Source organism: Lepidochelys olivacea (assembly GCF_965140295.1).
Source record: "Lepidochelys olivacea isolate rLepOli2 genome assembly, chromosome: 7".
Classification (NCBI taxonomy): Eukaryota; Metazoa; Chordata; order Testudines; family Cheloniidae; genus Lepidochelys; species Lepidochelys olivacea.
Window position 1 is genome coordinate 61046794 of NC_140417.1, and position 288358 is coordinate 61335151.

The window sequence follows — 288358 nt, forward strand, 5'->3', positions numbered from 1 at the left end:
AGTGATAAATGTCATCTTTGTAGAGGGATCAAATCCTGCTCGAAAAAGGACTGCCAGACTCAAGTACCTGTTTATGGAGTCTGCACTTCATCTGCTTTCGGAAACTTCTTGCTCTGAATGGGTAATGAGTGCATCTGAATTAGTTTGGAGTGCACCCTCTTTTCTGAAAAAAGAAAAGGAGTACTTGTGGCACGTTGGAGACTAAATTTGTTAGTCTCTAAGGTGTCACAAGTACTCCTTTTCTTTTTGCGAATACAGACTAGCACGGCTGCTACTCTGAAACCTCTTTTCTGACTGACTCCACAGGCAGGTCCGCACCGCCAGTGCCTAAGGGGAGACTTATACAGTCTCTTCTTAAAGACTCGGTATCAGGGCTTTGGAAGTCTACTGTGAAGGCACTGAGCTGAGGCAAGAACTCATAGGTGCAGCCAAAGAAGATGCAGCCCCCAGATGCTGTCCGTAAGCCAAGATGGATTGCTGACTCCAGAGTCGAGAAAGGGTCCATTGAGACCAATCCCTGAAGGAGCAGTGCACCTTTTGGTACCGCAAGCTCAGGAGCCCTTTCCAATGCTATCTACACCCAAGACAATCAAGGCAGCCAGGGAGTTGCTTAACCTGTTGGTGCTGGCTTCTCCCACCATTCTGGAGTCTTGCCCAGTACCGGGATTGGAACTGCTCACTCCAGTGATCACATCTCCAGCCCTGGAGCATGGTTAAGTACCAGTATTCTTCTTCAAGTGATGATATTCCACTGAGGGTTATACGTATGCGCCGTGTGTCTGGAGCTGGAGATTTAGTAGTGTCTGTTGGTCCGTGGATGAGCCGTTGTTCCCCTCATGGTTTCATCCAAGGTGATGAAGGTGGGGCGGACTGACGGCACCCTCAGTTCCTTCTCACTGCTGCATGTTCCACGTCTGAGTCTCTGCTGTTCTCTCATCTCTTGAGACACACTTTCTAAAACAGAAAAGGAACTGTTCAGTACTTCTATATAGATAGTATTTTTGTTATTTTTAGAGTAGTTTAGTGTTAGTAGTAGTTTTTAGGACTTTTACAGACTTTGGGACGCTGTTTTACCAGTCTCCTGCTTCCCCCACCCTGCCAGCACCCAGGCCTGGGTACTGGATTATGCTGAAAACTCTGGGGTTCAAAAAAAAGCTGGACCTGTTTGGCAGGAAGCTTTTTTCCACAAGAGGTTTACAGCTGAGGATCATAAACCAGCAGCCTCTGTTGGGTTGCTCCAGTTTCAGCCTGTGGGATATTATCCTGAAGTTCAAAGACAATGTTCCTGATGAGGCAAAACAGGAGTTCTCTGCTATGGTGGGGGAGGGCAAATTAATTGCCAGAACAACACTGCAGTCGAGCTGGAGGCAGCGGACTCTGCAGCTCAAGCTGTGGCTTCTGCCATCACTATGGAGTGTTCATCTTGGCTGCCGTCATCAAGCCTACCCTCCCCCTCCCAGAGATGCAACAAACAATTCAAGACCTCTTTTGAAGGCCCCTCGCTATTTTCCAATAAAACTGATGAGCTTCAAGGGTGAGTCCCTTGAGCCTCTGTGGATTTATACACCAGCAACAAAAAGAAAATGGTTCCACCTAGAGTGGTTCCAACAGTTTCAGACCTTCTTGCAGTGTTCCCAGGACCTGCCCAAATAGAGGGGCAGGAATCACAATAGGCATCGTCCTCCACACGTCTTTGCAGCTGTCAGTTCTTATAGGCAAACTGGGTCTTCTAAACATCCATTTTGACCTGTTGGTTGAGAACAGTCTGCCACCTCCCAGAATACTATCTTTCTCTACTCCTAATTTTGCTAACCACCTATACCACTTCCTAAATGCTTGGACCTGCATCACCAAGGATCAGTGGGTTTTAACCATGGTGGAACTGGAATACACCCTTCAGTGTATTTCTATTCCCCCCTTTCCTGTCCCTCTTCAGGGGTCACTTTTCACTTTTAGATCTAAGACAGTTAAACAAATACCTGAAGAAAGCAAAATTCTAGATGGCTACTTTAGCACATCTATTATGCCTTTGTTAGATCCTGGGGACTGGTATGCTGCTCTTGACTTAAAAGAAACTAAGGCTGTCAATTAATTGCAGTTAACTCATGTGATTAACTCAAAAAATTAATTGTGATTAAAAAAATTAATCATGATTAATTGCACTGTTAAACAATAGAATACCAATTGAAATTTATTAAATATTTTTGGATGTTTTTCTACATTTTCAAATATCTATTTCAATTACAATATAGAATACAAAGTGTACAGTGCTCACTTTGTATTATTTTTTATTATCATTTTCACAGTGCAAATATTTGTAAAGAAAAGAAATAGTATTTTTCAATTCACCTCATACAAGTACTGTAGTGCAATTTCTTTATCATGAAAGTGCAACTTACAAATGTAGTTTTTTGGTTACATAACTGCACTCAAAAACAAAACAATTTAAAACTTTAAAGTGTACAAGTCCACTCAGTCCTACTTCTTGTTCAGCCAATCACTAAGAGAAACAGGTTTGTTTACATTTATGGGAGATAATGCTGGCCACTTCTTAATTACAAGACACCTGAAAGTGAGAACAGGTGTTCGCATGGCACTGTTGTAGCTGGTGTTGCAAGATATTTATGTGCCAGACGCGCTAAAGATTGGTATGCCTCTTCATGCTTCAGCCATCGTTCCAGAGGACATGCTTCCATGCTGATGACGCTTGTTAAAAATAATGCGTTAATTAAATTTGTGACTGAACTCCTTGGGGGAGAATTGTATGTCTCCTGCTCTGTTTTACCCACATTCTGCCCTATATTTCATGTTATAGCAGTCTCTGATGATGACCCAGCATGTTGTTCGTTTTAAGAATACTTTCACTGCAAATTTGACAAAATGCAAAGAAGACACCAATGTGAAATTTCTAAAGATAGCTACAGCACTCGACCCAAGATTTAAGAATCAGAAGTGCCTTCCAAAATCTGAGAGGAATAAGGTGTGGAGCATGCTTTCAGAAGTCTTAAAAGAGCAACACTCTGATGTGGAAACTACACAACCCAAACCACCAAAAAGGAAAATCAACCTTCTGCTGGTGGCATCTAACTCATGATGATGAAAATGAACATGCATTGGTCCGCAACGCTTTGGATCGTTATCGAGCAGAACCCATCATCAACACTGATACATGTCCTCTGGAATGGTGGTTTAAGCATGAAGGGACATGTGAATCTTTTGCGCATCTGGAACATAAATATCTTGTGACACCGGCTACAACAGTGCCATGGGAACGCTTGTTCTCACTTTTAGGTGACATTGTAAACAAGAAGCAGGCAGCATTATCTTCTGGAAATGTAAACAAGGTTGAGCAGTTGGCTGAACAAGAAGTAGGACTGAGTAGACTTGTAGGCTGTAAAGTTTTACATTGTTTTATTTTTGAATGCAGGTTTTTTGTACATAATTCTACATTTTAGTTCAACATTCATGGTAGAGATTGCACTACAGTACTTGTATTAGGTGAATTGAAAAATACTGTTTCTTTTGTTTTTTACAGTGCAAATATTTGCAATCACAAATAAAGTGAGCACTGTACACTTTGTATTCTGTGTTGTAATTGAAATCGATATATTTGAAAATGTAGAAGACATTGAAAAATATTTAAATAAATGATATTCTGTTATTGTTTAACAGCACGATTAATGGCAATTAAATTTTTTTAAGTGCTTGACAGCCCCAAAAGAAACTTATTTTTATGTGGCAATTTACCAGAGCCACTGAAAATTTCTCAGGTCAGCAGATCCCTCTACCAATTCACAGTACTGCCTTTTGGATTACCAGCAGCCCTTCACATCTTCATTAAATGCTTGGCTGTGGTAGTGGCATTCTGGCAAAGGTCAGGAGTTCATGTGTTTCCTTAGCTGGTTGCCTGGGCGGTGAGAGGCCAGTCTAGGTCTCAGGAGCTCTCCAGCGTTGCCACTATTTGTACCACTTTCAACATGCAGGAATTCCTAATCACTACAGAGAAATCCATTTAGTCTCCTGTTCAAAGAATAGAATTAATTGGGCCAGTCCTGGACTCTAAAAGGGCCAGGGCTTTCCTGCTAGCGCTGAAGTTCCAAACAATACAGTTCGTTGCTCTAGATTGGGGTCGGCAACCTTTCAGAAGTGGTGTGCCGAGTCTTCATTTATTCACTCTAATACAAGGTTTCGCGTGAGTACATTTTAACGTTTTTAGAAGGTCTCTTTCTATAAGTCTATAATATATAACTAAATTATTGTTGTATGTAAAGTAAATAAGGTTTTTAAAATGTTTAAGAAGCTTCATTTAAAATTAAATTAAAATGCAGAAACCCCCCAACTGGTGGCCAGGACCCGGGTAATGTGAGTGTCACTGAAAATCAGCTCGCGTGCTGCCTTTGGCACACATGCCATAGGTTGCCTACCCCTCCTCTAGATCTAAAGGCACACCCTGCCACAGTGGTTCAGAACTGCCTCAAACTTCTAGGGCACATGGCAGTGTGCTCTTCTATGGTGCAGTATGCCAAACTGCATCTCAGATATCTACAGGGTTGGATAGCCTCAGTGTGCTCACCAACTCATCACTACCACTTGCTTTTCCTGCCACCCGCTTCTCACCCTTTTGGCCTGTGAGTTACAGCAGCTCAGACAGACTCTGACTCTGTGGGCCAAACACAGAGGTGCAAGTACGTGCTTGTAAGTGGGTTAGTCTTTCTGCAAGATGATGATGTTTAAGTTTGTGAAAAAACTGGTAGGGAGGGGCAGGTTACACCCTCACTGTTACACCTGTGACTAGTTCCCCCCAGGATGCCACCTGGGACTGGGGTACAACTGAGTCCACTTGACCCACCAGCCTGGGCTCCCTTTACACTGTACTGCTGTGACAGGCCTTCAAGCCCTCTCCAGCCCACATACAGGGGGGACACACCCAGCTGTAGCTACATACAGATGCTGAGATGAGCTCTGCATGGGAAGGCTTCAGCTAAAGAACTGCCCAGATACTCAAGTGTCCACACCCCTCTGGAGGGCAAACCGAAAATTATACCATCCTGCACTGCACAGAGAACTGTACAGCGTAAGCTTATGAAATTTGCCTCCTCCATCAATGTGGAGAGGAAATATCCAACAGCTTTTTACCCTAAGTTATAACTTCCACACTGGTTTGTGATAAAGCAAAAACACATTAACTACAAAAGATAGATTTTGAGTGATTATAAGGGATAGCAAACAGATCAAAGCAGGTTACCTAGCAAATAAACTAAAATGCAATCTAAGCTTAATATACTAAAGAGATTGGATATGAGTAGCAAATTCTCACCCTAACTGATGATTTAAGCTGGCTGCAGGCTCTTAAAGGGCAAGCTGCACTTGCTTGCAGCTTAAAACCCCAACGTTTCCTTTCACAGCCTAGAAATCCCTCTAGCCTAGGTCCAGCGCTCCCCCAGTTCAGTCCTTGTTCCTCAGGTGTTTCCAGGAGTCTCTTTGGGCGGGGAGTCAGTGAAGAACCATAATGATGTCACTCCCTATCTTAAATAGCTTTTGCACATGGTAGGAACCCTTTCTCTCCAAGCTTGGTTCCCATGCCTTTCAGTGGAAAAACACTGGTATTCGAAGATGGAGTCCAGCACCAGGTCATCTGGTAACATGCCCTTGTAGTGTCATAGCAGCCATAACTCGGAGGCTGTTTGTAAGGTCCTCAGGAAGGCTCCCCAGTGGGAGATAAACTTCTTCTAAGGCCTATTGTTTTCTCTAATGGCCCTTCCTATCCAGCCATCTAGACTGATTACATTCTGCCTAGTGGATGTTCCCCAGATGTAAACACATTTGTAAAAGATGCATAGACAATATTCCTAACTTAAGATAACAAAATGATACATGCATACAAATAGGATAATCATATTAAGTAAATCCTAACCTTTTCAATGATATCTCACATGACCTATCTTGCATTAAATACATCATAGTTATGCCATAATCTTACATCATAATAATGTCTCTATGAAGAATATGGGGCGTAGTGTCACAACACCCTCACTCTATGTTTTGCCCCAAGTGCTGATGAAGGAATACACAGCTGTACATGCACACATTTGCCCTGGGTGTTGAGTTTGTTCAGCATGCCTTTGCTGGTTTTGTATTGGGGTCTGATAATAGAACCACACAAATGTTGGGCTGCAAGGGACCTCGAGAGGTCAGCTAGTCCAGCCCCTTGAACTGAGGCAGGACAAGGTATTCCTTGATCACCCCAATATGTGTTTGTCTAACCTGTTCTAAAAGGTCTCCAGTGACTGGGATTCTACAACCTCCCTTGCTTGCTGATGCAGCCTTGTGCTGCTCTTGTCCCAGGCGGTTGCCATATCTGGATTTTGGCACCGGAAAGATGAGCACATTGAGCAGTTTCCTCTTTGGGGAGGCACTTTCTCACTTTTCCAGGGATATTGCTAACAGCACAGCTCAGCTCTTTGGACATGCTGTCATTCATTTATCATTTCCTTAATCTCTCTCCACAAGCACTCTGTCTTCCTATAGTTCCACATTACACACACTATCACGTCCTCTTTTTGATGGGTCAAAGTCAGACCAGATGAAAACAGGTGCCACTACCATGGAGTTAGCAGAATCTGAGCTGCTGCCAGCAGCTTTGCCTTTGGTCCCAGGAGATCAGCATCTGTAATGTATTTCCACTGGAGTTCTCTACATTCTAATAAAGGTAATTTCCTAAGTTAAGTGCAACCTGGGACTTTTCGTCATCCTCATGTTTCTGCTCCAGCCCCCTGCTCTCAGCCTCTGCTAGCCTTCATAAATGCTCCCCTTCCAGACTGAAATCCTCTGTTCAAAGGCAAGTTTCCTGGGTAATCGGGAACAACCCGCTTAACCATTTCTGAGCACCAGAACTCACCTCCCTCTCTATGCCAGAAATCCTGCAAGCTTTTGAGGAGAGCTCCGGCACCAAGCTCCTTGGAGGCAGCACTGAGGTTCATCTGGAGGAGTCACTGTCCCCAAGAATCAGGGCCTGCTTGGTCCTGGGAAGCGACCAAGACTGGTTCCAGTTATGAGGCTTCAAAAACTGCTGTTTGTCCTAGTTTAACACTGATAGGGTGGTTTCTTTAATGAGGTGCTAATGTTCAAGAGAAAGGCAGGTGCAGGGTTTGGCTCAGCATGCAGTGGGTCACACAGCACAGGTGGCTTGGGGCTCCTGTCTCAGCACACAGCGCACATGGCTTGGGGCACATGTCCCGGCACACAGCTCAAGCAGGTTCGGGCACCTGGCTCATGTTGCTCAGCATGGGGCTCGGCACATAGCTCAGGGCATGTGGCTCAACACATAACTCGCCTGGCTCAGGACACACAGCTCAGTGCATGGGTCATGTGTCCCAGGGCACACGGCTCAGCACATGGCTCACCAGACTTCGCATGTGGCTCAGTACATGGCTGTCATGGCTCAGGGCACGTGCGTCAGAGCCCAGCTCACGCGACTCAGCCCATAGCTCACTTAGCTACGTGATCAACACATGTCTGTTATTAGTGTGGCATCTTGTGGACTTTACATGTGTCTAACAGGAAGGACAGGAGCAAGGAGGCTAGAGAGCCATGGACAGTGTTAGGGACTCTGCCTCAGACACAGAATCTGTTCTCTGCTATTACACAGTGATCAACGCAAGAGTTAAATGAAAGGATTTCATGCAATCTGGAGATGCCTTGCTGCCACTCCAACACAACTCCTCGCATTAGGTGTATTACATTAGCACCTATGGGCCTGCTGAGATCAGAGCCTAGGAGTGCCAGGGGCTGCACAAACACAGTGAGACAGTCCCTGACCGAAGAGCTCATGGGCTGAACAGAGCAGGCAGATGTGGTGGAGGCCCAGAGAGACTGAATGACTTGCCCAGGGGAGGGAGTTGAGTGGGAGGCAGCACCTGCTGGAGCTAAAGAGGATGCTGCCTGGCCCTGCCACCCCCTCCCATCTGATCTGCTGCAGCTGCCTGGGGTCCATCCTCCAGCTCACTGCCGTGACTGTTCTCTGGGCAGCATGAATACCTCAGCATGGGGTGGGGGCCAGGCACCATCCTCCTCTTAGGCTCCAGCGGGTGCTGCCTCCTGCTCAGCTCCCTCCCCTCGTGGAGCAGATGGTCACACACCTGTTGGCTGACTGGAACAGGGCCATGGTGACTCCATTGTGCAAGGCCCTTGGCACAGAGCTGTTGTGTTTCATTTGACCCCACTGCTGCTTATTGTCCCCAGGGAACCCACTCCCCACCAGCAGCACAAAGGGGCCTAGCTGAACAAGGCTCTGCAGCTTCTCCCTCAGGCACGGGTGGAAGTCCACGCCTCAGGACATTACAGTTTGCTGCTTGAAGCACTGCAATGTGCACTATAGGGAGCAGTGCTGGCTGGAGCTGAGCTGGAGGGGTCAGGGCAGGCGGGTTCTCTGGTTGCCTCACTTCCTGGAAGGCGCTGGTGATAAAATCATTCTCACATCCTCTGCAGAGCCAGGAAATGGAGGTGCTTTCTGTGTGGTTTGTTGCGATCCATCTGTCAGAAACCGACTCCCCACCCCACCTCAAGCTTTGTGCCCTGTGTCCTGCAGGCTGTGAGAGCTGCTTGCCAGAGGTGGGGGGGTTCACGTTGCCATGACTTAGGATAGAGATGCAACAGGTCTCTGCTGTACTGTGCACTCCGCAGGGCAATCCAACCCCAAGGAGTAGAGCCCTTTGTTCCTGCTCTTCAAGGGTGCGGTGACTGTCCTAGGACCAGTGGCCCTGGGTTCTTTGTTCTCAGTCCTCTAGCAGGTGGCCAGGTGCATAAACCTCTATGACTTGCTACAAGAGGGAGCCAGCTAAGGCTAGACACTACTCCCACAGCCAGGCCAGGGGAGCTAGGAGAAGAGGAAGGGAACAGGCAGGAAACCAAGGAATCAAATGAGGAGTTAACCAAACCCACAGCAACACAGACTGAAGCCTGCAGAGCAGGTCAGTCTAATCGTAATGCATGCTTTTAAGCCTTACTGCAGGCCTTGTCCGGGATAGTGTTGACACGAGGGCTGGGGTCCCTTCCAGCTGGAGCGAGTCCCTGGCTGCCGGGCGCTGCTCTCTGGGTGAGAGAACCAACCAAGATGGAGTGTCAGAGCCGTGCATCAGGGAGCCACTCCATTGCTGTGCAGCTGCTCTAACCCAGCACCCTGCAGCCAGTGCTCACCTTGGGCAGCGGGCACAGCTCACAGTCCAGCCACCTGCTGGCTCTCTAGGCCCTGCCATCGGTCATCCTACCTTCCCTTGGACTTCTGGCCCAGCCCCCACAGGCTGTGTGTGTCCCTCGAGCACAGGCAGGTTTGGTGCCATTCTCTTCTCCCCTCCATGTGCCCCTGGCCGGAGAGGGCTGCTTTCCTCCAGCCCTTGAGCTGGCAAGAGGGTTACACGTACACAAGGTGACAGCCAGCTGGCTGCTGCAGAGGGAGATGAAAGGGCCTGACATTTCAAGATGGGCCTGAACCAAATCCAACCACTGGAACCTGCCAGCTTTGGGGAATTTGGGGCCTTGAGCCAGCTTGGAGACTAGGTACCTTCCAGCCCCTCACCAGGAGCCTTGCCTTGCCACCCCTCCCCTGAGCGTGGCTGCCTCTGCACTTTGGCCTCCCTGTCTCTCACTGGGTGGATTGTGGCTGCCAAGACAACCCGCTGCTACTGGAATCGTGCACTGAGGGGCAGGGGCTGGGGACTCAGAGGGAGCCAGGTGCAGTGCAGTCAAGGGCAGGAACTTGGTTGGGGGGGGCAGGGTCAGTCCAGTGTGGGGAAGGGGCTGAGAGTTCAGGGGGAGCCAGGGCCAGTTGAGTGTGAGGCAGAGGCCAGGGGGTGGGGGGGCAGGGGGAGACAGAGAGAGACAGAGTATGACAAAGTGGGAATTTTTTGTAATATTTTTATGACGCCTATGTGTGCCTCAGTTTCCGTCTGCACTTTGCATTGCTACTAGTGGCAGGAAAAGAGTTAAGTCTGCTCTTGGGGCAGTGCAGGACATGGGGGTGGGCTGTTACATTGCTGTCTGGGCCTCAGTGAACAGGGTCCTTAAGGAACTGGCTCAAATTGACCCCATGTCAATGCAGAATCCCAAAGAGACAACAGAAATCGGAACAGTCACCTAGGAAACAACAAGCAGGAGGAAGGAGCTGTTATCCCCACTTCTCAGCAGGGAAGCAGAAGAGAGACCAGCTTGAGAACAAAGGCCTGAAACTTGACCAGCAGGGGATAAAGAGTAGGAGGCTGGAGGAAGCTGGCTGCTCTCTTGTGGGGCTAACACAAGAGTCAGAGAGACAGAGCCTGAAATGGAGTTCACTACAGCTTGGTTGATGGTTTGCTCTACTGGATCCGAATGGACCATGCTTTAACTTTCCTTTCTCTATGCTAACCTAAGGCTTCCCAATGCTGTGTCCAGCTGATTAATAGCTTTTTTCAAACAGTGGGGTTTGTTTGGTGTCACTGCAAATACGGACTGGGGTACATCAGTCCCTGCAGTGTATACAAGTCTCTACTAGGCATCTATCTCAATTGGGCTCACAGGGCAGAGCGAGTGGCATGAAGCAGGAGTGCTGGAGCCCAGAAGCACCACCCTAATCCTTGCTGACGCAGGCCAGGCACTGATTTCCCCTGCTGACAGTTCAGACACTTCCCCCAGTCAGATGGATCTGTAGGCTGTGCTTTAATCTAGTCACACATGGGGCTTCCTGTTCCTCTTCTTCAGACTGCAAGTGGTATTTCTCCTTATACGGACTTGCCAGAGTAGCCTGGCTGCATGGGCACATTCTGTGTTCTTACATGAATTCACCTGAGTTTGCCATTTTAACATTGGGCAGTCAGGAACCGCTGAGTACCTCTGCTATAAAACTACTTTGTACTGAGCTCGAGGGTCTGGTTTGACATTCATTTGCTATTCCCCCAGTTCCATTGTCACAAATCAATCTGTTGTAGAACTTTGCTTGAGATATTAAGAGACCCAACCAGGAACTCTGCTTCTGCATCTACACCCCACAGCTTTGTCCTCCAACTCTGAACACCTGTATATATTTTGCTCCTGTATTCCTCGGTTGTTCATGCTGACATTGAGGGGCTTGCAAAAATGGTTATTACTGCATATGTGAGGGTGACCCTTCCCCACAATCACCTTGCTTTGACCTGGTTATCAGTTATAGCACAAGTAATTCAGTCTTGTTAGTCCTCAGCTGATCCCAGAAGGGTCTTTAATCTAGCTGACAAAAACAGAACAAGAGCCAATGGCTGGAAGGAGAAGTCAGAAAAGTTCCAACTAGAAATAAGAGTCAAATTTTTGGAGTCTGGCATCCCAAAGCACTTCAGGGATGACGTGGGAATTTTCTGTAATATTTTTATGTCTTCAATGAATGCCTCCATTTCCCTCTGTACAATGCATTGCTACCTAGTGGGACGAGTGCAGGAGACAGGAAATATGTAAGTCACCTAACTTTGGGGGGAATGATGCGATCATTAAAGAACTGGTTGAAACAAACCCAAATCAACAGAGGATCCAGAAAGACAAAGAGATCCATCCCCCCATGACCGAACAAGCAATACCTAGCAGTAGACTGAATTGGAGAACAAAGAAGAAAAGGTGTCAGGTGGGTGGAATAAGAGCTGCCCTTTGGAGGGACTCAGGAGGTCTCACCTGGGACTGAGGACAGAGACTAGGAGAGAACCAGAGATGGAGTCCATCACAGCTCAGCTGGCTCCTGGCATTGGCTTGCAGACACGCCAACTCTCACGAATTAATGGTGAGAAACGCGATTTCTAAGTAAATTTAAGCCTGAATCATGATCTCGCAATAGAACTCTCAAATGTGTCAATTTTTTTTTTCAGCCACTGCTGAGAGTTCTATCCTGAGAAAGATCATGAGTCAGGCTTAATCCTTTTACTGAGAAATCGCTGCCAGCCCCAGCCCTGGGCGGCCGGGACACCTGCTGTTGGGGTTCCCCTGCCAGCCTGGGAAGTGGGTGAGGGGACCCCACTGCAGGCCCCCCGGGCCTGAGGAGGATGAAAAACCCCAAGAGGAGCAGAGATGAGGCTGGGAGGGTTGAACTCTAGCCTGGGGGCTGCAGTGAAGCTGAAGTGAGGAGGGTGGGGGTGGGGGTGCTGTATTGATGGTGGGTTCTGAGCAGATGGGGTGAGTGCTGGAAGGGTGCGCTGAGGGCTGTGGGGGTCAATGGGGTAGGGGGACTGAAGTGATGGGGTGGTGATGATGGAGGCTGAAGGGCTGAATTGAGGGCATTGGGTGGGGACAGAACTGATGGGGAATTGGGGGACAGGACTAATTGCTCGGCAGGAGAGGGGCAGATGTGGGGGTGAGCGCTCCTGCAGCTGGGGCCAAAATCACTTTATCCAGCACATGTGGGAGAGTGGGCACCACTAACTGTCACAAGACATCCCCTGCCCATCCCAGGGTGAGTCCAAAAATCGAGAGACTGACCTAAAAAACAAAATATAATTAAAAAAAAAATCTCATGATTTCTGGGGGTCCGACTTGTGATTGTTGATCTCTTGAAATTGGCAATACTAGGCTTAGCCAGCATGGATGATGGTTTAACCGTTGCCTCTCTGTGTGCTCACCTACAGAGGTTCAACTTCTGTAGCCAGGGGACTGATCTATGGTTCCCTTGTTTTGCAAAGGCTGCCTGTGTCTATCCATACTCCCTGAGAGTACTGGGCCAGAGGGGCCCAGCACATGGCTCCCACAGGACTCTGGCTGACCTGAATTTGCTGCAGAGATCCCTGGAAAGGGAGAGGGGTCGCTGGTGCCCTGTAGATTGATCCATGACAGCTTCACAATGGAGTTTTGGGGTATTAGTTACCCAGGATCTCAATGCTTCATTGTGTGGGATTAGAGGAGGAGCTGGCCTGTGATGGTGGAAATACAGCTGCGGGCCAACACCAATTAATCCACCAGCACCTGTGCATGAGCCCCTATGTACTAACATGGGAATGAAATAGGCAAGGGGTGGGGATGGAAAGAGCTCCAATAGGGGACTGGGGGGGCAATGTAGGGTGAGACGGGGTGGGAGGGAGATAGTTCTGGCATATCCTCTGCACCATCCTTGTTCCAGCCAAATCCCTGCCTCTGTTCCTGCCCCACGTCCTGTTCCGGCCATAAGGACACTGCTGCAGACTGGGAGGAGCGATGGCTCCATAGAATCATAGAATATCAGGGTTGGAAGGGACCTCAGGAAGTCATCTAGTCCAACCTCCTGCTCAAAGCAGGACCAATCCCCAATTAAATCATCCCAGCCAGGGCTTTGTCAAGCCTGACCTTAAAAACTTCTAAGGAAGGAGATTCTACCACCTCCCTAGGTAACACATTCCAGTGTTTCACCACCCTCCTAGTGAAAAAGTTTTTCCTAATATCCAACCTAAACCTCCCCCACTGCAACTTGAGACCATTACTCCTTGTCCTGTCCTCTTCTACCACTGAGAATAGTCTAGAACCATCCTCTCTGGAACCACCTCTCAGGTAGTTGAAAGCAGCTATCAAATCCCCCCTCATTCTTCTCTTCCGCAGACTAAACAATCCCAGTTCCCTCAGCCTCTCAAGTCATGTGTTCCAGACCCCTAATCATTTTTGTTGCCCTTCGCTGGACTCTCTCCAATTTATCCACATCCTTCTTGTAATGTGGGGCCCAAAACTGGACACAGTACTCCAGATGAGGCCTCACCAATGTCGAATAGAGGGGGACGATCACGTCCCTCGGTCTGCTCGCTATGCCCCTACTTATACATCCCAAAATGCCATTGGCCTTCTTGGCAACAAGGGCACACTGCTGACTCATATCCAGCTTCTCGTCCACTGTCACCCCTAGGTCCTTTTCCGCAGAACTGCTGCCTAGCCATTCGGTCCCTAGTCTTAGCTGTGCATTGGGTTCTTCCGTCCTAAGTGCAGGACCCTGCACTTATCCTTATTGAACCTCACCAGATTTCTTTTGGCCCAATCCTCCAATTTGTCTAGGTCCCTCTGTATCCTATCCCTGCCCTCCAGCGTATCTACCACTCCTCCCAGTTTAGTATCATCCGCAAATTTGCTGAGAGTGCAATCCACACCATCCTCCAGATCATTTATGAAGATATTGAACAAAACCGGCCCCAGGACCAACCCCTGGGGCACTCCACTTGACACCGGCTGCCAACTAGACATGGAGCCATTGATCACTACCCGTTGAGCCCAACAATCTAGCCAACTTTCTACCCACCTTATAGTGCATTCATCCAGCCCATACTTCTTTAACTTGCTGACAAGAATACTGTGGGAGACCGTGTCAAAAGCTTTGCTAAAGTCAAGAAACAATACATCCACTGCTTTCCCTTCATCCACAGAACCAGTAATCTCATCATAGAAGGCGATTAGATTAGTCAGGCATGACCTTCCCTTGGTGAATCCATGCTGACTGTTCCTGATCACTTTCCTCTCATGTAAGTGCTTCAGGATTGATTCTTTGAGGACCTGCTCCATGATTTTTCCAGGGACTGAAGTGAGGCTGACTGGCCTGTAGTTCCCAGGATCCTCCTTCTTCCCTTTTTTAAAGATTGGCACTACATTAACCTTTTTCCAGTCATCCGGGACTTCCCCCGTTCGCCACGAGTTTTCAAAGATAATGGCCAATGGCTCTGCAATCACAGCCGCCAATTCCTTTAGCTCTCTCGGATGCAACTCGTCCGGCCCCATGGACTTGTGCATGTCCAGCTTTTCTAAATAGTCCCTAACCACCTCTTTCTCCACAGAGGGCTGGCCATCTATTCCCCATGTTGTGATGCCCAGCGCAGCAGTCTGGGAGCTGACCTTGTTCGTGAAGACAGAAGCAAAAAAACCATTGAGTACATTAGCTTTTTCCACATCCTCTGTCACTAGGTTGCCTCCCTCATTCATTAAGGAGACCACACTTTCCTTGGCTTTCTTCTTGTTGCCAACATACCTGAAGAAACCCTTCTTGCTACTCTTGACATCTCTCACTAGCTGCAGCTCCAGGTGCGATTTGGCCCTCCTGATTTCATTCCTACATGCCCGAGCAATATTTTTATACTCTTCCCGGGTCATATGTCCAGCCTTCCACTTCTTGTAAGCTTCTTTTTTATGTTTAAGATCCGCTAGGATTTCACCGTTAAGCCAAGCTGGTCGCCTGCCATATTTACTATTCTTTCGACACATGGGGATGGTTTGTCCCTGTAACCTCAACAGGGATTCCTTGAAATACAGCCAGCTCTCCTGGACTCCTTTCCCCTTCATGTTAGTCCCCCAGGGGATCCTACCCATCCGTTCCCTGAGGGAGTCGAAGTCTGCTTTCCTGAAGTCCAGGGTCCGTATCCTGCTGCTTACCTTTCTTCCCTGTGTCAGGATCCTGAACTCAACCAACTCATGGTCACTGCCTCCCAGATTCCCATCCACTTTTGCTTCCCCCACTAATTCTTCCCGGTTTGTGAGCAGCAGGTCAAGAAAAGCTCCCCCCCCCCCCCCAGTTGGCTCCTCTAGCACTTGCACCAGGAAATTGTCCCCTACGCTTTCCAAAAACTTCCTGGATTGTCTATGCACCGCTGTATTGCTCTCCCAGCAGATATCAGGAAAATTAAAGTCACCCATGAGAATCAGGGCATGCGAACTAGTAGCTTCTGCGAGCTGCCGGAAGAAAGCCTCATCCACCTCATCCCCCTGGTCCGGTGGTCTATAGCAGACTCCCACCACTACATCACTCTTGTTGCTCACACTTCTAAACTTAATCCAGACACACTCAGGTTTTTCTGCAGTTTCATACCGGAGCTCTGAGCAGTCATACTGCTCCCTTACATACAGTGCTACTCCCCTACCTTTTCTGCCCTGCCTGTCCTTCCTGAACAGTTTATAACCATGGTCAGTGTGTGGGGTAGGGAGGTGCTAGGCTGGGTCAGGGATGCATCAGTGTACAGGATGGGGAGGAGCTGGGAGAGGGGGTCAGTGTATGTGGGGGGCCAGAGATGGGGGATCAGTGGGGGGGGGGGCAGGGAGGGGCCTTGGAAGAGGAGTCAGTGTGAGGTGCAGGGGTGGGTCAGTGTGCAGGATGGGGCCAGAGAAGGCAAGGTCTGTGTGCAGTGCTGGTGGGGCAATGTGTGGGTGGGAGGTGGGGGAGGGTGTATCAGTGTACAAGGTGGAGACAAGTGCCAGGGAAGGGGAGTGTCAGTGTGGGACAGGATGCAGTGTGGGGTTGGATAGTCTGGGCAGGGGGGTCAGTGTGCAGGGTGGGGATGGGTAGTCTGGGCTGGGGGGGGGTTCAGTGAGCAGGTAGGTAGTCTGGGCGTAGGTAGTCTGGGCAGCGGGGTCAGTGTGCAGGGTGAGTCGGCTCAGTGTGCGGGTGAGTAGTGTGGGCAGGGGGGTCAGTGTGCAGGGTGAGGATGGGTATTCAGGGTAGAGGGGTCAGTGAGCAGGGGGAGGGGTGTCAGTGTGCAGGCAGGGGGTGGGTAGTTGGGGTGGGTACTCCGGGCAGCGGGGCAGTGTTCAGTGTGGGCAAGGGGGGCAGTTTCGGGCAGGGGGTGGGGCCGGCCCAGGGAGGGGCCGCTGGGGGGGGGGGGTAGGCTCGGCCCCCTCAGTTTCCTGGGCGGGAGGCTGAGTCAGGCGGGGCTGAGTCAGACGGAGCCGGGGCCGCTGGCAGAGAGGAGCGCACCGCACCGCACCGCACCGCTCCGCACCTCAGCGCGGGGAAGCCGCGCCATGGCCCGGACGCTCGCCCTGCTGGCGCTGTGCATGGCGCTGGGACGCCGTGGTGAGTGCGCTCGCTGCCCCCTGCAGCCGGCGCTGGGCGCGGCGGGCTCCGTCGGGGAACTTGCGCTGTAGCCGCGGCGGCGCGTCTGGACGGGCTCGGGCTGCGCTTCCCGCCCGCCCGCTCGGAGGGGCGTCGGGGCCATGAGGTGCCGGAGGGCGGCCGGTCCGGGTCTGTTCAGTGCGGGGACTGGCCGCCGGGGCGGGGCGGGCCGGGCCGTGGTCTCAGGAAATGGGGAACTGGGGCCATGTGCTGGCTGTTCAGGGCGTCGGACTCTGCCTGGTTCATTCTCGAGCTGGGCGATTGCTGCCCCATGCGGCCAGGGAAGCGGGTAGGGGTTGTGCAGCTGTGTGCTGGGCTTGGGGGTGGAGGGGACAAGCCGGTATGGAGCAGGTTGCTGTCCAGTGTTGGTGGTTTTGGGTTATGATTTTGGCGGTTGGCAAACTTTTCCTGAGTGGCACAAGTGAGGGAAGGGAAATGGCGATTTTTCAGACGTGTGTATTTCAGCAAAACTGACAGGTATTCATAGGACAAAGAAGAGGTGCTTTTCTAGCAAGAGGGCTTTCTCCTTGCCACCTTGCAAAGGCCGGCTGCAACCAGTGATAGTATTGGAAGGTCTAACACAAATACATTTGCAAGAATTTTAGTATAAAGGTTGCTAGCAGCTGTCTGTATGATTTCACTGCTGATAATTTTTTTCAGAAACACTTAGCTAATATATTTACCCCATTGTTCCAAACTGCCCACAAAGGACCAGAAGCCACAAATGCTTCACCCAGATGCCAAAACCTCTGGCTTTGCCTCTCAACTTCAAAGGGCTTGAGTCTACGCTTAAAACACTACAGCTGCGGCACTGTAGCGCTTCAGTGTAGACACCAGCTCCACCAACGGGAGGGGTTCTCCTGTCACTTGTAGTTAGTCTACCTCCCAAAGAGGCCATAGCTAGTTCTTCTGTCAACCTAGCCCTGTCTACATGGGGATTTAGGGTGGCTTAACTGCCCTGCTCAGGGGTGTGGATTTTTCACACCCTTCTGCAATGTAGTTATGCCAACCGAATTTTCTAGTGTAACCAGGCCTCAGATGTCACTGCAAAAATCTTTCTTATATTGAAAATTTAAACTATGTAGACAGCATAAAATAAGTGAACCTATCAAAATAATGGGGCTGGAGCACTGAGTTTATTATACATTTTCTCACTTATTCCATTAAAAACCTCAGTTTTTTAGTGAAATAGCTGCATAATTTGCAGTGCACTCAGTAATGAATTGGTGGTAATGTGACGCATATGGGAAACAATTCTTCAGACTTACCTTCACGCAACAAATTATGCTTACTTAACTCAAACCATTTTTTAAGACAGCCTAGTTAAGGGGAGGACAAACTACAGTCTGCAGGCCGGATCCGGCCTGTCAGGGCTTTCAATCCGTCCCGCGGGATTGCCAGCCCCATGGCGCAGTAGGGCTAAGGCAGGCTCCTTGCCTGCCCTGGCCCGGCGTTGCTCCTGGAAGCAACTGGCACCATGTCCCTGCGACCCCTGGGGGAGGGGAGGAGGCAGAGGGCTCTGTGCACTGCCCTCACCTGCAGGCACCGCCCCCCTGCAGCTCCCATTGGCTGGGAACAGGGAACCGTGGTCAATGGGAGCTTTGGGTGTGGTACCCACAGGCGAGGGCAGGATGCGGCGGAGCTGCCTGCCCTACCCCACCCCCAGGACCCACCGCCTGACATGCTGGCCACTTCCGGGAGTGGGGCAGGGGCAGGGCCAGGGCAGGCAGGGAGCCTGCCTTAGCCCTGCTGCACGCCTCTGCCACCCTGGAGCCACTTGAGGTAAGCGGCGCCGGGCCAGAGCCCGCACCCCAAACTCCTGCACCTCACACCCCAACTCCCTCCTATACCCTTCCTGCACCCCAACCCCCTGCCCTGAGCCCTCTCCTGTACCCCGCATCCCCCCTGCACACCAACCCCTTGCCCTGAGCCCCTTGCTGCACCCCACAATCCCTGCCACACTCCACACTCCCTGCCCCAGCCCTACATTCATTGCCCTGCATACAATTTCCCCATCCAGATGTGGCCCTTGGGCCACAAAGTTTGCCCACCCCTGGCCTAGTTAATCTAGTGTGAACTCTTGTTTGCACGCTTTTGAAAATATAGAAGCCTGGCTCATATTGGTCTAACAAGGAATCAGTTTAAATTGGTCCAAGCTAGGTTTAAATTAAATCATAGAATATTAGGGTTGGAAGAGACCTCAGGAGGTCATCTAGTCCAATCCCCTGCTCAAAGCAGGACCAACACTAACTAAATCATCCCAGTCAAGGTTTTGTCAAGCAAGGCCTTGAAAACCTCTAAGGATGGAGATTCCACCACCTCTCTAGGTAACTCTTTCCAGTTCTTCACCACCCTCCTAGTGAAATAGTGTTTCGTAATATCCAACCTAAACCTCTCGCACTGCAACTTGAGACCATTGCACCTTGTTCTGTCATCTACCACCACTGAGAACAGCTGAGCTCCATCCTCTTTGGAACCCCCCTTTAGGTAGTGGAAGGCTGCTATCAAATCCCCCCTCACTCTTCTCTTCTGAAGACTAAATAACTCCAATTCCCTCAGTCTCTCCTCATAAGTCATGTGCCCCAGCCCCCTAATCATTTTCATTGCCCTCCGCTGGACTCTCTCCAATTTGTCCACGTCCCTTCTGTAGTGTGGGGACCAAAACTGGCCACAATACTCCAGGTGTGGCCTCACCAGTGTCAAATAGAGGGGAATGATCACTTCCCTCGATCTGCTGGCAATGCTCCTATTAATACAGCCCAGTATGCCGTTGGCCTTCTTGGCAACAAGGACATACTGCTGACTCATATCCAGCTTCTTGTCCACTGTAATCCCCAGGTCCTTTTCTGCAGAACTGCTGCTTAGCTTGAACCCAGCTTGTAGCGGTGCATGGGATTCTTCCTTCCTAAGTGTAAGACTCTGCACTTGTCTTTGTTGAACCTCATCAGATTTCTTTTGGCCCAATCCTCCAATTTGTCTAGGTCTCTCTGAACCCTATCCCTACCCTCCAGCATATCTACCTCTCCCCCCAGGTTAGTGTCATCTGCGAACTTGCTGCAATTGCTAAATTGCCCACACAGGGGTTTTCAACTGCCTTAACTAGTTCCATTTAGAACCACCCCATTAGGTAAACTAGTACAGCTTTGTGTGAAGAGCAGGCCTCAGAAAGCAAGCTGTTGCATTCATCATTAGCTGGAGTTTCCATATGGCTCCTCACAATGACCCAACCTCAAGGGAACAGAGGCCTGGATCCCTGAAGCAAGTGCTTGAACCTGAAAGTAAATTCCTAGGTTTCAAGGGACCACTGTGATCATCTAGTCCAGTGGTTTTCAGCCTTTTTTCATCCGCAGACCCCTAAAAATTTCAGACATAGTCTGTCCTCCCTCCACTTCCCCCCAGGGTCTGTGGACCACAGATTGAAACCCACTGATCTAGTCTGACTTCTTGTATGTATAACACAGGCCAGAGAACTGCCCCCAAATAATTCCTTTTGAACTAGAACATATCTTTAAAAAAAATCCAATCTTGATTTTAAAATGGCCAGTGATGGAGAATCCCTCACAACCTTGGTAAGTTGTTCCAGTGATCAGTTACCCTCAGTGATGAATTTATACCTCATTTCCAGTCTGAATCTGTCTAGGTTCAACTTCAGCCATTGAAAACAACCTTCTAGCCAGCTGCAGACAGATAAAGTCTTTTTGGGTTAGTGTTGTTCCCTTGACTTCTAGAAGCACCCAGGAGTCTGGGAGACAAAGGGCAGACGCCAACAAGCAATAGCTTATTTCTTCTGGTTGCTTCTTCCAACTGTCAGGTATTAGCTCAACTGTGCCTCAGCCATGTAGCTCTCATCCAGCCCCATTTCTGATAGGCCTGCATTGACTGGGCTGGGTGAAATGGGATTATCAAGGTGGCTGAGCTCAGTGTGCAGCAGGCATAGTGAGGCATTTGCTGTGTACCCAAGACCACCAGCCATGGCCCACATAGTACAAGGGCTGGACAAATCAATTCAAGCCTGGTCCATGCTGAAGGAGTTTGTGTCCATGTCAAAGTGTAGCCCTAGTTCCCGGTGGCGTAACACCAGCATTGTCGCAATGCTTTGGTTCTGGTCTGTTCTAGAGGCATGAGCATGGAGGATGAGAGGTAAGAGTTCCTGAGTGCTAATTGTAATTCTGCCTCTGATTTGCTGGGCAGCTTTGGGCAAGTACCTCAGTACCCGCTCTGTAAAAAGGGGATTGCAGTACAGACCTGCCTCCAAGCTGCAGTGTGTGCATCTTCTGTAATGCATGCGTCTCAAGCGTTCTGAACAGGCCAAGTGTGAGCAGCCACATGGTCTCAGGCATGTCTGACTTTCCACAGTTTCCTAGGGCAAGTGGGCCCTTTGCAGAGAACATCCAGCCTCACAGCTGTTTAACTTTAGGACTCTTAGTCTGCACTCCCTGCTGCTGTGGCAGTACATGCGGTAAAGGGCAGTTCTTATGATTTCGTGAGTGGATTGAGTTTATATCTGTCAGCCCAGCCAGTCTTCTGGGTCACCCAGTCATTCATCCAGATAGCCAGGCTGGGATATCTAGGTACCATCTACAGGCTGCTGTTGTGGTTTGACCAGAGAGTGCTGCCAGCAGATGGCTCTCATGTACCCATCTGATCCAGCCCAGATGAGCTGCTGCTTTAGAGAAAGTAGCTACATCATGACAGCCAGAACCGAGCCCGCATTGGCAGTGAGATTGTGACTCACAAATGGGCAGGGGTAGTGAGAAGAGTAGCTTTGGTTCCAGCTCAGGCATGAAATGCACTGTGGGGGAGGCTTGCTTAGCACCAGCAGAACGATGTGGTCTGCTCTCCCTTTGCTATTCATCATCCTGTGGGGATCCCAGTGCTCCAGCAAGGTAACTAACTAACATGGCTAGAGGACATGGGGACTGTTGGCTTCATACAGCTGTCAAACCTGCCAGCATGGGTGATGCTGCTGAAATGTGTGAACAGTGGCCATCGAGTGGCATGCCAGGGTCTAGAGTGTTGCCCCAGAACTTGACAGATTAGAATGGTTTCTAACTCTAAAGCAAAAAGAAAAGGAGTACTTGTGGCACCTTAGAGACTAACCAATTTATTTGAGCATAAGCTTTCGTAAATGCAAAACATCCTACAAAATCCACAACAAAGTATTGCCAACCTCAAGCATTAAAAAATCATGAGTCAGGCCCCAGAAATCATGAGATATTTTTAAAATAATACATTTGGGGTCCTCTGTATTTGCCTTCTGCTTTCTGAACATTTGGGTGTCGCATTTTCAAGCTTTGCTTTGCAGTCAAGAAGCTAGCAACTGGTGTCTTAACAAAATAAAATTAAACCTGAGGTGATGCTGTAATCACCTTGTGACATACCCAGAATACAGACTAATGAGTAGCTGTGTCAACCCTGCCCTCTAACCTGGGGTGCCCTTGACACTGCTTTGCTGCTGTAGCCTCCAGTCTGACCTGTTCACAAACAGCCTCCAGCTATGACTGTGTGTGTGCTGCAGCCAGCCAGCCACACCTCAGTTATACTGCAGGGTGACCCCAACATACCTTCAGTCCTAGATTTTCCCCCAGAAATGTATGTCCTGTACTGCCCAACCCTCTCCTGGACAATACAAATTCATATAAAGTCCATCATTTTATTAATAGAAATAATATGCACACATCTTGTTGTCTCAACTGGAGTTTAAGCTTCAGTTTAAACACTGGATTAGATAAAACAACAAAAAAAGTTTATTAACTACCAAGAGAGAGATTTTAAGTGGGTACAAGTAGTGAGGCATAAAAATCAGAAATGGTCACAGGAAAAGATAAAACACAACTAGCAAAGTTTTTCTCACCACATGCTCTCAATCATCTTACTGGCCAAACTTCTGAGGCCAGAACCCCTTCTTCTGGTTAATGGCTGCTACCTTTGTCCCTTCTTGTGCAGTGAATCAATGGATAGAGAAAGGAGGACGGGACCTTGGGGTATTTGTCCCTCATTTTTATAGTGTCAGCCCCCATCCTTGGGAAACATTTCCAGCTGAGATTCAGGAGACAGAGAAGCTACAGGAAAGAATGTGCTCTGCTACTCTTCCTCACCTGTTTGAGCATCCTTCATTTTCCTTCCTGCTTGATGACTCTATTTATGGCTTAAATACAAATTAAGCAGAGCACCCATTCCTCTGTTTGAGAAAGACCTGGTTGCCAACCTCGGTTTGGAACATGTGTTAAAATCACTACACAATGGAATCTTACAACTTTTCAATGTTGTCACACACATTTTATCAGGACAGTGTAGATTAGCAAATTATGAGTTTTCAGATGTTACCTTGCAAGACCTACTTTGTACAAATATTATTATAATTGTGTGTAGTCTTGGAGCCTCCACGTATTTTTTCACTCAGTTTAAGATTTTCATTCTCTTTTGTAAAGCTTGGCCTGTCCTTATTCATTTGGGGACACCATCTGGTAAGGGCTTGGTGGCCAAAGACTGCAGAATGCAGGACAGAGGAGCTGCTAGTCCATCTTTGGCATTTCACTGCTGCCTGCTAGTGCCTTGGGCTTGTGTTGGATGTTGCATGCTTTGTGCATACTGTGAGGAAGCAGCAAAACATCAGCCAACAATGAGCAGTGAGGGCAATACGGAGGGGCAGGGAGCTATGAAGCTAGCCTCGCTCCGTCCCCCTCTCTGGGATTAGGAACAAGCCTTAATGGGGTTATTGAGCACAGCTGCTCTACCACCCTGTAACATCATGCAGCACTGTACTCCTCTAGGGAACTCTGCAGAAAGCCCTGACCCTTTGAATGTCTTTACAGGAGTCTTTGCCAGCCCATCGGAGAAACTCACACATGTGGTCCAATATGAAAGGGTGACACCTCGCAGAGTGCCTGCAGCTACTGGGAAAAGAGACCTTTCTGCTCAACTCGTAAGTATCTGTCGCCTCTGAAATATCAGGAGACCTACAAGCCCAGCTCCAACAACCCCAGACTCAGAGGCGGTTAAACGCGGGCCTGGTGCCAACCCCCAGATTAGCCATGCACAGTTCCAGCTTTCCCAGACACTGAGCAGTCGGAGACTGACTTTTGTTTTAGATTAAGCAAAAATAACTGAATATGAGAGAACGTACATTGTGGAATAGGCTACCTCAGTGCTGCCTTGCAGAACTGCAGCTGCCTCTGTAAACAGACAGACACACGGAAAGCTGCAGAACAGAGAAAACAGGATCGCAACACTCACATACTGTTGCTGTCTATGGCCCCAATCAGCATTATATCTGAGCACTTCATAATCTTTAATTTAACCTCACAGCCCCTTGGAAGTGAAGTGACTTGCCTAGTGTGACACAGGAAGGGTGTGACAAAGCCAGGCATTGAACTCAGGCCTCCAGAGTCCCACATTGGCACCCTATCTGCTGGGCCATCCCTCCCTTCCGAACATATACTGAAATCAATAGAGAATGCTGCAGGAAATGCACACTGGTTCAGAGAAAGGAATTCTCTCCCTCTTGATCTGTCTGGCAGGCACCTTGAGTGCACAGTCAGCAAAGATCCAGACTCGGAGTCTTAGTTCCTTTAATGTGACACCCTTATGGGATGAATGACACCAGCTAGTGTGAGCTTTCTGCATCATCTCCATCATAAATGATAGGTTTCAGAGTAGCAGCCGTGTTAGTCTGTATCTGCAAAAAGAAAAGGAGGACTTGTAGCACCTTAGAGACTAACAAATTTATTTGAGCATAAGCTTTCGTGAGCTACAGCTCACTTCATTGGATGCATTCAGTGGAAAATGAATGCATCTGATGAAGTGAGCTGTAGCTCACGAAAGCTTATGCTCAAATAAATTTTTTAGTCTCTAAGGTGCCACAAGTCCTCCTTTTCTTTTTATCATAAATGATGGCACTCTTGAGCGACCAATCAAAGCAGCCTCTTGTTGTGTTTGAGGTCAAAATTAGAATCACTAATGGCAGAATGAAATCTGTGTCAGGAAACAAATTTGGCATCAGCTGAAGAGGCGTGGAACCACTTCCAAAGAATGTAGATTGCCGCAGTGGAAGAGGTTTGTGGATGATGCAGATGGAGAAAACCAAAGGAGGGGAGTGGGGGTGGACCAACAAAGTGCAAGTAGCAATTTGAAACAAGAAAATGGTGCACAAAGAAAAGAAATGAACCCATCAAGTGTAAATGAAAGCAAATACAAAGAAGCAAAGTGGTCTGCCAAGTGGGCAATGAAGAAGGGCAAAGAGAGTGCCCTAGACAATTTGCATGCTGAGCTTGTAAATGACCCACAGCTGGCTGGCAGAAAGTTCTGCAGCATTGAAAAATGGGCCCCAAAGAAAGGAGGATGGTAATGTGACATGGTTTGTGAATGGTGATCAGAGGAGACTGTTAGTAATACCCAAACAAGTGAAGGAAAGGTGGAAACAATACTTTGAGAGTCACTTAAATGAAGCAAACCCTTTGTGGTGTTGTCAACATGTGATCCTAATGCGGTACCTGAGCTTGACATAAGAGGAGGAAGTGGAAATTCAGTCCAGGAGACAAAGACCAATAAGGCAGAGGGACCTGATGAAGTGACAGCAGACTGGTGAAAGTCTTGGGCAAGAGCGACATGAAATGGATCAAAGTGGTTGAAGCTGTATGACAAGAAAAGACTGGTGCATGTCTGTCCTGGTACCAATATTTAGGAAGGGAAGCTTCCAGGAATTTGGAACTATCGAGGGACAAAGCTGTTGTCACATGGGATGAAGATACTGGAATGTATCTTGGATGCTAGAATTAGAAAAATGCTGGAACCCCTCATTGACCAAGCACAGTGTGGCTTTAGGAAAGGACAAGGCGCAGGGATGCCATGTTTGTAATTTGGCAAGGGATGGAGAAGCAGCTCAAGCACCAGCAGGATAGCTTCTTATGGACCTAGAAAAGGCCTATGATAAAGTGGATGGAAAACAGAGATCCGAACATATTGTGGAACAACAAGTCCCTTTGATGTAGAAGTTGGAATGCACCTGGGGTCGGCCCTCAACTCGCTGCTCTTCATCATTTTGATGGACTGCATCAGCAGGAAGATGTCAGTGGGAAAGGGGGAGAAGCTGCTATATGCAGATGACCTAGCAATAAGGGCCTCCTCAAAAGAAGACCTAGAGAAAATAATAAACCAGTGCTATGATCAACTGGCATCTGATGAAAAGGAGCTTGACTAAGACTGAGGGCATGGGTCAGTAGAGGAGCCACAGGGACACTTGACATAGAGCTTAATGGAGTGGAACTAAACCAGACCGACCAGTTCAAGTACTTTGGCAGCTGGGTTATGGAAAATGGTGAGCTTGAATGTGAGTCCCAGTCCAGACTGAGGAGTGTTGGAAAAGTGTGGAATAACATCTCAAGGGCTGTGTATAACAAACGTCTGCCACTGAGACTGAACTGTGGAGAACAGTGGTGTGCCCTGTAATGCTATATGGTGCAGAAACATGGCCAAAACAGAGAGGCCAAGTTCAATGCCTACAGGTGTTCGAGATGAGATGTCTTCGTGCCAGAAGAGGAGTTACACAAAGAGAGAGATGTCAAAAGGAAAGTTTTAGGATGTAAGTCCAAGTCCGTGATGTGGCTGACAAAATCCAGGAAATGGGACTTCGCCAGTTCAGATATGTGCAGAGGGTGAATGTAGGGGACTTGGTGAAGATAGCATGGTAGGAAAGAGACCCTGAGGAAGTGATGATGGATGGATCACATCAAAGAAGATGGTAAGCAGGTGGACCTTAATGCTACCACAGACAGACAAAGATGGTGGATGCTTACATGATGACCCGACCCCGGTTGATGGGATAAAGGGAAGAAGTGATGAAATGGAAGCAGAAAGGATGTTAGATCATTCTGCAGTGTTGCCATCTCTCACGATTTAGCACAAGTCTTATGATACTTGGTGTTTTCTTAAAGCCTCAGCACCTGGAGTTATGTGAATGTGGGAGAATTTCAGTTTTCATTTTGTAAAAAATGTCAGATACTAGTTCTTGTGGTTGTGGAGACAAGCAAGAAAACATGAACCCAAAATGCTCAGAAAAAAGAAGCCAAATACAAAAGAATCCACATTTTATTATTTTGGAAAAAATCTCTTGATTTTCAAGCCAATCTTATCTTTGTTGGGGTTTGACTCATGATTTTTGAATGTTTGGAGTCAGCAAGGCTGAATTTGTGACCATAACCTAATGGTAGTTTCCGGACTGCATTTTAGTCTTTAAAATTCAGAAAGCAGCAGAAATCATATCTTAAAAGCACAAACATTAGCACCTTAGAAGGCCTAGGTATCATGTCAATTTTGAGATATAAATTGCCTAGTAAATTCTTGGTACAGCATGTTCACTTGTGATTCAAACCCTTTCAGATAAAATAGCTTCAAAAATTCTTCCCAAAGGCATCTGTTTCTTTGCTCCAGAAACCTAAACTTGTCTGTGAAATAAACATTCTCCAGGCTATTTAGAGATCCCATCTGTGCTGTGCACATTGAACAACTTTCCTCCTTTCTTTCTGTCAGTGTTCGTACCAGAGGGAAGAGATCACATGTAATAGTACATCCATCTGTTAGATATCTGTAAGACATGCATACAACGAGAGACTGCAGTGCATGATGGGATGTAGCGGTGCAGGGGTGGGTGGTCTATCTGCACATGTTTAGGATGGCCAGGTTACGAATGGTGAAGCTGGCTCATGCTGTCCTCTCAGCCATTTCCCCAGGACTGTTTCTAATATTGCAAACCTGATACCTTAAAAAGGCAGCCTGCCATCAACATGCTCTGTTCTTTCTGCCTTAAAGGTGGAATCTCCTCCCCAAAGAACACTTGCTTTAGGGGTCACCTCTCTTCCCAGGCCATATTGCTACAGCTGTGGTCAGCAGGGGCACCTGAGCTGGATCCCCTCATTTTAAGAGATGGGGTGGCTTGCAGGGGATTCTCTATGGCTACATCTACACTGCAAAAAAAAAAAAAAAAGACCCACAGCAGCAAGTTTCCGGTAGCAGCTGAGGATCCTTTGTGTAGGGGATGATGAGCTGGGGCACTCTAGGGCAGAGGAGGTGGGGACAGGGTTAAGGTGCATGCATGCCAATGATGTTGGCTGCTCTTCTCCAGCACAAATGAGGGTGCTCCTGAGACTGCTTTAACTTGTGCCAGGGCTGGTTTGGCCCCCAGATAATGGGGGCAGAAAGATGGTGTAAACCTCCCTTTTCCCTTGCCTCCTCTCCCAGTGCACCCTGACCAGCTGTTGCACATTACGTTTTCCCAAAGCACTGAAGGCCCAGGTAGCTGTTGGGCTGTTATTCCACCTTGCTGACATTGGTGTATCTCCTGGAGTTCCTGCTGACTCACTGGGATGAGAAGTATTCCAAGAGTCCAGCCCCCAGTGCCTGATCCTGCCTGTCCCAGTTTTTTGCCTGTCCAGAACTGCTCTTTCTACACCTCAGGCCAAATCCTGCAGCCATGGCCCTGCCGTGACTCACTCAGCAGGCACTGGAGTGAGCAGGAGTTTAACCAGAGTCCAGGCTCAGTCTCCCACTGTTCTGAGTCAGACCTTCTGCATTTTAAACACTTGAAAAGCCCTCTGGAAGTAGGAGTTTGGGGGAAGCTTTATCAGGCCTTTTAAATGGCTTTGCATTTCTTGTGGTTTCTCAGAAAGTTGATCACTGATCTACCTTTCCCATCCAGCTTGCAGTCAGAGTTCTCTTCTAGCGCCTTCAGTGGCTTTTCTGCAGATCTGCATTTCTCAAGGATTGGTTTCTGTCTCCTAAGTTGCCAACAATAACAAAACATCATTTTGTTGGCGAACACTAAAAGAGACAGTAACGTTCATCTAAAAAAAATTTATCACCAAGCCCCATGGACAGTTTCTTTGTCTCCAGCTTAGGCATCATGTTTGTTTAGCTGACAGCATCTCTCAAGTCTTCAGCTCTTTGCTGACGAGCCCCTCACTTCCCAGGGCTGCAGCCAGTACCCACTTGAGGGGGAAGAGCGACCCTGGCTGCATTTTGCTCAGCAGGCAAAGGGGCTTTTTTTTTTTTTTTTTTAACCAGAAATGGATTTTTCATTCCTAGAATGAGCCCAAAGTAAAAACGCAAAGCAGTGAAATTAGAGCAGTTGACTCACAAGGAAAATCATGCTTCCTGTCCCAGCTGGTTCTGACTGTGGCACAGAAATACTTTCCGTATAACCCCAGCCCCTATCTGATTGCAGTTCCCCAATGCTTTCCTGGGGGGGAATTCCAGACTGTTATGTGGTGGTTTATACCATCACCCCCACTAGAGAGGTCAAACTCCCCAACTGAGAGCAAACCCCAGCAAATCAGAGCTGCTGAGTTTGCCTTGTGGTGCCCAAGGAGTTCACTTCTGCCAGCCGTGGCTTCCGTCCGGGAAGAGCCTTAGCCAGCGACTCTGCCGTGAGATGCTCAGTCGCCTGGTCAGCTGTCATTAACCGGAGAGGGAGGCCTCCACACTACCAAGGGTGTAATTATTCATTAGCATCACTGTTTAGCTGAGGATCTCAAAGCAATTTACTCACGATTCTTGTTACTGGTAGGTGGGGTTGTCCCCATTTTACACATGGGGAAACTGAGTCAGTGAGCTGTAGTGACTTGTCCAAGGTCATACAGCAAGTTATTGGTACAGGCAGGAAAAGAACCCAGGCATCCTGACTCCTGGTTTCAACTCCCAGTCCCTTGGTTTAACTCCTAGATACATGTCCTCTCACTTGTGGGGCTGCTGTAAACTCCACCGCCTGGTCCTGTAGGCCAGCTGGGGATTGCTGGAGCACGGCACACTCTGGCCATAACCCCTCCCCTGTGCCCTGCTGTGCTCCCTGCACCCAGGTCAGGTAAGGGTGTGGCCTAGCAGTCTGGCACACCATTGCTGAGGGTTTCTCAGTTGGCCAGATCTGGCTGCTTTCCAGCTTGTTTGCATCACAAGTGGGCTCCCCAAGAAATGTGGTCCAATATGTGCACTCATGTAGTTGACCTACCTGCCTGTTTATTGTCCCTTTTACTGCAACCACCCACGCTTATGCACACATGGGAGTTGGGAGGCTATCCAGAAACTTAATGGCAATGATCTGTTTTACTAGGTGAAAAGGTGCTGTGTCTTGTGCACTGCAGGAGCTTGTAGGAATAAAGAATGACTCTGGAAGCAGAGTTTATTTCTTCAGGCCAAGTGTCTTCAGTATGATTTCCTGACCATCTACTTTTGAGAGCACACGGAAAGAGAAGTTGATTCTCACACAATGAGGCTGTGCGCATAATCAGTCAAAGAGAAGAAAGACTTTACTAGGGGAAGCATTAGTGAGTCAGGGGGTGAGTTATCAGGGGACTGTGTGGTTCTTGATTTTGAGTAAATGATGAATTAAATGCCAAAAAAGGCATTTTGATGAGCAGTAAGATTTTAGTTCCTTGTGCAACAACTTGTGGCGTTGTGCCAGATGTGAACACTGAGTCTTAGTTTAATCTCATTGTACTCATCTGTAGTGTTCTTTAATCCAAGGCATACTGGGTTTTGCAAACTGAGATTATTTCTGTGCTGGTATAGTTGGCTGTTGGTTTCCACTTGTGCTATGTCTATAATGGGTACATTGGCAGCGAGCACGTGCATCCAGGTTTCCAGAGGTGCTGGGCCCTCACACAAACCCTGAATCAGTGGGAGCTGCAGACGCACAACGCCTTTGAAAACAGGGCAGAAATATGCCAATAGAATATTTCAACAAAATCCACATATAACTAGAAGAACATTGAATGGGCTCGGGTAGGTGAGTCTAAGGTCCCATGTGACTGTCCTGGGAGGTCTGCACAGCACACAGGATAGAAATCTTCTACTTCATACCTCTTTAGCCCAATGATGACAAGTTTCTGTTGTTGTTTTACCCCATGCAGAACACGTATCCGGACCACGTTCATTACAGCATCCGTGCAGAAGGGAGGGACTATGTTCTCCGTCTGGAAAAGAACAGGTAAGTGTGCAGTGGCTAGTGTGGCTTGCAGGGTTCCCTAGTGAAAGCCTTGGGCCGTTAGGTTAGCTTCCTCCCCAGGCCACTTTGTGTGGATTGCGCGTGGAACATTGCAGGGCATAAAGCTGGAGGAGAGCCAACAGCTTGGACCTCTAGCTGAACCTTTTTGAATTTCAGAGGGACTTGGATCCCTGGATAGAAACTGGCCGCTGCAGCGGCTTAGGTTCAGCTCAAAAACAAGAAGGGGCTTGTTTTCCGTTTCTGACACAGAACCATCAGATGTGATCCTAAACCCAGCTCTTATTCACCCTCAGACCCAAGCCCCTTGCCTGCCTACATTTTTATTCTGTCCCTCTCACAATGGTCTAACTCTTATTTAGCATCAAATACCATCTTCTCGAATTTAGGAGGAGACACTATTACTCAAACTGCTTTGAGCTCCGTATGAGGTGTGATTGGCAGTTGCCCTGCTGCCTCCGCTGGGATACTATGCTACTGTACCCATTTACCTCTTGGCCTCCACTCTTAAGGAGGAAAGGGTAAATCTCCCCCTACTGTTACTGTACGCCCTGGAGCTCATTACAAGGGACCTGCATGTACAAGTTGGCAGACTGATGGCAGGGGAACAAAATTTTGTGACCCATGGATCTATCCCCATCTGGCTGCCCCGCCAGCATTTAGGCAGGAGAAACCAGTCCCAGCCCACCTACTGGCCCTGTCCTTCTTACTCCATTTGAAAGCCTTTGTCTTTTTGGAGCCTGTTTGGAGTAAATGATGGTGATGGTCTGGGTGACCGTGAACACGCCCCAAGCACTGGCTGCAGGGCAAAGAGTCAGGCACCCGTTTACAAACCATTCAGCAGACAGAACGTCAATGGCAGCTACTGTTCCATGACCCCATCTAGGGTGACCAGACGTCCTGATATTTAACTCTTTGTCCTGCGTCCCAATCGTACATCGGTCGGGATGTCATTTGTCCCGATATTGTACCCGATATTGTAAAGTTGCCAGGTGTCCGGTTGGCGCAGGTCTGGCAGGCTCCCTACCTGGATCCACGCAGCTCCCTGGAAGTGGTGACAGTTCCCTCTGGGTCCTAGGCACAGGGATGGCCAGGGGAGCTCTGCGTGCTGCCCCCGCCATGAGCCTGCTCCGCAGCTTCCATTGCCCAGGAACCGCGGCCAGTGGGAGCTGTGGGGGTGGCTCCTGGAGGTGAGGCAGTGTGCACTGCCGCCTGGCTGTGCCTCCGCCTAGGACCCAGAGGCAATTGTCGCCACTTTCGGGGATCCGCCTGAGGTAAGCCACGCCTGGAACCTGCACCCCCCCCCACCCGCACCCAAACTCCCTTCCGGAGTCAGCACCCCGAATCTCTTCCCACAGCCCCAGCTCCCTGCCCCACCCCTGAGACACCCCCCCCCTTGTAGTGGGGGCCGGAGCTGGGGCCACGCGCCCCACAACCTGCGGCTTCCTAGGACTGTGCTCCTGCCTCCCCCATGGCTCCGGTGGGGACTGCGAGCCTGTGGCTGCCCCCCTCCCCGCACATGTGTCCCAATATTTTATTTTTGCAATCTGGTCACCCTACACGCAACAGAGGCAATAACAGCTTCTTCTATGGAGGTTGTGCAGGACCCTGCCTCCCCCTCCCTCTGTATAGGATGCATCCGAAGTGTGAAGATGAGGAACCATTGATGGGATTTTCTGGTGGGAGTTCAAGCAGTGATGCGGTGCAAGGTCCAGCTTGCTTTTCTCAATCGCATATTGGCACTGGGAGCAGTGTCAGTACTACTGACTTCAGTGGCACCCACTGCTGTGAGTCAGACAAGCAGGATTGGGCCAGAGGGGTACAGGGTAATGCTGGTTCCTCCTGCACCATGTGGTTCTCTGTCACTCGGAGCTGCAGGTGGCGCTGTGAGTCCTCACTGCTTCTGTCTGTCTCTTTTTTTCAGGGGACTGATTGGGGAGCACTACACTGAAACCTATTACTCAGAAAATGGCACCGAGGTCACTGAGAGGCCAGACACTCAGGTATGAATCCAAGGGCTGTGCTGTATGATCTGGTGCATGTTTCTTAGAGGAGACTTACTGGGGCTGGGGGATTGCGCTGAGGCTTTGGACTCTCAAAACAAATTCACTAGAACCTGTGGTGTCTCCCCCAGTCCTTTTCACAGCAAAGCAAGACATCTTGTTTGATGCTTCACATTTCCTTGGTGCTCGGTGCTATGCTGTGGGTGCCTGAGGTGCTATTGGTTAGGTATGGAGCTGAGGAGGCTCAGATCCTTGTGGTAAGCGCTTCCTTTTTACCACTGGATGACAGGCTGGGGCTCTGTGAACAGAGGTGGACTGAGCTGCTCATATGATCCATGACATGTTTGGGAAATGGGCACTCACCTTCTTCTCGTTCATACACCTGTGGGCACGTAAGATCAATCCAGTTGGCAGTCATCCTACTGCCTCCCGTGTGCCTGCCTGCCCTCCGCATTCTGTACAACGCTGTGCTCATTGGGGGGCAAGGCCACAACGAGTCCTTGCTGAAGGCTGCAGATGCTGATGTTGTCTGTAGGACAGGGGCTGAAGGCTGCTGGATGCTGATTGACCCACCTTCCTCCCCACGAGCAGGCCATTTGGCATTGGGTCTTTCATAGAGCCATAGACCTTAAGGCTGGAAGGGACCCTTACAGGTCAGACTGGATCAGATAACACTGGTCAGAGAACCTCACCCAGGGACTCCTGTATTGGGTCCAGTAGCTTCTGGCTGAGTTAGACCATAACATTACTTTGCCCTTTTCTGGCAAAGATCTCAAAGCACCAAGGAATGCCTCACGTTCCCTGAGAGAAAGCAATAATATTGTCAACCCCATGTCACAGCTAGGGAAACAAAGGCTCAGAGAGCACACAATCGCACAAGTCCCAGCTGTCTTGATAGAGCCAGAAGCAGAACCCAGTTCTTCTGACACCACACCATAACCTCTCACCACTAGGCAATGCTTCCTTTTCAGTACATGAGTTGGCTTCCCATTATAGAAGTGGTGCCACAGAGATTAGTGGCGAACTTGCTTTCAGTGGTGAGCGGTCAGAGCAGCCCTCAGGAGCGTGAGGTTTGATTGGTGTCGGCTAATTATTCTTCCCTGCCCTGCTGGTGTTCTGGGCTAATGGTTTTAGATAATGTTTCCAAAGCGCTCTGTAAACTCTAACTGTATTGGGCAAACCCTGGCACACAGCTCAGCAGGCCACCTGGGCTTTTCATGATGGGCCGCAACACCAGCCCTTCACTGGGAAGTGCCGTCAGTGATTTAGCCCCAGCAAAGGAGATTGTTGGGAGGGTCTAGTCCTTGACCTGCAGAGCTGGCTTACAGCTCCCCATGACCAGGGCAACTGGGAGGTAGTATAGCCCCGGTGGGCTCTCCAGACTTCAGCTAAATTTTGCAGTGCACAGCGGACACTCCCATTTTAGCAGCTGCTGCACAGTGCAGATAGGGGGCCGGTGTATGGAGAACAGCTAATTTGAATGAATTCCCTTCCTTCCTTCAGCAGCTCTGCAAATGCCCAGAGTTGCAAGGCCAGGGCTCCTCTCACCCCATGCCTCACTGTCCTACCCTCCATGCCTCCTGTAGCTGCAAACCTGCCCTATGGAGCAGCAGGTAGAGAGGAACCTCCGTAGTTCTGTAAGGGAAGCTCCTGCGCCCCATCCCCCACCTCTGCCTGCTGTGAGGGACAACACCTGCGCTGTTTCTTGGATGCTCCCATGCTCCCTCGCTCGCCTGGCCTGGCCTACTGTGGGGGACGATACCTGTGAGGTTGCTTGGACGCTCCTGTGTGTCCCGCACCATGCCCCAGCATGCTCTGTTCCTGGATTCCCTCCCCTGCCTCTCAGCTCTCCCCTGGCCTTCTGTGGGGATAATGCCCACATTGTACCCGGATGCTTTTTTCTTCCTGGCCCTTGCCTACACTGGGGGACAACACTCCTGCCCCTTGATAGTCTTTTCCCCTCCAGCCAGCCAGCTCTTACAGCTGGGAGTTCAGAGCGTCTGATTTCTAATCCCACCCTGTGACTTTGGTCAAGTTACTTCCTCAGTCTTCTGTGTGTGTGTGTGTGTATTAGTGCTGATTACGTGTTCTGTGCTCAGGCACCATGGCAGTCAGGAGCAGTGCTGTGTTGTGTATTGTGCTGATCCAGTCAAGCCTCCAATCTGCCCATGAATGTAAGGCTGCCCATGTCACTGTAGTATACTGCTCATGTATGGTGTGGAACTGCCTGCTGTTCAGGTGTGCAGTGTTGTTGTAGCCGTCTTGGTCCCAGGTTTTTAGACAGAGTGGGTGAGGTAATATCTTTTATTGGACCAACTTCTGTTGGTGAGAGAGACAAGCTTTCAGGCTTACCCAAGGTCACCTGAAGAAGAGCGCTGTATAGCTCAAAAGCTTGTCTCTCTCACCAACAGAAGTTGGTCCAATAAAAGATATTACCTCCCACACCTTGTGTGCTTTTCAGGTGGCAGCTGGGAGCACTTGTGTTTCTTGAAAGATCTGAAAATCACGCGTGGGTAATAAATGAGGCGGGAAAGGCTTGTTTTTGCCTGGAAGAAGCTCTATAACAGATCTCTGCTTTCCAGGATCTGTACCTTGTTAGTGACTTCTTTTCTACCCTAAGTGTTCCCAGTATGGTGCTGATTGGCTTTTGACTTCTGCTTTCTCTGCTGCAGGATCACTGCTTTTATCACGGGGATGTTCACGGACACAGTGATTCAGCGGCAAGCATCAGTACTTGCAGAGGACTCAGGTATGATCTTTGACACAGGGCACGCAGAGGGGAGGGAACATCAGAACCCAAACATGTAAAGCAAAAAGCACCAGGGGGCCTGAGTGTGCCTTGCCCCGCACTTGTGTCATTTTCAGTAGTCCAGACTGGGTATAAAATGCTGCTATTCTGATCTGGTAGCATTTTACACCCATTTGGCAGTAGTGTAAATGACTATACACTGTGCAGGTCAATAGAGAATCAGCCCCAATATGTGTCACTGTGTCAGAAGAACTTGGTTATGTCGTGCGATACAGTGATGTCACAATATATTGGTGTACTTTCAAACCAGTGTTGCCAACTCTCACAACTTTTATGGCAAACCTCTTTTCATCTGGTGTTTCTATAAAGTCCCACCCACTGGAGTCAGGTGACTTAAGGAGGCATTTCACCTTTCATTTAGGGAAAAAAGTCAATTTGCTCCTGGTTGTGGAGAATAGCTTGAATATGTGACCCCTGAAGGCTCAAAAACCAAAAGGCAAATTCAATGAACGAAATTTTTAAAATATCATGATTTTTGTGGCCTAAGTCATAGGTTTATAGATTCTAAGGCCAGAAGGGACCAATGTGATAGTCTGACCTTCTGAATCACACAGGCCATAAAACTTCCCCACAATAATTCCTAGATCAGATCTTTTAGAAAAACATCCAATCTTGATTTAAAAATTGTCAGTGATGGAGAATCCAACATGACCTTGGTAAATTGTTCCAATGATTAATTACTCTCACCATTAAAAATGTGTGATTTATTTCCAGTCTGAATTTGTCTAGCTTCAACTTCCAGCCATTGGTTCATGTTACACCTTTCTCTGCTAGATTGAAGAGCCCATAATTAAATATTTGTTCCCCATGTAGGTACTTATAGACTATAATCAAGTCACCCCTTAACCTTCTCTTTCTTAAGAGTAATAGATTGAGCTCCTTGATCTATCACTATAAGACAGGTTTTCTAATCCTTTAATCATTCTCATGGCTCTTCTCTGAACCCTCTCCAATTTATCATTATACTTCTTGAATTGTGGGTACCAGAACTGGACACAGTATTCCAGCAGTGATTGCACCAGTGTCAAATACAGAGGTAAAATAACCTCCCTACTCTTACTCAAGATTCCCCTGTTTGTGCATCCCAGGATCGCATTAGCTCTTTTGGCCACAGCATCACACTGGGAATGCATGTTCAGCTGATTATCCCCCATGACTCCCAAATCTTTGTCAGAGTCACTGCTTCCCAGGTTAGAGTCCCCCAGCCTGTAAGAAAGGCCTACGTTCTTTGTTCCCAGATGTATACATTTAGCCATATTAAAATGCATATTTTTTTTCTTGTGCCCAGTTTACTAAGTGATCTAGATCACTCTGTATCAGTAACCTGTCCTCATTATTTACCACTGCCCCTATCTTTGTGTCATCTGCAAACTTGATCAGTGATGATTTTATATTTTAATAGAACAGAGAATAGTAGGACTGGAACGGACCTCAAGAGGTCTTCTAGTCCAGTCCCCATCTCAAGTCATTAATAAAAATGTTAAATGATTTTTGAACAACTGGGGTTGGAGATACTGGAAAACAGACCACCATATGCTATTATAATAAGGATCTGTGACAGGGTCGGGCCAGATGGCTACAGGCGACTAATAGAAGGCAGATATATTAGCCCCAGGCTAAGTAGGTCCCTTTTCCCTGGGTAAGGAAACAGGCAAGGTTCCAGAACAATCAGGAACCTTCTGGAGACAATTAAGACAGACAGGCTGATTAGAACACCTGCAGCCAATCAAGAAGCTGCTAGAATCAGTAAAGGCAGGCTAATCAGGGCACCTGGGTTTTAAAAAGGAGCTCACTTCAGTTTGTGGTGTGCGTGTGAGGAGCTGGGAGCAAGAGGCACTAGGAGCTGAGAGTGAGTATGCGGACTATTGGAGGACTAAGGTGTACAAGTATTATCAGACACCAGGAGGAAGGTCCTATGGTGAGGATTCATAGATATTTAGGTCAGAAGGGACCATTATGATCATCTAGTCTGACCTCCTGCACAATGCAGGCCACAGAATTTCACCCACCACTCCTATAAAAAAAACCTCACACCTATATCTGTGCTATTGAAGTCCTCAAATCGTAGTTTAAAGACTTCAAGGAGCAGAGAATCCTCCAGCAAGTGACCCATGCTCCATGCTACAGAGGACGGCGAAAAACCTCCAGGGCCTCTTCCAATCTGCCCTGGAGGAAAATTCCTTCCCGACCACAAATATGGCCATCAGGTAAACCTTGAGCATATGGGCAAGATTCATCAGCTAGATACTACAGAAAATTCTTTCCTGGGTAACTCGGATCTCACCCCATCTAATAGCCCATCACAGGCCATTGGGCCTATTTACCATGAATATTTAATTACCAAAACCATGTTATCCCATCATACCATCTCCTCCATAAACTTATCGAGTTTAATCTTAAAGCCAGATAGATCTTTTGCCCCCACTGCTTCCCTCGGAAGGCTATTCCAAAACTTCACTCCTCTGATGGTTAAAAACCTTTGTATACTTTCTAGTCTAAATTTCCTAGTGGCCAGTTTATATCCATTTGTTCTTGTGTCCACATTGGTACTGAGCTTAAATAATTCCTCTCCCTCTCCGGTATTTATCCCTCTGATATATTTATAGAGAGCAATCATATCTCCCCTCAACCTTCTTTTAGTTAGGCTAAACAAGCCAAGCTCCCTGAGTCTCCTTTCATAAGACAAGTTTTCCATTCCTCGGATCATCCTAGTAGCCCTTCTCTGTACCTGTTCCAGTTTGAATTCATCCTTCTTAAACATGGGAGACCAGAACTGCACACAGTATTCCAGGTGAGGTCTCACCAGTGCCTTGTATAACGGTACTAAAACCTCCTTATCCCTACTGGAAATAGCTCTCCTGATGCATCCCAAGACCGCATTAGCTTTTTTCACAGCCATATCACATTGGCGGCTCATAGTTATCCTATGATCAACCAATACTCCAAGGTCCTTTTCCTCCTCCATTACTTCTAATTGATGCGTCCCTAGGTTATAACTTAAATTCTTGTTATTAATCCCTAAATGCATGACCTTACACTTCTCACTATTAAATTTCATCCTATTATTATTACTCCAGTTTACAAGGTCATCCAGATCCTCCTGTAGGGTATCCCTATCCTTCTCTAAATTGGCAATACCGCCCAGCTTTGTATCATCCACAGACTTTATTAGCACACTCCCACTTTTTGTGCCAAGGTCAGTAATAAAAAGATTAAATAAGATTGGTCCCAAAACCGATCCTTGAGGAACTCCACTGGTAACCTCCCTCCAGCCTGACAGTTCACCTTTCAGTAGGACCCGTTGTAGTCTCCCCTTTAACCAATTCCTTATCCACCTTTCAATTTTCCTATTGATCCCCATCTTATCCAATTTAACTAATAATTCCCCATGTGGCACGGTATCAAATGCCTCACTAAAATCTAGGTAAATTAGATCCACTGCGTTTCCTTTGTCTAAAAAATCTGTTACTTTCTCAAAAAAGGAGATCAGGTTGGTTTGGCACGATCTACCTTTTGTAAAACCATGTTGTATTTTGTCCCATTTACCATTGACTTCAATGTCCTTAACTACCTTCTCCTTCAAAATTTTTTCCAAGACCTTGCATACTACAGATGTCAAACTAACAGGCCTATAATTACCCAGATCACTTTTTTTCCCTTTCTTAAAAATAGGAACTATGTTATCAATTCTCCAATCATACGGTACAACCCCTGAGTTTACAGATTCATTAAAAATTCTTGCTAATGGGCTTGCAATTTCCTGTGCCAATTCCTTTAATATTCTTGGATGAAGATTATCTGGGCCCCCTGATTTAGTCACATTAAGCTGTTTGAGTTTCGCTTCTGCCTCAAATATGGTAATGTCTACCTCCATATCCTCATTCCCATTTGTCATGTTACCATTATCCCTAAGATCCTCTTTAGTCTTATTAAAGACTGAGGCAAAGTATTTGTTTAGATATTGGGCCATGCCTAGATTATCCTTGACCTTCACTCCATCCTCAGTGTTTAGCAGTCCCACTTCTTCTTTCTTTGTTTTCTTCTTATTTATATGACTATAGAACATTTTACTATTGGTTTTAATTCCCTTTGCAAGGTCCAACTCTACTTGACTTTTAGCCTGTCTCACTTTATCCCTACATGTTCTGACCTCAATAAGGTAGCTTTCCTTGCTGATCCCTCTCTTCTTCCACTCCCTATATGCTTTCTGCTTTTTCTTAGTCACCTCTCTGAGATCCTTGCTCATCCAGCTTGGTCTACAACTCCTGCCTATGAATTTTTTCCCCTTACTTGGGATGCAGGCTTCCGATAGCTTCTGCAGCTTTGATTTAAAATAATCCCAGGCCTCCTCTACCTGTGTTGGGAGGAGGCCACGGGGAAGTAGCCCAGGAAGTTGTAGCTGTCGCACAGCTGTTCCAGGAGGCACTCTAGACAGCTGCATTCCACAGGGCCCTGGGCTGGAACCCGGAGTAGAGAGTGGGCCCGGGTTCCCCCCAAACCTCCCAACTCCTGGTCAGACACAGGAGGAGTCGTCCTGGACTGTAGGTTCACGAAAACAGCCAAGCTGAGGGCTGCCATGAAGCTCCAAGGCGAGCAAATCCGCCAATAAGCGCAAGACCCATCAAGGTAGAGGAGGAACTTTGTCACAGATCCTAAAGTACTTTGCAACCTGTATCTATACAGGGATCACTTTCTCCAACCATTGAAATGCAGCCATCTCTGGCGTGAACACTGCTGCTGTTTTACAGTGCACAGCAGTTCAGGAGAGGAAGGGAATGTGATTCTTCGATCTGTTTGTAACTGTAGGGGAATGTGGGGGAACCAAGATGAAATTAGGCCTGGACATTGTGATTGTATATGAAGTGTTTAGTCAGGAATTATTTGCAGTCAGTGCTGACTTGGCTTTGAGCTGTATTTCTGACTCACTGGCTTTGCATGTCTGTTTCCCAGCAGTGTAATCTGAGCCTTTTGGAAATGTTTGTATTAGAGATGGGCCTGAACCAAACCCCAGATGTGGATACTCAGGATTTTTCGGGGTGTGTGGTTCCAGACCTGAACTTTGCAGCTCAGACCTTTTAATTTGAAGTCATTTTATCAATGTAAACGTAAACAAAGGTAGAGAACCCTGCTGGACTTGCTGTGACTGCCCTTCTGCACAATGACAGAGATTCATGTAATACTTGGCCCTGAAGACAGGATGTCTTAGGTAGTGATGAGACTGTCTGATTGAATCACATACGTCTAGGCAGCATGACATATCAGAAGCTGATATTTTGCTGCTAACTGAGCCTGCAGGTGCAGACTAGAGGAGCAGCCCCTTGATAGAGAATCATGCTTGATCTCTAGAAATCCCAGCTTATCCCCCTGCCACTCTGTTGTTAATTATTATGTTTATTAGGGTAGTGCCTAAGGACCAACCAATTTGAAAACCCCTCTGTTCTGGGTGCTGTATAAAGTGAGAAAGACTGTCCCTGCCCTGGAGAGCTCATAGCCTGAGTAGGCAAGATAGACAATGGGGTGGGGTTGGGGTTGGGGTGGGGAAAGAATTAGAGCTGGTTGAAATATGGGGGTGGGGTTGTCATGGATCCACAGGATCAGTGCTACACCCCATTTTTTAAACAGTCCCTTGGAGGAATCCTTCGGTTTGCCAGACCCCCGAGTAATCTCACTCTTCCTTCAGGTTAGGGTGCACCGCCTCACCCCCTCTGAGACTGAGCCTCTGGGCTCCAGCCCTCCTGCTTCACACCTTAAGCTCTGCTCAGCGAGTCCAGCTGAGGGTATATCTACATGCTACAGCAGCTCAGCTCTACAGGATTCTCCCATGGTAACCCACCTCCCCGAGAGGCAGTAGCTAGGTCTGTGCTACACTGTCTACAAGGGGATTTAGGTTAGCTTAACAGCGCTGCTCAGAGGTGTGGATTTTTCACATCCCTGGCAAATGTAGTTAAACCAACCTAATTTTCTACCGTAGACCAGGCCCAAGTTTTGCTTCGGGTGAAAGACTTTGACCCTCTTCAGGGATCAGTGCAGCTCAGTAGGTATTTGCAGTGGCACCAAGCAGCCTTTTGAAAACAGAGTAGGGCTTAGTATTCAGCTGGAATTCAGCATCAGCAAGTCTTTAGGTTAGCGTCGAGAAACAAAGGTTAAGACGGAGTTCAGACTGGCCAACCCCAGGGCTCCACCCAACAAGCTGCTGTAGATTCCATCTTGTCTCGCTGTCTCTCAGTTCCAGGTGACAGCCCCTCTATCTCAGCTCTCAGCACAGCCACATGACTCCTTTCCCCTTTGATCTCCAGCTCTGGGCATTTGCTCTGCTTTCTGGCAGAGAGGTGGGGGGAACCTCCTTCCTCTGGGCTGTAAGTCACTAGGTGTGAATGTCCCAACCAGTGGGGTTTCCATTGTCTCTTCTGGGTCCTCCATTCACGTGTGTGTAGACTTTGTCCAGTTTGTTTGACTCTAGTCTCCAACCAGGCTGCTAGTGAGTCAAACCCTTCCTCTCTTGTCTTTACCCTCAGAGCATAGCAATGCAAAGCACAGAGGGAAACTGAGGCACACATAAGCATAATAAAAATATTTACCAAAATTCCCACATTCCTCTCGGGAAATAAAATTAATGGTTTTGGTTTTGATTTTTCGAAACATTTTTTTGTGATTACTGTTTCCCCCATCCCCTCACTTTCAATCCTTGAAAAGGGAAACGTTTCAATTTCCAGATTTGGACAGGAATCCAAAATGGAGTGTCAGCTGTCTTAACTGGAGAGGGGACTGAAGGGGGCTCAAGGAAAGGAAGAGATGGAAGGGGTGATGTCTGTGAGGAGAAGGAGGAGAGAGAGTGGCAGATGATTCAGTAGGACAGGGCCCATTCTGTTGTCTGGAGCACTTCAGAAAGCTGGCAGGGAAAGCTTTGCAGGTGACCTGCTACCTCTGCCAGAGACACATGTGTAGGGGGACTGCTGGCCTAGTTGATGGCAGGCAGAAGCATAATTAATTATGCAAAAAAATGTTCATTTCTACTATTTAATTGGCTGATAAATAGAGAGAGTACTATTTTCCTCTCTTTTCCTAACAATGGATTCACTGAAGCTGAATCTGGTTTCTCCAGGGCTTGGTGTCCTGATTTCTTCAGGTGTTAGTAGTTGGTTTCTCAGATTTAAACTTTTCTGATAAACCCGGCTTATCTACCACTTACATAGGCTAGGTCCTTAAATTTGCCAAGAAACAAACCCTCTTAATTGTCTTTTATTTGAACATCTTTCAGATTTATTCACCCTACAATAAAAAAAAAGTAAAGTTGCCAAAAAACCAAGGAAGTTCTCACCTTTCACAAGAGTGTAAAAAATGCAACGTTTCTATGACCCCTAGTAACCTAGACATTGCTGGACTGGATGAGACCTGCTGTTCATCTAGTCCAGGCCTCTCTCTCTGACAGTGGCTAGTGTTCCAGTTCTGGGATTAACTGCACCTTGGCCCGCTCTGTGGTCTGCTCAGGTCTCAGGCTTCCTCATGTCACCTCTCTGTGGGTGGGAACCCTCATCCTTCTCCTTCCAGACTGATGATTAAGGTTTGCAGTTATGCTTATCCCAGCAGATCTGTTTTTAGTCCAGCGCCGGCTGTTCTGCTGTCTCCCAGGGTCTATGACAGGGTTACCAGTGACCAGCCAGCTTTCCCAGAGCACAGTTCATTTATTTAGGACAAAACCATTACAGAGAAAACATCTATCCTAAAACAATGCACTGTCCACACGTGTGCCAGCTTACTAGAGGGGTCTTTTGTCTTCCACAGGAAGACCCTGGCAGGTTCCATTCCTTCCAACAGGGTTTGCCTTCTTGGTTACAGTCTCATGTCAGTTTTTGCATCAAAATTAGGGTCACACAGTTCAGGCTAGCCCTTTATACCAAAAACCCATTCTTTGTCTTGTGGGCCTCTGGAACCCATTCCAAACCAGTCTATGCAGTTCTGCCCAGAAGTGGTACTTCTCTGTAGGTGTGTACTGCCCAGATGTGTGCAGTAATTGCCCCACACCCTACCCCTGGTTTTAGTTCCTGGACAATGCTCGGCGGTTCTCCCCAATGGATCCAGAATGTAATCCCTAAGTTATGACAGGTTTCAGTGTAGCAGCCGTGTTAGTCTGTATCCGCGAAAAGAATAAGAGGACTTGTGGCACCTTAGAGACTAAATTTGTTAGTCTCTAAGGTGCCACAAGTCTTCCTTTTCTTTTTGCCTATATTATGGTGTACTCTCACCACCGGAGCACCTCTTCCTGCCCTCGTTTCACAATGGTTTGTCTCTTCCATGGTCTAGCCCCCTCAGCCAGGTCAGCTCTCAGTCAAGCCGCTTGGTTCTCGTTCCATCTTCACTTTGCCCCTAGCAGAAGCAGCCAGCCTTTTTTATCTGGCCTGCTGTGCCCTGATTGGCCTCTGCCTGTTCCCAGCCCTTCCAGGTGATGGAGGACCAACTCTTGCTGGTTCTGCCTGCAGATGATCATGGGAGGCCTCTTTAGGCAATTCCGGGTGGTCTGAACTCACAGCTCTTCCCTTCCAGCAGAAGTGTTATCCAATTCCTAATAGCTAGAGATTGGTTTAAACCCGGAAGCAGGAGGTTTATTGTCTTACAAAAAAATATTTTTAACACTCACAACAACTCTGGATATTCTTGTTATTCATCTCAATGTCTCTGAATTTTGATACATTCTTGTCCTCAGCAATATCCTTTGTCAATGAGTTCCCACATCTAATTACATGTTGAGCAGAAGCGTTTCCTTTTATCTGTTTTGAACTTGCCACCTTTCGATTTAATTTAATGTCCCTTGTTGTGTTATGAGGCAGGGAGAACCGATGTTCCCAATCTACCTTCTCTAAACCATTCATTATTTTATATTATTTTGTCATAACCCTTCATAGCTGCCTACTTTCCAAGGTGGGTGAGGTAATATCTTTTCTTGGACCAACTTCTGTAATATCCTGGGAACAATGCAACTACTCTGCATACTTTCTGAGAGCATAGGAGGTGCCTATGTTTCTTACAGTGAGCATGCACAAAGCTACCTAAGTACTGACACCACCCCACAGTGAATATGCTGCTCAGAGCCCTAGCTCAAGTTAAAGCCCCAGAGGCCCCAAAGTGGGATTCTCAAACTAGACATTTACCTGTCTGTCTCACCACTGGGGCCTGACCCTGTAAGCGTGCTCAAAGCAAATGTACAGGATCAGGCCTCACACAAGACAGCTGGTTCTTCTTTGAATGAAGGTCCCATGTACATTCCACTTGAGTATGCATGTGATCCATGCTCCTGAGACTGGATGATATTTCACGGCCATGTCCGTTGTTGGTCTGTGCCTGCCATCTCCTTCTCATCCCCACACCCGAGGATGTCAGGGGCAGTGCAGGCAGACTACCTTTCCCATTCCTTTCTTTGCTTTGTAAGTTATAAATAAGGCTAAGATTTTGTCACGGTTAAATAAAAGTCACGGACAGGTCACAGGTAATAAACAAAAATTCATGGAGTCTGTGACTTTACTAAAAAATAACTGGGGTCAGGGCTAGGTAGGGGGAAGAATGGAGTCTGGGGAGGGACCCACAGGCTGAGCCCCCCACCATGGCAGAGGGCACAGCCCTGGTTCCAGTGGCCGCAGCAGGGAGCGCAGTCTCTGGGGGTGCACACACTCCGCTCTGGAGCTGGCCGCAGCCTTAGGACAGGGATGCACGGCCCTGGCTGCAGCCCCCCGCCAAGCTCCGGCGACAGCCCTGGGAAGCCATGGGGGACATGTGGCCCCCACTGCAGCTGCCGGCTGGGGCGTGCGGTCCCAGCTGCAGCTCCCAACGGAAGCCACAGGGCTGGGACACAGAGTCCAGCCTTAGCTTCAGCTGCTGGTCATCTCATCACAGCACCCAGACTTGCTTGATGCACGGTCTGATGTTTCTCCGGGGTACCAAGGGCTGAATCACCTTGTTACTCCCTGTCTTTAGCGAGAGAGAGTCTTAAATGGGAAGGTTGGGTGTCAGCTCCCTGACACCACTAGCCTGTCAGCTGCTCAAGCACTCTCCTCTGGGCTGCACCAGCCCTCCTGTTTTTGCCCTGCAGGTTCACAATAGGTGCACCCCAGTCCCCGAGTCCCCTTGAAACATTCCCCTGTGATATCCAACCCCTGATACTGGCTACTCAGAAATCCCAGATCCTTTGCCCCCAAAGGAGCAGTGTACCCCAATTTTACCTTAAACCACCACTCCTGTATCACACACAGCCCTTGTGAGCCCTTGTAGTAAAACAAATGACAGTTTGTTTAAGGGAAGGAATAGAGATTCCACTAGAAGCAAGAAAAAAGGTTGGAAACAAATTGTTACAATATAAAACAAAATCATAAACTGTGAACTAGGGCCTATATTGTATTAATAGTTACCTTCCCTAACTAGTAAAGTAAGTTCCCCCCACGCCCGCACAGTGCAGTCTGTGGCAGAGCTGGCTGGCTTCCCAGGATCCAGTCTTTCATGAAATACTCCTGCTCAACAAGATGTCTCCTCAGTGAATGGATGCAGAGTCTTTCTTCACCCTGTGATATACTGAATCAGTCCTTTGTCTTTATTGACAGGGTGATCCCCAGTCTGTTGTTATGTTCCTTCTCACATTCAAGTGGTTTTGATTGTTCGTAGTTGTCTTTGATGGTTTTCCATTGACTGTTCTGGGAAGGGTTAAGGGCAGACAGTTGAGCCTGGCATTACATCCCCAGCTGACCGAGGAGGGGTGACAACTTCCTCCTGTTTAAATGAGCTATCGCTGAGACCTATGATTCGATGGTGACTAACTTTTACTCCAAGACCATAAGGCATAATTTTTGATATAGTTGCATTATTCCTTAAATATTACCTGTATGCGCATCTTGCAATGATTATGAGTATTGAGAAGTTACAAGCTTTCCGTAGAGACCTCACATGCTACGCTTTATGAATAAATAGCATGGAAGTGATGTATTGGTGTAGTGAGTTTGTCAGGTCTGAGACAGGAGTTGCTTGTAAAGAATAATGAACCCTTTGCCAGTTGGTACCAATGGGCCTCTGTGTCACATGCTGAATCAAAGGCCTGATGGAAGTCTATAAAAAGGACTGCACGAGGCTTATTAAATTTACCCATCTTCTCAAAAAGCTGTCTCTTGGTAAAGATCTGGTTGATGGTGGAACAACCTAAGTCTAAGCCACATTGAATATCCCAGCCTTTGCCATGAAGTGCATTGCTGATCAGAGATGTCAACACAGAAGCAAAGACTTTTCCTGAGGCTGACAACAGTTTAATAACTCTGTAGTTGCTACAGGTCTGACTGTCCTGTTTTAACAGAGGCAGAATAACCTTTCAGTCATCGGGGGGTGATATTAGTGCACCAAAATGGTCTGGAAGAGACTAGGCATCCACGATACAACAATACTCCCATGTCTTCAGCAACTGAGGTTGGAGCCTACAAACATTTATGCACATGCTTATCTTTGTGGATTGCATTCTTAGGTGCCCATCTCTCCCCATGCATTGTATAGGAGACTAGGTGCCAAACTCAGGCTTTGTAGATCCCATGGTTGTTCCAGGGATTTTTCTAGGTACCTAAAAGTTAGGTGTTTCAGTGCCTAAATCCCTTTGTGGATCAGCCCCATCTGCCTAGGCTTCCACCTCCTCCAGAACCTGCCATGGTGGGCTCACCCCCTCCACTTCTCAAGATGCTCATCAGGCAATCACCTGACTTTTTCCCACCTGGGCCTCTACCTGGCCCAAACAGCTGTTCTTAAAGGGTCTCTACCTCAGAACAGGGCTGGCTAGCCTCAGGCCCTGAAGGGGCAGAGCACCCTGAGAGCTCTGACAGAGCAGAGCCATAAGTGGGGAAAATTGGGCAACTTCCCCTCTTGCGACATACCTCGCTCTACTTCCCTTCCCCGCCATATATATCTGCTCCCATTCCTACCCCCCTCAACAATTCCTCCCCGCGACTGTTTCACCAGGCTGAGGGAGTGTCTCCAGGGTCCCCTTCCCTCCACTGCTCTTTCCTCCCAGGAAAGAACCTAGAACATCCCTTCTTCCCCATGCTGCCTGCAGCAGTGAGGAAGGGACAGCTGCTTCTGATGCTGCTGTTTCTAGGAGAAAGGGGAGGGCAGAGCAGCTCAGGAGAGTCAGAGCTGTGCAGTGGAGAATGGAGGGAGGGCTTCAGCTCTGCTTTCTAATCCAACCAACAGCAATACTCCTCCATTTCTGTCCCCATTTGAGAACAAACCTCTGAAAACCAGCAACTACAGAATTAAAGTCCACTCCAACTCCACAATGCAACCTTAACTCTGCCCTTTTTGTGCCATATCCCAGCGTGATGTGAACACACATACTAGCACTCACCTGCTCCAGAACACTCTGGAGACAGAGCACATGAGCCCTGTAGGACCCAGTCTAACATCTGTTTGCTGACGCAAAATTTGGGTTTAGGTCAAGCGTAGAGAACAGGAGCTACCTACACCTGGCCTGCACCCAAACACTGAGCCTGCTCCACATAAACTACCCCAGATACGCTACATGTTACCACCCCTTTACTGATGATTCTTGCCGAGACGTTGCTTTCACTTTTTCCTCACTAAGCCCTGGAGACCATGGATGTTTATGGTAACAGATGGCTAACAACCATAGAATATCAGGGTTGGAAGGGACCTCAGGAGATCATCTAGTCCAACCCCCTGCTCAAAGCAGGACCAAGCCCCACTTTTTGCCCCAGATCCCTAAATGGCCCCCTCAAGGATTGAGCTCACAACCCTGGGTTTAGCAGGCCAATGCTCAAATCACTGTGCTATCCCTCCTCCCAAATCCCATGGCTGGAAGATCCCTGTGCACGTCTACTGACAACCCACAAAACTCAGTGCTGAAATTAGACATTCTTGATCTCTCCTGGTACACATGTACTTCTCCTGTTATCACAGTGACAACTCTGCCATCCTGCTCCAACTACTCCCTCCACCATTCACTACAGCTATACCCGACACCGTGAACACAGCTGGAGTGTTTGCAGATAAATACTGGAATTCAGATATGTGGAACCCAACTCAAACAATTACATATTCTCATAGTTGTTCATGTCCACCTATTATGGCACCACACTTACTGAGCCATTCCTAGTGGGTATTGCCAGTTACAGAGGGCAGAATTAAGGGATGTACAGGGATGATGTATATTTTAACTTAGTCTTTCCTAGTTTTTGGACATTTGTTTGAGTTACCATAATTCTTTATTTCCTGGCTTTCAGAGGTTTGAAAGTAGCTGAGGCATTACTAGGCAACCTTAACTCTATTAACGAAGTTTTGGGGCAGTTAATTTAATCCTACTTTTTGCTGTCGGCCTCTTAGCCAGTTTTTGATACATGACAATACTATTATGGATTGGATGAAACATCAGTGAAGTTGGTAGGTGGAACCACCACCCTTCATTTAAGATAGCTGTAAGAAATGATTAAGCTCCTTTTTAGCAACCCCCACCCAAAACAAAGGCATATGAGAATCTGCTCAGGAATTAGGATTATGTGAATGCGGGCTTTGCAAGTTATTGTCTGGGGCAAGGGTGTTGGTGGGGAGGGGGAAAGAAGCACACTGAAACAAACTGAGAAGAAAACTAGACATAGCTTGGACACACACACGGTGGTGGTGGCTGAAAGAGGCTTGGGGGTGTAAGCAAAAAACCATATCTCCTGTTGTTGGGTTCCTTCTGTGTTCAGGGAAACAGGACTTTGTAGTTTCCTTGTAATTAAACAAGATGGCATCAAAGACTCCAAGCTCCATTGTCCACTTCTCTTCCCAACTTGAACAACCTACAAGACCCAAATTTTTGGCTAGCTGCTCAGGCCAAAACCAGATAACAGTACTTTGCCTCTGACCACATAGCAACGTAGCTTCGTTAGTAGCCCATTGTGAGGGACTTTGTCAAAGGCCCTTTGAAAGTCCAAATAAATTATGTCAACTAGTTTTCCATTATCCACTGCTTTATTGACAGGTTTGAAGAATTCTCAGAGAGTAGTGAGAGACTATTTCCCTTTGCAGAAACCCTGGTGCTTAAATGCTCTCCTGATCTTGTAGGTGTTTTCTTATTCTATTTTTAATTATTGTTTCTGCCAGTTTGCCAGCTACAGATGCTCAGTATTTCACTAAATCAACTTTAGAGCCCTTTTAAAATGTAGATATTACAATGCTACCCTTAAGTTCCCCAGTAAAATAGCTGTAAGAAAATGAGGGAGTTTCACTTCCAGGAATTTTATTTCCCCGTCCCTCCCCGAACCACTGGGGGTCTCTGCATGGGTCCCAGTGCCTCTGAAGGGGATGGGAGTCGCCCCTGCACAGCTCTGCCTACCCCTCGCTACTGCCCTCCCAGAGATCAGGCATCTCTGGCTCCTTACACAGTATGAATGATGTTACAGTGTGGGGGGAAGACAGGTTTGCCTTTCCTCTCTTGCACCTATGTCAGTCTTTGCTCTGCTTTGGAGGCTGCATAACAGGAGGTTTTGCCTAGCCTTGGTGCTCAAGCAGGGCAGCTCCCAGTCCCATGTGACAAAGACACACCAACCCAGGCTCTTGGCATGATTCACAAAGGGCCTAGCCTTCTGCCATTTATGTTAATGGCAAAATTCTCAAATGACTTCCCTGGGAGTGAGTTTGGGCCCCAGACTGCCCATCTAATAACCTCAGAAATAAATCAGCCAATAAACCCTGCCTTCGGGGGTGTGCTTTGGTGCTTGGGATTAGGTACCTGCTAACTCCCATGGAAAACAAGCCCGACTCCAAATTGAAGTGGGCATTTCTTTCAGTTTCATCCCTGAGGGGCAGATTGTGGTACTCTTTACTCTGCTGACTGGTATCTTTCCCCATGAGTAGGGAATGGCGCAATCTATGCAGTAAGGTGCTACTCTGTGTGTGTGTGTGTGTGTGTGTATGTGTAAAGGGGCCGTAGACTTGCCCCTCCGGAGCAGCAAAAAGTTGGATTGCTGTATGTGTTGGAAACCAGCATCAGGGGTGGAGTGCTGGGCAGTCCAGCTAGAAGTACAAAAGTAGCAAACTCCTGGTTTCCCCCTAGTCTGTACATTCTCTGTGCTCTGGCCCTCTGACATTTCAAACTCTTCCCAGATGGTTTGCTCCCACAGATAATCTGCTTCTGCACATGTCCCAGCTTTCAGTTTCTGCTCCCACCAGTCTTTTCCTTGGGAGTTTGAGATTATTTCCCTTTGTGGTGGGAAAGGACAATTATACAAGAAAAGACAATGGGCCAAAGCATAAACCAGTGTAATTTAGGTCTTCCCCTAGCACCTCAGCTTGCATGCCCCACCTGGCAAGAGCCCCCTGCATGTGTCTACACAGCCACGGAAGTGAGCCTCCCAGCTCCAGTCAACATACTAGGAGTAGCGGGGGCTCACGTTAGCACTCTAAAAATAACTGTGCAGACAGCACTTTCAGGCTCTGATGCCGGGGGGGTTGGGGGGGGACAGGCTTCAGTACCTGAGCTCCAACCTAAGCCGTAACTTCAAAGCGCTGTCTACGCAGCTATTTTTAGAGCCACTAGCATGAGCCTCACTAGCCCAAGTGTGTCAACTTGGGCTGTACAGACATGTCTGTGGGCTGTACAGACATACCTTTAGTCTCCCTGCGTTGACTCACCCCCACTTCTGCCCTCCTTACATGTCAGTTCTCAGCGTGGCTATGACTTTCCCAGAAGGGAGGAGCATAGCAAGAAAAGCAACAACAATCACCCCCTCTTATGGAACGTAAACTCTCTGTACACCTTCCTGCTGCTCTTTGGTATGTAAATTACAGTAATTTAGGCTCCCTTATGCGTGGATAAGTGTGTTTAAGAGAGTTAGATTCTAGGCAGGGCTAGCTTACATATCCTTACACACTGCCTCTGAGTCTGACCCATTGACTTCAGTGGAGATATTTTTCTCCTAATATAGCTAATATCAGTACTTTAGAATTGGTGATACTGCCAGTCATGCTGTATATTGGATCTTAAATAGACTCTCCTTGAAGGATAGAGCTACAGATTTGTTTTTCTGCTGTTGCTGGGAAGGACAGGTTCCTTTAACTCGTAGGTGTCAAACCTGCTTTGTAGTCTGCTAAATGGCTCTTTGATGTGAAAAGCCCAGATTGTCTGTTAACAGCATCAATTATCTGTGTCCATCTTTCTCAGAACAACTCTGAGACCTTAATCCTTGCAGTGTAAAATCTACAGTTTATGTCTGGGCTGATAAGCCACAAAGGCTGTCTTTGGCATCTGATATTAAAAGGTGCGCAGAGCAAACACACGCCAAGTGGCTTTGAAATGTCTCTCCTGCTTTTTCAGTGTCCGCTCAGAGAGAACCAGTAAAATAAGGCCTTTGCAGAGGGAGGGGAAAGCCAATATATTCTTAGAGGAAATTGTGAATAAACTAAAACAGGGAGTGATTGTTGCTCACTGAATTAGTCATTCAGGAGTTAAATCATCGTTAGTGATAGTGGCTTCCTTCCCAGGTGTATGCCCTGCTGCCATCTGGGTGCTTGGAGACCAGAATTAAAGTGGTAAAGTTATGACTAAGCCAGCTCATCACCCCACTCATATCGTCCTTAGCAGAATGAACCCAGGAAGATCTTCCCCACACAAGAAATTAAGACTCTCTAGAAAGTAACAGAACTGTAATGACTTCGTCCCCTTAGATCAGTTTCTGTGATCAGTAATTGTTTCTAACATTGGATCAGCAGCCTTACCCAGGCTACATTTTGCTAATAGTTTGTATAGTTTCATGTTTATTTAATTTTAATCTTAGTGAAGAATATAGAACTGCTCCATCTGATCACTCTACTGGTACATACCGCCAGGTGGCCCACCTCACAGTCCTATCTGGTTGGAATCCTGGTGCATCTAGTCTGGTCTCTCGCCTCCCTTCCATACTGGATTGAATCAGTTGTGCGGGTGATCTAGTCCAGTTTTCTGCCACCATTTCAGGTCAATATGGATACTGCAGATGTTCAGGTTCATCATTCCCCTTTCTAACTGTACCATGGTGGTCGTGGAGCACAGCCCAGCAGGAATTTCTTCCTGCTGTGTGCAGTGATTTAGCTTCCGCCCGAAAACATGATTCCCCTCATCATTGTCTTAGCTTCTCTGAGAACAAATCATGTGAGTGGTCAAGGAATTACCCAGCTCTTTTACTCGATGCACCATTGGCGCCTCTGGCCCCTGAGGCCATGGGTCTCTCACACTTCGTGGTGTGCAGTAGCTGTTTCACTCATTAGCTCTATATGTGCTGCCCTTTCATCAAGGGCAAAGGAGGGGCCATTTTCACTGTGTCCTTCATTATCACATAACAGCCCTGGAGGCTTCCTGCTGTTAGCCCCTTCCTCCTACCCCCTCCCCCTCAGGTAGCACAGTTAGTCCGGTTTTATGTTAACAGTATCATGTGAAGCATCTTATGTTACATCTTTTAAGATTGCAGCTGACCTGTGAATAGCTTGTCAGCAGGCAATTCTCATAGGGTAGAGAAGATCTGTTTCCCCTAATTAGACCCAATGAAGTTCCAGTTATCCTGCTTTGTCCTTAATCAGACCTTCCCCTCAGCTGGCTTGGTGCTGAGAGGAGGCTACTGCTCTGGGGCTGACAGATAGTCATGCATGTCTTGCTCCATCTCCAGGGGATGGGTCTGTCTTTGCGATACACTGGGCCTCACACTTTCCTCCCTCCAGAGTCCTTGGGTGATGCTGTCCAGACCTGGTGATTTACTGCACTCAAATCTCTCCAGTTGCCCCATAACTCCCCTGCTAGAGACTTTGATCTCTGCCAAGAACATGCTCTGATTTCCTGTGACCAGTGCCCCAAAAGGGGCATTTCTCTTTTGATGAAGTGATGAACAATGCCCTGGCATTGCCCTTTCCCCACCTTTCTATTGCCCTCTCCTCCCATGGGGGCCCTAGATGACTCTTAGTCATGCTTCTTGCATTCATATGTAGTTGAACCCAAGATGGCCCAAGGAGATGAGCTTTGGAGATGTCAGACAAAGGTACAGGGGCTGGGTTGAGATCAACCTGGCTCAGGTTTGGGTTTGGATTGGATGGAGCTACAGTTCAATGAGCTGTTCTCATGAGATCATGGCCCAAATTGGGAAACCTCATAAGATCAGCCATTCTTGTGGGTCTGCCACGAGGTGGGCCCCATCTGAACTGGATCTAGGAAACAGGCTCTGCTATTTGAGGATTCTCTGTGGAATCATAGCCATAGACACTGCTGTGAATCAGACTGGAGCCTCCAACACCACAACATTCACTGAGGTTTGGATTCCATCCTTTGGTTTCAGTCCCTCTCCCCTGTTGTGCATAAATGGTAAAGTGTCCCCCTTGAGGCAGGGGAGAAGAAGAGAGACCCTCCTTGCTGCGCACACTGCTCTGTAGCCTGGGAAAGATGCACTGAGCTAAATGCTTATAAGTTCTACTCCCAGCTTCTTTAACTGCTCTAGTTATTTCTGTGTTCTTCACAACTCATGTGCCTACCTCAGAGGTAGCAGCTATCCTTCACCTATTTCACAGAAAATGTAACTGAGAGGCTGGGTGAATTTTCCACAAGCAGAGCTGGAAATAGACTCCTACCTAGACTTTAAGGTCAGAAGGGACCATCCTGAACATCTAGTCTGACCTTCTGCACATCGCAGGCCACAGAACCTCACCCACCCACTTCTGTAACAGACCCCTAACCCCTGGCTGAGTTACTGAATTACTCAGATCATGGTTTAGCGACCTGCAGTTACAGAGAGTTCACCATTTACACTAGACAGACACGGGGTTGTGAGGCTGCTACTGTCTCCGTGCTAATGTGCATTTTCCTTTCGTTCAAGTGGCCGCAGCTCAGGCTTTTCCCACATTCAGTCCCTGCAGGTGGCTACACTTGAGTACTATAATGTCTTTAGCTGCTTTACCACACTCTGATCCCAGAGCCAGGAAGGGCCAGACTGCCTTGGCATGTATGTGGCCTGCTGAAGTCCTAATTATACATATATGGATGAACTGGTAACCTCCAGGGACATGTGATGATTGTGCTATTCCCTGGCTGAGAGAGGGGCTCTAGCCATGTGAAAAAATGACTGCATTCTCCCTGTAGTGAGACTCTCCCACCCTACACTGTAGCCAGACAGCACCGAGCTGCTCAAGCGCAGTGGGTCAGTCTATGTCACTGGATTTGTTTGGAGGCAAGGAGAGAGCGGAAGAGACACGCTGTAGCCTGGTGGTAGCAGAGGGGAACCTTGGCACTGACGAGATGCAAGTGCCTCAAGCCCTGGCTGAGGAGCTTCTGAACCTGCCCCTCTGGTTACCTGCATGAATGCAGTGAGCACCTTCTCTGTAGCCTGTCCATTTCTAATATATTTGTTTTTGAGATGAGGTGACCAGAACTGCACACAATATTCAAAGTGTGGGTGTATCATGGATTTATATGGCAGCATTCCGATATTTTCTGTCTTATTATCTATCCTTTTCCTAATGGTTCATAACATTCTGTTCGCTTTTTTGACTGCCGCTGCATAGTGAGTGAATGTTTTCAGGGAACTATCCATGATGCATCCCTTAATACAGTACATGACCTATTGTGCCTTATTTATAATGCTTAACCTCGAAAGTTAGATGTTTTTCCCCTGATTCTTTCTTTTTACAGAAAAACAGCCTTTAACACAGTTTTGATAGAGGCTCAGGGATTCAGTATATTTATTTTTTATTTAAATGTTTTAGAGATTCTACTAAGTTTAGCCTTAACATATTTTAATTTAATTTCATTTTAAACAGGTTTAGTTTTACAAAGAAAAATATATTACAATTTAAAATAACAAAATAAAAAAATCCTGTTTAAATTAAAAAGATTCTCCACCCTGCAGTGAAATCAGACCTCCTTTCAGTTTGTCTGAAAAACAATCTTCAAGTGCCACACATGATTGCCACAAGTGCCTTGCTCTCTGGAAGGTACTTGGCAGCACAGGGCTGACAGGCTCTGGAGAGCAGCTCATTTTCCTATTTTCCCAAGGGAAAAGTAATCCCAAATCACTCATTTCACCTCCAAAGTATACCCCCAGAGTCTCTTAGGAGACAGCCCCATTGTGCAGTCACCCTCTCATTGGTGGCAGGGAGTGTGTCTGGGAGCAGCAGGAAGGCAGGATTGTGGGGTCAGGCCATATGGTTTTATCATTAGCCTCTATACTTGGTAACTCTGTAAAGGAATTGAAGGGACAAAGAACCATGGCACGGAGGTTCAAAGTAGGAACTATCCTGTCCTTCCCTACTGGCCACCTATGCTACAGTGACAGGACCTGGGTATCTATTAGGGACTGCCCTGCCCTGCCTTGCCTCTTCCCCACATTACAGGGACAGATCCTGGCTGAATTTGGCAGGGCCAGGTCTGTTTCTTTCTCCCTAAATGGCATTTGACATGGAGAAACAGTCATTGAGAGCCCAGGCTGGCCCTGAATTCAGAGCAGGGAATTCTGTTTAGATTTTCGTTTTGAAAAGATCCCAGATTGATATACGTGGCCTGTCAAGGGCCAGGCTGCCATGGCCTGTCCATGACCTTGCCAAGGGCCAGGCTGCCATGGCCTGTACGTGGTCTGCCGAAGTCCTGATTACACATATATGCATGAACTGTTAACCTCCAGGTACATGTGAGGAGTGTGCAGTTCCGTGGCTGAGAGAGGGGCTCTAGCCAGGTGAAAAAATGACTGCGTTCTCCTTGTAATGTGAGCACCCTACACTGCAGCCAGACAGCACCCAGCCTCTCAAGTGCAGTGGGTCAGCCTATGTCACTTCTTATGCTAAACAATCTGTTCAAATCTTGTATTTAGCAGTGACACTTTGAGTTAGTTTCCCAGACCTGAAGAAGAGCTCTGTTTAAGCTTGAAAGCTTGTTTCTCTCACCAACAGAAGTTAGTCTAATAAAAGATATTACCTCCCCCACCTTGTGTTTCCTCTGCGAATGTGTGTGAAACCCTTTCTCTGATCGGATACTGGACACCGATTCATGTTGCCCCCATCTCTTTGCAGTGGATTTTTCTGGGCCGATCAAACAGTCTATTTAATTGAGCCGTTGGGAGGTGATGATAAGGGGGAGCATGCGGTGTACCGAGCGGATCACCTGAGAGTGAAGCGTGGGACCTGCGGAGATGCCAATGTCACTTTGGAATACGACCATGAACCGAAAGTTGCTGCCGCAATGAAGCCCCATCACTGGGTAGGAAATCACCCTGTTCCTCTGTGTTGTAGTTTTAATTTGTAGGAATGTAGGGCCTGATCCAAAGCCCAATGAGGTCAGTGCAAGTCTTTCCATTGACTTTGCTGGGCCTTCGATCGGGTCCCTAGCACAGTGCCTGATTGCAAAGGTTCTGCACGCACTTGCTGGGGGCCTGCAAGGAGCTGGCTGGTCACACAGTACCCGCATCTCCTCCTCATTTCCAAGGGATACTGAAAGGAGGAGCACATAGACACGGGCTGAGGAGATTTCAAAAAGGCTAAGGCATTTCTCACACTTCAGATACTTCACTGCCTCCTAAGTGGAAAGTCTGGCTGTGAGCAATTGCTGTAGTTGTCCCTGGGATGTCAAGGCCCCAGCATTGGGTTCAGGAGACCCAGATTCAGTTCTCTCCTGCACCACAGACTCCCTGTGTGACTTAGGTAACTCACATAGTCTGTCTTTCCCTCCCTTCCCGTCCTCTCTGACCTGGACAAATGCAGGCCTGGCTGCAAAGGCAATCCTCATTTCATTGCCGCCTCCCCTTTCCCACCATATCAAACACAGACTGCATGTCTTTACCTTTGAGATCCTCCAAGGCTTAGCCTGACCCATTAATGACTGCTGCTTAAAGCAGCTAGTTCTGGAACCCACAAGGGGAGAGGCAATTCTTGATTTAGTCCTAAATGGAGCACAGAATTTGATCCAAGGGGTGACTATAGCTGAACTTGGTAATAGCAACCATGATGTAATTATATTTAACATCCTTGGGGGGTGGGGGAAGAAGTACCAAAGAAACTCACCACAGTTGCATTTAAACTTCAGAGAGGGGAACTACACAAAAATGAAGAAGCAAGTTAAATGGAAATTAAAAGGAACAGTCACAAGAGTGAAATGCCTGCAAGTTGAATGGAAACTTTTCAAAAACACCAAAATAAAGGCACAAATAAATGTGTACCCCAAATAAAAAGAATAGTAAGAGGACCAAAAAAATGCCAGCATGGTTAAGCAACTGTGTAAAAGAGATGGTTGGAGAGAAATAGCATCCTTTAACAACTGAAAGTCAAATCCCACTGAGGGAAATAGAAAGAAGCATAAAATATGTCAAGTCAAGTGTAAAAGTATAATTAGGCAGGCCAAAAAAGAATTTGAAGAGCACCGAGCAAAAGACAAAAACTAATAGCAAATTTTTTTAAGTACACCAGAAGCAGGAAGCCTGCCAAACAATCGGTGGGGCCTCTGGATGATCAAGGTACTAAAGGAGTGCTCAAAGAAGACAAGGTCATTGCAGAGAAGCTAAATGAATTCTTTGCATCAGTCTTCACAGTGGAGGATGTGAGGGACATTCCCTCACCTGAGCCATTCTTCTTAGGTGACAAATCTTAGAAACTGTCCCAGACTGAGATATGAATAGAGGAAGTATTGGAATAAATTGATAAATTAAACAGTAATATGTCACCAGGACCAGATGGAATCCACCCACAAGTTCTGAAGGAACTCAAATATGAAATTGCAGAACTACTAACTGTGGTGTGTAACCTATCACTTAAATCAGCTTCTGTACCAGATGACAGGATGATAACTAATGTGATGCCAATTTTTAAAAAGAGACTTCAGAAGTGATCCTGATAATTACAGGTCAGTAAGCCTAACTTCAGTACCTGGCAAACTGATTGAAACTATAGTAAAGAAGAATTATCAAACACATAGATTAACATGATTTGTTGAGGAAGAGTCAACTTGGCTTTTGTAAAGGGAAATCATGCCTCACCAATGTATTAGAATTCTCTTGAGAGGGTCAACAAACATGTGAACAAGGTGGTCCAGTGGATATAATGTAGTTGGACTTTCAGAAAGCCTTTGAGAAGGTCCCTCAACAAAGGCTCTTAAGTAAATTAAGCAATCATGGGATAAGAGGGAAGGTCCTCTCATGGACCAGTAACTGGTTAAAGGACAGATAATAAAGGGTAGGAATAAATGGCTAGTTTACAGAATGGAGAAGGGTAAATAGCAGAGTCCCCCAGGGATCCATACTGGATCAGTGTGTTCAACATATTCCTAAATGATCTAGAAAAAGGGGTAAACAGTTTGCAGGTGACACAAAACTACTCAAGATACTAAAATCCAAAGCAGATTGTGAAGAGTTCCAAGGAGATCTCCTAAAACTGGATGACTGAGCAACAAAATGGCAGATGAAATTCATTGTTGATGAACGCAAAGTAATCATATTGGAAAACATAATCCTAACTATACATACAAAATGATGGGGTTTAAATCAGCAGTTACCAGCTGAAAACATCAACTCAATGTGGAGTGACAGTCAAAAAAAGCTAACAATGTTGGGAACCATTAGGAAAGGGGTAGATAATAAAACAGTAAATATCATAATGCCACTATATTAATCCATGGTATGCCCACACCTTGAATACTGCATACAGTTCTGGTCGCTCCACCTCAAAAAAAAAAATGATTAGAAATGGAAAAGGTACAGAGAAGGACAACAAAAATGATTGGGGGTATGGGACAGTGTCCACATGAGGAGAGATTACAAAGACTGGGGTTGTTCAACTTGGAAAAGAGCTGACTAATGGGGGATATAATAGTGGTCTGTAAAATCATGAATGGTTTGGAGAAAGTAAATAAGGAAGTGTTATTTACCAGTTCAAGTAACACACGAACTGGGGTCACCCAATGAAATTTATTAATAGGCAGCAGGCTTAAAATGAACTTCACACAACACAGTCAACTTGTGGAACTCATTGCCAGGTGATGTTTTGAAGGCCAAAAGTATAACTGGGTTCAAAAAAGAATTAGGTAAATTCATAGATGATCGGCCCACGAATGGCTATTAGACAAGATGGTCAGGGATGCAACCCCATGCTCTGGGTATCCTAAGCCTCTGACTGCCAGTTGCTGGGACTGGACGACAGGGAATGGATCACTTGATGATTGCCCTGTTTTGTTTATTCTCTTGGAAGCATCTGGCACTGGTCACTGTTGGACGACAGGATACTGGGCTAGATGGACCATTGGTCTTGACTCATTGTGGCCATTCTTATATTCACTCTACAGATTTCCTTTCCTGCATTACTGAGCTGTCAGCCCTGCCTCTGTTCTGCCAGAGACGCCAACCTGCCATGTCCATTAGTCCTGTTTCCCTGGATATACCGCCATGCTCTCTGCCATGCTTCCCCCATATACAGGAGTTGCCCTTGTCAAAGTCCCCAGAGTTACTACGTTGTCCTACTTCAAATCCCTGCAGTTGCCTTCCGCTATGACATGCGCAAAACACCCGGGAGCAGTGGCTTGGCAGTGGGTGTGCTAGGTGGCTTCCCTCCTACCTTGTCCTTCCCCTTCCCTTGGTTTGTTGATTTTTCTCCCCCGGATTGTGAGGTCTTCGTGCAGGGATTGCCCTTTTATTGCCAGTGTGTGCAGCATCCATCGCTGGTGCCATGACCCAGGCTGAGGGGCCAGGTGCTATCGTGATGCAGATAGTCCATAAAAAGACATTCCACTTCAAAATGCCGTGTGTTTTCTATTGACAGCTCCCACCTGCACCACAGAGGAGGCTGGAGGTGGGATCAGTTGGGGTTTTGGGCTCCTGGGAGGCAGTTTGGGTTGATAGGGTAAGGACGTTGGGCAAGTGTTTCTGATTAAATGATCAGCAGTGACACGATTAATTATCTTTGCATTTAAATTTACATTCCAACTGCTTTCCCTGGGTTTCAGAGTTACAATCCATTGAGCTGGGCCCTCTCTGAGCTATTGTTTCAGGCCCCGTGCAAGTGTCATTCCCCATAATTTAGCTTATTGTTTTAGCATCCCCTGGGAATTGTATAGAAAGAGTTTATATGGAAGTATTTGCAGTACAAGCCCCAGAACTGTTAGCCCATGGACTTTGAGAAAATTCATTCTAATACACTAAGTTACTGTATATTGAACCACTAGTGAAAGAAACAAGAAACTTGGGACTGCTCATGAATGATATGTACCCCTTGAGCCAAACCATATTGACCATTGGGTTTGTGGCTGTTTGGGAACTTGGGACACTTCTTCTGCAGTTTAGAGTGGGAGGCAGAAGTTATAAAGCAAACCAGCACCAACAAGTTTAGCAGCTAAAGTAAGTCACCCAGAAACAGGTAGGCCATGTTCCAGAATACAACACGTATGAAGGAAGATGTCCCTGTGAGAACATGGCTCGTGCGCTGCTTGTGCTCAGAACTATCAGAGATGGAATTCAAATCCTGCATGGCATTTGCTTTTGACTTTCAGAAATCGGCTCCATTTCAGAAAGGGACCAGATATGTGGAGTTGGTCTTGGTCGTGGACAATGCGGAGGTAAGGGGAACAGGCTGAGACCAGCATTTCATTCTCCACTGCTGTCATGTACTACTTGTATACAGTAGGTTACAAGACTGCAATTAGCAGGTCTGGTTTCTGTACCAGATATGGACTTGCTATAGAGTTTCCCTCCCAGAGAGAGACACCAGAGCGATTCAGTACAAGAACCTTCAATGCACTGCCAGGAAATGGCTGTTGTGAACTTATGTAAGGTATGTTATAGATGCCACCACTTGTGGCTGAACAATACAATATAGTTTACCATTCCATTACATCTCCCCCTTTAACTTCTACATTCCTTCCATTACAATATTTACACTATCACACTGTCTTTGAAGTTCAGTACGGATCAGTGTCTTTGAATTGTACTTTTTTTCTAATTACACAACCTGAACGTGTAATAACATGGTCATTTGGCTGTCCATGAGTTGTGACGACTGTCTCTTGTCTGTTTGGAATCTGTGAGTCATCGTCGTCTTGTTCTGCATCTGCTATCTATAGAGTTTGTTCTGTTGATTGTTATTTTTGAGGAGATGTCGGAGATGGAGATGTCGATATTTTCTGAGGAACTCTCTCACTGTTGGTCTCGATCACATATGATCTGGGCAATGAGTTCTTTTCCTTTATAACAGCTGGAGCTTTTCTGCATCCAGCTTGACACAAACATGGACACCAGGGTCTAGACCTGGCAGTTCCCTAACTGAGTGACATCTGTTATAAAAATGTTTGTAAGCTTTTTTTGCCTTTTTATCTGATTTGGCTACTCTCTTCATGTCTGGATACATTCTTTTCCAAAGTTGGACCAGTAGTTCTGTGTTATCTTCCCATCAGGAGTTGTGTTGGACTATATGTTGTCAGTGTTGATCTGTAACTCAGAAGAATAAGAAATGAATATTCCTGCTGTATTATTTTCTTGGCTGTCCATACAACTTTTTCAGCCTCTCCATTCGCTTGTGGGTAAAGCAGCTGCTAGTAATGGGATCAAAATCTTATTTCATTTGGAATTACTTAAATTCTGCTGCGGTGAATTGTGGTCTGTTGTCTACCACTAGTTGTTCTGGAATACCAAAATGAGCGAAAGTGGACTTCAGTTTCTCTATAACACTGCAACATGTTATGTCTTCCAAGTGCGTTATTTCTATATATTTGGAAAAATAGTCCATGATGACAAGGTAATGCTGTCTTCTGAATTTGCATAAATCTGCAGCTAGTCTCTTCCAAGGTCTGTCTGGCAGAGGTGTTGTTATTAAAGGTACTTTGTCTTAGTTCTGAAATGTTCACTTGCAGATATTTTATTCTTTATGTCCTTGCTGATGCACAGCCACCACACTGGTTGGCCCATTCATAGCATTTAGTTAATTCTTGATGTCCTTCATGGATGAGGTTTAGGATTTCTCCTGTCATTTCGTTTGGAATTGCAATGCAATTCCCTTCAATCATTGTGACATACCAGGGCACAATCCAGACCAGTGAGCAGCTGTGTCATCCCTGCCCTGCAACGTTGGATGCCCTACAATGCCCTGCTAAAGGAGCTCCCACCTGGGTCGCCCACAAATAGCCCTCCAGCATGCAAGTCACACCCCTAGTGTCTGTGTGCAATTGTAGCCTGCCTGCCACACTCTGTCTCTCACCAGCCTTGTGTCTGTAGCCTGTCCCCTGGCTATGTGAGGTGGAGCCATCGTGACCCCTCTCAGTTCCTTCTCACCACCTGTTGGGTGGAGTGGGAGCTCTGTGTGGTTGTAGTCTAACAACTTTGCATTTATCCTTTCTTAGCCTAGTTTGTTGTACAATTAGTCAGTTAGTGTTTGTTAGTAAACTAAAAAAAAGAAGAAAGCCATAGAATGTAGGGGTAGTGCTCTCTGGTGATGCCCTCACAGGGGTTCAAGCGCTGCCCTTCATGTGGAGTGGCGATCCCTAAGAATGCCCCCCCTCCACACACACACACAGTGCTTGCTCTGCCTTGGCAAAGCCCACCTTTAAAAGTGCTGTTCGATCTGTAGATCATTTAAAAAGAAGACTCAGGTGTCATGGGGCCTTTGCCGCAACAGCACCTGCTTGAACAGGCCGTGTAGCCTGACCCAGCACTGAGGCCCTCCTCTGGCCACAGATCACCTTCCAGTTTGGAAAATGCTGCTGCTGCTGCTGCTTGCTTCAGGGCAGGCGCCTCTCCAATGAGGCGCAGAAGCTGTTCTCCATCGTTGGCCCAAAAGAAGAGCTCTCATAAGACCAACCATGAGTGCTCCAGGTCGTGGGGTGACTCTTCTGCCTCCCCTAAGAGCTCAGGCTGGGCGGGACTGGCTCCAGCACACAGTGCTGGATGGTGCGGCACCAAGTAGGGAGGGCAGAAACCCTGTTCCGTCAACTCTGGCTCTGGCCGCCCGGCATCTGTTGAGTCTGGTGCTGATAGGAGCAATACCAGTAACCACTATGTTTGTGACATCGGCATACCAGGCTTCAGTGGACCTACTCTGCATTTCAGTCCCATCCTTACTGCTGGTCCAAGACTTTGCAAGACTGGCGCCTTCAGTAGCTCCATAGATGGAGCATGCCTCTGAACCGTTGGGCCTGTCTCAGTCGTTGGGATGGGAACGGCACCAAAGTCAATATGGGGTACCTCAGTACTGATACCCTCCTCAGCACTGGTGCAATCAATGCCACAGGTGCGTCCGTGGCGGTTGTCACCATGCTCGACATCTAGGCACTCAGGTGCTCCAGTGCCACTGTTTCCTCTCCAACCTTGCTTTTGGCGCTGATATATTTGGTATTAGTGATACCGGCTTCATCGGGAACACAGAGTCCAATCTCATTCTGGTCGATGGATGAGCCAGATCACCTTTTGGTTCCCTCAGGGTTGCTTTGCCTCTGTCCCCTAGATCCCAGGGCTCCTCCACTTCAGAGTCAGGATTATCATCCTCCCACTCTCTTTTGCCTGAGGAGGACTGAAGGCCACCAGTGGAGCAGTATGGCTACCAGGGTTGGCATGTGCCCTGAGGCTGGGATGGAGGCCCCTGGCCTGGTGCCTACTGGCCACCAATGCCTTACCCATACCAGGGGCCCCCTGGCCTCAGTGGGACACTCTTCTCTCCTGGAGGTCTCATTCGTCGTCCCAGTCAAAGGTGAGATCACCCATCTGCTCTGCGTTGGTGGCTGCAGATCAGCCACAGGCTCAAGCTCCCACGTCTCCCGGTCCTCTGGAGCCTTTGGACTTTCCCAGTCCGGATATGTTATCCCAGGAGCAGGACCCAGCTGTGGCTCAGCCAAGATCCTCATCCCTGTACAAGATGGTGCTGCTGGGTTCATCCTCCCCTTCCACCCCAGAGAGCTTTAAGGCATACTAGCACCTTTTACACTAGGTGGCTTTATCCCTGGGTATTCAAGTGGAGTTTCTCCAGGAGAATACTCACAAACTCGTGGACAATTATCCGCCCTCTGATCCTGGGAAGGTGCCACCCCATAAATGATGCACTCCCCAATAAATGATGCAGTTCTCAAACCTGCGAGAGACATTTGGGGTACTCTTGCCTCAGTATCACTGGTGGCTAAGTGCTTGGAGAAGCGCTATTTCATGCCTGTACTGGGATATGAAGGGTTCTATTCCCATCTGGTCCCAAACTCCCTGATGGTCATGGCAATGAATGACAGAGCCCAGCAGGGCTGGTTCAAGTCCACATCAAAGGACAGAGACTCTAAGCGGCTGGACCTTTTGGGCAGAAAGATATATACCTCATTGTCACTAGATGACGATCACGAATCAGCAAATTTTGCTGTCCAGATATACTTTCTCAATCAGTTTCAGAGTAACAGCCGTGTTAGTCTGTATTCACAAAAAGAAAAGGAGTACTTGTGGCACTTTAGAGACTAACCAATTTATCTGAGCATAAGCTCAGAGAAAGCTTATGCTCAGATAAATTGGTTAGTCTCTAAGGTACCACAAGTACTCCTTTTCTTTTTTCTCAATCGGTTGGCTGTGTCCCCCTATGTTTTCTCAGCGTGGGGCATCCTCACGATCAATCTATTTGCGATGAGAGAAAACAGGAAGTGTTGTCTTTTCTGCTGTCAGTTGTGGGGGACCCAGCCCGGGCTCGCTCTCTGATGCCTTCCACTGCCGCTGGCAGTCAACTACACGCCTTCCCTCCAGTTCCAATTGTTCCTAAGGTCATCACCAACCTCAAGGAGGATTGAGCCAGACTCATCCTGATCACGCCAGCATGGCCGAGACAGTGCTGGTTCTCAGACGTCCTCGCTCTGTCTGCCCAGCCTCCCATGCTGCTTCTTCTCCGCCCTAACCTCCTCACAGAGGGCCATGGCCGCACCCTGCATCTGGCAATCAGCTCCCTGCACTTTATGGCATGGATGCTGCATGGCTGAATGAGGAGGAAGAGCATTGCTTAAAGGCTGTCCAGCAGGTCCTACTTATCAGCAGGAAGTCTTCCACTTTACTAAGTAGGCCATCCTAGTGGGAGAGGTTTTCTGTGTGGTCCTCAGTCTGCAGGACCCATCTGGTGGGGCCTTCCATCCAGGACATCTTAAAGTACCTGCCACACCTTAGAAATTGGGCTGGGCACTCAGTTACCTGAGAGTGCACTTGGCAGCAATATCAGCATTTTATCCCCCCCCCATCCAAGGGAAATCGTTTTTTTCCAATGCTATGGTGACAAGGTTTCTCCAGTCCGAGAGACAGCCCCTCTTTGGGACCTGACCATTGTTTTAGCAGCTCTGAAGAGGCCTCAATTTGAGCATTTTGCATCCTGTCTTCTGCTCCTCCTGTCTCAGAAAATTGCGTTCTTGATAGCCATTAACTCTGCCAGGAGGGTGGATGAATTGAATGCCCTGATGGCGGGGTCCCCCTACATGCAGTTCTCCAGGGACAAGATAACACTCCGACCACACCCTAAGTTCTTATCCAAATTGGTCTCTTAATTTCATTTGAGCCAGGCTGTGTGTTTTCCTGTGTTCTTCCCTAATCCACATTGCTTCCGGAGGAGCAGTGCCTCCATATGTTAGACATGAGATGGTGTCTATCCTTTTACCTGAACAGAACTGAACTGTTTCATGCTTCGCCTCACCTGTTCTTGTCATATGTGGACCGTATGAAAGGACAAGTGGTTTGTGCACAGGCCATCTCCAGATGGATAACATTTTGTATCAGGACTGCGTATGAAATAGCATCAGCAACGCCTCCTCAGCAGATATGAGCTCATTCGACAAGAGCACAGGCAGTGTTGGTAGCGTTCCTTAATGACATTTTCATATTAGACATTTGCAGGGCAGGCACATGGTCATCCATCCATCCATTTACAGACCATTATGCTATCACTACATCTTCCTGAGCAGACACTAGTGCAGTGGTTCTCAAACTTTTGTACCAGTGACCCCTTTCACACAGCAAGCCTCTGAGTGCGACCCCCCCCTTATAAATTAAAAACACTTTTTTATATATATTTAACACCATTATAAATGTTGGAGGCTAAGCGGAGTTTGAGGTGGAGGTTGACAGCTCGCGACCCCCCATGTAATAGCCTCGTAACCCTCTGAGGGCTCCCGACTCCTGGTTTGAGAAGCCCTGCACTAATGTCAGAGCAGTCCTGCGATCCTTACTCTGATATATTTCAAGCCCCACCTCCTACAGGGAGTACTGCTTGTGATTCACCTACTTGGAATACACCTCTGCATCTACTTGAAGAAGAAACGGTTATTTACTGTAACTGTGGTTCTTCGAGATGTGATGCAGACGTGTATTCCACGACCCACCCTCCATCCCCTCTGCATCGAGGTAGTTCCTTGAACGTTCAGTGTGAAGGAACTGAGGGGGGTTGTGGTGGCATTGCCTCATATAATCAGGGAAGGAGCGACAGACACAAGACATGAGCGCCACCCCTCTACAGGTACTGCTAGGCAAAAGTCTCCAGCTGTGGCGTATGGGGCGTGCACACACTTTTACCTAGAATACCCATCTGCATCAGATCTTGAAGAACCACAGTTGCAGTAAGTTACTGTTTCTTATATTAGGTCCGTTATTTCTTTAAAAGGAATAATATGCCAACTTATTATTTCAAGTAGTTATTCAGGCACTTTGATTTAAATACACTGCATTAGATGAAACAATAAAACAAGTTCATCAACTGCAAAGAGTTAGATTTGAAGTGCATACAAGTAATGAGGCATAAAAGTCGGAAACAGTTACAAGAAAAATAAAGATAAAATTCAACTGGTGCCTCACTTAACAAACTATGTTAAATACAAAGCAAAGTTTTCTCACCACACGTTTTTCAGCAGTTTTACTGACCAAACTTCTTAGGTCAGAACTCCTCCCCTAGTCCATGAGCTGCTTCTTTTGTCTCTTCAGATGCAGTGAATCGATGGGCAGAGAGAGAGAAGGGTGCCTTAGGTGTTTGTCCTTCCTTTTCATAGTTTCAGTCACCCCTCTTGAAAAACATTTCTAGCTGGGTACCAGGAGACAAAAAGTCTATGTGGAAGAGGTTCCCTGCTGCTTTGTTCTCACCTGATTGCTCTTCTTTTGTTTTCCTTCCTGCTTGATGACTCTGTTTATGGCTTAAATGCAAATTAAGCAGAGCACCCATTCTTTTGTTTCAGACAGACCTGCTTGGAACATGTGTTAATAACACCATATAGTGGAATCTTATAAATTCATATACAATGTTGCCACACATATTTTTCCAGGACAATAATGACCAGCAAATTATGAGTTTTCAAATGATACTTCACAAGGCATACTTTGTACAAACGTTATTACAATAGTGTGAAGGGTGGGAACACAAGGGTATATTCTGTCACAATCATGAGTCCATTTGACTCTCTTAGTTACCCACACACTGCATAGTCTCTTGTCACTTCCTTAGTGTCCTTTAGATACTTGGACCAACCAGCCCTAATGTAATTTAGATCTTGAAGTTGCATGTCTCTCAAGGTTGCTTGTTGTAGCTGGTGTAGTCTCTTTTCCAGCACTGGTCTGTATGTGTCTACACATCCACGTACAGCTTTACATCATCTTTGAGTTAATGGGTAGATGAGTGTGATGCTGGGATATGTGACAGAGGGTCTGCTACTACCGCATTTTGCTCAGGAACATATTTAGCAATTTGATTAAATTGTATTCACCGTAGCAATAGACTTTCGTGTCTCAGTGGTCTTGATCCAAGTGCTTGATCTTTTCCATTGATGAGGGTTATAAGTAGTTTATGGTCTGTTATCAGTGTAAATGAATCCAGTCCACACAGGTAGCTCTAAAAGTTCTCTCATCCCCGTACACTTGCCAGATGCTCTTTTTCAATCTGTGCATTTCGTTTGTCTGCGTCTGTGAGTGTGTGAAAGCAAAATGCATCTGGCTTCCACTCAGGTCCATGTTGCTATAAGACTATACCACCTAGGGCATAGCTGCTTACATCTGCGCTGACCCCCATTGTGGGTTTGTTCACATCACAGTATTTGAGAACTTAGCTTACTAGAGAGATACACCAGAAGTGTTCACTATAGGATCCTTTAATACCCTGCCAGGAATGGCTGTTGTGAGCTTAAATAAGGTGTGTTACATGTGGCACACCCACAGGCTGAACAACCATATGGTTGAGCATTCCATTACAGCAGCTTAATTGGAAATCTCTTTGTTTCTTCCCTTAGTACAAGAAATTCAAAGACATGCGGATGATTCAGAATCGCATGAAGGAAATTGTAAATCATGTTGACAAGGTAACAGTGAGGTATCCCCAGGCTGCAGTGAGGATGGGGTCCTGTCCTGCAATTCTTGCTCAGGCAAAGCTCCCAGCACTGCTAAGACCGTTCCCACCGATTCCCATGTTGTAAGGCTGGCAGAACTTGTCCCATGGTTTGCTTGCAACAATGAACTCTTGTTACACACACGAGTCAAAATACAAGATCACTTTCCTGTTTAAGGGACAAAAGACCATTGCTCCAGTTTTCAGCCTATATAAGAATAGAAACTGGGGCAGATTGGAATGTCTTCCTGTGCAAAGTACGGGGCCCATCTCAGTCCTGCTAGGCAACCAACCAGATGGAAAATTTATTAACACATTCTCTGTATCATGGTGTTTGTGGCAGGCACTTTCGAGAGACAATTGTTTGCAGTGTGTAAGCAGCGTGCTGGGGCAGTACAGAACGGGAGAAATGGCACTTACAGACTCAGGCCTGATCTGGCAGGTTCCTGAGCACTCTGGCCCTGATCCAGGAGAACCCATAAGGATGTGATTACCTTTAGGAATATATGTAGACCCATTGATTTCACAAAGGCTGGCGTAAGGCTCAGGCCCTAGTGGGGCTGCTGCTGGGTGCCCGCTAGTACTGCGTGTCATGCCATTGTCTGGCCCTAAATTAGTCTGGGAGAGTTCAGTTCTCCTCAGAGCAGCACAAGTGCCCTTCCCGTTGCTTTTGGGATTGCCAAATCATGTGGCCCAGAGCTGCAGGCCAAAGAAGAATGGTGAAAACTACCGGGGTGTTAAAAGCTGGCTGAAATGTGACGGCTTCCTCCTGATCCCTTTGATAGGGATCCACAGGCAGAGCTTGGCCTGGGGGGGGGGGGGAAGCAGCAGTAGAGGCTATGGGTTTGGAATTGCATTCTGAGTGAAAACGATGAATTCTCCCTCTCCCAGAAGGGCACAAGGCTCAGGTACCAAGCCTCTGTCCTGAGTGTTGCCAAGTGCCATCTTTGTGTGGAGAGATTCTGTCTCCTGCAGTCCAGCTCTAATACAGTCTCGCTTTCTGCTGCAGCTTTATCAGACTCTTAATATCCGTGTGGCCTTGATAGGCCTGGAAGTCTGGAGTTACAAAGACAGGATCACTGTGAGTCCAAACCCAGACACCACACTGGACAATTTTCTTCACTGGCGAGAGTCTGAACTGTTACAAAAGAAGAAGCATGACAATGCCCAACTGATCACGTAAGCACTGCCATTACACTGCCCACAACATGAGCCGAGGCTGCTGACCGTGGGCACAGGGCGCTGGGGAGCCCAATGCTGGGGCTGGGATACTTACAGTATCTGATGCAGTAGGAATGCCCAGATGTGGTCTAATGTCCGTTGTTGGGTTTAGCATGCGAATGCTGGGTGGGATTGGTGGCCTGTGATACAGACTGGGTGATCTGGTGGCCCCTTCTGGCCTTAGACTCTGTTACTCTGAATTGTGTGTGGCAATGCTAGCGTGGTAGGACTGGTCAGAGAGAGCAGTGCAGGCATCCCTGACTCTGAGAGGGCTGGTACAAGCTGCTTCAGAGGGCGGGGCAAGAACCATGAAGTGGCCAGTTCTGGGATAACCTTCCCACAAGTGACATGCCTTCCTGACCTCCATCAGTTAAGTCTTGGGGGTCATTCCCCAGAGCAGGAGGATTTAGATCTCTTGCAAATTTTTGGTATAAATGGAGATGTTGCTGGGAGCTGCTGGTGGGGTTTCTGGTTTGCTGGGAGCTGTGGGGTTGCTGGGGTAGCTGGGGAGACATGTGGGGAAGTTGGGGGGAGTTTGGTTAGCTGGAATATGTGGGGAGTAATATGTAGACAGGGCTATAGTTGATGTGGTACACTGTGTTTGGGGGACACAGTACCAACACTAGCATGCTGTGCCACTGGCCACGGATGTGGCAATGCTGCTTGAGGCCACAGTACTAATTGTGGATGATGTTTGTCCTTTTATGAGTGTTTTGCCTTCCTGCAGAGGCATAGACTTCCAAGGCACAACGGTGGGACTGGCCAAGAAGTATGCAATGTGCACCAGGGACTCAGGAGGAGTAAATCAGGTGGGGCTTGATAACTGCTTCCATTCTAAGCAATAGAAGAGGGACAGAAGTGAGATCCCAGAGCTGGGGGAACGCCAGGGCCTGATGGCAAAGAAATCACCCTCTGCTTCTGGCTGATCTGTACCATTGGCTCCATGGCTTCCCATGCTCTTCCTGTCTCCCCATCAAACTGAAGGCTCTCTGTGCTTTGCCTTTCTGGCTGCGAGTGACACATGCTCATGCAACCAGGGAGGGGCTATCTCCAGCTCTATCCAGCTGTAGGCCTCTCTGTACTGGCTCAGGGAGATCAGAAAGGCCAAATCCTGCCCAAATGGCACATTCCATTGTGATCTGTGACCTAAACACTTAGGGCCACACTCAGCTGCCTGTGAGCAGCTTTGATTGGTTTGACCAGACTTGACCCTGGGGGTGCTGCAGGTACCCACCATCGACATGGACGGAGATGTATGGTGGACGAGTGGCTCCTGAGTAGCCTGGAGCTTTCTCTGGGGTGGAATGTACAATGTTCAAACTCTCTTTTTACAAATGTTTCAAACACATGGAAAGAGCCCAGCTGCTCTCCCAAAACAGCTACAGTGACACAAGACCTTTCCTTTTTAGCTGCCTGGGACTTGATTTATATATTAAAAAAATCAGACTCTTTGAATGTTCCCCTTCACCCTTTCTCTATCCACACCCAAGCCTCTCAGCCCAAGAAGTGAGCCCTCAGGAACTGAAATTGTTATTAAATCTCCATTTGGGTCCGCGCTGTTGTATTCTGTATTTACTGGAATTGTAGTAGTTGACTTCTGGTTTTCTAGCCAATTAGGGCGGCAATGGAGCTTGATTTCAGAGGAAACATAAGAACGGCCATACTGGGCCAGACAAATGGTCCCCTGTTCTGTTCACTCCCTCTAAAGCCTCTGGTAGCAGCCACTTCTGACAGTGGCTGCTACCAGAGGCTTTAGAGGGAGTGAACAGAACAGGGCAATTACCAAGTTAACCATCCCCTGTCATCTAGTCCCATCTTCTAGCAGTCAGATACTTAGGGACACTTAGAGCATGAGATTGTATCACTGACCATGTTGGCTAATAGCTATTGTTGGATCTATCCTTCATGAACTTACCTAATTCTTTTTTGAACCCAGTTATACTTTGGCCTTCACATCATCCCACGGCAACGAGTTCCACAGGTTGACTGTGCGTTGTGTGAAGAAGTACTTCCTTCTGTTTGTTTGAAACCTGCTGCCTATTAATATCATTAGGTGACCATGGTTCTTGTACCATGTGAAGGGGTAAATAAAACTACCTTATTCATTTTCTTCACATCATTAATGATTTTATAGATCTCTATAATATCCCCCCTAAGTCAGCTCTTTTCTAAGCAGAACGGTCCCAGTCTCTTTAATCTCTCCTCATGTGGAAGCTGTTCCATACTCCTAATCAGTTTTGTTCCCCTTCTTTGTACCATTTCTAATAGACCTTTTTTGAGATGGAGTAACCAGAACTGCATGCAGTATTCAAGGCATGGTCGTATCAGGGATTTCTATAGTGGCATTTTGATATTTACTGTTTTATTCTCTCCCCCTTTCCTAATGGTTCATAACATTCTGTTCGCTTTTTTGACTGTCGATGCACATTGAGCGGCTGTTTTTATGTCTTCCAATGTGTGTTACTTTGCATTTATCAACATTTTGTTGCTCAGTCACCCAGTTTTGTAAGATCCCTTTGGAACTCTTCGCAGTCTGCTTTGGACTTTGGTATCTTGAGTAATTTTGTATCACGTGGAAACTGTGCCACCTCACTGTTTACCCCTTTTTCCAGATCATTTATGACTAAGCTGATGAACAGCACTGGTCCCAGTACAGATCCCTGGACGACACTACTAATTACCTCTCTCCATTTTGAAAACTGACCATGTATTCCCACCCTTTGTTTCCTGTCTTTTAACCAGTTACTCATCCATGAGAGGACCTGCCCTCTTATCCATGACTGCTTACTTTGCTTAAGAGCCTTTGTTGAGGGATCTAATTAAGGGCTTTCTGAAAGTCCAAGTACACTATATCCACTAGCTCACCCTTGTTCAAATATTGGTTGACCCCTTTAAAGAGTTCTAATACATAATATCCTTTTATAAGTCATGTTGACACTTCCCCAACAAACTGTGTTCACCTATGTGTCTGATAAATCTGTTCTGTACTATAGTTTCAACCAGTTTGCCTGGTACTGAAGTTAGGCTTACTGGCCTGTAATTGCCAGGATTGCTTCTGGAGCATTTAAAAAAAGTTGGCATCACATTAGCTATCCTCCTGTCATCTGGTACAGAAGCTGATTTAAGCGATAGGCTTCATGCCACAGTTTGTAGTTCTACAATTTCGTATTTGAGTTCGTTCAGAACTCTTGGATGAATCCCACCTGGTTGTGGGGACTTATTACTGTTTAATTATCAGTTTGTTCCAAAACCTTCTCTTCTGACTCCTCAATCTGGGACAGTTCCTCAGATTTATCACCTAAGAAGAATGGCTCAAGTGTGGAAATCTCCCTCACATCCTCTGCATTGAGCACTGATGCAAAGAATTCATTTAGCTTCTCCGCAATGGCCTTGTCATTCTTGAGTGCTCCTTCAGCACCTTGATTGTCTAGCTGTGGCCCCACTGATTTTTTGGCAGGCTTCCTGCTTCTGGTGTACTTAAAAAAATTTTGCTGTTAGTTTTTGTGTCTTTTGCTAGGTGCTCTTCAGATTCTTTTTTTAGCCTGCCTAATTATACTTTTATACTTGACTTGTTTATGTTCCTTTCAATTTTTCTTAGTAGAATTTAACTTCTGATTTTTAAAGGATGCCTTTTTAACTCTAACTGCCTCTTTTACTCTGTTTAGCCATACTGTCATTTTTTTGGTCCTCTTACTTTTTTTTTTTTTTGGTCATACACATTTAATTTGTGCCTCTATTATGGTGTTTTTTAAAAATTTCCATGCAGTTTGCAGACATTTCACTCTTGTGACTGTTCCTTTTAATTTCCATTTCACTAGCTTGCTCATTTTTGTGTAGTTCCCCTTTTTGAAGTTAAATGCTTCTGTGATGAGGGCTTCTTTGGTATTCCTCTCCCACAAGGATGTTAAATTTAATTACATTATGGTCGCTATGACTGAGCAGTTTGGCTATATTCACCTGTTGGACCAGACCCTGTGCACCACTTAGGACTAAATCAAGAATTGCCTCTCCACTTGTGGGTTCAAGGACTAGCTACTCCAAGAAACCTACGTTAATGGTGTCTAGAAATTGTATCTGTTTTCTGTCCTGAGGTGACATGTACCCCAGTCAGTATGCGGACAGTTCAAATCCTCCATTATTATTGAGTTTTCTATTTCGTAGCCTCTCTCATCTCACTGAGCATTTCAAAATCACCGTCACCATCCTGGTCAGGTGGTCAATAGTATATTCCTACTGCTAGAGTCTTATTATTCAAACATGGAATTTTCTATCCATAGAGTGTCTATGGTACAGTTTGATTCATTTAAGATATTTACTGTATTTGATGCTATGCTTTCTTTTACAGAGAGTGCCTCTTCCCAACCAGCATGACCTTTTCTGTAATTCCTGTATATTTTATACCCTGGTGTTATCGTGTCCCATTGATTATCATCAGTCCACCAAGTTTATGTGATGCCTATTGTATCAATGTCCTCATTTAATACCAGGCACTCAAGTTCACCCATTCTAGTATTTAGACTTCTAGCATTTGTATACAAGCACTTATAAAATGTGTCAATATTTAGTTGTCTGCCTTCATGTGATGTAAATGAATGGGACTTTTTTTCATTGGGCTGTTTCTCTTCAGCTCCTATCTGTACTTTATAAACGTCTATCCTTTCCTCTTTACTAAGATATAGAGAATCCCTGTTAATGGATCCTCCCCTAAGAGATGTCTCTGTCTGAACTGTGTGCTCCTCCACACTTGTTAGTTTTCTCCCAGGCTTTAGTTTATAAACTCCTCTATGACCTTTTTAATTTTACCTTCCAGCAGTCTGGTTCCATTTTGGTTTAGGTGGAGCCCATCCTTCCTGTATAGTCTCCTCCTTTCCCAAAAGGCTCCCCAGTTCCTAATAAACCTAAATTTCTCCTCCCTACACCATCGTCTTATTGATGCATTGCGACCCTGCAGTTCTGCATGTCTAACTGGCCCTGCACTTGCAAGCATTTCAGAGAATGCTACTATGGAGGCCCTGGACTTCAATCTCTTACTTAGCAGCCTAAATTTATCTTGACATTGAACCAGGCAAGAAACTATGGTGATGGGCACGGTAGAAACCCAAAGAAAGATAGGACTGAAGCATTTGGTATCCACTAGCCTGTATCCTTCTTATTGTTGTATAGGACCACAGCTTGAATCCTATAGGAGCTGCCTCAACTGTGGCTCATGAGATGGGACACAACCTGGGAATGTCTCATGATGAAGACGTTGGTGGCTGCAGCTGCTTGGCCCCAAAGACCGATGGAGGATGTGTTATGGCAGCTAGTGTTGGGTAAGGAGAACAAAAAGAGAATGGCCATGGGCGTCGAGCATCACTGTCCAGTGTACGTATTGACCTCGGATTGAACACATCAGGCTGGTGCCCCTGTAGTTAAGGTACTCACTTCCATTGAAATCAATGGTAGCACTCTTATGGACTTTAGTGAGAGCAGATTGAGTCCTCATGGACATTTTCTTCTTCAGCTTTATGTTTTTTGCAAGGTTCGACTCACAGATGTTTTAGCTGTGAAGGGATAGAGGGTGTTGTGCAGTTAGTGGTGGTAAATGGAGCTTTTAACCAGAAAGTGCTGTTTGCCATAATGCCTGTTTTTCTTTCCCTCCAGCATGATTTACCCAAAGTACTTCAGCAGCTGCAGTGTAAGTGACCTGCAGAAGTTTCTAAGTGATCCCCGGACTAGCTGCTTACTGAATATCCCCAAGGCTGATGAGCTGTACGGGGTGCCTGTCTGTGGAAACCAGTTTGTAGAGCGAGGGGAGCAGTGTGATTGTGGGACGCCCAAGGTATGTTGACTCCCACTGGGAAGGGAAGGGAAGGGATAGGGAAGGGAAGGGAAGCGTGGCAGCGGAACTGTGGGTTGGTCTGGAACCCAAATGCCCTGCCACTGCATACGAGCTGACCAGAGCCAATGAGCTGTTTTTGTTGCTGCAAACAGATTTCCAGAGCCCCTGCTGCTGTAGTTGCCTGATGAATAACACTTCCTTCCTGTGTTCTTCACTTGGTATTGCACATATTTCTGCTTAAAAGTGACTTGTGAAAGATGTTTTGCATCTTCAGTTTGTGCCCCTTGGTTTTGCTTGTTTGTGCTGGATACAGAGGGACAGAGAAGCTGGGTTTTTTTTTTTTATCGTAAACAATGATTTCTTCTGCTTGTTTCAGCTTCACACATGGCAAATGTGGCTTCCCTAGTTGTGTTTGAGGACTTTCTGGGTGACATAGAGCATATGATTCTTACTATGTATATTGCAGCAGTGCCTGAAGGCCTCAACCAAGATCAGAGTCTCAGTGTGCCAGGCACTGTACATACACCTAGTGAGGGACAGTCCCTGTCCCAAATAGCTCACAGTCTGACCAGAGCAGACAGACAGAGTAGGGGAAGGGTTTGGACACACAGGCAGAGGCCAGGCAAGGAAAGATGTGCCAGTGCCCGGTTAGGGCCAGCATTTTGTTGGGTTTTATTTTGGCATGAAAATCCCCACAGTCTCTGCTGATCCACCTAGTGGATCGGGGAACAGGCCAGAGACCTTCCCCTCTGGTGGAACCCACAGTCCAGTTCAACTTCTCCGGTATCAAGTAGGGAGTTGGGGGGAACCCGGGCCCACCCTCTACTCCGGGTTCCAGCCCAGGGCCCTGTGGATTGCAGCTGTCCACAGTGGCTCCTGTAACAGCTGCGTGATAGCTACAACTCCCTGGGCTGCTTCCCCATGGCCTCTTCCCAACACCTTCTTTATTCTCATCACAGGACCTTCCTCCTGATGTCTGATAACGCTTGTACTTCTCAGTCTTCCAGTAGTACGCCTCTCACTCTCCACTTCTTGCACCTCTTGCTCCCAGCTCCTCGCACGCACCACAAACTGAAGTGAGCTCCTTTTTAAAACCCAGGTGCCCTGATTAGCCTGCCTTAATTGATTCTAGCAGCTTCTTAATTGGCTGCAGGTGTTCTAATCAGCCTGTGTGCCTTAATTGTTTCCAGAAAGTTCCTGATTGTTCTGGAACTTTCCCTGTTACCTTACCCAGAGAAAAGGGACCTACTTAACCTGGGGCTAATATATCTGCCTTCTTTCACTCTCATGTAGGCATCTGGCCTGACCCTGTCACAATATGTATTAATGTTTCAATTTCAATTCAAATTTCCAAAAAATCACTAAATTGGCAACACTGCATGTAACTAGTTCACAAAACTGGTGAGGGTGTTGGGGAAATTCAGGGGGGTAAACACCCCCATGGGGGGCTGTAGGGAAATCCATTGCAGCCTCACTTATTCCCATTTCTATGCTTACTGTGTCTCAGGGCCAGGGTGCCCCCTTCAGGGGCATCAGGGAATCAGCACTCAAGCTGGGTTGGTCTGTCAGGTCTACTGGCTGGGCAACAGAGCAAGTAATAGGCCAGGCCTCCTGGATGAGGACTGAGCAGGCAAACAGTCTATAGCTCAGGCCTCCCAGCCTAAGGGTTAGCACTCAACCAGGCCGAATGCAAGGCTGGAGTTGGCGGGACTTGGGCCCACCCTGCTCCACTGTGTCCCAGTCCAGGGCCCTAGAAGTAACGGGTGGTCCTGTCGTGGGGTTGGCAGGGAAACATGGGGTCGCTGCCTCGCCTCATGCTGACACAACAGGACAAATGTCTCATTTCCCTAGGCTTCTTCCTACTGGTGTCTGGTGGGCAGCTACGCAGCCACTAGGAGCTGGTTCCCAGGCCTCTTGCCGAGCAGCTCGCTCTCCATTCCCTCTTCGAGTTTCTCAGTCTCCCGGGACAGTGGTTTGCCTTCTCTCCAAACTGGCTCTGGAGAGTTGTTGCCCGCCACAGCCTATCAGAGGCTCCGCTAGTGGTTCAGCTCCCTGGGAAGGACTTCTGGCTCTTTCCCTGGTCTGACTCCAGCTGAGCTGCAGGATCCTACTCTTATACTGCCTGTTCCACCCCTGCACTTCCTGCGAAGGGGATGGTGCACAGTTAGCTGAGCCCAGCAGGGTGAGTTAAACCCCCTCTGCATCAGAATGAGGCCATTCTGCCTCATTACACCATTACAGCAGGATCACTTATTTCCATAACCAATTACTCCAATAACTCCATTCCATTACTGGTATAGGGCATTTCACACGAGTATAACCTACAAGGCATTGCATGGATTTAACTGGTTATCGTTCATTTGGTACAGAAAATGTGAGTTCCAGCCCCAGGAAGCCATGAAGGGTGCATATCCACTTTGTTTTCCTTTGCAGGTCCTCTTTAAAACACAGATCTGCTTTCTGTATGTAACTAGAGTTGGTCCAATAAATTGGTTCATTAATCTCTTCACAAGTAGAAGTGCTGAGTTTTGGTGGTGGTTGTTTGTGGGCTCTTACTATTTTCTATTCATGTGCATTTGGGTGAGTGCTGGATATTTATAAAATGTTCAGAAATGCCCCAAGGTTCATGAATTTTAGCACAATCAGTCACAGACCATTGTCAGGAGTTGCGGCATTAATGCTTAGCGTTGTCTCCAGCCAGTCTCAGGCCAAGCCCTCCTGTACATTTTTTCCGATGTTAATAAAAGTAATTATTCAGAATGACTCTGCGGTCTGTCCATTCCCACCAGTGCAGAGGCTCTGTGGTAAGACCCCTTGCTGCACACTCTGGTAGATAGGTTTCAGAGTAGCAGCCGTGTTAGTCTGTATTTGCAAAAGGAAAAGGAGTACTAGTGGCACCTTAGAGACTAACCAATTTATTTGAGCATAAGCTTTCGTCAGCTACAGCTCACTTCATCAGATGCATTCAGTGGAAAATACAGTGGGGAGATTTATATACATAGAGAACACGAAACAATGGGTGTTACCATACACACTGTAACGAGAGTGATCACTTAAGATGAGCTATTACCAGCAGGAGAGCAGGGCGGGGAGAAAACCTTTTGTAGTGATAATCAAGGTGGGCCATTTCCAGCAGTTAACAGGAACGTCCGAGAAGCAGTGGAGGGGGGAGGGGAGGAAATAAAATGGGGAAATAGTTTTACTTTGTGTAATGACACATCCATTCCCAGTCTCTATTCAAGCGTAAGTTAATTGTATCCAATTTGCAAATTAATTCCAATTCAGCAGCCTCTCGTTGGAGTCTGTTTCTGAAGTCTTTTTGTTGAAGAATAGCCACTTTTAGGTCAGAAATCGAGTGATCAGAGAGATTGAAGTGTTCTCCGACTGGTTTATGAATGTAATAATTCTTGACATCTGATTTGTGTCCATTTATTCTTTTACGTAGAGACTGTCCAGTTTGGCCAATGTACATGGCAGAGGGGCATTGCTGGCACATGATGGCATATATCACATTGGTAGGTGCAGGTGAACGAACCTCTGGTAGTGTGGCTGATGTGATTAGGCCCTATGATGGTGTCCCCTGAATAGATATGTGGACACAGTTGGCAACGGGCTTTGTTGCAAGGATAGGTTCCTGGGTTAGTGGTTCTGTTGTGTGGTGTGTGGTTGCTGGTGAGTATCTGCTTCAGGTTGGGGGGCTGTCTGTAAGCAAGGACTGGCCTGTCTCCCAAGATTTGTAAGAGTGATGGGTCGTCCTTCAGGATAGGTTGTAGATCCTTGATGATGCGTTGGAGAGGTTTTGGTTGGGGGCTGAAGGTGATGGCTAGTGGCGTTCTGTTACTTTCTTTGTTGGGCCTGTCCTGTAGTAGGTGACTTCTGGGAACTCTCCTGGCTCTGGTAGATAAGGGGGGAGTTCCCTCTAGCACTTCCTGCTCAGCTGCCTGTTTTCAGCAGCTGCCCAAAACTTCTGCAGATCTTTGGTAACTTTCTGATTAGTGCCAGGAATTTGATCAAGGAGCAGTGACTGCAGAAACCTCTCCAGGCCATGCCTCTCTTCTCTTTCTCTCCTGTGACTCACATCCTTCTTAATACACCCTTTCTATCCAGTGGGCAGAGGGTTTGGCAATGTACTCTCTGGTGCCGGAGCCCTGCCCTCTCTAGCAAGCAGTATAGAAGAAGTGGTGTTTCGCACCTTCCCATGGTGTTTAGTTTGTAATCTTGTGTTCAGGTTTGGATTTAGATTTTTGAACTTGTCAATTAAGCAAATCACTCCAGGGCAGCCAGTCTGCAAAACACAATCTTTCTCATCCCTGGTCTGAAAGTCAGCCAAAGGGAGATAGCAGCACAGAGTCATCCAAGGATCAATAGGCAGATGTTTTGTTCTCCTGGTGCTCACAGAAGGATGTTATCCTGCTATTTATCTATTCCCAGCTACTCCCCCCCTGTTACTGGCTGTGTCTTCCTGGGAGGGTACTGGCCTGCTATTCTGACATCCTTTTTCTGTAACATGGGGATAACAGTATGTCCCCTTCATTGTACAGTGCTTTGGGACCCATAGAAACATGCTATAGAAGAGCTAAGGATGATTATAATAACTATGTCCATAGTCAGAAGCTAGTAACAGATTGCTGTGTGGGTAGGAATGTGGCGTACAGATAACTTCACAGTGTACTCACAGGAGAAAACAGTGCCATTTCTGCCTACATCCCCCAGTGGTGCCATACAACAGGAGACGTACACAGCCCTTTTGCAGGAGCCCCCCTTGATGACGTTCAAAGGGTTGCTGATTTTAGGAGGTTCTCCAGGTGACTCACTGCTCCCATCCCCAGTGTATCCACTCCCTAACCCATGTGTGTTGTGTTTATTAGGAATGCAGGGATCCCTGCTGCAATGCCACCACCTGCCGACTAAGTGACGGAGCAGAATGTGCTCAGGGAGAATGCTGCCAATGGTGTAAGGTAAAATCAGTCTCCGGATGATGTCTGCTAGGAGCTGCCTTGGGGAAGTCTGGCTGATTGACAACTGGGGAAAAGGGCCCAAAGAAATGAAATGAGGCCAATCCCCCAGCCCTGCAAAAGTGCCGAGCACATGGGTGCATGAACGTGATATTTCCTGGCTTTATGGTCAGCATATTTCTCCTCAAGATGAGAGTCTAAGTAAGCCTGACACGCACATGCTACTGCCAGGTTATCGGGTAAAATGGTATGAAGCCGCTGGGATGCTCAGAGATGTGAACAAACATGTCTGGCTTCTCAGGTAACCCCTAGCTACACCAAAGCAACCATACAGCTCTCTGAGTCAAGGGCTTTGTCCCGGGGGTCCCAAAGGCTGCCAGTCAATAGCATTGTAGCCCTAATTAAATGGATTAAAAACTGAGTAACTGAATGTAGGCTACACTTACAGGCTGGGGGGCTGCTTTTTGGAAAGCAAGGGCTTAAAAAGGGACTTAGAGTCATGATAGGAAGCAGCTGAACATGAGCTGTCAGTGGGATGCTGTACCTAGGGGTATGTCTGCACAGCAGTTGTGAGGTGTAATTCCCAGCCCAAGTGGATAGATGAGCTTGTGTGCTAAAAATAGCTGTGTGACCAGGCAGTAGCTCTGGCTAGCCACCAGAGTACAATCCCATCTGACCCCATGGGTACATACTCTGGCTTCTAGCCTGAGCCACCACCTATGCTGCCATAACCACAGTTCTGTTTTTAGCTCACTAGCTTGAGCAGAGCTAGCATGCATATGTCTACCTGAGCTGGAAATCACACCTACTGTGTAGATATACCCTAAGGGGGTGAATGTGATCCTTGGCTGTATAAGCAGGGGAATATTGAGCAATAGCAAGGAGATGATGTTATCTCTGCATATGGCATTAATGCGTCCAGTTTTAGTGTCCATACTTCAGAAAGGGAATTGAAAGGGTTCAGAAAAGAGCCACAACAATGATTGAGTTCTGGAAAACCTGCCTGCCAAAGAAAGACTTAGGAAGCTCAATTTATTTAATTTACCCAAGAAAAGGTTAAGAGATGAATTGATCCCAGTCTATTAGTACCTACATGGGGAGAAGACTTTTACAGAGGGATCTTTAGTTTAGCAGACAAAGGCAGAATGAGATCCAATGACTGGAAGCTGAAGCTAAAGACAAATTCAGACTAGAAATAAAGCTTATTTTTTTAACAGGGAGGGTAATTAGCCATGGGAACAGCTGATGTAGGAAAGTGGTAGATTCTCCATCATTTGTAGTCTTTAAATCAGTACAGAATGTCCTAGTGTGAGACATCCTCTCGCTGAACCACGAGATATGGTTCTGAAACAGGAATCACCGGTGGCCATTCCTGTTGTTCAGGAGGTCACACTAGATGATCATAATGGTCCTTTCTGGCCTTAACAGCTGTGACTCTGTGGTTAAAAAAAGGTAGTTGAACTCAGTTGCTTCCAGATAACATTGTACAAATTGTTAAGGCGAACAGGTTGGGTGTGAGTCCCTGAGGAAGGGTCACATTACAAGTGGTTGAATGTTTCCAGGGCCAGCTCACATGCTAAGGATGTGTTTTCACTTTCCTGGTCCAAGCTGTATTCACCCATGACCACTTGATGTTGAAGACTGCAGGGTAGGGCTTAGCACAACTCCCCAAAGTCATACTCCAACCCCAGGTAGTTCCCTGACTAAGACCCTATACTGAAGTCTATACCAGAGCTCCAACTGGCTTTGACTTCAGTGGGACCAGGATCAGCCCCTCCCACTCTGCCAGATCAGCAAGCCAACCAGGGAATGTGTAAGGCTAGGGTGCAGCCTGACTGATGGGCACTCGCTGACACCCCCCCCCCCATTCCTTGGGGATTGTGTTTGTGTTTGCTAAGGTGAAGGCTGCTGGTGTGTTGTGCCGTGCCCGTAAGAACAGCTGTGATCTGCCCGAGCACTGCACTGGCCTCTCAGCAGAGTGCCCGGAGGACGTCTTCCAAGAGAATGGTGTGCCATGCCAGTATGGGAATGGCTACTGTTACAACGGGGTGTGCCCCTCGCACAGTGAGCACTGCCGCACGCTCTGGGGTGCAGGTAACGTGGCTCTTTGCATGCGCTCCTTCAGCTCCATGCTCACAGGGCGAGCTCACGCCAATGCAGTGCTGTGTGTATCCATTGCTGAGGCTGCAGCACATAGACTGGGAGCCCAAGTCTCCCTCAATGCTCTCATGGGATATACACCCACCCATCCCAGCAGTGCGCATGGCACTTGGCAGGCTAGTTGCTGTAACCCAACAAAGTCAAGGGCAGTGGCTTGCACTCTGAACTTTAGGCCACTAGTTTAGGAAGCCTGACTAGCTTGGCCTTGGCCTCTCTGTGAATCAGTTTCCCCACTTCACTGTGTGTAGGACAGGAGGGATTGGTGTTGCCAAATCAGCTGCCCTGGCCACTAAGTTTGAGGGCTTCAAAGTTCCTTAAGTCAGACACCCAAGATCAGAGGCTCCTGGATGCTATGGCTGCTCCTGGAAGTATTGGCCTGAATGTTTATGAAGAGCTTTGAGATCTGGGATGGAAGGCGCCAGGGACAGGCATTGTGTTATCACTAGTTCCTGACGGAAGGGTGATGTGGGTTGTAAGGTGCCCAGTGGGGTGCAGGGAACTGTGGAGCCCCAGAGTCACCTGCCAAAGGAAGAGGGTGGTGGGGGAAGTTTTCGATGTGCCTGGTATTGGGGGAAAGGTGGGCAGAGGTGTCACCCCATGAGGTGTGGTGCTGCTCACACAGGCTCAGCTTAGCTTGCCTTTGTGAAACTCCAGCGTCAGCTCTTCTCTGTGTCCCTGCAGAGGCCCAGGTGGCCCCTGATATCTGCTTTGAGTACAATGGCCGCCAGAAGGACTACCTGCATTGCTTGACAGAGAACGGGAAAAGGCCCTGCAGCCCAAAGTAAGGAACTGAAGCACCCAGTGCCAAGGGTGTGTGAGTCTGTGCATGGGAGTGGAGTCATTGTGAACTGATCCGGAGTGGGAGGGAATCTTCACTGGGAGGTGGCGTTGTCACTGTGAGCCAGTCCTGAGGGGGAGGGGATCTCTGTGGGGCGAAGGTGGAATCATTGTGAACTAGTCCCATCGGGCAGGGGATCTCTATGGGGAGGGGGCGGAGTCACTGTGAGCTGGTCCAGTGCGGGAGGGGATCTCTATGGGGACAAGGCAGAGTCATTGTGAGCTGGTCCCAGCGGAGGAGATCTCTATAGGGAGGAGGTGGTGTCCCCAAGCTGCAGTTCCCGGCCATTGTGTGAGGGGCCATGCTCCAGTCCTTCGCTTTCAGGGACAGGGCACTTTTTTTTATTTTAAGCCATGTCTTTATCTAGGAAGTTTTGACAGGTTTACAAATTCCAGCTATGTAAATATCAGAGACAATATAGTAATCATTACAGCAGTGTTTAGAGAAACACTATTCAGTTATATAATTATTGAATCTCTCTATTTAGCAGGGTTTTACCATGTTACACTGAGCACCTTTACACAACTAATGACATATCATTTCTGGTGATTTTATTAAATGTAGTGAATTCTCTGATTACACACATTTAACAGACCAGGCCTGTCTACCAAATGTTAAATAAACAAACAAACAAAAACAAGTGGACAGGTGTGCTGGTTCTTTTGCAGACGAAGGTACTTTGTCTGAATAGTGAATAAATGGTAACTAGGTATCTAAGTAACTATTTGTCCCCTACCTATTTTGTTGGGTATGTAACTGATGTGTTAATTTTTCCATAACAACCTCCCATGTTTTTTGAACCGTTCTTCTGTGGTTAGGCTATCAGTAGCCCAGCAGCTTGGGATCATTTGATAATAAATATCCAACAGTTGGTGATATCTGGTTACGAATTTCATCCCAGTACTGTTCAGTGACTGAACATGTCCACTATATATGCATAAAATCTCTTCTTTCACCACAATTTCGCCACCATTTATCCCCATTCAATCTCTCTCACTCTCTCCTTCTCTTTCTTTCTATGTATATAGCATAACCTGTTTAAGTTGAAACAGTATCTTAAATACATTTTCTTTTATTGTGCTACAGACTGAGGTTTACTGGTCCTGTTTTCCAGATAAAAGGCCATTCGTCTGTGGTAATTCATCTATCCATGTCCTTTTCCTACCATGTCATATATGGGCATTTTTTTGTTAGGAAAGCTATCTGCAGAGATGTCAATCAATAAATTAATTATACTTGTTTGTTTCCTAATTGAGTAGACCCCATTTCTTTTATTAAAGTTAGCTTTCTGTATAAAACTGCTTTTCTAGAAAGTCAAAAAACTTAATGCATAACTTGAAAGTACTAGTACTTGGGAGAGGAGAATGGTCCAGTTAAAGTTAGTTTTGATCTCTAAATAAGTTAGAAAAGTTTCTTTGCTGAATAACTGGCCAACTGTGCGTATTCTATGGCTTTTCAAGTCTTTAAGCTCTCCGGTTCGTGATTTGGGTTAAGATTTGTATTGTTTGCAATGGGTGTCACTGGTGAGGTAACGTGATTTATTTAATCTCTAGTTCCATCCCAAACCCATAGCTTACAATAAAGAATGTGTACAGATTTCTGGAGCGTGTGATTTTTTTTTTATTAGTCCATGGTAGTCTAGAAGAGCTTAGATTGCCACAATTTTCTTGTTCAGTAAAGACCCAGTGTTTGGCTGGTTTAGAGTCAACTACTGGCTGGTTTAGAGCCCCCAGTCAACTACTGCTTTGAGCTGTCTGGTTGGATAGAATATTTGGAACAGCTAGTCCACCCTGGTTAATGGGTCAATACAAAGTATCTGGACTCACACTTGGTCTTTTCTTAGTCCATATAAATTCTAACAACATCCTCTGTATTCCTGCTAGAGTTTTATCTGGTTTGATTACCAGGAAGATTTTGAAACAAGTAAAATACCCTTGGAAAATGTTCATTTTGACTTTGGCTGTTCTTCCCAATCAAGAAATTGCATATTAGCCCTAGCACTCCAGATCTTTTTTCATTTGCTGAAGTAGTGGTTTGATATTTAAATCGTAAACCCTGTCTAGGTTGCTTAAGATACAAATTCCAAGATGCTCCGGGTGCCCCTAAACCTCCGACTGCCGGAAGCTGGGATTGGACAACAGAGGATGGATCAGTCAAAATTGCCCAGTTCTGTTCATTGCCTCTGAAGACTACTGGACTAAATGGACCATTGGTCTGATCCACTGTGACTGTTCTTGGGTATCTTACAGAATTTGTTGCCCATTTGTACGCAAATGTTTTCTGGGGGAATGACTTCTTAAGTCTGGCAAATTTAAGTCTGGCAGTTCAGATTTGGCATAATTTACTGTAAATCCAGATGCTTTCCCAAAGTCCTGGATTTCCTTATATATTAATTTTAGGGAAATATTTCACTTAGATAAATATAGTATTACATCATCTGCAAATAAAGCTATTTTTGGATGTGTTCCTGCAAGTTTTATTGCTGTGATATATTCATTATTCCTTATTCTCTGTGCAAAAGGCTCCATGGCCAGGGCAAAAAGGAGACGATGGACATCTCTGCCTAGTTCCTCTGCATAATTCAAATGGAGATTTAAATCCATTAACTCACACACCTGCTTTTGGGCTGGTGTGAAGAACATTTTAAGGAACTGGGAACCAATGTCCACATAGGACAGGACTTGAAACAGAAAGTTCCACTCTATTCTACCAAAGGCTTTCTCTGCATCAAATGATAACAAAATAAATGGATCTTTCTTTGCTCTAGCATTATGGATGACTCCAAGGAGTCTTTGAATATTGTTTGAAATTGTCTATCCTTAATTAACCCAGTTTGATGTGAGCTTATATTCACCAAGAGCATGGACTGCAATCGGCTAGCTAGTATTTTTGCTAAAATCTGTCATGATGCAGTAGTGATATGGGCCTATAAGAACTACATATGGTAGGGTCTTTTCCAGCTTCACGGTAGAACAACAATAGCTTCTTTGAGTGATGGTCCCTATGTGTATTCCATAGGTGGGTATACATGCCTACCTGAGTCTGGAAATTCTTCCAAGCCGTGTCCGTTGGCCTGCACATGTGCTGTACAGAGGCCTCAACTAACAGGCAGTTCCCTCCAAGCATATGCCTAGGAGCAGAACCTCCACCACTTAAGCCCAAAGACTCTTCTTCTAGGGCTAACCATGAGGGAAAAGGGCACTCCCATGGAAACTTCATGCATGGAACCTGAGGGACTGGCTCTGCTAAAGACCCCCAGATTGGAGGGCAAAGCAGTTGAAAAGTTCCATTGATCATCTGGGTACTGAAGTGTAAGGACCAATGTTCAACGGCTCCATCCACAAGCGCTGGTCCAGACCCATTGTCAGTACCACCTCATTCATCCAAGGACTGCCCTGCTGCTATGGACTCCTAGAACTTCTCGGACACCAGGGCATATGGACTCTTACATAACACCAGATGATATGTTTCTCCCTTATCAACAGTCTCAGTCTCCTCTTCTACTCATCGTATTTCTTAAAACCTTTCCTAGACCTTTGGCAACTCAACATCTTTATTTGAAAGCTGAAATTCCAGATGATTCCATTGGCGGCAGTAATCCCCTGCCTTCAGGAGGGGATGTGATCCACAACTCTTGACATGAAGGACGTATATTTCCATGTGGACATTCACTCCTCACACAGGTTTATGATCGGCCAGGAACACTTCTAGTTTCAAATCCTCTCCTTTTGGGCAAGCAAGGACACCTGGAGTATTTTGAAAGGTTTTCTCTGTGGTAGCAGCCCAGATGAGAAGCTAGGGCTATATGATATTGCCATACCTGGATGATTGGCTCCTGGTAAGCTGCTCACATCAGGAGATCAAGTCAGTAACAAGGTTCCTCAACAGCTTCCATCAGATCTAGGCATTCACTTAACTAGAGAATAGTCCGTTTTGTCACCCACAATGTTGATAAACCTTATAGGGGCAATTTTATACATGGTTTCCACGAGAGCGTTCCTCCCCCTCAGTCAGATTTCATATCATGAGCACCCTTATTTCACGCATTACCTGCAGACCAGGAACTAAAGTGCACAGGTGCCTTTCACTGTTAGGCCTCATGGCCCCATGCACCTACTCGACACCATTCACCAGGTTCCACTTGCGGTGCGTGCAAACCTGACTCCACTCATTCTGTCGACTGGACAAGGAGCCCATTCCCACCAGAGTTATCTCCTCCATCGCCTGGTGGTCGAACCCAGAAAAGATTATGGTGGGAGTTCCCTTCCGCTCTCCCACCCACAGAGCCACCATTGTGATGGATGCCTCCCTCCTGTGGGGGGTGCTCACTTGGACAACGACATTGCTCAGGGCACCGGGACTTCAAAAGAGGCCAGACTACACATCAGCATTCTGGAACTGAGGGCAGTCTGCCTTACATGCGAGGCCTTCCTCCAGCTCATACACTCACTCCATATACAGATAATGTCAGACTATATCACCACTGTGGTCTGCATAATAAGGGAGGGCCAACATCTGATCCCCTCTGCCTGGAAGCCATCAGACTATGGAACTGATGCATCAGGAACTGTATTATGATACAGGCTGCTTACCCTTCTGGATATCCACAACTCCCTTGAAGGCAGACTAAGCAGAGACTTCTTGGCAGACCACGAGTGGGAGATCTACGACACAGTCCTAAACGAGATATTTACACAATGGGGAACACCACAATGGGACCTCTTTTTATCCCAAACGAACAGGAAACTTTCCCTATATTGCTCCGCAAGAGCCATGGGTAATGGCTCCCAGGGCGATGGACAAACAACCTCAGATATGCCTTTCCTCCCATTCCTTTGCTTCCACGGTTGTAGAGAGGATATGTCACAATGAAGCCAACAGTATTCTCTTAGCACCCAGACACTTCTGATGAATCCTGTCTGCCCCCTAATTAGGATCTGCCCACTCCCAGACCTCCTAGCTCAGGACGGGGAAAATCCAGCATCCCAACCCAAGGTCTTGCCACCTCACGCCCTGGTGTTTGGATGGGCATCAGACACAACGCTCATGTTTGGCCCCTGATCAAATTATCCTTAACCAAAGTAGGGAAGGTTCTACTAGAACCTGCTACCTGGCTAAATGGAGACATTTCTTGGCCTGGGCACAACTACACCAACATTCTCCAGCCACTGCAAGTATCCTGGTCATTTTAGATTAATCTCCTGTCTTTGAAGACCTCGGGTCTCTCCCTTTATTCGCTGCAAGAGCGCCTAGCAGTGATTAGTGCATTCCTCCCTCCGGTGGAGGGACGTTACATCTTACTCACCCAACTATAGTATGGTTTATGAAAGACCTAATCAGGACCTTCCCACCAGTGGTTAAACCAACACCTCAATGGGGCCTTAATCTTGTCCTGTCAAGACTCACCAGTCCTCCTTTCGAACCCATGGTGACATGTTCCATGCCCCCACCTGTCCATGACGGTAGCATTTTTGTGGCTGTCTCTTCAGCCAAGAGGGTTGGTGAACTCAGAGCCGTCCTGGTGGACTCTTTTTTCACAAGAAAAAGGTCCCTCTTCACCTACACCCTAAGTTTCTCCTTCAGGTGGATTCTGAGTTCCACATCCATCAAACTGTTCACTTACTTCTACTTGCAATGGACCAAACCTATTAGAAAACCACTGAGACGTTCTATCACCATTGCAGAAAGATCACATGGACAAGCTACATCGTCCCAGAACATTTCTAAGTGGGTTTCAGGACGCATCCTACAGTGCTACAGGGTAGCAAAAATCCCTCCCTCCAGATCCACAGTTCACTCCATGAGAGTGCAGGCTGCCTCCAGGGCATCCCTATGTCACAAGACACCTGCAGGGAAGCCTCTATAGTTCTGTCCACATGTTCGCGACACATGGCACTTTAGTTCATGCCTCTGCTGTGGATGCAGCAGTGGAACCTGCAGTGCTGCAAGCATATTTACTACAAGCTTCCTCACACCCACCTCTAGTCTCAGCACTGCTTGCCAGTCACCCATCGGTGGAAGATACATAGGGACCATCTCTTGAAGAAGTGGGCTTTACTTACTTAACTGCAAGTTCTTTGAGATGTGTGGTCCCCATATGAATTCCACTGCCTGCCCTCCATCCCCTCTGCTTTGGATCATGTGGGATTGCAATAAGAAGAGGAACTGGACAAGTTTGACCCGCATTGTCTCTTCTATCCTCTGTAGGGAGTATGAGGAGATCTGTGGTGCATGTGTGGGCCAACAGACACTGCTTGTAAGAATTTCTGGACTCAGGCACATGGCGCACATGCATACCCATGTGTGGAATATAGATAGAGACCACAGATCTCAAAAGAACTCCCAGTTACAATAAGTAACCTCCATTTCTTCCATAGGTTGTTGAAGTTCCTTCCCTAACAGAATAACATTAAAAGTACCACTCCAGGGACCCACTAATACCTCCTTAAATACTTTGTAAAATTCAGCTGGGAAGCCACTAAGGTTTTAGAGTTTTACCACTTTTGATATTTGCTACTGCATCTAAAATTTCTTCTTCTTCTGTTATTTCTTTATCTAAAGTTTCTTTATCAATTTTATTTATATTTGGCAAGTCTGAAACTTCCAGATATTTTTCAGTAACTTCAGAATTTGGAGTATCTGACGTATAGAGGTTTTTATAGTAAGTGGCAAAAGTAGCACATATTTCTTTAGGGTGTGTAATTATCCTTTACTGATTGTTTTTAATTGATGGAATAATATTTGATCTTTAATCTGTTTAAGCTTTTGAGCCCAGAGTTTATCACATTTATTCCCTTTTTTCATAAAACATCTGCGTTGAATACCGAAGAGCATTTTCAGTGGCATCTGTTATCAACATACTGAATTTCCCTTTCATATTAGTTAGTTGTGCATATGCTTTTTTTTAACCTACATTTTTATGAATGGCTTTTAAACTTGGTATCTCCTGTTCTAGTTTTATTTTTTTCTTGAGCTCTTTCTTTTTTCAGTTGAAAGATTCTGCTTACTAACTGGCCCCTAAATATTGCTTCACTTGCCTCCCAGAGAAGACCTCTTTTTTTTTTTATATTGTCAGTATATTTATTTGAAAGTATTGAACAATGGCTGCAACTTGACCTTTGTCCTGGAGAAGTAAGCAGTTCATTTTCCCAAAAAGTGATTTTTGGGGACCATCCCAGCCATCAAGTATTATTTTCAATGGTGCACAATCTGACCATGTAATGGTGCCAATTTCTGCAGTTCTTGTCTGCTTTATTAAGAATTTAGAGATTAACATTAAATCTATTCTAGTACACAACTGATGAGGGTGTGAATGAAATATGTAATTCCGTACCCTGGGTGCCATTCTCTCCAGCAAACTGAGAGATTCAATTGTAGGCACAGAGACGTCAATGCTGCACCTTCGTCCCTATCCACCTTGGCTTTTTTATCCCACCTGTCCCAATAAGAATCAATGTGCAACTGAAGTCTCCTCCAAGTATAATTTCCCCTTCCCCAAAGCATTGCTGTATTTTAAAGAAGTCCTTAAAGAAGGTTTTTTTGTTTTGCTTGGGAGCATACACTGAGCCACTGTTATTAATAACCCAGCAATTGTGCCCTTCAATAAGATAATCTATCCCTCTTTATCCTGAAATTGATCTTTAATCTAAAAAGGTACATGTTTAACAAATATCATGCCCACTCCTCTCTTCTTTTCTTTAGCTGAAGCAAAAAATGTCTGCGGAAACCAATAACCTTCCATGTTCATAATTTGCTCCCTCCTCATAGGCTTTAAGGCCAGAAGGGACCATCATGATCATCTAGTCTGACCTCCTGCACATAGACCCATAACCTCTCGCTGAGTTACTGAAATCCTCAAATCATGATTTAAAGACTTCCAGTTACAGTGAATTCACCATTTACACTAGTTTAAACCTGCAAGTGAGACGTGCCCCATGCTGCAGAGGAAGGCAACCCTCCCCCCGCCTCACGCCTCCCACACAAAGTCTCTGCCAGTCTGACTTGGAGAAACATTCCTTTTTGACCCCAGATATGGCAATTACTTGGACCCTGAGCATTTTGTCAAGACCCACCAGCCAGACACCTGGGAAAAATTCTCTGTAGTAATTCAGAGCTCTTCCCCTCTAGTGTCCCATCACTGGCTGTTGGAGATATTTGCTGCTGGCAGTCACAGATCGGCTACGTGCCATTGTAGGCCGTCCCATCATACCACCCCCTCCATAAATGTATCAAGCTGAGTCTTGAAGCCAGTTAGGTTTTTTGTCCCCACTGCTCCCCTTGGAAGGCTGTTCCAGAACTTCACTCTGATGGTTGGAAACCTTTGCCTAATTTCAAGCCTAAACTTGTTGATGGCCAGTTTATATCCATTTGTTCTTGTGTCCACATTGGCACTTAACTCCAATAATTCCTCTCCCTCCCTGGTATTTATCCCTCTGATGTATTTATAGAGAGCAATCATATCTCCCCTCAGCCTTCTTTTGGTTAGGTCCACCAATTTGGTCCTATTAAGCTATTTGAGTTTGACTTCCCCTTCGGATGTGGTAATTTCTACTTCCATACCCTCATTACATTAGCTACCCTGCTACTGTCCTTAAGCTTCTTATTACCCTTATTAGAAACTGAGGCAAAATATTTGTTTAGGTGTTGGGACATGCCTAGGTTATCTTTCATCTCTACCCCAGTATTTATTGCTCGTCGCAGTGCTTAGTGGTCCCACTTCTTCTTTCCATGTTTTCTTATTTATATTGCTAAAGAACCTTTTACTATTGGTTTTAATTCTCTTTGCAAGGTACAACTCTGATTGGCTTTTGGCAGAACTCTTTTTCCCCACACTGTCTGACCTCGGAGAGATGGCTTACTTTGCTGACCCATCCCATCTTCTATTCCTTGGAGGCTTTCATCTTTCTCTTAATCACCTGTTTGAGATGCTTGCTCATCCAGCATGGTCTGCAACCCTTCCCTACAATTTTTTTGCCCTTGCTTGGGATTCAGGCTTCAGATAGCTTCCACAACTTTGTCTTAAAGTAATTCCAAGCCTCCTCTACGTTCAGATCCTTGAGTTCTTCAGTCAAGTCCACTTCTCTAGCTAATTCCCTTTATTTTTTAAAGTTTGCCCTTTTGAAATCAAGGACCCTCGTTGCAGGTCTGTTTTTGTTTATCCTTCCATCTAGTTTTAACTGAATTAACTCATAATCACTTGAACCAAGGTTGCAACCTACAACCATTTCCTCTATGAGGTCCTAACTATTCACCAATAACCAATCTAAAATGGCATCATCTTTTTCGTTGGTTCAGTGTCTATTTGTTGAAGAAATCTGTCGGCTATCACCTCCAGGAAAATCTGAGCCCTACCATTATCAATTGCATTTGTTCTCCAATCTATATCTGGGAAATTAAAGTCTCCCATAATCACACAATTCCCTGTAGTATTTATTTCATTAAAAACATTAAACAGGTCTCTCTCCATACCCAGATCAGACCCTGGGTGTTTGTAGTACACCCCAAGCACTATCTCAGAGGTAGCTTTCTTCCCCAAAGTGATTTTGATCCAAACAGACTCTGTTCTATCCATTCTCTCACTTCTAATTTCTTTACAGTCTACCTTGTCATTAATATACTATATTGCTATGCTCCCATCTTTACCTTTATTCCGGTCTTTCCTGAACAGCACACACTCTTCGACACCTGTGTTCCTGTCATGATGACTGTTCCACCACGTTCCTGTTACCCCTATAATATCTGGTTTCATTTCCTGCACCAGTAGAGCTAGTTCTTCCATTTTACACCCAGGAAAAACGTACTAAAGTGCGCTCCTTGCATTGGTGTACAAACATCCTAGTTGTTTCTGCTTGGCTTAGCCCAGATTCGTCACCTGATTAGGTACAGTCAGGTTACTTCCAGTATCGCCTATCCGACAGTTAGTGTCATTGGTATTGGCACTCTTTCCTCTTTTTGTCCGTTCTCATAGCCGCTACCGTTCCTTTCTCCATTGCTGCATTCTCACTTTCTGTATTTTCCTCCCAGTCAGTATTAGAATCAGGCGTGGAGATTACATGAGCATCTCCCAACCATCTCCCCAAATTCCTAGTTTAAAGCTCTTTTAATTGGTTGTGCCAACCCCCATCCCAGAAGTCTAGTTCCCTCCCTACTTAGGTGGAGTCCATCCCATGAGAACAGTCTTCTGTCTGTGAATGCCTCCCAGTGGTTGAACACCCCAAAGCCCTCCTTATGCCACCACGGCCTGAACCATCTGTTGATCATCATAATCTTGTCTTGCCTTCACTCTCCTCGTCTAGGGGCAGGTACAATCATACTGAAGGTCATCTGAGCCTCTATTTCTTTAAGCATCTTCCCCAGCCTGGCGTAGTCTGCCTTGATGCTTTCCAACAAGAATCTAGCCCTATCATTTGTTCCCACATGAAGGACAATCAGTGGATTCTTTCCTGCTCCCATTAGGATACTCTTCAGCCTCAGGTCCACAACCCGTATCTTAGCTCCCGGCAGACAGCACACCCTTCTGTTCTCCGGATCAGCTCTGGTGACAGGCCTGTCCATTCTTCTCAGTAGGGAGTCACCAATCACATAAACCTGCCTCTTGCTGGTGTTGGTGTGATTTTCTGGCCTTCCTCTTGTCGTCCCTGGCAATCTTCTGCGAGTCATCCTGTATCCTCCTGGGACTCCAAACTTTGGTTATCTCCACTGATCCTTCTCCTCTTCTTGTAGGATTAGCCACTCTTCTCTTCTTCCTTGCCCTCCCACTTCATGTTACTGCCTGCCTGCAGTGCCCTGCCGCTGTAACGTCTGTAGTGTAGACATAGCCTAAATAATGCTGATTTTTGAAGCTGAAAGAGAGTCTGACTGGGAATCCCCAGTTGTTGTGGATTTCTGCCCTTCTGAGTGCTGATGTAATTTCCCCCACCTCCTATTTTTTTAAGTTAGGGTAGAGAGATTGTGGAAAACTGCAGCTTGTAGCCTTTGAGTATGAGTTCTGAACGTTCTCTGGCTTTTTTCATAATTAAATTTTTTTGCTGATAACCATGAAATTTCACAGTTAGGTCTCTGGGTCTATTAAAAGGCTTAGCTGCGGGGGAGCAGCACTCTATGCGCTCTCTCCACTGTCACCTCTCTCAGAGAGCTCAAATTTAACAATTCCTCAACCACCGTTTTTACATGCCAGATTGGATTTCCTCCTTCAGTGTTTTCAGGTAGTCCCTTAATTCTTGTGTTCCTTCTCTTTCTGTTTTCTGAATCATGCAGTTTAAGCTGCATCTTTCTCTCTTTGCTCCATCTGTGCCATGCGGCTCTGCAGCTCTGTCTCTCTGAGGCCAGTCTCTAGCACAGTGACTTGCTCTTCCAAATCCGTAACTTCCTTCTTTGCTGCTAGACTCTTGGTCCTCTCTCATGGCCTCAAACTCAAGAGATCATCTCCAGAATGTCCAGTTTGGTGGCCATTTGTTTTTTCCGAGCCCTGGCATGGCTGCCAGGTATTCACTTGGAGTCTGAGATTTCTCTCCATGCTGCAAGCTGGAAACACCCTTCTTAGCGAGGTATCTGTGTAAATGTTCAGATTTTTTTGAAGAATCCATTCTCTGCAACTCTCTGCTCTTTTTTTGGGAGGAGAAGGTTAGTCTGTTTCAGGGGTCAATGGAGGCAGATTACTTTGATATCCCCACAGAGCTCAGGCTTCAGGCAGCGATGTTACTGAGGGCCCCTGCTGGTCTCTGACATGGACATTTTACCGTAATTCCTGCTAGGATCCTGGCAGGGTAGTGCAGGCTGCACAGCTTGGAGCTGCCCCGCTGGCTCCCAGCATATGGCCATGGAGCCTGGCCAAGTGTGTGGGGTCCAGAAGGAGAGAGGGAGGGAGCCCTTCACTACTAAGGAGCCAGCCCAAGTGCGATGCACCAGTGCTGACCTGAACTGTCAGGCGGCTCTTTGGTGGTGTGTGCCACAGGAATTGGTGGTCTCTGTCCAGGAGCTCCTGAGCTGGGCCTGCTCACACCCCTGCCCTCACAACTGGTCAGATGCTGAGCTCCCCTCTCCCCCTAGAGATGGTTTCTTGCAGGTCATAGCTGGGGCCCCTAGGTGTGGGAGGGTGCTATGCTGGGCCCAGACATCGGCAAGGGCTGCTGAGCCAGGACCTTTTGCTAGCACTGAGACCACCCTCCAGGCAAGAGGCAGAGGAGTTGTCCCACATTGGCACAGGCTGTAGGGTGCGAGGCTTTGAGGCCATGCCAATGCTAAGGCGAGATGAGACCCAGCACGCTCATTCCTGACGTTTACTTTTCCCGCAGAGACATTAAGTGTGGCACGCTGCATTGCCTGAGTGGGAACAGGACCCCCATTGGAGGGGGTGGCGTCTACTCCCTGTCTCTCGGGGGGGTGACCTGCAAAGCAGCTGTCACTGACAAGGAAGAAACTGATGTGGTGGCGAATCTTGCGCTAGTGCCAACAGGCACCAAGTGTGGGGAGGAAATGGTGAGCACCCTGCACAGGCTGCTGCTATTCTTGTCTGCTGCGCTGGTGACGTGTGCTTGGCTTTGCGGGTGCTGGGGAAGGATGGGTTTTCCATGGGATCTGCTGGAGAGGAGGGGAAGGTCAGGAGCAGGGAGGTAACATAGCTGCTGAGTTGCTGTGAGTGCAGGATGGGTGATGGCAAGGTGCCGTATATACTGTACTGAAAGCATTGTGCCTTCTCATTCCAGGTCTGCTATGCCGGGCGCTGCCAGGACCTCTTGATTTACGGTGCCAAAAACTGCTCTGCAAAGTGCAACGGTCACGGGGTAGGTTCAGGCCATGCAAAGGGCATGGCATCACACAGAGGTGCTGGTATGGCCACGATCCCCTGGGAGTCCTCTGACTGTACAGGACCGACTGTCCCTCAGATCCCCCAGCTGTAACATCGGAGCACTGATTATATTGTAGAGTGCTGGGAGGTGTGTGGGTGAAAGATGCTAAGCATTGTTCCTGACAGGTCTTCGCTCAGACACCCCATGTTTTCTGTGAGTACACACAGCAGACATGAATGTGCTGTGTGCCTCTGCCATGCACTGATGGACCCCTGGGACCATCTCACATGGGTTCTTGGTGCTTCACAGACCTTCCTCTCTATCCATCCACACCCCATTCTGTGTCTGATCTAAGATCTTCTACACTTTCCACAGTATGCATCCGATGAAGTGAGCTGTAGCTCACGAAAGCTTATGCTCCAATAAATTGGTTAGTCTCTAAGGTGCCACAAGTACTCCTTTTCTTTTTGATCTCAGAGCAGCTCTCCCTGTCCTGTAGCACTGCACGTCCCGTGCTTAGTCTGCAGTACCTCGGTGCTGATGTCTCCTCCTGTGATCTGCTGGTAAATGCAGCCTTTCAGCCAGCGACCTGTCATGTTCCCAAGACCCACAGGGTCCATTTGCTATGTCTGTCTGCGCTACTCACGATGTCTCTTTTCATGTCGCGCCATCAAAGACTTGCCTTCCTCAAAGCACATGGTCACAGACCACCCATGGCTGAGCTGTGTGGTCACTGTGTGGTAACAGGGTCCTTGTCCCTGAGAGAGCTCCCGCAGCACTTTGGTTTTCTCAGCAAGTCCACCTTGAAGGAACAGATCAGGCCACATTCCAATGGCCTTGTGCCCTGCCTTTTGCTGGGCACTTTGGTTCAGGGAGCAATTTGGCCCAAGTTGGGAGGGAACATTGTCTGCCGATGAGTTCAGCAGAACTTCCTCTCCTCCAGCAGCTGTGATTGTGGAAGGCCCTGCCCCGGTGGGACATCTGTGAGCTGCTCACAGGTGCTGAGATGGGGTGGCTGGACTGTTCCAGATGCTGGTGCTGAGTGCGACAAACGGGGCACAGCAGCATCACATGCTGTTGCATGTCAGACAGACAGGCACTGTTACTCATACCCTGCTTCAGGAGAACAGGGCTTCTCCTGTCAGTATAATTCACTGGTCCTGATCCTGAGGCCAGAGCAAATATGCAGCAGTTACAAGGCACCCAATCCTGCATGCCTACTCAGTAAAGCCAAACTGCTGCTAAAACCGATGGGAGTGTGACCTGGGTAGAGGCTGCAGGATTGAGCCCAAACCCTCCCATTGTAAAGCACGGTCAGAGTTGCTGCCTGGTCCCTAACTCTGCCGGATTGGATTTCAGATCTGCAATCACAAGCGGGAATGCCACTGTGAGCCCGGCTGGGCTGCGCCCTACTGCGAGCGGAAGCTTTCGGAGATTGCATCAGGTACAGTGCTCACTAGGGCCAGGAGGGCAGGGTTTGGGGTGGACCTGCTGGAGGAAAAAGCTGGGCTGCAGGCAGTAGCAATGTCCTGATGGTGACATCTGATAGGCTGTGTAACACACTCCTTTCAGGAGCTGCTTAGATTGGCCAAAGCACTGAAAAACAGTGGACAGTCTGGCCCTGCCCACCAGGGGCTGGGCTGGGATAGGTGACTGAATTCCCCAAACTGAATCCCTCCCTGATCCCTCTCTCTGGCTCTCGACAGGTGGAAGCAACATGGTTGTGGCAGCCGTGCTGACAGTGGTGGTGCTGGTAGCCATACTGACCATCGGAGGCTTTGTGTTCTACAAAGGCAACGGGAAGAAATACTTCCAGAAAGGGTAAGACTCCCGCTGCTGTACTGTGCTCCCACAGAGCTCAGTCCCCATGGCAGGCAGCTCCTCTGATTTGCTGGGATACACAATAGCCAGATTCCATGGTAAGGAGCAAGCGACAGGCTGATTGGACAGCTGGATGGACAGACTGAATCGATACGGTTGGTTGACTCTCTCCACACCAGTCCACTGGCCGTTAGTACTTGTGCTTGGCTCCAGATATCCAGGTGCTTGTCTGAGTCCTGTGCTGACAGGCAAGTGTCCCCACGCTTTCCCCTGTGCACCTCCCCTACGGCCTGTGGGAGAGAAGAGTTCATTCCCCCATAGCCTATCCAACCCTAGCCCTTCAGCCGAGGCTGCTGACAAGCGGGTCAATTTGTCCCGGTGGTTTTTGTTATTGTGACCTGCACTGACAAGCCCAGCCCTGTGCCAAGAGGAGCCACTGTCTGGCCATCACATGGGAGCTGCTGTTGTTCACAAAGCCTTTGCTTCGGTTCTGCTCTGGGTTCTGATCAGTGACAGGTGTGGGAAGCTGTATTCCCTGAATCCCTGAAATACCACCCCTTCACCCACCCTCTGGAGACCTCGCCGGGCCAGCCCCTCTGGGCTCTTCCTTCCTACATCCCCACTGCCTTCATCTGCTGCCTGCTGGTGGGTGTTTGGTCACTGACCAGCCTGCTCAGGAGGACCCTGGAGGAGCGGGGTGGGTGCAGGTCCTGTCCACTCTTGTTTGACAGCAGGAGTTTCTGATGGGCCTCCCTGCTAAGTGAGCACCCCCTGGAGAGCGTGGTATGGTTCCCAACCCCCTGCAGGGCCCAGTTGTTTGGACTCTCCCTGCAGTGCCATGAGACCCTGTCCCTGTGCTCTCACCAAACAAGGAGCTGCAGGTCCTGGTGCTGACAGGGCCCTGCCAGTGTCCTCTCTAGGCAGGAGGGGAATATTGAGGGTTCTGGGGAGGGGCTGGGCACAGGGCCAAAGAGCTGCTCTCTGTTCTCTGCTGCTCTCGTTCACTCACAACTGCATTTTCTCACCAATGTGCCCTGAGCGATGCCTGGGCCAAGTGTGACACCCCTGACCTGAAGCAGTGGGAGGGTGCAGTAGCTTCTCTGAGGGTGAAAGCCCCTCTTCGTGTTGAACCAGAAAGAGGTGGGCCAATGCTCACCCTCCTTCCTGCCCCAGAGCTGAGAAGCCCCAGCTCAAAGGCCATTTGTGGGAAGTTGCTACATGACTACGAGGAGGGCTTAGAATCGCAGGCCTCCCCGCCCCCGCCCTTGGGTTCTGGTCCCAGCCTGGACATCGTCTGGGGGTTTTAGGGCTTCTTGGGAGGGGCAGGCCAATGGGGAGTTAGATACAACTGGAATGAGAAGTAAACCTGAAGGAGCAGTAATATCCCAGTGTGTGTGTAACAGACTGTGAGGGTGTCCCTCTCCCTCTCCCTGTCCCCTCATCACAGGCTCCTGGAGCTGGGACCACGTGCACTGTAGAGTGTCTGCATAGTGGGGCCCCGATCCTGTCTGGTGCCTCTGGGCATCGGGTTACAATCCGCAGGCGGAGGTTCTGTGGGCTTCAGGGGATTGGCAGTTAGTAGCCATTGTTATAAAAGCAGTAGCTCGATGCCTGGAGTGTCTGCCAAGCACTTGGGATTCTCAGCTGGCCTCTCAGCACCCCAAGGCACAACCACACCTTCGCCGCTGCTATTGCTCACAGCACTTACAGATTGTGAGGTGGCAGAGCCAGGATGTGCCAGAAAGGGAGAGGACTGACAGTGCGAGTGAGCAGCACAGGGCTGGGTTTGCTCCTGTGATTCACAGCTGGACACTCAGCCGTGCGGATGAGCTTACTGCAGTCCCAAGCACACACCCTCTTGGGCTTTTCCCCAGTCAGGCATGAGGAAGCAATCGAGACATACCCTGTCATACCCTGCATGGCAACATACAAGCCCCTTTGTGCCCTCTTCCTGGGAGCACTCTGCATCCAGATTTGGGACAGAGCAGCTAAGCGTGTTCATACAACTGATGGGGCTGTTTCATGCAAAACCTGTGGGATATAAGAATATAGGACACAAGGTTGGAAGGGGCCCCCTGGGGCATAGTGTTCAGTCCCTGGTATCACAGGTAACTCCAGCATCTCATCCGCTTCAGAAACTTATCCAGCTCCATTCTCAAACAAGTTCGGTTTCTTGCCCCCACTGCTCCTGTTGGGAGGCTGTTCCTGAACCTCACCCTCTGATGGTTAGAAACTTTCTTCTCATTTCCAGCCACAATTTGTTCATGGCCAGTTTATCTCTTTTTTTTTACTTGTGCCCACACTGTCCTTTAGCTTCAGTAGCTCTTCCTCCTCCCTGGTGTTTACCCTGATGGATTTGTAGAGAGCAGTCAGAGTCTCTCAGCCTGCATTTTGCTAGGCTCAACAAGCCACGTTCTTGTAATCTCCTCTCATAAAATAGGCCCTTTGTTCCCTGATCATCCTATTAGCTCTTCTCTGCACCAGTTCCAGTGTGGATTCGTCTGTCTCAAACATGGCTGACCCGAACTATACACAGGATTCCAGATGAGGGCTTACCAGTGCCTTGTACAGTAGCATTAATACTTCTCTTTTTGTACTGGAAATGCCTCACCTGATATATATGTGACTTTTTGACAGCTGCATGAGACCATTCCCTCATAACGGAAAATTTGTCAATGGTGTTGGAACTTCCCTATTGATCTCTGCCCAAAGAATCATTTAGGAGCTGCGTGCAGGATAAATGAATGAATCTCTCCTGCCGGTGACTGAGCTGTGTGACTGTGTGCAGCACAGGATGAGTCAGAGACCAAGATGGGGTTGGAGCAGAATCCATTTTAATTTTCCCATTTCCCCTTTTTTAAAAAGAAATTTAAAAAATCATCAGAAATTAACACAGCCCTCCCCCCCACCCTCACCGCCCTCCCAAAACTAAGTCATTCCAGTGCTGCAGCTAGGAAAGGTAATTCACTACTTGCAGCGGCTCTTTGAAAAATAATGCTAAATTAAACTATCATTTAATTGGTAAAATTAAAATGGTCACTACACCCTTTAGAAGTAAGAACCCGTGTTCAGAGGAGTTACAGAATGTGTTGCCCACATTCCAAAATTGGAGAATACACAGTCTCTGGATTCCAAGGTGATGAGTATGGGATAGACAGACTGGCAGACCTGTTAGCTCTACATCTCAGGTAATTGAGGAGTTGAGCTGGTACAAAGTCACTTCAGGCAGAAACAGGAAGAGCACCCAGGTCCACGAACTGTCGTGGGCTTCAGTTATTTTTGCAATAAAGTGATTTAAAATGCTGGGCTTGTTTTTAAAAACTGAAAAAAGAAGAAAATGAACCCCAATGTGCCCAGTAATCAGCATGTAATGGTGATGTCATCATGATCTGTGATGACACAGGGCTGGTTATGCTTTCCAGTCCCTTGGGACACATTTTGAGGTCCTTGATAAACATCCGTCTTTTAAGGTCTGATCTTTTCTATGATATATGGTTTTCCATGAGTAGTGTTGAAAAGTGTATTATTCTCCTTCATCTGTGACGTTTTTAGGGCAAGGTGGCAGCAGGACCCTGGTGAATCCTGGGCTGTTCTGTGCCTCACTGCCAAAGAGCCATTGAGGTGTTCAGCAGACCTCAAAATTGGGGGCCTTTGGGTGAAATCAAACCAGAGGGAAAATATGGCTGTGGCTCTTTTGTGTGTGTGTTTCAGGAGGATTGTGACCACCACCACCAATGGGCTCTCCAACCCCTTGTTTCAAGAGGGAAGCAATACTAGGAACGTGAGGCATGAGCTTCAGAGTTGTGACATCAGCAGCCCAAATCTGATCGCCACAACCTCAGATCTGAAGAGCCCCAGGTCTGTGTACGTGCCCATGACTCCCAGCAGGCCGCCGCCCGAGGTATGTGTGGCCCAGGCAGCCTGGGGAGCAGGAGGGCAGCTCTCGTGGCTGGGGATTTTTACTGGGGAATTCTGGGCTCCTGGCCACTGTGTCCCTGCAATGATGCTGTAGAGAGGGGAGTCAGGCTGCTTCCTATCACCCCTTTGTAACCTCTTCAGTGGACCGTCACTGTCCTTCCCAAGAGCCCTCTGCTGGAGTGGTGGGAATTGCATTTCCACGCCCACACAGGCAGCACAAGGCCCCCGTTACACACCAAGGCAGCACTGTCATACAAGTTACGTGGTTAGGAGCCTGTTCCTGCAGAGCTGGAGGGGAGAACAAACCCAGAATGGTGTGAATCTGAGCACAGGGGTAGGCTAAGGGATGCAGGCTTGGCCCTCTGCGCCTCGGCTTCTCCAGTTGGTGCTTTCTGCTATTGCTAGGCAACTGGGTGCTGTAAGAGCCCCACAGTGGAGCTGGATGCCAAGGATTGATACAGTTCTTTGAGCTGGGGGGATGGTCCCGCAGCTTGGCCGTATTATCTCCCTATAGCCCAGGATGTGTCTGAGCTTCCCCAAGATGCTCCCATTTCCCCAGTTAGTTTGCTCCAGGTTAAAATGTGGGGAAGAAAGAGGACTTTCCACCAGGAGAGGCCCCATAGCACATGCTGAGTGGGTGAGCCTGGGGCTGGGTGAGCTCCAACCGGGGCAGAACTGGATTTGAGGAATGTATCTACCCTCGGAAGGGGGGGACTATGATGGGGCATATAGACCCCACACCGATGAGGTAGGTGCCAGAGAGGGCCTTCCCACCCTCCCGGCCTGGTCCGTCATGTGTGATAGGCAGGAGGCCAGTAAAAGGAAGGAAACTGCAGTTGGCTGTTTGACCTGAGAGCCCCCCATTCAACCAGCACCCCTACTCCTAGCTTCCTTTAGCACCCTCATTACCCCCCAGTTGTCCCGGGGTTACCTCTTCTGCTTCTAGTTCCTCCCCCCATGGCTGTTCCCTTTAGTACCCACCTGCTGAGCTTGGTGCAGTTCCATGTTTGGCCCTGCCCTCTGGTGGATTGCCCTTCGCAATGACACTTCTGATTAGACACTCATTGTTTGCAAATTTGAAAGTAGTTTAATGAGCTAATTTGCATATTTGCAAATACTTTGCAAAATATGAATCTGCACAAAGCTGACAGTGATGCTCTCTGCTCCCGGGGCACCTCTCCTCTGTGCCTGCCATCTGAGAGGGCTGGGGCAGAACAGGAGTCCTGGGCAGGGAAGCTGCAGCGGGGTATGGTGGCGGTGCTGGAGATAGGTATGGGTGATGGGGTTGCAGCCTTGGCAGTGTCTGGAGTCAGGTTGGGATGACGGTCCACGTGATGTGGGGGACATGGCTTGTGTGGGCTGGCAGGCATGAACTGGGAGTTCAGCAGGCAGAAATGGCTGAGGGGCTGGCTGGGTGCTGCATTAGTTGGGGAGGTTCATTAACTAAGTGGTAAGGGGTGAGCTGCATGAACTAAATTTCCTTTGGTGCCTCCTGGGGGAGTGGAAGGGCAGATCCCCTCGCTAACTGTTCCCATCACTCTGGGCAGGGACCCCCAAAGCACCCTGCACCTGAACTCCAAGGAGAGCTCCATATGCCGAACATGCTCTGCCCCAAAGGCTGATTACCATGGCTACCAGTCTGTAGGGCTATTCTCTTGGCTGGATCGGGCAGGGCATTTTGGCCGCATGTGTCAGGGCTGCCTCCTCCAATTCTCCCAGCAAGAAATCACCTTCCAGACGGGTTTGAACCTGGGCAGTGTTTATTGGCTCTCGCTTGTGTCACAACAAACCCCGGTGTCCCCAGTGTGGCTGTGTGTTGCTCACGACTGGTGCTGGAGCCTGCAAGACATCTGCCTGCTGCCAACCCTAATGACAGGGCATTCCTGGATTGTCCATTAGGGTTAGATGGACTCTGCTCTGCTCTGGGCTGGCAGCTCGTTGGCCTGAGTAGCTGGGTATGCTGGGTCAGCCCCCAACATCACTCAAGGTGGGCTGGGCCGCACCATGTGGGATTGGGTAGGCGTCTCTCCACTCAGGCTGGGCTGAGCTGGACTGGGTGTCTCTCCACTTAGGGTGGGTTGAGCTGGACGATAGTGGGATGGGGTGCGTCTGTCCATTCTGGGCAGACTAGGATGGGGTGGGCATCTTTTCACTTGGGGTGGGCTGGAATGGGATGGCCATCTCTCCACTCTGGACGGGTTGGGCTGGGTCATGGCAAGATGGAGCGGGTGTCTCTCTACTCGGACTGGGTTGGGTCATGCCAGGATGAAGTGGGCATCCCTCCACACAGGAAGGGGTGTGCTGGGCCATGGCGGGATGGGATGGGGTGGGCATATGTTCACTTGGGGTGGGTTGGGCTGGGCCATGGCAGGATGGGGCGGATGTTTCTCCGTTTGGGGCAGACTGAGCTGGGCTGGGGTGCGGGGGGGATCTCCCCATTTGAGGTAGGACACTGTCTGTTGGGTTCGCTTTGGGTTCCAGTCACGCTTTTCGCAGGGAGAGGGGTAAACACACTGGTTGATGAGAAGCAAATAATTTTTACTTGTTCCTTCTCAGCCTCCTGCGGTGGCCAGTAGTGCCTGTCAGAGTTCGCTAGCGTATCCAGCCAAACCTGTGCAGGTAAGTGACTGGCCTGGGACTGCTGTGTCTGATGTTACTGCTTTGCTGTCAAATGCCTGAGACAGTCACAGCTGCACTCTTAGCAGCAGTCTGCTGAATACCCCTCATGGCAGCTGAGCTGACTGCAATGAATCCAGGGGCCTGGAGTCACCGCTGTGGCCCTGACTGTGTGACCCTGCACAGCTCACTTGGGCTGCTCTGTGCTCTTGCTCTCAGATCTGGTGGCGGAGAGTTGACCGTGCTCCGTGGTGAAGGGACGTAGCGCTGGAGGGAGCTGTGTGTGGAAATGCCTGTGTTCTAGCATAGACTTTCTGTGGATGCCCCAACTGGAGAGCACAGCGTTCTTCTTCGAGTAGTGTCCCTGTGGGTACTCCACTTCAGATGGGCATGCGCCCCGTGTGCCTTCGAGCAGAGATTTGCAGTGTGTCCGTGCATGCTACACTGCCTCATGCCTCACACCGAGACTATAGGATTGTGCGAGTGAACCACCTTCAGTTCTTCCTCAATTACCTCAGCCTGAGCTGGAGCTTTCATGTGTCCACCTTTGGTGTGTGCCACGGCTATACCTTTTTTCCCCTAGCTGCTAGTTTAGTTTTAGATATTTCAGTTTAGATTATCTTAGTTTAATAGTTAAGAGACTTAGTTTTGTTCCTCGCCCTTCCCTCTGGGAAGCCTTGTCTTCCTTGGACACTGCCTCAAACACTGCCTCTCTCGCCAGGAGGGAAGCCCAGTTAGCGAAGGTCACTCAAACTGTGGTCTCTGCCTTGGAGAGTTACATGACCCTCAGAAGTGTAACTTCTGTCTGGCCCTTAAATTCAGAGTGAGGGAGAACTAGGAGATGAAGTTTAGACTACTAATGATGGAGCACTGCCCTTTGCCCCACTTCAGAACCAGATCAGAAGGACACCTCCCCGTACACCAATCTCTGGGCAGATTCAGTGCCTCTTTGACCTCGGGTCAGCTCTCTCCCAGGAAGGGAAAATCTCCAAAGACCTCCTAAAAGGGTCACAGGAAAAGTGGTTCCAACTCCCTTCATTAGGAGCCTTTAGATAAGAACATAAGAATGGCCATACTGGGACAGACCAATGGTCCATCTAGCCCAGTATCCTGTCTTCTGACAGTGGCCAGTGCCAGATGCTTCAGAGGGAATTAACAGAACATAGCAATTATTTAATGATCCATTCCTTGTCATCCAGTCCCACCATCTGGCAGTAAGAGACTTAGGGACATAGAGAGCATGGGTTGCATTCTTAACCATGTTGGCTAATAGCTATTGTGGGACCAATCCTCTATGAATTTACCTAATTTTTTTTAACCCAGTTATACTTTGGCCTTCACAGGCATCCCCTGGTAGTGAGTTCCACAGGTTGACTGTGTGTTGTGGGAAACGGTACTTACTTTTGTGTGTTTTAAACCTGCTGCCTATTCATTTCCTGTGTTACATGAAGGAGTAAATAACACTTCCTTATTCCCTTTCTCCGCACCATTTATGATTTTATAGACCTCTCTCCTATCCCCTCAGTCATCTCTTTTCTAAGATGAACAGTCCCAGTCTTTTTAATCTCTCCTCATATGGAAGCTGTTCCATACCCCCAGTCATTTTTGTAGCCCTTCTCTTTATCCTTTCCAATCCTAATATATATTTTTTGACTTGGGGAGACCAGAACTGCATGCAGTATTCAAGGTGTGGGCGTACCATGGATTTATATAGTGGCATTATGATATTTTCTGTCTTATTATCTATCCCTTTCCTAATGGTTCATAGCATTCTATTAGCTTTTCTGATTGCTGCTGCACATTGAACAGATGTTTTCGGAGAATTATCCACAGTGACCCAAGAGCTCTTTCTTGAGTGGCAACAGCTAATTTAGACCCCATCATTTTGTATGTTTAGTTGGGAATATGTTTTCCAATGTGCATTACTTTGCATTTATCAACATGGAATTTCATCAGCCATTTTTTTGCCCAATCACCCAGTTTGTAAGATCTCTTTGTAACTCTTCAGTCTGCTTTGGACTTCAGTATCTTGAGTAATTTTGTGTCAACTGCAAACTGTGCCACCTTGCTGTCTACCTCTTTTTCCAGATCATTTATGAATATGTTGAACAGCACTGGTCCCAGTACAGACCCCTGGGGAACTCTGCTATTTACCTCTCTCCATTCTGTAAACTGATCATTTATTCCTATCCTTTGTTTCCTATCTTTTAACCAGTTTCTGATTCATGAGAGGACTTTCCCTCTTATCCCATGACTGCTTACTTTTCTTAAGAGTCTTTGTTGAGGAACCTTGTTAAGGGCTTTCTGAAAGTCCAAGTGCACTATGTCCACTGAATCACCTTGTCCACATGTTTGTTGATCCCCTCAAAAAAATCTAATAGATTGGGGAGGCATGATTTTCCCTTTATAAAAGCTGTATTGACTCCTCCCCAACAAATCGTTTTCAACTATGTGTCTGATAATTCTCTGTAGTTTCAACCAATTTGCCTGATACTGAAGTTAGTCTTACCGGCCTGTAATTGACAGGATCGCTTCTGGAGCCGTTTTAAAAATCAACATTACATTAGCTATCCTCAAGTCATCCAATACGGAGGCTGATTTATGCGATAGGTTACTAATTGCACTTAGTAGTTCTGCAATTTCATATCTGAGTTCCTTCAGAACTCTTGTGTGAATCCCACCTGGTCCTGGTGACTTACTGCTGTTTTATTTATCAATTTGTTCCAAAATCTCCTCTATCAACACCTCAATAAGAACATAAGAGCGGCCATACTGGGTCAGACCAAAGGTCCATCTTGCCCAGTATCCTGTCTTCTGACAGTGGCCAATGCCAGGTGCCCCAGAGGGAAGGAACAGAACAGGCAATCATCCAGCGATCCATCCCCTGTCGCCCATTCCCAGCTTCTGGCAAACAGAGGCTAGGGACACCATCCCTGCCCATCCTGGCTAATAGCCACTGATGGACCTATCCATCTGGGACAGTTCCTCAGATTTGTCACCGAAAAAGAATGGCTCAGATTTGGGAATCTCCCTCACATCCTCTGCAGTGAAGACCCATGCAAAGAATTAATTTAGGTTCTCCACAACAGCTTTGTCTTCCTTGAGTGCTGTTTTAACATCTCAATCTTTTAGTGGCCCCATTGATCTTTGGGCAGGCTTCCTGCTTCTGCAGTACTTTTTTTAAAAGGGGCTAGATTCACCAAATGGCTGGAGGAGGAGATGGTCTAGTGCCCCCCCCTTTATAATCATTACCCTAATGGTTAGAGCATGTCCCTGTGGGGCAGGAGACCCAGGTTTGAACCTCTCAATCTAGAATAGGCTCTGAACCTGGGTCTCACCCTCCCAGGGGAGTGCGCTAACCACTGGGCTGTGGGCAGTGGGGGGTGGGGGTTCTCAGTCTAACCTGTTGAAGCCGTTCTGCTTTGTTTAAAATACTGGAGGGGTCAATGGGGCAGGGACTAGCCCCTGGGTCTGCCTCCTCCCAGGCGAGCACCCAGCTATCAGAATTGTAGGACTGGAAGGGACCTTGAGACGTCTTCTAGCACTCAGGGCAGGACTACGTATTATCTAGACCATCTCTGACAGGTGTTTGTCTAACTTGCTCTTAAAAATCTCCAGTGATGAAGATTCCACAACTTCCCTAGGCTATTTATTCCAGAGCTTAACCACCCTACCAGGGAGTTTTTCCTAATGTCCAACCTAAACTGCTCTTGCTTCAATTTAAGCCATTTGCTGCTTGCTCTATCCTCAGAGGTTAACGAGAACAATTTTTCTCCCTCCTCCTTGTAACAACCTTTCATGTACTTGAAAACTCTTATCATGTCCCCCCTTGGTCTTCTCTTTTCCAGACTAAACAAACCTAATTTTTTTCAATCTTCCCTCACTGGTCATGTTTTCTAGACCTTTAATAATTTCTGTTGCTGTTCTCTGGATTGTCTCCAATTTGTCCACATCTTTCCTGAAATGTGGCACCCAGAACTGGATACACTACTCCAGTTGAGGCCTAATCAGAGCAGAGTAGAGTGGAAGAATTACTTCTTGTGTCTTGCTTACAACATTCCTGCTCATGCATCCCAGAACGATGTTTGCATTTTTTGCGACAGCATTACACTGTTGACTCATATTTAGCTTGTGATCCACTATGACCCCCAGATCCTTTTCCGCAGTATGCCTACCTAGGCAGTCCTTTCCCATTTTGTATGTGTGCAACTGTGATTGTTCTTTCCTAAGTGGAGCACTTTGCATTTGTCCTTATTGAATTTCATCCTGTTTACTTCAGACCATTTCTCCAGTTTGTCAGCTGGAGAGTCACTCTTAGTCTTGCTTACTGGCCCGATGACAATTGAACTGCTTTGGGAAAATTGCTCCTGGGTCTTGGTGGCCTCTGGCATCACAATAAATGAGAGCCTTTCAAAAGCCCAAGGCAACCCCCACCCAGACAGGCAGCTCCGTCCCTGGCAAGGCTGCGCTAAGTGCAGTTCAAGACACCCTTATACCCTCATCTCGCCACGCCACCTGGCTCTAGGGCTGCGCACAGCGTTAGACAGAACATTAGCCATGAGCAGCTTCCAGAGCAGAGATGCTGCCTCTGGGTAGAGCGCCAGGCCGAAGAACTGCTTGGAAAAAGCCCCTGTAGCTGGGCCTCAGCTCCCTTGGGGGCAGCGGTATGCGGGGGAGGGGTGCCAGTGCTGTAGTGAATGCACGCGCTGTGACTCCAGTCCCTCCCTCAGGACATGGCCCTGCAGATGTGTAAACGTGGCCATGTGAGTAACTGCTCCCCCACTGAATCCCAGCGCAGGCTGCCGTGTGCTGCTGGCCGGGGAACTGACAGGAGACACAGTATTTTCATTCAAAGACCGCGAAACCTTAGGCTTGTTTTCTTTTCTCTGCATTTGAATTAGGTTGGAGTTAAACCCAACGTGGCACCTCCCCCTCTGGTCTCTGCAAAGCCCAAACCGGCTGCTGGCGAGGTAATGCTGCTTCTCGCCAAGCTTTGGAACGCGCACACGTGCTAGCGGGGACCCTAACTGGCAGCATCACCATCCCTACTGGAGCTGGTGCTTGACATCAGTCGCCTGCAGGCCTGCCCAGCATGTCACCTCCCTGCCTGAAGCCATCCTCAGCCTGGTTTCAGGCCCCAAGACAGCATGTGCTGCTCGGGGGTGCCCCCTGCCCTCTCCTGCCAGGCCTCCTTGCAGCTCCGCGTGCTGCAATCGCACTACCCAGACGGTGTGTGATGACCCCACTGCTCCTCCCAGTGCAGAACTCTCTCCCCCATTACCCAGCCCCATGTGGAGCTGTCATGTCCACAGGCTCGTGGGGCAGCATGTCCACAGGCCAGCCCCTAGCCCTGCAATGCTGGTGGGTTGAGTCTCAAACACCCTTGGCACCTCCCAGGGCATCTGCCCACCCCTGGTGCAGAAGCCCCCTCAGCCAAGGTCCCGGTTAGGCTTCTCCATGATGCTGAAAGCCTGAATCAGCAAAATTCAAACACCCCCACTTTCACATGGCCTTTGGCCCCATCAGAGACAGAGCCAGGCAGGCTGAGTTACTTGGCCAGAGCCTCACAGCACTTCCTTCCCAGCAGATTGTCCTTGTTCTTTGCATGGAAAGTGTGGCCCCTGCTCGTGCCACTGGCCCCACCAGCGCTTTTGCTGAGCCCACGTGGCAGCACCGAGCTGTGGTAGGGGTCGGGGGCACCTGGTGGGAGTTGGTTTGGAACTGGGTGACTGACTCTATTGCACCCTGTTGTTAGGTGAAGCCGAAGCCACCGACCCGGCCTCTCCCCGAGCTGAGAAGCAAACAGGTGCGTCTCATCCTGGGTCCTCACACTGGACTTTCTGCCCACTAGCCACTCAGCTCTCACTTCACAAGTAGGGGATCTGCACACACACACACACACCCCTTCCCCCACCCACCCCCAGCTCCGCGACCAGTACTGAGGGCCCATGGCTGGCTGTGGGGGGGACAGTCTGATGGGGGGCAGCCCACACAAGAGCTGGGGGGCCTTATCCAGGAGGTTGTGTGCCTGCCAGAGTCAACCCTTGGAATGGGCAGCATGGTGTGCTGGGCCTGGGGGGGCAGAGGCAGGAGTGCTGGGGTCAGCTGAGCTGCATCCACACCACTACAGTGGCATGGCCTGAATTCACCTAGGCTGTGCTCCAGGTGCTCAGGAGTGTCCAGGGCTAGATACTGTATGGTCTGCGCTGTGCGATGGGCTGCTTTCTGCCAACCAACCAGCTGCACTGCAGCTGCCTCCAGCACTGGAAAAAAATCATTACAGCTGTCGTTAGTGAGGCCCTGCCTTGGCTTACTGGGATGGGGTGGGGGGTCTTATTTCTTTTCTTTCCCATTCTCCTATTCTGATAGCAGTTTCTGGGAGAACAGCTGCCCGTTTTTGCAGCTGAAATGGACGCTGATCCCAAAAGATTTATAATGTTGCACATTAAAGGAATGCTTTTCATCTTGCTCTTGCCAGTGTAAGGCAGATAAGCTGAATGGCTGTAGTATGGATGGGACCAAATTGTCAGCTCTGCCTATCCCGCCTGCCAAACCTACTGCCCTGATGTGTCAATCCAGTCAGCCCCAGGTGAGCCCAGCTCTGTGTGTCTGCGATCAGATTGGCTGTTGTGTTACCCAGTGGGGCTGGGCGGGGTTACCTTTGCCTGGCTAGGCTCCCTGCTTAGGTGGCTATCATGAACAGCTGCCAGTTTTTGCAGCTGAAATGGCCATTAAAGGAATGCTTTTTGTCTTGCTCTTGCCAGCGTAAGGCAGATAAGCTGAATGGCTGTAGCATGGATGGGACCAAATTGTCAGCTCTGCCTATCCCGCCTGCCAAACCTACTGCCCTGATGTGTCAATCCAGTCAGCCCCAGGTGAGCCCAGCTCTGTGTGTCTGCGATCAGATTGGCAGTTGTGTTACCCAGTGGGGCTGGGGGGGGGTTCCCTTTGCCTGGCTAGGCTCCCTGTTTAGGTGGCTATCATGCCCTGCTCCCTCACTAGCTGAGTAGCAGGCTAGTCAGCTTTGTTTTGTTTTATAGTGATTGAGCTGTTCCTCCCCTTCCTGTGCCAGTGAGGGCACTGGGCTGGGCCAATGTGCCACGGTCATTCAGTCACTGCCAGGGTGGCTTTAGCAGCGTCCCAGGACCCAGCCCCTCTCATGGCTCCTCTCTTTCTGTTTTCCAGCAGGCTGCTTCCTTGAAGGTGGCACTGAAGCCTCCAGCTTCACGGAGATGACCCAGACTGTGGCGGCTGGGACAGCAAGGCGTGGCTGGCTCCAGCGTTTCTCTAGAATGATTGAGCATTTCTGCTTCTTGCTTAATGGTACTCGACTCGCTTAGCAGAGTCTTCCTTCAAGGTCTTGAGTGTTTACATGAAATGCTTGACTCAGCTGTGCCTTAACACAGATGCTGTGGCTGCACAATACAGCAGGGCTGGCCAGCAATGGCTGCTTGGAGGCCAGGGGGGCTCACACCAGCAGACGTAGGGAAATGTTCTCAGGTTTTTACTAGTGAAAGGGCAAGGCCTTCCCAAAAGTACAAATGAGGGACACTTCTCTCACTGCAGAGCCCCCCCTCCCCATGCAGGCATAGGGGGGTGGGGGGAGCAGCTCAGGGGACCGTTCCTATTTCCATGCCATGCATGATCTGTCGCAGTGAGCCCAGCAGATCATTGTGTCATGGCAACGCACTGCCAAGACCACCCATCCTAGCATGGACCGTGTCAGCTAGATCGAGGGGACTAACCCCAGCATTGCAAGCTGGCAGCTGTAATCTCTGCCCACTGCATCCCCATGCTGCCGCCTGGAATTATGGTGTTGCTTTCAGGTGCTGGACATAGCAAACGTGCCCCGCCCCTGCGGGTGATCCAATTCGGCAGTCAGGCCGGGGTTGTGGAAGGCCATTCCAGCAATGGCCTCTTAGGTAACAGCTGGAACCTTAGCATGTTCAGAGACTGTTTTTGCCCTGCCCCTAGTGCCTGAATCCAGCCAAATGGTTTTGCTGACAGTGACACATCCAGGAGCCTGGGCTGGCTCCCCAGCCCTCCATAGGGCCTCTCCTTATAGGCAAAACAACTGTGACAAGCTGCCAGCCCAATTCCCTCAATGTCTCAAGTGTCAGCTCCTACTATCCACAGCGCAGACCCTCGTATGGCACTTTCCAGCTCTTCCAAAGCATGTCAGGATGAACTGGGACTCCTGGCTGGAGCTGGCGTTTGGGATGTTCCTGGGTTTGGGCAGGCAGTAGCCGCTCTCTCCCCAGCACAGATTTCCAAAGCTGCTGGCTGTGCAGTGCGTAGGCATGACCAGCTACTGCCAATGCAGGAGCCAGTGCTGTACGGTGCCTGGCAGGTAGCAGCCAGGACCCCAGAATCTACTGCAGTAACTTGATGCCACAGTAATACATGCTGCGCTGAGCAAACAGCCCTACTCACCCAGAGCACATCACAGTCAGCTGGTGTTGGGTTATTCTGTTGGCAACCAATGTATTTTATCATTTAAATTATTGTCTGAGTTATGGTCTGTCTGAAGGGCAAGTCACAGATGGGTTGGTTTTTTTTAATCATGATAATTTATAACCTTTAATGTGACCTTTTCACTCAGCATGGTGTTAAATCTGATGCTGCTCAGTTTGATATGAGTTGAATCAAAGGCATTGGTAAGAGTCAAAGCTGCAGGCCAGCTTGGTGCAGGGTTTCTAGATGCTGGCTGGGGGAAGGGTTAAACAGTGACTGCTAAGGGAAGGAGGTAGGACTCTCCTGCTCCCTTGCAGCCCTGTATGTGTCTTTGGAGAGCTTGGGGCACAGATCCAGCCCCTAGTCTTCGTCTCGATCATGGTCTGAGGGCTTTAGTCTAAACTCACATTGTACTTTAGAGGACTGCTGTCCTGGGGCCCAACCCTGACTTCATGGGGGCCACAGGGCAGGAGAGGGTATCCACACACAGAGTTGCTTAGCACTTTAGCAGCAGCAGCTACAATGCAGAGGTAAGTCAGCTCATACAATGGCTCTCCCCTCCATCGGTTACTGACAGTTAGAGGAAAGCTGCTGCTCTGAACCCACCTGCAACGGAACAGATTCTTCACTTGTCCAGCAGCCCAGGGTTGGCCTGTGCTCACAGGAGGAAGGTTGCATCTCTCCCTTCAATACACAGATATTTAAGCTTCTAACTTCATCTGGTTTCTATGGAAGGCAGGGGAGCCTAAATGTCTTTGTTGAATGCAGTATAGCTGCTCCATTTTTCAGCAGTGAGAAAGCAGTGCAGATAGTACATCTCTGCCCCCATCAATGGATGTGGCCCTCTGCTGTCCTGAACTGAACAAAACAAGTTTGGTTTTTCATCAGCCATAAAATGGACTTGGCCTGAACAGGAGGGAAGAGATTGAGGCTGCTCTCCTACAACTTAGCCTTAACCCCTTTTGCAGTTCCCCTGACCCAAGGAGACAGGAGAGGCTAAGCTCCTGGCAGCCTTGTTACCTTGACACCAGTGACAAGGAGGGCCCCACGCTGGCCACCGTTGCTGTGGAGCAGGGTTATGTTACTCCAATTTGATGCAAGAAAGCCCAGGGACAATGGGTTGGGGGGGTCTGTCTCCTTGCCCTGGTGCATGTACAGGGCACATTGCCCTGGAGCTGTGGGAGGATGGATGCATGTGTAACAGCTCTGTGACTGCATGGCAGGTAATGATTCTCCATCTGGCCATCACTGCTCCACCCTCCTGGATCCCACCAGTGGTGAGTGCTAGGTCTGGAGAAGCCCTGGGCTTGGGAAATCTTTCCCTCTGAGAACCTCAGCCCCCAACCATGAGCAGATCTTGCTTTAGAGCCCTAAACAGCAGAGCCCCCACAACAGCCTCTAGCTGCAGCAGGAGAGCAGGGGCTGAAGGTAGGTGTTAGGCTATACAGGTTCTGTGTACGCTCCAAGACACTTGGAGTATTTCCAGTAGGGAAACCTAGACAGGACAGGAAATGGAGGTGGTTGATCTGTTTATACTGGGCTGGGTCCTCCCCTGAGTTTGCAGAGGGTGAGACTACAGTTGCCTGCCTTCACATGAATCTGATGGCGACCTAGTAAGAGGCAGCCTAGTCCCAACGCAGGCAGGCAGGATGAGGGCAAGGTAGCCACCGAATACATGGTATCAAAATAATTTTATTCTTATCCAAAAAATTTAACATTTTGCCATATAAATGAATTTTTAAAAAAGTAAATTCCATAGAAATTTGTCCAGGCCCCAAGGCCCCCCCACCCTCAGACACAATCCAGCAGCTCGTGGAGGGAAAGTTGTTTGCTATCTCAAAACATGGACACTTCTAAATTCATTTTCAAACAGGTAAATTCCAGACCATGAGCCTTGTGAGAATTCAGACTAATGCACAAGTGACCAACACTGATCAAACCAACTGTCTCACTTATGACCAGCATGTCATGGACAGTATTTTAGAGTAGGTAAAAGTGATCAGAATGTGGACCCTAAAATGTTGGTTAGGAAAACAGGCGATTTCTGTCTAGTGCAGGAAGCACTGATCAAATATTGCCAAAGGACTGTGAACCCTTAGGAACATCCTCAAGCACTCCTTAAAGAGAAATGTACAAAAAGCAAATCACACCAAGCAAGGGAGAGTGAGCATTGACATATATATTCCAAGCCAGATAAAGAGCACATCTAAGACCAAGCTGTACAGGCCAAGTCCAGCCTGCAGCACCCTCCTTGGCAGCAGACTGAGGCCACAAGTGAACAGAAGTTTGGGAGGATCATTACTGCCCAAGGAGCACCTCCCCTCTTGCAGAGAAGGAGCTGTTTTCTGTATGCACCCTGAATCTAGCATCACCCACTGGCTATAGAGCCAGCCATTGCAGTTTTGTGCGCTGTTGCCTGCCTCCTGGAGCTGGAGGAGTGGTCTGCTCTTACAGCAATACATAGGTCTTGTACACCCAGGCACCCAAGAGAGTACAGGGCTTGTCCCCATCCCCGACCCATCAGGCATCCCTTAGACACTAAGCTCCCACTCATCCTCAGTCAGTGAGACCACTAGTGGGCACAGAACCCTGCTTATAGCAGACTTTCAAACAGCTGGAGCAGATGCTTTTTCAGTCATAGTTTGTACTTGTGACCATGCTCTCCTGCTGTAGTGCAGGCCCTCCCAGGAATGCAGACTGGTGTAGCCCACAGCCAGGCAACTGGACAGCTCAGAACTTGGACTAGAGCACAGAGACCTTGAAAGCAGGTACTTGGCATATGGCTGGAGGACTGACACACATCAGCTAATAGCTTGGTGCTTAGCAGCATGGGGAAATGGGAGGCACAGAGACTAATTCCCTGGGGACAGAGGCACAGATGTCAACCAGTCTAACTTCCTGCTAGCCAGCAGTCTTGGCAGAGCAAAGAGCCACCCAGTGTGCTGTGGCTGCTGGTCATTACAGCAGAGGGCTCAGGCCCATCTCACCTAAAACCACAGAGCAGGTGAGTTCTCCCTGGCCAGGATGCAGATTCAGAGGCTGCTACTTCAAACTCTGACAAGTCCATGGGGCCACAGGCTGCTTGGCAATGCCTGGCTTCTCTCCACGAGATGGTGGAACCGCCAGGGGGCTGTCAGTAGGACTGTGCCATTCAGCTCAGCATGGAGCCATGAGCATGTAGACTCCAGTTCTGGTGGATGAGCTGCTCTTCTCCCACCTTATCACAGTGGGGCAAGGAGGCAATGGCACTTTGGTAAGGTTCATCTGTCCTCACCCCAGAAGCTGCAGGAGTGCACAAACTCCCAATCAAGAAGTGCCATCTCTGCTGCTGCCTGGCTCCAGGAGGCTGCATGGCATTTTAATCCTCAGGTGGCTAATCGTTCCTTGGTTCCCACCTTAGTGGGGCTTTAAGAGACTGGCAAACAAATGCTGACAGCCCAATGCACAGGGAGTCACAGGGCCTTCCCTTCCTATGGGCACTAGCTTGAAAGTATCTGGACAAGAGAATACTCTGGCTGCAGCAACTAATTGTGCACCCCAAACAGCCAACAGCAAAGTGGATGCAGAGCAACAGGTCTGTAAAGCACACTGTATTCATGCTGGGACACCTCCTCCAAGAGATACGCTGCACTCTGGCTGAACACAGTAAAGGCAGAAATGCTGCAGAAAGGGCAGTGGGTTGAGAACAATAGCTCCAGTAAGAACCACAGGACTCATGCTGCAAAGTAGAAAGAGGGCATTCTGTCCCCCAGGGGAGCGAGGCAGCACAAGGACTCCCCAAGGAAGGGCAGCACAGGAGAAATGCTTAGGAGAGAACAGCCATTTGGGCACATGAGATCTACAGACACGAGGAACAGAAATGGCAGAAGCAAAGCTGCAAGCCTCAGGCCCGGTCCACACACAAATTGTAGCCCACTGACAGTAAGACAGAGTAGGCCAGCTGCCTGAGCATGGCCACAATTATACCCGGACAAAAGAGATTGGGGCTGTATTGCTAGTCCTGCAGAGGAAGAGGAACCTTCACAGCAGTGTAACAGCACGCACTCGAGGGCTCACACTCATTTAACTATTTCAACCAGGGAACCCCCTGAGTAAAATAGTTAAATCGGCACAAAAATCAGTGTGTGTGGGCCAGTCCCGGTGAGAGCCCTGGCCTCCTGAGTGAGCGCATCAGCAGGTGCTAAGGCAGGTTCAGGTTTTTAAACCTTGAACTGAATACTTCAGAGAACAAGGTAAATTATTAGCATTCAGGAAAAAATACAGAGCAAGTTCCCCAGACAAGCCCCCAGTCCAGCCCCAGCTCCACACTCCCTGCAACATCAACTGCAGGGCAAAATGCAGGTGCTCAGCGTTTCCAAGAAGCACCCACAGGGCTGAGTGGGCTAGTGCAGCCCGTGGAGCCGGAGGGTGGGATGAGCACATAGACTCCAATTCTGGTGGATGAGGCTGCTCTTTTCCCACCTTAGCAGAGTGGGGGTCAGGGCCAGATGGGAGGCAAGACATTCTGGAACCAATCCCGGTGATCTAAACCCCACCCCAGGACTTAAAAGGGAGCATCTACACAACAGTATGTGAAATACCACCTGAACAGTGGCCCTACCCTTGGAGAAGAGGGGAGGAGACTACACCAAACACAGCTCCTGTAGGAATTCCCCCCACCCTAGGATAGTGGGTCAAGGGACAGACAGCAGAGGGGGGCTTCCTTCCTGTGCCACGAGCAGGGAAGCATCCCAAGCAGCAGCACCACTCAGTTGAGGACATTATGGATGGTCAAAAATGCTAACAGGCAATGGGTTGGGCAATGGGAGCTGTTCACACTGAGCGCCTGCTCTCTGGGGAAGCGACAATACTTCATTCAAAAACAGAATACCCTCACATTAAATGACTCCAATCGGGAGCTGCTTCTGCAGACCTCCCACCGCAGGAGCTCAGCAGCCTGATCCCGACACCCTGGGGCAGAGCTGCAGAAGTGGTGGAGCAAGACTGAGCTGAAGCAGCTGGTTGAGCCCATTCCCTGCTTGGAGGCAGAACGAACACTGGGCCACCCCAGCACTGGAGAGGTGGGCAGCAAGACAGCCAACTGAGTCCCTCATGCGTGGCGTGGCGGGGGAAAGGAGACGACTTTGACCCAGACCTGGGAGCGCTGATTCCTACGTCCTCCATCTGCACTTGCTCTCCTCTCTTTGTCTGCCAGATGCAGAGAGGCAGCAGCCCTCCCAGGGCAAGGAGGCAAAGCTAACTGAAAGGAGGCTGGGGGGGGCCTGGCAGAGGCATCTGTGGTCAGGGCAGGTTTCACAAGTCTGTCCCCTTGCCCTCAGTACCTGGCACCATATGCTGCCTGCTCCTCAGTCCGCATCTTTGGAGGGGAGGAGACAGAGCCATACAGCACCAAAGAGCAGAACACGATCTTCATTGCACATAGGGCAGCTAAGGAGACAGGCAGCCCAGGTAGCACAGCATTACCATTATAGACTAGTGCCAAGTTCAAAGCAGTTAGTGTTGCTATCTACAGAAAGGATTAGAACTATATGGTTCCTATTTAAAAAAAAAAAATCTACTTGCCACCAAGCCCATCCTAGCAGGACCTCTGGCATCTAGGGAGCTGAGCAGGTGTGCACAGTGAGGCACGACGCAGATGAAAGTCGGTAGCATTTTACAAGAAGAAATTAAGTTTACATCTAGATGAGCGACAGGCCTTAGAGCAGCATGAGGGAGGTTAACGAGTCAGTCCAGCCTCAGGGCGTGGGCAGCAAAACGACCACGCTTTCCATCCCACTCACCCAGCGCCCTCGAGGGCCCCTAGGCCAAACCTCCTTCCACAAAGGTAATGCAGAACACAGGCCTTCTAAACAACTGCACCTCCTGCAGAAGGCTCCCTGGCTTCTGTCCTTTAATATTCCAGTATAGGCAGGTTTAAGTACAGGATTGTCCCTCATTCGGAAGCACCAGCTCAAACAGGGAGTGAGAAAAGGGAAAGGCAGAGCCCTCAACACAGTTGTTGCTTAAAGAAATCAATCCAATTGTCACATCTGTGTAGAAAGAGGCTGCGTGTGCTGCGTCCGCCCCACTGGGGCATGGCAGAGAGCAGACAGCGCCCCGGTAGCACACCAGGGAGGACACTGGTCTGCACGACACAGCTGCTTCCTCCAGAGCTTGCTGAAGCTTTTCCACCTCTTGCATCAGCCTGTGCTCTCTGGTTTTTTGAGGTGGCTTCCCCCAGAGAGTGCAGGATCCTCCTTTGAAAGGAGGCTGGCTTCTGGCACGGTCCTCATAGCCACGTGTTTGAAGGTGCAGGAATCCAAAAACATGCTGGGGATGCTGTTACCAAAATACAGCTTGCTGTTGGCAGCAATGGCCTGATACTTCTTCAGCTCCAGATACGCTGGCGTGAGTTTCAGCTATACAGAGTGAGAGAGCAGATCCCATAAGAGGCAACATTCTCATGCAGACATCACTGGATTTATCCCCACAGGTCCCCTCTCACCCAGCAACAGGGGTTTGTGGTCGACATTTAAATCCCTGCGCCAGAAAACTGGATTGATATCAGATAAATTAAACATTCCCATATCACTTGCCATTTGGAGCCCTCCCCTTCCTCAGTGGAGTGAAGAGACCAAGCAAGTCTACACTTTGGGTCACTTTGTTCCAAAAGCACTCCCCATACCTTGTTAGAGTCAGCCATTTTCTGAGCCGTGTAATATTCTGCATCAGCTTTTGTTCTCTCTCTTGCTAGCAAAACAGCATCTAACAGCAAGAGAAAGTCAAATAGAAAAGAACATTAGAACTGAAATAGCAACATTACTACAAGCCCTCTGGGACTGTGATGTAAGGAGATCACTGGCTGTGCCTGGTCACAGCCAGGCTGAGCAACACACATGTGCAGGCACTGAAGAGCTGGTGGAAAACACTCAGGGAGAATTTACCCTCAGTTAAGAGCTACAGTTGTGTGAGGTTTATTATTTGCATTGTGATAGCACCATGGATCCCCGGGTTTCTCCTCCACCCATAGTTACTGGGGGTGCGGGGAGGGTGCCTCTGGGAGACCTTGTGCTAACAGCTAGCGGGGCAGGGGGAGAGGGCGCGAAGAGAGAAAGAAGAGAGGAGAAATGTCACTACTCAAGCTCCAGTTACCTTCAATCTCAGAAATTCTCTTCTCTGTTTCCTTCTCCATAACCTTCTGTCGATAATGAATCTTGGCCACCTCAGCCGCCTTCTCAGCTTCTGCAATTACAAACTGCAGCTCAGACAATGCTCGCTCAAGCACCTGTGGCCACAGCATGTGGACAATAGTTTTGAATGGACTGCACTGGATATTATTGCTGATAAGAGGCTCAGTACCAGGCTATCCCTACAGCTCACTTCTTCCATCCCCTCAAGGTGCTTCAAAAATTAACAGTTACAGCTGGGTGGCACGATCAGGAAACACAACAGTGATGGGTTCTAGCACTGCAGTAACTCAGCCACCTTTCACACAGGTGGTGCTACCAGTAAATTATGCCCTACAAACTTCCTAGGAGACAATCAGCCTGCAGAGCTCAGCCACTTTCACCAGGACAGCTTGTGATTCCAGTCCACAGGACTGATCTGGCTTACAAGTGTCCCCAGTGCAGTATGCAGCTCCATCCTGAATGCCCTTACAATGTACTGAAAACAAACCGTTTAGTGATGTGATGCACACATCTTGGGTAGAAGCCAAACTACTAAGAATTTCTCTTCAAAAGGAACATCTCTAAGTTCTAAGCAGCTTCCAAGGGAGGGATGTTGAGAACTCTAGTGAGCTTCTAAGCCCCTATCCTGCACCACAATGTAGCACTTTACAAGGGGGAATCATTCATGGAAGTGGCATGTGCTCCCTGAACTAGAGTTGGACAGGACCACTGGGGCTGCTCTCCATTCCTTTCCAAAAGGGCCATGACCCCCAGGAGTAGGCTTTAAAACCGCTCTGAAAGACGGCCCCTCCATCAGCACAGCATCCCTAACACCACATGGGGGACTGGGGTCAGCACAACACAAACTGTTGACATGACAAGAGAGAATAAAACTGCTGAAGTTAAAACACACAGCTTCATAGCATAATGTGCTTCTGCACCAGGTGCCCACTGGGCAATTACAGGCCCCACTGCATGGTCAGAAGCAACATCACCACAAAAACTGGTAGCCACCAACTGCTGCAGGGTGCAATGCGGCCTTGTGATGAGGTGCTCAGAGATCTGCTGTCCCCAGTGAGGGAGTCAGTGCTGATTCAGAGGGAGGAGCCTCATCTACTGAATCATCAGCTGCACGATTTATCCTGGATGTCTCCCACCTGACTAGCGACCTAGCCTGTTCCTGCTTGGCTAGGGACAGCAGACTGTCCAAAGGGCTTGGCTGGGATGTTCTGTCCATGTTCAGATGAAATCTGAAGATACTAGTCCTTGGCATACTTGTGTGTCAATGACTCTTCAACATACCTATGAGAGCCTTCTTCCTCTCAGTCTCCGCCTCCTTCTCCACAACCTTTTGCTTCTGTGCTACTACGAGCAGTTTGGTCTTTTCAGCCTCCCTGCACCACAAAAGAGTTTGCAAGTGAGCTTTCAGGGTGTAGATTTAGAACAAACACAGCCAGCAATGTCACCATCCCAAAAGGGAGCAGTTGAGTGCAGGTGGGAGAGACACGGAGTTGCAGGTACAGAACAACCAGAGACAGCACACAAACAAGCATGCTTGGTGAATATAGGGTGAACTGAAGGTTTACTTGTTAAAAACTCCAGTAAATTGACTGTAGAATAGGAGCAGCTCACTTGTCTATTTGGGATTTTGCTTTTGCTCCTGGGTTTTTTCGTGCTGCACTTAACTGGTGGTTGCTGTGTCACAACAGGCTGCCCTTGGAGTCCAATGTGTAAATCTCAACATCATTTAACTCAGAATCCAGTTAGCGGGATTTACTCCACGAGACATAACTGGAAGCCAGCTGACTGCTTGAGCAAAGGGGAGGTTAACCGAGCCCTGCCTGAGGCTCTGCCCAGTACAAGCTTAGCAAGGGAAGGAGGAGTTACTGTTTTAAAGATGGCCCTGAATGGTCCTTTGCACATGGGAGCCTCGTTACATGGAAGCACTAAATTCATGAAAGGGGTGGAGTGCAGAAATACCTGCCCTCTGCACCTGCAATGATCTAGGGCTTCAGCCAGAAGAGTCCGACACCGTATCCTGCATGAGAAAGTCTTGCTGCCCATCCTGAACCAAACGGCAAGGGTGGCTTGTAATTGACATGACTTATGGGTGGGGTTGCTAGGAAGTGTATCCTAGACCACTGCAAGCTTTATGGATCAAAGACCTGCACCTAGAAACAGGCAGCCAGTACCTGGGACAAGGCACAGAGCTTACACAAACAAGTACTCCACTCAAAAGACAAGCTACTGCATTCTGCATTAGCTAGAGCACCCCACTGCTTTTCCGGGACAGCTCCAAGATAGAGCACACTGCAGTGACAGAGCCTCTGGGCCAGAAGGGTCAGTTACCCTGGAAAAGATGCTTGCATCTGTGCCACCATTGTCATCTGGGAAGCCAAACAACCAAGGCTCCCTAACAACCCCAAGACTAAACCGTGTCCTGACAACAAGGCAACAACACCCCTTCAGCAGAGGGTACTCTCTATTCCTGGTTCCAGATGTGAACCCGGGCAAATCAGCATCATATCCACGCCAGAATTTAGCATAGAGTGGAAAGAAAATGAAGTAAGAGTGGATACAGCTGTAGGTAGGAGGAAGGGCAGTGTAGATACAAGTCTAATAGGTTATACTGGTAGTAAAATAACCGTGCCTAATAGGGTACAGAATGTGAGTGAGGCCAAACAGCAAAAATTAAGATGTTTGTACACTAATGCAAGGAGCCTAGGTAACAAAATGGAGGAACTAGAGTTACTGGTGCAGGAAGTGAAACCAGATATTATAGGTATAACAGAGACCTGGTGGAATAGTAGTCATGACTGGGCTACAGGTATTGAAGGGTATGTGCTGTTTAGGAAAGACCGAAATAAAGGTAAAGGTGGTGGAGTAGCACTGTATATCAATGATGAGATAGAATGTAAAGAAATAAGAAGCGATGAAATGGATATGACTGAGTCTGTCTGGGCAACAATTAAATTGGGGAAGAAAACTATTAGAGCCTCCCCTGGGATAGTACTTGGCGTGTGCTATAGACCGCCGGGATCTAATTTGGATATGGATAGAGCCCTTTTTAATGTTTTTAATAAAGTAAATACTAATGGAAACTGTGTGATCATGGGAGACTTTAACTTCCCAGATATAGACTGGAGGACGAGTGCTAGTAATAATAATAGGGCTCAGATTTTCCTAGATGTGATAGCTGATGGATTCCTTCAGCAAGTAGTTGCTGAACCGACTAGAGGGGATGCCATTTTAGATTTGGTCTTGGTGAGTAATGAGGACCTCATAGAGGAAATGGTTGTAGGGGATAATCTTGGCTCAAGTGATCATGAGCTAATTCAGTTCAAACTGAATGGAAGGATTAACAAAAATAAATCTGCAACTAGGGTTTTTGATTTCAAAAGGGCTGACTTTCAAAAATTAAGGAAATTAGTTAGGGAAGTGGATTGGACTGAAGAATTTATGGGTTTAAAGGTAGAGGAGGCCTGGGATTATTTTAAATTAAAGCTGCAGAAGCTATCGGAAGCCTGCATCCCAAGAAAGGGGAAAAAATTCATAGGCAGGAGTTGTAGACCAAGCTGGATGAGCAAGCATCTTAGAGAGGTAATTAAGAAAAAGCAGAAAGCATATAGGGAGTGGAAGAAGGGAGGGATCAGTAAGGAAAGCTACCTTATTGAGGTCAGAATATGTAGGGATAAAGTGAGACAGGCTAAAAGTCAAGTAGAGTTGGACCTTGCAAAGGGAATTAAAACCAATAGTAAAAGGTTCTATAGTCATATAAATAGGAAGAAAACAAAGAAAGAAGAAGTGGGACCGCTAAAAACTGAGGATGGAGTGGAGGTCAAGGATAATCTAGGCATGGCCCAATATCTAAACAAATACTTTGCCTCAGTCTTTAATAAGACTAAAGAGGATCTTAGGGATAATGGTAGCATGATAAATGGGAATGAGGATATGGAGGTAGACATCACCATATCTGAGGTAGAAGCGAAACTCAAACAGCTTAATGGGACTAAATCGGGGGGCCCAGATAATCTTCATCCAAGAATATTAAAAGAATTGGCACAAGAAATTGCAAGCCCATTAGCAAGAATTTTTAATGAATCTGTAAACTCAGGGGTTGTACCGTATGATTGGAGAATTGCTAACATAGTTCCTATTTTTAAGAAAGGGAAAAAAAGTGATCCAAGTAATTATAGGCCTGTTAGTTTGACATCTGTAGTATGCAAGGTCTTGGAAAAAATTTTGAAGGAGAAGGTAGTTAAGGACATTGAAGTCAATGGTAAATGGGACAAAATACAACATGGTTTTACAAAAGGTAGATCGTGCCAAACCAACCTGATCTCCTTCTTTGAGAGAGTAACAGATTTTTTAGATAAAGGAAACGCAGTGGATCTAATTTACTTAGATTTTAGTAAGGCGTTTGATACTGTGCCACATGGGGAATTATTAGTTAAATTGGATAAGATGGGCATCAATAGGAAAACTGAAAGGTGGATAGGGAATTGGTTAAAGGGGAGACTACAACGGGTCCTACTGAAAGGTGAACTGTCAAGTTGGAGGGAGGTTACCAGTGGAGTTCCTCAAGGATCAGTTTTGGGACCAATCTTATTTAATCTTTTTATTACTGACCTGAGCACAAAAAGTGGGAGTGTGCTAATAAAGTTTGCAGATGATACAAAGCTGGGAGGTATTGCTAATTTAGAGAAGGACAGGGATACCCTACAGGAGGATCTGGATGACCTTGTAAACTGGAGTAATAGGAATAGGATGAAATTTAATAGTGAGAAGTGTAAGGTCATGCATTTAGGGATTAACAACAAGAATTTTAGTTATAAGCTAGGGACGCATCAACTAGAAGTAACGGAGGAGGAAAAGGACCTTGGAGTATTGGTTGATCATAGGATGACTATGAGCTGCCAATGTGATATGGCTGTGAAAAAAGCTAATGTCGTCTTGGGATGCATCAGGAGAGGTATTTCCAGTAGGGATAAGGAGGTTTTAGTACCGTTATATAAGGCACTGGTGAGACCTCACCTGGAATACTGTGTGCAGTTCTGGTCTCCCATGTTTAAGAAGGATGAATTCAAACTGGAACAGGTACAGAGAAGGGCTACTAGGATGATCCGAGGAATGGAAAACTTGTCTTATGAAAGGAGACTCAGGGAGCTTGGCTTGTTTAGCCTAACTAAAAGAAGGTTGAGGGGAGATATGATTGCTCTCTATAAATATATCAGAGGGATAAATACCAGAGAGGGAGAGGAATTATTTAAACTCAGTACCAATGTGGACACAAGAACAAATGGATATAAACTGGCCACTAGGAAATTTAGATTAGAAATTAGACGAAGGTTTCTAACCATCAGAGGAGTGAAGTTTTGGAATAGCCTTCCGAAGGAAGTAGTGGGGGCAAAAGATCTATCTTGCTTTAAGATTAAACTCGATAAGTTTATGGAGGAGATGGTATGATGGGATAACATGGTTTTGGTAATTAAATATTCATGGTAAATAGGCCCAATGGCCTGTGATGGGTTTTTAGATGAGGTAAGATCCAAGTTACCCGGGAAAGAATTTTCTGTAGTATCTGGCTGATGAATCTTGCCCATATGTTCAGGGTTTAGCTGATCGCCATATTTGGGGTCGGGAAGGAATTTTCCTCCAGGGCAGATTGGAAGGCCCTGGAGGTTTTTCGCCTTCCTCTGTAGCATGGGGCACGGGTCACTTGCTGGAGGATTCTCTGCTCCTTGAGGTCTTCAAACTACAATTTGAGGACTTCAATAGCACAGAGATAGGTGTGAGGTCTTTTTTAGGAGTGGTGGGTGAAATTCTGTGGCCTGCATTGTGCAGGAGGTCAGACTAGATGATCATAATGGTCCCTTCTGACCTAAATATCTATGAATCTATGAATATCCACGTGACCAAGCGGAGCCAAAGCCAGTTAGCTCCCTTCCAAGGTAACCTGCTTCAACTCTCCACTCCACTATTCTATCCAAAAGACAGCATGCTACCCTGTGCGAGGACCTACGATGTCTGTCCTTTGCATTCTGGTGCTCTCTGCTAGCTGTGGTAGATGTAATTAACAACCGGCCCAAGCACCGAGTATATTCCTGCTAACACGAGCGAAGGAAATGGAAGAGCTTTCATTATTTGCAGAGGCACATGAAAGGGAAGAGAAGTTCAAAATGCTAGAGATCTGAGAAGGGCACAAACAGACTGGTTAAGAATAAAGCAGCTAAGCCAGAATATTAAAATAGGATTTAGACTCAGGAACTTCACCATGCACTGAACTTCTCCTGACCCCAAACATCTCTTGCAGATGCACATAAGGTGTCTACCCATGAGCTAAGCTGCATCCACAGGGCACAGACAGCTACTCTGGCTGTCTGAGGGACCTCCATACAACGCTCTTACTGGAGTTCGGGGGAGTGACACAGAAAACCTGATGAGTCTAGAGGACAAGAGATCTGTGGCCAATTAAGGAGCTTCTTGTAAGGGGAGGCCAAGCAGTCCTCTGCTTCAAAGGATGGTGGTTAGAACACAGGATTCACACCAGGACCATGGGCCCTGGAGTTTTAAGAAGGGGGCAGAGATGGACCCAGGGGAAGATCAAGTTCCAGGGCTGACTATTGGGACTCCTCTAAAGGTGTTTACACTAAACATTCAGGCAAGCTATCATCTCATTCATTGATTCAGAGCCCCAGACTGCCCTCACCACAAGCTTGCTGCTCTCTGAGGATACTGAGGATCCCTGTGACACAGGCTGCTGGATTGGAAGGATGGTCTGGTGGTGAAGAAGTGGTTCCCAAACTTTTTACTAACACCACCCACCAGCTGCCTTAGCTATTAAGGCATTTGTTCAAAACTTAGGAGAGTTGGGCTTGGTTCTTGGCTCTGCCAGACTCCATACATCTCAGTTCCCATCCATGCATTGGGGATAATAGCACTGCCCTAGTTTCCTGGAGGTCTGTGAAGGTAACTTAATGAATGTTTGCAAGGTACTCAGAGACGGCCCTGGTGATGGGAGTACAAAGGCAGAGCACATATGTAGCACTGCTAACCCCAGATTATCAAAAGTCACAAATCAGAACTCAAAAAGTCTTGAGATTCCGTTTAAAAATAGGTTTCAGAGTAACAGCCGTGTTAGTCTGTATTCGCAAAAAGAAAAGGAGTACTTGTGGCACCTTAGAGACTAACCAATTTATTTGAGCATGAGCTTTCGTGAGCTACAGCTCACTTCATCGGATGCATACTGTGGAAAGTGTAGAAGATATTATATACACACAAAGCATGAAAAAATAATGAAAATGCTGGAAATGGCCCACCTTGATTATCATACACAATGTAAGGAGAGTGGTCACTTTGGATAAGCTATTACCAGCAGGAGAGTGAGTTTGTGTGGGTGGGTGGGTGAGAAAACCTGGATTTGTGTTGGAAATGGCCCACCTTGATTATCATACACATTGTAAGGAGAGTGGTCACTTTAGCTAAGCTATTACCAGCAGGAGAGTGGCGTGGGAGGAGGTATTTTTTCATGCTGTGTGTGTATATAATAAGATCTTCTACACTTTCCACAGTATGCATCCGATGAAGTGCGCTGTAGCTCACAAAAGCTTATGCTCAAATAAATTGGTTAGTCTCTAAGGTGCCACAAGTATTCCTTTTCGTTTAAAAATATTGATCTGTTTTCACTAATAAGTTTTGGGTTTATTTGCAGTCCAATATCTTAACCTACAGGGCTGCATCAGGGCCACTTTTCAAGCTTTCTTTCACAACCACAAATGCTAGAAACTTACTTTTTGGTAATTAAGCCAAAATTCTCATGTGATCACATGACTCCAGCAGCTGGGGCTTGATGGAAAACAGCAAATATCACAAGACTTGTGATACAATTGTGAAAGTGGGCAACACTGCCAAGTCACCCTATCCTGCCATGCCACAGAGTGCATCCCGGCCCCAAGTGCAGCATAGCCCACAGCCAGATAAAGCCTCCACCTGGCCTTGTTACACAGATGGGAACATAGTCTGCGTAATGACTAGCGTGCGTGCGTGGTGCAAAAACTGTCCTCCAACATTCTCCTACCCATGCCTGGGATTAAGCACCTCGCTTATTCTATTGCTCCTGCTGTCCTTACATTCTGCTTGGCCTTGTGTATCTTTGCTCTCCTTTTTTTCCCCAGACACCTACCCCCTTTCTGGAGGCAACTTCCAGGTTCATCTATTTCCCACCATCCCAGCACCAGTACCCACCAGCAGCAAAGACTGCCCTTGTGCAGCTGCTGCAGACAGACACCACCCACCCCCAAGCAGGGACAGCAGAGTGAGTGTTAACTACGATGGGCAGTTTAACCGTATGCTATAGACTAGCTAACGTAAACCCTGAATGGCTCCCATGCCTCAGCTCTGCACTTAACCGTGACTCTGGGAAAGGACAGCATACAGGGGAAGCAGTACAGTGTGATCCTTCCTCAGAGTCCTGAGGGAATTTCTAGAAAGCAGGCTCCCGCATGGACAATAGCAGATGGGCAATGCTTGAGGCTGCTAAACCCTCCCAGACAGGTTCCAGGGAGCTTTGTGATGTCTGAAGTTGCAATCTGCACAGAAACAGAGAGACCAGTTCTGCATCACCATCCACCTACAGACACCTTCACACCAAGCAGGCTGCACTGGTTTTATAGCTGCTTTACTCTTCCACACACACAGGGAGGAAGGGGAAGCAAACGAGCCATCTCCAGGGCTCCCTCCTCTGGTACTGTAGCAGCTGCTAATGGTCTGGAAGATGATGCACCAACCAGGAAGGCAAAAAAGCCAGTTCAAATTTCATCTCCACGTGAAATTGGGGAGGGGGAATCTATCTCCTCAGAAGAACAGGAGAGAAGGGTGAGAGAAGAGCCCCACTTTGCTGCACTTGAGTCCTTGACAATCTCCATTTACATCCGAGCCAGTGGCCAATTCGGCCTTTCCTTCCACCAGGGAAGGGACACTCACAAAGCATGCTCAATAGATACAGCGTTCAGCACACTACTGCAGTGAGATAGTGACATTACAGAAGAGCCCTGTCTAATTCAATACATATGAAACCATTAGAGCTTTGCTGAGATGAGTTCTGCTACCCATGGATAGGGAAGGAGATCCTTCTGTGAGTGTCTCTGCTCGCTGCCAGCAGGAGTTGAATTCTAGCAACAGAAGATGGTAAGAGGAAGAGCCGCCTCCTCCTCTAGTCAATTCCACGGAATTTCTCCACTAACATACAATGAGGAATAAGAAGCGTGGACCCCTCTATGGGGTCCTGGGCACCAACTGCAGTGGCTGTGAAGGGGCCCACCACTCCCCCTGATAGGACATTCTGGAACTATTACACACCCTAGTTGGTGTGAGGAGCATGAACCTGCTAAACAATGGGATCTGCTGCGCAAGTACTCACATTAGTTCGAAGTTTCTTCGGATGGCTTCTGGGATTTTGGGCTTTGTAACACGCACAGCCTGAAAAAGAAGCCAAAGGGCATTTAAAAACAGACTCTACAATTAGAACTGCACAGCTGGGAAACCACCTGCAAGAAACGCAACTTATTCTGCTAAAATAATCTGATTTAGGCAGTGCCATCTAGTAGAGAAAACTCTAAATCTCATACCAGCAGAACTTAGACATTGGACATCACTATGTGAGGTTCAGAAAGTGACTTACAGGTTGGTGGTTCCATTCAGCTTCTCTGTTCCTGTCCTACAAGAAGTTGTCACTGAGAATAGAACATCTCCACCTATGAGGTCACTCTGAAAAGGTCACCCCCTTTGAACCTCTCCACTGTCTCCCTGTTTCTCTGCCTCTTTTTGAGCTGCCCTCATACACACAACTTCCTCCATACTCTGGTCTGCCACGCCATCCTGGTCTCCTCATTGCATTCCCTCTTCAGAACTCCCCTCCCCAACAAAGCCAACTGGAAGGGAGTCGGCAACATTCACATGTGTAACTTTTATCCTTCAGAAAAACCCAAAAGAGCAGGACAGTGTGATTGTACACAGGCAGCTCTCCAAGAACAGTTACTAGAAAGTAATGTTTCTCTCCTTTAAGGGCCTCTGTGCATTCCTCTTGTGGGCGATTAGCAAGCAGAGCTCCACCAGATCCTTAGCTAAATATGGATGACAGCACAGCTCTCCCAGACTTGGCACTGGAGCATGGTGCTAAATCTGAGACTAGCATCTGATGAAAGTGTGCACCGAACTCCAAGTTGCTGCTGTGCAAGTCTCCAGCAGGGAAACTTGCCTAAGGCAGATCGCTGCTGCTGTGGTGGCTCTCATGAAGTGGGTATTGAAACCAGGGGGTACTAGTTCCCTAGCTAAGATGTATGAATGTTCTAGTCATCTCCTAACCCAGTGCAAGAGTCTGTTCAACGATGTGTTCCTCCATGGCATCTCTCCTTATATGCAACAAATAACCTACTGCATTTTCTAAAGGATTTGGTCTTTTCCAGATAACAGAACACCCTCTTTACATCTGTATGGATACAGAGTTGCCCTTGGATGGGAATGAGGCCTGGGGAAGAATATAGGGAGGGAAATGCATTGAGATAGGACAGACCATCCTAGGCATGAAGCTGGAATGGGGCCTCATGGTGAACCACAGTGTAAGGCGGAGTGGCCATCAAAACAGAGAGCTCACTCCCCTGCCTAGCACATGTAATTTCAGCCTAGAAAGCTACAAGCCATTGTACATAAAGGGCTCTATTAAAAATCCTGATGCAACCTTAGCCAAGTGAGCACATGGCTTCAGTGACACAGGATACAGAATGCTGGGCAAGTTGCACAGTAAGGAACATTATACCAGAGACTTCAAAATGCAATGCTATTCTGAGACGGGACTGAAAATGCCAGGCAGGACTCAAGATGAAGTATGCTTAGTTTACAAGTTAAACTATGTGGCTTCTAACTGTAGGTCCTGCAAACTCAGTTTGGGCTCAGTCAAGCTGGCTGCCTTCCAATTCCTAACAAGTGACAAAGATCTGGCAGGCTGAGAGCTATCCTCAGTTGTCTTCAATAGGATAGCACATGTCTGAGGACAGGATTTAGTTCTGCAATTTAAATTCAATTAATGGTGACCTGCAAAGAACTTTTAAAACTGTGCTTGTGCCCTTTTTTGCTCTTTTTGATGGATACAGAGGGTTTGAAAAAGAGCTAGTTTTTAAACTTAAAGAAGGTTTTTCCCCGCTTGTTTTTTACCTTAAAAATATCAGGCCTGTTAAATCTGGATGGCTTAGGTGGTTAGGAAAGGCAAGGCCTCAGGGCTCTTCCAAAGTTGATTGTGACATGATGCTTACCACAATCTGTCATTGTCTACAGGGACTGTGCAATTGCAAAGACAAGCTGTGAGGTGGAAGGATGTTTTTTGTGAGCTCTTCACACCCGATGGAAGGACTGAGGCCATAGATTTTTTTAATATAGGCTCCCTCCACTCAAAATATTAATTTAGCAAGTTAAATTTGATAACAAAAACAAGCAAAGTAGAAGGAGTCTGACCCTTCCCGCTGACTCAGCTTTCACTTGTTTAATTCTTGTGATGGGGTACCAGAATGGGGGCCTCTCAAGTGACTGCTCACAGGTTCTTCAGCCATCACAAAGAGTCTCACAGCCTAGATGGAACCTGATTTCTAATGTAAAATGCAAGCAGAAAAAAGTCTTTTGGAAACAACCTCCCTCTGTACACATGACACAGAAGAGGAACAAGCCCAATTTTCTCCTGTTCAAGTTACCTTTAACAAGTGTGCTGATGTGTAGGCTGGGACAGACTCCCGCTCACACTCTCAGAGCTGGGTTGGCTCTGCAGGGATGACAGAAATAGTAAAAACTTATTTTTGTCACTAATATGTTTGCAGATGTAACTAATACATGCAGATCTGTGCAGAAAGAAGGGACCACTTCTCTCTCTTTCACATAGTCTCTCTTTTCTGACCATAATGACAAGTTTTCCATGGAAAGAAGGGCAACATCTAAGTCCTAAATGGGTTTTGCGAAAAGCTGAGGCGGCTAGAATGGCCAGATCTTTGCAAATCGGCTGAGACAGAATGCTCCTATGCAGAAGCATGCTGGGGAAGCTGACCGTGGAATTACAACATTTTTCTGCTAGATGCGGCTGCACACTTCAATACAATACATGTAATCACATTGAAGGGTGCACAGAAGTGGTGGCAGTTGGCATGGGGAACAAGAAGATGTTCCTCGCAGAGAGCAGACAAATTGGCATGTGCCCAGTACTTAATTGAAAGCCATATGAAACATGGAGGCAGGAAACCATTTCCATCCCTTTTCAACTGTAAGCTTTATGGGAGTGAAATATAGAAGAGTTTCCCGTTAGGAAAGAGCCTACCTGGATGGTGAGACCTGGCGCCATGACATTCAGCTCTTTTTGCAGGGCCAGCTTCAGGTTCTCATCAATCTGATCTGTGTTCAAGGAACAAGAGAGATTCAGCAACACTGCAGCCTGCACTGTAAAATTTAGCATTCTCCCTGGCTAATGTGCATGTAGTGATTAGTGTCAATACAGCGCTCAGCAGGGAGGTCCATCCAGACAGTACAAAATAAGGATAAAGAACTTTGCAAAACCCTGCAATATGCTGCCCGCCTCCTGATTCCACAGTGCTGTGTGTGAACTTGGGATCATGGGCATACTATTGCCAGCCCAATGCCTGGCCTGCTGCACCATACGGACACCAGCTGCTGTGGCAGTGGGAGCTCTATATGTATGCTTTTGGGAGATAACCTCTATGTTTAGTTTGATGCTGAATGTCCCTCTCACCTGCTGTTCTCTGGGACATTCAGCATGGAGTTTTAAAGGACACAGTAAGAAATGCCTGCATCTGTCGACAGCTCACTGGAAACCCTGTTCCCCCTCATCTCTCCAGGAGGAGACCTTGACACTGGTTAAGGCTGGTTGCTTCCAGGCTGGCTCCCCCACTAGCAAACTTACTGCAGCCAGTGCTGATGGGAGACACAACACAACAACTGTTCTATTCAATGCCACAGCAGGAAATACCATGTGGAACTTAGGGCACAAGCCTGCCCTCCACCATCCCTTGCCACACTGACTCCAATGCCAGTTTGATGCTTTGTCCTTAAATCTGCAAGGCCCTGGAGAGATCAGGACCCACCTACAGCACAATCTACTTCTCCATCCACCTCCCCTCCAATACAGCTGTGCTTTTTGGGAAGAGTGCAGTTAATGAGGTCTAGGATGAAGCACTGGAGCTGGAAATAAAGTCTTTGTCAAGGATGCCATGCTGTGGATCAAGCTACCAGGGAAGTAAGATTGAGCCAAAGCCTGGCCATCTTTGGAGCACTCTACAACACTCCTTCTCCCCGGCTTGTTACAGCTTTACTGCCTGATCTGATAACGGGGGCCCATGCACATCAGCACAGAGGCAAAGGGAAGCCTTTGTGGATGAACGATGCCCATCCCCATCTGCGCTTGGAAATCAATCATTCCCCAGGACACTCCTCCTTTGGAATTAGCCAATTTCCAAAAGGTTAAAGATAATCTGCAAATAGCACTAGGAAGATTCTCTCTACCATGGATATTTATTGAGCCCACCCAGCCTTACCATATCTGTGCTGTACACAGCAATTTACATTCAGACTCAAGTCCTAATACAACCGGTTTTCCCATGCCAGGAACCCCCTTTGCCCTGCCCTTCCAAAATCAACCATCCCCCAGATGCTGCTTCGTAAACTCTGCCCTGATTGGGGTACTAGTAGAGGATGGGTAACATGCATCTAGAAGTTGGGTGTCAAGCCAAGACATGACACACCAACACATGCCACTTGTGACAAGAAGGGGGGGCGGGGGAGGAGACACAACGACAAAGGATCTCATTTGGGAGTCAGGAGCAGAGGAGAGGTGTCAGGGTTCCTTCCCCACTCTGAATATGTGGGGCAAGGGAGGAGGAAATATTAGCGGGATGGTGAATAATAGAGAATATTATATAAATCAATGGTGTGGCCTCGTGCGGACACTGTATAGCACTGGTCACCCCTCATCTCCAAGAAGATGCTACAGAACTAGAGGGGTTTCACAGATGAGTGACAAGAGTGATCAAGGGCCCAGAAAAAGACTCTTGTATGAAGAAAGACTGCAAAGACTGGGACTGTTACTTTGAAAAGGAGACCAGTAAGAGGGGGTGTCAAACATACAGCTAAGGGTAGCATAAAATCCCTCCTTTACCTGTAAAGCATTAAGAAGCTCAGATAGCCGGTATCAGGGTTCCTTCCCCACTCTGAACTCTAGGGTACAGATGTGGAGACCCGCATGCAAGACCCCCTAAGCTTATTCTTACCAGCTTAGGTTAAAAACTTCCCCAAGGTACACACTTCGCCTTGGCCTTGAACAGTATGCTGCCACCACCAAGCGTTTTAAACAAAGAACAGGGAAAGAGACCACTTGGAGATGTCTTCCCCCAAAATATCCCCCCAAGCCCTACAGCACTTTCCTGGGGAAGGCTTGACAATAATTCTTACCGATTTGTACAGGTGAACACAGACCCAAACCCTTGGATCTTAAGAACAATGAAAAAGCAATCAGGATCTTAAAAGAAGAATTTTAATTAAAGAAAAGGTAAAAGAATCACCTCTGTAAAGTCAGGATGGAAAATACTTTACAAGGTATTCAGATTCAAAATACAGAGGATCCCCCTCTGGGCAAAACCTTAAAGTTTCAGAAAACAGGAATAAACCTCCCTCTTAACACAGGGAAAATTCACATAAAACAAAAGATGAACTAATCCGCCTTGCCTGGCTTACCTATACTGGTTGCAATATTGGAGACTTGCATTAGGATGGGTTGGAGAAGATGGATTTCTGTCTGGCCTCTCTCAGTCCCAAGAGAGATCAAACACGTAAACAAAAAGCACAAAACAAAAGCCTCCCCCGCCCCGCCCCACCCCACAAGATTTGAAAGTATCTTGTTCCCTTATTGGTCCTTTGGGTCAGGTGCCAGTCAGGTTAGCTGAGCTTCTTAATCCTTTACAGGTAACAGGATGTTGCCTCTGGCCAGGTTGGGATTTTATAGCACTGTATACAGAAAGGTGGTTACCCTTCCCTTTATATTTATGACAAGAGGCAAAGGGACTGAAAAGAACTCCCTTCCATTTCTTCCACACAGAAATCAAAGGAGGATTCCAAGGTGGTGGTGAAGACTCATTTAGCAATGGTGCAAGGGTCTGAGCAATGTGTGACATTCCAAACTTCTGTTTCCAGGAACCTCCTTTTGTTGCAGTGGTGACAGGTTATGACCACTTACACAGGCTTTGTTTGATCTTATATCCAAAGTTCAGTTCTGGGCTAACAGCTACTGTTATCCCCATAAACCCACAATATGACATCACATGAACAATGAAACAACCCGCATTGATAAGGACTTAGAATAATTGTAGTGAACTGTGCGTTCTCAAGGAGGCTGTTCTTGTTGGTGATCTCAGCACAACCCTGGCTTCCTGACGGACACTTGTGAATGGAGACAATTGTGGGCAGAGGCATAGCTGGCTACTGAATTACACTTTCATTTGTTGTATACTCCCTGGTCCCCACATACTTACCAAACAGCTCAATGTACACTTCCTGGAGGGTATGGGCACTGCAGAACTGATTCAGCTCATGGTGAATTTTATTGAAGATCAGGGTCTTATCGTAGTCTGCAGTGTAGTTCTTCACAACATCGAACACTGAGGAAAGAGAGTTACCACAGGGCAACACAACAATGTTTTTCAGTCTACATGGCCATTCTAACAGCCCTAGCACTCTCACAAGGTAAGATCCCCTCAATTCTAGATTGTCCAAACTAAACCTAGAAGAGTAGGATAATTATGCACAAATAAGAATATTGCACAGCCCTGCTTTATGGTCTGCAACAAACAAAACAGGGAAGTCTGCTATGAGCCATATACAGGAACAGACAGTGCTGAATACAGAATACAGGCCTAGTAGATGCTGTGACTCCCCGACACCCGAGCAGGTGTTTCTCTCTCAATGCTGCAGTAACGCTAGTTCCCAGCATTATGTTTCCCTGCTTTGAAGGGAAAAAAGCCAGAGGCTGTTCCACATGGTGCAGCGGCAGGGATTTCACTTTCCTGTTCCACAACTGGTGACCCGGTGGAGCAACAGAAGCCTTAGGCCAAGCCTGCTGCCTTCACAAGCTACTCCACCTTGCTCAAAAAACTTGTAAACTTTACCAGCTTTTGAGTAGCTGAGCTTATTGCATGTGCTTGGTTCTGCAGTTTTTGCCCCCCAAACTAAGCAAACTAAGTTCTTCTGAATGTGGGCTCTTTGCAAACCAAGCTTGCCATTTCGAAGTCCAAATGATTTTAAGATCAAGAGGCAGTCAATCTCTTTACAGTTTGTTTGCACCTGCTCATTCACCTTCGGACAACCCCGTGCCTGGAAAATTCCAGTCTAGGGGAGTGTGGAAACATGGGGTTAGAATCAGATTCTCTGGTGAGGGGAGCCATAACAGCATCAGGATAAGGAGAATGGAAGTGGTATTGCCAGCCTATGCTATAGCTGCTGTAGGATGGCTGCTCTGATGTAGTAAAGATATTCAGATTTTGCTTTTCTACTTTTGCCTCTATTCTAATTGTCTGGAGCAACCTGATGTGAGCAATGCCCATTTTTGTCCTGCTATCTGGAAAAATCAGGTAGGCAATTCCTGCAATGCTCAGGTTTAATGCACTCCCCTGAGGGACAAAGGCTACAAACACAGCTGTCAGCCTGAGAGTGAGGCCCAAGCCAAGAGTAACTAGTTTATAAAACAGGAGATAAAGAGGATGCTGCTCCCAAGAAAGGAAAGTCCCCTCAGCTGTTCACATCCATATTTAACAACACATGCAGTAACTTCACTAGCTCTGCAGTCTCTCAAAAACAGGCACCATTTTGTCTGTTCACTTATAAAGTCCATTATAGTAATGTTAAGAGTCGACATAGCAAATAAATGCAAGCAATAAGGTTAGAGCACCACTGTGCCTACATGACTGCCCATCTTCTGCAAGACTCCCATATTTCAAGGCAAGACCTCACAGAGCTACACTCTATGAAGCTCTCTGCACTTCTCCAGCACCTTATAAACATTAACCATGGCATCTCCCAGCCACCCTGCAAGATAGGGCAGCCTCATTCTACCCATGCTATTGGTGGCCTACAGAGGCCAAAGGGAGGCAGGGACTTGGCACAAAGTCACACAGGAAGCCTGTGTTAGCACCAAAAGAGAACCTGGTTCTCCTGGCCCCAAATCCAGGGCCTTAAGCACAAAGCCATCCTTCTTCATGGTTTCCTGGCCTTTGCTGGATGCTAGGCTACTTGAAGAAAGGCTTTAAAAAGATCAAACAGTTGGAGATGCTCATTGCAGGGTCACTTTTGTAAGTGCTCTAGAATGGGACAAGTCTAGTAGGTGGGTACTGTGTTCGAGTCACCAGGGTACTATGGCAATGACGCCTCAATCATGTGCCTCAGGTGGATCCAGGGAAGCTCAGCCCAAACAGAGTGACACATGAGAGAAGCAGAAACAGCAGGATGAGACAGCACTCGAGTGCTGAACACCCTGTTGACAGCTTGGCATCAGTGCTTTTCTCTTCTGGGCTCAATTATCTTTAACCAGGGCACCTTCCAAGTAGTCTAGGGCATTCACAAGAAGGACTATCTAGGAATTGAGCTGGATTTGGACTCTATGGGCCACATTTCCAAGTGTTTGACACCCACAATTGGAGCCAGCTTTCCAAAAAAGCCCAGCTCCCACTGGCAGATAAATAAGTTGCCAGATTTTCAAACGGCTCAGTACATGAGGAGTGTATTCAGTGCTGAAGTGTTCTGAAAACAAGGCTTTCCCTGTCTGAGCATGGGGTGGGAGCAGATGCAAGTCTTCAGCACAGATTAGTGAATCTCAGGTAGAACTAGATAAAACAGCCTAGTCAAAAGGCAAAATCCATACCACAGAAGGGAGGCCACGTGTATCCCACCCTCTCACCCAGGAGTGTTCACTACAACCTTTTTACAAGTGCTTTGACCAGTCCAGTTTTAGATGTCCCACGTAGTGGGACTTCCTCCTCTTCCCTAGGGAGACTATTCCATTGCACCAACAGACATACATGGTCAGGTATAATATTGCTTGATGAAACAGAAAAGAGTAAATACCTGCATATGGTGCTAACATATTCACAACTTCTATTCGGTCAATGTAGATCATAACCCCACCACTATAAAAAAAAAAGTTTTGTGAGTTACATGGACAGATATTCACAGCAGCCCCAATTCAGAGTCCAACAATCCTTCTTAGTGGAGTTTGCTGGAGATCTGTAGAGTTGACTTTTTACCCAGGACACACTGCTTTTCCATGCTGTCTTGGAGGACTGCGGATGGCAGTAAATCCCAGCTTAATATCTGGCATTTCACTCCTTCTGCGTGAATCAAAGTGAGCTCCAGGATGATCCCAGTGCATTTTCATTTTTCCCTCTGATGCCTCACTGTGTTTAGCCAGAGATGTGAATAAGAAAAGGAAAATGCCCTTGGAATGGCCATGCAACTGTTAGCACTAGGAAAAAAAAGATACAGATGGGAGACAGACTAGGACAGAATATCTGTTGAAAGTAGAGAATTCTGTCTGCACAAGTTGCACACATTTAGTGACTCCAAACAGGCCCATACGCAAGACCATTTGCAACAAGCAGCAAGGCTGAACTGAGCTCAATAGATACCATGCCACTGCAAAAAGATTACTGTCACAACTTAAGTTACACCATACCAGACAAGACACACTGCTGACTACATTAGGGTGGTGTTATGGCTAAAGCCCAACACTAGGAGTGAAATAATGTGAACTCTATTCCCAATTCTGCTATGGCTCATGACATGACCTTGAGTAAGTTGTGTTCCCTCTAATACTTTGTCTCACAGTGGGCTGAGAGTCTTAATTCATTAGCATTTGAGTAGCTCCCTAAGAGCCCTAAAGGGAAGGCACCAGAAGTACAGCCTGCAGGCTTTCCCAAAAGCTGTGAAGTAGCTAACCTGCTCTGCCATGCTTCTGTTTTCTTAGCTGGGCAAGTCCTTCCCCCTTGATCCCTTCACTTTTTAATATGATTCATAACAGAAAAATCCCACCAACTAAAGCTGTATTTGTCACACAGAAAACCAGTACCATCCACTACAGAAAAGGGAAAGTTCTAAATTCTATTTTCCAACCCACATAACTTTCTCAAACACACATTCCTTTGGGGCTAGGATCTCCCATGCTTTTTTCTCAGTTCAAAGGTAATATTTGGAGGGAAAACTTTAGCAAAATGAGCTAAGCCATTATTGAATCACACAAGTATGAACACTAAACACTGATCTTGTATATTCCAAGCTGAATTTCTGTGCTCAGATAACTCAAGCATGGCTCTTACTGCAAACTTCTGACTTGTCTTGCTTTGCAGATCTCACTGAGACTTAAAAGACAAAGACAAGTTTGAAGAAAGTCAGTTCATTAGTTTGAGTTATACATTGTTACATTTGGCAATTCCACGTGCTAATTTTTCTGTTCTTTTTAAGGATTTCCCATGTAAGGGCTCCACAATAACAGGGTCTTACGAGCACTGCAAATGAAAATGTTTCATAGCAAAGAACTGACCAGCATCATTTGGCAGGCGGAAGGGGATTAAGTTAGGTCTGTCAAGGGTGGGTGCCTGTAGGAAAGAGAACTTCTGAGTCAGAAAGTGATTAAGCATAGCCCCAACAATGAAAAACTCCTGTTTATGATATCATGGGCTCTGCTGGCTGAATTTGTGAACTCCTTGATCAACATGATCTGGATTATTTTTCTTTAAAAAAGAAAAATCAAGAAATCCTTTCATTTAATACAATACGAAGCACTCCAGAGTCAGGAAATGCAAAAAGTGTAAGTCTCTCCTGCAATTAAACTTGGCCATCTTGCACATATGTAGGCCAGAGATTTGAGGCTTTATTAGATTCAGAGATTTTCAGTTTTACACAAACACGGCTGAGTGCACTGTGGCACTGAGAGATAAGATTGCTCAACATCTTACATTATAGACCTGTTTTTAGTTGTTTATAATTTTGACAAACTTTAAGAATACAGGAATTTCCAGATGGAATCACACCTGTGGCCCATCTAGCCCAGTACCCTGGGTATGACAGTGGCCAGCATTAGCTGCTTTAGTGGAAGGTGCAAGAACCCCAAAGTAGACATATGAGGCATAATCTTCCCCCTGTGAAGGTGGTCTCATCCCTGATCATTAGAGAGAGTAGCTTAAATCTGAGGCTTTATCTCTGCTGCAATTCCTTTTTTGTAAGAATTAGTTATGGCAGCTCCAAATATTCATATATGTTCAATCCTTTTTTCCATCTTAATTTCTTAGCCTCAACAATATCCTGTGGCAGCAAGTTCCCCTGTCTAATTATGCACTGTGTGGAAAAATATTTCCTTTTTTTTCCATGTTTCATTTAATGTCCCTTTGGTCTTATGTTAGGAGGCAGGGAGAACAAGAGTTCCCAATCTACTTTCTCTAGACCATTCATTATTTTATGCACTTTTATCACATCCCTTCTTATTCATCTGCTTTCCAAGGTAACAATCCCAATCTTTTCAAATGAGAGATTTTCCAGGCCCTTAAGCATTCTTGCTGGCCTTCTCTGAGCTCCCGCTATTTCTACCATCTTTGTTTACGATGAAGTGACCAGGTGCTGCACACAATATCCAGATTTATTTATATAATGGCATTACAACATTCTCTGCATTATTCTCCATCCCATTCCTTCTATATCCTAACATGCACAAGCACCTGCCATTGTTAGCAGCTCACTCATTTCATACTCAAGCTTCTTCAGAACTCTTGGACGTACCATCTGGGCTTTGGTAGCTTACTGCTCTTTAAAATTACCAACTTGCCCTAGCACCTCTTCTGACACTTCAATCTCTGATAGTACGTACTTCACCTTTATCCAGCTTTAACTGTCTTGACAAACTTTTCAATCTTGCTGTCTGCCTCAGACTGAATTTATATTAAAACTTTCAAAAGAAAAATCAGCCATTTTAAAGAACAAGATTAGTGAAAAAAATGGGCAGTTCTGTCAATTATTAAAGAATATTAAACTTTTTAAACAACTCTAGCTCCTCCCTGGCTTGGAGAAGGAACCTGAAATTTGGCAGGTGGGTCATCCTGGGAGATGCTTTACCCCACGGACACCGATAGATATTTGGCCTCTGAAAATCACCCACTACAACACATGTAGTAGACCTTGTTCTTCTCTTGCTCCTTAATTTTCTAAGTATTCTAATTGCATTGGTGAGCTGCCAGCCAGTCACTTCAAAATGCGTTGTAGCCTAGGGAAATGCCTGCCCATCTACCACATGAAAATATCTTTTAGCTTAGGAGGGTGCACACTGGTCTTGGAGCCAAGAGAGCACAAGTTCAAGTCTAACTATCTTGACAAACTTTCAACCTTGCTCTCTGCCTCAGATTGAATTTATTTTAAAACTTTCATCGTCAGCCATTTTTAAAAACAAGGTTAGTAAAAACAAAATGGGCAGTTTTGTCAATTATTAAAAAGTTTAGCTTTTTAAAAAAACAACCCAAAACTTAACTTTTTCACTGCCTAGTCCTACACACTTCACAACCCTCAATACTGAATGAGGCCTCATACCTCCCACCCTGTGAGGCAAGCTAATAGTCCCCCATTTTACAGACGAGGTTACAGACATTGCACAAGGTCACACTTCTAGCAGAGATAAGAATAGAATCAATGTCTCCAATATGGCAGATTTAAATCTCATTCACAACGAAGCTTGGAATTAATCTGCCAAATGTGTACTTGGCTTTGCAGTCATAACCACTGGACCTCCAGAGTCAAAAACAGAACCTATAAATCCTGATTTTCAAAATTTTGTTGATGTCTAGCAAACATGTGTGTCCTCTTCCTGGGAGTGATTAGTCTGCAGAGGATAACAGCTTAGTAATACTACCAGTTATTCCTTTAGCTCAAGGGGAAGAGGTCTTTGCTGTGATCTGAAGTTCCTGCGTTCAGACCCCACTGACAACACTGCTGGGGTCAATCTGATTCCACATAATAGAATGCGTACCCCCACACTCCCATGTGCTCCTTATAAAAATCCTAGTTCCTTTCACACCAAGAACTATGATAAAAGAATGAAAGTCAAGCACTTATAAGTTTGGAAATGCCAGAATTAAGGTTGCTTGTGCAGCCTTAATTAATCTTCCTTGTGCATATGCATTGTCACAGAGTCTTTAGTTACATGATTCCATACTGTTTTTTCCATAGAAATCTTGCTTTGGTGCTCAGGATGGAACATGCTCTGTGCATGAACCAGGGCTGGGCAGTGAATGAAGTTGTCATCTGCAGGAACCCTGCCTCATTTTATGGCAGAAGCTGGAAGGTGTGCAGTGCTTTACATTAAATTCTCATGTTAAGTTGGAAAAGTCAAGGTCTGAAGAGTTAGGAAATTCCAGTAATTAAAGGGACACTCAACTTTTCTTTTTCTTTTCTTTTTTTTTTTTTTTAAACTTAACTGCAAAAAATAGTTTTCCTGTAGGATCACCCTTCAGTTTATATGGCTGACTTACTGGAAAACTTTTATTTTAAGAAACATTGTAAAGGTTTACTGCTCTACTGCTGATGTTTAGAAGAGTCTTCTGGGTGGTCCTGAGAGCACTGCCAGACATGCTTGGCCTCTCTCTTTTCCTCTGTGTACACACCTACCAGCTGCCTCTTTTTTTTCAGTTTTGCTGTTATTGGTTCACATTTTCCTGCAGGACTTGAGACAGAGCATGCATATGCTCTCCCTACAGAACAGTGATCTCACTATACTAATGATGAAATAGGAATTGCAATGACCCAACAGCTGAGTGACAATGACCCGGCACACAAGCTGTCACAGGACATACGTTGAAAATACAGGGAAAAAGTTTGTTTTGCTTATATCTGCCAGTTACAGGCATCATAGAGTTTACTTTTAACTATACTAGAGACAAGGTACAACCTCTGCAGATGGAAATGTGATTTTAAAGCTTGTGTCCCTAAGCAGCTTCCCCTGCAACTGAAATTACATTGCACGTAAATAGTATTTGACATTCCTTTGGTCATGATTAACATTGCTAAATCCTGACATTTCTGTTAATCATTTGTACTACTCTCTCCAGCTATAGTCCTTCGAGCCTTTCCTAGTGGTTACTCCAGATCTTAGATAACATGATGGGCCGTTCAGGCTTCCAGGCATATCTGGGAAGTGTTTAGTTTGTCTGCAGCGCCCAACACGGTATATCCAAGCTTTTCCCCTGTGGACTGAATCTCCAGGGTCAGGCTTCCTGTAAACTTCATGAGGATTTCTGTTTCTTCCCCCTCCCTGAATAAGGTGACTTTGCTTCAAATATAACACAAGTATATCATGTTTATTACATACATAAATAAAATCACTACTGTGATTGGTGGAAATACTTTACCAAAGGGGAGAATCTTGCAATGAGCCAAGAGCAGTCACACGCTGGATGAGGCTAATCTCCTTTGGAAGTCTGGTCCACAGCTTGACTGAGAATGCTTTATCTCCTCCTCTGACACTTTACATTGAGCTTTGTTAGCTACCATGTATGAGCGCAACACAACTGGAGTGGTGAGTCAAAACAAAGTTTTGAAATGGCAACAGAAGAGTGGAACAGATAGAACCATGCACTGCGGGAGTGGGAGGTTAGGGAATTATAGAAATGTAAGGCTGGAAAGGACCTTGAGAGGTCATCAAGTCCAGCCCCCTGTGCTGAGGCAGGACCAACTAAACTTAGACCATCCCTGAGAGGTGTTTATCCTACACGGTCAGAAGTTTTTATGAACAAGTTGGACAAATATGAAATTAAAAAAATTAGTTAACTTAAGGAAATGTGTATTGCAAAGAAAGGCCATCACTAGCAAGTAGAATTCCTTGAAAATAATGAGTTATAAGGCCAGAAGGAATGAAGTAGGGAGAATGTTTGGTTCTAAGAATAACTAATGAGATAAGGGGAAGTTTCTAAAAAGAAGGCCTCTCACTGATAGACGTGAAAAAAGATCTATCTTAAAATGAGCCAAACATGGCTCTTCTCAACCCACACACCTGTGTTAAAGCCTACGTGAACCCGGGGCAATGGACAAACTGTTGGTAAGTAAGTAAGAAGGGGAGGAAAGGCCTTGAGAAGGAAGGAAGTTGTAAAAATTTTATCTAGATAGAGATTGGAAATAAGGGTGAACTCGAAGGGTAAACTCTTAGCCCTGGTCTACACTAGGACTTTAGGTCGAATTTAGCAGCGTTAAATCGATTTAAACCTTCACCCATCCACACAGTGAAGCCCTTTATTTCGACTTAAAGGGCTCTTAAAATCGATTTCCTTACTCCACCCCTGACAAGTGGATTAGCGCTTAAATCGACGTTACCAGCTCGAATTTGGGGTACTGTGGACACAATTCGATGGTATTGGCCTCTGGGAGCTATCCCAGAGTGCTCCATTCTGACCGCTCTAGACAGCACTCTCAACTCAGATGCACTGGCCAGGTAGACAGGAAAAGAACCGCGAACTTTTGAATCTCATTTCCTGTTTGGCCAGCGTGGCAAGCTGCAGGTGACCATGCAGAACTCATCAGCACAGGTGACCATGATGGAGTCCCAGAATCGCAAAAGAGCTCCAGCATGGACCGAACGGGAGGTACGGGATCTGATCGCTGTTTGGGGAGAGGAATCCGTGCTATCAGAACTCCGTTCCAGTTTTCGAAATGCCAAAACCTTTGTGAAAATCTCCCAGGGCATGAAGGACAGAGGCCATAACAGGGACCCGAAGCAGTGCCGCGTGAAACTGAAGGAGCTGAGGCAAGCCTACCAGAAAACCAGAGAGGCGAACAGCCGCTCTGGGTCAGAGCCCCAAACATGCCGCTTCTATGATGAGCTGCATGCCATTTTAGGGGGTTCAGCCACCACTACCCCAGCCGTGTTGTTTGACTCCTTCAATGGAGATGGAGGCAATACGGAAGCAGGTTTTGGGGACGAAGAAGATGAGGAGGAGGAGGAGGTTGTAGATAGCTCACAGCAAGCAAGCGGAGAAACCGGTTTTCCCGACAGCCAGGAACTGTTTCTCACCCTAGACCTGGAGCCAGTACCCCCCGAACCCACCCAAGGCTGCCTCCTGGACCCAGCAGGCGGAGAAGGGACCTCTGGTGAGTGTACCTTTTAAAATGCTATACATGGTTTAAAAGCAAGCATGTGAAAGGATTACTTTGCCCTGGCATTTGCGGTTCTCCTAGATGTAGTCCTAAAGCCTTTGCAAAAGGTTTCTGGGGAGGGCAGCCTTATTTCGTCCTTCATGGTAGGACACTTTATCACTCCAGGCCAGTAACACATACTCGGGAATCACTGTAGAACAAAGCATTGCAGTGTATGTTTGCTGGCATTCAACCAAAATCCGTTCTCTCTCTCTCTGTGTTATCCTCAGGAGAGTGAGATATAATTCATGGTCACCTGGTTGAAATAGGGTGCTTTTCTTCAGGGACACTCAGTATAGCCCATTCCTGCTGGGCTGTTTGCCTGTGGCTGAACAGAAATGTTCCCCACTGTTAGCCACAGGGAGGGGGGAAGGTTGAGGGGGTAGTCACGCGGTGGGAGGAGGCAAAATGCGACCTTGTAACGAAAGCACATGTGCTATGTATGTAATGTTAACAGCAAGGTTTACCCTGAAAGAGTGTAGTGACTGTTTTATAAAATGTGTCTTTTTAAATACCGCTGTCCCTTTTTTTTTCTCCACCAGCTGCATGTGTTTCAATGATCACAGGATCTTCTCCTTCCCAGAGGCTAGTGAAGCTTAGAAAGAAAAAAAAACGCACTCACGATGAAATGTTCTCCGAGCTCATGCTGTCCTCCCACACTGACAGAGCACAGACGAATGCGTGGAGGCAAATAATGTCAGAGTGCAGGAAAGCACAAAACGACCGGGAGGAGAGGTGGAGGGCTGAAGAGAGTAAGTGGCGGGCTGAAGACAGGGCTGAAGCTCAAATGTGGCGGCAGCGTGATGAGAGGAGGCAGGATTCAATGCTGAGGCTGCTGCAGGACCAAACCAGAATGCTCCAGTGTATGGCTGAGCTGCAGCAAAGGCAGCTGGAGCACAGACTGCCACTGCTGCCCCTCTGTAACCAACCGCCCTCCTCCCCAAGTTCCATAGCCTCCACACCCAGACGTCCAAGAACGCGGTGGGGGGGCCTCCGGCCAACCAGCCACTCCACAGCAGAGGATTGCCCAAAAAAAAAAGAAGGCTGTCATTCAATAAATTTTAAAGTTGTAAACTTTTAAAGTGCTGTGTGGCATTTTCCTTCCCTCCTCCACCACCCCTCCTGGGATACCTTGGTAGTCATCCCCCTATTTGTGTGATGAATGAATAACGAATGCATGACTGTGAAGCAGCAATGACTTTATTGCCTCTGCAAGCGGTGATTAAAGGGAGGAGGGGAGGGTGGTTAGCTTACAGGGAAGTAGAGTGAACCAAGGGGCGGGGGGTTTCATCAAGGAGAAACAAACAGAACTTTCACACTGTAGCCTGGCCAGTCATGAAACTGGTTTTCAAAGCTTCTCTGATGCGTACCGCGCCCTCCTGAGCTCTTCTAACCGCCCTGGTGTCTGGCTGCGCGTAACCAGCAGCCAGGCGATTTGCCTCAATCTCCCACCCCGCCATAAACGTCTCCCCCTTACTCTCACAGATATTGTGGAGCACACAGCAAGCAGTAATAACAGTGGGAATATTGGTTTCGCTGAGGTCTAAGCGAGTCAGTAAACTGCGCCAGCGCGCCTTTAAACGTCCAAATGCACATTCTACCACCATTCTGCACTTGCTCAGCCTATAGTTGAACAGCTCCTGACCACTGTCCAGGCTGCCTGTGTACGGCTTCATGAGCCATGGCATTAAGGGGTAGGCTGGGTCCCCAAGGATACATATAGGCATTTCAACATCCCCAACAGTTATTTTCTGGTCTGGGAAGAAAGTCCCTTCCTGCAGCTTTTGAAACAGACCAGAGTTCCTGAAGATGCGAGCGTCATGCACCAACGTGGGATGGCCGGGAAAGATGTTGGTGAAACGTCCCTTGTGATCCACCAGAGCTTGCAGCACTATCGAAAAGTACCCCTTGCGGTTTATGTACTCGCCGGCTTGGTGCTCTGGTGCCAAGATAGGGATATGGGTTCCGTCTATAGCCCCACCACAGTTAGGGAATCCCATTGCAGCAAAGCCATCCACTATGACCTGCACATTTCCCAGGGTCACTACCCTTGATATCAGCAGATCTTTGACTGCGTGAGCTACCTGCATCACAGCAGCCCCCACAGTAGATTTGCCCACTCCAAATTGATTCCCGACTGACCGGTAGCTGTCTGGCGTTGCAAGCTTCCACAGGGCTATCGCCACTCGCTTCTCAACTGTGAGGGCTGCTCTCATCCTGGTATTCATGCGCTTCAGGGCAGGGGAAAGCAAGTCACAAAGTTCCATGAAAGTGCCCTTACGCATGCGAAAGTTTCGCAGCCACTGGGAATCGTCCCAGACCTGCAACACTATGCGGTCCCACCAGTCTGTGCTTGTTTCCCGAGCCCAGAATCGGTGTTCCACAGCATGAACCTGCCCCATTAGCACCATGATGCATGCATTGGCAGGGCCCATGCTTTCAGAGAAATCTGTGTCCATGTCCTGATCACTCACGGGACCGCGCTGACGTCGCCTCCTCGCCCGGTATCGCGTTGCCATGTTCTGGTGCTGCATATACTGCTGGATAATGCGTGTGGTGGTTGATGTGCTCCTAATTGCCAAAATGAGCTCAGCGGCCTCCATGCTTGCCTTGGTATGGCGTCCGCACAGAAAAAAGGCGCGGAACGATTGTCTGCCGTTGCTCTGACGGAGGGAGGGGCGACTGACGACACGGCTTACAGGGTTGGCTTCAGGGAGCTAAAATCAACAAAGGGTGTGCCTGTACATCAAGGAGTATTTCAGGCAGGACTGCACGGAGGGTTCCAATAAGAAATGGTGCACCAAAGTTATCGTTGTTATTGGAACAAGGAGGTTAGCCTGGCCTCTGATTGATACATGGCTAGATTAACCTCGCTGCGCCTTCTCTGTGACTGACTGCAGTGTGATCTAGACAGGGGAGGAGGAAAATGAGTACAAAACAAATCTGGTCTATTTCTTGTTCTGACCCACTCCATCTATCCTTTACATCTTTGGCTGGCAGCAGACAAAAAAGGCGCGAAATGATTGTCTGCCCTTGCTTTCACGGGGGGAGGGAGGGTGGGAACGGGGTCCTGACGATATGTACCCAGAACCACCCGCGACAATGTTTTAGCCCCATCAGGCATTGGGATATCAACCCAGAATTCCAATGGGCAGCGGAGACTGCGGGAACTGTGGGATAGCTACCCACAGTGCAACGCTCCAGAAGTCGACGCTTGCCTCGGTACTGTGGAAGCGCTCTGCCGAGTTAATGCACTTAATGAACTTAGAGCATTTTCTGTGGGGACACACACACTCGAATATATAAAACCGATTTCAAAAAAACCGACTTCTATAAATTCGACCTAATTTCGTAGTGTAGACATACCCTTAAAAGGGTTCATTGCTAATACCTGCCTGACCATGCTGGAGCTGACCAATACGGGTCTAAGCATCCCTGGGTTTATCCCATTTAAGTATCTTGATCAAATGTGTATAAATGGTTTTATTACTATTTGGATGTAGTAAATTGGTTATTAGGCAGCTTTTTAGACATGTTTAGAGCAACTGTACCATTTGGCTTTTGGATTGTTTGTAACAACCAGGGACACAGCCATTTCAACCGTGTTAACTCAGGACTAGTGATAGAGAAAGCTTATGCGTCCAGAGTACTGACTAGATTTGAAAAGCAGTCTACTTTCTCCCTATGAAAACCAATTTTTGCTGTGTGGTGGGCCCTGACACATTTCAGATATCTGGTGGGGTTGAGATGCATAAAAATGTACATTGCTCATCATCCTCTACAGTGTCTTCTGTCTGGTAAAATTAAAAATAGAACAGTGTCTAGTCCTACACCGACACTGTGGTTTCTGCTGCTGGAAGAGCACCAAACTGAAGTGTGTCCTCCTCACCTTTGCCAGCAGAACTATTCATTGATAGTAATCCATACAAGTGTCCTGGTGAAATTCCCTCTCATGAGGAGCCCCTAACCCTTTTATCCACGTGCAGTACATAAGTTTAAATTCCGAAGGGCTGCACCCTGAGGGTCTGACAATATATGCTAATGGGTTGCCCTAATATCAAAAGGGACCCGTCACAGAATTTATGGTTTGGGCTCTCTCGGTTCAGGATGAACCTGTGCAACGCAGATGTAGTTCAAACGCTGTACACTGTGTTGGCTGCTGTATCAGAGGCATTATCGCTCAGTAATAAAGGACAAGTACCAGCTAGTGTAATATGTTCAGACTGTAAGGGTCTGTGATGCCTTAACAACCACCACCTTCCTTGATTTAGTACAAATTCATTTTGCAGTGCAGATTATAAGCCTTTATGCTATCAAGCCCTTTTGTCCTATGTATGGGAACTAGCAGGTAAATGGGCTAACTCAGTGGTATATGTGGTTAAAGTAAAAGCTCATACCAGACATGGGGAAGTGAACAAGAAAAACAGAGTGAATGAAGGTGCTGATAGCCAGGCTTTGGTGTGGTCCCATCCCCAATTATCCAGTTCTTGCTGTTACCATTCGAGCACAAGCAAAAACCATTGATTTAGTAACATTGCAAGAATCTGATCCAGAGATATCTGCTCGTACACAAAAAAAAATGCTTGGGGAGTTAAATGGTAAAACACTCTTTACCAGGGAAAGTTCCACCACAACCCCTTAAAAGGGAAATGTTAAGACTGGTGCATGATGTGCCATCAATGGCCCAGCAAAATGCTGATACCACTTATCAGTGACTAATTAAGGCAGCCTGGTGGCCCTATTGTAAAAAAAAAAAAAGATGTAAAAATTCATGTTAACAATTACCTGGTTTGTGCTAAAAGCAATCCACCAGGGAAAAAACAAAACATGGATTTATCCAGACACAGCAACAGGGGCAGGTTCATGCCAAAATGAGGGCATACTTTAACAAACCAGCCCAAGGTGTAGATTGGCAAGTTGGGGACAGAGTGACGGTGCAGAGAACACTGGAGGGAAAAACAAACAAAAACGTTTCCGGCACCAAGATGGGGGCCTACTATAAAATACAAAAATCCAACCCTGCAGTTTATCTGGTATGAATAGAAGCAAGTTCTAAAAACAAGGATTGATGACGAGATGCTACTCAGCTAAAAGTTGTTCAAAGGTTCCAACTAAGGGAGCACCAGAAATTGTGTTTTGATTTTTCAGTCTGTAGGAATTGTATGGAGAAGCTGGTGTAATCATGCATACGAAGTCTTGGTGCACAGAGAACACAACTTAAAACACAGAAACAATCCAAAGTGACAGCCAGAAGCCCAATTAAGTTATGGTGCAAAATAAATGATGCCGGTGTATCAAGTACAATTCTGCAAGTGGCCTTGCGGAAAAGTGAAATCGTGGTGATTGTGTAAGGAACAACAATCAGCATCAATCCCTGTTTACGAAATGGTAACTTGAATTTTCCATACGTGAATGCTAGGCATAAGCAACATTATACATGTTTTGTGTTTCCTGTAAAATTTAATCAAATAAGGGCTTATTTCTACCCTTCCTGATTCTCAAAAGGGCACATATCAATAAGGGTAGCACAAATACTGTACATTGGGGGGTGGGGGAAAAAAAAAGAAAAACTCAAAATGCTCTAAGGTGGAGGTAGGACCTAGTAATGAATGGGAATTAAGGTCCCTTAAAGAACTGCTGTGCAACGATGTTCAATTTATATATGTACCTGTGTTGTTGAATTTGACTTTGTTGCAGCTGCCAAAAGGGTTATGTCTGCCAGGGCTTGGCCACTTGTATGGTAAAATGATAGAGGACTATTAGAAAGGCTTTCTTGACAGAAATGTAGAGGAAAAGGCACTTGAATCAATTCAAAGGCAAAACTGCTGGAGTCTATCCACCAGTGCTGTACAGGGTGGTTTCAAATTGGAATCAGCTGGACCTCGTGGGAACACAAACTAGCATTCCAACACAAGCTGGCTGCGGACCTATTGAGTCCAATGAATGAGCACAGCAAAGAACATATTAAGAACTTTGGAATGTATATAATATGCATGACTTAGTTAATTTGTTTAAGGAAGTACAGCATAAGGTAGATGAAACAGATAACCAAACTAATAAAGATCAAAGCAGGCCAATAGCCAGGGCCATAACATAATGTGTGTACGGAGAAATATGCACTAGACAAAAATCAAGGCCATCCTCACTCATATAGAGCAAGGTAAATTGCCCTCTTATTACTACAGAGAAATTAAAAACTTGGTATAGTACTCTTTATCCCACTCATACTATCCCATCCAATAACTGCAGAACACCACGTTCAAACCATTATTAGAGTACTACCACTGGGAGTACTGGAAGGCACTAACCCATAAGGTTTTAAAAGAGTTTGTTTCTCCTCAAATACTGTTTCAAGATAATGACAAGGTCTGGTGAGCCTTGGACTTGTTCTGTTGCTCACCTACATCTGCAGCAGCTGTAATGTCTTACAGACACAGTTGCCAGCATGCGGGCTCACTCTGGGGGAGCTATCTCCAGTCTGCACAATATAGTTGAGATGCTGAGGAACTGGTGAAGTGGAATGGTAAATATTGTGTGGGGGCTGGAAATAAACCACTTCTAGCGTGGACCCAGAGTGTTATTTCAAGTGGCCAATGTTTTGTTTCATAACAAAATCCACTGTAACTGAAATACAGGCTGAATTCAGATTCCAAGAGGACGCTATGAAAGCAGTACTCAAGTGTGGGCATCCTAGTCTTCCTTTGAGCCTGGATCTTAAAATATTAATAGCCAAGAATAGGAAATTCAGGAGTTAACTAGCCCCTGGTGGTGGAACAAGCACAAACAAAGTTGAATATATCCATGGTAACTACTGTCATTTAAAGCTAGGGTAGTTAACCATATAAACTGTGGTAACTGAAACTTTGATTTTGTAGTGTCAAGTTTAACGGTTATGTAAGATGTTGCAAAATCATAAAAGGTATGTTTAAAATGCTTAATGTAGTAAAACCCACATAGCATGTAGGTTTTTAAGGCAGAGAATGTAGGATAAATACAAAAACTAAAGAATTAGGGTTAGCTTGAATTTAGTTAAGGAAATAGATGTGTTGTAAAGAAAGGCCCTGACTAGCAAGTAGAAGGAAGGAAATAATGAGTCATAAGGCCAGAAGGAATGAAGAAAGGATGATGTCTGGTTCAAAGAATAACTAATCAGATAAGGAGAAGTTCTAAAAAGAAGGCCTCTGACCGATGGGGGTGATTGCAGATTGTTTTACATAAAACAAAGAATCTTTCTTAAAGTGAGCCAACATGGCCTTTCCCAATCCACACAGCAGTGTTAAAGCCAATGTGAACAGAGGGGCAATGGACAAATTGTTGATCAGCAAGGAGGGGAGGAAAGGCCTTGGGAAGAAAGGAAGTTGTAAATCCTATCTGGATGAAGACTGGAAATAAGAATCAACTGTCTTAAATGGGTTTTTAGCTAAAATTAGTAATTGAGAATGACATCACTTATTTGTTGAAGGGAAAAGAAGTAAACTCTTAAAGGGTTCATTGCTAATACCTGCCTGACCATGCTGGAGCCAACCAATACAGGTCTAAGCACCCCAGGGTTTAGCCCGTTTGTAAGTATCTTGATCAAACGTTTATAAATGTTTTGTTACTGTTGGATGTAATACATTGATTATTTAGGCTTTTTAAGGAATGTTTAGAGAAATTGTGTACGGGGCCCTTGGATTTAATTCAGGAATTTATGGTTAAATTAGTGCCATGGTAACACCCTACATAAATAATATTAATTCCAACAGATGAGGGTTCAAAAACCTCCCCTGGAAGCCTATTCCAGAGTTTAACTACCCTTATACTTAGAATGTTTTTCTTAAATATCTAAACTAAATATCCCTCGCTAAAGATTAAGCACATTACTTCTTGTCCTACCTTCACTAGGCATGGAGAACAACTGATCAGAGTCCTCTTTATGACAACAGCCGCCCTTAACATATCTGAAGATTGTTATAGGTTCCCCCTGCTCCCCCGGTCATCTTTTCTCAAGATGAAACATGCCCACTTTTTTTTAACCTTTTGGCACAGGTCAGGTTTTCTAAACCTTTTATCATTTTTGTTGCTCTTCTCTGGGCTTCCCAATTTATTCACATCTTTCCTAAAGCGTGGAGCCCAGAAATGGGGACAGTACTCCAGCTGAGGCCTCACCAGTGCCGAGTGGACCGGGACAATTACCTTCCATGTCTTACATACAACACTCCTGTTAAAACACCCCAGAAAATCAGTCTTTTTTCACACCTGCCTCAGCTTGCTGACTCATTCAATTTGTAATCCACTATAGCCCCTAGATCCTTTTCAGCAGTACTACCACTTAAGTAGCTATTCCCCATTTTGTAGATGTGCGTTTGATTTTTCCTCCTTAAGTGAAGCACTTTGCACTTATTTTTATTGGATTTCATCTTGTTGAATTCAGTCCAATTTGTCAAGGTCATCATGAATGCTAAACCTTTCCTCCAAAGTGCTTGCAACCCCTCCCCGCAGCTTGGTGTCATCTGCAGATTTTATAAGCATATTCTCCATTCCATTATCCAAGTAGTTAATGAGAATACCGACTACTACTGAACCTAGGACCGATCCTTGTGGTGCCCCACCAGATACACCCTCCCAGTCTGACAGCAAATCACTGATAACTACTCTGCGTACGGTCTTTCAACCAGTTTTGTACCCTTATAGTAATTGTTTGTTTATGAGACTGAACCAAAAGCCTTACTAAAATGAAGATATATCACATCTATTCCTTCCCCACTCTGCACTAGGCCAGTAACCCTGTCAAAGGAGTCAAGTAAGTTGCTTTGGCATGATTTTGTTTTTGACAAATCTATGCTGGCTACAGGCAGTCCCTGGTATATGTCTCCCCCTTATCCGTTGTTTCACATATCCATCGCTCATCAATAGATGAACATGTTCCGATTCACATCGGTCCCAATCCGCATATCCATCGTTTGCAACTTATAGTACAATACTGCAACGATGGATATGCGGACAGACGTGAATCGGAACACATTCCCCTACTGACTAGCGATGGATATGCGAAACAAGGGATAAGGGGGAGGTGTATACATCCAGCCCCCCTCTCCCCCCAATCCTGGCTCTGCTCCTGCCCCAGCACTTGCCCCACACCACCCACCTGGGTGCGGGGGCTTGCCCAGCTCTGGCACTCCAGCCGGGGAGCTGAGTCAGTGGCTTGCCCTGCTCTACTTCCCCGCACCCTGGCAGGAGTGCCGGGCGGAGTTGGAGAAGCCCCCGCACCCCAACCCCACTCCTGCCCATGCCACTGCTGTACCAGTGGGTGCCTAGTATACATCATTTTGGTATACGTGGCCCTTTTCAAGAACACAACCCCAACATATACCAGGGACCTGCTGTATTCCTTATTGTTCTCTAGATACTTTCAAACTGATTGCTTAGTTTGTTCCAGTACCTTTTCAGGTATCAAAGTTAGGCTGATTGGTCTATAACTCAAGAAAGAGGGGTTTCATTTTGTGGCACGATCTCGTTAACTGACCCACAGAAATAGGTGGAATATTACTGACTTATGCCATAAAATATATAAGATGTGCAATATAGCTAGGTTAATGTTTCAGAAGAAACTTTCAGTTCTACAATTTTCCAGACCCAAGAGGTTTATTTTGCAACATTAACAATGCATGAACACGTGTATAAATAAAGCACTTTGGAATACTTTGTGAAGATAAGCACTGCACACACAAAGCATTGTTACTGCTGCTTTAACTAATGTGTAGACAGCACTTGGATATTTAAATGCTATTGAAGTGCTAAACTTTACTTAGAAGGTTTGTATCTTGTACAATATTCATCTGCTCTTTTACTTCAGAGAAAGTTTCTGACCACCCAGACTAACAATTAGTCTGCGATGAACCAGATCCTGGCTTTTTGTCAGGGTTCATTTCAGGTGGTGGGACTACATTCCAAATGTGCAAGCCCAATCCAAGGGGATGCTGTTCTTATTTCCCTGGGATAGCATGGAAATCAGTGGTTGGCCTTCTATCATTAGAGAGCAAATTCCAAACTAAAAGCACTGAGAGGTTGGCTAAGGGAAAGAATGAGTGATGGAGGATCAGATAACAGGAGAAAAGTAAAACAAGAGAGACAGACAAGAACACACGCTGGAGAAAGTGGCACAGACAACTGCAGAAAGTCAGTTCTGGCCCCAGCAGGGAGCAATGTAAGAGCAATCTTTACTATTCCCACCCATATCCACTCTTTACAGACAAACATTCTGAACAGGCTTTATGCCAGATCAAACCCCCCTCAAAAGCTACTCAAAGGCCTCTGCCCATAATTCTCAGCCCCCAGGCCTGAGTGCCTCAGAGTGAATTAGCCACAAGTTGAGAATTAGACCGACCACATTGGCTTGCCACATCCAGGAAGAACATACAGGAGCAACATACCTCGTCCCACAAGGCACGTTTTTTACTTCATCAGTTTGCAATGTTGTCTGAAACAAGAGACATGTAATCAGGGCTCACAGAGAAACCAGGCACTTACCAGTCAACAGCCAAGCCCTAGACAGGCCCTCGCAGAGCTTTCTAGTCCAGTTCAGGCCATGCACTCAGTGGAAGCTCAGCACTCATGCTCTGTAATTGTTGCTGAGAAGAGCGGGATGCACAAGGACAGGGGTAGCCAACCTGTGGCTCCGGAGCCACATGCGGCTCTTCAGAAGTTAATGTGCAGCTCCTTGCATAGGCACCAACTCCGGGGCTGGAGCTACAGGTGCCAACTTTCCAATGTACCGGGGGAGGGTGCCCACTGCTCAACTCCTGGTTCTGCCACAGGCCCTGCCCCCACTCCACCCCTTCCTGCCCCCTCCCCTGAGCCTGCCGTGCCCCCCTCGCTCCTCCCCACATGCCACGGAACAGCTGATCGGGAGGTGCGGGGAGGGAGGGGAGGTTGATAGGGGCTGCTGATGTATTACTATGGCTCTTTGGCAATGTACATTGGTAAATTCTGGCTCACTTCTCAGGCTCAGGTTTGCCAACCCTGCATTAGGAGGAGCACCGCTCTTCAAGCTGTTGGGGCTGCTATAGGCAGGGAGCAGAAGGAACTTCTCTGGCATCTACTCCAGGGTGATGATTGAGGAAGAAGGGGATGGTGCAGGGAACTCCATTCTCTTTCCCCCTTCCTCTCCTTCCCTCAGTGCCCAAAAGGATTGCAGCTCCCTGCCTGGCAAATGGCAAAGTGAACACTTGCAGACCCAAGCATTGGGAGGACACATGGTGTCAGCAGCAGAGATGTCCCAAGGCAGGAGCCTCAGGGTCAGCGAGTAGCTTTTTGTTTGTGCCAGTGAAGAGCTCCCACTGGAAACACAGCATGGAGCCAACATTTATTTGCAGTGCAGGGTGTTTCCACACTACATGCTCTCAGGAAGCCACCAGCATCTCTAGCCACAGTAAAGTAGATTAATTCATTCAGCCCTTCCAAACTCACTGTAGTGGTAACAATTCAGGGGAGGGCAAAGCACAACAAAAGGCAACAGAACAAATGTAGTTCATTGTGATCTACTAAGTAGTGCACAGCCACCATGTGCAGTGGGGCCTGGCCTCTTGCAGCAGAGTGCATCATTGCATTCTGGGACCTGCAGCTGCTACAGGCCATGCTGCATACTGGAATCTGTAGTACTATGGGTACACCAGGGGTTGCACCCCAACATCAGAAAGGAGGGTGGCTAATATCTGATCAGTGTGCCAAACTAGTGTGCTCTTATGCTACTAAGAACTGGCTAACATGGCCTTTATTTAGGCAAAATTCCAGCTCCACTGTCATATTTGACAGATACTCCATACAACCCCACCCTATTCCAGCTCCCCTGCGAGAGGTTACTAACCTGCACTGATTTGAAGGTGGTAATGAATGGAAGCATGATGTGATAGCCTGGTCCACTTGGGCTGGTTAATAATGCACCACCCCTGTGAAGAGACAAATGGGTCAGTTCTCAAGAAGCTGAAGAAGTAGATGTACTGACTCTTCCAGACCTCTGGTAAGTGTTCGAAGTACTGAACAGACATGGCCATGAGCTTCTATAGGTCAATAAGTCACAACAGCTCAGATAAGCTCTACTAGCCTGCTTGTTACCATGACTGACAATGGGAGGGTGAGAATGATTATTTTGCTCACCCACCAAAAACAAGTCACTTGCCCGGGCAAATCAAATTTGACAGGGCTCCATTAATATACAGCGTTACAGAATCATATGGTAAAGAAAATATATTTGTGACCTAACAGGTCACTGGACTAAAGAGCAAGCTATTCAATGCAGACTAAATACAAAAAGTTTCCCAGGAATTATTGATTTCATCAGCTCTTTTATGGGGTACTAGTACAAGATAACATTTGCCCTGTACCTGCTGTGTTCAGTTTGCCAGCTTCATGCCAGCAACGGACAAAAAATGCAGCTTCCAATTTGACAACAGGGGTATTCCTGCTAAGCCTTTTCCAGTAACACAACCCTTGTACAAACCTTCAGTAGTACCCAAGCTACAATTTAGAATAAATCAAGGCTGCTAACTGAGCTCTGGAAAACACTATTTTACACATACATCAAATCACAACTTTCAGTATCCTCCTCCTCCTTCCACATTAACGTCCCACAGAGGAGTGCATATTAACCCAAAGGCTTTGCTAAGAGACTGGCACTGTGGACAGCACCATTCATAATCTCTAAGTGACCAGGAAAAAGAAAAGGAATACTTGTGGCACCTTAAAGACTAACAAATTTATTTGAGCATAAGTGACCAGGTGGATTCTGGTAATGCAGGGGCTGTGGAGGGCACTCTAAGCCTTGCAATAAACTCATACCTACCCTGAGGTGTTGGAACCAATATTACAGAAACATGGAGAGCTACTCCCTAGATGGTCTAGTGGGGAAGATCAATTTAAATCACCAATATTAATCATGATTTAAATCAGCAAGCAGGAAACTTTGATTTAAATAATTAATTTTAATAGCGTTTTGCATTTGTACTTTTAGTTATTTTCTTAAAAAAGGCTGATTCTCATTGGTTGGTAACCACTAAAACACACTGATCTGTAACTAAACACAGTATTTACAATAAATTTGATACTTCTATTTGCTAATCAGGAGGATATACTATTAGGTAACTATTTAGCTTAGAGGAAAACTTAAGAATCTGAATATGTTTAAGAAATGTATCTTTCATCATTTTCTTTTTTACTAGATTAATGACAGGCTCTATTTGGATGAAAATTCAAAATCAATTAATGCACAAAACCAGCATCTTAAATTTTCAGTTAAACAAAACTACCTTGAATATGCAGGATACATAAGAAAAGTTAGTCAAAACATGTCTTGCATTTAAAACTGATCTATTAAACAAAGGAAGTATCTGCAGTAAGTGAACTGACCAGATGGTCTTCGGTCACTATGCCTTTCAAGACTTTAGACCTAGTACATCTCATTTCTCACACCTAGATCTTATTCAGATATTGGAAAAAGAAAAACAAGCTATCCTTTTTCAAATCCCAGTTAGTCTCAAACGGTGAATGAGCTAGTCATTGAACTGAACGAGTTGAATGAACTGAAGTGAAGAAAATATTTTCTCTGCACCTGTAGTAGATGTTTCTGCTGTCAGAAGACAGTTTAACACTTCAGCAAACTCTGGTTCCAGGTGCTTAGCCAGTGACTTTCACCAATTCAGTGGTGTCACTTTCTTTAAAACTTGGCAACAAGTATGTACTGCTTAATATTATTTTTATTTAATTTAGAGTTATTTTAATAGATTTTTAGTTTAAGTCTTAGCATAGGTTGTCACTTTTGAACTATTTTTTTTTTAATTAAACCTATGGAAAATAGAAGAATTCAATTTATATAAATTTCAATTTTTGTTTTAAAGAAACATCTAGACCACTGCTATCATGAATAAATGTGTGAAGGCAAAGAAACACTGCACACCAAAATGAAATTGGGATTTGAAGCCGATATGAGTGTGCACTGGAAGCCTCCAACCCCCCACCCATCCACAAGCTACAGTGAGGTGGCACACAGTGGAATGAAGTTTTAACTAACTGAACTTTGTAAAAAACGCACTCCTGAAATTTACTTGCTGACCCATTTTGCACATCATTCTGTGAGAACACAAGTACCATAGGAAACAAAGAGATGCCTAATAATTGTGATGTTGCAGTTGCATTCTGAGGCTGTTCCCAGGGCAACAGAGGAAAGAATTACATTATTAGTTAAAACTTATTTTTGTGCTGAATCTAGCCAGGTTTTAGAGGCTATGTCTACACTACACAGCTTTTAGCGACTTGGTTGTGTTGCTACAGCTGTGCCACTAAAAGTTGTGCAGTGTAGCCGCTGTTTGTCGGCTCTCCTGCTGACAAAAAACTTACAGCGTAGCCGCTGTTTGTCAGGAGTCGGGAAGAGCCTACCAAGCAAGGAGACAGTTGTTTCAGGATAATTAGTTTACTTCTTAAATTGTGCAATTTATAAAAAGGATCATGGCTAAAGATGGATCCCAATGAGAAGTAACAGATTACATCAAAAAGCATTAATTCAGTCAAATTATCAAGGGGTTGCTAATTACTTTTCCAATGAAAGCATGCTAATAATGTTGGTATCAGAACTGCACCATCTGTTTATGCAGAGCACAATCCCACATTCAGCTCTTTTCTTACTGCCTACATTTCTTCCACCTTACACAACCGATCTACCAGCTTCCCAAGGTGCACTTACAATACGACAGAGCTTGACCATAACAGAAAATTCTGCTTCCTTTTCTCCTGGGCATAATGAAAGACCCATTTACTCTCCTCAGTCCGTTACGAGTGGCTGGAGAAGAAGCATCAAACTCTGAATATGTGGGGCAAGGGAGGAGGAAATGTCAGAGGGATGGTGAATAATAGAGAATATTATACAAATCAATGGTGTGGCCTCGTGTGGACACTGTATAGCACTGGTCACCCCTCATCTCCAAGAAGATGCTACAGAACTAGAGGGGTTTCACAGATGAGTGACAAGAGTGATCAAGGGCCCAGAAAAAGACTCTTGTATGAAGAAAGATTGCAAAGACTGGGACTGTTACTTTGAAAAGGAGACCAATAAGAGGGGGTGTCAAACATACAGCTAAGGATAGCATAAAATCCCTCCTTTACCTGTAAAGGGTTAAGAAGCTCAGATAGCCGGTATCAGGGTTCCTTCCCCACTCTGAACTCTAGGGTACAGATGTGGGGACCCGCATGCAAGACCCCCTAAGCTTATTCTTACCAGCTTAGGTTAAAAACTTCCCCAAGGTACACACTTCGCCTTGGCTTTGAACAGTATGCTGCCACCACCAAGCGTTTTAAACAAAGAACAGGGAGAGAGACCACTTGGAGATGTCTTCCCCCAAAATATCCCCCCAAGCCCTACAGCACTTTCCTGGGGAAGGCTTGACAATAATTCTTACCAATTTGTACAGGTGAACACAGACCCAAACCCTTAGATCTTAAGAACAATGAAAAAGCAATCAGGATCTTAAAAGAAGAATTTTAATTAAAGAAAAGGTAAAAGAATCACCTCTGTAAAATCAGGATGAAAAATACATTACAGGGTATTCAGATTCAAAACATAGAGGATCCCCCTCTGGGCAAAACCTTAAAGTTTCAGAAAACAGGAATAAACCTCCCTCTTAACACAGAGAAAATTCACATAAAACAAAAGATGAACTAATCCGCCTTGCCTGGCTTACCTATACTGGTTGCAATATTGGAGACTTGCATTAGGATGGGTTGGAGAAGATGGATTTCTTGTCTGGCCTCTCTCAGTCCCAAGAGAGAACATACACGTAAACAAAGAGCACAAACAGAAGTCCCCCCCCCCCCCCACAAGATTTGAAAGTATCTTGTTCCCTTATTGGTCCTTTGGGTCAGGTGCCAGTCAGGTTAGCTGAGCTTCTTAACCCTTTACAGGTAACAGGATGCTGCCTCTGGCCAGAAGGGATTTTATAGCACTGTATACAGAAAGGTGGTTACCTTTCCCTTTATATTTATTTATGACAGCCGGGTTGGCACCTGACCAAAAGGACCAATAAGGGGAAAAGTTACTTTCAAATCTGTGGGGGAAGGTTTTTGTTTTAGGCTTGTGTATTCTCTCCGGAGACAAAGAGAGACAGAGACCAAGCAAGTAATCTAGCTCCTACTGAATGATACATCTAAACTTACAGACATAGTAAGTAATAGCAAGAACATGCATTAGAGTATCTTTTGTTTTAGCTTGTAAATTTTCTCTAGGCTAAGAGGGTGGTTTATTCCTGGTTTTTTTGTAACTTTAAAGTTTTGCCTAGAGGGGAATCCTCTGTGTTTTGAATCTGATTACCCTGTAAAATTACCTTCCATCCTGAGTTTACAGAGGTGCTTCTTCTATTTTGTTTTTATAATAAAGTTCTGTTTTTAAGAACCTGATTGGTTTTTAGGGTCCAGTCTGTGCTCACCTTGTTTACCTATCTGGTTGGTAGATTATTCTCAACCCTCCCCAGGAAAGAGGGTGAAGTGGCTTGGGGGGATATTTTAGGGAAACAAACTCGAAGTGGTCCTTTTCCTGAATCTTTGTCTAACTCACTTGGTGGTGGCAGCAGTACCCATCCAAAGACAAGGATGGATTTGTGCCTTGGGGAAGTTTTTAACATCAGCTGGTAGAAATAAGCTTAGGGGGTCTTTCATGCGGGTCCCCACATCTGTACCCTAGAATTCAGAGTGGGGAGGGAACCCTGACAGGGGACACGACAGAAGTATCTTAAATGATGACTGCTCAGGGAGATTGGAAATATCTGTTCTCCTTGTCTCAACACAAGGACAAGGGAAAGTGCAGTGTAAATAAACGTGGAAAATTCAAAATGAACAAAAAAGGGCCTTATCATACAATGCATGATTAAACTGTAGAACTCACTGCCACATGAAGTAGTTGAAGCCATGAATTTAACAAGATTAAAAAAAGGATGGAACAGTTATATCCCATTTATTCTTGGGATAAGAAGAATGTCCAGAGTTAGCATAGTTAATGACAACAAACATTGTGGCAGGGATATTAAACCTATTGCTTCAGGACTTAAGCCAATCTCTAACTATTAGAAACCAGGATGAAAACTAATGTGGCGGTAGATTATTATACATCCGCTACTGAAGGCTCTTACACCTTCCACTGAAACACCTGTGCTTGCCCCGTCAGACACAGGAGACGAGGCTAGATGAGTCTAGGGTCTGATCCCATATGGCAGTGCCTATGTATAACCACCACATGTTATAGACCAGTGGTTCTCAACCTGTGGCCCACAGGCCGTTTGCGGCCCAATCAGCAGAGCTGTGGCCCATGTGACATCGTCAGGGCCATACAGGTAGTATTGGATGTGGCCCACATAACACATTATGGGCCGCATATATGGCCCACAACTGTAAATAGGTTGAGAACCACGGTTATAGGGAGAAACAATGAGAGTGACAGCTGGATCCTTTTAATAAGGATGTGTGTTGTCATCAAAACTGCACTGTCTCCATCTGCTGGATGGGAAGAACTAGAACCCCTACTTTTGGACTGGCAAGGAAGAATGAAGAGTAAGTGTGCCAAAGCTTGAAGTTCTCTCCATGGTCCTCAGTGTTTTATCACTATGTGTGCTTTATTCAAAGGAAGAGGTATTAAATCAAATTTGCAGGGTCCCTGACAGAACTTTAGGTACAATTAATACCTAGAGAACAGCCTGGGGCAATAAACTGCCAAGGAGGGCGGGAGACACAGGGGACTATCCATAATACCAAGCATGAACTGATAGTCAGGTGACAAGAGTAATGAGATAAAACTGAGGGAAAAAAAGCCCAGCCTGGATTATCCCAAATGGTTAATGACAGCGAGAGCTGAAGTATTAACTATAGAATCATCTCTTAAGCAAGTGGCCGGAGCCCCGCCACTTGGGTCACTGGAAGCTAGAATGGAGAAAGCCCTGAAGGGAATAATCCAGCACAGGCTTTGCGAACAGGATATAGAAAGTGCTGGGTTCTCTCCCTAATTTCTACCCTTCCATTCGCAGAAACTGCTTCCAAAACGTGAGGACTATATCAAAACTTTCACACACAGGTTTGAGATAAAAAGTCCCAGAATGTTTTAAACCAAGCAGTGGCAGACTTATAACACATTACACAACCACAGACAGTGTCCACACCATCATTTAAGGGCTTCAGCTCCCACAAACCCAATCATGGCAAATATTTCCCTACTGGGTCTGTTTATGCAAATTATTGTGTACATGTATATAGTTTCCCACATCTTAATAATCTCCTACATCAAGGCATGAGGTCTTAGGACACATTCTAAAACCACAGTTTCCTCCAAATGAGAAACAGATGCATCAAACATTTTGACCACAGATAAAATTATGCTCTAGACAGGAGAAATACTGGCCCCAGTTTAATACAGGATTGGCCCAGATGAAATCCCATTTGGATAACTCATGAAGTACATGACCCCTGATCACCTGACAACATGAGCAGAAGGGACAAGCATACAGCAGATGCCGTAAGTATTATCAACTTAATGAATACAGCAGCTAGTGATAACTTCTACAGTTAGGGCTACAAAGCAGCTTCCTTTAAGAATAGCCAGATAAAACTTTTAGAATTCCTGAAGGATTTATTTTTGGGGTTGAACACTCCCATGGCCAGTCTCTGCCAAAAGGTGACATTTTTAGAAAGATTGGTAAAACTGCTGAGCCATTTAAGAGTGGAGAGATTAGAAAAAAAAATACTTTTCCTACTCAAAAAAGCCCCCAAAAAACCTGACTACACTCATTGTGAGGGAAGTCAGAAGAAACCTCAAAACAGCTGAACTTTGAAACTTCTAATTTGACAAAGAGAGGTCATCTCAGTCCAAAAAATTTTAAATGAAGTTAGGAACATTTGAAAAGATTTAAAAATGTATGAAAATTGAAGATGTGCAGCAGAACATTATCAGGTGTGTGCTGTGTGATGAGCCACACAGGGAGTTAAGGAACAGTCAGATTTGACCTTTGCATTTTGCAGGGGCTGCAAAAAACCCTTCAATTCTTCACTAATCTCTCCCAACACAACAGACGTTTTGTCCACTGTGCGGAGCATGTAATAACTGAGGGTCAAGGTGATTTTTCACAGATGTTAGGGCCAGAAGGAACCATTAGATCATCTAGTCTGACTTCCTGGGTATCACAGACCAGAGAATCTCACCCAATGATTCCTGCAGTCAAAGGAACTGTTCTTCCCGACTACATACGTGAACACTTTAGCACCCAATACCCTGTGGTGGAACTAGAGCATCTTTTTTACAGAGACATCCAGTCTTACTTTAAAGACTCCAAGGGTACATCTACACCGCAATTAAGCACCCACAGCAGGCCTGTGTCAGCTGACTTGGGCTCACAGGACTCATGCTGTGGGTCTGTTAATTTAGCACAGACGTTCAGGGACCCTCCCCTCTTGTGGGATCCCAGAGCCTGGGCTTGAGACCAAGTCTTAATGTCTACACCATAATTAAACAGCTCCATAGCTTGAGCCCTGTGAGCCAGAGTCATCTGACACAGGCCAGCTGTGGGGTATGTCTGCACTGCAGTTAAAAACCCAAGTGATGATGAATTCATCATTGTGCTTGCTGACCTAGGAAATACCCCAATTTATTTAATGGAAAAGGGACGGTTCCAGCATAACCCAGATCTTATATTTCCTGCTTGTCTGATTAGGGTGCAATTCAATATTCCATTTGCATATGTTAAAGTGTAAAGCAAAACCTGCAGGATGAGCACCATGGCCAAGTTAAGGAGGCTATGGGATTTCGCTTCTACATTCCCCAGCATTTATGGAATGCAACAATTACACTGCCATTCATTTCCGCATTTAGTACTCTTTGGACTGGGGGCTCCAAACAGTGTCCTGGGTCACCCACATCTTAGGAGAGAGATTGTCTGCTGGACATCTCTTCTCAGCCACAATCACATAAAATCTCTGTGGTATCTACAGCAATTGTTTATGTGGAAAAATAAAATAGGAAAATAATGTACATTTAACTTACGTTAGAGTTAATTTAGCAACTGGAAACAAATAGGAGGATATTAAACAGCAGCTACTAAGGTTAGACCATTTTAAATCAGCAGGTCCACATAACACGCATCTCAACATTTTAAGAGTTGGCTAAGGAGCTCGCTGGACCATTAATGTTGGTTTTTAATAAATCTTGGAATATTGGGAAAGTTCTGGAAGAAAGTTAATGTACCAATATTCAAAAAAGTAAACAGGATAATCCGGGTAATTATAGGCCTAGCAGTCTGGCATTGATCCGAGGCAAGATAATGTAGCTGCTAATACAGCACCCAATTAATAAAGAATTAAAGGAGAGCAATATAATTAGCAGGGTAAGTTCTATCCATGTACATCACACTGGGAACAGGCATTCACCCTTCAACAGATCATTGAAAAAAACTACTGCATGGCAAAAACCCACCTTAATCAACTTTCTCGTCTTCAAGAAAACATCCGACAGGGTTCACAGAGACCCTGTGGAATATTGCTAGAAGCAATGGGAGACCAGACAAGCTATGGAGACAGATGCGCAGTAAGACTGGTGATAACACACCCTTGTCTAACGCCAGTCACAATACTGAACCTCTCACCTAGGCCTGTAACCAATCTTCTTAGCATTAGCAATAGACTGGGTGATGTTGTGGGCAACAAGCAGCATGGTGGACGAATATAATTGATTAGTGGAGATGAGTTACAAGACCTTGACTTTACAGGCAACATAGCTTTACTAAGTACGTCACAGAACAGAATGATTGCCCTTCGTTTTGATGCCCTCTGTGGCAGAACAGGAAGCCAAAAAAAAATAAAAAGTACTGAAAGCAAAAGCAGAGAAAACCAAGACTATGAAGGTAGGAAACTAGACAACAAATGCAGAAGTGGAGGGAAAAGAAATCCAACAGATAGAAAAGTTCTGGTAGCTGGGGACAGTGACGACATTTTCAGGTGGCTGTAATAAACATTTATATGAGATTAGGAAAAGCAAACATCATTTTTGGAAGGAGGAACGTCTGATCACACAGAGATCTGCACAAACTAAAGGTCAGATTATACCGTGCAATTGTAAGGATCACGCTGCTATACGGAGCAGAGACTTGGCCGATAACAGTAGCTAACAAAAAGAGATTGGAGGATGTCCATTCCAGAAGGCTGAAAAGGACACTGAATGATTCACACAAAAGAGTAAGAGGGCTGACAGAGCAGAAAGATGTTAGAAAATAGAACCAAAGGGAAAAAAGTTCAGGTGGTTGGGACATGTATACTGTATAGACAATAGGAAGCATGCTCAGCAAGCACTGAATTGGGTACTTGTGGTAAGAAAGAGAAAGTGAGTAAGGCCAATGAAGAACCAGCAGAAGACAGTGATAGAGGAAAATGAATGTGTTGGCATTGCCTGGGAAGAAACGCCACAACTAGTAAATTACCATAATCAGTAGAGGAACTGGACTTGCCTGATGTGTCTGCAGCACAGAAGGAACTAAGGTCAAGGAATATAATTAATACCAATCTACATGAGTTTATGGAAAATAGATCCTGTCAAACTAATTTGATTTTTTTTTTTTTAACTTGGTTGCACAAGACGTTTTGATTATAAACTAGAAGGTAAAAATTAACATGGCACATTAAATGGATTAAATGATGACTAAACGATCGCTCTCAAAATGCAATTGTAAATAGGGAATCATCACTGAGTGGGAGTGTTTTTAGTGGGGTCCTGCAGAGATTGGTTGTTGGCCCTATGCTATTTAATATTTTTATCAATGACCTGGAAGACAACAAATCTCTGATAAAGGTTGCAGATGACACAAAAATTGGGGGAGTGGAAAACGACGAAGAGAACAGGTCATTGATTCAGAGTGAGCCGCATTGCCTAGTAAGCAAGCAACATGCATTTTAATGGAGACATATGTAAAAGCATACATCCTGGAAGTAAGGATGTCGGCCATAATCTATCCTGGGAAGCAGTGACTGAAAAAGATTTTTTGGGGGAAGGGAGGTAGACAATGAGTTCCCAGTACAATACAGAAGTCACATGGGGTAACGTGACCCTTTGATGTATAAACAGGGAAATCTCAAGCAGGAGTAGAGTGGTTATTTTACCTCTGTATTTGGCACTGGTATGACCAATGCTGGAATACTGTGTCCAATTCAAGACAGATGTTCATAAATTGATTCACAGAAGAGCCACAAGAATGACTTAAGGATTAGAAAACATGCCTTTATAGTGATGGACTCAAGGAACACAATCTATTTAGCTTAACAAAAAGAAGGTTAAGGGATGACTTGATTACAGTCTATAACTACATTGAGAACAAATATTAATAATGGACGCCTCAATCTAACAGAGAAAGGTCAAATATGATCCAATAAAGGCAAAAAAATTTTAACAGTGAGGGTAATTAACCATTCAAACAATTTACCAAGAGTCATGATGGATTCTCCATAACTGATCATTTTTAAATCATGATTGGATTTTTTTTCCCTAAAAGCTCTGCTCTAGGAATTATTTTTGGGGCAAGTTCTCTGGCCTGTGTTATACAGGAGATCATAATGGTCTCTTCTGGCCTTGGAATCTATGAATAGGAGGAGGCAATGACCTGCCTGCAAGAAGTCCACAGAGCAGTCTGGGGAGCTCTGCTCTAGGTAGTTTACCAGCAGCCAGTACCCATGGGAAGTTCAGCAACCGGCTAGACTATGACCGAGGTAACTTGTTTCCTTCATTCCCTATTCTTAAATATCAGCAGGATCAATAAGACCATCAGATTAAGATCTTGCTTACACTGGACTTTTTACACCAGTGTTGCTGCCTTAGGGACATCTGTGTTCAGTGTGGGATGTGCCTGCTGTGTGGGTCACGGTCCCAGTGCACGACACACATTGAGTATAGCTAGAAACCTAGGATAGACAAGACCTGTGGCAAACTGGATGAATAGGGCAGTGGTAATTCATACTCAGTTAAGAACTTGGGCAAAAAACAACTTGCGTAGACTCAAACTTTAAGACCAGATGGGACCATCATGATCATCTAGTTTGACCTCCTGCACATGGCAGGCCACAGCACCTCATCCACCGACTCCTGTAACAGACCCCTAATCTCTGGCTGAGTTACTGAAGTCCTCAAACCATGATTTAAAGACTTCAAGTTAAGAGAATCCACCATTTACACTAGTTTAAACCTACAAGTGAGCTGTGCCCTATGCTGCAGAGAAAGGCAAAAATCCATCAGGGTCTCTGACAATCTGACCTGGGGGAAAAAATCCTTCCCAATTGCAAATATGGCAATCAGACCCTGAGCACGTGGGCAAGACCCACCAGCCAGACACCTGGGAAAGAATTCTCTGTAGTAACTCAGAGCTAAGCTCCATCATCAGCCATTGGAGCTATTTGCTGCTAAAAATCAGATTGGCTACATGCCATTGTAGGCAGTCCCATCATACCACCCCCTCCATAAACGTATCAAGTTCAGTCTTGAAGCCAGTTAGGTTTTTTGCCCCAACTGCTCCCTTTTGACAGAGTTGGGAGCTGGCCTCCTAAAGTGGAAGGTGGGGACTAGGCACACAGAGCAGCGGGGAAGGGCTCTAAGCCAGAGCGCTGGGCACGGACCAGGTACCCAAAGAAGGGTAAGGAGTTCAGGATCAGGCACCCAGAGGTTCAGGAAAGGTCTGCATGGTGGGAGCTGGAAAGCAGGCATACAGAGGTGCAGGAAGGAGTGGGGAGTCAGATCAGGTGCACAGGGATACAGGAAGGACTCTCAGTAGAGGGGGACGCAAGGGACTTGGGGACTAGGCACACAGTGGTATGGGAAGAGTGGGAGTTATGAATCAAGCATACAGGGATATGCGAAAGGCCCTGGGTACTGGGGGAGGGAGTTGGGGAGCTAGAGCCTCTGTCTGTATGCATTTAAAGCTGAATTTTAACCCCATAATTGTTTCATGCACACTAGGGTGACAGGGGAGTTCAAAATCCAAACAGACCAGAAAACATTTTTATAATATCTCATGATTATTAGACTGTCATTTTTTACCTCTTTAGTCAGCAATAATGGCCCTCCTGCCCATCCTGAGATGTGGCCCAGGCACAGAACATGGAGCAGGGCAAACTCTTACACAAGACCTTCCTTGGATGAACCATAACGGAAAGAATTAAACCCAGAATGTTGAGAACCTTGGATGTACTCATTGGAATAGTACCTGTAATACACTGCCAGGTGGCCCTCATCAACTTTGTGAATGGAGGAGTAGAGGAGGAGAACCAGGACTCCTGCAGCAGCTGCTACTACCGCCCCAGGCTGGGCCATAGTCATACTAACGTCATCTGTGGGAACAAAACACATGGTCATCCACCAATGTTGCTGTCAGTGAATGAAAATCCCTCCCTAACCCCTCTCTCGCCTATGGATTTTTCTTACTAGCAGAAGCTCCCAAACCTTTTTATAATGCAGACCACAACTTCACAGAGAACATTTCAGACACACCTCTCCCATTCTCGATCACAGACCATTTCCATTCCTGCTCAGAATTGCACGACAATCCTATACTTACATGGATAATATTCGGAGAGTACTGTATATATTTTAAACTTCATTTAATTGTGGTTTGTCAGCTGCAAATCAAGAGAAGAAGCTAGTACCATGTGGCTGACCAGTACTCCACAGACCCACGTACAAGGGCTTTGCCCACTCAGTTGTATTAAGATGTCTCAACTCAGAGGCACAAGCTTTCTTAGCACCATCCGCTACATCAATTGTTTCAAGACCTTGTGTACAACATCTAAAATTCAAGAGAAATTGCAACACATATTTGTAATCTGCATCCTAGGACACAGCAGCACCAAAAGGCAGAAGGCTGCTCTACAGCTGCCTCCTCTGTCGAGCCACTCAGGTCAGAAGCTAGGAAGGAGGAGGAGTAGCATTTTCAGTGCTGCTCCTCTAGTCAGTCACAAGATTTTGAGGTTTTTTAACCCTTGTTCTTTGACGGGGTGGGCAATGGAGACATTTTCTCCATCCCTGAACAGAAATTAAGGGGAAAGTGCCCCCTTCACCTGTATGCTCTCGCTTCAAAAGCAACAGTCAGTACTGCTGCACAATTCACGCAGTCAATTATGATCAAGGTAGATTAATTCTCTGTTCTTGTCTCTGAATTTCCTTCTGCTTTCCTTAGCAACTTTAATTAACTCATCTTAAATAGCCATGTGGAGCTTCTCACATGTTCTTTAAGCAATTCTGTAGGTTACTGAGCTCAGAATAAAGACTGAAGTCTTCCTCTTTTTAAATCAACCCACACACCAGCTGATCACAACCCATGTACCACACGTAGTGCATGTACTGCAGAGCCAGACGGTGCCAGCTCAGAACTCTCCTGTCCCCATTCCACTCTTCAACCTCTTCTTCTCTCCCACCACGACACTCACTATCATTACAGTAACAGACCACTAATGTTAAATTTGAATAATCTTGGAATACTGGGGAAGTTCCAGAGACCTCCAAGAAAGCCACTGCTGTGCCAAGGCTTAAGAGTAGTTAAGATAAGATAGAAATTACAAGCCAGTTAGCCAGAAATACAGGACTAACTCATACAGGACTATCAAAGAACTGAAGGAAGGAAATATAATTAATTCTAATCAACATTAAAAGTTTGACTGATGAAAGTAATAACTATTGACATAATACACTTTTGTCTTCTGAAACCATTTGATTTAAAACTGCATAACATTCTGATTAAAAAGTGGATTATTGCCATTCCACTGGGATCAGTTCTTGCTCCAACATTATTCAATACCTTTACCAATGATCTGGAAGGAAATATGAAACCATTGCTGATAAGCTTTGCAAATGACAAATTGACAGGTGGTAATTACAAGGATAAAGCACTTATATAGGGCAATATAGATAACTTGGTACAATCATACCACATGCATTTCAACACTTCATACATCTAGGAACTGAGACTGTAGATCACAGTACAGGATGAAGACTTTATTCTGGAAGGCAGGATTCTGAAAGTGATCTTGCGGTCATGGCGAATAAGCAGCTGAGCATGAGCTCCCAGCGCAGTGCTCTAAGAAGGCAAATGCAATTTGTGGCTGTATAAGTTGGGGAACAGCAAGTAGGAGGAAGGAGATGATACTACTTCTGTATGCAGCATTGGTGAGACTTTTACAATTCTGATGCCACACTTCAAGAAAGATGCTGGCAAGCTGGAGATTTCAGAGAAGAGCCGCAAGAATGCTTTGTGTCTGAAATATCTGCCTGACAGTGAGAGACTAAAGGAGCTCAATCTATTTATCTTATCAAAAAGAAGTTTAATCACAGTCTATTCTTACCTATACAGGCAGAAGACAGCTGATAGTGGGGGGCTACTTAAACTAGCAGACAAGGGAAAACAAGAGCCAACGACTAAGTTCAGGTCAGAAAACCTGGAAACGAGGCACAAATGTTTAACAATTAGTGTAATTAACAACTGAAAAATATTACTAGAAGATATGTTATAGCTCAAATACAAGTCATCATCTTAGGATATGTCTACACTGCCAGAGTTACATTGCCAGCAGTTACAACACTACTTAGAGAGCGCTGAAGGGAAAACACTGTTATATATTGCGCAGGCACCTGCCTGCGCAATAGAGTGTTCACACTTGCAGTGGTATTTGGAATGGTGCACTCTGGGCAGCTATCCCACAGAGCATCTCTTCCTCTTCTGCCCCTGAGAGTTGTGGGAAGGCGGAGTGGGACACAGGGCATACTAGTCCTGTCCCAATGCACCGTGATGCATTGCTTCGCAGCCCAGCAATCCCTGTGCTTCTGTCTGCATTTGGCGCCATCTTTCCATGGTTTGTGTACTGCGTGCTCTGCCTCTTCGAGCTGCAGGAATGGATCCCGCACTGTTGACCAATATGCTGCTCGCTCTCACTAACACACCACAAGTGGCAGTGAAGTTATTCCTTAAACTACAAAGGCAAGAGGAGTTAGAGATTGATCTTGCCACACGTAGTAGCTACGACATGAGATTGCTTGTGGCATTCATGACCACAGTGGAATGCCGCTTTTGAGCTCAGGAAACAAACACTGAGTGGTGGGATCACATCATCATGCACATCTGGGATGACTAGCAGTGGCTACAGAACTTGCGCATGAGGAAAGCTACATTCATGAGACTGTGAGGAGCTCGACCCAGCCCTGTGGCGCAAGGACACGAGAATGAGAGCTGCCCTGTCAGAGAAGCACGTGGCGACTGCACTGTGGAAGCTGGCTACTCTAGACTGCTACCGATCGGTCGCTAACCAGTTCGGAGTGGGAAAGTCGACTGTTGGACTCGTGTTGACGGAAGTGTGTGGGGCCATTAATCGCATTTCTCAATGGTTCTCCAGGCACTTGTGGATCACCGTGAGCATTTCATCAACAATTAACGCAGGGTGATTCGGAAAGGGGAATGACGCAGGCATCTTTCGGAACGCTGGCCTGTTCAGGAAGCTGCAAGCAGGAACTTTCTTCCCAGACCAGAAGATCACCGTAGGGGGAAGTCAAAATGCCCATTGTGATGCTGGGAGACCTTGCCTACCCCTTAATGCCGTGGCTTATGAAGCCATACATGGGGAACCTTGGCAGCAGCAAGGAGCAGTTCAACAACAGAATGAACAAGTGCAGAATGACTGCTGAGTGTGCTTTTGGCCATTTAAAGGCCCGCTGGTGCTGCCTATATGGGATGCTGGACCTGGCCGATGACAATATTCCTATGCTTATAGCCGCATCCTGTACACTCCATAATATCTGCGAAGGGGAGGGTGAAAAATTCACTCAGGGCTGGATTGCTGAGGCTCAGCGCCTGGAGGCTGAATTTCAACAGCCAGAGACCAGGGCTATTAGAGGGGCCCAGCATGGGGCCATAAGGATCAGGGATGCCTTGAGGCAGCAATGTGAAGCTGAAAGCCACTAATATTTTTGTTGCTATGCTCAGGAATGCAGTGCTTGTAAAGCTAGGAAGTGATTGTGATTGGTGCAGATGAGAAAATTGACTGTTACTTTGCAGGGCTCTGTTTGCTTTCAGTTAATGGAATAAAGATGGCTTTCAAACCAAAACAATTCTTTTATTAAAAAACAACAATTGGAGGAGACAGAGAAACAAAACACACACATCAGCACTGTCAGGCCTGGGAAAAGGGAGGGTCCTAGGAGGAGGTGGGGTCCCAGGACAGTTAAAGGTTTGTATATGTCCAGGTATCATATGCAACCTTGTCCTTTGGAGTACAGCGCAGTGGGTACTGTATTTCAGCAGAGCTAAACAGCAGAGGGATGGGTGCTGAGTGTAGTGGGTATGGGTAGTCCGCAAGGCTGGACTGACAGGGTAGGAGTGGAATGGAGCCAGGAGGTTGATAAGAGTGTGTTGGTGGTGTCTGGGGGGGTCGCATGGGAAAGAGTTTTGCTACAGCAGCTGCAGGGGAGGGCAGGCACGGAGCTGCTAGGTTTGTAGTGCTAGTAGTGCCTGGAGCATGTCTGCTTGGCACTCCATAACATTTAAGGGCCGCTCCATAGCTTTGTTCTGGCATGTCCCATTCTCCTTTTGGTCCCTCTTCTCGCTGTCCCGCCACGCCTTCAGTTCCTGTTTTTTGGCCATGGAGTGCATCATAACATCACGCAGAAAGTCCTCTTTAGTTCTTTATGGCTGCTTTCTAATTCTGCGCAGCTGTTCAGCCGCCGATAACAAAGAGGGAGGCTGGGCTCCCAAGGTCATCTCTGTGAAGCCAAAATGCAACATTTTACAGAAACAGTATTGTTTGCAACACAGACCACTGATTCAGTGATTTAAAACACAGCCACTATTCACATACCTGTCACTAACTGGCTGACCCCAAGCAAGCACACGAGCCACAAGACCCCCAAAATGGTGAGTAACTGCAGGGGAAAAATCAGTGTTCCAAGACAGTACTGTACACTAGGCACGTGGGTCTTGGGGAGAGCCGGCACTATAGTCATCATCATCATTACTGTCCCCACTTTTTCCACAGGCTGTGTTCATTATGGAAGATATCTCACTGCTGAGGGTGAGCAGGGAATCAAGGGAGGGTCTTCCCCAATACTGCGGCTTCCGCCCTGACCCTTATGCGGCTCACCTGTGTGCCGCAACAGTCGTCTCTCCCGCCAGCAGAGTGGCGGGGGAAAGTCACCCTTAATAGGGCAAGAAACAAAGCAGCTCTGCCAAAGAACCTGCGGCAGCGGATTGCCCAGTATCTCCATGAGAGTTTCCTGGAGATCTCTGAGGGAGATTCCCGTGAAGTGAGGGAGTCAAGACCCTGTTCCGCTGCTCAGACTAGGCATATGGTGGTAAGTGCATCATACAGACACAAACCTGCTTTCTGCAATCCTCCTGACTCCAACAACTCGCTTCAGCGATTCCCAAAATCAAAGCCACTTACCAGGGGTCTCCTTGCCTGTTTGTGCTTCACCAAGCTCCAATAGCTGTGACTCGCTAGCCTCCTCCAGGGTAGAAAAGAGCTCCTGGCTATATGCAGCTCTGACCTCCGAGTCATCCTCTGCCTCTGGGTCCCCCTCCGCCTCCACATCCTCATCCAAGATTTCCTCCTCCTGGCTCGGTCCACTCTCGACTTGCACGCGAGCCACCGAAGTATCCACAGGGGCCTTCGCAGTGGAGGTGGGGTCGCCACAGCTCTCTGTAGAACCGGCAGCTCGTGGGGGCAGCACTGGAGCAGTGGTTTGCCTCCTGCGCCTTGTGGTAGGCGTTCTGCAGCTCCTTCACTTTGACCCTGCACTGCAGAGTGTCCAGGTCACAGCCCCTGTCGTGCATTCTGAAATCTGCCCATAGGTATCATAATTCCTGCCGCTGGAGCACAGCTGGGACTGGACCACCTCCTCTCCCCAAATGCTGATGAGGTCCAGAAGCTTGGCATTGCTCCAAGAGGGGGATCGCCTGGTGCGTGGAGCAGGCAAGGTCACCTGGAACGATGTGCGGAGACCACTGCATGCGTCTCCGAGCAAACAGGAAAGGGACTTCCAAAATTCCAAGGAATTTAAGGGGTGGGGCTCACATTTGGTCACCTGAGGGCAGGGCAGTAGAGTTCAAACCCACGACCAAAGAGGCAAGAACAGGCATTGAGAGACACCTCCCGGAGGCCAACTGCAGCACTGTAATCAACCAGGGTGTCTACACTGGCACCGCAGCATTGGAGCCCCTGGCACAGAAAGTTGTACGCCTTTTGTCGGGGTAGTTTTTTTTTTTTTTTTTTTTTTTTACAGCACTGCAACTGCGCAGTTTTTGTGCACTAAATGGTTTGGTAGTGTGTACATCTCGGGAATCACACCGCAGAAAGCTGCTTTACTGTGCAGAAACTTGCCAGTGTAGAGAGAAGGCCTAAGATACAGGAGTCACTACGCTCCATGAAGTGGATTATTCAGGAGGTCAGACTAGATCATGAATCACTTCTGGTATTAAAAATCTATTAAAAGCTTAATATATTCCCTGGAGTATATTTAAGTGAGCAAGGTGGCAGAACAAATGTGTTCTTGAGTTTCAGTGGCGTAAACAGCTGCAAAAAGATAAGGACACAAAAGTGGCTTCCCATTTGTGCTAGAAATACAGTTAGACACGTCAAAGGAGACACCTGTGACCCAACATGGCTAAAGCATGTCTGCATTTTGTTGTGTAGATGGGAACTCTAACTATGTGCGCAATCCATATTAAAGTCGTGAATAATTAGTGTCAGGAAACAGTCATAAAATGCAGGCCCAAAAACACAACACCCTTCCTCTCAAACTGGCCCAAAAGGAAATCCCAAAAGCTCTGCATGAAATCAAATGACAACCGAAATCTTTTCTGGGGAGCAAATTCTACCATCCCCCAGAAAAGATTCCAAATGCAACAAGTACTTAAACTATTATTCAATGTAACCAATCTCATTGCCCAATGCTCAGAGTCCAACCTCCCATTTCTGAGTAAAGAGCTGTCTCCCACTCCACTGCCAATATCCTGGATCTCTCCCAATAAAGCTTCAGGCCAGGGCATGACAGAGCTGAATCTGTGGACATACTGATGACTGCTTCTTATCCCTGGATTTTGGTGTATAGCCATACTGTGACTGCTGGATCTGTAAGGCCTTGTATACGGTCAGTCATAAAATGTAGCTGTCCTATTTCAGACACACAGCACAGGCATGCAACAGCACACTGAAAAAAACCATTCCAATCCTTCCTTTTTCGACCAAACCACAAGAGTCATGATGGGAAACTGTCTTCCATCTCTAGAGCCCACTCCTATGGAGTACTATTGACAGATGGGTTGCATGGAGCCAGTAGGTAAAATCATAGGGCCTCATGGACTCAGCAATACATGGATCATACCCAGCTATCCAAATATTAAAGGAAAGAGTAGTGCTGGATGAAAAGAAGATGATGAAACTAAACCTGGTTTGGATGGAGGCAATACCAGTGGAGTAAAATGCTTCGAAGAACTTGCTGCCAGTATATTACCTCTCCTCAGATAGTCAAGTCTATAGACACAATCCTGGACCCATCATAAATCTCTGGCTGCAGAAAGATCCTCTTCAATCTATGCTTGTCTCAGCTTGTCAGACTCAGGCCCAGCCACAAGTGACCTGAGCAACTGTGATCGTTCAACTAGATTACCGTAGCAATATATCTAGAAATGAATTCACCGACATAAGGCTCCAACAGGTTCAAACTGCAGCAGCTCACCTTCTTAGCAACACAAACACTCAAAAGGACATCACTCCAGAGCCTGGCTCCTGCATTGGCTCAATTTAAATAAGAGTCACATCAATGGGTCCTGCCTTCCAAGCTCCTCCACAGAAACACCTCAGTCACAAGGACCACTGTTAACTGTATCCTTTTACAGTTCTGTTTCAACACCAAAGTCATACTCTAACCATGACTGGGGACACAACAGTACGTTAGTGCTTCCCTTTGATATGGCTGAACACATAGTGTAAATGGGCCTAGAATGACACTGAAAAATCGACTTAGGCCCAAGGTTTAGGTTCTGAAAATAAATCTAGTTTAAAAAGGCCTCCCACCAATAGAAATGTTTCCATGCTTCTCCCCCTCCCCCCCCCCCCCCATTTTCACAGAAGCTTTTTTAAAGGAACACAACATGTTCTGCAGCATTGTAGCCTGAACATTGCAGATTCATGTCCAAATGCAGTGCAGGCACAGATTAGAAACTGACTTGCCCATTCTTATTGCCTAAGCAGTCATGTGCAGTGAATTTGATATTTTCAAATTCTGTCAGCTGAGATGCTATTAGTAACAAATAAGGAAATTAAAAAAAAGAAAAAAGAAAAGAACGCTGTTCGTGCACCTCATAGCTCCCCTTTAAATTCTCCATACAACTGGAAGTTACAGTGGCAAAGTGACAAGAATCAAGGAGGACTTGTGGCACCTTAGAGACTAACAAATTTATTTGAGCATAAGCTTTCGTGAGTTACAGCTCACGTCTTAGTCTCTTAAGGTGCCACAAGTACTCCTTTTCTTTTTGCGGATACAGACTAACATGGCTGCTACTCTGAAAAGAATCAACGGTTCAGTACTTAACTGGTTTGTGAAGTATCTTGGCCTCTACACTAAATGAACTTGGCCATTAATTTTACTGCAACTTTAGAAACCTGTGAACAGCCAAGTAAAAACCTTTGAATGTGGGAAGGAGCGTACAGCTGTCCTCAGCAAGCTGTTCTTATTTTGCTACTGCAGACACTCAGTCACACCTCAGTCACCTAATTTAAGGTGATCTGCAAAAAATAAGTCACCTAATTTGTCTTTTTTTGCTTCTTTATATACTTTACGTATATTTTCTTCTCTCCCCCCAAAAGGCAGATGCAGTGCTTGTTTTACCTTTAGAAATAATAAGGTTTCATTTTCTGCTTTTGATTAAGGTGTCCCCTACAAGAGCCAAAGAACTGGAAAAAGAGCTCTCTGCCCTAAGCAGAAAAGGCATATCTTCAGAAATCTTCCTTCTCAACTGTTTGTCTAACATTTCAGCTAACTATGAGTTTAAATACAATTTCAGATAAACTGACTAAAAACCCTTTCCTCTCGGTTGGCTCAGGAACTGCTTCCTTCACACAGTACCACAACCCTACTAGCTCTCCAGGTAAAAATGGATAGCCAACACCCAAAATTTGCAATTAAACACTTCTAAACAGCTAAAAGAAGGTAAACACTCCCCCCACCCCCCACTTCTTAACCCAGCAAGTTTAAGATTGCACATTTTTCTTTAGGAACATAGCAATTTTCACACTGGATCGGACTTTACTCTCAGGGGAATTCTGCACCACTGCACAAGGCAGAATTTTGCAGAAATTAATGTTGTGTGTGCAGAATTTCCTTCCCGCCCCCACAGAAATGGGCTGCAGAGATGTTGGCTGCCATCAGAGGCCACTGGACCCGGCAGAGCCCAGCTCACAAATAGAAGACAAGGCTGGGGAAAAGTGGAGTGAACTGGAGGGCTCCCAGCAGCTGCAGTTCCCAGCATGCCCTGAAGGAAGGAAACTCTGTGCAAGCCTGGGACCCAGTATCAGGCCGTTTCTCCTCTGGATCCCTGGGTAGGAGGTAGAGTGTCTGGTCTGGGGAAGGCCCCACAGCTGGGCTCCGAGGGGGAGGAGTGAGTGTCTAGGCTGGGGAATGCCCTATGGCTGGACTCTAGGTGGGAGGGGGTGAGTGTGCCTGGGCTGGGGAGGCGCAGCTGGCCTCAGGGGAGGGGGGAGGGGAAGTGTGTGGGCTGGGGGGGGGGAGAAGGGGTGTGTGTTTCTGCAATGGGGGAGGCCCGCAGCTGGCCTCGGGGGGGGGAGGAGAGAAGGGGAAGTATCTGGGCTGGTGGAGGGTGCATGGCTGGGCTCGGAGGGGGAAAGGGTGTGTGTGTCTGGGCTGGAGGGGGCCTGCAGCCAATCTCTAGGGGGGAGGGGATGTGAGTGTCTAGGCCACGGAGGGCCCTATGGCTGGGCTCTGGGGGGCCTGCAGCTGGTCCCTGGGGGGGGGGGGGGGAGTGTGTCTGGCCCCCCAGCTGGGCTATGCAGGGGAGGGAGCAGAGAAACAGGAATTGGATTGTCAGAGTGCAGGGGTGGGCAAATGTTTTGGCCTGAGGGCCACACTGGGGTATGGAAATTTTGCATGGCCGGTCATGAAATTCGGGGTAGGGATGCAGGAGCGGGCAAGGGCTCCTGCTGGGGGTGTGGGCTCTGGGGTGGGGCCAGAAATGAGGAGTTCAGGGTGCAGGAGTGGGCTCCAGGCTGGAACCGAGGGTTTCGGAGAGCAAAAGGGGAACCAGGATAGGGCAGGCTATTGGGGCTCTGGCAGGGGGTGGAGGCTCTGGGATGGGGCTGGGGATGAGGGGCTTGGGGTACCAAGAGGGGGCTCTGGGCTGGGATCAAGGGGTTTGAAGGGGGATCAGGGCTGTGGCAAGGGACTGGGGCAGGCTCCCGGCGGCGCCTACCTGAAGCCGCTCCCGGCGGCATGTCCCCCCTCTAGCTCCAAGGCGCGGCCAAGTGGCTCTGCGTGCTGCCCCATCTGCAGGCACCACCCTTGCAGCTCCCACTGGCCGGGAACCACAGTCAACAGGAGCTGCAGGGGCAGCGCCTGCGGATGGGGTGGTGTGCAGAGCCACCTGACCATGCCTCTGCGTACTACATACGAGCCAGTGGGGAAATCATGCCGGCTGCTTCCTGGAAGCCTCACAGAGCGGGACAAGCCCCTGACCCTGCTCCCCAGCAGGAACTGAGGGCCAGATTAAATGGTCTGAGAGGCCAGATGTGGCCTGCAGGCCGTAGTCTGCCCAGCCGTCAGAGGGGTTTCTTTAACAACACAGACAAAAAATTCCCCCAGCAGTAGAGAGTTACAGACATACTTGATGACAGATACTTTGAAATAAATTACCAAAATAATTGAAACTGGTGTGATTATATAGTGTTATTTTGACAAATAAAATTTGCACAATTTTGAAGTTTTAAAATATTGCGTGCAGAATTTTTAATTTTTTGGTGCAGAATTCCCCCAGGAGTATGACTTGTAGTCTGGTATCTTATCTCTAAGAGAAGCCAGTTCAGGTATTTCAGAGGAAGATGCAAGAACCCTTGGACTGGCTACTTATGGAAAGCATCTTGGAGGGGGAGTTCCTGCCTTAACCCAAAAATGACTAGCTGGGGTATGCACAAAAGGTGAGAACTCACACACTAGGCTATCCCAAAACTTCCACATTTGGGAGTGAAATTTGTCATGTGTCATCTCTACCCAAACAGGATTTTAATAGTTAGAGAAAATGCCCTTGAGCTCCTGAGTTATGGGACTATTAAGACTTTTTCCCATTGTAATAAATATTTTAGACACAATCTGCCCTTCCCTCAAACAGGCACAGAAGTAGCTGAAACACAGCCTTGTTTACTTGGGGCGTGGGGGAGGACTTTGATCAGAAAGTACAGACTCAGCTCTTTGATGTCTTGCTTAGGCTGCTCCAGCCAAACAGCTGAAAGGTGGCAGGAACAGGCAAGAATTAACACACACAATTTCAATGAGGCCAGCAAGACTATGCACTTTTAAATAGTCACCTCACAGAACTGAAACTAAGTTTTTCAGCTTGTGGGTTTTAGCAGGGCAAGGAGATTAACTTTCCCTTCGGTGCCAAGTTGCTCCAGGGTGCAGAACTATCTAGAAAAGTACTAAGGAGCCTTTCTCTAAGTTCCTCATCCATCCCAGGTGTCTAAACATCCTTCTCCTGGACTAAATTGGACACTTCCTAGAACAATCTGTGATAAATTAGTCCTTCCCGGACTGAGGGCTGCTGTTATGACTAGCTTGGTGCAAATCAGAAATGTGGTAGAGATTAAAGGGCCCCTAAGGGAATGGCTGAGAACCAAAAGCTTCCCGCTTCTGAGTGTTTAGGGTGTGAAGGGGAGAAGCTAGTCATCTATTTTTCCAGACTCTATGCTTTTCCTTTGTTTGAAAAAGTGACATTTCTCGTGACAGATTGCAAAGAAGCAGGTGTAACTAATGCGCAGTCTTGTCTTCCTGTATCTGCAGATAAGACAGCATTAGAGCTTCTCCAGCTACTGCTCAGAATTTTGCCAATCAGCTACAGAATGAAGTTATCAAGTTTCTGGGTAGGTCTCCCTGAGGCTGCTCAGAACTGTAGGCAGCAGTGAAATTATTCACTGGGGAAGGGAGCCCAAAACCACAGCAGCTAAGGGACTGGGTAGAATGTGTCTGTGTTCATAAGAATCAGCCTAAAAAACCCACAGCTGACAAATGAGGCTATCAAGAAACTGGTGTAATGATTGCCTGTCTCAGCAAGCACCAATAGACAGCCATACTAGAACATGCCCCGCAGGACATTTCACCTTCAGCTTGTGGGAAATTAAAGAGCTCTTACTATTAACTTTTTCACATAACACCACACCACCAGACTCTTCAGCATGATTAAAAATGCCTCAGCCAGAATAAACTAAGATACAGCAGCAGCTTCCTAAGCACAGACCTCAGCAGCCAGGAGTCTGGATTGCTGCTTTAGTCACCCCACCTGCTGCAAATCAATCAGAGTCTGGGAGTTTCTCCACAAGACCTATTCAAACTCTGGAGAACGTCAAGCACTGCTATTGTACTTCTCAGCCAACAATGCAACGTGAACATTCATCCATTTACCTCACATCACCCAGCCTCTCCTGAAAACACGCACCATGTCCCGTAAGCAAGAACTGCTTTACCTGCTGTTCGGGTCTGTTCTACGTGAGCTCTTAGGACAGGTCTACGCTGGGATTAGACACCCGCGGCTGGCCCGTACCAGCCGACTCCGGCTCGTGGACCTCGGGCTAAGAGGCTGTTTTATTGCCGTGTCCATGCTCGCAGGCTCCCCGCTCGCAGTGCCCCTGGGCCCGGACTCCAGCTCCTTGGCCCGAGTCAGCCGCGGGGATCTCAGTGCGGCGTTACGTACCCTCAGCACTAACGGCTGAGGCAGCAGCGCGTTACACCGCCCGCCCCACGCGGGCCCGCTCCGCCTCGGACTCGCTTTCTGAAGCGGGAGGAAACGGTCCTGCCGCTTTCAACACCAGCCCAGCGGCAGGCTGCAGCCGAGCGGCCCTTCCCCAGCGCAGCAAGTCCCTCGCCCCTCCGGAGCCGTGTCCCCGGCCGCCCCCAACGCTCCCGCAGGCACAGCCAGGGGCTCGCCAGAGGACCGCTGAGAACGCTCCGGGCCGCAGCCAGGAGCCCCGGGCCCCGCCCCAGAGCCCCGGCCGCCAGGCATGCTGTGCGGGGCTCCGCCCCCGCGGCCGCCCGGGCCCGTGGCGAGCCGTAGGGCCAGCGCGCTCCCCAGTCGAGGCGTGTGGTGTGAGGGGATCTCTGCCACCCCCCAGTACCTGCTCAGCGCCGCCCCTCACGAGCCACCGGACTCATCGCTCCCACGCACGCGCGCCAAACAGCACCCGCTTCCACTTCCTACCAGCCAATCACCGACCACAAGGGGCCAGTTCCCATGTACGGTAAGGTAGCGAGGACAAAATACCTGTCGTCACAGATCCGCGTAGTACTAGAATCCAACGCGGGGGCGGGCGGTGTCACAGTGCCGGTCGGGGCTCAGTGCTGGGGGCAAGGCAGTGCCACGCTACGGGGCGGGCTCCGTGCAGGACTGGGCCGTGTCGCACTGTGGGTAGCTGAGAGGTGGGGCTCAGTGCTGGGGGTGGGGCTGGGCCATGTCACACTCATTAGGGGCAACGTTCCGTGCGAGTGGGCAGGCTGGGTAGTGCCACATTAGGAGGAGGATCAGGGCTAGGGGCATCACACTGTGAAGGTGATGCCCTGTGCTGGGTGGGCAGGACTGGGATGAGGATCAAAGCTGGAGGCAGAGGTGTCACATTGGGGGTGATGCTCAGTGCTGGGGTGGCATGGGGCAGCCTTACACAGGGATGAGAGTCAGGGCTGGGAGGGGTGAGGCTGGGCAGTGCCACACTAGGGGCAGCGCTCAGTACTAGGGTCTTGGCTGGGCAGCTGGGGGTGTTACAGAGCAATGTCATACTGTTGGACAATGTACTGTACTGCATAGGTGGGGCTGGTCAATCTCACTGCAATAAGGATAAATGCTGGGGGCAGAGGTGTCACAGTGGGGGTGATGCTCAGGGTTGGGGCTAGGGAGTGTCACAGTGTAGGGGTGATGCTCAGTCATGGGTGAGGCAGTAGCAGTGAGGGTCAATGCTAGGGGCAGGTCTGGGCAATGATACTGTGCCATTCTTCTGTAACATTAAAAGTGGTCTGACTCCTGAAAAGTCAATACTCTCCTACATTGTTGATCCCCATTGTTAATTTATGGAACGGAAGGGCTGCTCCTCTTACAACAGCTGTAGCCATCCGCTAAAGTTGGATTGGGGAAACTCCATGCAGTTTTGTCAGGATAGCTGTCAAGTGTTTTGTGCCACCCAGGCAGCACAAACGGGCCAGAGAAAAAGCTGAAAATGACCTAATGTCTCCATTTCTTTACATAAAGGATAAAAATGTAAGAGACACTTAGGTTCCAAGCACCAATAGCATGATCTCCCACCTATGGCACAAACAAGCATTTAAAAGCCAGGCCACGACTGTCTCTGTTCTAAAATATACTAGATTCTGGCTTGAAGAATTGACCATCTAGAATTTAGACCTGAAGTTACAAATGGGGGGTGATGGTGACAGGAGGAAACAAAAACAAAGGAGAGGAAGGAAGGTGTGTTATGGGTGAGGGTACATGTGGAAGGAAGGGAACAGGACAATGCACCCTAAAGAACAGAAGGTAACTCAGTTATGCAAGTGTATAGGGCCAGTTATCTGCTACACAGGACTGTGACTGTTGGCAATATGCAGGACATAGTGAATAGATTTGCAGTAATAGACTACCCAAAGTGAAGTGGGGCCATACACAGCATGCATATTCCTCTTTTGGCAACAGGCCACCTTGCCACAAAGCAGATCAGCAAAAATGGCTACTTTTCTATGCTTATTCAAGCATTGGTGACTCATAAGTAACATTTCACAGATATCAACATGGGTTGGTCAGGGAAAGTGCATGACAGTCACTTCTTTAAGAACACAGCTGTTCAGAAAGCTGCAAGCAGGGTGAACCAGGATGTACAGCATTTGGATTTGCTGAATTATGGCTTAGGTTGTTTCCCTCTTTGTCCTGGTGGGACTCCAGAGACTTTTTTTTCCATGCTAGAAAAACAAGAGGGCGAGGTAATATCTTTTATCAGACTAACTTCTGTTGCTGAAAGAGAAACTTTTGAGCTTACTTAGAGTTCTTCACACGTGACCTGAAGAAGAGCTCAGTGGTAAGCTCAAAAGCTTGTCTCTTTTTCACCAACCAAAGTTGGTCCAATAAAAGATACTACCTCACCTACCTTGTTTCTCTAGTATCCTAGGACCAACACAGCTACAACAAACACTGCAAAATGACAATGGAAGATATCACATTTTTCCATGCTTTTGGTCATATCAGTCCTTTTTTTCATGGTCCAGTACAGCATCTCTCAGAACATGTGCTCCCTAGTTTTCTTCTCTCTCGATCACGGTCAGGAGTTCTGCAGGTGTAAAGGGAGCATTGCTCGAAGCTGCTTTATAAAAGCAGTACAGCTGTACCACTGAATTTACAGTCACAGGGGAAAGGGAAAGATAAGTTTCAAAGCTGCCTTCCCCATTTGCATAAATACTTTAATGATAAAAGCTTATTCATGTTTCAGCTTTGGAACAGCTCAGCCCTGCACCACTCTCCGTTCCCCTCCAGGGACAAGGGGGATAAGGATTTTCTTTTGCATGAAGCTATAAAATGTTGGTTCCTGTTTCATGGGTATGAGTATAAGACAATAGCACAGAATATTAGAACTATTTTCCACAGACGGTGGTGGTTTTAGCTGCTCTCACACAAGGATCACAAAGGCACAGAGAACACAGCTGCTACTGGCATCCTGAGCCTGGAATGTCGCTAGCCAGTTTACTGCAATGGTATCAGCCAAACTCATGACAAAGCGGTGTGGGAAAGTGTTCGCCTGTGGAGGAAGAAATAAGGCAACCTGGGAACCTTTGGGAGAGGATTGCAGAGCATCTCCCTGAAAGTTTCGAGATCTCTCAGGAGGACAAAAAGGAAATCTCTATGCAATACAAACAAAATGCTCTGCATGCCACCACCACCCCGCCCAACCTAATGGGAATGAAAAGAAGATACCAAGTCGGTCTATCTGTCTCTTGTACCACTACTCTTCTAGTATGAATAAAACAATGAAAGTCAATATCTTTGTCTTGCAAGCCTGGAATGGTTCGGGTGCATCTTAAATTTGAGCAATGTAATGAAAAGTGCATGCACACGCTTACCTGAGTTCCCTTCCCCTTCATCAGGCTCATCTGCAATCACCTGGCATGACTAGCTACACTGACATCTCAAATTGGCTCGTGGTTTGGTAGGAGTCCCCCGCCCCATTTCCCACCTCCTCTTCCCCATTCATGGCAGGGGTCTCTGGCTTAGGCTCCTCAGAGGTATTCAGGGTGGTGTGCTGGTGCGGTCTGCAGCAAGTATGACATGAAGTGGCAGGTCTGTAGCACAGCACCAAATCTATTGCACTCCTTAACTTTGTGGCATCCCTGGCAAAGTGCACACAGCACTGCTGCTGATCCCTGTTATACCCCTTTGCCTGCATCCCCTGAACAATTTGTTTGCACATTGCTATAGCTCTTCTGCAGCTGTGCTTGCTAAGTCTCTTCTCTCAGGCTCAGGAGATCCAATATTTCTGCCTACTCCAGTCAGGAGCATGTCTAGTGCTTGGAACCAGCCTGGATGGTCAGGCAGTTGCACACAATGGAGAGCTGCTAGATGTGCTTACCAAGGTGGGTATTCAGGGAAAGGCATTTCAAAATCATGCTGCATGCAGGAAGTTTTAAAAAGGGGGAGGAGTGGTTTCAAGTCTCTATGACTACTGGATAGTGGAGTTTACAATTGTGACTAGAGTGGTCACTGTGACAGGGAATGGGGCATTGTGGGACAGCTGCTGGAGGCCTATTAGGGTCAACACAAGTCATGCAGTGTCTGCATTCACACTGTGTCAACCTCAGTAGGTTGACCACAGTTCTATGCCGTTTGGGGAGATGGTTTTACTGCACTGCTGTAACAGGGCGATTATGTCAGCTGCAGACAAATTGAATGTGAACGTGCACACATAGGTCAGTGCAAGGCGATTTATGTTAATCTAACTATACCGTAGTGTAGACAGGGAGTAGTGTTATGATGGTGGCAGAAAAACTCTGTTGGCATATGCTGTGCCTTCACGAGAAGGCTCTGCCACTATAGTTGTATCAGCAGGGCCTGTGTAGTGTAGACTAGCCTCTATTAACTTACACAAACAGATTGACAACCAGCATGGTACAAAGTATTTTACTGTTAATTGTCAAGGGTATTAACAATATTTCCGACATAACATATTTTGTAAGAAAATTTAGATATAAAAATCAAGACTACAAAGGGAGGTTACTTACCTGGTCCGTAACTAGAATTCTTTGAGATGTATTCTCTATATGTTCTCCACATGCCAGATATTGGAACACTTTAGCCAGCAGTGTCCATTGGTCACACCCGCTCCCTGCATAGCCTCAAGCCTGTCTCCTCTCACCCCCAAGGGCATAAAAGGGGAAAGTGTGACCAACTGATCCTCAGCTCTTTCACCACTACCCAGTCCAAGATATTAGGTCTGGCAATAGTGGGGAAAAGGAGGGTGGGTTGTAGAACACATGTAGAAAACATCTTGAAAACTCCAGTTACTGAACAGGTAAGTAACTTCCCTTTCTTCTTTGTATGCTTGCCTATATATGATCCACATCCGGTGGTTCACAAGGAGTACACCACACAGACAGAGGGTACTACTGCGAGTCTAATTAAATACGGATTTTAATAGAGCCCCGCCCAGGTGAGCACCTGCATGCAACATCGCCACAATAATGTTTTGTGAACGTACATTACTCCAGGTAGCATCCCTACAATTATCAACTGTAGGAATACCTCTAAATGAGCCTGCCTGGGCCCCGGCTGAATGTGCCCTAATGTTCCCAGGTAGCTGTAAACTGGCCATCTCATAAAATAACTTTATACAACCTGACATCCATCTAGAAATCCTCTGGGTTGAAATGCCTGAACCTTAGATCTTTCAGCAACAGAAGCAAAGAGCAGAGGGGATGACCTAAATTCATAGATTCCAAGGCCAGAAGGGACCATTGTGGTCATCTAGTTGGACTGCCTGTCTAACACAGGCCAGAGAACTTCCTCCAAAATAATTCTGGGAGCAGATCTTTTAGAAAAATATCCAATCTTGATTTAAAAATTGTCAATGATGGAGAATATACCATGCCAGCGATAAATTGTTCCAATCGTTAATTTCTCTCACTGTTAAAAATTTATGCTTTATTTCCAGCCTAAGTTTAACTAGCTTACAGCCATTGGGTCACATTACACTTCTCACTGCTAGACTGGAGAGCCCATTTTTAAATGTTCCCCATGTAGATATTAACTTACTGTGATCAAGTCACCTCTTAACCTTTTGTTTGTTAAGCAAAGTAGATTGAGCTACTTGAGTATGGCTATCAGGCACATTTTCTAATCCTTTAATAATTCTCATGGCTCTTCTCTGAACCCTCTCCAATTTATTAATATCCTTCTTAAACTGTGAACACCTGAAGTGGAGACAGTTTTTCTGCAGCAGTCACACCAGTGCCAAATACACAGGTAAAATAACCTCTCTATTCCTACTGGAGAAGATTTTTTCCTAGTGAAATAAATGGACAAGACACATATGATATCTAATATGTGTAGTTCAGCTTCACCCTTGGTTGAGTGTGGTTTCAGAAAGAACACTGGTAAACATACAGATTTATTTTTTAAATGAAAAATCAGTCAGCACTTTAGAAAATAATTTAGGGTGCAGTCTGAGAATAACCTTGTCTTTGCAGAAAATCATATATGGCAGAAGATGCTTACAACTCACTCACCTTACGTGCTGATGTAATAGCCACAAGGAAAGCTGTATTTGTCCATGAAGACAACGTAACAAGAAACCCAGTGGTTTGAAAGGATGATCCATGAGTCCAATAAGTAGTAGTGTTCGTGGACTGCCAGTGTAAGAATCTCCCTTGTAAAGACCAGGTCCAATAGAAGGGGAGAACCTGGGTCCAGAACAACAAAGATATCCCCTGGAGTGAAGCTGTCACCAGGGGATTGAAGAGTCTTCTCCCTTGGGAGCTGGTGTTACCTTATGCGCTCACATTGGTACCAGTGGTACATGGGGTTCTTGAACGTCCTTTGCCAGTACCGATGGTTATCCGAGCCTTGGATCATGCCTCTCTTTGCTTGGTATCAACAGTGCCAACATGCAGGTACTTATACTATTTGGATCCAGTGGGATGGTATCATAACTCGTACGTGCTCTTAAACCTCTTGGAACCAGGCACAAAGAGTCACTCATTCGTGAAGGTGCTGGGGAAGCAGCCCTCACCTTAGGAGGTTGTTCTGGAGGGGGATCTCTCTTTAGGCTTTTGAGAGGCTTTCTACCCTCATGGTGAGCTTGGGAAAAGGATTCCTTATCTTTGCTCGCCCCTGTCTCAGAGACAATGGAGCTGGGTGGTATGTTCCTCAATGCTTCTGGGCCAGGCAGACCCCCCACCCGCCCATGTACATTGGCATATTAGGCTGGGGCCTCACAGCACATTCCATGAGATGTTTCCTAAGTCTGAATTCCTGAGCTTACAGGGCTCAACTGGGAATGGAATGGCAGATACTCCACTTAGCAGAGATATGAGCTTCTCCAAAGAAGTATGGGCACCTCTAATGGTCATTGCTGACCACGAAGGATCGGGGGCAGGAGATGCTGTTCTTGAAGCCTGGAATCCTGGGCATAATCTGAATCCTTTACCAGGATGGCAGCAGCCCCAGACAGGGGAGTCCCCAAAATCTAACTAAACTAACTCTAAACTGCTATTAACAAAATTTTATTTTTTACAATACTTACAGAAATGAAGTCGAATGATCAGCTTCATGGACACTGGAGGGTTTTGTCTCACACCACACAGCAGTAGAAAGGAAATGGAGAGGTGGACGGTCCACACCATCCCTTATACCGTTCATCTGGGGCACAAGGAGTGGAAAAGTACAGACGTGGACCAATGGACACTTCTTGCAACAACCTTTCAGTCTCAAGAGCATGGAGCCCGTGTACGCACAGAGACACCAGCACTCAAAGAATTTGATGCTGTATCAGCAGCACCAGTTGCAACTTGTACAGAGGTCTTAGCCATTAACTGACTTGAGATGAGAGATTTCAAGTCCTTTCTAAAGTACATGGACATTTATCCAGAAACTCCTCAGTCTTATCCCATGAAAATAGTCATAGTGAGAAAGAAGAGCCGGATAATTTGCTAAGCAAAGTTGTACGCTCGAGGACAAATGACTTTTTATGCCCAGGAGATCCAACTTTTTTGGTTCTTTATTCTTAGGGATACTTTTAAAGGGTGTTGATAGGTCCAGAGACCCTAGTTCATTGGTTCCCAAACGGGTTCGCAGAACGTTACAGGGGATTCACCAGAAAAATTTCACTAACGGCGGCCAGAGGACCCTGAGCATTGGAGACAGCAGGTAGGACCCGGTTGCAGGGCAGACAGCCCGAGCCCCAGGGAGAGTGGGGCCGGGCCACTGGGGTTGGCAGCCTGAGCCCTGACCCCATCAGCAGGGGAGTCACCAGTCCGAACCCCAGCACTCCATGTGGGGCTGGCAGCCCAAGCCCCAGGGAGAGTGGGGCTGGGCAGTTGGGGGCAGCAGTCCGAGCCCCGGCGGTCAGCGGGACCTGCAACCTGAGCTCAGTTGACTGGGGCAGTCAACGGGGTCCAGCAGCTGGAGCCCCACAGAGTGCGGAGTCGGCAGCCCAGACCCCGGTGCAGGGCCAGTAGCCGGAGCCCTGTGGTGGGCAGGGCGGTAGCTGAGACCCCAGGCGCACAGGTGGCAGCTCACACCTCTGGCTTGTCATCAAGGGCAGAGTGAGCAGGGGCCACGCTGTACGTGGGGGGTGGTCCAAGCTAATTTGTCCCTCGCAGGGCACCCTCGTAGGGATGGACCTCATGGCAGAAGAAAAGCTGTTTGCAAGCCAAACCAGCTGGAAGCACATTGTAGCCAGTGTAGCAGTGTTAAGGTGCCTCAGTAATTGTCACTCTCTCTGGAGTGCTGTTTTGCTTCAGTGAGACTTCAGTGAATCTTCTCATTTCTTAGTTTGTTGGTTGTTAGCAGTCTCTCTGTTTTATTTTTATTAGAACTTTTGCACACAAGTTCAATGGATAAGTGGCTGAAAGGGGAAAGCATAAAGATGCAAGAATCAGCTAAAAGAAAAGGAGTAGTTGTGGCACCTTAGAGACTAACCAATTTATTTGAGCATGAGCTTTCGTGAGCTACAGCTCACTTCATCGGATGCATGCAGTGGAAACTGCAGCAGACTTTATTTATACACAGAGAATATGAAAAAATATGAAAAAAAATTTATACACATATTCTCTGTGTATAAATAAAGTCTGCTGCAGTTTCCACGGCATGCATCCGATGAAGTGAGCTGTAGCTCACGAAAGCTCATGCTCAAATAAATTGGTTAGTCTCTAAGGTGCCACAAGTACTCCTTTTCTTTTTGCGAATACAGACTAACACGGCTGTTACTCTGAAAAGAATCAGCTAGTGTTTCCTCAAGTCCACACTATGGAAATTAAGTCTAATAATCATGATGGTCCTAGAAAGTCACTTACAAAAAAAAGAAAATATGACGACGATTATATAAAATATGGTTTTACATGCATTGGTGATCAAGAACGTCCAAAACCACTGTGTGTGATTTGTGGTGATGTTCTAGTAAACAGCAGCCTCAAACCTTCTCTACTTCGGCGCCATTTAGAAACTAGGCATCCTGCACAACTCGACACGCCTGTTGATTTTTTCAAGCGAAAATTAGCTGAAAGGAAAAGTGACATTAACAGTTTTATATCCAAAGCAAGTACTGATAATGAAAATTCACTTGAAGCATCATACCACGTGAGCTACCAATTAGCAAAAGCATCAGAAGCCCATACCATGGCAGAGAGCTTGATTGGTTCATGTATAAAAGACGTAATTCATTGCATGCTCAGAGAAAAGGCTGCGAAAAGGATTGACATGATACCTTTGTCCAATATTACGTTGTCAGGAAGAATTAATTACATGTCAAATAATGTAGAGACCACAATTGTAGACAGAGTGAAAAATAGTCCATATTATGCTATATAGTTGGATGAATCAACTGATGTAGCTAATCTAGCTATTTTGCTACTGTTTGTACGTTACGTGAATGAAGGTATGGTTGAAGACGACTTGTTGTTTTGCTGACCATTGGAAGAATGTACAACTGGAGAAGATATCGTCAATCTGACTAATGCATATTTTCAAGAAAAGGAAATAGATTGGTCTCGTTGCATAGGCATTTGCACTGATGGGGCCACATTAATGACGAGAAAGTATACTGGATTTGTAGCTCGAACAAAAAAGGCTGCATCAAAAGACTCTTGGACTCATTGCAGCAGCCATAGACAAGCCCTCGCAACAAAATGCATGCCTGAGGGACTGAAGGAAGTGCTGGACAATGCAGTGAAAATGGTGAATTTCATAAAATCACGGCCAAAAAATTCCAGAATATTTCACGTACTTTGTGAAGAAATGGGTAGTATACACAATGGTCTGTTGACCAATACTGAAGTTAGATGGCTGTCACGGGGCAAAATCCTTCTGCGCTTGTTTGAGCTTAGAACAGAAATCCTAGTTTTTTTCAACAGCCACCCTTTCTACCTTGTCAGCTGTATGGAAAATAATGCCTGGCTCCATAGCATAGCTTATTTAGCAGATATTTTGTCAAGAATTAATGACCTAAATTTATCTCTTCAAGGCCTCAATATAACAATTTTCAATGTGCAAGAGCGAGTTGAATCCATGACAAAGAAGTTGCAGTTCTGGGAAAGTTGTTTGGAAAACAATCAAACTGCGTGTTTCAGTAATCTTCATGGCTTCCTGGCAGAACATAAACTTCAGTTGGATCAGTGCACTAAAACCAATGTAATTGCACACCTAAAAGGACTTCGCACAACTTTCAGGGAATACTTTCCAGCTATGTCAGGTGATCATTACTGGATTCGCAACCCCATTTGATTATACCACTTTCTCAACACAGATATTGAACACTAAGGAAAAAGATAAATTGATTGAGATCTCCTGTGATTATGAACTGAAAAGGAGTTTCAGAAATTTGTCATTGATCAACTTTTGGCTGAGTTTAAGAAACGAATATCCCCTTCTGGCAGAAAAAACTGCTGCAGTTTTGTTACCATTTTCAACAACATACTTATGCGAGAAAGCGTTTTCCTCGTATGCACATCTGAAAACCAAATACAGAAACAGACTTGATGCTGAACCAGACCTGAGACTATCTTTCTCCAGTGGTTCCAGACTTCCAAGAGCTATGCAGGAAAAGCAAGCGCAGCCATCACACTGAGGAAATTTAAACTTAAAACCCTGGAAATATTCATTTTTCGGAGGGGGTTCACGAGATTTCACAATTTAGTGAAAGGGGTTCATGGGCTGTTAAAGTTTGGGAACCATTGAGATAAAGTAATGTGTGAGCGGACAAAATGGAACATTGCCAGCTGGTTCTGTCTCACAGCCAGAAGTGGTGAAAGGAACTCAGGGTCCTTTGGTCACGCCTTCCCCTTGTAGATGGCGTGACCATCTCCTTAAGAGAAGAGAGGCTTGAGGCTACACTGGGAACTGATGAAATCAATGGACACTGCTGGCAAAAATGTTCTGATCTCTGGATCAGGGATCTTCAATCTCCCGCATGAAGAGGTATAGACACAGAAGACATTTAGACAAGTGCTCGAATATATTTTAATCCCAATGATCAGAACTCAGTTTGCTGTTTTGGGATGAAATATAATAAATTGGTTAGTCTCTAAGGTGCCACAAGTACTCCTTTTTTTTTTGTACTTCGTTTACTAGTGAGCTCAATTCTCTATTGCCTTGTATCCTTGGTCACTCATACTGGTGCAAAGTGCATGTAAAATGTACACCCACTTTGCACAGATGTAAATGACTGCACAAGGAAGCCCACTTAGTGTATTGCTGGTTATTTTGTGGATGATGTGAAATTTACAATTTCCTTCGCTTTTTATTTCTTGCTATTCAGAATTTGGATTTGGTAAGTGATGTGAACTTGTTACTTCATAGCTACCTGGTTTTGAAATGTTTTGGTTTTAGAGTAATTCAGCCTTATATGGAGAGAGACAAGCATGGATCAAGATTTTCAAAAGCAGCTTATGCTTTCGAGTGCTCAACTTAAGACATCTTAAAAGGGCGTAATTTTCAGAAAGTGCTGAGCACCTGCCCTCTATTAAAGAGGTTGGGTTGCACACCCAAAATCACTAGCCATTTTTGAAAATCTTGCCCATAAACTGAAGTCCAGGTAGCCTGTTACCTTTCCACTCCTGTGTCCTGCCCAAACAGAACATTGGCAAGTCAAACCATTTGAGGGTATCATCTTTAAAATGACGCAAATCTGGAACATAATAAGAATCACGAAGAGGTTCTACATAATATAATATTTATCACAAATGAACAAATAGAAGTCTTAAATATTTTAAAGTAGCCAGTGGATATAAAATTCCGTCTGTTTGGAATTGGGGAGTATTTCCTGATCAGTAAGAAACACCTGTCAAAACTGCTTCTCGGTAGACAAGAGTGCACATCGGGGTGGAAAGCCATGGCTGTAGTGTTTTTCTTTCATCCATCAGAAATTGCATTCCGCAGACCAGGGCTCAGATGGTTGGGATTTAGTGGGGGTTGGGGTGCAAGATAACGTAAGTAATACATCATTTTGCATGTGAGATGCCTGCCCCAGGAGAAAAGGGTGCAGTAGCCCAGCACCCCAGCAGGACACTGCAGATACTGCTGTAGCCTGTACTGTGCATCTTGTCCACTTAAGGCAGATATCTGTCTGCACCTAGAAGGCACTCCCTGCCTTCTCCCTACTCAGAGGAAATAAGGAGAACACCTCCCTGGTACCTGCCCCCTCTGCTTCCCCTAGAGCTCACAGCAGCTCTAGCACCAAACAAATTAACGCCAAATGCTGAGGCAGAGGACCTCCCGCCAGGAGAGGTTCTCCATAGACAGAACATTTCGAACAGTGCTCTAATCTCAGCTCATTTGTCAGAGCAACAGCTGCCTCCCTTAGCAGTGCCTATCAGGCACAGACTGCATGGACGGGTCATACTGCCAGAAAGACTGGCCATTGCAAACATTTTCAAACCAAACCCAGGTGCCTAAAAAGCTTCTAAATATAAAGGGTGTCATTTTCAAATGTGCTGAGCATCTGCAGTGCCCAGGGATGTAGTGGGAGCCAGGATCACTCAGCATCTCTGAAAATCAGGCTACTTCTTTAGGTAGCTTAATATGGATTTAAAAGCCCTGAAATGAGGCAGCAGGTTGGAAAACATTTGCCTCTAGCAGCAAAACATACAAGGTAGGGTCTCTGTTGCTGCCCATGTACTTTATAATCAAGTCCGCTAACATCTACAAAACACAAAATGCCTCTTGCAGAACTGTCATCCGGATGCAGTGGGAGAGAAGATTATTCAGTCCTGAATCAGCAGAGTGTGGAATCAACAGCACAACGTTGATACTGGGCTGTTTCATCTCATTGCAGACTGTCAGCCAACCTTGAGCACATGGACATATTGCGGATGGCAACAATGCCCGCTTGACTTCCTTAATTATTTCAGCCAACTCCAATCAAGACTCTAGAAAAGAAGCAAAAGAGCAACTAGAGTTCAGTCAGCTTATCAATTTTCAAATCAATGACCACCTGCCTGGGAGCTGCATTGTCCAAAACCACTCACTGATGGCAGTCTTGGAATTATAAGGAGAGACTGAAGTGGGTAGTGTTTTAACTATCCAAGACCCGCTGGTAAAAACCACAGCTAATCGAGGTATTTCAAAGACTTCTGACATTTCACAAACAGCAACTACTTTCCGGATCAAAAGCCTGAAAAGAAGTCACCCTGAATCTATTCTCAGCATTGGGGAGGAACTGATGAGAAACCAGAAATGAAGAATTTGTGTGGCCAGGGACTGTGAGCTACTGAAACTCAGTATACTGGCAGACAGTTAACCTTTGACCTCTAAGCTACTGGTTTCATCTGACACAGATCAGCAGGGACCAGAAGTCCTTACTGTCTGAAGGCTATTGGGTAACCACAGGAGATGAGTTAATGGTGTCAGCTCAGTCCCTACTATCACAAACCCACCACATTAGCTGGCACTAACTGGACCTTGGTGGTGGTCTCAGCAGCAATACTTGATAAAGTGTCAGAGCTACTGATAAGCAGTTGGTTTGTAAATTAGCAGAAAATAAGGTGAGAAGTAGTAAGCAACAAAGGGTCATCAAAACCAGACATTAAACCCTAAAGGCTAGATTCTGTGCTGTGCCCCTGAAAGGTGCAGCCCAGAAGAGGAGGCCAAGGAGGCTTTAGATAACATTTCATCCTCCAGATTCTGGGCAACTGGGCTCTGCCCTGGGAGCTGCTCTAACTTACAGTAACCTCCCCAGGGCTGCCTATCGCTGTTCAAGAATCCGGTGCTCACTTTGGCTACTCTACCTCCCTACCCCATCCTACTCTAGGGTTTGTGGGGTCCACAAAGGACAGATTATGCTGGCCATATGTTGTTCCCGTGTTGGGAAAATTCTTTACTGGTCTCTTACACAACTGCCACAAAGGTTATAGGGGTCAGAGCAGTGATCCCCTTAACATGTTCTCAAGTGGCTGGTGAGGAGTGGAAGCATATTGTATATGTAGGTTTTAGCATGGCTTCATAGGAAATCACTCTCAGGGAAACGTGTATTGAAGGGAACATCTAACATTCCAGCTAGGGAGTAGCTTAATGTCACAGTTGGAGGAGAAGTGAAATCTTAATCCCAAGGTCACAGCAGGGATATTTAGATAAATGTAACTGCATAAGGAGCTTGCAACAGAACAAGCTGCCAGGAAAGAGTGTGGCATCTGACACAGATCATCATCATTAGTTTGGACACCATACTGAGTGCTCATGGGAACAGCTTCATTTCATCCATTAGAGATGGGCTGAAACAGGTGAGATCCTTGCCTGCTCAAGGGGAAGGATAGGAGGAGAAGAACTAGCTGGTCCATAGTTTCTGCCTAGCCCAATGACTTATGAATTCCAGTTTCTCATTATTTAGAGAAAGGTGAAATATCCTTCTGCTCAGACACTAGGTCCCAGATTGACATCATACTTGTCCACTCACACCACTTGTTCCTCCTATTCCCTACTCACTCTGAACCTTAAGCCCATTCCTACTGCCCCTTCTGCTCTTGTCAAGTCAAAGGGTGGACATGGCTCAGGAACAGGAGAAAAGGTTTACTGCAGGCAGTTCTTTCTACTCTATAACAAGATCTTGAGAGATAATGCTCCCACCACTGTCCCCTGCTTGCCACATCCCTGCTTGAATAGCTTGCCTATTTCCAGAGCCAGGAATAGGATTCCTTAGCTGATGCTTTTGTCAGTGCACCTGCTATCCTTTGTGAGCAACTCACCAGGACACGCACATATACACTTGACAGCAGTAGCCTGACTTGTCACAAAGGACCAGAGATATATTTTAAGATACGCTCAGTAAGCAAAAGCTTCCAAGCCAATGACAGCTTTGAAAATCAAGCCTTTGAATCACAGAAACAGACTTACCATCATGCTGCTGTTCTGCTCCTGTTTTGCCTCTTGAATGATAGTGCTAAAGCGGTCCAGATAGTTCAGATTCTCTTCTATCACACGGGCAAAAACTTCCCTATAAAAAAGGCATAAGGGGGCAGATTTAAACGGTGACTGACCCACTCCTCCGGAAGGAGGACAGGGAGAGGAGGAGATAAATTTACAGCAGTTTATCTGCAATTCAAAAAGTTACTCTGCAACTGTATTTGGCATGCCACTCTGCTGATGCCAAGGGATTGACAGAGGGCTTCCAGCCACCATCCACAGGGCAAAGATTAAGTTAGGAATGATTCACTGCACAATAATATCCTGCACTTCACTCAGGACAGAGCAGAGTTCCAAAGAGGTGCCATAATACTGGAGACCTCAAAGATGAATAGAAATATCATGAATTACCTGGGATCTAATCTGAAGCAGCCAATTTCTAAAATTCTGAGTAACCAAGTATGACCTTAAGAGCCCCTTGATGGCAAATGGCAAAAGACTCACTGTTCTGTAAATACAACGGTTACCAGGCCTGCCAAACTCACTGCATCTTAACGCTGCTGTCATAATATTTATCCAAAAAGCATCTTGTAAAAACTGGTGACCCTCTGGTCATTAATACTGCATGATGTAGAAATGGTTACTTACTGTAATTGTGGTTATTCAAGATGTGATGCAGACGTGTATTCCAGGTAGACACATTCACCCTGCAAGCCAGAGACTTTTGCCTATCAGTACTCTTAGGGGGGTGGCACTCATGTCTGTAGCCCCTCTCCTGACTATATGAGGCCGCACCACCGCAACCCCTCTCAGTTCTTTCGCACTGAACACCCAGGGGAAGACACTGATGCAGAGAAATAGAGGGTGAGTTGTGGAATACACGTCTGCATCACATCTCAAAGAACCACAGTTACTATAAGTAACTGTTTCTTCTTCGAGTAGATGCAGATGAATATATTCCACCAGGTAGGTGATTCACAAGCAACAACGCTCAGTTCCTTTGCACCAAACGTCCAGAGGAAGACTTTGATGCAGAGGGGACAGAGGGTCCATTGTGGAATACACATCTGTCTAGCCTTTTATCTGACCAGGACTGAACAGTTTCATGCTTGCCTCGCCTGTTCATATCGTATCCGGATTGCATGAAGGGACAAAATTTCTGTGCGGACCATCTCTAGGTGATAACGTCTTGTACAAAGACATGAGCGCTACCAGTGTAAGAGTACTGCTAGGCAAAAGTCTCCGGCATGTGGGGTGCACACATGCCCCCTAGAATACATGTCTGCATCACATGTCGAAGAACCACAGTCTAACGTATGGAGATGTTACTCCTCCAGGGAACGATGCAGCTTAGGGAAAAATACAGGCAAATACACAGCCTGTGCAAATGAAACAGAATCTGCCTTGGATAAGAAGTTTGGGTGTGGTTGGAACATTACCTTGTCCTTGGAGAACTGCATGTAAGGAGGCCCCACCATCAGGGCCTGCAACTCACCCACCCTCCTGACAGGTAATGGCTATCATGAATGCAGTTTTCTGAGACAGAGGTGGCAGTGGACAGGATGCAAGAGAGTCGAATGGAGGCCCCAATAGAGCTGTTAAAACTTCCTATGATCTAATACTGTTCAGAAAGGTACTGAGCAGTACAAGATGAGCATCTCTGTGGGAACAAGGCTGGGACTAGAGAGCTTGCGGGTGTTGCCCTGTATGTAATTCATGAGTGATTGGTCAGAGTGCTCATTATTTAGCTGGGAGTGAATCTGCATGCTGAAGGCTGCGTGAACAGGCAAGAATTGGCTGTTCTGATAGCAACACAGTGTAAAAGGCACCCCAGGCTAGAGAGTTATGGGTACAAAGCTGTTCAACTGTCCAGATTGTACCCTGGGTAATGTTACAGTCTGATGCAGGCCTCGCTGATTTCTCGAACCAATAGTTTTCAGACAGTTTTCTCTGGATCTAGCAGCTCTTCGGAAAAGGACTTGCAATCCTTAAACGTTTCCTAACATCTCACTCACCCAGGCAGTAGACATAATTGGGAAACATCAAGAAGTGCTGCACAGGTTTGTGGGATTTTTAAAAAATGGTATGAAAATTATGGACTATGGATGGCATTATTGAATGGAGAAAGTTGCATGCTGGGACCATGGCCCCCAGCTCCCAGAGATCTCTGGGCAAGTTGTTTCTATCCGACAACACATTGCAAAAATTTCCCAAAAGGCATTGTGCCAGACAGTGGGATACTTACCTGTGGCGCACTGCACTTTGCATCGACACAGGCACTGCTGGTGACTACACGCAGTTCTGACGCAGCTGTACACCCATGTAACTTGAATCAATCATAATTCGTAGTGTAGACATAGCCTTGGAGTGAGCATTATTAACATGCATAACAGCCTCACATAAACATTTAAAACCTCAAAAATTTTAGACACAAGGAGGTCTCCCTACTTGGAAAAAAACAAACCAAATAAAAAAAAATACTATTAAATTAAAACCCATCAACTACTACAATACACCCTAACTAAACTATTTATAGATAAACTAATGTGTGAATGGATGAGATGGCACTGTCAGTTGGCATCATCTCACAGCCAAAAGTGCTGAAAGGAATTGAGGGGTCAGTTGGTCACTCCATCCCCTTTTATAACCTCACAGGGGAGGAGCTTGAGGCTATGCAGGAAGCAGCTGCAGCCAACGGACACTGTTGACTAAAGCATTCTGATCTCCAGTGCATGTGGAGCACATATAGACAAGGACTCGAAGAAGAATGGAACACCACAAGGGAAGAATATGTACAACAAGGAGAAAAATAGTACACACTGATTGGAACAGGAGTCAGGCAGGTGTTACAGTTAGCAAAAGGAGTATACCTAATTCAGCTAGAAAGCTGGGTGAGGTTTGAGGGAAACAACTGAAATGCCTGAACATGATTGCAAGTCGTCAGGACAATAAAACAGTGGAACTGGAACTACTGGTGCAGGAGGCCAAACCAGATATTATAGGGATAAGAGGTCATGGTGGAATAGTGCTCATGACTGGAATACAGGCATTGAAGGGTATGTGCTGTTTAGGAAAGATAGCAATAAAGGTAAAGGTGGAGGGATAGAGTTCTATATCAATGATGCAGTAAACTGTTAAATAAAATGTGATAGTATATATAAAACTGAATCTGTTTGGGTCAAAATCATTTTGGGGAAGGATTATAAAAGAGGTTCTATTAGGATATGGTTGGGGTATGCAACAGATCTCCAGGGCTGGACTCAGATATGGATACAGATCTCTAATATTATTAGAGAGATAAATACTTTGGGGAATTGTGTCATAATGGAGACTAACTTGCTGGATAGAGATTGAAAAATAAATGTTGCTAATGCTGATATGGCCCAGGTATTCTTGGATGCGATAGATGACAGTTTTCATTTTCAACTTCTCACTGAATTAACAAGAGGTGATGCAATTTTATACTTGGTTTTGATAAGTAGTGAGGACATCATAAAAGAGCTGGTCGTAGGAAATAACCTTGGATCGAGTGATTCAGTTTCAACTAAATGGAAGGATAATCAAAACCAGGCATCAATTATGGTTTTTCATTTCAAAAGGGAAAACTTTGGAAAATTAAGGGAATTAATTAAAGAAATGAACTGGGCTAAAGAGCTCAAAGACTTAAGAGTTGGAGGCGGCTTGCAATTTCTTCAGATCAACTATTCAAAAAACTGTCTGAAATTTGCATTCCAAGCAAGGGGAAAAAATCTTGTAGGGAAAGACTCCAGACCCAGCTGGATGAATAACCACCTCAAAAAAGTTATTAATAGTAAGCAGAGAACCTTTTGGGAATGAAAGTGACACCTTGGAGGTTAGGAAATGTAAGAATAAAATGAACTGCTAAAAGTCTATGTGAATTAGCTCTTGTCAAGGAGATTAAAATAAATAAGAATTTTTTTTGAGAGAAGGTAGGTGAGATAATATCTTTCATTGGACCAACTTCTATTGGTGAGAGAGACATACAAAGAGCTCTTCTTCAGGTAAGCTCAAAAGCTTGTCTCTCACACCAACAGAAGTTGGTCCAATAAAAGATATTACCTCACCCACTTTGTGTCTCTAATATCCTAGGACCAGCATGGCTACAACAACACTACATATGACTTTTTTAGTTCTAGAAATAAAAAGAGAATAAGGAAGGATGAGGTCAGGCTGCTATGTAGCATAGATGGGAAGGAGATTAAAGATATATGTATAGCCCAAAAACTGAATGAACACTTTGCCAAATGTGGGGTCAGAAAGGAATTTCCCCTCAGGTCAGACTGGCAATAACTTTGGGGATTTTTTGCCTTCCTCTGCAGCGTGGAGTGTGGCTCACTTGCCAGGATTCTCTCTCATCATTTCCCTACCATGCCTTAGGCATTGGTGCACCCTGAGCCTTCCTATTTCCCTCCCTGTGGCATCTAATTAGTCTAGTCTCCTGTGGACTGTAATACTTTGGTCTAATTTTGGTTGTTGGATTTAGCGTGCGGGTACTGGTGGCCTGTGACACACAGGAGATCAGACTAGGTGATCTAGTGGTCCCTTGTGGCCTTTAACTCTATGAACTGCCCCTTAATTTATTTTCTTTCATAGTGCTTCAGATAGAGCAGATGTCAGTGCTGGGCAACTTGTATGTCTGCTATTAAGCATCTTCACTCTAAAGACAAAATGGAGGTGGTGATACTGGTGCTAATATATTCTTCTCTTACTCCAAATGGGGCAAGCAGACAAGGTCTGCACCACTCAGTGAGTAGCCAACTCCCAAACTCAGAAAAGAACCTGTCCTGCTTCTAGAGTGAATGACATCACATGAATCTTTTTCACACAGATAAACCCAATTTAAGAGATTCCTGATCCAACTTCCAGTGGCCTAAGAGTAACTCTGAGGCGCACATTACTTTTCCTCTGCCAGTGTACAACTTGACTAGATTCACTGAACATAAATTAGTTAAAGTAAAGAAAAAGCTAGTTTTGGTGAGACAGCAGATACACCAGATTCAACCACAGACTCAAAAAGTAGGACACAGCAGCTACCCATTTTTAAAGATATGATCTCGGCATTGTAGGGTGCCTGCAAAGAAGCACACTGCTCTGAGCTAAGACAAGAACTTTTACAGCAGTTAGGTGTAACCCAGGAAGTCCCTCAATGCGAACTGGCAGAGGGCATACCATACCATAACTCACATCAGGCCTGACATTCATTGCCTCAACACAGTGTTGTCGTAATCTGTAAACACAAGGCATCATGTAAGGTATGCAAACCAGTAAGATGCTGGTCTTTAATATTATCACGTGATGTATGTAACAGGTGGTGTATAAAGAATGATACATGTGTGCTAGAAAAAGGTGTTTTGCAAGGAGTGCATAAATCCAGCCTGTCCTAGACAAAGGAATGTCATCTCACCGGCTTTCCTGCATCTCCAGGGTAAATTGAGCCAGGAAACATCTCAGAGGAAAAGTACATCTACATGTAAAGTTAACAAAGCCATCAAGCTAAATGAGCGAAGGGGAAGACCGCTTAGCTATCATGATGGAGCCCACACTCCATGAAGCCTTCGTAGCTCTTGAAATAGACAACAGATTTTGGGAAATACAAGCGGAAGCATAAAGCCATTTTGGCATCCATCACTGGGCAGACAAAAGAGGATAGAGCTCTAGTAATCTGAAAAAGGTGGATCCTTTAGCTAAGTGAGTTGAAGTCTCTGGAAACTTGCTGAAGTTTTAGTCACTAGAAAGCATGTTTTGTTTTGTTTTACTTGTAACCACATCTGTGTCTTCTATTCTTGTCACTTAAATATGTGCTCTTTGTTATAAAACTTGCTCTTGTTTTACTACAAAACCATCTCAGTGCTGTCTACTAAACTAAAGGGTGAAGTCCTCAGCTAAACTAACAGGCTGGTGTGTGTTCTGTCTCTTTGGAGGCAGCACATACAACTTCTAGGTATCCGAGAGAGCAACTGGACACCGTTTTGAGGAGACTCAGAATTGAAAGAGCTGTTGGTGTCACCCTGCAAGGAGTAACCAGGTGGGTGGAAACCAAGGTGAGATCACTGTGCAGTGAACAGGCTGCTGGTATGTGGGCTCTGAGCCAAAGCTGCACAGCACAGAAGCAGGCGGTGCCAGAACCCCTTGCTAGTTTGGGTGGACCCTCATAGCATCACAAGAGCAGCAATCGGGGCCAGCAAGTTTCATAAAAGAACAAGACTTCAGCCTCGTTTCTGATTCCGATATTCAGTATGGTTGTAACATACGAGATGTATTAGTACTCTGTCCTTCCACATACTCACCAACAATCAACTGAACGGGAGCTCAAGATCACAGGTTAATTGCTGCCCTTAGCACAGGCAACCTCAGTGACCCCAGCTCCAGATCAGTCAAGAGAAACTGAACAATCAGAGTCCACTTGAACTGAAGAAGATTCAGGCTATTGCAGCTGCAATGGACGCCAAATGCGGCCAGCTTTAATCAGAATTAACGAAAGGCCAGGCAGCCTCTGCCAACAAGAGGACTTCGACAAGAAGAGAGGATGGATTGTGGTTCACAGTGTTTCATAGGCCAGCCTTATTCTATTCTGGTTCTTACACCACGGCCATCACAATGGTATGTCTAAAGTCACAGTTACTCTACCAAAACGTACCAGGCAGCACACAAGCTGTGTGCTTTTCAAGAAGTCCAACGTGCTAATGTATCACAGTTGGAGCCTGTCTACACTACAACTCAGTGAGGGAGGGCAGGCTTTCAGAGCTTTTGCATATAGAATAGGTATACTCTTCAGAAAAGAGACAGACTGGTCTTAGCAATAACCTCCCTTCCTTGGCTCTTACCCATCTCTCGGAGCTGCCATAGAAGAGAGGGGATGGGGTATGTTGCCAAAGGAGTTCGGAGGCAACCATGTAGCAGTTGGAGGGGTGGCTGCACTTTCGATGCTGGAACTCACAAGAGATCGAGCAGAACTCTGAGTCTAGGATAGAAGCAGAATTATTTTCATTGCACATATTCACTGGACACACAGATTTTAGTCCTGCTTCATTTGGGTTTATACTGTGTATACAAGCCAAGAGACCTGTGAATAGTGCATTATGAGCATCATTCAAGATAAATGTACATTAATGCAAAAGCTATGGCAATGAAACATCAAGGCAACGAATTCAAGCCCCAGAAGGCGATGAATTGCCAGTGTTAAAGGTTCTCACATCCACAGTAACTCACCCACATTGCACATACTGTACATTTTAAGCTGAAGTCACCTATGGCACTCGCCCTCCCAAGGCCATGCACTATAGTAACCCTCCTCGCTGGGGAGGGCTGTATATGGTTTCAGAACTGAACAGGCAAGTGGCCGGGAGATGCAAGGCTTGCACTTCCGCAGGACCCGAGGGGGTAGCCTTGGGGAGCAGAGACTCAAACTGATATGACTGGTGCTCCAGCCACACAGTCTGTCTTTGCTTCCCCAGCAAAACAGCAGCAATGTAGGAAGCAGATGTGCTACTTCACAGCAGGCTTCTTCCTTGTTTTGGCTATTTAGACTAAGTTCTTTAGGATAGCAACTGTCTGTCTCTTGCTGTGTGTCTGTGCAGCACCCAGCAAAACGTGGCCCTCTGAGTGTCACTGTAACAAATAATAAACAGCATGCATAAGCCACAGAACAATTCCTGTATACTCAGCACGTAGTGCTTCAAACCTTCCACAACACTTTACCAACCATCAGAGATCTGACAGGTCACACACTGCCTGGCTAAAGAGGTTACTGTTAGCGTTTAGAGACTTCAATCCTAAAGTCACTTACACAAGCTATTTTCAGCAAATGCCAGATCTCCCTCTGCCTTTTTCCCTGCATCTGCATCACAGAGCTGTCAGCCTCCTTGATGTTATTCAGAGCCACTTCAATCTTTGGAAGCAAATCAATAATCTTCTGCTTACAGCCTAACAGCTTGCTGTAACAAAGGAGAAATCACAATCACTTTGCCATTCAGTGGGGCACAGGCTTTGGAAGAATCAATGTAGCTACACTGATTTTACATCTTGCTATTTAAGGAAAAACTGGATAAACATGTACTTGACCCTCAGCATTTACACTGATAGCTGCAGGCACAGATGCACAACTGAAAGATTCTTTAGGACCACGGTGGCTCCTGGAAGTCTTCGGGTCTAATGATCAAGGTACACAGCACAAAAAGTTCAATGAAAGAAGGCTTCAGGACTTAGAATTTGCTGTATTTTAGTCTTTCTTCACAAAGAAACCTCTTGCCATGGACCCCTCCACCTCAGCAACAGTCACATATGTACTGTTTCTTGAGAGAAGGTTCCCAGAGGAGATGTGAAATGCTTTTAGGAAAAGCGTTAAGGGGTTGTGTTACAGTATGAGTCAAATGAATGTGAGGAGTATAGAGTGTCTGCATGTCCTTGAAGGGGAAAGCAATTCTTGGTGGGGAGCTGCAGTGCCCCACTGACAACAGATAATTTGAGGGGGATGTATAGCAAGTTCTGAGACAGATCTTCCCCTTTACTAGCTTTGAAGGTTTAGGGACAGTGATGGGAATGTGCCCTTCAGCAATCTGAACGGTCTTTGAATGAAGATTTTGCTCTTGGAATATGAATGCAAGGGCTCTCTCTGCTCCCCAACAGAATTAGTATGTTAAAAGGTCTCCAGCTCAGAATGATGGAAGTTGCATCTTGTCTCTGTTTTCCTCCAGAAAGGAAAGCTCTTCTGGTACCTAAGGTGTCCAAAGAGCTCCTTGAGAACTCGATCCTGGCTCTGCACTGTCTGCACGATAATCTTCACCATGTCAGTGCTGTCACTGTAGGCGTGATCTGGAAGGGATACCAATCGTCTGGTTAGCAGAGTGCTTCTCAGCAAACAGTTCAGACACAAACCCACAGGTCAAAGAAGGATTTTACCCAACAAGCTCTGCCAAAGAAATAGAGACCTACATAAGAATATAAGAGTGGCCATACGGGGTCAGACCAAAGATCCATATAGCCCAGTATCCTGTCTTCCCACAGTGGCCAATACCAGGTGCACCAGAGGGAATTAACAGGTAATCATCAAGTGATTCATCCCCTGTCACCCATTCCCAGCTTCTGAGGCTAGGGACACTATCCCTGCCCTTCCTGTCTAATAGCTATTGATGGACCTATCCTCCATGAACTTATCTAGTTCTTTTTTGAACCCTGTTATAGTCTTGGCCTTCACAACATCCTCTGGCAAGGAATTCCACAGCTTGACTGTGCGTTGTGTGAAAAAATACTTCCTTTTCTTTGTTTGAAACCTGCTGCCTATTAATTTCATTTGGTGACCCTTAGTTCTTGTGTTATGAGAAGGAGTAAATAACCCTTCCTTATTTACTTTCTCCACACCAGTCATGATTTTATAGACCTCAATTGTATCCCTCCTTAGTAGTCTCTTTTCCAAACTGAGAAGTCCCAGCCTTATTAATCTCTCCTCATATGGAAGCCGTTCCATACCCCTAATCTTTTTTGTTGTCCTTTTGTGAACCTTTTCCAATTCCAATATATCTTTTTTGAGATGGGGCGACCACATCTTCACACAGTATTCAAGATGTGGGCGTACCGTGGATTTATATAGAGGCAATATGATATTTTCTGTCTTATGATCTATCCCTTTCTTAATGATTCCCAACATAGTTTGCTTTTTTGACTGCTGCTGCACATTGAGTGGATGTTTTCAGAGAACTATCCACAATGACTCCAAGATGTCTCTGTTGAGTGGCAACAGCTAATTTAGACCCCATCATTGTATACGTATAGTTGGGATTATGTTTTCCAACGGGCATTACTTTGCATTTATAAACACTAAATTTCATCTGCTATTTTGTTGCCCAGCCACCCAGTTCCGAGAGATCCTTTGATAGCTCTTCACAGTCTTCTTGGGATTCAATGATCTTAAGTAGTTTTATATCTGCACATTTTGCCACCTCACTGTTTATCCTTTTTTCCAGATCATTTATGACCCAATTAAAAAAGAAGGGGGTTAAGTCTACTAAATCAAAAAGCCTTCTCCGGTGCACGCAGTTATACTACACATCAATCATCTGAACCAGTCAGAGCACAGGGGAGCTGACACTAATCACCCACCTCTCCACACTCACTATACAATTCCAGGCACTCTGCCCAAGCGATACTTTCCATAATGACTACAGCTATTTACCCATCACATAGCTATGCAAAAATCCCTCCTCTGACTGCCCTTAGAATACCCTCGCCACAATATTCAGGGCTGTCTCAATTTCTGCCACCCTCCCCACCATCATGCCAGCCAGTATAATTTAAAAAGTGGGGAAGGAGGAGCAGAGGGAAAGATTAAGAATGTTAGATGCAATGGCAAGGAAGGGAAGATGCCAGAAAGCGATCATGTTTATTTTGGGCATGAGGATGAGGAACTGCAAGGACATTGGGCATAGAAGAAAAGTCACAAGAGTGCATGAATCAAAAGGTAGAAGGAGCATTTCTGAGTTTGGGCAAAAATCACATTGGGAAGAAAGCTACTAGAGCCTTCCCTGGGATAGTGCTTGGGGTGTGCTATAGACCGCCAGGATCCGATCTGGATATGGATAGAGACCTTTTCAAACAAATATTTTGCCTCAGTCTTTAATGAGGCTAATGAGGACCTTAGGGATAACGGTAGGACGACAAATGGGAATGAGGATATAGAGGTAGATATTACCACATCCAAAGCAGAAGGCAAACTTGAACATCTTAATGAGACTAAATCGGGGAGCCCAGATAATCTTCATCCAAGAATATTAAAGGAACTGGCAAGCCCATTAGCAAAAATATTTAATGAATCTGTAAACTCAGGGGTTGTATGGTAAGACTGGAGAATTGCTAACATAGTTCCTATTTTTAAGAAAGGAAAAAAAGTGATCCGGGTAACTACAGGCCTGTTAATTTGACATCTGTAGTATGCAAGGTCTTGGAAAAAATTTTGAAGGTGAAAGGTCATATTTAGGGATTAATAACGAGGATTTTTGTTATAAACTGGGGATGCATCACTTGGAAGTAACAGAGAAGGACCTCAGCGTATTGGTTGATCATAGGATGACTATGAGCCGCCAATGTGATATGGCCGTAAAAAGGCTAATGCGGTCTTGGGATGCATCAGCCGAGGTATTTCCAGTAGAGATAAGGAGGTGTTAGTACCGTTATACAAGGCACTGGTGAAACCTCATCTGGAATATTGCGTGCAGTTCTGGTCTGCCACGTTTAAGAAAGATGAATTCAAACTGGAACAGGTACAGAGAAGGGCTACCAGGATGATCCGAGGAAAGGAAAACCCGTCTTATGAAAGGAGACTCAAAGAGCTTGGCTTGTTTAGCCTAACCAAAAGAAGGCTGAGGGGAGATATGATTGCTCTCTATAAATATATCAGAGGGATAAATACCAGGGAGGGAGAGGAATTATTTAAGCTCAGTACCAATGCGAACACAAGAACAAATGGATATAAACTGGCCAACAGGAAGTTTAGACTTGAAATTAAATGAAGGTTTCTGACCATCAGAGGAGTGAAGTTCTGGAACAGCCTTCCAAGGAAAGCAGTGGGGGCAAAAGACATATCTGGCTTCAAGACTAAGCTTGATAAGTTTATGGAGGGGATGGGATAGCCTAACTTTGGCAACTGATCTTCAACTATTGGAGGTAGATATGCCCGATGGGATGTTAGATGGGGTGGGATCTGAGTTACTACAGAGAATTCTTTCCTGGGTGTCTGGCTGGTGAGTCTTGCCCACATGCTCAGGGTTTAGCTGATCGCCATATTTGGGGTCGGGAAGGAATTTTCCTCTAGGGCAGATTGGCAGAGGCCCTGGGGGCTTTTCACCTTCCTCTGCAGCGTGGGGGCATGGGTCACTTGCTGGAGGACATAGGTTAGAGGTTTGTTACAGGAGTGGGTGGGTGAGATTCTGTGGCTTGTGTTGTGCAGGAGGTCAGACTAGATGATCATAATGGTCCCTTATGACCTTAAAGTCTATGATTCTATGATTTCAGTGTAGCACTAACTTGAGACTCATCAACGCAGTAAAAATGGAAACCTGGGACTAACTTGACTTGGACTTCAGTTTTCAGAGTTTGTTTAGCCCAGGATACAATTATTAAGTAAGCAGGAAACACCCGATAAATATTTGAAAACCCCCAAAATAATAACTGTAACAAACTAATAAATGAAGAGAATGTCACATGTGAGTATGTAAATGTGCACAAGTTGGGACATTCAGACAGAAGGGTGCTACAATCTCCACAGCACTCCCACTCCAGGCCTCCACCAAAGCACTCGCTAAAAGTCCATCTAATTTTTGAGCTAGAGGTGTAACTTCCAACTCAAAGAGGCATAACCGCGCTAGTTCTAATTTAGCTAGAGAGCTAAAAATAGAAGTATAGCTGTAAGTGGTGGTGTGGCAGCTAGCCATCTGAGTATGTGCCTGTCTAAGCCCATAAGTATATACACAGGTGCCTGGCCCCTCCCATCACTTGTGGTGCCATGGACAGACTTATTTTTTGCATGCTAGCTTGATCAGCTACACTTGACTAGGTCATGGGAGTGAAATCAGACACAGGACTGGTTACCACAGATAGATTAATGGATTTAAGGCCTATGAGCTATTTTTCCAGACCTTTGAGAAAAAGCCAAAAAATCATTTAACCAGAACAATGCTAAGAAGGACTTGACTGTTTATCCATCTGTTCCACCTCCTTCTACTAGGAGTGTGAGCTTCTCAGGGGGCAAAAGCTGCCTTTGTTTTTTCTATATGTCCAGTGACCAGCACAATGGGGCCCTCATTCCTGACGGGGAACTCTAGGTACTACTGCAGTAGGACCACCTCCGCCATATAGGAAATGGTTACAAAGGCTGAGCTCTTGGTGAGGTTTTAGGACAGCAGTGTCCGTCATAGTGATCTTGCTCAACAATTCCATACGCATGGATTAAAAAGGCCACTGGGAAACTCTGGGAGGACGGCTGATCAGCTTCCATGAACTGAAGCATAACATTTAGGTTTCAGAGTAACAGCCGTGTTAGTCTGTATTCGCAAAAAGAAAAGGAGTACTTGTGGCACCTTAGAGACTAACCAATTTATTTGAGCATGAGCTTTTGTGAGCTACAGCTCATGCTCAAATAAATTGGTTAGTCTCTAAGGTGCCACAAGTACTCCTTTTCGTCTTATAACATTTAGGGTAACTGGAGGGACAGGGTGTGGCACAACTGCATTTTGGTCGTTTTGTTTGTTCCATGTCTGACTTTTGCTTTCTGCATCAACTCCTGGTTCTATAAAGCCTTGAGCCCTGTCAACCTCAGACCATGATGTTTCTCAGGGTTACCTAACCAGACCGAGGTGTGGCTTTTACCTGCTCCCCTGACATTGTCCTCCTGGCTCTTGGCACAGGAACAGGGAGAAACACCATCCACCAGCTCCAGCCCAACCTTCTAACCAGGGCCAGGACTCCCCTACCCAGTGGAAGAGGTGTGACTCCAGCTTGAGGCTCACAGTAACTACCACCCCCATCACCAGTTCAGAAAAAAAGTGTTCCTCTCTCTGTCTTTAACACTCAGAGCCATTCCTCGTAGATAGTTATCAAAGCCATGTTAAGTAGACTAGAATATCCTTTTTGCCTGTATGGTTAGAGAATCAAAGAGTAAGTGCTAAATGTATCTGTTTGCCTGCATCCCAGTAGAAATCTAACAATGTGATCTGATTAGCTTGTAGTTGCTAAATCCTGTTCCTATCTTCTAATGTTTCATTACTATATTCTATTGACTCAGAGATCAAAGGGGGATATCATTTAGATGGGACTGGTGGTGTAATAATATTATTGTCCTCATCTCTTCTCAAAGCTTGTAATTCCAAATAGTAACTACCTGTGAACTGTCTTGAGAGTTTGAATGGCTGTTGCTAGAAGTATTGTCTGTGAAAGGACCCATTGAATAGAGATCACAAACTGTCAGCTCACTTTCATCAAAGCCCACATGGTAGAGTTACCTGTCAGTGCCCTACCTACTTCAACTATAAAGGAAGCTTTGGGCCTGATCCTTTTCATCTCAGGTCTGCTTAAACTTTAACAGGGAAGGTCTAAGCCATAAGACTGAGGTTTCCGGGTTTACCCTGAATTTCTCATGGAAGAACGTGAACAGACTCTATAACTGGACTGTCTATTGGACTGTAACCTTTTTATATGGATTCCAGAAAGACTTTTACAAATCAGCAGCCTTACCATCTCAGCTACGAAGCTGACCTAAGAACTTTACACACATTTGTATGTATATTGAGCTCTTAGAAATACATATTTCTTTTTATATATATTATATATATTTTATATATATTAATAAATCTTAGACTTAGTTAATAAGGATTGGTTGTAAGCATGCATTTGGGTAAGATCTAAAATATTAGTTGACCTGGTGGGCAATGTATCTGATCCTTTGGGAGTGGTAGAACTTTAAATATGGTTAGGGACCTATCAAATTCACAGCCATGAAAAACGGTATTGTCACCTTTACTTCTGCGCTGCCTTCCCAGCTGAATGGCTGGAGAGCAGCAGCTGCTGTCCAGCTGCCTAACTCTGAAGCAGTACTGTCACAGCAGCAGCACAAAAGTAAGGGTGGCAATACTTCAGAAGCTATTTTGTTACTGGCTTGGTGAATCTAATTTTAGAATAAACCACCAGTTTGGCAGATTGTTTCACTCAGGGCAGACTGTAAGTAATAGGGTAGACATTCTCAGCGTGGCCCATCAAGGCACTACGATCACATTAGAGCATCTGTTCTTCCTCTCTCCCCTCTCATCTGGGTGTCTGCTTGGGTTTGGCCAGTGACAGTGACCTGACAAACTGAAAGCGCTGTAAGTAGCATAGAAGGTTTTGACGGTACCATCCCACACTAAAATAAGATCTGAGCAACAAGGCTGGGTTGGTGATCTGCATGATTTTCTTTAAACCTTAGTAACTGACTAAGAAGGGTTAACAGCATGCACAGCCCTGGAGCAATTAAGCCTTAGACAACAAGACCAGAACCCTATCACCTTTTACCTTATAGCTGATGCTATGTAACACCGGACTGATATATACATCATGACACCTACCTCCTCTACCCCAGACCCACCTGGTCAGGTCCAGGCCAAAGTTAAGGGGTGTGGCAGTTCTGACACTATATAAAAGAACGTGTAATGAAAAGGATCACTAAACAAGTTACATTTTATGGGCCATCTAATTTTTTGGTAGTGAAATTGATATATGATGTTATTTACACAACTCACAAATGTTGCCGACATTTCCTCCACTCACCACCTATGTCTTTGGACAGGCACACCATCAAACCACTCCCCTCAGCTCCCACCAAGACTTTGCGGTCTTCCCCACCCCATCACTCTAAGTGTATCTCCACCCCTCCTTGTCCAGCATTCCCTCTGCCCTGCTGCAAATGGAAATGTAAAAAGTCTGATATTTACTGTTGAAAGCAAAGATTACTTGCAAGGTTTGAGTTTTATGTAGGTCATAGAATAAGCCTGTTCCGTACCTGGAGGTCTTGGTTTTAATTGCTTGTACAGTTCTATGGCTTTTTGTTCACTGCAAAAAGAAGAAATCACTTCATACATGTATTCAAACACACAGAGGAACTGATCATCTGTAATATTCAAGAGTAACAAGATTTCATATTCAGGTCTTTATTAAGATAGAGTCAATTTTTAAATCTTACTAATAGATATCCTGCCCCTCCAACATTAGGAATCCATGTCAATTCATTCCATGATAGAAGTCCACATTTCCTAAAAAGATGTCCCCTTTTCTTCACAATTCTGTATTTACCTTGCTGATATTCAGTCTAAATGGCATTAATTCTATGCTTTCTTCAATTACTTTGAACATATTTATTATTGCCATAAAATCTACCAGGATTTTGTTCCCATATAACATTTAAACATTGAAGGTTTGATTTTAGTAACTTTGTTTGCTTTTCTTCTGTATAACTGCCTGACAAATTCCCCATTTGCACTCATGTTTCCTTGATTGCTCTCAGTTCCATTGTGGACATTTGGGAAGAGTACGAGGAAGAGATCACCAAAAAGGTACATTTCTTTCTCCCTTTAAAGTAAGTTTTGATACTCTGCCTACCTTAAATAACTCAAAAGCAGCTACATGTGGAAGCTTCCAATGTCATGTCAAATCCTCCCTTTCCTATTTCAAAAAGTTCAGCATAATCTTTCACAGCAGATTAGTTTCTCCCATCATGCAGACCATTCATAAACCTGGAATCTCCCATTCCTTGGCCAGCCCACCCATCCACCTTTACTCACCCCCAGAGGAGTTTCAAGGGAATCACATATTCCAGTCAAATGTCCTGTGTTTTGTCCCAGTAATAATATATGTATAGAGCACCCTCCTCCACAAAAATGCTGGGGTTGCTGAACAACCACAACAGCATTTTCTTGTTAACTATCAGAAAATACCCCAACCTCAACAAAATTACCGTCAGGGTGGGTAAACAAAAACAGTAAGAAAAAAAAACAGAACAGCAGCAACAGCAGGAGTAATTTAAAAACACCTCTGAAAAAAACAAGTTTTTGGTGTTTTTTGAGTGGGGAGATGAAGTAGCCAGATTTCAGGAAGGAGGGAGTTCCACACTGCAGGGACGGCCACAGCCAAGGCTCGACCGCAGGCCTGCTTCAGGCATGATGGTAGAACCCCGAAGCACCAGGTGGTGTGGGAGAGCAAAATTCCATTAGATAGAGACTCAAGAAGGGAGTCTTACATATAACCAGAGCCAGTCCCATTCAGAGCTTTATAAACCAGTAAGGATAACTGACTGAATCTGCCACTTAATAGGCAACTAATGTAAAAAACACAATGCAGACTGAATATGCTTAACAACTCAAATTCGCAAGCTGTCATGCGGTTTAATCTGAACGAGCTGCAAGCGGTGCATCAGTCTTGCTGATAGCCCCACAAGAGGGAATTACAACAGCTGATGTCTCAAGATCACAAGGGCTTACACAGCCACTGCCAGTTCGTCACGAGTTAAATAAGCACTGGAAATAGCTAAGAGATGGCCTTCTTCTTGGCACCCCCAAACTAGACAGCAGACCACTACACTGCACCCGTAATGTAGGGGGAAGAGAGCTTATTAGCATTCAACTCCCTCAATTAAGCTTTAGATGCTGTGCAAACAAGTGTGAAGATCCAGCAGTCTTTCTTGTGCCCTAATCCCAGCCCGGTGCTTGTTGGTATGCACTGGTGCTTGAAAAATCAATACACAGAGGAGAGAAAATCTGAGACAAGGATGGAGAGAAAATCCCCACCCCATCATACCCCAGTCTGCTTCTCAACCCTGCCAGCCCCCAACTGCCAAGAGGCCAGGCACCCAGCCTGCTCTTCACCCCCCACAACAGTGACTTGCCCAAAGTCATACAGGGAAACTGACACAGCTGGGGAAAAAACGAGATCTCCTGTGCCTCTGTCCAGTGCCTTAGCCACAAGATCATCCTTTCTTCTCACTTCCTGGCTCTAAACATTCACTTACTCAGGAAGGGAAGGGACATTTCTTCCTGCTCTCGGCCTGTCTGTGGTTTACGTGATAATTGGTTACATACTCAACAGCACATTTTTTCCCTTATCCGTTTCAAGTAGGCTTCCTCCACCCACTCTGAACCCCAATGCCGAACCAGCAATTTCACGACACAAATTACTCATCAACACATCAGACAGTAGTCTGCAGCCTTGATCAGACCTGTGGCACTGCTGGAGACTGCACACCAAGCCAGCTGGATCCACTACCATTATCAGAGAGTAACCAGCACCCCTCCTCCTGCCCCCGTTGGCTGCTTTCACTCCAAAGTAAATATACTGAAATGTGTGCACTTACTCTGAATTGACAGCAGCGTAACTCAGAGCAGATATGGCCCCAGAACGCCCAGGATGGACAGTGTGTAGGGAATCATTCAGGGATGTACAGTGAATAAAGCAGAGATCAGGAAGACACCTACCTCGGTTAGTACACATTCACTGAGCACTGTATAGAACAGAGTTTCTTTGGAAATAACAGATCCAATAACTATAGGCTATATGGTTATACGTATGCACAAAGGGACAAAGTTAAGACTGCATGTGCAAACTTTACTTTGGCACTTCCTAACTTGAGTGCTTCACTTTGCAACCCTTATGTTCTTTTAAAGTAGGATTTAAATGGAATATACTAACGATTTTCAAGTTCAAGGTTTTTTTTTTTTTTTTTAAACAAATGTTATTATTGCTCCAAAACCACATCTGAAACACTTGATGTTTGAGAAAATATTGTCATTTTCATACAATAATGGCTCAATGAAGTTTACTTCCCTCTTTGGGCTAAAAACAAAGCAAGAAAAACCTTAGCTCTCTCAAGCGTGCAGTTTTCAAATAGCCTGGGTATATAATTCTAGAGTACTGAAGTGTAAACACACCCACTCTTCCCCCTCCCACTCCCCACACACTTACTTTAACCTCTTCAAAATGGAGAATAAAACCAAAAAAGAACAAAAAATATAAAACCTGTTACAATGTAAAATGATTTCAACAAGTATGAGAGAATAGCCCTTTTCCTTACAGACTCTCCATGACATCTCCCTGGCGCCTTGCATATGGACTCCTCTGCAGTTCCACAATCTCTGTGTGCAGAGCCATAATCTGTTCATCTAGGTATCCGATATCTCCAGCCTAATGAGAAAAAATAACTCGCCATAGATCTCAAGTTTTGACTGGAAAGTGACAGTCCACGTATTAAACAATTTCAGGAGCAGAAATACATAAAAATCAACAAAGATTCCCCAAATTACTTTGTTCAATAGACAAGTGAATCTGAGTGGAACAAACAATTTACTGAAAGTGAGAGTCTTGCTGTCATTGAGGGACAATAATCATTCACTAGATCAGCTGCTGCTATAGTTCTACTACGGAAATCAGACCAATTTCCACACAATGTACGATACCCTCAACAACCTTGGATAGACACAGACAATTCCAACAAACTGAAAACGTATCTTCTTCTAACAAAGGATTCCTCTGGAGTCAGCATTGTTGCGTTAACCACATCCACAAGACCACAGAATCAGCAGATAGTCTCAATTTTGGTGCCAAAACTGCTCCCATATATAAGCTGTGGAACTGTATTACAGTCCAAGTTGAGATGCTTCCAGAACTTGCAAAACTTAAAAAGCTATAAATAGATAAACTATGTACCTGAATAGGAAAATGCCACTGTAGTGATTCCCTCTGTTAAGAAGAGACAAACTTGCGGTAAGTCCATATGGTCTGTTCTCACACGTAGAAGGAATCTACTAGTCTGGAGTCATGTTGACAAGTGAACATATTGTTACTCCAAGTGTGGGGTATGGAAGAGACCAGGATGAGATGAGGAGACACATGTAGGGAGAATGGCAGACTGAATGACTCTGACCAAAGACAGCATTGGAAGAAGGTGTTGTATCTCCTTGCGTCTGATCAACATACACTTTGATTGCCAGAGATCTGCAGTTCTTCTCATAAGAGGTTCCATTTCTTCTACCCAGGTTATGGAATCAAATGAGTTGACCTTGCTCTGAGACTTGTAGATGTTCAGATTTTTTCCCTAAATTCTTTTAAAATAGCTAAACTGAGTCATCAGTAGATGGTAGATTTTGAATCTTTTCGATCTTTGATTTTGCCAGCAAGGATATGAATTAGGTATCTGAATTCCAGATGGACTGTGTCCTAATCAAATGGAATTGGATTGTTCTGCTGACATCCAGGTGACTGCATCTGTTTCCTTGGAAATGCATGAAAGTTAAGCCATAAGAAAGAAAAGCTGTCCCCTCACAGAAATGATACAGAGCAACTATAGTAGTTCAAGAAACCTGGTAGTAGTTTCAAAAAGTACTCTGGGTTGAAAAAACCCTGAGGATAAAATAAAAATGTCACTTATCCTTCTAAGAGAAACAACTGGAGTTTGACAAGACAACCTTAACTTCTTAATTCTTAAGAAAAAGAATCCAGGTGGAAGCAGCACTTGGATCAAAACACTGCTCCATCTTCAGGGTGCTCAAGACAGGAACATGCAATAGAGTGCTGAGACTAAGCCTTATTAGTCAAGCCACCCAATATGGCCCAAAGACAAGTTCTGTTAGATGCTGACGTGGCATTAAAGCTATCCTGAGAGTGCACTGATTAGAAGGCTTCCAGTACTAGCTATAGACAGAGAAGAGAACGTCTACCAATTACTCTGGGAGATGGACCTCGAGGTCCAAGTCATCAAACTAAATCTGCCGGGACCCAGACACTGGACATTACAATGGCATACCTAGGCTGGTGGGGGAAAAACACCAAGGAAACATATGGACATCCTCCTTGATTCAGGAGAACCAGAGGAAACACTAGATGTAGCATTTTCTAATCATCCTGGACACTTGAACAAAGAATGGTCAACAGGGGAAGCTGCAGTAAAGACCATAATTCAGCTAGTGTGCTGGCAGTAGCACCAAGGACACATTTCCTGTGTCATGCAAGCACAACGATCAAGAGGGAATCCCCCGCATCTTATGGACATCCAGAAAAATCAGAGGTAGGACCCTAAACTCCCCTATCCAGAGGAACAGGATTATGGATGTCAGATCCTGAAGCCTTTAAACTGAGCCTTTCCTAACTGGGCCCTGCTAGAAAAAAAGGTTGAGCAATTTGTGGAAAGGGACAGGACTCTATATAACACCCCACTTCCACAGGACACACTTTATTTAAATAAATAAAATGCAGAGTGTTAGGCAACACTAATATAGGAATCACCTCCACCATCTGAATGCACTGTGTAAAAGCTGCTTCAATATATTTATCTGACTGGCCCACAACTACTTCCAGAACACATGAAGTGATGCTTTATTGTTTTGGAGAAAAAAACAGTACAATTCCAAGACAAAATCAACATTGTGCTGGAATAAAGGTTTCACCGATGTTAAGGCTAGAAGGGACCATTATGATCACCCAGTCTGAGCTCCTGCACAACACAGACCTGAAAACAGACCAACGATTCCTGCATTAAACCCACATCTGGTAGTTGAGCTGGAGCTTATCTTTTAAAAAGAGCCATCCAATCTTTAAATTCAAAGTGGAGGGACTGGATAATCTCCATCCCAGAATACTGGACCAACTGGCACACATTACAAATTCGGCAGCAAGGATTTTTAATAAATCTAGTAAATGGATAGTAGTACCATATAGACTGGAGACTATCAAAAGCAGTTTAAGGGAAAAAAGGCTCCAGGCAACTACAGACCTGTTAGTCTGATCTCAATAGCATGCAAGACTTTGGAAAAAACTTTAATTAATCTTTTCTTTAAAGACATGGAGGTAAATGGAAAATAGGACAAAATGCAACATGGGTTTACAAAAGGCAGATCACACCACTAACCACTTTCTTAGGTAAGATAAATGATAGTCTAGACCAGGAAAATACAATCAATCAAATCTACCCGGATTTCAAGTTCCACGTTGGAAATTATTAGATGAATTCGAGAATATAAACTGGCTAAAAGGGAAAGAACAATGGGTTGTGCCTGGAAGAAGGTTATTAGTGGAGCCTCCCAACTATCAGTCTTGAGACAGTTCTTATTTAATATTTTAATTAGTGATCTCGGGACAAAAAGTAGCAATGTACTAATGAAATTCACTGACAACACAAAATTGGGAGGCATCAACACAGAGGAGGAAAAATATTATCCAGTAAGAACTGAATAACCTAGAGGATTGGAGGAATAAAATGGGATGACATGTAATAGTACAGCGTGCAAGGTCATGTACTTAGGGGCTAAAAACGAGAATTTCTGCTATAAACTGGGAGCTCATAGTTGGAAATGACAGAGGAGGAGAAAGTCCTGGGTGTATTGATCACAGGATGACTATAAGCCACAAATGTACCAAGGCCATGAAAAGGATAAAGGCGATCCTCGGATGTATAAGGTGATGTATTTCCAGCAGAGATAGGGAAGTATTAATACCATTATACAAGGAATCCGTAACACTGTATACAATTCTGGTCACCCATGTTCAAGAAAAATTAATTAAAACTGCAAGAGGTGCAGAGTAAGGCTGCAAGGATGATCAGGGGAATGGAGAGGCTCTCTTATGAGAAGAGACAAAGAGCTTGGCTTTCTTAGCCTAGCAAAATGAAGGCTGGGAAGGGATCTGATTGCACTCTATAAACACATGAGGGAAGTAAACACCAGGGAGGGAGAAGAGCTATTTAAGCTAAAGGACAATGTTAGCACAAGAGCAAGGGCAATAAACTGTCCATAAGTAAATTTAGGTTCGGCTGGTGAAATGTTCTAGGCTGACCTGAATGGACCATGCTTTAATCTTTATTTCTCTTTGCTAATCTAAGGACTTCCAGCGCTGTGTTCCAATTGACTAATAAATCCTACATTGTTGTATGCCGTGTATTTGTAGCCATGTTAGTCCCAGGATATTAGAGACAGAAGGTAGGTAAGGTAATATCTTTTACTGGACTGGGAAAAAAAATATTACCTCACTCGTGTCTCTAATAAATCCTACTTTGTTTTGAAAACACTGTTTAGGATGTCATTGGAAATACTGGCTAGGGTACATTAGTCCCTGAAGAGCATACAAGTCTCTACCAGGAGTCTTTCTCAGTTGGACTTGCTGAGCAGAATTCATGCTGTGAAGCAGGAATGCTGGAGCCTCCAATTAAGGATGCACTGAGTCTGCATTGTCTTCCTTGAAGGAAGAATGAGACCCCTTGAGGGTCTGGCATACTAAGGGGATTCCTCCAAAAGACTGTTCAAAAGCTAAGGATGTAGCACCAAACCTGTGGATCCGTGACACTTATCAAGGTTTGTGGTGGATTTGCATCTCCAGAAATTTTAAAATCAAGATTAGATGTTTTTCTAAAAGAGATGGTCTAGTTCAAGCAGGAGTTAATTCAGGGAAGTCCTGTGGCCTGTGTTACACAGGAGAGCAGACTAGATGATCACAGTGGTCCCTTCTGGCCTTGGAAGCTATGAACAGTATCATAAGAGATGCTTCCATAATGAAAAGTGAGCCTTATAAAGAGATCATCAAAGTGGAGGGTTTAGGTATTTCAATTACTCTGATGTCAAGACAAGTTTAAAATGAAGTGGTAAGATGTTAAGTGACTGGTTCCCTGTCAATCTTGTGGAAGTGGGAATGACTACAAAGTCTCAGTTACTCCCAAATCACCTCCCAAATCCCAAATGAGTAATAGTTTTCTATGATCTTGTGTTTCTAATATGGACTCTAAGGAGACAATGGAAAGAGTACAATGGAGAAATAAACTGTTATATTTGAACAACATGGTGACAGTTGAATTGTTTCTTGAGGAAGATCTCTGGCTGAAATAGTAATTTTGTTATTGCTATTTCACTCAGTACATGAGGCATCTTGAACAGGTGCTTCAGCTACGGCACACATCATAGCTTAAGTTTAATAAATCATGATTTAACATTGATGTAAGTGAATGTATTTCATCAGTCAGACTCAATGATTCAGTTCCTTTAAACATGCTATAATTGCCTGAGAGAGTCCCTTGAGTTTTCTACACCATACACATCTTCTGTAGCTGCATAAGTTATTCCTCGGTAAAGCTTCAGAGGGGAAACTGACCCAAATGCAAAAATTTTCAGTATCTCAGCCTGCCAGTCCCCCTCCCCGAGACATCAAGCATCCTGGTTTCACTCCCATACCTCAGCACACTGGATGGCCTTTACTTCCATTTCCTTCCAGGCTTTGAGCATCTTTTCTGAGGCTTAAAAGAAATGGAGTTTGATTAATGAACAAAAAAGGCACAGATATCAAATGAACTGGGAATGAACCTAGATAAATGCATACATATACAGACAAAAATGGGTGCCTAAAGAAACACTCTGAAGTCCACAGTTAGGCACATAAACAAGTGTCCTGAACTTCAAGAGTACTGAGAACCCAAACAGCTTGCAATGGCTTCAGTTATCTTGAGTTCAGCTACTTTTTGCAAATCAAGCCTATAAACTTCATCTCATAACTTCAAGTTCCCACTTTTGGAAATTTTCATGGCCTGTATAACACAGGCCAAAGAACTTCACACAGTCATTCCAGCATCAAACTTGTATCTTCTGGTTGAGCTAGAGCAGGCCTCTTAGAAAGAGACATCCCATTTTGATTCAAAGACTCCAAATGATGGAGAATTCAGCACATCCCTATGTCAGTTGTAACTACATTTAATCACCCTCACTATTAAAAATAGCTCAACCGGAAGTTATGAACTTGAGGCAGGAATCATTGGATGAGGTTCTCCTGTCTGTGTCAAACAGTAGGTCAGACTAGATGATCAGAACAGTCCCTTCTAGCCTTAACATCTATGAATCAAAAATGCAGGTAACAGCACTTTTCTACCTCATCAGATTGTTGTGAGAATAAATATATTAGAGACAGCAAGGGACTCCGATACTATGGTAATGGGGAACATGTACAGACAGATTTCCAACAGAAAAGAAACGTGCCACCAGAATGGCAAAAGTGAGAAATGATCAACAAAACTGCACTATGTACAAAGTTGTCAACAATGCCAATTGCCCATTGCTTCAAATGTAAAAAAATTTATACAAAGGGGGCAAGGAAGCCTTGCTTCCTTCAATTAATTCAAACTTTGGAATGGGCAGGAACTCCAGGGAAGGAAATGAACATGTGGCAGATTTTTTAAAGACAGCTACTCACCTCTTTTGTAAGTTGTTCTTCAAGATGTGTTCCACATACCCATTCCACTTTGGTGTTTTGGGCATGCACACTCTAAAGTCAAAGACTTTTTCCCAATGCAGTACCCATCAGGGTGGCATCTGCATCCTCCATATGCTTTTGCTCCCAGGCCAAAGTATAAAAGGCAGAGCTGCCCTGATCCCCCTTCAGTTCCTTCGCACCAGAATCCAGAATGAATAGACTCTGATTTACAGGGGAAGGAGGGCAGGTCATGGAATGAACATGTGCCACACATCTTGACAGCCACATGGATTATGATTAAGAGAACAGATTCAGGAAAGTACAAACTGAGGTGTGAGAAGGAAATGAACTGAGATAAATGCTGCTCAACACAATAGCAACTAGATTTTTTGAAGGCCTAGCAAAGCATGCTTAGAACAGCTTCCTCGCTACCCCCTCAACTCACTCTTCACTTCAGGTTCGTTCGCCTCCCAATAGGAGTCCCCCCTATCTTAAAAAAAAATTTAGTCCTTTACTTAACTGCCTTTCTGAACCCAAGATCCCACACCTCACACTCTAACTCTTCAATCCAGCTTTCACCCTTTCTGTTCCATGGAAGCTGCTCACACCAAACCTCTAACAACCTCTTCCAGGCCAAATCTCAGGGCTCGTATATCATCTTCCTCCTTGACCTTTTGATAGCCTCTCACACCACTGACCACTCCCTCACTTTTTAACTCTTCCAATGGCTCTCCTAGCTCCGTTCTCTCAGGGTCCTTCTCCTGCTTCTCTGACCGCTCCTATAGCAGGCTCTTTACCCACTCTCTTGATTGGCGCAATCATTGACACCCTCTATGTCCTGTCTAGGTGCACATATCTAACAAGCATGGCTTCAACCACCACCATCATTGCTGATGACTCACAAATCTACCTCCATCCAACCCAGCATCTCATCCTCTCTGATATCTCTTCAAGGATTATGTCCTGTTGGCAGATTAAACACAACATGGGAAAAATTTATCTTGTAATCATTCCCTGAAGCCCTCTCTCTCCTTTCCTCCATATCTGTGAACAACATGACTATCCTAACAGACATTCAGGTGGCATTTCTTTGACTCAGCCCTCTCTATGGCTAAACATACCAACCATGTATAAATCTTGCTGCTTTTCCATATGTAACAGCCTATCCTCTGTTTATGCCACCAAAATGCTCATCCAGGGTTTCATCATTTCCCATTCTGACTACTGCAACCTTTCTGGCCTCGATTACAGCAGACTTACCTATTCAAATAGCTGATGCTGCACTCACCTTTCTGGCTTGTTACTGACCACATTAACCCCTTGCTCTTCCTTCACTTTGCATCAAGCACCAGCCATCTTGTCTTCACCTTTAAGGTCCTCGACAACTTAGTCCTGCCCTACCTAGCTGCTCTATTCGTTTATTGCAATGTTGACCCCACTTTCACTCTGCCAACATTCTCAACTTCCCTCCCCACCAGCCACCTTCTCCCACAGCCCTTCTACCTAGGAAAATTCCATAACTAAATTCATAGAGCCATGCCCTTCCCATATCTCCTAGAAATCCCTCTTTAGGACATGCCCACCGCGATGCCTGCAAAACCCTACCATGACAAGGTACGTGCGAAAATGGGACTGTCCTTCTGTTTCTTCTTTTTCCTACTCCCTTTCTCTCATGAACTCCCTCACTTCTGCCATCCACAGATTTCAAGTACAGAAGGAACCATTGTGATCATGTACTCGGACCTGCTGTATAACAGACCATAGAAGCTTCCCAAAATAATTCTTAGAGCCTGTCTTTTAGCAAAAATATCCAATCTTGATTTAAAAATAGTCAGTGATGGAGAATCCACCACAAATTTACCCACAACCTTGGGTAAATAGTTCCAAAGGTTAATTACCCTATTAAAAATTTACACCTTATTTCCAGTCTGAATTTGTCTAGCTTCAACTTCCAGCCATTGGATCATGTTATACCTTTCTCCACTAGACTGAAGACTTCACTGTTAAGTATTTTTTCCCCATATAGGTACTTGGCAACTGCAATCAAGTCACCCCTTAACCTACTTTTTGTTAAGTTAAATAGATTATGCTCCTTGACTATCACTCTAAGATATGTTTTCAATGTTTTTAAATCATTCTCAGGGCTCTGCTCTGAATCCTCTCCAATTGTTCAACATCGTTCTTGAACCACGGACACCAAAACTAAACACAGCATTCCAGGGCCAAATATAGCCTTAAAATCGTCTCTACTACTCAGGATGTCCATTTACACATCTCAGGATTGCATTAGCCCTCATGTCCACAGCATCACACTGGGAGCTCATGTTCAGCTGATTATCCACCTCTCCCACCAAATCTTTTTCAGAGTCACTGGTTCCCAGGATAGAGTCCCTCATCCTGCAAGCATGACCTACATTCTTTGTTCCTAGATGTACAGGGAGTCCTCGGACTTATGATGCCTGACTTACGTTGGATGCCACTTATGACGCTTTTCAATTGTCTGCCCATTTCGCCCCTACGACGCTTGTTTCGCCCTTATGACGAAAGCTGGCAGGGAGAACAGCACACAACACATGCTGAGCCTCAGCCAATCACTGATTTCACTGTTCAAGCTTTCTCATTGGCTCCCGGCCCCGGGCTCAGATAATCAAAAACAAACGGCAAGGCTACCCAGCAACAAGCTAGCCTAGCCATGGAAGCCAATCAGACAAGCAACTTCAAGGGTCCCCCTTCCAGCTCCATTCATTGTAACAGCTGCTACAGAGAAATTTACAAAGGAGAAGAGGAGAACATCTGTCCAAACTTCCTTGGACACTTTAAGATTGCAGAGAAGCCCCCAGCCAAGAGCCCTTCAAAAAGTTCTGGGAAGTCAAAGCATATGTGATTTTGTGTGTTTATTTGAATGCTGTTTACCAAATAAACACATTGATGTTGCTATGTTAGTCATCTATAATTCATTTAGTACAAAAATCTGTGTTCTTGTGGTGAAAATAGTGTATCATGTCTTGGTTCAGGAACAAATCCCTCCTTTATACCGTGGATTCCTATGGGAAAAGTGGTTTCGACTTACAACGTAATTCTGAGGAATGAATTGTGTTGTAAGTTCGAGGACTCCCTGCATACATTTAGCCATATTAAAACGTATATTACTTGCTTGCGCCCAGCTTACAGAGCGAAGTGGATCACTTTGTATCAGTTACCTCCTCTTCATTATTTACCACTCACTCAATCTGTCTCTCATCTGCAAACTTTGTTTGCAGTGGTGTTGCAGAAGTATTAGTCCCAAGATATGAGAAACACAACAAAAGTGATGTCTTTTATCAGACCAAATTCTGTTGGTGGAAGGTACCAACTTTTGAGCTACACAGAGCTCTTCTTCAGGATTGGAAAGCCCAGACCTGAAGAAGAGCTCTGTGTAACTCAGAAGTTTGTACCTTCCACCAACAGAATTAGGTCTGATAAAATGCATCACTCACCTACCATGTCTATCTGCAAACTTTATTACTGATGATTTTGTGTTTTCTTCCAGGTCATTAATAAAAATGTTAACTAGGTTCCCTGACCTCTGTCCCCAGTTAAAAAAATACAGCACACTAACAAAACTGTGCTGAACCCCCAATAAGTTCATTTGCTTGTGTGAGAGTCATCATCCTCAAACTTCTATCTATATCTTTTACATTACAAATTCTCTGCAGCAGGAACTGTCTACCCACCATGACCTTCACTGGGACCTTCAACTATTCCGAAAATACTTACATATTCCATAAGCCATCTGGTCACTGTATCTCTCCAGATCAAGATGAATACTCTGATGAAAGAATTCCAGCTTTGCTTTCAGTTGCTGAGATGCGGACACCATATTATTTTTCATCTTGGTTAAGTTAGCATTATATCGAAGAAGACTCAACCTAAACAATAATTGCGAACAGAGCCTGTTAAAATTAATACAACTGGAATTCTGTGAGTTAGTAACAAAGAATGAACTGCTATAATCAATGCATGGAGAACCTGAATTCTAACATCTAAAGGAAATGCATCAGTGGCACTGAATTTTTTACGACCTTTTGGCATAAGGTTTCCAGCAGAAGGACAGACTCCCTGTGTGACCCTGGGCAAGTCACTTAAATCCCTCTTGGCCTCAATTCCCCATATGTAAATTGGGGAGAATAATTCTTTTTCCCCCATTTTAGTTGTCTTGGCTATTTAGACAGTGAGCTCTCTCTCCATGGCTGGGACTGACTGGGTATGTGTTTGTACAGCACCAAGCACAACAGGGGCATGTTCATGGCTGGGGCTTCCCAGTGCTACCATAATACCAATAATAAATAAGACCATCTATCCCTGCACACGCAAACTACTCTGAACAATCTATATTAGTACTATTATATTGGTCACAGAGTAACCATCATAGTTAAAATCGCAAAAACTATCTTTATCATCATCTGTTATCTGTTCCTGGAATATGGTGAAATATTTTTGAAAATCCCTTTTAGCTTTTTCTGGTTTATGAATATCTGAAGTACAGTTTTCCCCACTGAAAATTCTACTGCTACCATTTTCCAACACACAGGATACTTGTGTTATTTCATAGAACTGAACTTTGAAACTTTAAATTTAGCCTGTGAAGGTACCCCTCAATGAGAGGAGTACCGTTTTGCTACATTCAATAAAACTGAGTAAATATAATGGAGCTGCTAGGCGTGATTCCACAGTTAAGGCTGAGTTGAGTTTTGCACATAAGGTGGAGATTCGACCACTCTGGTGTACGAAGAAGAATGCAGCGTACCCTCACCAAATTTACAGCATTTACTGTGAACACAGAATGAATTTTCTGAGTATTTGCAGGTAAATCCATTAGTTTAGGAGTTAAAAATTTAAATTCTGAAGTGGGTTCTCTAAAGATAACATAATTACCTTGTGTTCTGAACAGTCTTAGAGTAACAGAAACTTCCAATTTACCATATAGTTAACACTCACTGAAATCTTGGGCAGAGGCTACATTTGAATACTCTTTTTTTAAATGGACTAATGGTCTTTGTGACACTATGAAGAAGAAAAAAAAATCTAATGCATCTTTAAACATCAGTTTACTTTAAACTAATCTGGGACTACAACTGCTATCATGCAATAATCTTTTCTTTTAAAGTTTAACTTTAACTTGGCATTTCCTGGGCTTATTAATGTTTGTTTTGGGGACAATTACATCATTATGACAATGTAATTTTACTCAAAATTACTAACTTGAGTTCAACCTTAACTCCAACTCAACATAGATTTTATCTGGGATACAATTACATTTGATGTAAAATACACCTTTGAAAATGCTCAGCATCTTCTGCTATGATTTATGACCTAATGAAGACCACAGAACATTCCTTCTGACCAAATAGTCTTGACCACCAGCCATTTGAATTCTCAATTTACATTTACTGCTGAAATGCATTTTCAAGAATAAAACTACTGCCACCATAAACCCAGACCAGCTGCAATAAACAATGCTAGAGAAACAACCTCTAGCTTATTCATTTTTAAAGTTGAAGTTGCTTTTACTGAGATAAATATTAATCATATATAGAAGCACTGATAATTTAACAGATTAGGACAAGTTCTCATCTGGTTTACAATGTACGTTTATGGACAAAAAGAACAATGCACTTCAAAAGAGTGGCCAAGAATCCAAGAATCCTTTAATTCCTACAGCTTTCAGTTCAAATGTCTTCCATGTTCACATCTCTCTTCCTGGTCTACTGAATTTGCACCAACTTACATTGCAGCTCTCTGCCCTTGGAATAGCCGGCTGTAATCTTCTTTTAGCCCAGTCACATAGTGCACGGCTTCTGCCCACACTTTACGCAGCTGTGAAATTGGCAACTGGATTTTGCTGTCCTGAACTGCACACAAGAGAAAAAGAAAACTGTGTAAATGAAGTAACAGCAGTGTTAGTCTGTATTCGCAAAAAGAAAAGGAGTACTTGTGGCACCTTAAAGACTAACCAATTTATTTGAGCATAAGCATTCGATGAAGTGAGCTGTAGCTCACGAAAGCTTATCCTCAAATAAACTGGTTAGTCTCTAAGGTGCCACAAGTACTCCTTTTCTTTTTGTGTAAATGAAGTTTCCTGGAATATTTGTAAGAGGCTAACATTGCATTTCTGTACCACTGACAGTGTTATTGTTCACACTGCAAAACTCTTTTAGCTACGAAAATAATCTATTTGAAGAGAATAATAAAGTAGTGGGTGAAGATCCACTCAGACTCATTAAAAAATTACAAATCATCAGAATTAAGACTAATTCAGCCAAATTATCACGGATTTCTCATATACTCCTGACAGTGAGAACAGCTAGGCAGGGACACACAGGATTTTGATCTTCTGTCGGTCTCAACTGGCCCATACTGGGCTCTGGAGTCAATGAACTTCCCTGCTTATAGGTGTGCCCTGGACAGTGCCTCCTCTATGGGCACACTCCCAAGTCTTTAGATAAGCTCAACCTCTTCGTCTGCTTTGATGATTCAGGTACCAAGTCCTATTTACAATGCCTCCTCTTCGGTACCAGCAACACCAATCTGCCTCTCAGTACCAGTAACGCTGGAGGTGCATTACTGACGGATGCCAAGGCACTTCATACCTGGACCAAGGTAGATGGTTCAGACAGACAATGTAGCACCAATCCCAGCAGCAGATATTTAAGTCTGGCTGCCCTGTCCTTCTTGAAGCAGCACTGAAAGCCCTTACGAATGCTACATTTGTCACTCATGTGAGCATTCCCCAAGCACTTAAGGGAACTGGGATGAGGGTCACTGTTAGGCATTACCTTACTACAAGAGTGGCAGGACTTGAAAAGCAGAGAGCTCAGCATATCTCCAGTACTAGAGCTGGTACCCAGACTGGGTGCCAGAGCCAAAAAACCCCTTTTTTTTTTTTTAAACTACACTAACTAACCAACCTACACTAACTGTACAGAAACTTACAAATGGGCACTATTTACATGCTTGACAAAAAGCCTTGCAGAAGCAATAAAAGGGAATGCCAACAACCATCATGGGCAGCAGGAAGGAACTGAGGAGGGTTAGGGTGGCTCCACCCTGTTTGCCTGCGTACTGTGCACAAGGCACAGAGGGGGCTTGTGCTGCCTCAATGAGTACCCACAGGGGAAAAACTCTGACAATTGTGCCCTGGAGCAGTCACACCCCTACAGTAGAATGGACATGTGCAATCATTCACAGAAGAACTGCTATTTGTCAGTCAAATCCCATGCACATCTATGGTGCTATACACATAATTCCAGATAATCCACTACATTTGAAGAACACTAGTGTTGCACAGTTGAGCACTCAACAGTTAGATGCCAAAGTTAAGGTTGCATGTATAACCTTAGTCCTTGTGTTCATGCCACATAACAATACAATCTATTACACTCCGAACAGGAACAGGAGAGAAAAGAGGTTCTGGAATCTAATCTCCTCCCTGACTCATCTTGGTCAATAAGTCATGGGCAAAGGTGTCCACTTCCACCAAGCTGTGTTAACAAAGGCTGTAATGGAACACCTGGGGACTAAGAGGTGATAGTTGGAGACATGGTCAGGTAACACAGATCTTTTCCCTTTCTAATTCATATTATTCCATAGCAATTTGCTCCCACAAGAATTCACACTATAGAGTTTTTGGCTACATCAGTTGTGGTTCTATTTGGCTGGGATTTATTTACTGACAGTGGAGATGGACCGTGTTCCCTCAATGCTCAGGGATTTTAATATAAATCTTTAAAGAGCTTAAAGAGAAAATAGCTCAGACAGACGCTCTGTAGAATACCCATGCAGATTTTTAAGACAAGACAAATTTGGGTATTAAACTAGTTGAAGGGCATTCAGGTTCAAAGTCTATTGGAATACACTTACCAATGTAATTTACACAGTCAGACAGACTTCTGGAAGCAAAGGGTCCTTCATACACGATTTTGCTTTTATCGAACAAATAAACCATGTAACTGTCCCAGCCTCTCTGGTGAGGAAAAGAAAGATTATAAACAGAGAGAATCCCAAACACAAACTATCATGAGAAAGACTTCAACACATCTCACCAATCCAATGGTTTGCTACTATGCAATTTTATGAACTAGTTAGAGGAGATGCTGATCTCAGATACAACCATCATTTTATACACAGAGCTGATGAGGACTCAGCACTTTGGTGAATCGAGCTATTCTATTTAGGTCCTTAAACAGGGATTAAGGATCCTGCATGGTGCAGGAGATCAGACTAGATGATCATAATGGTCCCTTCTGACCTTAGTATCTATGAATCTAAAGTTAAGCACCTATTTTTTATAATATTGGCCCCTGGCTACAGAGGGATAGAAACATGGAGCACAGCTTAGGCTCAGACCCCACACACAAGCCCAAGATTGGATTCTTCTGAATAGCAGTGTCCTTTGGGGCTGCGCCTGTGACCCCCAAATCCTGCCACTTTCCACAGCAGAAAGTATATAGGGCAGGGTGGCAGCAACCCATGCTCTGTTCCTTCACCAGTAAAAAAATCCCATTAATAGGACTTCCATCATCAGGAACATGGGGAAGATGTGGAATCTGTGTGGATAGCCCATCTCAAAGAACTACAATCACTGTAGGGCAAGTAACCATATTTTCTTCAAGTATTTGCCCACACAGGTTCCTCTCTTCATGATTAGCAATCAATCACTCGAAAGCCAGAAGGTGGGTGAGGGGACATTTACTTGAACAGTGATTGTAAGATTGCATGAGGGAATACTGGAAGATAAAAGTGCAGACCGAATTCCATGCCACTGCTCCACATATTTCTGAAATGGAGACACGAAGGCAGGCCACAGAGGCTTCCTGGGCAGATGGAGTGAGCTCTAACTTGTCCAAGTGTGTCTTTATTGGCTAGGGGATAGCAGGTCTTGACAGAGTCCAAGACCCACTTAGTCTCTGTGAAAATACTGATTGACCCTTAACCCGCTCAGAAAACACCATGAAAAGTCTAGACATACATCTTTGGTCTGGTTCTGTTCAAATAAAACAACAACATCCAGAGTGTTAAATCTCTTCGCCCAGGGAGGAGTGAGGTTTCAGAAGGAAAACCAGGAAGTGAATAGATTGGTTGGTGTGACAGTTGGACACTAACTTAGGCAGACATATCAGGTGAGCCTTAAGGAAGACTGTCCCTGAGGAAAATCATACATGGAGGTCTTGCCCTGAAAGCTTGAATCTCTCCTAGCCATCATATCAGCTAGAAGGATATCAAGGCGGCAATGTTCATTGACAGATGGTAAAGAGAATGAACAGCCTGAAACTCAAACAGAGAGAGCCCATCCATCTGTCAGCACCATGCTGAGGTTTGATGATGGGCGAAAACATATGAGCCCCTTAAAATTTTTTGATGCCATAGGGCAGGAGTGGCCAAACTTACTGACCCTCTGAGCTGCATAGTATAATCTTCAGAAGTTCGAGAGCTGCAAGACATTCGCTATCTGCCCCGCAGGACGGCGTATGCCAGGGTGCAGGGCTTCTGCCCCAACACCTCCTGTGAAGCTAAAGCCCAGAGATCTCCCTCCTCACAAGGCAGAAGCCCCTAGCCCACCACCCCGCCACAAGACAGAAGCCCCGAGCTTTCCCCCCGCCCCCAGTATGGTAGACGAAGGGGCGGGGAGGGGGAGGAAGGTGGCTCCACAAGCCGTGCTTTAACTGTAAAAGAGCCACAGCAGCTCACAAGCAGCAGTTTGGCCATACCTGCCATAGGGCATGAGAAAACAGTGTGACCTTGAATATGGGGATGACTAGCGGATATCACCGCTAGGTGTAGCTGTACCAAGCTTAAAGAAGAGTAAATAGTCCAAAAGAAAAGGTTACTCACCTTGTGCAGTAACTGAGGTTCTTCGAGACGCGTCCCCCTGTGTGTTCTCCACTTCAGGGGGAGGTGCGTCCCAGCGCCATCGATCTGAGATTTTGCTAGCAGCATCTGGTTGGGGCGCGCATGTGCAGTAGCTGTCTCGTGGTGGCACTGACACCTCTTCTAGCACGCACACGCCTCAACCCCCTCAGTTCCTTCTCTATCGTGGAGCAGTTGATTCTTACTCCAAAGCAGAGGAGAGGAGAGTGGGTAGTGAAGCACCCACAGGGACACACGTCTCAAAGAACCTCAGTTACTGCACAAGGTGAGTAACCTCTTCCTCTTCGAGTCGTGTCCCTGTGGGTGCTCCCCTTCAGGTGAATGTAGAGCAGTGCCCGCATGCGGATGGAAGGGGCTTCGGAGTTGATTGTGTAGCTGCTGCTAGGACTGTGCAGCCTAATTTAGCATCTGCGCTCGAGCTAATGATTGGTGAAAGTGTGTTCAGATGCCCATGTAGCTGCTCTGCGTATGACAAGAATGGGCACGTTGTGCAGAAAATGCTGTAGAAGCTGCTACAGCCCTTGTCGAATGTCTTCTGATACCCTTTAGAGCTTCAGTGTTGCATATGGAGTTGTACAAGTGGATGCAGTTTGATATCCATTAAAATAGTCTTTATGTTGATATAGCTGCGCCTTTCGACCTTTCCGTTGTCGATATGAACAGTCTGGGGGACTTATGAAAGGTCTTTGTCCTGTCTAGGTAAAAGGCCAGAGTGTGGTAGACTTCTTACATGTGTAATGCCACCTCTTGTGGGTTGTTGTATGGTTTAGGGTGGAAAGTGGGTAGGTGAATTGGCTGGTTAAGGTGAAATGAGAACGATATTTTGGGCATGAATTTTGGGTGAGTCCTCAGAGTCGCTTTTTCCTTGTGGAATATTGTGTATGGGGGGGAGCCATGAGTGCCCCAATCTTGCTCACTGTTCATGCCAATGTGATGAATATTAAGAATGCTATTTTCATTGATAAATGGAGCATAAAGCAAGATGCTAAGGGTTCGAATGGTTTTCTGGTTAAGGATTTGAGCACTAGGTTTAAGTCCCATGCCAGAGTGGGTTCACGGATGTCCAGGTACATGTTTTGTAGGCTCATTATGAATCTCTTTGTAATTGGGTGGGCGATTGAGGTTCCTTCTACCTGTTGGTGAAAGGCAGTTATTGCCGCGAGGTGGACCTTGATCGAGCTTGCAGCCAGTCCTGATTTCTTTAACAATAGTAGGTACTCCAGGATCAATGGAAGTGGGGCCTGGTTTGCCGATATTTGTTTGCTTTGGCACCAAATGAAAAATCTCCCATTTTTGGAGGTAAGCATGTCGTGTGTTTTGTTTCCTGCTGTTAATCACTACTACTAATACTTGATCCAAACAGGTTAATTCATCCTCTGAGAGCCATGAAGGAGCCACGCTCTCAGGAGAAATTTCCCTGGATTGGGATAGAGGACTTGTTCATTGTCCTGTGAGAGGAGATTGTGTCATCGAGGGATAGTGAATGCAGTGCATATTGCCTTGCGATTCAGGTAAGGGAACCGAGTTAGTCTGCGTCATGTTGGCATTAAGAGGATGATCTTGGCCCTGTTTGTATTTTGTGTATGACTCTGGAGATTAGAGGAATTGGAGGGAAAGCATAAAGGAGAGGGGCATTCCATTTGATCAGGAATGCGTCTCCCAGTGATTGCGCTCCCTGTCCTGCTCATGAGTAAGATCTTGGGCATTTCTTGTTTGCTCATGTGGCAAATAGGTCTATGGACGGATTTCCCCTCCTCCGAAAGACGCATTGTGTTATTTCTTCATTCAGTTCCTATTTGTGTTCTGGTGAGAATGTCTGCTTAGTGTGTCCGCCATGATATTCAGGTGGCCTGGTAGATATGAAGCTGTTATAGTGATGTTGTGCTTTATGCACCAGTTCCATAACTTTAGAGCTTCCACACAACGAATGGGATCACACTCCACCCTAGCGGTTGATAAAGAACATGCATACAATGTTGTCTTTTAATATCCTTAATGTTCTGTTTCTTATTAGTGGAATTGCAGACGACGCGTAGTTCTAATAGGTTTATGTGAAGGTGTCTCGTTGACGACCATTTGCCCTGGGCAGTACATTGTTTCAGGTGGGCCCCCGATCCAATCAGGGAGGCATCTGCTGTGATTTGAACTGATGGTGTTTCCTGTTGGAAAGGTATGCCTGAGCACATGTTTGATGGGTTTGTCCACCAGTGCAGTGACTGAATCACCTCTGCGATGGGTGTGATTCTCTTGTTTAAGCTGTGCCTTCGTGGTATGTAGACTTTGTAGGCACTGCATGTGTAGTCTGGTGTGCTTGACCACTGCATGTATAGTCTGGGGTGCTGGGCCATGTGCCCCAGTAGCTGTAAGCAGGTGCGTGCATGCACCCATGAGCTGTGTGAGACCATCAATATAAGGGAGGTCATCATTGTAAAGTGGGGCTCTGGAAGGGATGCTCTGGCCGTGAGTGAGCCCAGGCGAGCACTTATGAATTCCAGTTGCTGTACTGGAGTGAAGGTTGATTTCTTTTTGTTGATTTGTAGCCCCAAGGAGTGGAAGAGGAAGATGGTTAGTTGAACACCTCTTTCTGTTTCTGCCTTTGTGGAGCCCTTGATTAGGCAGTCGTCTAAGTAAAGGAATAGGAGTATCCCTTGTCCGCATAAGTGTGTTACTACTACCGCCAGTGTTTTGGTGAACACTCTCGGTGCTGTCGATACGTCAAATGGTAGGACTCTGTAATGGAAGTGTTCTTGTCCTACTGTGAACCTTAGGAAGCATCTGTGAGCCGGGTGGATTGTAATGTGAAAGTATGCATCTTGTAGGTTGAGGGCTGCGAACCAGTCCCCTTCTTCCAGCATAGGGATGATCGAGTTCAGGGTGACCATTTTGAATCTGTGGGCATGACGAATTTGTTGAGTTTTCTCAGGTCTAGGATGCGTCTCCACCCCCTATTTTTCTTTTGAGTCAGAAAGTAATGGGAATAAATTCCTTCCCGGTGTGTTGTATTGGGACTAGTTCCACCGCACCTATTTGCAGAAGGTGATGCACCTCTTGTCTCAATAGATGCTTGTGGGAAGGGTCCCTGAAGAGGGACAGGGAAGGGGGGTGGGTAGTTGGGATAGATGCAAAAGGGATGGTATAGCCCATTAGAATTAGTTCTAAACCCACTGATCGGATGTGATCGAGGCCCAGTTGGTGTAAAATGGCCTGTGTCGGTGCCCAAAGATTTGGATGTTGTCCGCTGACATTGGTGTTATGGGAAGGTCATGCAGACCCTTGACCAATACTTCAAAATTGCGGTTTGTTTGGTGGTGGCTGAGATGCTGAATACTGGGGTTGGGTCTGTCGGCATCTTTGTAGTCTATTTCTTTGTCCCCTTGCTTCATATGGTCTCTGCTGTCACTTCTGTGGTATGGCTGATAAAGCTGTCTCCTGTTTGGGATTGTATATAGCCCTAACTTTCCAATGGTCGCCCTGGAGTCTTTCATGGAGTGGAGAACTTCGTCGGTTTTGGCCAAAAGTAGTTTGTCTCTGTCGAAGGGCAAGTCTTCCACTTTGTGTTGCAGTTCTCTGAAGAAGAATAGTAGGTATTGCAATGTCAGCTTTAACAAAACAGCTCCATTGCCCAGATAAAGTCTGTTCCATTTGGCACTGTGTGTCAGCCTGGTCGAGGGTTTCCTATTGTGAAGGAGAATGTCTTGCACTGCAGCAAAGCAGTTTCTTTTCATAACCAGCAACCAGGTGATTGGGTCCAGCCAGCATCCAGGTGGTCAGGAGAGACATCAAGTCCAGATGAAGAATCCATTCGCTGCTCTGAGAGAGACAAGGTTTGGCAGGTCGAGCAGAGTGATGGGCCATTAAATGGACAGGTTCACCAGGTTGAGAACCAAAACTACAAGGCCCATGCTGGTGCTATCATGATAACTCGACCCTTGACCCTGCCTTAACTCCTTTAGCACAGTGGATATTGAGGCAATAAGAGAAAAGGTAAATCAGGCTGGGGGCCCAGGAGAACAGATATCTGACAGCAAACCTAGGCACAAGCCCCCTTTGGAACAGAACTGTTTGCACCTGGCATTAACGCTCATCACAAAAAGATCCACCTATGGGAGCCCCCATTTCTGAAAGACCTCCAGGAGGGCCTCAGTTTTTAAGAGACCATTTGTGGTTCCCCAACAAGACCCTGCTGAGGTGGACAACCTGTTGGAAACCCAGGAGATGAAGGACCACCAGTGCAACATGCATGTAGCTTCCTGACAAAGGGGAAAGGATCTGGCTCCCCCTTGCTGATTTACACAATGCATTGTTGTTGTCTTTAAGCACGTGTATCATCAGATCCTTGATTGGGGTAGGAAGGCTTTGTAAGCCAGTCTGATAGCTCTGAGTTCCAGGGTGTCTATGTGCAGAACAGCCTGGAGACGGGCCACTGTCCCTGAGTTTTCAGACAGTCTTTGTGTGCTCCCCACCCAGCAATGGAGGCATCCGTGATCAATCTTTATTGGTAATGTCTAAGAAGGCTATTCTGCTGCCTACTTGATTTGGAATTGTCCACCAATCTAGAGAGGAGAGGACTTCGAGGGGAGCCTGACCACCTGGTCCATACTATGTCTCTTTGGCAGATATCACTCTTACAGGGACCACAGACTAAGTCTGGCCTGCAGCCTCATGGGTACCAAGTCGGAGATGGGTGGGTCCCGAGGTGGTCAACCTTGTTGGGGATCTTCTCTACCCAGGGGACTTGAAGCCAGCTTTTTTGAGTCTTTTTGAGAGGAATACAAGGATTTCCTCTTCAAAATCATGGGGGAATGTTGCACCGAGGAAGTTGATGGAATCAGCCTCATTAGGGACTGTTGTACAGAGTGAGTCCCTGGGCTGGGATCAGAAGCTGATTGGAGTGAACTCTCCATCATTTGCAGCTGCAGTTTTAACTCAGTTCTTTCTGGCTCTTGATTTTAACTTAGGGCAGAAAATACACTTTTGAGGCACATGTGACTCCCCGAGACCAGCATATGTAGTGGGAATGTCTATCACTGACCAGGATTGCTTCTCAGCAGGAAAGGCAACATTTAAACCCAGGAGAGACAGGCATACCCTGTCCAGATTTCACATCCACAGAGGGAAAAGACAAGGAAAAATATAACTAAAGATGAGGATTAGTTCACATTCCAATAAGGGAAGAAAAAAACACTGAATTTTTTTGAAAAAAAATTTTTAAAAGAAAAAAGGTAGTACTACTACTAACAGAAACCATGAACTAACATTAACTATTTCAAAACAAGAGAACAAAACATAAATGAGGTCATCTCAGTTTGGATGCTGCTGAGGCTCCAGCTCAGACCGACGCAGTTGAGAAGCTCAGATGCAGGGCACGAGACAGAGGGAGTGTATGTGTGGGCTGAATGGACACTGCTACATAAAATATCCGATCTGAGGCGCAAACACTTCTAGAGTGGGAGCACTCATAGGGATACTACTCAAAGAAGAGGAGGTGGTTAACTTCGCCAAGGCTGGCTCCCATTCCTGAACTGGCAGAGCTGGAAGGAGCAGCTCCACAGGCTGTGCATGGGGAAGGCTAACTGGTGCCTAAATCTGCGGTAGGTCCACAGTTCCTCCCACCAATCTGCCCAGTGAGACTTTGCCTTAGAGCAAGCTGAAGCATGCGAGCTCTACAATGAGCGTCCCACACAGCATTCCCTCTATTTTTTTCCATCCAAGTGCAGAATGAATTTTGTTATGTACACCATATCGAGGTAATGTGCGGATGTGCACCACCGTTAGAAACCAAAAACCTAGATAGAATATATATTTTTTAAAAGTTACCACAGAGATAATTACTCCAGCCAGGTTAGGCACTTTAGAACTCATTACTCAAAGAATTAAATGTAACCATATGAGAGAAATAAAAATTATGAAATGCATAGACCAGTCAAAAAACTAAAACAACACACTTTGAAAGAAGTATCAAGAAGTAACACCACCACAAGTATGTGTTGGAAGGTGAGTGTGAAATACAGCGTGTGAGAGAGAGACAGAGACACACACACGGTGTGTGAGAGAGACACATACGCACGTTGCCCCTTTAAATATGCTGCCTCCGGTTTAAGTATGCTGCCCTTTTAAATAGATCACTGTGTTCAGACACAGCAGCAGCTGCCAGCAAGCTCCCTCCGTCCTGACCCTGTTGTGTACCCCCGCCCCTGCTCTGTAAAGATGCGGTACGGGGCAGGGGGACACACTGACATCAGTGCCCTGCTCCTCCGCTGCTCTGCATAGCAAGCTCCAAAGCAGAGGGCAGGAGCAGTACAGCAGTGGGGGGAGACACACCTGAAGTGCTACACCTAAATTGTGCAGCACTTGATAGCCAGCTGGGCAGCTTAGGGGGAACTTAGGTCCCACGGATCCCAAGGAGGCCACTGCTAAGGATAGGGCATTGATGGCCAGTAGGCACCGGGCCAGGGGCCCCAAACCCCAGTGCAAGACGAGTGCCAACACCACACAGAGCTCCAACTCCAGCCACAGGTGGCAAGAAGGAACTGAAGAGTGTTGGGGTGGCCCCACCTCATATAGCCAGGGGAGGGGCTATGGTCACAAGGCACAAGCACCACGTACTGCTAAGCAAACTTCTCTGGCTTCAGTAAACTGGGCATGCACATAGGTGGAATACATAGCTGCATCTCATCTACTCAAAGAACCACCTATTAATATGCTAACTATAGAAACTACAGACCATCCAAAAGTGGGGAAGATTGGAGGGGAGTGAGAATATGCAGAGTCCATCTCAAAGAACTGTGGTTACAAGTAACCAACCTTTGTTTCTTCTTTGAGTGTCCTCTGCATATTCCCACTCGAGGGATAGTTTGGGAAGCAGTAAACTAAAAATGGATGGGAGGGACATGGAGTTCTAATTAAATAATGATTGAAGAAATTCTCTGCCAACCCATGTGTCAGATCTGGCTGCCAAATCTAATTCACAAAATTCTGTGCAAATGAGAACTGAACTCCACGTAGCAGGTCCACATATTTCAATAAGAGGAACATGTCTAGCACATGTTACAGATACAGCAACTACCCTAGCGGAATGGATTCTAAGACCAGGAGAGGAGATTGAAGAGTTTCTATATCCTTGTTCTGTACACTGTATAATCCATCCAGACAGGTACTAGGTAGAAATAGCTTGACCCTTGGAATGACCAATATAGGAAATAATTTAGGAGAGGGGCTAAAATCTTGAGACCTGTTCAAATAATAATAATGCATTCTTTTTGCATCTAAAAGGATACAATCTAGATTCTCCCTTATAAGTATTACCAGAAAATAATACCAATACATTAATACACTGATTTACTTGAAAATCCTAAATTACTTTTGAAAGGAATTTGGGGTGCAGCTTAAGAATTACCTTGTCCTTAAGGAAAACAGTATGGGAGGAGGGGGGCAGCCACCAATGCATGTAGTTCTCAGATTCTTCCAACAGAAGTAATTGCAATTATAGAAGCTATCTTTATAGCAAGATGCAACACGGAACAAGCCATAAGAGGTTCAAATAGAAGAGACAAAAATTGTGTTAAAACTAGATTTAAATCCAGTGGAAGAACTGGATCTTGTAATGATAAATACAAGTCCAATAAAGCCCTTAAAATTTTTTTTTAACTAAGGTGGGGGGAAAAAACAGATTTGCCAACCATCTGTATATGGAAAGCTGCTAATACAGCTAAATGAACATCATTAGAGAAGACAGAAACCCATAACTTTTAAGTTTAACAAATCTAAAATATGTTGAAGAACTGAGAATGGATCAACACCTTTATTAGATACCCATATAGCAAATCTCTTCCACTTTAAGTCACAACTTTTCCTAGTGGACTGTTTTCTAGACTGATGAGAATGTGTTGCATGTCCACAGAACATGACTATTCTAAATCTGTCGAAGTCCTGTTGCCCATTATTGGAGATCTGGATTGAAAACTCCCCCCCTCCACCTGCAATACAACAGGACCCTTATTACTGAAAGCATCTTGAATTTGCCCTTGGATAAAAGGAGTAAGTCATGTATTAATGGTGCCTCAGCAAACAGGATCACCCTGGCCAAATCCGGTCTTAATTTTCTTTACTACCCTTAAGCTCAGAGGGAATGGGAGGAACCACGACCCTTCTCCAAATCGAGGAGGAACACATCCATCACTGATTGAGTGTCTGAGCCTGTTCTTGAACAAAACCAGGGACATTTGGTATTGAACCTGGTGATAAGGAGATCTACGCGTACAAGACCCCAAAGACTGAAAACATCCTAAATCACTGAGTCTTTTAGAGACCACTTATGCATCTGTGAGGGATCCTAGCTCAGTTGGTTCTCAAACTCAATGTGATCTCCTGCTATATGTAAGGCAATCGGATAAATGTTGTGTAGGATACACAAGTCCCAACATTTTATCGCCTTCCTGCATAGCTGAGGCCTTGTCTACACTACTGATTAAGTCGATGTAAGTTATGTCACTCAAGGGTGGTAAAAAGAGCACCCCCCTGAGCGACGTAACTTACGTCGACTTAACGCGGTGTCTACACTGCAGTAGGTCAGCGGGAGACACTCTCCCTTCGACATGGCTTCTGCTTCTTGTTGAGGTGGATTAATTACATTGATGGGAGAGTACTCTGTCAATTTATTGCGTCTTCACCAGACCTGCAAATCAACGCCACTGTATTGATTGCAGCGGCACCGATTTAGCATGGTAGTGAAGACAAGTTCTGAGACAACTGAGCCTCCTTATTTATTCAAGTAATATATAACTGATATACTGCGTGTGTCTACTTGCATTACTGAATTTTGCACCCGAGGAAGAAAGGATTTGAGATCCAAATAGCTGTGAGTTAATACGTTTATGTGTAATACAGATTCTTATTGGTTCCAAAGCCCTCAAATGGAAAAGTTGTTGAGAGGTGCTCCCCAACTCCTTTTGGAAGCGTCTGTCATAACTATTACACAGGAGGAGCAGGGCTGAAAAAAACCCAAAACTCCTTTGAGAACGTAGTCTGGTCTTAGCTACCACAGTAGGGATTAACTGAATTGTTCTCAGAATATTGAGCATCTTAAGCATTCTTTGGCATATTGTTTGTAGCCCATCTTAAATTTTTTGAAACCCAGGGCTGAAGTGGCTTCATTCCGAGTCTGGCATATGGTGCCACATATGTCATTGAGATCTTAAGGCCTAGTAAAGTCAAAAAGTGTATTAGTTTTAGAGAGGGCTCCCAAAGTAGTTTCAAGATAGTCGTTTGTAGTTTCAAAAACCTCTCTTCTAAGAGGACAGCCCTTTCTTTCCTGGACTTTAGAATTGCACCAATGAATGGGACCTTCTGGGATGCAGAGAGTAGAGACTTCTGTTTGTTAGAAGGCCCAACGTTTCAAAGAGAGAACAAGTGACTTGAATTGCTCTTCTCAATTCCTCCTGGGAGTGCTATTTCAGCAGTCAATAGTCTAAGCATAGGGAGACAAAAATTCCTTGTCTCCATAGGTAAGCTGCTAGTAGAGACAGGTATTTGGTAAAAACTCTGGGTGCAGTGGAGAGGCCAAAAGACAGAACTTTGAACTCAAAACAGTCTTGACCAAGCATAGAACAAAGACATTTGCAGTGAGGGTCTTATAGAAATAAGAAAGCATGCATCTAAGACTTAGATCAGCAAACCAAGCTAGAGTGGACAGGGAAGGAAGAATCAATGGCAGGGGTAGCATTCTGAACTGAAACTTTCTGATATATTTGTTTAGAGCTCTGAGGTCCAGAATTGGTCTGAAAGCTCCATTCTTCTCTGAGATCAGAAAGTTACAGAGAAGAACCCCATGTTTCTGTAAGTTAATGGGGCCACCTCTGTAGAACTTCTGTTCTTAATATAATCTTATGAGAAGGATACCTGAAGGAGGGAAGGAGAGGGCTGTAGGGAGAAAGGGATTCAAACAGGATAGTATAACACTCCCTTACTGTTTCCAAATTCTCTCTCAGAGGCGATAGCTGATCATGCATTGTAGAAATGGTATGACAAGTCTCCAAAAACATGGGTTGTACTTTCTAAAACTGGTTCAAAGCTCTCAATTTCAATGTAAAATCTGAGGCTTGACATGGGGCAACGAAAATGCAGCTGAAGAATTCTTTGTCCTCATCCCAGGTTTAAAGGGCTTTCTTCTTTCTTGGGATTGATAAGATGATTGGTGCTGCTACAGCTTGTCTCCTTTTGTATAGTATGAAGAGAAAGGAAGGAGGACAGTACTGCTTATGGTATCCCAACACAGGTGGTTTCCTTCTAAACCAGTGGTTTTCAATCTGTGGTCCATGGACCCTTAGGGGTCCACAGACTATATCCAGGGGATCCATGAAAGATAGTCATTACCATAGAACATGCTCCTCAGAACCCTATGTCTAAGATTTCCAAAGAGGTCTGTATCTCCATTCAAAATTTTTTTAGGGGTCCACAAATGAAAAAAGGTTGAAAACCACTCTTCTAAACAAATGCAGTAAGTCAAGAGAGCTAGCTGTGGAAGGTCTCATCTTTTCCAATACTTCATCAGTTTTAGCACTGAATAGTCCATCCCCTTCAAAGGGAAGATCCTCTATCTTTGATTTCATTCCCATAAGTAATGATGATCTTAACCATGTGTGCCTATGGAGATCTACTGCTGATGCAACTGATCATGAGGCAGTACCTGAAACATTAAATGATCACCTGAAGGCACATTTGGCAATGTTTTGACTATCTTTGACAAGAGCTACCATTAATTTTCTCTGATTCTTTGGAAGAGTTTTAGTAACGTTCAAAGTCTTTTCCCACAGGTGAAACTAATATCTGGCCACCTCTGCGTGAAAAAAATAATTTTCTCCCTAAGGAGTACAACTTTTCCCCTTCTCTTTCACAGGGAATAAAGTGTGGAAGATCTGATCTGGTTCTTTGTACTGGGTAAACATGAAAAGAAGAGAACCCTTCATATGTGATCTAGCAGAATTTGTCAGCCTTTTTTTAAATGGGTTGACAAGAGGAAGTATTGGTCCATATAGCTTTTGCTGATGATCAAACAGGGCTGGCTCTAGGTTTTTTGCCACCCCAAGCTCAGGTGGGACTGGGGCTCGCAGGCGGCGCTGGAAGCGGACGGAGTGATGTCACCGTCTCCCAGTGCCTGCAGGGGCTTACCCCCTCCCCTGCCTGGCCACGCAGAGAAGCCCTGATATAAGGGGTGGCACAAGGCAGCGCAGCAGCCAGTGTGCAGATGAGGCAGCGCAGCCCCGGCTCCCCGGCAGGACTCACCCTCTCCTCCCCAGGTAGCGGCTGTGCCCTGGCAGCTCAGCACCCAGGGGCTGGGGCTTCCCCTTCCCACTACGACCAGGGGCACGGAGCCCTCGTCCCATCTAAGTGGTGCAGCTCCGAGAGCGCAACTGCCCAGAAAAAAAAAGGATGGCTGGAATGCCGCCCCTGACAATGTGCCCCCCCAACCATGTGCTTGCTTTGCTGGTGCCTAGAGCCGGTCCTGTTATCAAAGTCCCTCCAGTATTGGCAAAAAAAGTTATTTTTGGCAGAAGAACTCAATGTCAAATACTGGGTGGGTGGCTTCTTCCAAAACTACTAATGACAAATTTAAAGTTAACATCATCCCATCTAATAGTTCATGGACTTGAACTAAATCTGTAGATTTAGATGGAGGCTGCTCAGGAGTCGGCTCTTCTTGCATAGTATGGATAGGCAGGAGTTGGCCAACAGGGGCAAGGCATCCACAGTGGCATGTGCCAGTCTTGCCAATTACCCCATACTAGCACCACAGCAGACACTGCTGTGTAGAATGTCTTGAGATGTCTGTTAGAGAAGGAAAGCCCTGTTTCAGAGAAACTGTTGATTATTAGATGCTATCATCAGATCTGGCTCCTACCCTGATCCAATAGTGAAACAGTAGGAGATACGAATGAAGTTAGGATCTAGAGAATGGAGACAGTCTTTCTTGGAGAGGCAGTTGGAATCTTAGATGGGGGGAGTACAGTCTCTGGAGATCTATCATGTTCAAGCTCCTGTCTTGGTCTCTTGTTCAGAGAAAAATTATATGTAGTCAGATCAGTCTATGTTGTGGATCTATGTGAACCTGCACTGTAATTGAAGGATCCTTAGTAGTTGAGGTACAGGATTCTGTTGGTCTCTTTTTCAGATCCATTCCCTTAGAATGATCCCTAGTTGTTATATCTTTAGGTCTTGGATCCACACTGAGTTTTGAATGGCCCAAAGAACCACTTGAGATATGCTTCAGTTTGGCCTCTCTTTTCCTCATAACTGAAGTGCTTGGTTGAGGCAATTTCTCCTGAGCTTTGTGATCCTTAGCTAGAGCAAGTTCTGATGGAGGTTGTAATATCTCTAGAGTTGGATCAGAGGATTTGGCTACTGCAAGCTCAAATTGACTTGGAAGTGAAATTCGGTCCCGAAACCAAAGCCTTAACTACTGAAGCCTTCTTGGATCCAGAAGTACTATCCTTCCACTCAGATCCTCTAGCTATATCCGATCCTGGAGATTTGGCTGACAAGCCTTGTGTAACAAAAGGGCCTGAAATCCATTCTCTCTCTCTCCATGGGCCTGAGGAGTAAATGTGCGGCAAACATCGCAATATGAAGGAGAACACTTTTCTCCTAAGCATTTTGGTATCAGACTTTTTTTTTTTTAGGGGGGAGCACATGAGCACTCAGACGCTACCAGAAGGTTCCCCCATCCAAGCTGCACCGGTTGGCGCATTCCCAGGAGTGGGAATACTGCAGAGGACACTAGACGAAGAACAAGGACATTATGATTTTCTATCTTGTAGCCACAGGCGATAAGAAGGAACTGAGTGCAGTTTGCAGCTGCCACACCCCTTATTCCCTGTTACAAGGAAGCAAGAGAAAAAGAGGGGTACAAGCACAGCCACAGCAGACACTGATATTCAAAAGAATGTGATCTCATGCATATGGGGTACATGTGCACCAAGAGTAGAATTCTGTATGGCCACTCACTTGACTTCACATTAAATCTGTAAAGCAAGCGGTGCTAGAACTTATCTAACCACTAACTAAACTGAAAGACCACAGCTTAAGCTACAATCTCTACTATGATGAAATGAAAGCAATTAATTTTCCCTGAGATTTTCAATGTGAAAATTTAAAACAGATATGACACAACTGGAGTAAAATGGAAATAATCTTACCACACCATCAATAACACACTGGGAAGCAGGTTTCCGAGGATCCAGGGAAATTCCCATCTCCAAAAGCAACTCTTGATTTCCAGTACTTATTCCAGTATCAAGCTCAATGCGAGACTGAAGTGAATGAAGACTTTCCTCAGGATGCAAGAGAAAAGAAACAATCTTGGCAGAAGTCATATTTAAGATGTGTACTATCTGTAAAACCAAGAACAAAGTCATCTTCATTTCTAGTCGTAATTTCTTTCAAGAGACAAATGGCACTAAGGTATCAGGCTAAATGATACGCTGTCCTAGAAAGAAGATGTGCTGATATACAGATAAATAAAAGTTAGGCTGATTAGATAAACTGAGTTTTAATTACTGTCAATAGTGGCATCCTTAACACGTGGCACATATTTGTCTGAGGCCACCCTTACGCTTCCAGAATAAGGGTGAAAGAGTCACATTACTACTAATATTCTTGCTTTCAGGTATGAACTGAATTAAGGCAGAAGCGTTTTCTCTCTGAGGAAAGGAAGAATGCATCCCCCGACACTGGATTTGGAGGGTGCAAGGATTTCCACTCAATTAGCAAATTCATTGTCCACTGAGAGGTCTTTACCATCAGTATTTAGATAACACATTTAAAAAACGCACCTTCAAATTCAGTATGTGATCCATTAACAGGAAACATTTCGGTCGATTGGTTTCTGTGTCTATACCTCCACCCCTCTGCTGTGGATCCCAATTCAGCATCAGTTGTAACCAACTCTCCATTGGTTCTACAATTATACTAAACAAAACAAAAACAAACCATACATTGACATGTGTAATACAAATAAAGAAGGCAGGCATTCTACAACGAAGAGTACAGTTAATTCAAACGTGTTTTCTACCAGTACTAGGAAAAAAAATACTAAGAGACACAAAAATCCCATTGACTTCAGTGGGACCAGAATTTCACCCAAAGTATGTATCCTCTGTTTTATTTCCCTCTTATAAAGTAGTTACACTTATTCAGTACAAGAAAATTATTACTACGACATTAATGTCAGAACAGTTACACCATAGGCAAGGCAAAAGTTAAGGTTTCAACAATATCATCATCTTGGCCACACTGGGAATCCAGTATAGTGTACAGTTTACATGTTTTACATGAAACTGTAATAGAAATCTACATATGAAACAAGAAATAGGAAGAACAAGGCAGCGGAAGGTTCCAGAATGTTGCTTCTGGAACATTAACTCCTGCATCTCCTGACTTTTGAAACCACCCCACTTCAATGCAGTCTATGTAGATTTAATCTTTATTTATTTATTAAAGGAAAAACAATTCGCCTGTATTTAATATGTGCATTTCAATGGTCCCGGTTAGTCTTTGGTGTTCACACCATAGAGAGAAAAATGGAGAGGAGTATGCCTTTGCTGTTGCTCTTGGCAAGTAGACAATCCCATCCCAGGCCCCCAATTCCAAATGGGGGCCAAGAGAAATGAAGATTACTCATCTGATACTGACATTTGAGATTAACTCTGTATATTCCCACTTTTGGGATGTGCTGTAGTGCAGCTCTAACTGTGGAACATTCCACAGCAGTGCCAACTGGAGAGCTCTCACATCCCTCCCTTCTCCTCACTGTTGCTGCATGTTCTGAGGGAGGGGCAATGAAAGGGAGTGTGGCACTCCAGTCACCTCAGTTCCTTCCGCTACCTCCTCAAATCTGAGATTATTATTAGGACCCCAAGGAAGAGTGGCAGGGAATGTGAATGTGCAGAGTCCATCTCAAAGAGCCCTAGTTACAGGTGAGTAACTTGAATTTCTTCTCTGAGAGGCCCCTGACACATTCCCACTGTTGGGATAGTTTGTTATGCAATATTGTCTTCTGCAGAAGGTGGGATAGAGTCCTAATTAAACAGCAACTGGAGTACTGCCCTACCAAAGTGCATGTCAGATCTGAATGCTAAATAAGTAACACATTTCATAAATGTGTTTATAGAGGTCCACTTTGTAGATCTGCAGAATTCAGTAATGGGAATATGTCTAAGGCTGTCTTAATCCTAGTGGAACCTTTACAGGAAGAGGGACATGGGCTAGTGTGTGGCTCTCTTCAATGCACAGTGTAACCCATTTAGACAAGCACTGAGATGAAATTGCCTGACCTTTAACTATTCTCTCTGTAGGATATAAAAGAATCTGGGAACTTTCTAAAGTTTTTAGTCCAATCAAAATAGAATGCTAATGCCGTTTTAGCATCTAGTCTGTGGAGTATTGACTTGCCTAAATGCACATGAAATCTGAGAAAGCATCTGTAGACAAGCTGATTGGTTAAGATGGAAATCAGTTACCACCTTGGGCAGGAATTTAGGATGTGGACAGAGGACCAACTTTGTCCTTGTGGAAAATTGGTTCCACCATCAAGACTTGCAGTTCATTTACCCTTCTGGCCGATAATACTGCTATAACGAATGCTGTCTTGACTGACAGATGAAGCAGTGAGCACTAATTTATTGGCTCAAAGGGCGGTCTCATAAGTTGAGTAAGGACTAAGATAAGGTCCCAGGATGGCAAGGTGGCTATACATTCACCACACCTGTCAAACTTCTCAATCAAGTCCTGGGTAACTAAGGTTCTGTTGTCTTCTAATACGTGGTAGGCTGAAATGGGTGCTAAATGGACTTTCAGAGAGGATACAGATACTAGATAGTATCAGGTGCAGTAAGCAGGGACTGATTTGTTGCAGACAATGAAGATCAGATCCCCAGAAGACAAATCTTACCCACTTGAGGTCATAGCACTTATGAATAGATTGCTTCAGAAGTTTTGCATGATGTGTTGCACATCTGATAAACAAGATTCCCCCAGATCAGTTAGTCCTATAGACCATGCTGTTACGTATAGGGACTGCAGGTGTGGGTGCAAGATCTGTGAAGGAGAACTGGAAACCACTGCAATCTTGCCCTTGCTATAACAACCAGAATTACAAGGGCATTGTCTGCTTTATCTTCCATACTACTCTTTGGATTTGAAGAAATGGGAGAAAGGCGTAGAGGATACATATTACCTAGTAGATCTAGAACACATCTGAAATGGATAGCTTACTAACTGTAAGCTAACTAACTGGTAGGGAAGGTTGCTGACAGTTGCAGATACCATGAGTGTTCCAAGTCACAAGGTGGTTAGGGACTAATGGCAACTAATGCCCTTCTCTCTTATATCCCCTTGCAGAACAGCATGACAAGACTCAAGGCACATATGCTCTGGGCGGATACTTCCGGCCACAAGCACATGAGGTGCACATGCACCATCAGTCGTGAAATGTACACGTGGACAACTACTCTAAGGAGAACCACAGTACTCCAGTAATCCTCTTTTTCATTCATAAAACATAAGAACCTTCAAAGTTTTGGATAAAGTTCTAGACAACTGCTAGATATTAGCTTTATTGTGCTGCAAAACACAGTAACCAATGGAAACCTGCTGCAATTTTCATATTTTTGATTTGTAGTAAAATTGTGGCCATTTTCTTGCAAAACTACCTGAAATAATAAATCTGGTCATATGCACTATTGGCTCTTAATGGTTTAAAAGAAAACTCAGAGATTAATGTGCACAAATCTATAAACATACTTACCTACAAAGACTGTTAGGCTGTGGCAAATGGGTACTAAACCGAACCTCCCCAGTCATCTCTTCAAAAGCAAAAATGTGCTTTGGATCCTTTTTCTTGATTTTTTCATGCCTATAAAATAAAATTCTCTGTGGACAGACTGACTTTATGTACTCTTATTTTACTTGCTCTAGTTCAGTGGTCTCCAACCTTTTTACGCCCAAGATCACTTTTTGAATCTAAGAGCAACCCAGGATCTACCCTGCCTCTTCCCCAAAGCCCCACCCCACTTACTCCATCCCCCGCTCTCTCCATCACTCGCTCTCCCCCACCCTCACTCACTTTCACCAGGCTGGGGCAGGGGGTTGGGGCTGAGAGGTTCGCAGTGTGGGAGGGAGCTCTGGGCTGAGCCTGGGGCAGGGGGTTGGGATGGAGGAGGGAGTTAGGGATGCAAGCTCTAGGAGGGAGTTTGGGTGCAGGAGGGGGCTCTGGGCTGAGGCAGGGGTTGGGGTACAGGAGGGGATAGGGTGCTGGCTCTGGGAGGGGGCTCCAGGCTGGGGCAGGGGTGCAGGAGGGCGCTCAGTGATGAGGGTTGGGGTGTGGCCTCCCACCAGGCAGCACTTACCTCTGGCGGCTCCCAGTTGGCGGCAAGTGCAGAGAGGCTAAGGCAGGCTCCCTGCCTACCCTGGCCCCACACCGCTCCTGGAAGGGGCTAAACGCACTCCTGAGGCCCCTGGGGGAGGAGGGAAGCTGGGGGCTTGTGTCTCCGCGCGCTGCTTCTGCCTGAAAGCACCGTCCCCACAGCTCTCCCGGCCAATGGAAGCTATGGGGGCAATGCTTGCAGGCAGGAGCAGTGCACGGTGGGAGAGTCCTGCTGCCCTCCCCCCCCCCCCCCCCCGCGGGGCTACACTGGCAGCTTCTGGGAGCGGCGTGGGGCCAGGGTAGGCAAGGAATCTGCCTTAACGGTAGACACACTATGCTGCCGGAGATCGCAGTCGACTGGGAGATGCTCTAGGATTGACCATTCGATCACGATCAACCAGTTGGTGACCACTGCTCTAGTTCATACAGCCACCTCCCCACAAAAAGAGCAACTCTATCAAACCCACGTACCTTCTCTCATAGCAAATGTCTTACCAGGTAAATGGCTGTAGATTGTGTAAAAAGGGTCTAAATCCTGCAATACACTCGAACACCATTGTTCCAAAGCTCCAATAATCTACAGTAACAGTGTAGGACTTACTCTCAAAGAGTTCTGGGGCCTAAAAAACAATATCATACTATTTTTAAAATGACAAAACTCCAGAGAATGTATTTTTTTCTATTTCTGGAAAATGTATGATTTGAGGAACATGTGTAAGTAGAATTGTGCTAATTTATGCCAAAATAAATTGTAAACATGAAAAAAAACAAAAACACTTACCAAATATTGTAAGGTCCCAACAAATGATGTACATAAACTTCCCTGATCCAGATCTTTGGCATATCCCAAGTCTATTATTTTATGAATTATCTGTCAATATCCAAGACAAATATTTGATAAAGCATGATGAAAAGGGCAAATTCAAAGTAAAAGGTGCAGAGTCAAACCCAGGGATGGGAGGAACAAATCCACAAACAAGATTTAAAAAAAAAACATGAAATGCTACACAGAGCTGTTCAGCCACGTAAGCCAAGCTCATTAATTTACATCAACATGCACATACAATTCATTATTGTCCTGAAACTAATTAGATCAGGCTTGAATGAACACAGCATCTAAACTTTTGAGAATTTACAAGATATAGTATTTTGATATCAAGAAAAGTAAACAGAAAAATAGTAAATCAAGAATACCACTTTTACTAAAAAATGTATCCAACTGAGCACAAGGACAATCTAGATATGTACCCCGCAGAAATCCAAACATATGCCAGGATACAATCAATGTCACATTGCTGATACTGGCAGGAAGCAAAAACACTGGATAAAAAAAAAGTTGATACTTTACAGTAAAGTGACTGATCAATTGACAAGTCTTCAAGGATAAGCGAATAGAATTTGTAATATTAAGAAGGAATATGAACGTTATTAAAATCATGGTTGTCTTTTGCATGAGCATCATTCTATGGGATTCAGTGCTATACTCAATAAGAAAGCAGTAGCATTCTTCATTTCAATCAGTCAAGGCAAAATTGTTACATGACTTCCAGATCTGATATTTGGGACACCAAAGGTGATATTCTTAGGCACAGTTATATGACTTACCTTTCCACCATCATCCTGGAGAACAATATTTTCAGGCTTTAGATCTCTGTGTATAATTCTGTTTTCATGCAAATACTGGATACCCGACCCTGAATAAAATCAAGTATTTGACATAAGAAACAGAAATAGCACCAGTACCAGTACAAATCAAGTTATAAGAATTTCTAACACCTCTAAACGATTTCCTGACCAAAAAGAATAAATAAAGTTAAGGTGTATGTATTTCCCTTTAAAAACAAGAATGGTTTAAAATAATAAAATTCTGTAATTGGCGAATTTACACTTTCACCTCTGTAACCTCCCCACACCGCATTAACAAATCAGAGAACTTTTTACCCTACCAAGTGCCATCTGCATTTCCATTATTGGCCACCAACCAGCTGGCCTATCAATTGCCTGGTGAAGCACCTCGTACAGACAGCTGTCTTCTCCAGCCCACTCTCCTGCCGCAGGACACGGCAACATGCTGTATTTTACCTGTCACATGAGGTTCCTCACCTACCATTTCACGAGACCAGACCTCCCAGGCTAGTTCCCCCACTGTGCCAAAACAACCTGGAAATTCCATAGTATTTTCTACTCTCACCTTTCCAAGATGTGGAGGGTTAATCCTTTATGACATAATATATAAATCTACCTTTACCTTACTCTCTCAGCACAAAGAAGCCACAGCCCTCCAAGTACTACATACACCTAAATTGGCGCCATATTTCTACCCTTTCTGTATGGAAGGAAGATGGGAGCTAGTAAGTGCAGCCTGGGAAACTCCACATGCCCTTGGCAGCACATCGCTGCCATATTCTGCCTTATACCCTCCCTTTAGGACAGTCCCCAAGTCAGGTGACACACAAGGGTGTCAAATGCACCCTAGACATCTCCCCCCAGCTCAGTTAACTGAGTCTCCCTGATTATTCTACTGGAAACTGCCCATCAGCTGTGCATTACACATTGACCTGCATAGGGTGCCAGATCCCAGCACCACAAGAATGCACCCCAACACATCACCTTATAATCCAGGCCCCTGTACTCAAGACTGCTACAGAATTTGTACCTTGCAGGATAATTGTGCTCTAAACATCAAATGTTTTGGACTTCTTGTTAAATTTTTTTTATTGCTTATGGTTGCAAAGTAAGCATTAAAAACAGGAACTGAGTGTAAACCATTACATCAGTCTTCCTGCACCTGCAGAAAGCCTGAAACAACCGGTCTAAGAAGTGTCAACTGCCTCATTTATCTCAGTGAGATGCATGGTGTTGGAACAGTCTTTGTTCAGAGTGAATGAAAGGTTGTTTTAAGTTAAGAGCATGTTATGTAAAGGGTTGCTTAAAGAAAGCACAAAACAGATTCAAAGGAATGCAGAGAACTGAGTTTTTGTTGACCTAAAGGAAGTGCTAAATAGGGGTTACAAAACTTCTCATGAAGTTACAGAATCACAGGCCAGAAACTCTCTTAAATTGGAAGCATCTCTGTCGGTTCAATCAGAAATGTGCTTTCAACTAAATGTTGACTGAACAACACTTCCCCTTAGTTAGACATTTCCTTTTTTGGAGCATCTGGAACTCCTTGCCAGAGGATGTTGTGAAGGCCAAGACCATAACAGGGTTCAAAAAAGAACAAGATAAATTCATGGAGGATAGGTCAATCAATGGCTATTAGCCAGGATGGGCAGAAATGGTGTCAGAAGCTGTTTGCCAGAAGCTGGGAATGAGCGACAGGAGATGGATCACTTGATGATTACCTGTTCTGTTCATTCCCTCTGGGGCACCAGGCACTGGCCACTGTAGGAAGACAGGATGCCGAGCTAGATGGACCTTTGGTCTGACCCAGTTGGGCCATTCTTATGCTGCTAAATATTGAAGGATGGAACGTTGTTGCCTCGGTAATGCTGTTCCGACCCCTTGGTGCTTTTGTCCTTGGAGCTCCAGTGTTATCAGCAATAGCAAACAGTGCAGCCTGCTAATTTAGCAAACCTTAATGCTACTTATAAAAAAAGACAACAGGCACAGTTTTGTAACAAAGGCACTTGGCCAGGTTTATTGCCCTGAAGGCACAGTACTAGCGTTTTATAGGAGCTACAAGGACACTAACATATAAATGCCCAGGGGCAAGGAACAGCTTAGTGAGCAGAGGAATTTTTGCTGTCTCCTCAGCCACAAAAAGGGTTAAGACAACATTTATAGACTGAAACAAACAACTTACATATCCTTATACATGTTTTATGACATTTGTTTGTTATTTCCCCTTGTTCCTAATATCTTGGACAAAACATCCTTATTCATTATTTTGTCAAATTTTATTTTGTTTTGGATGCATTTGTACTAGTTAAAATATATGTATGTAAATACTGTAGCTTAGTACACTAGCAACAACTTTGCCAAGTTCATGTACTGGACAGTGAACTTATGTTCGTTTGCTTTAATATATGGCCTGACTTTGGTTTACAGAAGTGGTTCTCAAACTGTTGTACTGGTGACCTCTTTCACATAGCAAGCCTCTGAGTGAGAAACCTCCTCACAAATTAAAAACACTTGTTTATATATTTAACACCATTATAAATGCTGGAGGCAAAGCGGGGTTCGGGGTGTAGGCTGACAGCTCACAACCCCCTATGTAATAACCCTCGCAACCCCCTGAGGGGTCCCAACCCAGTTTGAGAACCCCTGGTTTACAGCCTCTGATTCAGGCCTTAAATTTTGCACCAGGCTCAGTGTTCCAATCTCTCTCTCTCTCTACTACAGCTGCATTTTCCTTTCTTCTCCTTCATAGTGTATGTATTTAAGAAGAAACAGGATCAGACTAACTACAAAATCCTGCGCACTAAATACAACCATCTAAAAAGGTGCATCCTCTTCCCCTATCCACACAAGGGCACTGAGCCACACCTATAAGATGATCAAACTAGGGGTTTCCCAATATGAGACTACAGAGCTGAAAACAGAAGGAAAAAGGGAATTTGTTAAAATGAAGATATATTTGCTCTTTTGGGATTCAACTGTGCATGCACTTCGTGTTTATTTTTTGGCTTGGTAATGTGCAAGCAAAACCAAGATTCTAGCAACAAAACCCCCAAACCAAACAATTGTTAATGATGTGGCAATAAGTAGCAATAGTGCAACTTTTTAATTTTAGCACACTACAACCATTAAATCTGGACCATATGTTAACTCTGAAACATAACAATGAATAATAACCATGAACATTGTTATGTATGTAGCAGGGGAGTTACCCCGCTCCTGTGAAAGGCTAGGCTGATTGGGGAAGCAGCCACAGCTAGGGCCACGCTGCAATCAGGCCACAGCTGGCCCTATAAAAGGGCTGTGAGCCAGGAGCAGAGTCAGTCTCTCTCTAGCTCTGGAGAAAGAAGGTACCTGAAGTAGAGTAGTGCTGGGGAAAGGCAAGAGGAATTGGGGAGCTCCAGCCTGGTAACTCCCCAGGCTGCAGGCCTTGTGCAAGGCCTAAAGAAGGTACTGGGGCTGCAGAGGTACAGTCTGGGGTTAGGCAGAAACAGCTGGTCCAGACCCCATTGCCAATGATGAGTGGCCATTACAGACTGCAGTCTGCCCCAGTGAGTGGTAGCTAGATGATGACTGGCAGTAGCCACTGAGACAAGGTGGGGATAATGGGTTGGGGGTTCCCCTGGGAGGGGAGACCCAGACTGTGGATTACTGCTGGAGATAGAACCCTGAGGTAAAGGGCCAGCGGGGTCCGGGAAGGACACAGGGGCCTGAGGCAGGTGAGCCATGGGCCTGCAGAGGGCACTCTGGGCTGGACAAGAGCTAATTCCCAAGACTACCAACAGGAGGTGCCGCACTGGTGAGTCTTCAACCCTGCTACAATGTATTTCATTATAGATAATTTTTTCAGAAATATCTAACTAATGTGCTTAGCTCACAATTCCAAAATGCCTTCCCTACATGAGCCAGGAACCAGAAGCCCCACCTCTTTCATACCAGCTGCTAAAAATCTTCAATCCGTAATTTACAGCTTCAAAAATACACTTATCCACAGTCAATACAAAAATCTGCAGGAAATGGAGGACTGGCAATGTAGAGGCACAGTAAAATAAGTTGAATGTTATGTCAGGAACACACATGAGGGATACCGTATTATTAGTATTAGTATGTAATTTAATTTAAAGTCAGAGTTTACCTGAAGACACCACAGAATTTCCAGCCAGCTAGAGTGGAGCACCACAGGCCCTCGGGGCCAGGCAACAGAATTTCCAGCCAGCTAGAGTGGAGCACCACAGGCCCTCGGGGCCAGGCAACAGAATTTCCAGCCAGCCACTGGGGAAATCTCTGACCCTATAGGCCAGGCCAAAGAATTTAGATGCAGCTCCCCACAGAGTACATAGGGCCTTTCCTAAAAGTCGAAGGCAGGCAGGAATACAAGACAGAGTTAAGACTTGTTTTGCAAAATTACTTGTAAGTTTCCACTTTCCAGTGTTCAATTGTTTATTGAACAATACAATTCAGTGTTGTTAACATGCATATGGCCATTTAAAAGTGTATCTGGCTGGACATTTCCTTGGAATGACTTCATTAGGCCATTCTCCAGGAGCTCCTCCTGCAGATACACCCACCTGGGTGTAGAGAAGACATTTTCACCAGCCAAGACCAACACTATCTCCCTAGACAGAGAGCTGTGCTGACTCGAGATAGAGTTGGTGCTTTTTATTCTCTCGTAGCAGTGCTGCTGGCAGAGCAATGGAAGCCAAGAGCAGGCATCTGAAAAGGCAGTATAGCAAAGATACCATTGCTGTGACTCTAGACCCCAGTCCAACTCAGCAGGAAGAGTAATGAGAAGATGTTGGCCACCAGGAGCAGGAACACACATCAGGCATTCTTGCTGCCCTAGACCAGGTCTGAAGTGTGTGTGTGACTTAAGTTAGGGTTGGTCGTGGGGGGGCAAAGGGGATCCACACAGAGTTTCAGACGGTCTATCCTCCAATCCAGGGACTACAAAATTGATATTAGCACCTGAACCATCTTTTCCACATGTTGTTGATTTGGGGTATACACAGATGCTAGCCATGGCTGAAGCTTTCTGAGGTGTAGCCTGGTGTGTTGAACCACACAGGTACACAGGAGGCAGTTGTGTGCCATGGTGAGAGGATATGATTTCAGACATAGCACCAGATCCTGTAGCATCTCAAACCTGGATTGAGGTGGTAAAAGCTTGGCCTTTGTGGAATCTAAGACCACACCAATAAACTATCTTGGGGTACAGGTAGTAGAACTGATCTGTTCCATTCACCAGGAGCCCCAGTGCATCGAACATTGATACGATAGTGAAGATGCTGTATAACACCTGAGCCTCAACCAGTTATCCAGGTACATAGGGCCCTATGAAATGTTTTATTATGGATTTTCAGATTTATTCAGATTTTTTCCCATTTTTAAAAGATCTATGGATTTTTTAAATCAAAATTCTTTGATACACTGACAATTAAGTAGCCTTTCTATAAATGCATTAAAATGTTCAGAATTGGATTGCAATGGGAAAACATATTTTACAAAAAAAATCCTACAATTTAAGGAAAACATGCTGCAGATATACAGTACATGTGAAAATTAACACATTTTAAATCACTTTTTAAAGTAGCACTTGCTCAGGTGACCAAACAGATGTCGCTAAACAGTAATACAAAAAGTCCACAGAAGCGTGTGGGCACGCATGGGGGGGCAGGTGCATGTATGCTCTTTCTTTAAGCAGAGCACTCAGAGCCTAAATACTTGTTCAAACAGCAGGTGGCAGCAACCACTCTTGAAACATGCATCCGATGAAGTGAGCTGTAGCTCACGAAAGCTTATGCTCAAATAAATTTGTTAGTCCCTAAGGTGCCACAAGTACTCCTTTTCTTTTTGCGAATACAGCCTAACACGGCTGCTACTCTGACTCCTGAGACAAAGGCTGGTACACAGACAGGATCGCCCCTGACCCCCACCCCAATGGAGACCAGCAAGGGGAAGGGGACACCCCAACTTCAGCCCCCACCCCTCAGGCTCTGCTCAACACAAAACAGGAGGCTCCCGATCCAGAGCAGCTTGACTCAAGTGTAGCTGCACAGTAGCTCAACCATGCAGCCCACCTTGCCTGCCGCTGTGGTCTCAGTGCTGGGGAGAGCAGAATTCTGCATTAACGTTCTGATTCCATGATTCTATCCATGAACACAGATTTCATAGTACCCTAGGTATGGGAACACATGGACTCCTGATTTATGCAGATGAGTTCCCACTACCACCATGCACTTTGAATATCTGAGGAGTGGCTGAGAGACCAAACTAGAGCACTGAACTGACAGTGGGACCCATTTACCACAAATCTGAGAAACTTCCAATGGCAGTGTCAAATCACAACATGGAAGCCAGCATTCTTTAAGTGTATCAGTCCCCAAGTTCCAGGAAGGAATAATCAAGGCTATGGTAACCACTAACCATGAGCAACTTTATTTTCTTCAGGAATTTGTTTAACTCTCTTAGATCTACAATAGGCCTGAGAACTTCTTTGGCTTTGGGGATCAGGAATAAAAGCCTTCCCCTCTGAGGCCTAATTGAACTTCCTCTGTGGCCCCAATTGAAGAAGCAACCAGATCTCCTAATGACGGATGATCTTGTCAGAGCAGTCACTGAAGGAGAGTAGGGAAGGGGGAGGGAGGGGGGTGTACAAATGAACCTGAGGGAATATTCCAGTTCTACCATGCTTAAGACCCACTGATCCGAGGTTATTTGGACCCACAGTCTTAGAAAGTGGGATAATCAGTTGAAAAACAAAGGGCAGGAAATAGAGGGAACTACAGACACTGGTGTACTGTCCTCAACAAACGCATCAAAATGCCTGTTGGAATGCAGCAGCTGGAAAGCATGAGCCCACTAATGCTGATGAGGAGGATGGTAGAGACTGCCCTGTATAACTCCTGCCCTTTCTCCTTGGCGAATCTTGAGACAGAGGAGGAAAACTCTGGAGTCTGTATGGCTGTTGATGACCAAAATGTTTCCTCTTTCTCACCAGAATACAGATCACTGGAATCCTTTAAGCTACAGAGCCCATCGTCCATCTTATCTGAACATAAACAGGGACCTTTGAAAGGGAGGTCCATGATGGTTTACTGGACTTCTGGCAAAATCCTGGATGACTGTAACCACAAACTTCTTCTCACTGTAACAGCTGATACCATGTTTCGAACCACCACATCTGCACTGCACACGATGTCCTGGAGAACAGTTCTGGCAATCAACTTGCCATCATCTACTATTACTGCAAACTCCTGCTTACAGTGCTTTGGCAGATTATAAAATTTAAAGATGTTGTTTTCCTAGAGGGTGGAGTCAGAGCAGCTCAGAAGTGCTTGTTGATTTGATTCTTGAGCTGAAGACTCCCTGTGGAATAAAGTTTGCATCCAAACAAGTCCAGTTCCTTTGCATCTTTTTGCCTGTCAGTGTTGACACTAGGTACACGTCTCTCCCATTTATTAGCAGCTGTCACCAACAAGGAACCCAGGGGAGGATGGGAATACAAGTATTTATAATCCTTAGAGGGGATGTAGTATTTCCTTTCAGCACCCTTTGCTGTGTGGGGTAAGGAGAATGGTGTCATAACACTTTGACTGGCTCCATAATGGCTTCACCAATTGGCAGGACCACCCTGGCAGGGGCTGCTGATACGAAGATGTCCACCACTCGGAGGAGCTTAAACCTCTTGCAGATGTGTTTGTCACTGATACGGGATTCACCCAATGTCACATTAAACAGGTTGGATGGGGATCACTAACTGGCATGGGTTTAGTGCAACTGTGGCAGGATTTAAATCCCAGTGAGCACAGCATCGTTCTGGTACCAAAAGCCAGTTATCTGAAAACAAACTTAGTCTAGTCTTAGGACTACCAGTATAACTAGTAGGGCTGTCGATTAAATTTTGTTTAGTTAATCGCATGAGTTAATGGTGATTGATCATTATTAGCAGTTTTAATTGCACTGTTAAACATTAGAATTTATTAAATATTTTTGGATGTTTTTCTACATTTTTGAATATATTGATTTCAATTACAATACAGAATACAGTGTACAGTACTCACTTCATATTTTTATTACAAACATTTGCACTGTAAAGATGAACAAAATAGTATTTTGCAATTCACATCTACAAGTACTGTTATGCAATCTCTATCCTGAAAGTGCAACTTACGAAGGTATTTTGTTCCATAACTGCACTCAAAAACAAAACAATGTAAAACTTTAGAGCCTACAAGTCCACTCAGTCCTACTTCTTTTTCAGCCAATCGCTCAGACAAACAAGTTCGTTTACATTTGCAGGAGATAATGCTGCCCGCTTCTTGTTTACAATGTCACCTGAAAGTGAGAATAGGCGTTCGCATGGTGTTGTAGCTGGCGTTGCACGATATTTACATGCCAGATGCGCTATAGATTCATATGTCCCTTCATACTTCAATCACCATTCCAGAGGACATGTGTCCATGCTGATGACTGGTTCTGCTCAATAATGATCCAAAGCAGTACAGACCAACATGTGTTCATTTTCATCATCTGGCTCAGATGCCATCAGCAGAAAGTTGATTTTCTTTTTTGGTGGTTCTGGTTCTGTAGTTTCCGCATCAGAGTGTTACTCTTAACATTTCAGATTCTTAAACCTTGGGTCGAGTGCTGTAGCTATTTTTAGAAATCTCACATTGGTACGTTCTTTGTGTTTTGTCAAATCTGCAGTGAAAGTTCTTAAAAGGAACACATGCTGGGTCATCATCCGAGATGCTATAACATGAAATATATGGCAGAATGCGGGTAAAACAAGAGCAGAAGACATACAAGGAGTTCAGTCACAAATTTAATTGATGCATTTTTTTTTAAATGAGTGTCATCAGCATGGAAGCTTGTCCTCTGGATTGGTGACCGAAGCATGAAGGTGCATACGAATGTTTAGCACATCTGGCATGTGAATATCTTGCAATGCTGTCTACAAGAGAGCCATATGAACGCCTGTTCTCACTTTCAGGTGACATTGTAAACAAGAAGTGGGCAGCATTATCTCCTGCAAACGTAAACAAACTTATTTGTCTGAGCAATTGACTGAACAAGTAGTAGGATTGAGTGGACTTGTAGGCTCTAAAGTTTTACATTGCATTCAAAAACAACTTATTTTTTTGTACATAATTCTACATTTGTAAGTTCAACTTTCATGACAGAGATTGCACTACAGTACTTGTATTAGGTGAATTGAAATATACTATTTCTTATTTTTTACAGTGCAAATATTTGTAATCTAAAGTAAAAGTGAGCACTGTATACTTTATATTCTGTGTTGTAATTGAAATCAATACATTTGATTATGTAGAAAACATCCAAAAATATTTACATAAATGGTATTCTATTGTTTAACAGCGCAATTATACAATTAATCATGATTAATTTTTTTTAATTGCTTGACAGCCCTAATAACTAGCTAAACGAACTTACTCCTAACAATAAGAGGGTATATAGACAAAGAATTGAAGGTAGCACTTATAATAAATTGAAGGTTGCTGTGACAACTGTCACGGGCAGCATGAAGGAACTGAAAGGGGTCCAGAGGTGGCTCCGCCCTCTTATACCACCCCACGGTGGCATCAGATAGGAGGGGGCTCAAGCTGCCCCCATAGGTACAGCTGAGGGAAAAATATTCTCTAAAAGCAGTTCATAAGGCAAACACACACACCTAAAGTGGAACAGATCTGTGCAAACACTCAAAGAACAACACTTCTTCCCTGCAAAAGCAAACAGATTTCTTTTGGTAGATTTGACTCACCCTGTAGTCCCAAGAAGAAGAGAATCATGTATATACATTATGTGTTCACAAACTCTTTAGTATTAGTAAAATATGCTTAGCAGGTATGTTCTTTAAAGCATCTTGGGTTGAATGATAAATATAGACAATACAAATTCATCAATTTCTCAGGAAACACAACTCTAGGAGCTTGACTACACCATGGTGAGGGGTTAATCCACATTGAGTTAGCATGCAATTTGTAAGCCACGCTAATAGCATGCATCCAGGATGGCTGTGCCCTCTTTCAATTCACAACAAACGGCGAGGTTTATTGCATATTAAGTGCATGGCATTCTCGGAGGGAATCCCATGGTTCTTTGCTGCTGAACTGGGTGCATTCTGAATTTTTCTCATTCTGCATATTGCAGGATGCATTGTGGGATGCATAGCAGAAGCCAGGCAAGTTCAAATTTTATTTTTTTTTTAAATCCTATGGTTCTACACTCTCAATCCCTTGCTTCCTTTCTGGGTAGCTAGCACCATTTTTGAATTGCTGTTGGCCAGCATGGACCTTATGCTGACAACTGTGAATATGCAGACACTCCTTGGACTGGGCTTTATTTCAGCACTCAAAACCAGGTGGCTTTGGTTTTGGACTTCACCCACCACATCACCACGCAGAGATGTAGCTGCAGATGCAGCTCTTCCCTCAGCAGCAGCGGAGAAAGCAGGACGAGGAACAAGAGGATGACACTGAGCATCTGATATTATAAGAGCTGCTTCACACAGTGCCAGTGTGGACCACGCTATGTCAGCAGGAGATGCTCTCCTGCCAATTTAGCTACCACCACTCATTGGGAGTGATTTTAATTATGCTGGCAGGAGAGCTCTCCCCCACTGGCATAGAGCAGCTACGCAGGAGACCTTACTGCAGCGCAGCTGTAGCGGTACAGTGCACTGCTGTAAGGCCTGTAGTGTGGACTTAGTCTTAATGTGCTGTAATGAACTGCACACTGTGTATGTGGGCATTTTCACCCAGACTAACCTGAAGTTAAGGCAGATTTAAACCTCCAGAGAAGCCCTACGTGTCACAAATTATCCCAGTAAACAGGACAAAAGAGCCTTCCACTACTAGAGATACCTGCTTTGTTTTGACAACTTGCTTTTGCAGGGTTTTGTTGAAACATCAAAACAGTTACATATAGCGAACATGAAAAGGCAAGAAAGGCAGCAGATTACGTACCAATGTCGCAAAGCAGAGAAAGTATTTGACTTTCCTTAAGTCCACAGCAATTTTCTGGTTTGTTTAACAACTACAGAAAAGAAAAATAAGTCTAAGTCGGCAATGCAAGAATTATTTGTTAAGATCTTCTGTCCTCAATCACTATAACATGAGAAAACAATTAAATTCACACTTAATTAAAATGGGCTACAAAATTAATTGGTCTTGTGAAAAAGAATAAAAGGTACAGAAAGACAAAAGTATATATGAGCAAGCAACTGGTTTGAAAAGAAGATTCCAAGTGTGTGAAGGTTGTTGTAGTTACATATAACACAGTCTTGTAGGCTGTTTAGAGGCCAGGCAATGACAGATTCAAAACTGACAGCCATTACGGCGAGATCATGGCCCCCAGAGAGTCTGCACATTCCCCAAAAACTTGACAAATTCAAAACATTATATGAAAGCAAACAAATGAAATTTATGACTGGCCCAAGTCTCAGGAGCAAGATCACTGCTTGGAGGATCAACTGCGCTAAACAAATAATCTAAACTAGGGGTCTCAAAGTCCCTGTCCACGGGCCATCTGCAGCCCAAGAACCTCCCCACTGCGGCCCGCGGAAACATTTAATAAAGTTCTTTCATCCAGCCCTCAAGGCTGCCAGCCGAAAGTGGGTGGGAGGGTCAGGAGGGGAGCTGGCAGGAGAGATTCACATGCCTCTCCCCACAACGTTGCTCCATCCTGCTGCTCCTGGGACCCTCCCAGGGGTTGCACTCAGCAACGTGTAATTCACCTCGGGCAGCTCGTCTCCCTGCAAGCGGTTCCATATCCCTGCTATTGCTGGTGGAGGAGAGATCCATGCAGCCATGCTGTCTACTGCAGGCGCCGCCCCCCGCAGCACCCATTGGCTGGGGGAGAGGGACAGAGATACCACCACTAGTCGCTGGGCAGAGTCAGCCATGGATGCAGCATCATTAGTTGCCAGACAGAGTCATTTGGGGCAGCATGAGGCCAAGGGAGCAAGGGAAAAGGGTGGGAAACGGGCTGGGGAGGTGGCGTGAACACCATCTTCAGTGACATTATTGGCTCGCTGGGGGAGTTTGAGGACTGGCACTGGCCCTAAGGTAAATTGAGTTTGAGACCCCTGGTCTAAACCATTTCTGAGGAGCCAAGGAAAATCAGGCCAAGTGACAAGAAGAAACAGAAAGGAGCACATGTATATGCATGCATGCATGCATACACACACACACGGAGCATGATGCCCTGTAGTCCCTAGGTTAGTACTCCATGAAAAGAACAGGAAGGAAACACACGGGGCCAGATTTTTGCTATGTCTAAGGGGGTGAAGGGGCAGTCAGGGAACCAGTTACAGCTCCCTATTCTCTGCTTGACCCAGAGTGACAGCTGCTTTAATCTGAACAAGTTGGCTATGGACCTTAATGGACCATCCATCAGCAGGAATTGCATGGCACCTTAGCCACACACATCAGCACAAGGAGCAATGGGTAGGAAGGCACACAAGCCAGCTACATGGGCTCTGCACCTGCTGGAGACTCCCCCTCCCGAACACTAGGGCATCCCTGACTAGGGCATTGCAATTAGTCTCCATTCCCTTTGCACCACCTGAGCAGTGCAGAGAGCCTGCCCTTCAGTCATGCTGATGCCTGGAATGTATCAGAAAGAGGTGTGCTCTCTTCTGCAATGACTGCATAACCCTCTAATGTTGATCCACCCAATGCCGGCCTGCAAGTTACTGCCCTTACCAGATCAACTGAGTTCATTATATGCCAGCTGGCATTCTGAACCATTGAGCAGTCAGTGAGTACTTTTATGTCACTTCGCCTAATTTCTGTTCACCTACTAATCATATATTTAGCCAGGCAGATCAAGTGATTGGTATTTCATCATAAGGCCTAGCTAGCTGTGTGTTATCTATCATTTAATCCCTCTTCATCACTGAATATTTATTTGGGATTTAAGCACTCTGTCTCTCATTCTTCGATTTTTCAATCTACTTGAAAGCTAAGCACTTGCCTTATTAACCAACTGTCCATTGGATTGCCCCCAGCATGGCTGGCTCTACTAACCATTTGCTACCCTTTTACATGTGCGATCTTCATCTCTGCTCCTCTATTCCCCCACCCCTGTACCCTTTCATCCTAACACCACACACACTCCCCACCATCATCTGTACATTTGCATCTCTTCCTCCTGTCCTTGCTCTACCTCTCTCACTCCCACAAATCCACATACCTCTTCTGCCTTCCTCACTTCCATAATCACTTGTCCCATTCCAATCCTCCCTCGCTAACACTTTGCTTCCTTTAACCTCAACTGTTTCCTTCCTCCTGTCCCCACTAAAATGCCAAGTCCATCTAAAAGAAAACTTCTTCCAACCACAACTTCACGATCTCCCAGCTCTCACTGAGACCTGGACTCTCCCTGGCCCTTCTCTCCCCCTCATACTGCCTCTGTTGCAACTTTCCTATTGCAATCACTCCTCATCAACTCTCCTTGCACAAAATTGTCCTGCACAGGTCATAGTTGGGGTATTTGGCTCCCCTCTCTTATTTCTATCACTTCCAATGCCTTCCTGCTTCTTCTTTTCACTCATCTTTTGGACTACCCTCCTCTTTCTTCCACTCCATGTTGCTGTGATCTATGGCCCACCTTATTCCATCTCACTGACCATCCTCAATGACTGACTCTTGGCTCCCATGCTTCACAATCCCTCACTTTCATTTTGGCTACTTCAGCCTCCAAACTGATGTCCCAAATGATCCCTAGGTAGCTGCCCACCTTCCTGCCTTCATCTCTTCATTTGATTAGCTCCTTCATTCACCTGATCTGGTCTTCACCAAATACTACTCTCTCTGATCTTTCCATCACTGAATTCCTCCCTCTTACCATTACCTCATCTCCTCAGCACTGCCCACACCACTTCTGGAACCACCAATTCATCAACATCTATTCTCTCTCTTCTGCTTTTCACCACCCTTGTTCTCACATCTCAGCAGTCCCACAACGATGCAAGCTTTCTCCGCTACATATTCACTCCGTTGTCTCAGCTAAGTAGTTCTACTTCTCCCCTCTCACTGAATGCCACACGCACAACTCAGACAATCCCCCCCCCCCCCCCATCTTTGATCCCCTCAAGTCCTACCTCTACTCAGGATTTCTTCAAGGAAAAAAACATAACATCCAACATGACCTCTTCCTATCACTTACAGAGTTCTCACCTGCTTTCCTATGTCACCCAGAGGCTCCCCCCTCTCCCTCATTCTTCTCAACTTCTAACTTTCATCATGTGTTCTCCACCCAGGGGAAAAGGCTTTTGTCCCCTGATTACAGAACACTCACCCAGACCCCCATCTCACACCCAATCTCTTCTTTCCAAAACTCTCATTCAATCACTGTAACCACCCCTGGAGTTTCTTTCCTCCAGCTCCATCCACCTTCCACCCTCTATGCTCCCTGAAAGTGTTGTCAGAGTCTAAAATGATCTCTTTCTGCCCAGACATGAAGGCCTGTCCTCCAGCCCCATGCTCCTCAACTTATCAGCTGACTTTGACAACCATGCTCCTACCCTTGAAATCTTGTCCTCCCTTGGCTTTAGTGACTCCATCCTCTGTCCTGGGTCTCCTATCACCAAACAAAGCATCTTAAATACATGCTAGGGTGATCATGTTTTTAGAAGTTGGTGCCATGAGTGATCTACTAGTGTAGACAGGGCATACACAGCATGCCTAAGGACAGAGAAGGAGTCATTGGCAGAATCAGGCTCATTTCTCTTCAGACAACACTCCCCACAGATCAAGATGACCAGTAACTGATAAAGACCACAATTTAGTATCAGACTATTTTCCAGCCTTGGTGCTGTTACAGAACTTTAACTAGATATTGACATCAGTGCAAAATAAAGATGTCACCACACAAGTGCAGAAAAGAGATGAAAATGAGATCACAGATGATTAAAAATATGCTGTAGTGCTTCTCCCTCTTTAGGTGTGAAGCATTAGAGGTGACCATTTGGACTAGAGCATTTCACTTCCAGAACAGCCACAGGCACCAACACAGCTTTCAAGGTCTGAAAAACCTAACAAATGGTACACTGAAATGAGATTTGATGTAACCAAGGTCGCCTGAGCCTGGCCCTCCTCTTAGTCCTTCAGGTTTCCCCATGCTCCTATTCACCGAAGGCAGAACCTCTGAGTGGGGCCCTGCTATCCATATTATCAGTTCAGTATCTCTGTATATCCCTAACCTGTCCCCTCCGGGTTCAGACTTTGTTTCCTCCTCCTGAGAATATCCAACCAGGGATTGCTCCAATTGCTTCAAATAAAGCCAGAAGTATTTAACATAGAAAACAAAGAGAAGATGAAAGTGAAATGGAAAAAATCATGGATATAATAGGATAAAAGTTAGTTACTGATTAAACAGAATTCAAAGTCTCTCATTGTTAAAGCCCATTTGCCTCTCTCCCAGTCCTTAGTCTGTGGCACATCTGACTTGTCTGCTATTTACACTGTAGTCAAGAGCCTTCCTCATCATTTTAGATACAAGATCAAATTCTTGTCCAATCCCTCATTTAGTTACCTTTGTTTCTTAGTCTACAAATGAAAGTGTGTCATTCCCAATTCCCACTGCAAGGGAAGGGAGTACAAAGTGTGCTGGTCTATATCACTGCCCTCTATTAAAACTACTGAAAGGTGCTGGTGAATACACCATTAAGCATTTCTTCCAAGGTGCTGTCTAGTGTCTTCCTAAATGAAAGTCGCCCATGCAATGGCCTAAACACATTCCTAAATCAATAGGGAATATTAGCATTTTGGTAGCTTCAGCCCAGGAAGATTCTACACTGATGGAAGCCATGTGAGAATCTAAATAAATCGACAATTTAGTGTGACATCTTTCATACTTTTACATACTCCAGAATAACTTCTCTATTATGTATCTGTATCAAACACACTGCTGGTTAAATAAGAGCTTGATTTAACTACTAGAATTTGTACCACACTGATTTAGTTCCTATGACGGGAGTGTAAAAAGGGGATTGCACTTGTACTACTCACCACTGTAAGATACTCTGGTGCAAACCCCTTCTTACACTGGTGTGGGTGCACCTGTGGATTTGCACTTGCATTTGTTACACAGGTGCAAAAATCCCAATCCACTTAGTCGCACAGACAGTCAACTTTGAAATCACTTATTCAGCTATAATTTCAAACAAGCAGGTTTTACCTTTCTGAGATCACCTCCTGAACAGTACTCCATTGCAAGAAGAGGGACATCATTAACTAGGAAGTTCATCTCCTCTGGAACATCACAGGCCTTTACTACATAGGGGTTGTTTAACCTAAACAAATGGAAAGCGTGATGAAAATCTTGACACATATTTCAGCAGAAGATCAAGCAACAGAAGCAAAATGTGTTTCAAATATGTGCACAGTAAGATTTCTTTCCCAAAAACATTTAATGTTAGAAGTGCGATGGCCAGCAAGTAATTGTCATCAAGTTATCCCAGTGTTACCCAAGGACAATACACAAAGTTCATACTTTCCAAGAACAAGCAGATCAGTGATGAGTAGAAAGTTAGTCTTATGGTTAAGGACTGGATTGGGACTCAAGAAATTTGGGTTCAAGTCCCTGTGTGACGATGGGCAATGTCACTTAATCTGCACTTCAATTTCTGTATCTGTACAAGAGGGATGATACCTCCTTACCTCCCAGCAGTGTTGGGAAGATACATTTGTTAAGGTCTGTGATGCCCTCAGATACTTTTCTATGTGAATACCTACATAGGTAGGAGATGTGTACATAAGGAAAGGGGGAGCCATTTAATATCTATTTCCTGGTCATGTCTGAAAATACACCTGTCAACCTCTCAAAACAACATGAGGGGAACACAGAGGATCCAAAGAGCCAAAGTTGGGAATATTGACATTGTACTTCTGATGGAAACACACAGCCAACTCAGTGTCAACTAAGAGATTCAATACGTTGCATAAAGCAAACTCTCCATAACACTCTAAACATTTCCATCTTTTTTTTTTTGTTAACTCGTCTAGTAATATTTTCTTTCCTAGTCTCTACTTCCCTTCTAGATTTTGCAGCCTCACTCACATCATCTACCTTTCAATCATAATTGCCCCTCAGACTGGCTTTTTCTACAATTTTTGCCCTTTTCAGTTTTCAGCTAGTTCCTTCTCAAAAGGCTGTTTCTCGCTCTACGAAATTTTGCTTTTATATGGTGGTTACCTTGTCATCCATTTTTACGGTCAGTGTTGTCCCTCTTCTTTCCCTGTCTCTCCCTACCACTGTTTCTTCCCTTTCTCCTTTCTTCCACTTCTACTTCTCCTTCCTCACTTTAACCCAGCCTCTAGTGCCTTTATGTGGGCAAAAGCACTGGCCCGGCCTGACCTCTAAATTCAGTTAAGGATTTTGGAGAATGAGCCCATGGAAAGTGAATGCACAGGGTATCTGTAACCAGGTGAGTGCTCTGACCAGCGCCCAGGAGAGAACCAGTGCCATGCCCAAGTCTGTTTCAGGCTTGCGCCCCATGGTCTCAACATTTTGTTCAACACAAATTTATGAAGTATACAAAAATAAAGTGATGCTCCAACTCAACTCTGGCCTTTCCGAGCCTCCTGCCCCCAAAGAGAACACAGCCCCTTATTGAACCCCCTTCTCAGTCCTGTGACAGACCGGTAGCCCTTATCCATTCCTGACTATTTCACCATCACAGTACTGCTGTCCAATGAAGCAGTTAGCTGACAAATCTGAGGGAACTGAGTCAAGTAATGGAATCTGCTGTGACCCTTCGAAGTACTATGTTTTGGGCAAGTGGTGAAATCCTGTCAAAAGGAACACAATGCTGAAAGCAAAAATTTTAAACTACTACTGCAGTTCTTGTAAGAAGAGAGATTTTGTTCACATGTAGGAGTGGTGTTTCAGCCTGTGCAGGCAGATATTGCATGTCACCCTTCTGTTCTTACTGAACTAAGCAGGGCTGGGCCTGATTAGTTCATTGATGGGAGACCAAAGCAAACCAAGGCAAAGAGGGATTCAGCAGCTGACACTCTTTCTCTGAGTCAGGACTGAACCTGTATGGTATTAAATGTTACTATGCTACTGAAGGCACGGTGATTCTGATGAGATGTAGAACAGAAGTTCTGACTTTTCATGTTTATTAGGAAGTCTATGCCATGTATGAACCCTGGTGTTTTGACCAAATACCAATAGTAGTACTTATAATTTATCTAAAATTCTCCCTGCAGTTTTAAATGGCTATTGTAATGTTCACTTCATGTTCTATTCTAAAGCACAGCAATGAACTGTTAAACAGCAGGCCATATGCCATCCGAGAGGTAGCTGAATTTTAGAGGCAGATGTCATTTCTTGGCACATATTCAGGCCAAAGTGCTCTGGACTCCATTATCGAAATACAAGATAGTGCTGTATCAGCATAGAAAGCCATACAGGTTTACAGGGAAATTCCGTGGACAGAGATTATGTTAACCTAATATTGTTTTATAAAACAAGCTCTAGTTATGTGATCACTTACACTTGTGCATTTTCTTTCAGTTTTATGTTCATCGGTTATATATGCTACATCACTCACATGCAATATTCAGAGAAAAACCAGGATGAAACCCATTGCAGCAAAGACACGAATCAGAGCAGTAGCAGAAAGTCTATACAACAGAATATACTGGACACAAAAAATGGATCTGGGCCCATATACTTCTGCTCCCTCCCTCCAGCCTGAGCCTTTCATTATAGAGTATCTATCCAACTGAGATTAGAAGCTCCAAGAGCCAGGCACTTCACTTGTGAAAAGTGAAATGCATACTTCTAGCACTATATAGTAATAATTAAAATAAGCAGTTACTATTAGGATGACTTTGGCTTACTGTGATTCATATATGTCTCACAAATGTACTGGGGACACAGAAGAGTTAAGTGCCCAAGATGCATTAATAATAGCTTCATACTTGCAGAACAGCTGCTGAACTTGTGCAGGTGCTCTCAAGATGGGTACTGTGTACATAGCAAAGCCCTGAGTTGCACTCATGTGCCAAATGCAGCTCCAGCTCTGCCCTGTGCACTTCCTTATGTTGAATTGTCAGGAGTGCAGCTAATAGCTCAGCTAAGGGGTCTGTCCACTACAAGTTACCCTAAAACACACCACCCTTTTAAGAAAGTCAGTCATCTTTCCATGTTACAAATTATAGAAAATCTTGTCCTTAAATGTAATTTCTAGTGGTGTTAACATTTATTTACAGCTTGTGAGCATCTATGGCATCTTCAAATAAAAATTTAGTTTCTATTTTGTTTGAGATGGAGGATGGAAATACATTAATATTAGATCACTAGAGCATAGCCAGTAGTTCTCAACATACTATGCCCCCTGCTGCCCCATGACTGAACCAGAAAATGTCAAGTAAGTTTTACAGACTCTGTGACCTCCATGACATAATCTTAGCCTTAATTATAGACCACTAAATTTCACCTAGTTATCTCCATATTGAGTCCAATAACTTGGAGGTTAAACTAAACTGTTGTGTGCCACAGACAGAAGACAGGAGCGACTGAGGTGCCACAAATGCAGGAGGCCCCAGCAGTGGCAGGAAATTGATTAGGTGAGTCGTGCCCAGATGATCCCTGCAGGTGAACCACACCCCATACCACTCTGCCCAACCCCAAAACTGGCAGTCAGTATGACAGAAAGATTTTTAAAGACTCCAAGCAATGGTAGGTGCCCCACTCCCCCCGGTAAGCTGTTCCAATACTAGGAAACCATGTCTTGTTTCAGGATAGAATTTGTCCAATTACAGCTTCCAGCCCTTGGACCCTTTGTCAGCCAGGTTTTTTTTAAAAAAAAAAAAAAAAACTGCTCAGATCTCTTTTCTGCATAGCAGTGCCTAAATGCATTGATCAAGTCACCTCTCAACCTTCTCTTCGATAAACCGAGTAATGTGAACGTAAAACAGGCAGCTGGAATTCTATGAAATCCTGTCACATGCAAAGTTCATGTCTGGGCCAGGAGTAAACAAGACATCTCACTGCAGAGGGTAGTTTTTCCATAAAACTATAAGACTGTGAAAAGAGAAGCTTATTAATTTATCATAATTATAGCGTTTTACCTTTACAATATCAGTGTAAAGTTGATTTTTTTTTTTAATTACAGCTTTCTTTCCAGTGGACTAAAGATGCTCACTCTCACCTCTTAGGATAAGATTAAGACCAAAAGAAAAGTCTATGGTCTACTTCTGAGTCTGAAATGCAAATGCTCCCCAATTGATTTGACGACACCCGCTCCCAAAAGCGAGGGAAAAGATCATGATGGAGCATACTTACTTCTTCATGATTTGGATTTCATGGCACCACCGGTCTTTGTTTTTCATGCTTAGTTCCAGTCGACAAGATTTAATAGCTATCTTATCACCTAAATCCTACAACAAAAATCAATCAATCAATGTGCTATATGGCACAACAATCAGTCTGGGAATTAGCCAGGTTTCAGCACAGTGGAGTGGGATGGCTGTAGCAGAGGGGCATGAAACTGGGGATCAATGGGTGGGGGGGAAATCAGTGTAGGGCCAGAACAGGGGGGGGAATGAGTGGGTCAGGATGAAGGGATGTTGGTGGGGTCAGTTCATTAGGTTATATGGGGCATCTATGTGGAGCTGAGGTGGGAGGGTTATTAGGTATTTGGGGGTGGTCAGTGAGGTCAGGAGTCACAGAGATCAGAGAGTGTTGGGGAAAGCAGTGAAGAGAACAACATGGAGTTACCGAAATGCCAGAATGAAATTGATGGGGGTAGGGAATTATCAGTGGGGAAGGGGTTATCCAGGGGTCAGTGGGTTTGGTGGAAGGGTTACGCTGGGGGGGAGGGGGCCCTGAGAGGGCACTAGATGGTCAGCAGGGACTACCCAGGGGTGGGGGCACTACCCAGAGATCCGTTGGGATTACCCAGTAGTTGGCAGGGGCTACCGGGGATAGGGGTAGCTATGGACTCGGTTGGCCCGGGGGGGAGTAGTACCCAGGGGCAGATTACCCGGGCGGGGGGGGGGGGAGAAGAGGGGTGACCAGATAGTAAGTGTGAAAACCTGGAGGGCGGCAACAGGCTGCCTCTGTAAGACAAAGCCCCTAATGTCGGGACAGCGGCTCACGCGAGGGCCAAGGGGGGGGCTGCCGGGGCTTCAGCTGACACCCGCGCGGGGAGCAGGGCGGTTACCCCGGGTGGCCATTGGAGGCTCCCCCGCACCTGGTGCTGGTACAGACAGACGTTGCCGAAGCCGCCAGTTCCCAGCCGCTCCCGCATTTCCCAAGGGCCGCAGCTGCCCCCGGGCTGCCCCCGCAGCGCCGCGCCCACCGGGGGCCGCTCCATCCCACGCCAGGGCCCGCAGCAACCCCCCACCAGCCCGGAAACCAGGGCTTCTCCCCAAGCTCGCTGTCGTCACTTCCCGCGAGACTCGGGGCGGGGGCGGGGCCGGCGGGTAAAAGCATCACTCGTTCGCCCTCCCCGCTAACGGCCGAGGCGCAGCGCGTGCTGGAGCCACGGCCCCGACCCCACCCGGCTCCCGACTGCGGGGGGAGGGGGCCCCCCTTCGCCCCGGGCCCCGCCCCCTCAGACCAGGCCCCCGCCTGGCGAAACAGCAACCCAAATCAGCGACGCAGACATGCTCCCCGAAAGCCTTGGCAGGGCAGGTTGCAGGTTTGGCGTCAAAGCTCTGATGTCACACAGGCTGTGTTGCGTTGAGTACAGGAGCAAAACTGCCCCTGAATTCAAGGGGGCGTAGAGCCACTACATCACACTCAGGCATAGGGTTGGCAGGATTTGATGTTTATTAGAGACTGTCAAGTTCATCAAAGGCACATAAACCTATGGAAAAATATCTCTAGCACTAATCTTCAAAGATTACAGATGATCAGCAAAGTAAGAAAATGTTACTTAAGTATATTTGGTATATTTTGATATGTGAGTTTGACAATTTGTGTTTTAGAAGTTATAAAGTATTATTTATATTTGTCATTAAATATTTGTCTGACAACCCCACCCCCATAATTTCCTTCAACTGAAAATTTAAATAAACATCTAAAATTGCTTAAGAATAAACTATGTCTGTCAAAATTATAACAAATAAAAATCAAATTCTGCCAAGCCTACTTACAAACAAATACAATTCCTAGCCAAAAACATTATTAAGGTAGAATTAGGGCTACTCAGATGCATCCCCCACTTTTCAATTTTAAAAGGCATTTTACTGTGGAAAATAAAATGTAAATCACAGAGCATTACCTTACACCGAATGTCATACATACCTGATTTTGCATGACTATGTTAACCTCTTCATTTTAAGTACTATGATTTTATTATCTTAAGGTGGCTACATAGGTAACACATAACTAACTGGAAGCATATGGAATCTTTGCAAACAAATATAAAACTCCAGGCCTCATTCCACAAATGGAGAAGAGAAAGGATGGAGGGTCTTCTGGTTAAAGCACAAGACTGAGAATCAGGACATTTGCGTTCTATTCTTTGTTCTGCCACCATGGTGCTGCCTGACCTTGCTCAAGTGACTTCGCATCTCAGTCCCTCAGTTTCCTCATCTTTAAATACTTATTCCTGTTTTGATTGCTTTATCCTTTTTGGTGATTCTTTGTAAGCGTTACACAAATAAAACTCTTTTCTGCTTAAAAAAAAAAATTGGAAACAAGGACTTGGCAGCTCTACACATTAGAATCAAGGTTGGTCAAGAAATGTTTACCAATTAAGAGTATGCTTAGGATCATGGGCGGTGGGTGAACCCCGGCATAGACACTGACTCTGTGGGTGCTCCGGGGCTGGAGCATCCACGGAAAAAAAATAGCACCCACCAACAGCACTGCAGATCAGCTCCTCTGCCTCCCCTGCAGCGCCTTCAACCCATGATCAGCTGTTTAGCAGCCTGCAGGAGGTGCTGGGGGTGGGAGGGGAAGCAATGGGGTCAGGAGGAGGTGGAGCGAGGGTGGGGCATGCTCAGGAGAGGGGGCAGAATGGGGTGGGAAGAGGCAGAGCAGGGGTGGGAAGGAGCAGGGGCGGAGCCTTGAGGGAAGGGAGGGCTGGGGCACACCCAGGGAAATTAGAAAGTCAGTACCTCTGAACCCTGGGCTCGGGGAAGTTAGTCCCCGGCCCCACCCCTCCCGCCAAAGCCCAGAGCCCCCGTGTGGCACCAGTCCCAGGCCACCCGAGTGACCCCCCTCCCTCAGCCCTGGAGTGCCAGGCGGGTGAGCAGGCGACACCTCCTCCCACCCAAGTGCTGGGCAAGAGGGCTGGCGGCATGGCCCCCTCCAGCCACGGAGCACTGAGCAGGTGGCATGCCCCCCACCAATCCCTGGAGTGCAAGCCAGCCCGCATTAGCCCCAGCCTAGGGCCCTGGCAGGAAAAGCCCCCCATATCACAGCACCAGGAAACAGGAAGGGGCCAGGGCGGAGCGTGAGCAGGGCCACGCAAGGCTGTTTGGGGAGCCTCAGCCTTCCCCAGCCTTCGATACCTGCCACCCAAGTTGGGGATGCTGCCTTGTTTGTGGAGAAGCCAGAGATTTTCAGCTGTGCCCTTCAAAGTTTCCAAGATACCACGAGCACTATGGGATTAAAACATCTCAGAGCAGAAAATCAAGGTTCAAAAACCTCAAGGCATGTCTACACTGCAAAATTAGGTCGACCAAAGATGTCAACATACAGCTGCCGCAGTAATTAAAATCACTTTTCTACATCCACACTACACTCCTTGTGTCAGCAGTGCAAGTCCTCACTAGCGGCACTTGCATCGATGCAGAGAACAGTGCACTGTGGGTAGCTCACCATCTGGTGCAGGGTGTTTTGGGAAGGGTTTAAAAAGCCTCATGGGGGCAAACAAGTCATGCAGGGGTGACAAGGAACATGGTTTAAACATCCCATGATGCAGTTTTCTCCATCCCATATTATCATCTGCATCCCATAATGTTTCATGCATCTTTTCAAAAGCCCCACAAACCCGCACATACACCATCTCTGTAACAAACATGGATCCTGCACTGCTTTTCAATATTGTACTGACCGTTACGAACACAACGTGCCTGGAAGCAGCACATTCTTCTGGACTGGTATTCAAGGGGGGTCAGAGAGAGCTCTCGGCTCAGGACCGACCCAGAAGGACGTTGCTGTAACCTTCTGTTCTCATGTTCACCACAGACTTTCTACACTGTGTTCCAGACATCTAATAAATCCTTCTGTTTTTTACAACACTGTCTGAGAGTCACTCCTGATTACAGAATTTAGGGGTGCATTGCTCCCTTTGGATGTGCAAGCCTTCTCCAGGAGTCCAATTCAAAAGGATTCACTGAGGGGAGCTCACTGAGTGAAACCAGGGTGCTGAAGGCTCAGAGGTTTGGTCCCAGGAGGCAGTAAAGCCAAGGGGTTTAACCCTCCGAGAATGACCCACAGGGGGGTAACATACTGAAGGGGTAATCCTAGGGGCTGTTCCACAGAGCACCGGACCTCTGGATTCTGTCACAATTGCATTGTTATGCAGGTTTGGGATGACGAGCAGTTGCTGCAGAACTTTCAGATGCACAAGGCCACATTCATGGAATGGTGCATGAAGCTCGCCCCAGCCCTCCAGTGCAGCAACATCAAAATGAGAGCTTCACTCATGGTGGAGAAGCAAGTGGCAATCACTGTGTGAAAGCTGGCTATGCCAGATTGCTACCAATAAGTCAAGAATTAATTTGGAGTTGGGAAATCCACCAGGGGGGTTGATGTGATGCAAGTGTGCAAGGCCATTAATCGTGTCCTCTTGACAACATGTAGGACCTTCTGAATGGTTCTGCAGCAATAGGGTTCCCAAATTCCAATGGGGGCAATAGCTGGCATGCATATCCCTATTTTGGCACCAGACCACCTTGCCAAGGAGTACAATCAACAGAAATGGCTACTTTTCTATGGTATTGCAAGCATTGATGGATCACCAGGGACATTTCACCAACAACAACGCGGCCTGATCAGGGAAGTTGCATGACACACACATCTTTAAAAACAGATAAAGATGTTCAGAAAGATGCAAGCAGGGACTTCCTTTCCAGAGCAGTGGATTACCATTGGGGATATGGAAATGCCAATAGTGATCCTTAGAGACCCAGCCTACCCGTTCCCATGGCTCATGAAACCTTACATTAGCCACCTTGACAGCAGCAAGAAGTGCTTCAACTACAGGCTCAGTAGGTGCAGAATAACTGTTGAAGGTGCCTTTGGTCATTTGAATCAGTGCTAGGGCTGTCTACTCATGGGATTGGACTTTCATTAAAAAAATATCCCCAGGCCTATAGCTGTCTGCTGCATGCTTCATAATACCTGTGAAGCAAAAGGGGAAAGCTTCTGCAAGGGTGGAATATGGAGGTAGAACATCTGGTGGCTGATTTTGAGCAGCTAGATACCAGGGCTGTAAGAAGAGATCGACGGGGAGCATTACAGCTCAGAGAGGCTTTGAAAGACCATTTCAAAAGTGAGCCACAGTAGTGAGTGTTGGTGTAGTGTACTCTACTTGGCATTGTTTTTTAGCACTCCGCTTTGAACCTTATGAGTGCTGTGTGTGTGGTAATAACACATTGCAAATGCACCAACTGCTATTATCGTTGAATGTCAGCCCCAGCTACCATATGTTGTGAACTATTAAAGATGAACTAAGTTTCCGTAAATAGACTTTTATTCCAAACTCATGCAAACAAAAATAACTGTAACTGAATGAAACTATATAAATACAGGGAAAAGAACCTTTGAAGGAGAAAGAACAGTCATTCTCATTTCAAACACAAATATACCAACCATGTCTCTCATAGGTCAGTGTATATTCAGCTCGGATTGCGTGTACTCTCCCTCGGGGTGGAGTGGTAGGGGTACTGCAATGGCCCAGAAATATATGTGGAATGTAGAGGCCGGGAGTGTAGGGAGGTCCCAGAATGCAGTTATCAACAGACTGCAGCGGGAGGCAAGCAAGGGTTACTTGGACCTGAAGGTCTATAAGAATCTCCAGCATGTCTGTCTGGAGCTTGAGAAGCGCTATCGTGACCTGCTGCATGTGTCACTCCTCTCTGCACTATCTCTTTCCATTCTGTCCACAAGGGTGCTTCTCCAAGCCCTCTGCTCGATGTGCAACACCAGAGGCTTGCAGAATCTCTTGGAACATGTCATCCCTCATCCCCTTTCTTCTCATCATCTGAGCTGTTCCAGTGGTGTGGATGAACGGAGCCTCAAGGCCAAATTTCCAGCTGCAAAAAGCACAGTGCATAGAGGTACTATTTTAAGTGTTTTCACTCTCCTTGCTTGTAACTTGTGTGGATCACTACATGCTCCCTTGGTATTCATCCATGATTAAGGCTGTGAGTCTGTCACGGAGGTCACAGATTCCGTCACTTTCTGTGACCTCCATGACTTCTGCAGCGGCTGGTCCTGGCTCAGGGACTGCCCAAGCTGGGCAGCCCCTGGGCCAGCAGCAGCAGTTTGGGTGTGTGGGTGGGGTCTCAGGGCTAGGGGCAGGGGGAGTGCAGGGGGGAGGGGAACTTACCTCGGGGTGCGGGGGCTCCCTAGCTCCCACTGACATGGCCACCCTGAAGCTCCTAGGCAGCAGAGGGGTAGGGGGAGCTGCAGGCCCCGCCCCCGCACCTCCCACTGGCTGCAGTTCCCAACCAATGGGAACTGCGGCAGTTGGTGCTTGTGGGGGAGCAGCAGAACCCCTGCCTCCGCCACCTAGGAGCTGCAGAGATGTGGAGCAAGGTTGGAAGACCCTGCTAGCCCCACCAACTCCCCCTCACCCCTGCCCCAAGCCACCTCCTGTGGTACCCCCCGGACCGCCCCTCCATGACTTTTACTAAAAATACCCATGACTGAAACATAGCCTTAGCCATGATTATGGCCCGGGGTAGGAAAGGGATGATTTGGGACAATAATAGGGGTGAGCACACGGGCATCAGTATATGTTGATAGGGCAACTGAACGGAATACTAGCACCATTTTCTACAGGTGGTGGTAATTTTAGCTGGTATCTCACTCCCAAGGGTAATAGAGGCTGAAAGGGAACAACTCCTGAACAAGTCTGGCTGGAGACTGGATCCGTATCCTGCTAGCCTGTGTGCTGCATTGGTGCCTGCTGATGTAACTGCTCACTGGTGTGAGAAAGTGTCCTACTGCAGTGGAACAAATAAAGCAGTCCTCCCCAGAAACCTTCAAAGACTGCAGACTACCTCCAGGAAAGTTTTCTTGAAATCTCTATGGAAGATTCCCAGGACATCCCGGTGCACATAAATAGACTGTTCCACAGGGCCCCCTTTGCCTAGCTGAATAGGGGAATGAGAGGCACAGAGTGAAATAACCAGTAGAGGCAGAGTTGCTCTCTCTTCTTGCCTGATTAAAAAAGAGTAAATGAACACATGTCCCTGCAACATCAAAACAAAACAGCATACTTACCAGAGGTTCCAACCCCTGCATCAGGCTCGCCGGTACTGGACAGTAGGGACTTGCTCAACTGCTCCAGCAGTCAGAAAGAGGTCCTGGCTCACTGTGCCACTGGATTCCCCCATTCACCTGTCCTCCAAAACTCCTCCTGCTTGTCGTGACTGCAGGGGCCTCTGATTTTAGCTCCTCCGAAGTATCCACGGGGCTCTTGGTGGTGGTGTCTCCGCCAAGGAAGGCTTGCAGCTCCTTGTAGAAGCAGCATGTCTGCGGTTCCGCACCAGAGTGACAGTTTGCCTCCCTTGCCTTCTGGTACGCCTCCTGCAGCTCCTTGATTTTTACACGGCGCTGCTGCACGTCCCTTTTGTAGCCCTTCTCCCCCATGCCCCAAGTGATCTGGTCATAGATGTCAACGTTTCTACGGATGGATCAGAGCTGTGCCTGCATCGCCTCTTCTCCCCACAGACCGAGGAGAGCCACCACCTGCTGTGCACTCCAGGCAAGAGCACGTCTGCTGCGTGGAGCCAGCATGGTCAGCTGGGCAGTTGCTATGTGAGCTCTCCACACCAACCAAACATGAAACAGAATTTAAAATTTGTGGGGCTTTAAAGGGGGAGGGGCATGTACATGCGCATCTGACTGCCAGGCAGTGGAGTTCTAAAAGGTGACGAGAGCAGTTACGATGGGGCATCATGGGTCACCTCCTGGAAGCCACTAATGTAGACATAAGTAACGCAGTGTCACTGATATTGTGTCAGCTAAACTATGTTGACCTAAGCACTATGCCTCTCGTGAAGGTGGAGTTACTAAGTCAGTGGAGAGGGTGAGTTACATCGGTGGGAGCAACATTTTAGTGTAGATGCTTACAGAATTAGGTCAACATAAGCTGCCTTGCAAACAAAAACTCTGTAGTGTAGACCAGGCCTCAGAGCTGGGCTACCAGAAACCCTGGTGCAGGTGGGGACGAGTTCAAATGGTCGCAACAAACTGGACATCCACTGAAGAATAGGTCTCACTGCCTCTTGAATGAAGTCTATGTCTTGCCTATGAATGCAAAAATATTTCTGCATTAAGACAAAGTTCAAGATCTAACAAACCTGTGTACTGCCTGCACTGCTGTATGGGTCAGAAACCTGGACCCTACTACAAGCAGACTTGGAGCAGCTAGAGGCATTCTATATGCGCTGTCAGCATCAAATGCTGTGCATAAAATGGTTCAACTTCGAGCGAGATTTGGTCTTCCTCCAATTGCTTGCTCTTTGGCCATGTTGCCAAGAGGACCAAAAACACCCCAGCTCATTGTGCTCTCAAACTCTTCACTGATGCACCTTGACACCTACCTGACATCACCTGCAGGACTGCCCCAGAGATTCATGGATTCTCGGAATTGAGCCATATCTGGGAACTTCATTCTGCGATGTCTGGTACGATGCCATCATCCAAAACTTCCTGTCAGAATGATTAAGCACTCGGAATAAATTGCCTAGTGAGGTTGTCGGTATCTCCATCATTGGGGATTTTTAAGAGCAGGTTGGACAAACACTTCTCAGGGATGGTCTAATAATACTTAGTCCTGCCTTGAGTGCAGGGGATTGGACTACTAGATGACCTCTCAAGGTCCCTTCCAGTTCTATGATTCTATGGTCACTCCAGCTGCGCAATGGCCCTCAGTATATTGTGCACATTTGATGATACTGATGATGAATTTATAAAACACTGAAGGGAAGACTTCGCATGTCTGAAATTTGTTACCAACTCACTGGACCTGTTTTTCAGTACATTCCTAGGCACATATGCACATGAATGCATTGCATGCACACCCCACTTTCTGCATGCACACAGCAAGACAGGCAGCTAGCTTACTCTGCATGTGTGTCAAACCCAATTTGGGTGGCCTCTGTCATGCAGGCCTTCATCATTCACTAGTGCAACGTGGGGCTATAGTACCTTAAATCTATTTGGAAACTAAAGTTGCTTCAGAATAACTAGGGTAACTTGCCAGGAGCTCCTACCACCAGTGTTCTGTGATCTACACCAGCTGCTTATTGGCCGCTGGGTGGAGTTTCAGGTGTCTGTTTTGGCCTGTAAAGCTCTAGATGGCCTGAGGCTTGCCTGCCTGAGAAGCCTTTGCCCTTTTGAGCTGCTGACACAAGATCAATGGAAGTGCTCAGAGTACAGCCTCCTTGGTTTACTAGAGAGGATGCTGCTGGTAGGACAGGGCCCTCAACTGAGAAATTCATTTTCTTGACTGAAACTGTCTGAATATGCTCACCATTAGTACATGGTGAAAAGCATTTGGAGAATGCGGAGTTTGTAAAGAAGTTGTGGTGTTAGGGGATCTGCAGGATGCAAGGAGAGAGGAAGTTCATCTCATGCTGATGTCTGGTTTTGTCCACAGCAAGGCAGTTGGTCTGGCTAATGCTGTTTTTGTCTCAGTTTAGTGGAGTTTTACACAGCCCAGGATGCAGCATCTTTAATTATTTTAGTTTGGTTTCAACATATAAACATAATTTGCACATCCCCACCTGCTGAAAATCAAGCCCTTTTACTTCCCAATGCACAGAGGGTATATTAAACACTTGCATTCCTTTAAATAGTAATACAAACACATCTGTGCCATTGCCGAGATGCTAGCCAGTCAACTCTTCAGGATCATGAGGTAAGATCTGGCCCTTCCTGTACTGAAGGGATGTTAATATTCACCTTGAAAAGCGAGTCTGGTTTTATTCATGGCATCTAGGTCCTTTACAAAGTTAAGTATTTATGTTCCCATTTCCTCACAGGAGCTTTCTCCGAGTCAGAGTGAGAAAAGCCTCAGCTTTGCTTGAAGTCAGGCTTCTCTGTGTAGTGCTGACCAGGCAGCTTGCATAAAGATAAACCAGGGTGTGTCCAAGTTAAAAGAAAAAGCAGGGACTTAATTTTTGGCTTGTGTCTCACTTCTGCTGCAGATGTGATTTCCAAGGAGTAATGGGTCCAAAGGACACAACAAGCTACACTGCTGCTAGTTATTAGTCATTGATCAAACAAGAAGGCCAAGAGCTTTCTAAACTCTACCCAGGCAAGTGCACCAAAAAGCCAGTCAGCTGGCATACACTACTACTATTCCACTGGAGCAAATGGAGCTGTACCTGTTCTTCCACGAACAAATTCAGCTGACCGTGTGCACATGACTGGAACACCAGATGAAGACTTATTTCTTATATCCCCTCACCTCAGACATTTCTGACTCCCCCTGGCTTCTGAGCTTTACTTACAGACACTGTATAGCAGAGAGGTGACTAATCTACAAAACATAAAGGGTGTTTTTATAAATTAAATCGTTAAGAAAAACGCTGAAAAAACTGCACTTACCTTTGGGAAACTCAGGGGTTTTATTTAAATAAAAGGAATAGGAGGTTATACAAGCAATGTTTAACTAAATGCTACACCAAACCATCTACCTACAGCAATTACTGATACAGGGCTTAATGTTCAGAGATGCAGGGCACTTGCAGGGCACAATGTCTTCACCTGGATAACTAAGTACTCAGCACCTCTGAAAAAATCAGGCCTACAGTATCTTCTATTACAACAACTGCCTACAGCTTAACTCTGGTCATGTAAAGGATACTTTTCGATGAAATGACAAACCAGAAAGGATTAAGGTTAAATAAATGAGAAGTGAAAATCTTGTTTCATACTTGCGTGATATCCAAATGCTCTGAGATTTCTAGTAATTCGATCCGTTGTTCTTGCGCTTGTACAATAAAGGACTCTTTAATATCTTCAGTAGCACAAGAGTGAGTGGTACAGGAATCACCTGGAGATGGGAGACACAATAAGAAAAAAGACACAAACCATACTATTCTCCTAGGTAAGACAATAAATCCATCACGGGGGTTTGTACACCCCTCAGTACTGCTTGTCATCATGTGAGACAGATGATCACCTGTCTCTACAGACTTAAACTTATGAGGCAGGTCCGCCTTGTAGGAACTGGCAGAATAACTGAAAACTGAAAGTTCTGGAAAAGTTTTCATGACTGTCCTTCTCCTTTATACTCTTTGTGGTAGGTTGAGGCCGCTCTGACACTGTCACAGATCCGCCAGGCAGAAAACCACCACAATGCACCCTTCCATAATCAATTCAGCAGAAACTGGTCACTGAGCATCCATGTTTGTGGACACTGACCAAAAAGATTTACACATGTTACAGCACACACTTTTAAGCTTTCCTTCCTATCTCAGTACCCCAAACAGAGAGGAAAGCCTCCTGGATTATATGAAGCCCCTCTGGTCTTTATCAGTTGAAGACAATAAACATTCCTGTCTATTGTCACTGTCCTTCAACAAAATCAGCTCTCTGCACTTGCTGTAACACGAAAAATTAGCATGTTCAAGTGGCCATTTAAGTGGTCACAGGTTTTACTTTTGTCCTGTTCCCTATCTGCTGGTTGGGAATCTTTATCTACCATGTGGGATGCCAAGAAGGAAAAAAAAAAAAGAGAGGGAGAAGTTTGCCTATGCTTAGGTTTAAATGTGACCTGTTCCCTTTCAAGGCAGTTGAGGTTGCATTCTTCCACTGATGTGCTATAACCCTACCTGCAACTGTAGGTGCGGACTCTGGTAATTTCTTTCAAAAGACACTTGTTTACTTCTTCCACCACCTCTGCAAAGAGTTCAGCCACTGACTGGTAATGCCCACCAAATGCAGGCAAAATCCAGACATGATCTGTTGACTAGCCACCCTTAGCCAGGGCAAGGAAGCACGAGAACATAACAAGAGGTCAGAAAATATATAAGCAGCTATTCACAGCAAACTAACTCAGACCTTGCCATGATAATTCCCGCCTGAACACAAAATACATTGAGTGACTTTCATGGCTAACCAGGCCCACAGTTGCAAGATTCAAAATACAAAAGCCACGAAACCTCCCATGCCCTAGAGGAGATTTTGTAGCAGTCTGTCAATTATCAGCTGACTTAAAAAAGCGTAAGGAACTGCAAAAAATTACTTTGAATGCAGGTGAGTTGGGCTTTAGCCAGTATGGCAATGAATGGGATTTATGGATAGGATGCAGCCTGAAAGAAAATCCACTTGGGAATTTATGGTTGGATATAAAGTAAACAATGAATTAATTTGATCCTATAATGGTTCATATTCAGCTCAAAATTTGGATTATATTCCACAGCAACAGTAGTTTTAGGCAAGTGTAATAGACTCCTACTAACACTGTTTAACTCACAGTAGGTCACTGAATTGCAGTTGCTCAAGACAGAGTCATGAGATGGTGAAGGTGTTTGGTTCGCTTTTTTCACAGCATCTTTCAGAATTAGTAAAAAAGGCCACTGAGTCCCATGTTTCTCCTTCCCATTTATTTAAAAATTATGTTAATTTACTACAAGAAAAATAAAAAACTGGAAGATGTTAAAACATGCAAAAACAAAATCTCATTAAAAAAAGCAGTAAAAGGTACAAAAAGTGACAACACTGTACATACCTGTTATATCACTTACTACACTAAAGCTCTTCAAAACAATATTTACTAGTCTAGAGATTATCCCATTTTACACTCCCACTTGAGAGTAACGTGTTTATTAAATATGATAAATGTCTATTGCAACATATCACAGCTACCTTGGCTCCAACGCAAAAATCAATATTCTTTCATCACCAGTCTCAAAATATAAACATGTCTGAAAAACAAAGGCATCAGTAACACGTTAATCAGTCTCAAATGCAAGTCCATATACATTCTTAATTTTATTATAAATCAATACTGTTTTATTACTTATTTGTAATCCTGTAACAGCTAGGAGCCCCTGACATGGACCAGGACCTTATTGGGCTAGGCACTGTACAAACACAGAACACACTTTTCCTATTAAGCAACATACATCATTCTCAAGAAACAAAAATTAGAAACACTTCACCCAAAAATACTGATGCCAACTGATAAAGAACACAAGTTTTCCCATTTAAGGGAATCTGAAGAAAGTACTTATCAAAATATTTTTAAAAAGCATTAATAAAACAAACCAGACTTCAAGTTGATGTGTTATAATGAAATATGCATTTCTATTTGAAAATAAATATTTATTTTCTCATATGTGTAGGAGCAAGATTTACAGTATCTTGCAGCTATTAATTTTTTCACTCTTAAGTGCTTGGGGTTGTAAATGAAGTGACAGGTAACAACACTTGTTATTTAACTCACTTTTAAAAAAAAAATATAACTTACAAAATGTTTACAAGTAAAGACACCCTTCCTTTCATCCACTTTTACTCAGAAATGGCTGGGTTTTATGAAAAATAGTTACCTTTGTATGAACTGCCACTCAGAAACCAAAAATCAATTTTGGTAAAGTAATCCAAGTTCTACATTACGATTAATATAGAATGAGAGTGGGAGCCAAAGGCCAGAACTCCTGGGTTCTATTTCTGGCTCTGCCACTAACTAAGGCCCGGTCTACACTTAAAATTAAGGCTGTGAAAAATCCACACCTCTGAATGCCATAGTTACTCCAACCTAAACCCCAGTGAAGATGCACATATTGTTGCTTGGGGAGGTGGTATTCTTATGACAACAGACAAACCCCTTTCATCAGTATAGGCTGCATCTACACTATGGGATTATGCCAGCATAGCTACAGCGCCACAGCTATGTCCGTGCAATCTCCATAGTGTAAACATAATCTCAGTGAGTGACCTTGAGCAAGTCACTGCATCTCTTTGCTTCAGTTTCCCACCTGCAAATATGAGAATAAGACATAGCTGTAGTACTAACTTTAAAGAGGTTGTGAGACTTAATATTTGTTCAATATCTTAAAGATGGGAAGCACTATGCACATGTTAAGCATTGTGCTTCTAATTCACATTAGATTTAGAGGAGTCTAATAAAATAAGCATTTGGCTTAATTTAACACTGTTGTAGACCAGGAATTTTTTCACTTGCCAGTGGTAGCCACGATACAGTGACACACTCCTAATCTCATAGACCACGATGCAGAAGCAGAAAGATAAATCTTACATCAAATTCTCCATTTTTCTCTTGTACAGCTTGCACAATGTTGAACAACATTAAATTTTTCTTCAACATCCCCAAAGGCCAGTCTAGGAGAGAAATAAAGTAGAAATAAAGACAAGATGACGCCATAATAAGTTTGTGCATCTATAATTTTTGAATTGGTAATATTAAATATTGTGACCCCATCTTGCTTACAACCAAGGATTCACACACTCAATTCACCCATGTGGCTGGGGAAAATCCTGCCCAAAATGTCACTACTGTCTAACTGCTGATTAACTCAAACAGATGCACTTTCCCAGAACAGAAGTCCTAAGAGACAGACTGCCTGAAACCTCTGAGGATCAGGAAAAAACAAGTGCTGCCTCATGTAATGTACATCTCCCCAAAATAGACAACATTTTTCTACAACCATGTCAACTTTATTACATAATATCATGTAATTAAAACTTATATTGAAACGCACACACACAAGGGGCAGAGTTAGGATTACAGGAGTAGCCATAATGAGCATATCTTGAATGTTAGGTGTTTAAACCATGGAATATTAATGTTCTCTTTACAATTTTTTCTGAAACGTCCGACATTTTTGGTTTTAAACAAACAGAAAAAAGTGTGTGATGCCAATGGAAGCCTCACCATTTGGGCTACAAGATATGGAGCCCTTTAGCTCAGTCCTTACTCACCTTCAGGCTTAGTACAGTCTAAGTCACACCCCATCCCAAATGGTGATTAAAACCACTAAAAAAATATACGACACTGGCACAGTGCAACTTTCTGTTAAGAGGTATTAAAAAACAAAACATTGCAAAAGCGTTTTATGTACCGAAATCAAATTGGAAATACTTCGGCATCTTCGGAACCGTGTCATTACTTCTCCAGTTACGCTAGCTGACAGCAAGAACAAGGTTGAAACTGCAACACGGTTTCCATTATGAAGCCTGTTTTCTAACAACTTCCTCCTGCAGACCTCTCCTTTGGCACGGAGAGTCTCCCTGCCGGCCCGGCTATTACAGCTGCAAGAAAACGGGGGAAAGCGCCAGAGCGTATCAGGACAGGACCGCGCGGCTCGGGAGCAGCCAGCACAACCGGCCCGGGGCGCCAGCAGGGCGGCCCTAGCGGGGGGTGGAACAGCTCGATCGGCGCCCCGCCCGGGGCAGGGCTGAAAGCAGCGGGCGCTCAGACCGAAACAGCCGCAGCCCCGCCGAGCCCGGCTCCGCCCGCACCCTCCGCCGAGCGCGGACATACCAGAACCGGCCCTTCGCGCGCAGCACGATGACATCGGAGCGACCCGGCCCCCTTCTCCGGAACCAACAACCCTGACCACCCCGTGCATCACTCACACCCTTCCCCTGATTCATAGCCCGGCTTGCAGTGTGCCTCAGCTAAACCCTTCCCCTGCAGAACACACAGTCCTGATCGCTGTGTGCGTCACCCAAACCCTTCCCCCTGGAACCAGCTCCAAAACACCAGCCCACTCACCTCAGGCCGGGCATAGTCAAGTCAATTGTTTATGGTCAAGGTCCAGCTTCCAGAGAAAATAATTAAAAAAAAATATTGATAATAATTAGTAAACACAAAGATTTCAAGGTCCTTTTAAAAGCATCTGGCGGTGCAGATTTGGCACCTATTGGCTACCCTGGCTGCAGCCATTACTGGACTAAAACCTTCCCCCCACAGCCTCTGGAATCAACATCCTTGTGACCGTGCCCGCATCAGCCCAGCCCTTCCCTACGGCCACACTCACCATACACGTCAACCGCACCACTCCTCCGGCACTGAATTCACAGCTCCATAGGATTGTTCCTGAGTGCGTGTATGTGTGCGTGTCGCGGACACCGTTTCCCCCAGAGCTAGCGCTGACACGTTTTGGGTTGCCAACGTTCCAATCACACAAAACCAAACAGCTCTGCCCCGCCCCTTCTCCCAGACTCACCTCCCAGTCTCTCCATGCCCCTCCCAGTCTCTCCATGCCCCTCCCTCCATCGCTCACTCTTCCCCACCATCACTCACTTTCACTGGGCTGGGGCAGAGGGTTAGGGTGCGGGAGGGCATATGGGATCCGGCTGGGGGGGTGGGCTCGGGGGTGGGGCCAGAGATGAGGGGTTTGGGATACGGGAGGGGACTCCGGGCTGGGGCAGGTGCTGGGGATGCGGGATCCGAGCAGCACTTACCGCAGCTCCAAGGAAGCAGCCTCCAGGTCCTTGCAGCTTCTAGGCGCATGGGTGGCCAAGCGGCTCTGTGCGATGTGTGCTGCCTTCGCATTTGCAGGTGCCCCCCTCCACAGCTCCCATAAGTCATGGTTCCTGGCCAATGCAGCTGCAGAGCTGGCCCTGGGGGCGGGGGCAAGGGCAGCACGCAGAGCCTCCCAGTCCCTGGCCACTCCAGCACCTAGGGGCTGCAGGGACCTGGCCATCACTTCCGTGGGCAGTGCGTAGCCAGGGAAGGCAGGGAGCCTGTCTAAGCCCCAGGCC

At 45.8% G+C, this 288358-nt stretch overlaps 3 protein-coding genes and 2 long non-coding RNA genes across 15 annotated transcripts; 2 read left to right on the forward strand and 3 right to left on the reverse strand.

The window, feature by feature from the left end:
- Positions 1 to 16639: 16639 nt before the first annotated feature.
- On the forward strand, positions 16640 to 113660 carry ADAM8 (ADAM metallopeptidase domain 8). Its single transcript, XM_084635583.1, has 26 exons — positions 16640 to 16771; positions 23626 to 23735; positions 30709 to 30785; positions 32725 to 32803; positions 35476 to 35552; positions 56646 to 56832; positions 61102 to 61167; positions 68809 to 68877; positions 69913 to 70082; positions 70852 to 70933; positions 75288 to 75436; positions 75768 to 75945; positions 80814 to 80903; positions 82799 to 82994; positions 83742 to 83841; positions 96192 to 96375; positions 96603 to 96680; positions 98046 to 98130; positions 98393 to 98507; positions 102219 to 102408; positions 104982 to 105044; positions 109943 to 110011; positions 110797 to 110847; positions 111520 to 111630; positions 111806 to 111916; positions 112227 to 113660. The coding sequence occupies exons 1-26, from the start codon at positions 16720 to 16722 to the stop codon at positions 112275 to 112277; spliced, it is 2790 nt and encodes a 929-aa protein (XP_084491709.1). The 5' UTR covers positions 16640 to 16719; the 3' UTR covers positions 112278 to 113660.
- Positions 113661 to 115167: 1507 nt separating this feature from the next.
- ERLIN1 (ER lipid raft associated 1) lies at positions 115168 to 183555 on the reverse strand. Of its 3 annotated transcripts, none has more exons than XM_084633253.1 (12): positions 183445 to 183555; positions 170131 to 170254; positions 157740 to 157821; positions 156307 to 156353; positions 138800 to 138861; positions 136216 to 136341; positions 132996 to 133069; positions 130062 to 130120; positions 121946 to 122037; positions 120627 to 120716; positions 120160 to 120239; positions 115168 to 119893 (listed from the first exon to the last, which is right to left on the reverse strand). In XM_084633253.1, the coding sequence occupies exons 2-12, from the start codon at positions 170241 to 170243 to the stop codon at positions 119675 to 119677; spliced, it is 1044 nt and encodes a 347-aa protein (XP_084489379.1). In that variant the 5' UTR covers positions 170244 to 170254; positions 183445 to 183555; the 3' UTR covers positions 115168 to 119674. The 3 variants fall into 3 exon arrangements, with proteins under 3 accessions (XP_084489379.1, XP_084489377.1, XP_084489378.1); XM_084633251.1 differs by lacking the exon at positions 183445 to 183555 and adding an exon at positions 183299 to 183379; XM_084633252.1 differs by lacking the exon at positions 183445 to 183555 and adding an exon at positions 182651 to 183264.
- On the forward strand, positions 183298 to 186190 carry LOC311523366. The gene is made up of 2 exons (XR_014712324.1): positions 183298 to 183421; positions 185645 to 186190. It is a non-coding gene; the product is annotated as an uncharacterized lncRNA (long non-coding RNA).
- Positions 186191 to 194573: 8383 nt separating this feature from the next.
- CHUK (component of inhibitor of nuclear factor kappa B kinase complex) lies at positions 194574 to 272870 on the reverse strand. 2 transcript variants are annotated; one of them, XM_084633249.1, is made up of 21 exons: positions 272646 to 272870; positions 271766 to 271860; positions 267647 to 267761; positions 262429 to 262498; positions 251429 to 251517; positions 250605 to 250694; positions 250319 to 250443; positions 249206 to 249313; positions 246234 to 246369; positions 245598 to 245792; positions 230401 to 230503; positions 228269 to 228392; positions 226258 to 226409; positions 221493 to 221554; positions 216356 to 216465; positions 213296 to 213345; positions 206490 to 206586; positions 205562 to 205709; positions 204600 to 204736; positions 197746 to 197845; positions 194574 to 195785 (listed from the first exon to the last, which is right to left on the reverse strand). In XM_084633249.1, the coding sequence occupies exons 1-21, from the start codon at positions 272796 to 272798 to the stop codon at positions 195759 to 195761; spliced, it is 2286 nt and encodes a 761-aa protein (XP_084489375.1). In that variant the 5' UTR covers positions 272799 to 272870; the 3' UTR covers positions 194574 to 195758. The 2 variants fall into 2 exon arrangements, with proteins under 2 accessions (XP_084489375.1, XP_084489376.1); XM_084633250.1 differs by having other exon boundaries at positions 272676 to 272869.
- Positions 272871 to 277118: 4248 nt separating this feature from the next.
- Positions 277119 to 288165, reverse strand: LOC311523600. Of its 8 annotated transcripts, none has more exons than XR_014712381.1 (9): positions 287632 to 287802; positions 287367 to 287412; positions 286711 to 286900; positions 285888 to 285970; positions 282559 to 284553; positions 282007 to 282161; positions 280219 to 280327; positions 278894 to 279922; positions 277119 to 277698 (listed from the first exon to the last, which is right to left on the reverse strand). It is a non-coding gene; the product is annotated as an uncharacterized lncRNA (long non-coding RNA). The 8 variants fall into 8 exon arrangements; XR_014712384.1 differs by lacking the exon at positions 282007 to 282161 and having other exon boundaries at positions 282559 to 282677; positions 283459 to 284553; positions 287632 to 287797; XR_014712385.1 differs by lacking the exon at positions 282007 to 282161 and having other exon boundaries at positions 282559 to 282677; positions 284103 to 284553; positions 287632 to 287793.
- Positions 288166 to 288358: the final 193 nt, after the last annotated feature.

What these genes read in the sequence shown, in the direction of transcription:
- ADAM8 (XM_084635583.1), top strand. Translation starts at nt 16,720, where the DNA reads ATGGCCCGGACGCTCGCCCTGCTGGCGCTGTGCATGGCGCTGGGACGC. An exon ending in TGGTCGTGGACAATGCGGAG is followed by an intron (nt 61,168 to 68,808) that starts GTAAGGGGAACA and finishes TTCTTCCCTTAG; the next exon opens with TACAAGAAATTCAAAGACAT. An exon ending in ACTCAGGAGGAGTAAATCAG is followed by an intron (nt 70,934 to 75,287) that starts GTGGGGCTTGAT and finishes ATTGTTGTATAG; the next exon opens with GACCACAGCTTGAATCCTAT.
- CHUK (XM_084633249.1), bottom strand. Translation starts at nt 272,798, where the DNA reads ATGGAGCGGCCCCCGGTGGGCGCGGCGCTGCGGGGGCAGCCCGGGGGC. An exon ending in GAAATCCAAATCATGAAGAA is followed by an intron (nt 267,762 to 271,765) that starts GTAAGTATGCTC and finishes CCATTTGTTTAG; the next exon opens with GTTAAACAACCCCTATGTAG. An exon ending in GGAGATGTCATGGAGAGTCT is followed by an intron (nt 213,346 to 216,355) that starts GTAAGGAAAAGG and finishes TTCTTTTTGCAG; the next exon opens with TGAACAAAAAGCCATAGAAC.
- ERLIN1 (XM_084633253.1), bottom strand. Translation starts at nt 170,243, where the DNA reads ATGACTATGGCCCAGCCTGGGGCGGTAGTAGCAGCTGCTGCAGGAGTC. An exon ending in TATGTTAGCACCATATGCAG is followed by an intron (nt 136,342 to 138,799) that starts GTATTTACTCTT and finishes CTCTTTCCTCAG; the next exon opens with TGTTCGATGTTGTGAAGAAC. An exon ending in AAATGGCTGACTCTAACAAG is followed by an intron (nt 119,894 to 120,159) that starts GTATGGGGAGTG and finishes CACTCTGTATAG; the next exon opens with CTGAAACTCACGCCAGCGTA.